The sequence below is a fragment of the Natrix helvetica genome, assembly GCF_964273705.1.
Source record: "Natrix helvetica genome assembly, chromosome: 5".
NCBI classification, from domain to species: Eukaryota; Metazoa; Chordata; class Lepidosauria; order Squamata; family Natricidae; genus Natrix; species Natrix helvetica.
Genome location: NC_138551.1, coordinates 65,281,485 through 65,569,842, shown reverse-complemented (window position 1 = coordinate 65,569,842; position 288,358 = coordinate 65,281,485). Strand labels below are relative to the sequence as shown.

Genomic DNA, 288,358 nt, shown 5'->3' with positions numbered 1-288,358 from the left:
TTGGCAGAAGTAACAGTACTAGCAACATTATCTCCTCAAATTCAACCATTTTTACAATGACCCTCTGCCTCAAAATGATTTATTTTGTCAAGTTGTTGCCAGATTACGCACTACTCTCTCAGTATACAACATTCTTATGACTTGCATTTAAGTTCCACTCATTCCTTTCAATTATAGGAATCAAGGGGGGGGGGGATACAGAGAAACTAAGAAAAGATGGATAAAAAATCCATTAATTTCTGTTTAGTCATAAAAAAAAGAGTACGAAACACAGTTTCAACAAAGCCTTATATAATAGTTGGAAGACAACCTATGCTAGCCTTGTTCTAAGAGAAACAGACTTTTACATTTGGGAAGAAAATAAGCCATTATTGCCTGTTGATTCCACTACTCAGGCATGTCTTTCTTCAACCTAAAAATCTTAATTTAAACAAAGAAGTTGCTTCAACTTTACATCTGTCATCTTGACAAGAATTAATAAGATTCTCTTAGTACTCTAAAGGCATTTTGTATATAAAAGGCATTAAACTCTTTGCGAGAAACTAGAAAGTAATCTTCTTTAGATACCTCATGCAGATTGTCCATGGACATATGTTTAATGTTACCCTGATCGTTGTCCTCAAACAGGGCTTCCAGCCAGACCCTTGAAAATATCAGACTCAAGAGTGAGACAGAAAAAGCTTATACTGTGCTGCCATCTTCTGTCTACTATGGAGAATGTTGCTCTTTATTATGAATGTACTTCTGATAATGAAAACCACTAAAACATGCATTTTTTCCTTCAAATTTTATACTGCTTCTAGACAGCCTGAAACAGTATGTTGGAAAGAATATCATATACATTTTGTATAAAAAAATTAATTAATCTGAACATTTTATTTCAATTTATCACTATATTACGTGTATTTTATATTGCTGCACGAAGAATAAGAGAGAGTTATGAGAGGACAAGAATGACAGAGGCAGAGTGACCAAAGAAACCAGCCTTACTTCAGTGCTGGAGTACTGAAAATTACCATGCAATCAATGAATACAGAATTTCTTTTAGTCTACAAAGGATGGTTCTCATAGATACTGAGATATTTATGTACAATGCAGCTGAAATTTCTCATAGCATATTTTTAAGAAAGGGTTGGAAGTGGGGAGAATGGGGATGTATCTTTTTCTTATCCTTCATAAAAATATAAATACTATGCTTAATACTACAAAGATAGCAAGCTTCTTATACACATCCCATATGATCTCTGCATTTTGTCTCTTCACCTGGTCCTGGCAATCCTTTCAACCTCTTAATTGGAGTCAAACAGACAACCACAAAGGTATTCTTTCAATGTTGGGGAAGGGTGGAAGTTGTATGGTGCCAATTCTGAATCATGGGGAAAGACAATAAGATCCAAATTCATAATTGCTTCTTGAGTGTCTCATGTGATCTACGAGGCCCAGTCAAATTTCTCCTTGCAATTCTAAACTCTGCTTATTCATCATTTCTAAGTTTTGAGTGTTCTGAGTTGATAGTGGTACAAGATTTAAGGATATGTATGTGAAAAGCATCTGTATCCTCAAAACTGTATCCAGGTTTCCTGCCAAAAAAAAAAGAACTTTTGTGATAATTCAGTACTGCAGGGTATTTCTGCTGATTGCCGTCTGCCAGCAGTCCACAGTTCGAGTCTCACCGGCTCAAGGTTGACTCAGCCTTCCATCCTTCCGAGGTTGGTAAAATGAGGATCCAGATTGTTGGCAGGAATATACTAACTCTGTAAAATCACTTAGAGAGGGCTATAAAGCACTGTGAAGCAGTATATAAGTCTAAGTGGTATTGCTATTTCAGGGAACAATGCTTTGTTTCTGGGTCAAAATGATGAGCCCATATTTTCTTAGATGCATGTTTTTGTGCAGAAATGTCTTACTTTCATTCTTGTAGCATGACGACAATTGCTGGCAACTTTCAGCTCATGAAGCTTTCACTTTTGCTGTCAGCATGTAAGAAATTCATCTTGCACAAACCTTCCAATTTTAAAGAACATCAATAACATGATCCACATTTCCAATGAAATACCAAGCTTGTCACATTTGAGTGATCTGCCAATTGTCTTTAATCGCACCATCAATCTTTCTGAAATTCAATGGTTAAGATCACACATTGTCCACTTCATTCTTGATCACACATACACTATATTGCCAAAAGTATCCGCTCACCCATCCAAATAATCAGAATCAGGTGTTCCAATCACTTCCATGGCCACAGGTGTATAAAATCAAGTACCTAGGCATGCAGACTGTTTTTACAAACATTTGTGAAAGAATGGGTCGCTCTCAGGAGCTCAGTGAATTCCAGCATGGAACTGTGATAGGATGCCACCTGTGCAACAAATCCAGTCGTGAAATTCCTCGCTCCTAAATATTCCACAGTCAACTGTCAGCTGTATTATAAGAATGTGGAAGTGTTTGGGAATGATAGCAACTCAGCCACGAAGTGGTACACCACATAAACTCGTCCAACATCAGTGTGTGACCTCACAAATGCGCTTCTGGAAGAATTGTCAAAAATTCCCATAAACACACTCCTAAACCTCGTGGACAGCCTTCCCAGAAGAGTTGAAGCTGTTATAGCTGCAAAGGGTGGACCGACATCATCTTGAACCCTATGGATTAGGAATGGGATGTCCCTTACAGTAAGTTCATATGCGAGTAAAGGCAGGTGAGTGAATATTTTTAGCAATATAGTGTATCTTTTCCCTGGTTTATCATTAACCCAGTTATGCAGAGCAGTCATGCCGAAATAGTAAATAAACCTGCAGTTGGTAAATTTCAATTTGAAAGAACTTGTTCAGCAGTCAGAATTCATTTAATTAAATATTCTGCTTAAAGGATATTTGACAAGTGCTCACTACATTTCCATTTCATGAACGACAGCAACCAAAGTTTGGTGTTCTGGTTAAATTGCTGGTTTAGAAACCCAGAAATTGTGAATTCCAGTCCTGTCTTAGGTATGAAAGCAGGCTGGGTGACTTGGGAGCAATCACTCTCTTGACTCAACCCCACTTCACACGACTGTTATTATGGGGAACATAGAAGGTTGGTGGTGGGGAGAATATTATGTAAGTTTACTGCCTTGAATTATCTATGTACTAATAAAGCGAGGATAAAATATAAACAAAAATATTATTATTATTATTATTATTATTATTATTATTATTATTATTATTATTATTATTATTAATAATAATAATAATAATAATAATAATAATAATAATAATAATAATAATAATAATAATAATAATAATAATAACAACAACAACAATAATAATAATAATAATAATAATAATAATAATTTTTAATTTGTTAGCCGCTCCCTCTCCACAAAGGACTCGGGGCGGCATACAATAAAACATATAAAAACATAAAAACATATGTGCAAACACATAAACATCCAAATACACACATATACAGAAACATACATGCACGGAGGAGGTAACAATTACACCACATTAAGAATATTAAAAAATCAGCCATTAAAATACCCCTTAATAATAACACAATTTAAAATTTAAAAGGACTGTCAGGAGGAATAAGAAAAACTACGGTTGAGCCAGGCCAGATAATTGAGAAAGGTGGGTCTTAAGCTTTACACAGAAGGAGCAGAGATCGGAAGTAATCCTGATGTCACGGGGGAGATCATTCCACAGGGCTGGGCCCATCACAGAGAAGGCTCTGCTCCTGGGTGTCGCCCCCCGACACTGTTTAGTGGACGGCACCCGGAGAAGTCCCTCTCTGTGTGAGCGGATTGGTCGTAGGGATGTATGGGGCAGGATGCGATCCCGCATGTAACTAGGTCCTGTGCCATGAAGCGCTTTAAAGATCGTAATCAAAACCTTGAAACACACTCGATAGACTACAGGAAGCCAGTGCAGCTCGCGCAGGAGAGGTGTTGCAGGGGAGTATCTGGTCCTCCCAATAATCACCCGCGCGGCCGCATTCTGGACCAACTGCAGTCTCCGAGTGCATCTCAAGGGAAGCCCCATGTAGAGAGCATTGCAGTAGTCCAGGCGAGACGTCACCAGCGCATGGGTGACTGTGCGTAAGGCATCCCGGTCCAATAAGGGGCGCAATTGGCGCATCAGGCGAAACTGATGGAACGCCCCCCTTGCCACGGCTGTTACATGGTCATCCATGGACAGCCGGGCATCCAGGAGGACGCCCAAATTGCGCGCCCGTTCCACGGGGGCCAGTTGCTCGCCCCCGATGGCCAGAGATGGAAGCAACTGGTTGAACCGGGGGGCCGGAAGCCACAGCCACTCCGTCTTGGAGGGGTTGAGTTTTAGTCGGTTGCCATCCATCCAGACCCGTATGGCCTCCAAACACCGGGACATCATTTCGACGACCTCGTTGGGGTGGTTCGGGGTGGAAATGTACAGCTGAGTATCATCAGCATACAGATGATATCCCACCCCAAAGCCACGGATGATCTCACCCAGCGGTTTCATGTATGTGTTGAACAGGAGTGGCGAGAGCACTGACCCCTGTGGCACCCCACATGTGAGGGGGCTCAGGGTCGATCTCTGCTCCCCTGCCAACACACATTGCGTCCGGCCAGAGAGGTAGGAGCCAAACCACCGTAAAACCGTCAGGTGCCCCTGACTCCCAGCCCCTCTAGCCGGTGCAACAGGATACCATGGTCGATGGTATCGAATGCAGCTGAGAGATCTAATAGGATCAGGATAGAGGAACAACCCCTATCTCTGGCCCTCCAGAGATCATCAACCAACGCGACCAAGGCCGTCTCCGTGCTGTGCCCGGGTCGGAAGCCGGACTGGCGCGGGTCTAGATAATATTCTCCTCCAGGTGACGTGGAAACTGTTGTGCCACCACACTCTCTACAACCTTCGCTAAAAAGGGAAGGTTGGAGACTGGACGATAATTAACTAGCTCCGTTGGGTCCAGGGAAGGCTTCTTGAGCAGGGGCCTCACAACCGCCTCTTTCAAGGCGGCCGGCAGAGACCCCTCGCCCAACGAAGCGTTCACTAGGCCCAGGAGCCAGTCGCGTGTAACCTCCCAGGATGCCAGTACAAGCCAGGAGGGACATGGGTCCAATAAACATGTGGTAGGTCGCAGACGTCCACGCAACCTGTCCAAATCCTCGATGGCAACCGAGTCAAACTCCTCCCAGAATGGTCCCTCAAGACTCGCCTCGGGCACCTCCACTGGACCACTGAAAGGGGCCCATCCCATCCGGATTTGAGCAACTTTGTCCTGTAGATATTTCCCAAACTCCTCTGCTCTGCCCTGTAAAGGGGCTTCCCGCGGCCTCTCAAACAAGAGGGAGCATGTCACCCGAAACAGGGCAGCAGGGCGGTTATCTGCGGACGCAATAAGAGCGGCACAATGTTGACGTTTGGCCGCTCTTAATGCCACAAGGTACGTCCTCAAATAGGCTCGTCCCTGTGCTCGGTCAAATTCGGAACGGGAGGATCTCCAACGACTCTCTAGGCGTCTCTTGTGGCGTTTCATCACCCTTAGCTCCTCGGTAAACCAAGGGGCCAGGGTGGTTCGTCGCCGCAGGAGAGGCTGCAAAGGCGCCACTCGGTCTAGGGCCCCGGCAGTCGCACTATTCCATGCGTCTACCAGGTCCTCCACCTGGGGGCGGGTCAGGTCTACAGGAGGTGGCCCAAGCTCCGTCTGGAACTTATCTGGTTCCATCAGGCACTTGGGGCGGAACCATCTAATACCTTCCAGTTCCGCCTCCCCGCAGCAGGGGGTAGCACCAGGGAAGTCAAGTCGGAGAAGTGAGTGATCTGACCATGACAGGGGAATAATAGTTGAATCCCCTATTCCCAGATCACTCGTCCACTGGCCAGAGACAAAGACAAGGTCCAGCATGTGGCCCCCTTCGTGGGTAGGGCCCTGAATTAATTGGGTCAGGTCCATGGCTGTCATGGAAGCCATGAACTCCCGAACCCCCTCAGACGCTTCTCCCATCGACGGCAGGTTGAAATCCCCCATCACTAAAAGTTTGGGGGTCTCCACCGCCACCGATGCGATCAGCTCGAGGAGTTCAGGCAGGGCCGCTGATGTATAGCGAGGAGCCAGGTATACTATCAGCAGGCCCAACTGCCTCCCTGGGCCCCATCTCACGACAAGGGACTCACACCCAGATGTCTGCGGCACAGTGAACTCTCTCGGCTCTAGGTCTTCCCGGATAATCACTGCTACCCCACCGCCCCTTCCCTGGGCCCGAGGCTGGTGAAATGCTCGATAGCCTGGCGCGCACATTTCCACGAGGGGTAAGCCTTCCTTGTGGCCCAACCAGGTCTCAGTTATTCCTGCGAGGTCCGACTCCCCCTCCAAAATTAGATCGTAGATGAGGGGGGCCTTATTGACAACGGACCTCGCATTGCATAACAACAGTCTCAGGCCTTGGGTCTGTAGATCCTGACCACCTAGTATGCAGGGGTTGGTGCAAACGACCGGGTATGACCAAAAACCCCAGTCTCCCAACCGACTACGCGTTCTTGATCTGTCCTCGCACCTGCCCCTCCCCACGACCGTTGGTATCAAAGAGCCCTGTAGTGGAATGCTGTCTTCCCTCTCCTCCCCCACTCCGCTCCCTCCTCTTTCGACCACACCTAGACGCCTGGCTCTACCATCACTCCTGACCTGGTCCCCCCCCCATCCCTGGAACCCCTTACAATTTTAAAAAAACAATTAATTAAAAAGCCCCTCAGTGTACGCTTCCTCCACCTCTCTGGGTTAATAAACCCGTCCTCAAGGTGGGCCCTTGAAAGGGCAGGAGGCCATAACTGCGAGAGGGGGGACTCTCGTAGCAGTAGCAGGTCTAGCCTCGTATATAACATATTAAACAGGGCCAAAGTTCGTCAAGTAGGAGCTGTCGATGTTAATATGCGTTAGCAGCCTCAATTCCCACTAAGGGGATAGTCCTGGCAAGGGGATAGGCAGATGGAAATAGTCCACATCTTAGATGGAAATGATGGGCTGATGGAAATAAGATAGCCAGCTGGTGAATAAAAGGCTGCAGCTAAGAGGTAGTTCGTAATGGGCGGTAGGGGCGGGTGGCCCATAATAAGTAAGTAGTAAATGAGTGGGGGGGCGGGTTGTAGTGAGCGCAGCAGAGTACAGAGTCAAACCTTCTGCATGGGCCTCTGGTGTTCCAGCGCCTCCGTTCCATGGCCTGCCTTTATTATAAATAGTCCTCCGTCCATTTGGCCACCCACAGTCGTTGTTATTGGGCCCTGGGGGGCCCGGGGGCTGCACCGGCCTCCTTGCGGCCTCCCTGCAGCCTTCCTGTCGATCTTTCCACTTCCTCCAGCGCCTCAGGCCTCACTCTCCTTCCCTTCTTCCCTCCGGCGCCTCGGGCCTCCCTCGGGCCTCGCTCTCCTTCCCGCGGCCCTCTCGCCGGTCTAGGCTCACAATCATCGGCCAGTTTGGAGCTCAGCGTCCCCTGGATCGCTATTCGGGCCGCTTGGCTCTCTTGGGTCGCCACCATCCCTCTATAGTGCTTTCAATCAATCAGACCACCGCCGCCGTCCTCCAGCCTCCTCCAGCCTCCTCTGCCCCCTCCGCTCAGGCCTCTACTGCTCCACCCCTCTGGCTCAAAACCGCCAGCCACCATGCCGCGCCAACCGGCGCACTATCCTCCTCCTGCCCGGCTGCCCGACCGACCTGGCGGGCCAGCCTGGACCCGGGTAGGGGCCAGTATGTTCGGCGCCAAAAATCCCGACCCTCGAGCTGGAAATGAGGGTCGGCAGCATACCTGCCCGTCAAAGAGCCCTCCGCATTAAGCGGAGCTCAGAGGCAGCCCTCCATTCCCTCCGGAAGCTCCTCCTCCCTCAATGTCAAACTTAACATTTTCGCTCAACAAGTTCCCACTTGTGATAAGATTGTAGTGAGACAATGAGACAACACACAGTTCATATAGTTTGTGTGACAAAAAGAGGATGAAGACAATAGTTCTTTGAGTAAAGATTTATGTATAAAGCAGACTATTTTAGTTTGGCAAGATTCTGTCTATAGACATGGAGCAATAAAGAAATCTGCTTAGAAGAGTCACCAGGTATCCTTACTGGTTTTTTTTTATTGCAAAATTTTTATTGGTTTTAAAATATATAGGGAAGGGTAAAAGGGTATACAGAAAAATTTTTGCAGCTTCCACACTGGTGGCGAGAATCCCCCCAAGAAACCCACAGATTTAACAATCTTAAAAATAAGATATAAAAGAAAGCATCAGAACAAATGTAACCTTACTGGTTTTTGGGCCTGGCATTGCTAACTGAAATGAAAAAAGGGTGCTAAACAACTAATCAAAGGATCTAATGCAGAAGAATAAAACTCGATTTCATTGAGGGCCACATCAGCATTGTATTTGACCTCGGGAGGCACAGTGGGAGTGGCCAGCTATACGTCACTCGTGTCAGGGATGCCTGTGGTGGCCTGAGAGCTCTGCCTGCAAAAACGGGCTGTTTCCAGGGTGGTCCTGTGGGTCAGATCTAAGCATCCAGCAGGCTGGGTCTGGCCCCCAGGCCTTGAGTTTGACACCCCTGATCTAATGGATCAGTGCTGCCATTCAACCCTTATATACCGCTGGCCATTTTCTTTTTCTTACTTCAAGGTGATAGATTTACTGCAGATACCAAATTTAACATTCTATGGAAAACAAGAGTAGAAGAAAATGTATCTATTCGATCTGGTTTCAATATAAAATAGGTACAAACAAGTACAACTGATTCAAAGACGATTTGCTACTGCGTTTTAATTTTTAGAAGTGGTATATTTCTGGGTTTTAAGGGGTGAAAAAAGCTATACAAAGATGGGACAGCTTTATACAGTGTAAAGTTGCTGGTACTGCAGCCACCACTGCAAGTTCTATTAAATACATTTAAGGACTGTAAATGGCAGGTTAGGGGGGGAGGTTAACTTGAAATCTTCTGTGACAGAAGATATCTGCATAATATTTGCTTCTGTTTGAAAGTGAATATGCATACTTAGATTTAGGGCCAATCGTGTTGTGAGCTCAGATACTGCATTAAAGTTTTCATGTTATATTGGTTTTAAAGATATTTTTAATTCAGTTACTTTAATTCAACTCAGTACACAATTGAACAGCTAAGGATTTTATTTATTTTATTTCTACAATTTATATTCTCATTTTTGCCTCATAAATCATTGAAGAGAGCTATCACATTTTATATTGAAAGATTTGCAACAGCTCCTTAAGATTAATTGTGATTAAGGGCATAGGCAACATACCATATAATAATAAATATTTAACCCAACCTTTAGAAGAGAATATTTCTAGCTCAGGGCTAAGCTGACTTTAGTGTTCTCTGAGCTTGGTTGTTTTCTTGCAGATATTTCATTACTAAACTAGATAACATCATCAATGCTAGAAGAGGATGGGATTTCTCTCATTTTATATTCTAGTGGTATGCCCTGCCAATCTTGGCAGTTCCTTGATTAGATTGTTGTTTACTGTTAGCTTGTTTGTATGAGATGGTGGTTCCTACATTGTTTAGTAAACAATGGGATATTTGTTTTTTGTCTGAGAGCCAGGATTCCACAAATATCCTAAGCCTACTTTTTAAAAACAAAAACATAACAAGAACACGAATTAGAGCAACTGCTAGAAATTACATTATCTCTCTGAAATAGATATGAAAAATATTATTGGAGTATTTTTATTAGAAAATTGCAAACCTATGAGATCTAGACCTCTCCTCTCCTCCCATAAAATTACAGATTGAAATACTAAAATATTGTTTAAAAGACTAAGTGACCTCAAAACAAAGTGGTCATATCAAAGTTGAAGATAGGGGACTGGAGGCCAAAGCATATAAACAATGGTTGCTGAAAGTTGGTATGTCTAGTTTAATGAAAAGAAGGACTAGGGGGTGACATGATAACAGTGTTCCAATATCTCAGGAGTTGCCAAAAAGAAGAGGAAGTCAAGTTATTCTCCAAAGCACTTGAGTGTAGAACAAGAAGCAATGGATGGAAACTAATCAAGGAGAGAAGCAATGTAGAACTAAGGAGGCTTTCCTGACAGTTAGAACACTTACCTGTAACCAGTGGAACAACTTGCCACCAGAAGTTGTGAATGCTCCAACACTGTAAATTTTAAAGAAGAGATTGTCTGGTAGTGTTGTGCTACTTAGAATTTATGAAGCATAGATGTCAAAGCCAGATAACTACTGTACTGTAACAAACTGTAAATATCAAGCCCTTTCTGCCAATCTATTTTTTTATTTCTGGTTTGCACTTTTTGACTTTTTTGAACTTTGAACTGCCTTGCTTTTCTGGGATCAGGGGTTACAAAATAATATACAATAATACAATACAATACAATAGTAGAGTTGGAAGGGACCTTGGAGGTCTTCTAGTCCAACCCCCTACCTAGGCAGGAAACCCTATACCGTTTCAGACAGATGGCTATCCAACATCTTCTTAAAGACTTCCAGTGTTGGGGCATTCACAACTTCTGGAGGCAAGCTGTTCCACTGATTAATTGTTCTAACTGTCAGGAAATTTCTCCTCTATAAAATATAGTCAACTCTATTTCTCCTATAAAATATAGTCAACTCAATTCCAACAGCAATACAGAAAGCTACAAAAATCATTTTCACCAAACTATATCCTGCCATGTTAAAATCAGATGAAAAGTTATGCAGAAATGATATTGCTTAATTAAGATTTTCTAGAAGCTTGGAAAATAAAATGTAAGTCTTAGTCAAGTAGCAATTACATAACGAGTAGACATCAACTAGGTCAAATCCTCAGAGAAAACTTTTCCGTATAACGTTTTTTCTTATAACATTTCCCAGAAATCCAGGACCCAGGAATGATTTTACTTGATAGCCTCTGATTTTTAGAGTAACAGAAAGCATAGATTATCTTTGATAACTACAAGCCCTTTTCTGCTTAATGTACTTTTGTGGTCGTTTTGCTAACAATTATTTATGATGTTTTTTTATTCTTATTTTTACCTACCTTTATTATTTTATAAAGATTCCTCCTCGCATATATGTGCTAGTCATTCCCGACTCTAAGGGGCAGTGCTCATCTCCGTTTCAAAGCCTAAGATCTAACGCTGTCCGAAGATGTTTTCATGGTCATGTGGCCGGCATGACTAAACGCCACAGGCGCACAGAACGCTGTTACATTTCCACCAATGGTGGTCCCTATTTTTCTACTTGCATTTTTACGTACTTTCGAACTGCTAGTTTGGCAGAAGCTGGGACAAGTAACGGGAGCTCATTCCTTTACGTGGCATTAGGGATTCAAACGGCTGAACTGTCTACCTTTCTGATCATCAAGCTCAGCATCTTAGCCACTGAGCCACCCCATCCAATTTTTTAAAATAACTCAAATTGGTGAATATATCCAGTACTCCTTCCTCTCCATATTTACCTCACTACAATAGGCCTGTGAGGTGTATTGAACTGAGACATAGAAGTTCAAAAATTGTGTGCAGAGGAGAAGGAAGCGAGAAAGAAAGCTGATGATTTTGGATTATTTGGGGGAATAGGGAATGATGTTATTTTTGATAGGAATGTGGTGTGACAGACAACTTAGTTTTGATGAAACTGTAAAAATTAACTGCAAAAGTAAAAAAAAATTGACAACAGTGCTTTTTATAGCTTATTCAGCTTGAACATTTGCTATTTAGACATTTAGCCGATGTTTATTAAACTTAAACTGCCCAACTCAGGACAGCGTTGGGAAACCTATATCAAAAGAACAAAAAAACCAATAATAATAAACAAGGATACTATATATGTCCAGCACAAATTTATTGCATTACAGGTATCACATCCAATAGAAGCTCAATAGCTACCTTATACCAGAGCCTGGAAGAGGAATCACAGATGAAGAATCTCTAAAATACCATTAATGTAGGAGCACACAAATTATTTCTATTGTTTCATGCTTAGCCCGCCATATCAAGCAGAAAAGGCATAGTGCTTTCTATCAAATTGTGTCATCTTCTTGATCCCAAAAGATCTCAGTGTCTGCCTGTGGAATAGCATCTCTCTGGAAATGCAACTCCAGTGGATTTCACAAGATTCTGAAGACTCGGTTTTCTCAGTCATTTGGGTCACAAGGAATGTGTTGGCCCTATGGTTTAAACTACATAGGAATCATAAACAATTGAGCTAATTTTACTTTATTGGAATGCTATAATGTCAGAATCTTCTCAGTCTGAAGGTACCGTTTTCTTCCCCTTCTCCTTTAACCCTGAGAAACTAGAGAGGGTCTCTTCCAAGTCTCTTGCCCTTCCCGCTATCCAGCTGTGAGCTATGCTGTCTCTTATCTAACTATTTCCTGAGTGATTCATTTCCGGCATGGCTGTGATAAATAAAAATCCGCAGTTGTTTGTCCCAAAGGTGCTTTTCCAAGAGGTAACTGGACTTTCTGGTTTTTCTTCAAAGACATTTTGCTTCTCATCCAAGAAGTTTCTTCAGCTCTGACTAGATGGCGTGGAATGGAAGGATTTATACTCCTTTCAGAGCTGGTCATTTGCATTCTTTTAGAGGGTCATTGAAGCACTTGGAGGTTTATCTGTGTCCTTAGGGTCACCTGAGTGGTGCAAATGGGCATGGAGTCTTCTTGGAACTGTTGAAAGGACTGTGTTGTAGATTGGAGATAGATGATGTCATGACAGAGACTCTCCATAGACATTCTGCAATTGTTTAGATATCGTCCAACCATGCACAAAATTTCTCACTTAATATCTCTTTTTTAGGATTTGTTCAATAAAATTGGGAGAGTTTCCCTCCCGATTCTATAACAAAAAATAACAATGTTATTTGGATTGCAGAGCCTTGCTGTTTTTGGTTAAACCAACTTATTTATGTTTCAAAGGTAAAAATATCCAAAGGTGTTTGCCGAATCCAACTTCATTTTACAACACTAGAGGGCATTCATACTACATCTTGTATCAATATCACCCAACCTAATCACTGCTTTTTAAATTCAGAGGAGTTGGAGCTTTAACTGAATTAATTTAATTTAGTTGATGAATTAATGGAAGGCAATGCATTTCATGTACATAAGCATTTAGATACAATGTATTAGATGCTCTCCACTAGATGTTCTTCATTTTAGGTCTAAATGTATGAGTGACAAATGGAGAGACTGTAACTGCAGTTATATTTTGCTATTAAATTTAAGTTTCCTGAACTGTTGTCCTAGTCCATCCCTTCTCTCAGTGTGGCACACAATTGCCCTGGGGCTACATATTGGCTTCCGAAGGAAATTCATGGAAATCCAGACAGACCTCAGTGTGTCCCTTGTTGCCAATGCAGCTGTTGCCATGGTAAATGTTAAACACATGTTAGCGATGGTATCACAAAGATCTATGGCATCACAGAGCCTCATAAAACAAGTGAAACCAGGGCTTTTCATATGCACCAGCATTGCTACAATTTTCTCAGATTCAGAGAGCAGCTGCTAGGATTCACTTAAAGGAGCTTAAATGCTGTAGGTACAATGTGCCTTGGAAAGGTCTTTGAAAGGAAGGGGATGAGTATTTATTTTCCAGGAGATTAATTGTGCACATAGAGTGTTGCTGTGAAGGCAACAAACAAGCAGGGGTCCTCAGTAGGTTGAGATACTGGTGGATTGCTGTTTGTTTTAAAGGCAATTCCAAAGCCTGTGAATAAGTCACTGGGATATGTTGTAAACACAAACTTGCTTCTGTCTTCCAGAATGCCTTTTCTTTGCACTTTGTGGCTTAACGTAAGATTCATCACAGGAAAGATTTGGCTCAGTTCCTCTTGTAGTGTTACTGCTGTTAGTCCTATCACAGTAGACAATAAGCAAGAATTGGTTATTTGCTTACTTTTTTTTTTTAAAAAAAGGAACCTTAGAATAGATCTCTTGCTTAGTGCCTATCTTACACGTCCTGTTATTGAAAGATTCAATTTTTCTGGATTCTAGCAGTTGATTAATGTGGGGACTGTCCGACTTTGGAAGAAAAGAGTACATATAGTGCATATCGCAACACGAATTGTAGATGCAATAGGTTAGATATGTGTAGAAATAATGGGGAAATGATTACATTTTGTAGGTACTTTTAAAATGGTTTAGACTGCCAACCTTTCTAACCTACAAGTCTGCATTAAAGGCAATCTACATAAAAACAACCTATAGTTTAAAGCCCTTCTAAAGAACCATATGGATTCTGGACATTTATTATTGAACGATAAACACAATATTATATTAACTTTTACAATGAACATTTAGCTAATTATGGAGTGCTATTACTACTTGGTTCAAATCAAATCCAACTTTATTACAGCACAATAATGGAATACTTAGGCCTGCAATTATTAATCAAACTTTTAAAAAGCAATAAAATTACATAAAATACATTATTATAGTAACTGTAGTACAAATCAGTTCAACTGTAGGTAGGAAGACCAGAACAAATGTTAGCACAAAATCTAAAAAGATGTGTCTAGGTCCTGATAGAAGCAGGGAATATTTTTTAAAAAAACATGATAGATAGATTCTGCTTTCTATCAGGGTTATTTTTTTTTACATGGAATAAATATATAGAGTATCTTCTTTGATCTTCTGTATAGAGAACAATAAAGGAGCAGTTCAATATAATACTGTGTACTTGACCCTACAATAGGTGAAACTTCTGAAGGTAAAATATGTCAAAGAGTGTTTATATTAAACTCTTGTGTTTAAGTACAATAAGCTGAGTAAATTACCTAGATAAATTGAGCTATTAAGTTGTTCTCACACAAGGCCAACAGCAAATCAGGAAAATATCCATGCCACATCAGATTCAATATCCATGTTGACCACTGATGCTTAGATTCTGATCATATATGATAATCTTACTCCTTGACATGATGCATAGTTATTTGATAGCATCAGTAAGGAAGAGTCTGTTATCTCGGGACAGAAATGGAGCAAAAGTGATAGCAAATCTGTTTTGAGATTCATATAGGTCCGTGATGGCTAACCTATGGCGTGTGCCAGAGGTTGTACGCAGCACCCTCTCTGAGGGCACGCATGCGCCTTCTGCCAGCCAGCTGGGTTGCGCATGCGCAGGGGGCAGTGCATATGCATGGGGTTTGCGCGCATTGCATTTTGGAGTTCGGGCACTCTGATCATAAAAGGTTAGCTATCACTGATATAGGCCAATGTTTATTAAATTGTGGTGCTAGGACTCTTGGTGTCCACAAAATCATCACTTCTATTGAAGAACAATGCAATATTAAAGTTGCATCAAACAACCATGAGGAGTGATAGCGGCAACAAATGTGTCAATTTTAATTTTGCAATTAAATGTAAATGTTGATAAATATAAACCAAAGGAACAAAAGCTCTCTTGGGAACCTCCATAATTTTTAAATGCGGGTCCTGAGACAAAAAAGTTAAAGAAACACTAATGTAGGGCATTATAATCTGGATATTGGTGTTTGAGTAATATTCAGACATAATTTTAGTCATTGTATTTGTAGGTGCTTTTTTTATGCATTGCTTTTATCTACCATTCTATTTTTTTTTGTTAACTGCTAATGGTGAAAACAAAACAATTATTTCTTACAAGATAAAAAGAGAAATGTAATTACAGAAAAGGAGGTTAATTGTAAATTGCTTTCGGCATGTACAAGAAGAGCTTAGCCATTATTAATAGAAATGAAATTTGTTTAAGCATGGACCACAAGCAGACGTGCATAAGTTGAGTAATTGATTCTAGTGAGAAATCACCCTGATAAACATTTTTTGCAAACCTATGAGTTCCCTTCAGATTAGTGACCACAGGAGTGGATTCCTCTTCCTGCTTTCCCTAAGCTCATAAAACAGAGTGGTGCATCATCTGTTCTCTAGAGCATTTCCAAACTGTCCTGTAGTAGAATAGGAAAAACATTACATGAATGAAGAAGCAATCATCTTCACTATATTGAATCAAAATATAATTAAATTTAAGTCTAAAGTTTACATACCCACACCCACACCCACAATCTATATAAATAAAAATGTAATGTTTGTTTGTTCAAAATCTCAAATCTCTGAAAGTTCTTTACCGATTGCTTTGAGATTTTGACACAATGTTGCATTTGACTACGCGCATGTTTCTATATATGTATATTATATAGATGTCACACCTGTGACAGGTAAAAATATGCTTTTTGTAAAAACATGCTTTTTGAAAACCAGCACCATCTGCTGGACGTAAAAGCAACACACTCTATACCATAGTTTTCATTTCTTGAGTATAGTATATTCGGAACAGTTCAGCCTCTCTCCAGCTTTGTCTCGACCAGTGGTGGGTTTCTGCGGTCCTTACCGGTCCATGCGAACCGGTTGGTGACCGGACCCGGAAGTAACTTCTGGGCCCTGGGAACTGGCACCAGCCCTGTCGCTCGCTCCCCCCGCCCCTCCGGTCGCTGCTCGCTCGCTCCCCCCACCTGTCCCCGGACTTGCCTAAGATGCCTGGCCACCAGCAAGTATGGGCGTTGGGGTGGGGATGGCGGCAGGAGATTATGTGGCGTGGCTGGCATCTTTGGCAAGTTTGGGGACCTTGCAAGGTATTTGCAAGGTCCCCGGACTTGCCCAGCAAAGCACGGGGCAGCGGGGCTGCAGTAGCTTACATGGTGTGGCCTGGCCGCCAGCAAAGCACCTCCCCTGACTTGCCCAGCAAAGCATGGGGCGGCAGGGTGGCCCCTTGCTTTGACAGTTCATTTCCAATTGGGGTGGGGAAGAAATCCATCTTTTCTGTCCGGAATGCTTGGCTCGCTCCCCCTGCCCGGCGCGATCTCCTTTCATTCTCTCTCTGCCTCATTCACTCGTTCGGGCAGCAGAGAATGAAAGGAGATTGCATAGCCAAGGACAAAGGAGTCTGCAGCCTCCTTTATTCAAATATTCAGGCAGGGGGGGGAGCTTTCTCACATGCCTTCTTTCTCTGAAGCCGCACCGGATTCAGCAAGCACCAGGCAGCGCGTGCCTTTGGGCTTGTGCAGCAGCCGAAGAACAGGAGGCGAGGATTCAGCTGCTGCACAAGCCCACGGGCACGTGCTGCCCTCTTCTCTCTGATAGCTGCCCGGTTAAGAAGGAGGAGGAGGCTCCCCTGGTCTGGAGCCCATCCGGGAAGACGAGGAATGCGAGGGGGATCCCTTCCCCTGCGGATGGGCTCTCCTCCTTTTTAACCAGGTGGCTATCAGAGAGAAGAGGGCAGCACGTGCCTGTGGGCAAGAAGCGCAAAGGAGGAGCAGAACAGCCTTAATCATGTCGAGCTGCCCAGTCAAAAAAACCCTTTCCCTTCTGTAGAAAAAAAAGGAAAAAAATTCCAGAGACTGACTGAAGGAGGGAATTCCTTAGTCAGGGCACCCTTTGCGCCACCACAGCAGCCTTTTCAAGCAGGATCAGACTAGTTTGAAAGCCTTGCCTTCTACTTTGGTGGGGAAATTCCCTGCCGCTCAGGCTCCGTCCCACAGAAAAAATTCCCTTCACCGAAGCTCGATAGGCGAGATCTGCCTCCATGTGCCAGAATCTCCAGAGAGAACTTGCAACTAGTTGAGGAGTGGCGAGCAGTGGACTTGAGTGTTTGCACACATTCAGCCAAGGTCCTGCTGAGCCCCGCTACTTTGGATGACCTGATGGATTTTACGATGGACGTGCACCCCCGGGAGGTGTTGAAGAAGGACAGGCAGCTCAGCCTGATCCAGGACAACAGGCGCAACAGCGGCTTACAGACAGAGAGGGGGGGGAGAGGCAGAGACAGACAGACAGACAGACACACACACACACACACAGAGTGAGAAAAAAACACACACAGAGAAGGAGGGAGGAGATACAGAGACAGAGAGAGACAGAGAGAGACAGAGAGAGACAGACACACACACACACACAGAGAGAATGACAGAGAGAGACACAGAGGGAGGGAGGGAAATAGAGGCAAAAAGCCACACTGAGAGTGAGAGACAAACAGACACAGAGAGAGAGAGACAGAGAGAAAGAGAAAGAGAAAGAAAAAAGAAAGAAAAAAGTGGGAGAGGGGGATGAAAGAAAGATAGATAGATAAAGGGAGAGAGAGACAAAAGGAAGGAAGGAAAGAGAAAGAAAGAAAGAAAGAAAAAGAAAGAAAGAAAGAAAAAGAAAGAAAGAAAGAAAGAAAGAAAGAAAAAGAGAACTTATGACCACAATTGAGTCCAAAATTTTGGTTACTAAGCAAAAGTGTTGTTAAATGAGTTTCAGTACATTTTTCAAATTGGCCACACCTACCTGGTCACATGATCGCTGAGCCACTCCCACAAAACAGGCCACACCTACAGAATAGTTTCTAAAAAATTTGAAACCCACCACTGGTCCAGACGGTCCCTTTATATGTGCGGCTGGGCTGCGGCTGCACCCTTTCCCCTTTCCGCCCCTCCTCCGATGAGCTTCGCCATTTCCACTAAGAGGAGCCGAAGCCTTTTGGCTCCCCCTGCCCTCTTTCTACTTACCTCCCGCCAGGCATCATGCCCACCACGGAGATGTGGCACGACCACAAACGCGAAGCCAAACAACAGTAACGCAGCTCACCAGCTCAAATCCCTCTGCAACTCATACTAACACAAGCACAACCAGGCCCCCACCCAAACAGAACACGCCCCCATCCAATCAGAGCACAGCCAAACTCCCACCCAATCAGAGCACAGCCAAGCCCCCTACCAATCAGAATACACCTCCACCCAATCAGAATGCAGCCAAGCTCCCACCCAATCAGCACAAACCCCCACTGGCAGTTAAAAAGAGGAACCGGCTGAGATCTCACATTGCTCCTGGAAGCACCAAGCCGGAAGCACCAAGCCTGAAGCAGCAGCCTGAAGATGATGAATGAGACTTCATCGAAACGTCGTGAAGATACTTCCAATTCTACGCGGGAGAAAACCCGAACAACCAAAGACGTACATACAAACACCCGCGAAAACCTCAGAAAACATTATATGTGTGTGTGTGTGTGTGTGTGTGTGTGTGTGTGTGTGTAAAGTGTATGTGTATTTATATATATCTTTCTATAAATCTTGGTGTGTGTGTGTGTGGAGTGCTGACTTTGTTTCAGTAAGTGGAATGATTGGTTGTGTGGTTGTATCATGATTGGTAGATTGGTGCTGATTGGTGCTGTCTGTGTGTCTATTGTTTCGCGTTGGAATGGACTGGGCGGTGGGTGGGGCTCATTTGTTGACTAGGGCTGGTTTCCAGATGACTGGTAGGCAGGAGGTATCATCACGTTTATTCATGTTGTGTGGGTGTTTCTCTATTTTGATAGCTTCCATAATTATTCTCTTGTTGAAGTGTTCAGTTTTGGAGATTAACCTGGTTCCTTCAAAATTAATTTTATGTCCTGTAGCTTTAAGGTGCTGGAAAAGGGAGGACGATTTTTCTTTTTTCTTTTTTACTGCGTTCTTGTGTTCTGCAATACATGCATTTATTGTTTTATTAGTTTGTCCTATGTATGTTGCAGGGCAGATTTTGCATGGTATTTTGTAGACTTCTTGGTTTTCTAGCTGGATTTTGTCTTTGGGATTTCTTAAGATGTTGGCTATTTTTTGGTTAGTGTTGAAGGCTGTCTTGATATAGTGTTTGTGGAGAATTTTGCTGATTTTATCTGTAGTCTTTGATGTAAGGAGGAGGGCGAAGCCATTGTTGATGCCACAATCATGATACAACTACACAGCCAATAAATCCACTTACTGAAACAAAGCCAGCACTCCACACAACACCAAGAGTTATAGAAATACAGCAGCTCTGACCACGCTTTAATCACACAAACACAAAGCCGAAAACACCAGCCTGAAGATGGCGAGTGAGACCTCGCCGAAACGCTGCCAAGACAATCTCAATCTTACACGGGAAATGACCCGAATACAACAAGACCAGAATACCTACACCAGTTTTGGGGTTATGTCCTTAATATCCTTAGTGTCTGCTGAAATCCAAATATCACTTCTACAAATGAGATAAAGTTGATTGCATTAAAAAAAATACCTAGTATGGATGGTTGCATACACAACTAAGTGACTTTAAAATAGAAAACCCATGTACTGTTGGATAATTATTTCAGAGATATATCTTTAATAAACAAAGAAACAGAATGACTACATGTACCCCAAAAAGGAATGGAAGTGGCAGTGGTTTCCAACTTCCTGCAGGCTTCCCCAGTGACTTTCTTGTAGGAAGCTGACAGGTAGCACAAAAACCAACCTATCTACCTACCTTCCTTCCTTCCTCCTTCCCTCCCTTTCTCTGTTTCTTCATCTCTCCTCTTCCTTCTGCATCCCAACAGCATTTGGTGTCATCTCTTGACTATGGTGACCCTTTTGTCTTTCCATCGGCATAATTACTCTGACAATTTTTTAAAAAAATTTGTTTCATTTTTTTAACCATACTCCTTTATATTACTGTTCTCACCTCGTAACTCTTTAAACCCCTGGAGGTTCTTCCATCGAATTACAGGAAGACATAATTTAAAAATAGCGTCATGTGACTATCTGGAGGCTAGGGCAAGGCTGACCTACCTTATTTCCGGTGCCCAAAGGAGGGACCTGTCAACATGTAGACAGAGGCAGTTATGACTCTGAAAGGAAGCCTATATCTTATTTCATTTGTTTGAGTACCATCAGGGTAGGAAGTGGTTGAAAAATGAAATGGGATGGGCAAGAACTAAAATATAGCGGTTAATGTATTTGACTTACACCAGAGAGGTTCGGTTTTTACTGGATCTGCAGACATAGCAACTCACTTCGTAACTTTTAACCTAGTCTACCTCACAGGATTACTGTGAAGAAATGTAGGAGGATGGAATACTTGAATTCATGAGCAAATATGTGATATGGATAATGGGCATGTTTATATATCAGAAAAAAGACATAGAAAGCAATAAAAAATATATCCAGGCCTTTCTTCATGCACCTTCAAGTTGTTGCTTCTTTAAGAGCCAGTGAGGAGAAAATTCCTTGCTGCTGAGTGAGGAAGGGACTGAGGAATTGTCACCGAATGTTCAACATGACCACCAATTGACCACAGCAGCAGGCCAGCCATAGCAGCAACCTAAAGTTGCCACAGCTTTTACAAATTTTGTATCCTCATGAGTTATGGGTGCCAGATTTTGGCTGCATTCTGTACATTAGCCCATTTGAGGTTCAAAAATTGATGCCCTCTGATATAGCACTTTGTCCAGTTAATGCTAATGACAATGAGAGTTCAGAGACATTTTTACTCACCTGTAAAATGAGCTCTTGCTATATGCATTAGGTTTTGTAGTGGAGATGGAGTCTGCATCCGTTTTGGACATTCACCTGATATCCATTCAGGACAAACACCTGACTAGTTTACCTCAAATAGGCTATAGGTTTCCTTTCAAAATCATACCTGCCTCCCATGCTGCAGAAAATCCCAGATGTGTAAGGCCATAGTATGGTCCTTAGCTACCCAAGGAGACCTCAATCCTGCATAAATCAGTGGATCAACAAAATGGATTGTGAAAAAAGAAATCTGCATCATATCTCTTGGGAGGAAAAGTAACCCTCCTCGGTTTAAGCAGTTTGTTTAAGAAATACTATGTGTTATAAAGAGAATTGTTTACCACAAGATGGCATGAAACATTCAGGAATGTAATTTGAAAAAGGAAGAGTGTAGGAGAAAAATGTGTGTGTTCTTGCAACAAATTTAGCATGAGATTTCACACCACCAGCCTACATTAACAGTTTTTCTTCAAAGCACAGAAACAGTGGAGTTATCCTTATTCTTGTCTGGGTGATCTTTGTCTTAGTTTTAGAAGTTTCATAATAAATGGCATTATGCTTATAACATGCCCAAGGAATGAAATTTATAAATTATAGATACAGAAACCTAAGGTTGCAGGAAAAATAATGACTGATTATACGAGAGATTCACTGACTTCTTAGACTTATTTTGTCCTGATATGTTCCTTTATTTCCCCCCGCAAGGCTCGGCAGATTAACCATATTCATTTTCTCATTTCATTATCCCCTAAGCCTCCAGTTTCCCTCTTCCTTCTTATAAGAAACATTCTGCACACCAGTCTGTAACTAATAAGCAAAATCCACCCACGCTGTAAAATTGCAGGCTTATAAAATTGGACTCCCAAGTAGTCTGGAACACAGGTATTCATAAACTCTTTGAACCCCGGAATTGCAGAATTAAAAGATCCAAGGATCTTTTCTGGAGCCAGAACTTTTTCATACTGCATAGGTTCATTCCTTCTCCCTTTTCCCCCCCATGCAGACAAAAGTTATATAGGACCTTTCCCACTACCGGATGAAAGAACTATTCATTAAAGCTTTGCAAAACTTTGAAGGGATGCTTTCTGTAGAAGAATATTTATTTGGAAAATGTTATAGAGCAGGGTAGAGGAGGTTTGACTATTGGTCTCCCAGGCCAAGTATCTGCAACATGCTAACAAAGCAGAGGCAATACTACTCTAGCTACCACCTGCCAAGGTTTACAGGCTGGTTCAATTTCATCCAGACAGAGTGAGCTCGCAGGTTAAAACCAGGTGGTTTGGTAGAGGGATTACTAATGGCCATGCTAAAAGAAGGTATCTTGGATCATTCCGCTCTCTAGGCATTCTCAGGGTTAACTGGGTACATGTTAAGTAAAAGTAGCTGTTTTCCATGCTGCCCTGGGCATTACAATCTTGTGATGGACTGTGCATTGTCCTGGTGAATAGGGAGGGCCTTGTTATTCAGCATCCTTCAGCCAAACGAGAGCTGTTTGTCTTCTAATGTGGGGGGAGAGCGCATGATATTGCTAAGTACTGGTAACCAGTGCACAGGAGTGGGATCCAGAGATGATATGCATTGTCTGGCAGAGTTGGTCATTGGCCATTTGGGTATGGACGCTGTTAAGCCGCACGCTGGTACAATATTCAACTGTGTAATAAACCAAAGCCAAGGCTATCTTTCTTAGGGTGTTAGCATCAGCACCCCAAGATGTTCCAGCCAGTCTGTTCAGTGAATTGTTGCAGCTTTTAAATTTTGCAGTAGAGGCGATTTGCCTGGATAGCTGAATTGGGTACCCAGTTATGAGGACACTACCGTATTCCCATAGAAATTGTATATAATTATATGGATTGAGTGTATGTTTACTTCTCTTCCATCATATTCTGATCATACACTAAATAAATAAATAAATAATGAACAAATTGATCAGTGTCTATATCAGGGGTGTCAAACTTGTGTCATCACATCATCACATGACGTGTTGTGACATCCCCCCCCCTTTGCTAAACTGGGGGTGGGCGTGGTCAGTGTGTGACGCATCTGATCCACAGGCCATGACACTTGGCCTATACCCAGCATTGATTCATCATCTGGCAACTAACAGGGGACCTGAGGATATGAAGGGACACTTCATCAAAATCTGAGAAAAAGAAAACAGCATGGAAAGACTGCCCACACTTTGTAAACATTTATCCACGAGGGTTTGGAGTAGGTATACTCAGGTATATATGGTGATGCAGCACCCTGTCCTGTCAGTAGTATCTGCTTAGTAACCAAAGAGGAGAGGCATGCCTGAATCTTTCCAAAACGTACTGCTGGTTGGGTGGCAAAGCAGAAGATATATTATAAATCTTGAGTCTTTTGTTGGATGGTGTCAGAATAAGAGTGAAAACTATTACACTAACATGGTTAATGAGGCTGTCTCATTTATGTCCTGCAACCAAGATGATGGTAACATCATGGAAATGAGGGAAGAAATCAGAGTTTTCAAAATCAGCTGCATTTCCATTAGATTGGAATGAATGCAGTAAATTTACTCTTTAATTTACCACTATGCATCACACTGAGACAGCAACTGGATTTCTCCTAGAGTTTATGGAGAGGAACTTCTTAGCAGTCTGATGTCAATCTTATTGCCATGTATTTGGCCTGACGTTTTCTAGCACAATCTGAATGTAGTGATTTCTTAAATGACTAGTTAAAACATAATCCATTGGAACTACATAATGATAGAGAGGACAAACAGCTAAAAGAAAATTAAAATTGATTTCAAAAAAAAAAAAAAACCTTTTTCCTAGTAGCCAGACTTATGAAAGCTAAAGATAAATATATATGTACATTTTTGGAATGAAAAACTTCTTTAGTAAGGTGACAGCTAAAGAAGACAACATATTGGCAGGGTCATTTATTTATTTTGTTTAAATAAAAAAGATTTATAAAAACTATCACACACTGCACAGATTGTAGGGGCATAAAATACAAATTTAGAAATAAATTGATAAATATATAACACGACATGACCTATAGCTGAACATTAAAGGGGATAAACTATATACTAAAACAGGCATAATAACTATCTATTCCAGAGTTTGGAGGGGAAAGAAACTCCCAAGTTTAAAAAGATTTTCTAAAAAATTTGTAGGATCATTAAGAGGAAATGAAATCCTTTAGCTATTTGCTTTCTAGCCGTACTACTGTTATATTTGGAAAGACATCTCTAGGCACTGTGGGAGATTTTACCTCAAAAACATCCCAACCCTCATAAAATTCCTTTCTGCCTTCTCATTTTTTGTCAGGCAAAACCCTCTATTGATTTAAAGAACGTCAGTAGATACCATACTAGCAGTTCCATCACAACATGAACACAATCTGCCTTGCTGACATACGCCCAGTTCATAATTTATATAGCCTCCCACATGAGAGCTGATACATTTGCAATATTGTAAGGCCTAAGTCCAAGAACAATAGTTGGGATTCTCACTGTAACCAGGTAATATTCCAGGAAATATGTGGTTACCTGTATCATTAACCTGGCAACCTTTCTGGACCTCTATAACCTGGAAATGGAAAGGAAACCTCAGCTTACAACTACAATTGAGTCAAACATTTCTGTTACTAAGCATGTCAGTTGTTAAGTTGTTGCAGAAAATGACAGGCTTTAGACTTCTCAGGATACAGGAAAAGTTTATTTGGCAGCCAGGTTCAGAAACGTTAGCCCATGGCTAACATTGCAAATTCTGAACAATCTTTATTATTGATGCATGCATTCTTATACATTCTCAAAGACAGTGTAACACGGAAACACTTTACTCATTTCTTATTGGTTACCTTGAGGAAAAAAGCCTTATAAGGAGATGGGGGTCTTACTTCTCCTTTTGTTACAGGTATGGGCTACGTGCCATTAACGAACTTTAATTGAACCTTGTGGTTTTGGACTTTTGACATAGGGACATTTGCTGGAACATGTTGTGGTTGAAGGCTGATGACATTTCCCTGTCCCTTTAAGCAAGCTTCTAACAGTCCCTTTTATGCCACGTCTTCATTCTTATATTTTAATCCATATTTTATTCTACTTTAAAGTGACCACATGATCCCAGGACATTGCAACTGTCATAAATACGAGTCAGTTGTCAAGCCTCTGAATTTTGATCAGGGGATGCTGCAATAGTTGTAAGTGTGAAAAATGGTCATAAGTCACTTTTTTCAGTGCCGTTGCAACTTCAAACAGTCACTAAATGAACTGTTGTAGAGTTATAAAAAAAGGCTATGAGGAGCCATTATGTGCACCAAAGGCCGCATGTTACCACCGTGTTTTAAAGCAAATAGTACTTCCTGAGTAACCCAGTTAAATTGCATTGAGGTAGTCTAATGCCATTTATTACGTCTGTATTTTACTATAATTTTTTTTTAAAAAACTTGCTTTAAAGAATTCTGTTTTAGCTCAAATTGGATCAGACTGCTCCCTGATCAAAGGTACATAAATATTACAGTTTATATATTTTCCTATTTTTTTTAAAAAAATAAAAATTGAGAAGGGCCATAGATTTTCAGAGACTCCTGCTTTGATGTTTTAACAAAGCCCCTAGACCCAGGCTTAGAAGAAAGATGGGAACAGCAGCAGAAGCAGCAAAAAAAGAGAGAAATCTCTCAGTTTTCAATCCTGAAATAACACTTACCGAATGAGTCATGGTTATTTTAAGAAAAATAATATAGTTCATCTGATCTGCATGTGAGAGCTGTAAAAAGCAGTGAAGCATTCAAAATATATTTTTTTCTGAGAAGAGTTACTTTCTGGTTTATAGAAGTGTGTGTGTGTGTGTGTATTCATCCTATGAGCATTACTATAGAAAAACATATATTGATGGAACTCATTTTTTCTCCAGCAGTACATCACCAAAAATCCAAATTACAGTATATCTTCATTCCACACAAGGTGTGGAATTCTGTTGATCTCCCAAAGTTATGTATATCCTCTTTTATCCTCTTCAGCTTCACTCTTTCTCGCTTATACCTTGACTTAGTCAAAGTCAGGTTTTGCCAAAATCCATTGTTCAGTTTCTAAAAAATGTACTTCCCATGCGAAAGTGATATTTATTTTCTTGCTTTATTCTCTGGATACTTGAGAAATTCTTTTGCAGTCAGTGGTTTTGAGCTAATTTGATCATTATGATATAGTGAAGGGAGCATATTTTATCTATCCCCCCCCCCCCCAATCACTCTGGAACTGTCTCACTTTCTAATCTGAGAACACTCAGTGGGAAGAGTTGCTTTTAATGAAACTGTTGGAAGCCAGGGTGGACAGAAACACTAGAGAGATGATCCTAGGACAAAAGACAAGACATCGACATTCCCTTCGTTGCAGGAGGATGAGAAACTCTTTGAAATTCCCCTCTTGTTCATAAGAAATTCTAAAGTAATTGTCAGGTTAAAAGCATCGGGGCCATACAGTACATTAAATTGCCATTCAAGCCTATACATAAGAATCTAGTCAATTCAATACTAAATTGGTGCCAGATTAGAATTTCAATGAAATTCAAGAGGGTTTGGATTTAGACCATTTGTGGCAATATAATGACTCTAGGCTGATGACTCATTTAATTCCACCACCACCCCAGCTTTGCTTGCTCTTCTCCTACAGTAAATCCTTTTTCACCAAATTAAATGACAACTGATACAATTATATTTATTACTTCTTGGCTAGAAGCAGTTTTCATGTCAAACCATTTGGAGTGAAATCTAACAGCCGACCAAAAACTTGGAATGGAAGTTTTACTTCTGGATTTAAATGTAATGCAAACTGTTTCATGTACAGCGGTGGAAACACATGAAAGCATAACGTAACCTTGGAAATCTGTCACTTTTTGGGGTACCAAGGCTCTGATTGGTGCAGTTATATAAATGATATTACAAAGAGGGGGTTATACATGAGGAGAAGCAAGGAATAATCAAGCAGGATGGAAAAGTAAATCAAACATTCTCGCCAAAGAAAACTACAATTACTGACTGCTGGGATGCTATCTGTTCTGCAATTTCTCCTTTCCAGGTCTTTGATGATGTTTTTTTCAGAAATGTTACATTGTCTTGCAATTTTTATTAATCAATCAAAATAAGATTCTTACATATTTAATGTGTATCATTAATTTTTATAATGAATCTGTAAGTGCACTATCAACAGTGTGGAATCCCATCTGGCTTTTGGACTGTTTTCTGAAGAGAAATGATCAAAGCACCATCTCCTTCCTTCCTTCCTTTTTTCTTGTTTAAAGGATCACCTGAGTGGTTCATGGTCAGATGGCTACTGGAGAAAAGAAGATGGTACTGACAGCTGTGACACATGCTTACAAGAAATATTTGTTTTTGGAACCAAGAAAGGCCAAACGTTATTGAAAAAATAAGAGGAACCCTTTCTTCTATTTTTAAGTGGTACTCTGTCAAACAAGGTAAGTAACTTCTTTTAGAACTAATGTGTCCTCCTCCACCATCTCCTGTCCCAGTTTAGCATAATGCTTCTCCTATGGGAAGAACAGGGATATGTGCACATCCCTGTTCTCTCTGTGCAATAGCACTTCCACAGCACTTGAGACAGGTGAATTTTACCTTGCAAATAGAATAGGAAATACAGGTAGTTCTCAACTGAAGGCTGCAATGCTCATTAGAGCCACAAGTGGTCACCCTGCAGCTGCCATAAGTGTGAAACAGGTTCAGTTTGTAGCTTTTGGATCCTCTGTCCTATTTCAAATGGCCATTAAGTGACCTATTGTATCTTGAGGACTACATGGGTGGTTGGGGAGTCTGTAGGACTGAAAAGAAGATTGAAAAGTAATGAAGGGCCAGCTTGAAAGAGCCTGTTTCTTCCACTCATTTGAACAAAGATTAAAAGTAAAGGAGAAAAAAAAACCAAGACTAGGAAACATTACATATAACAAGGGGATTAAGGGCAGAGCCAGAAAGACTAAACCTATTACAGTTTGAAGTTTGTAATTTTGTAAATCAGTGGCTCTACATATAATCTAGCAGGGAATTTAGTGAGGCTTAGTTCTAGGTAGATATGTATGGAATTATGTTACAATGTCCCTAAGGAGTGGTTTTTTTTTAATGAAGGCTATTCAAAATAAAGATGTGGTAAATCTTGGCAATATGCTGCAGAATACCAAAGACAGGTAATGCTTCTTTTTATTGTTTAGTTTCTTGGCTAGAACCCTGAATTTGCTCCCAATAGCTATAGGTAAGCATTACTGAGCAGAGAATGCTGATATAACACTCCTATGAGTACTGATTGGCCACGTGCCTCCTGAAAAGTTTTGAGAGATACTTTGGATCTTGAACCAACATTTAAACTCTGCGGACTATAGGAATTGAGAGTCAGCCAGCCACGATTCCATTGGAGAAATTGTGGACAAAAATACACTTTAAATCCCTGCCCAAACAATTAATTTCTCTTCTCCTTCCCCTTCCACATTTTCCTCTCTTTGAACTCTTCACCCCTCCCTCTGCTTCTGCATTGTGTCTGTTGCTTTTTATCTTCCCAGCTGTAGCCATATGAAACATATTTTTTCTGCTCTAAAACAGAGCTGCAAATCCTGTCATTTCTTCTTCTTCTTCAGAGTATATCTAGGACCAATTCTCATGGAAGGGGAGGAGGGACAGATTATTTTTCTTTTTCTAATACATGAATGGTGCTAAAATGTGAAGCGCTGTGGGCTTCTGCTTTGTAGTCTTCTCGGGAACCTCACTGAATAAAGTCTGTTGCAAAAACCCGGCCTTGGCTGGGAAAGAGAATAGCTTTTCTGTTCCCAGCAACCTGGTTAGAATTTCTCAGTTGCCTAACTTTTGAAATTTAGGAGAAAAGTTTATTTATGGTAGGGAATATTTTGCAGAAAGAATTGGAACTGTCTCTAAAATTATGGATTTAAGCATATTGGTCCTGGAGTCAATGCTCAGTTTATTTAAATGTTATTTATTTTTTAAACTGGAGTCAGCATACTATTTGGATTTTCTTCCTCCCGTGATAAAATTACTAACTCACAATTGGTCTATAATTCTTGACAGTGCATCTATCAGAATGTTTCTTATTGGCAGTTTGTCAGCTCTTCCTTACAGTATATTTACTCCACTGTATTTGAAGGTTGAGTCGCTGCAACTAGACTAATGTTTGTTGTTGCAATGACATTGCAATGACTCAACCTTCAAACAACTCTACCTGGACTACTGAGAATCTTCATCAACACTACACTGTATGTTTTTCAGTTCTAAACCCTGGCACAAATACCCTCTCAAAATTCTGCATTGAACTTTGGGGCCAGGGCAATTGGGTGGGTGATTTCTATGAACTTCTCCAGGGAAAGGAGAACTTCTGTAACAACTTGTGTAAATTTCTTGGGAAGAAAAACTTACAAAAAACAGGATTTATTTTTAACAGTAAGAGGACAGTGGTGTCATCAGTGAAAACTCTCAAAGGGAAGAGTTCTCCTTTGAATGTCACTGAGCTACGGGAAGCTAAGAATGATTCATCCTGCCAAAAGAAAAAGAAAAAGAGGAGTGCATTATTATTCACATTCCTTGGCTGCTTTCAAGGAAAGAAGGGAACACCACCCTTAATGTATGTGAATTTCTCCAAAGTTGTCTTCAAGATTGTCTACATCAAATTTTCTATCAACCAATAGAATGAGAGCTGGTAAAAAAAAAAGAGAGTCCCTGATGGCTACATCTAACATATGTATCCCTTCATAAATATTACTATTTAAGAAAGTGTCTGAAGTGTTGGCTGTGCCAGTTTTCAAAGGTAAAAACAAAAGGGTTATTTTTGTTTATTTTCAAAGTTTGTAATATGTTCATCCATAACATACCAACTTCTATGTTCTCAGAAAGGATAAATTTCATAGGGTTTTAGAAGCATCGGGCAGGCAAGCAGGCAACTGTTGTGATGTTGTCATCGACACCCTCCAACAAATATTGTATAGCATGTGATAGGGCACATTGTTAACCATGTATCTTTAACCTCTAGTCTAGACAGAATCCTAGAAATATTCCATCTGGCCAATTCCATTGGATCAGAACACAAAAGTTGTCAAAACTGTCTTTTCTGGAAAAACAACAGACCCTTTTGCAAATGATTCATTTTGTCCAAGGCCAAAATAAGTTCAATGATCCCAGTTGCTTTTATGGTACCGGATATATTTTTCATACTGGAAGATAAACATTTTCTGAAGCCCTCTGTCTGGTGTACTGTATATAATAGAAATTTAGTCCAGAAAGGAATCATTTATCTGTGCTCCCTTTCTGTAATTTGTTTAAAGCAAACAGTTGTGATTAAACCATTCTTTCCCTAAATACTTTTAGGTGGTATGATGTTATTGGAGTTCTTTTCCATACAACAACAACAACAACAACAACAACAATTTAAAGACATCTGCCAGTGTTCATTCTTTGACTCTTTCATTCACCAAATAGTCAGGAACGAGGGGAGTCTTTATGTATGCGAATCATGTATGTGATTCACTTCAATAATAAATATGCCCCAAAAGAAATCAGAAATACTAAGTGACGATAACAAAGGGCTGCTATTTCTCTAATAATCAAATAAGGGCATTTCTGAGATAATAAATGGTTGGTGCCTATGGGAATTTTCTATGGTTTGATGTGTAGGAAAGTGACTACCATTTTCTGCTCCATGTAAGTTTTATTTTAATGAATCAGTGGGATTTCTGGGTAGATCATTAAATTATTCCTTGAAATAATAAAAAATCGATAGAATGCTTCCACAACATTTGAAATTAGAATGTTACTAATAAACATGTATTATTCATTACGTATTCGTGCACCACCTATAATTTAGTGATGATCTGTTCTGTAGAGTTCTTGTTGCATTCTATTATAAGTTTTATAGTGCAATAGAGGACAATACATTTTTTTTTTAAAAAACTGTCCATTTCACCATGTGAAGCCACTTAGTGTAATGCAGTCTTTTTTCAGTGAATGAGCAACATTTCATGAAATGGAAACCACATTTTTCCTTTTAGTGAGATACAGAATGTCTCTTCAGTGCAGCTTTGTGAGTTTGATAATATTCAGTTCTTCCCTAAGAATAAAATTCATAAAATAAAATTAGGAATTCTAACTAGCCAAAATGAAAATATCTGGCATAATACTATGCATTTCTATTTAAAACTAATTCCTGATAGAGCTTAGTCACAGGAAATTTGCAACCGAATATTAAATTGCAATCAGTATCAATTTCCACTGACTTTAATGAAAGAAGACAAGGCACTAGAAATTCACAAGAAGCAAGCATGTTTCAGTTATGTCCATGTCTTTAAGGCAGTGAATCTGGTTGATCTACTGAAAACCACAACAAGCTTTCCATATTTTGACTGTCTAATTTATGGTGCAAAGTCTTCCGTTTTAAAATGACTAATTTTTATAATTCTGGTTCATTTGTTCCCAAAACATTGCTAGCATCCATCAAGTACTACTCTCTAATTCTGGAGAAGGAGATGCATTTTCAGTTTATCTTTCAGAAAAAGTCTTTGTAACGGGTATATTCCTCCTGCAGATGACACTTTCCATATTGCACTAACATGCTGAGGCCTGATTGCTACCCAGATTGATCATCTTCAAATGGCAGAAAATAGTAGTAGAATTTTAAAGAACTGAAAAGCAAATCTGAGTGCATTATGCTGATTCTGAAGTGTGCAGAAAGAAGCATTTGGGATGCCTGCGTGATTATAAAGTTTCTCAAATACTAATTTCAGTCTAATTTTTTAGTTCTTCCATCTGGCCTGACTACAAACTTTGGATACAAATCCAGCCAAGGTTATATACTTTGGTGTTGTGGCCCAGCAGGAGCCATTGGAGCTGCCACCAGACTCCGAGAGCAAGGGTCCCTATGAGTCGGCTCTGGAGGACCCTGGGCAGGGTTCTGACTCTGAGCAGGGATCGGAGAGTGTGGTCGGCCACCAGGAGGCGCCTGAGGCATGGAGCAGCCATGAGAGCCAAAGGAGGAGGGGTCCGGATGCCATGCCTTGGAGCAGTGGGGAGGAGTCATGGGACAGTGACTCAGACATAAGCAGGGAGTTCTTAGATGCCCGTTATCGATGCGCCCACAGGCGCAAGGAGCAAGGGTGCAGTTACTGGTGGTAATTGCTCTCAGCTGCTGATAAGTAGACTCCCCTTCAGTCTATAAAAGGATTGATTGAGCATACGGCCTTTGCAGAAGTCAACAAAGGAACTATTCGGAAAGTTCTGTCTTGGAAGCTTAGTATGCTGGACAGCTGCTATCGTGTCTCTGTGTTGGAGGTTTCTGAGAGTCTTGTCATGGTGGATTGCTGCCAAGGATCTGTCTGTCTGTCTGTGCAATAAATCCTGTTGAAGTAGTTTTGGTCCGGAGTGTGTTCTGTGTTGGTGAGGGAAGAAGTGGGGTCAGAACACTTTGGGGTCCTTTAAAAAACACCAACCAGTAGATGACATAGAGATATATTTATCTTTTAATTCTGCTTAGAGTTAGAAACAAGCATAGAGGCAGTCACCCTATGAGCACAGCAAGATTTCTGCTTTCCTAGACCAGGGATGTCAAACTTGATTTCATTTGAAGGCCGCCTCAGGCTTGTGTTTGACTTTGGGGAGGTGGTTTGGGTGTGGCCAGAGTGGGCGTGGTCAGCTCAATGTCACTCGTGTCGGTGCCTGTGATGGCCCAAGTGCTCTGCCAGTGAAAACAGGCTCCTGAGCTCCGTTTTTGGCTGTGATGGCATCCTGCAACCCTCTGCTAGCGAAAATGGAGCTCCGGAGGGCTGCATGCTGGCAGAGGCACTGTAGGCCTTCACTATTTCCAGGGCAGGCCCATGGGCCAGATCAAAGCAGTCCGTGGGCCTTTCATATGCTAGAAATGAAAAGAAGAAAAGCTGATATCTCCCAGGATTATTAATTTTATGAGGTGTTGATGCTCTTTACTCCTCCTTATTCACTTATTCATATTTCCCTACCCTAAGCAAAGGATAAAACATGAACGAATGTGTTGTGGTCAGCCAGCAGCCTGCGAAGCTGGCAGCAGAGTTGGACAGTGAAGAGGTTGGGGAGGAATATAGGCCAATCCTGGAGTCTGGGGAAGGCTCAGATGAAGGCTCTGCATCTGAGGCAGAGAGGGGGCCAGGGCCATCTGGTAGTTATGTGCTGTCTCCGGAGCCTCTGGAGTCTGACGTCAGCAAAGCAGAAGAACAGCATGAGCCCGTTCCCACGGTGCGCATGCGCAGAGCTTCCAGAAAGCAAGAACAATTAAGAGAAAAAAGGGTGACTTGGGAGTAAGGCTTGGAGATGATTGGCCCTCTCCCATAGAGGAGCAAATGGATGTGAGCCTTTGCAGGAAGCAATTTTGTTCATTCTGGTCAGTTCAAACTCTGAGAAACTCTATTTGACTGTATGATCCGTGGCCTTGCAAAATTAATTGGCAATTAGGTCTTTGGCAGCATTTCAAGGGAGACAAAGGTGGGTTCTTATCAGCCTTACCTTGAAAGACTGTGGCAGACTTCTGTCAGACTCTTCACAGACTGTGTGTGAATCATTACAGACTGTGAATGAACACAATTCACAAGTGTTTAAATAAAAAGAGGGTTTGGGGAACTAAGTGTATGTTTTTTACTCTCTCAGGAAGCCTAAGTCAGAACAGAATGTGAATATACATGTCCCAAGATAATGTTGCAGGATCCAATCTGGGTCAGCCACTGGTACCAGAGATTTTGTCTTCTGAGCTATTGGACTAGTGTTAGAGCCCATCTTCAGGAAACTGAAAACACAGTTCCAGCAGAAGCTTGGAAGACAAAACCTCTTGTCCCAAGGACCGACCCAGATTGAATCCTGCAAAAGATAAAATATCTTTTTTTCTTATTACATCTACAGAATCCATCCAGTTGCTTCATCTTAGCTTTATCTGTCCCTTTTGCGGATAATAACCAATAGCTTTCAAGATGGGGGACAGGTCAAGTTCTCCACCAAAGTCCTCCCTCAAGGCTTTGCTGCTACCTGTTAGAATATGCTGTCTCAACCTCCTATTTCATTCCATCTTTACTCTTTCTCATTCTTGTTGAGCCAGCAGCTTCCAGTCCACTTAAACAATTTATGAAGATGACAAACTCTGGCAGAAACCATACAGAAATCTCTATTCTAACCCACTGCATTATGGCATAGATTAAAATTCCTCAGTCCTATTGCTAAGGCTGTAGCTGAAGTCATTTGGGCACACAATTAAGATTGATTGCTTCCCATAGACCTACTTCAAAGCCTAACAGGAAAATAATTAGTGCAGTCAGTCTTTGTGTAGAAATACTACATCAAAAATTGGGGAAGGGGGTTTAGTTGGAGCATGAGATTGGGAGAAAGTGGCAAAAGTAGGCAAATGACAAAATGAGAGTAATACAAATAAGGGGACTTTCACACAAGCATCAGATGCCTGGACACACATAATAGACACACACACTATTTTCCTTATAGTATCATCACGGTGTGTTGTTGACACCATTATAAATAAGCACCTACAACGTAAGGAGGGACAACATTCTTAATAGTAAGCATCATACATTCTGTTGTTATTCAGTTTCATTTTCAGTGAAGAATACCTGGCTACCTCAGAGGAAAAACAAACTTGATTCCAGTTATTCAAATGATAATTGACTTTGTCTCAAAATCATAAATATATTCCTTACAAATATTTTCTTAGCATGAGTCCAATATTTGTACAACTACTCTATCCTATAAAACCCATACTTCTATACAGAATAGGGTGCATTGCTGAAAGTATCAATAATGGAAAAAATAAAGATTTCTACTTCCATATCAGAAAATATGGTTAAAATTCATGAATATATTCACCTGAAGTTTATAAGAATTTCTCTTCTATTCCAGTGTTCAATTGAAAAAAAAAGCTTGTTGCCAATATATTATTTCCCCTTTCTTTATTGCATTAAGAACTGAGTTTTTATTAATATACCTTTAACTATTTTAATGCCATTTTGTGTTCATTCAATTCCAGATCCATATCAGTACCTTCATTTTCTCTGAATTGAGGTTCAGTTTATTCACCCAAAGCAGAACTCTGTTCAGGTACCATCTTGAAAACCTCTGTTTCACTTGGATTAATAAAGCAAGGTATTATTCATGCTGTTGTAGAATATTTGCCAAAGAAAAGAGCACAATACTGAAGCAATATTGCCAAACTTTATTCAACTGTCCTCGAATGCCTGCTTTGCAAGAAACAGGAATATGAACAATAGAAAGACAGTTTTCTGATACACTTCGGGATTGACAGGCAGGATATCCAAGAGATCTGATTCACAGGCAAGATTTTCTTTTGAGGAAGTGAGATAGGTGTTGTTGTTGTTAGTTCCGAAGTCGTGTCTGACCCATCGTGACCCTATGGACAACATTCCTCCAGGCCTTCCTGTCCTCCACCATCCTTGGAATCCATTTAAGCTCATGCCTACTGCTTCGGTGACTCCATCCAGCCACCTCATTCTCTGTCGCCCCCTTCTTCTTTTGCCCTCAATTGTTTCCAGCATTAGGCTCTTCTCCAGTGAGTCCTTCCTTCTCATTAGGTGGTCAAAGTATTTCAGTTTTATCTTCAGGATCTGGCCTCCTAAAGAGCAGTCAGGGTTGATCTCCTCCAGGAATGACCGGTTTGATCGCCTTGCAGTCCAAGGGACTCGCAGGAGTCTTCTCCAGCACCAAAGTTCAAAGGCCTCAATTCTTTGGCCCTCAGGCTTTCTTATGGTCCAACTTTCACAGCCATATATTGCAACTTGGAAAACCATAGCCTTGACTATGCATACTTTTGTTGGCAGGGCATTAGATAGGTGTTAGAAAGGGATGAAGAGGGTTTTGTTCATTGTAAAACAAAAGTCACATCTTTCTGACAAGTGGAATTTTGAGACAGTCAGGTACTGATTCATAATTATGAGAGCTGTCCCTCCTCCCCCTTAGAGGAGTCTTTTCAGACAGGTGAGAGTTTTGTTTTCATATGCAAGTAGAGGAAACAGGAACTTGAGAGAATGATGAAATTACAACAGGAGAGGCAGGTAGAAAGAAGAAGCAAGGGGTGGGGGGAGGAAATGGGGAGAATTATTTGTTTGCAGAATTATTTGCATATTTATTTTATCATTTTCCCATCACAATACTTTAAGGGTTTATTAGTTTCATTCTGGAATCTCCATTCCAGCTGTGTTATATAGATGTTGAATACCAGGAAGACACACAAAAAAAGTCTATGATGCAAACCACAGCACACTAATAATTTCCAGCCTCAGCTAGAAGTGAGATGTGGGATATTATGGAAAATGTCTTTAAGCAGCCCACAACTTAGCCATTCTTGAATGGTGAAATGCTAATCAATTAAGCCACCCACCTAAAAACCAAAAATATCAATACATTTGGAACAACCTTGGATTCTCGCTTTGAGAAATATATCTTATCCTGGAAGTCTGCATAGTCAGGAAATGCTTGGAAATTTACAGCAGTTCTGAGTCTCCCTGGCACCCTTGTGAGAATATCGGAACTTGCAGCTGTGTTTTCATTTCTCTTTTATCCTTGTCCAGTTACTTAGCAAGGAACAGTGTGAAATATGTCAACCGCTGCTAGCAGCTCTGAGCGCAAGAAAAGTATGAGCCGAAACAACTCTTCCAACAAACTCATAGAGGAGACTTCTAAGAAGGTCTTCTCTAGTGCTGTGAAATTATTTTCTGCTATGATATAGGGGGGATCTTATGACCATGGCCAGTAGAATTAGACCTGAGGAGATTTTACTTGTTATAAACAAAGTTTTTCTCTCATCTCTATTACACCCAAATTGTTCAGGGAAACAAACACTAGATTCTCCTGATCTCTTGGAGTAGAAACCACAAGGAATGAACCAGGTGACTGAGGTCAAAAACTGAGTTGTAACTTTTGTATGGAAATGTGACACTCTATCTACATTGATTTGCTGTTACCAACATAACCTTTCCATAGTATATTCAGGACACAGTGGCTCAGTGGCTAAGATGCTGAACTTGTCGATCAGAAACGTCAGCAGTTTGGCAGTTCAAATCCCTAGTGCCGAGTAATGGAGTGAGATCCCGTTATTTGTCCCAGCTTCTGCCAACCTAGCAGTTTGAAAGCATGTAAAAATGCAAGTAGAAAAAATAGGAACCACCTTTGGTAAGAAGGTAACAATGTTCTTTGTGCCTTCGGCGTTTAGTCATGCCAGCCACATGACCAGGGATATCTTTGGACAGTGCTGGCTCTTCAGCTTTGAAATGGAGATGAGTACTGCCCCTTAGAATTGGAAACGACTAGCACATATGTGCGAGGGAACCTTTACCATTACCTTAGTACATTCATCTTGATGACTGAATCACCTCAGCAGCTTCTGTTGAAGATGGTGTAACTAATTCTTCCTCCTTTTTATTTTCAGTATTATTTTGTTTTTAAAGTATTTTGTACACTTGGAGACATTGTGAAATGCCTTGAATACCTTGTGGAACCAGGATATAAATTCTCAAGTTAGTAATCATTGTTGAATTTAAAAAAAATGCCTTTGGAAAGCTGACAAGAGTTTCTCCTCTTCTCCTTAATTTCTGAATTAATGTCTGAATGTGGTCATTTGCTGCTGAATTGAATATGATGATGTTCAACCTTAATAAAATCTAGTCACATCAGATGATCAGACTGAGATCCACCTAATGCAATAGATTTGATTTAATAATCCTTACGTATTTCATCCAAATAGCACAAAGATGCATGAAATCTATTGTTTCTAAAAACGTTTGCTCTTTCTAATATCCCATAAGAACTTTTAAAGTTATGGTCAGCCAAATGTTAGGCTTAATTCTAGATTAGCTTTGTTTGGCATCAGATTATTCCAGACAAATCTTTTCAGATAATATTTTGCTTTATATATGTGTCTCTTGCTATGTTACTCATGCTTGTCTTGGTTATATAAGATCACAGCGGTAGTTTAATGTAATGACGTTATGAAAAATATTTGCCAAGCCAAAGAAAAAAAAGGGTGTGTATGTGCCAAATTTCTCTCTTATGTACAATTTGTCAATTACAAAAGCATTCTAGCTTGCAAAACAAAAAGAAACAAACCTTTTCTATATTCTTGCAAAAATGAAGACATTGTATTCATATAGTCACTGGGAATTCAATTTTCACTTGACGTACACTTAATTTATTGAGCCTAGATCAGTGATGGTGAACCTACGGCACCAGTGCTACAGGTGGCATGCAGAGCCATATTTGGTGACACGCCAGCCGTAAGCTCCGGCATGCATGTATGCGCCAGCTAGATGCTTTTTTGCCCTTCTGGAGGATGGGGAGGGCAAAAAATGGCCCCAATGGGCCAATCGGAAGTTCATTCCCAAACTTCTGGTTGGGCCATTGTGGTCATTTTTTGCCCCCCCCCCAATCCGACTTCAGAAAAGCCTATGGAGGCTGGGGAAGGTGAAAAACAGCCTCAATGGGCCAACCAGAAGTTTGGAAATGACCCATTTCCAGCTTCCGGAGGGCCTCCGGGGAAGCCAGGGGAGACTGTTTTCACTCTCCCCAGGCTTCAGGAAAGCCTGAGGAGGGATCAGGCGTAGGGGGTCATGTGCACAAGCACAGATGGGTGGGGAGGATTTGGTGGGCATGTGCACGTGATAACGTGTGCATGCGCAATTTTGTCACGGTGTAAGAAAAAGGTTTGCCATCACTGGCCTAGATCAATCTGCAAATAATTTGAGAACTCAATCCAAAAGCTTTACTCGATAACTAATTGCTAATCATGATAGTAAGATGAAATGAAGCAAGCATTAGAAAAAAAGTATTTATTTTTAGAATCTCTATTTAACCAGCATGTTTATGTTGTAAACCATAAAATTTTTAGCTGACTTTATTTGCATTATAAATTGTTTTTATAACCTCATTTATCATAATTATTGTCCAATCAAATATATCAGTGAAAAACCATTGAAGGGCTTTTCTTGAAAAATCAGCTCCCAAGATTTTCTGCATGATATCTACAGTAGGGTTTGCCCCAAATCAGCAAAACTAAAAACAAAATTAATTGGATGTGAAAGCCACTAAAGTTAATATGAAAGGTTTTTTTAGAGCAATAGCTTTGAACAGACACATGAGACACTAGAAAGAATACAAAGAAGAGCCATAAATATGATTAGGGATCTGGAAGATAATCTGCATCATGAACGGTTGATAGAACTACTTATGTCTAGTATAACAAAGAGAAGGACTTGGGGTGACAAGAGCTAAGGTGGCACAGTGGTTAGAGTGCAGAACTGCAGGCTACTTCAGCTGACTGCTATTGCAGTTCGACAGTTCAAATCTCACCGGCTCAAGGTTGACTCCTTCCATCCTTCCAAGGTGGGTAAAATGAGGACCCAGGTTGTTGGGAGCAATATACTGACTCTGTTAACTGCTTATAGAGGGCTGTAAAAGCACTACAAAGTGGTATATAAGTCTAAGTGCTAGTGCTATCGCTATAGCAGTCTTCTAGTACTTGAGGGGCTTTCACAGAGAAGAGGACGTCAATCTATACTCCAATGCAGCAGGACAAGAAGTAATGGATAGAAGTTCATCAAAGAGAGATCCAACTAGAAGTAAAGAGAAATTTCATGATAGTGAGAACAATTAATCAATTTAACATCTTTCTTCTAGAAATCTTGGAGGCTACATCATTGGAGGTTTTCAAGAAAATATTGGACAACCATTTCTCTGGAATAATGTAAGATCTGCTTCAGCAGGGGCTTGGACAAGAAGACCTCCAAGATCCCTTCCAACCTTGTTATTCTATGTTCTATTCTTTCTACATTACAGTAATAACAATATCTTCTAGATACTAGAACCGTGATGGCGAACCTATAGCATGCAGAGCCCTCTCTGCTGGTCACATCTCTGTGGCGTTTCTTTTGTGAGCGTCTCACAGAAAAAGATCTTACTTCTTGTCATGCTACCGGTGTTGGGATGACCTGCCTTCCACCAGCCAGCTGGTCTTCGGGTCTCTGCTGCGCATGCATGTATGTCCACACATGCATGTCCACACCTGCGCACATTTGCACATGCGTGCACATATGTCAGTGTGCATGTCTGCCCATGCGCATTTACCTTTCGGTTTGGGCAAGTGCGTGCACACAGTTTTGGCACTCGTTGTCTAAAAGATTCACCATCACTGTATTAGGATGTAAATAGTGACTATCTCTATTTATAGATTGAGTAGAAATTGGTCCCTACATTCTGTACTAGAAAATATTTAACTGTCATTATGTACTGCATTAAGACTGAGAACATGCATATCTCCATTTGTATTGCTGCTTTTCTCATGGCAGTTTGTTTTGTTGCTGATACAGTTAATAACCCCATAGACTTACTTTGTGCAAAAATATAGCTCTACAGTAGTGAGGAAATCTGTAGGAACAATCATTATTCTTGTTTGTTCTTATAATTACCATGTTATGGATGTGGTAATTGCTTTTTAAGTAAGATAAATTTCCTGCTTTTGACACTGAAACAGCTATAAATTTCTATAGCCTGTTCACACTGAATAATCTGGAAAGAAAATAACTTTATTTTGGTTTCGGGAATATAAATTTTGAGATCCTATTTAACCAACTGAAACCAATGAAGTATAATGCTTTATTTTTAATGGATCATGCTCTTTGTTTTATCCTGACATGAAATTTTACAGCCCAAGGTAGAGTAGCTGCTTGAGGAATATATTCAATATAATATTGCATCAGTTATATATGTGTGCGTGTGTGTGCCAGTGGTGGGTTCCGGATCCCGTTGCAACCGGTACAGTTGCAATGGGGCCCAGCATCCTCTACATGAACGTGCTCATGTGCGCAGCACACACATGCGCCTTACCATCCAGCGACACCTCAGCAAGCCTCCACGATGCTCCAGTTGCTTGGCGGAGCATTGTGCAGTCGCTGTACGCACCATGCGTGTGGGCAGAAGTGCCGAAGGGTTTAAAGACAGATAAGAAGCGTGGGTGGGCCCCCCCGGAGCACTGTACCAGAACGGTACCCGGTGCTCTGGGCAGGCTCCGTTATGCCCGTACCGGGGCATACCACCTGCAACTCACCACTGGCGTGTGCGCATGAGTATGTACACACATACAGGGAGAAAGAGAGTTGCCATAGGATAATGAAAAACATTAGTATCATGAGGATTGTGCAATTCAATAAAAGTGATCAGAATAGTCTTCCCTGAGCTGGGAAAGAGGAGTGAGATTTTGGAAACACTGCAAAGTACAGAACATCTGGAGATCCGTCCCTTATCTCCTTGGTTCTTGATTACATCTCCTGTTCATCCAAGGGCGTTTGCAAAGGTAATTACAAAGGTCCACCCTAGCTGACAGTCTTTGCTGACATTTGTGAAACATGCTTTTTTTTTCTTTTAAGAATTCTGCAAAAACCTGTGTATAGCTGGCTGTCAAGAGTTTGACATGAATATTGATTCTGGAACTGAGTACGTGTATTGTTACAATATGAAGAGCTCCAGAGAACATAACTCAGATGCCCTTTTGGTTCCTGGCCAAGGAAGAGGCCAAGACCCAACTTCTTCATCATCTGAGAGGCTTTGAAAAATTGTGAGCATCTTTCTAATAAAGTGGCAGCTTCTGTCACTTATTCTGGGGTTGAGAGGTAAGAGAAGATGTCTTTAAAACATGGTGGAGTTTTAAAATAATGAATTCATGCTAAAGAGTTGTAATAAAGCCTTTAAAAATGCATGTATTTAATAAAACAAAAAACCTCAACAATTATATACACAAGGACTTTTCAGAAATAACTGCATTTCATTGTAACTCTCTAAATAATCCACATCTGAAAGCAATTTCTTCATAAATCATAAGTTACATCAAGTCCTCAATTCACAGAGTAACCAGGACCATAAATTTATATTTCTCACATTGAAGGGTTAGTTTCTAACAAAAAGAAGAGCACAGACAATACATTTCCATTGTCCAGCTGTCAATTTCCATGTAACAGGTATGTAATTCAAAATAATATAGGGATCCAAAAATATTAAGCTTTTTCTCAAAGTGAAATAAATGTAAATTATTACTTCTTCCCAGAATAGGACTTAGGAAAAACACATGTTAAGTGTTATCCTTGCTGCATCTCCAGGCACACAATGATTTTGCTCACTGCTATTCGGTACAAATGTGAAAGGGTCTAATGAATCCAAATGCGATTGTTGTAGATTAAACCGTAATCTAAGGACCATCCAAATTATAATGCAATCTGCTCTTTAATAAAATTAGCAAATTACATTAATTGCATAAAATGTTATCTAGTTTGAATATCTTTGATAAAAGAAGGTAAAACTCAAGATCAAGCCAATGGATACTGGGATGAGATTAGTAAAAATGAAATTTTGAAGTTGGCACCAAAGCACAACTAAGATACATGGGCATTATCATGACATATATCTTTCTTAAGGGGCAAAGAATAATAAAACTTTTTAAGCAATAATACTTAGAGATATATATTGCTTCAAAGAGCTTCACAGCCCTCTCTAAGCAGTTTACAGAGTCAACATATTGTCCCCCAACAATCTGGGTCCTAATTTTACCGATGAGAATGGAAGGCTGAATCAACCTTGAGCCGCTCAGAATCGAACTCCTGGAGTGAGCAGTGAATTAGCCTACATTCTAACCACTGCGCCACAACACCTCTTTATAGATATTTAGATCTAAATCAGAGTTCTTTTCTGGTAAGAGTTAATGCACCAGACTAGACTTGGTGACCTTAGGCCAGTAGCTTTCAGCAGTGAAAGAGGTAGTGGCAAATCAAAATCTGATGCAGACTGCTACAAAATTCCACCTTGTTTAATATTAGTAAAAAAAGAAGAAAAAAGGGAAATTTCTGAAATAAACCTAGGATACTATAATAAATGGATATCTTGACATTCTACAAAGAAAAAATCATAATACCGGAACACAGACTATAATGTGTATATCTCTGTATGAAGTAACAACTGCAGATTTTCTTATCCTCAAGCACCAAACAATATATGGCTTTCAGCTGATGCTGGACTACAACTTATCATTTTCAGAAGTATATGGAAGAGTGTTATCAACATTTAGAAAACAATATATTTGAAGTATGCCCAAATATGGGAGGGAGCTCACTACTCCCTCTTTCTGTCCTTCGGCTCATTACAGAAGACCATCCAGGCAGAAAGGTTCAAATCCCAGTAAGGGTATGGCTAGTTGATGAGAGCTAAATAACTTGAAATAGATCTATACTAGTCTCCCTTTATTTATTTATCAGCACAAATACAACACAAACATAGCAAAGGCAACATTAAAAATAAAAATATGGTTTTCTGCCTGGATGGTCTTCTGTAATGAGCCGAAGGACAGAAAGGGGGAGTAGTGAGCTCCCTCCCATATTTGGGCATACCAGGGGCTGTAACCCACATACATACATACATACATACATACATACATACATACATACATACACACACAAACACATACACATACACACATACATACATACATATACATATACATCATATACATATACATATACCTATATATATATATGAGAGAGAGAGAGAGAGAGAGAGAGAGAGAGAGAGAGAGAGAGAGAGAGAGGGAGAGAGAGAGAACCTTTTCAACATGGCACCTCTAGTTAGGTTAAACGTCACCTTCTCTTATTTCTGGCCGGCTTATAGTACAAACAAACGTGGAAAGCACTAAATTGGTGAAGATTGGTATATGACAAAGAAGGGAATAATATTATAATGCAGTTTATTGGTAACATAGTCATTGTGTTAGGAAAAAATAAGATACAGAGTTGAGAATCCGCTGCTTTTTGCCAACCCGCCCAGGCAAAGCAAATGTTTTAGAAAAATTGGATTCAGCTGCTCTTAGTACTAAACATTTTGTTTTTCGTTTTAGAAAGGAAATATTTGGGTCATCTAAGGGAAACATCGCCCAATTTTATTTCCCTTTGGTGGCTCTTTCCAGTGTTTAAAGGTGAATAGGGGGATAATTTTTCAAATAGAAAATAACCACACAAAGGTTTTCTGTTACTTGGCTTCCATTATATTTTGAGATTTAAATTGCTTTCTTTACATCTATCCACCATCCCATAGCCTGTTGTTCTTGGTGGATTGTTTATGATACTTTCTTAGCATAGAATTATATCTATGTGCATGTTGAAAAGTGTGCTCATTTTACACCGAATGACTAGAAGGATTTTTACAGACTTTTCTCTCCCCCCCCCCCCAGTTTGTATTCTAGCTAAAATCAAACTGCTTGTTCTTTTGGGGTATTTTTGTTTCGTTCTTCGAATTGAGTGAAAAGAATAAGGAATGTTTGGCATTTGTGGGAAGAAAAATATCTCAGAAGCTCAAATGTCTGGATTCCATAACTTCAGTAAATGGGATGGTTCGCCCAGTGCCTACATAACCATAAAAGGACTTTGAAGAATTGCTTTCCTTCAAATAAAAACTCTTGCTATAAGGAACTGCTTTACATTCCTCAAAACATTTGGTTTGAAATAGTACAGATATATTTTCAGGGTCTAGCCCTTGGCATCTTTGTAGCTCAGGGCCCAGGTAGCACTCATTTCTGATATATATTCAGGTTCTTCCACTGAAAAACAAATGATGGACTCTATTTCTCCAAGTGCACAAAAGTAATTAAAATCCTTGTGGATTGGACCAAGGATGCATAACCCAGAATCCCTAGGCCATCTGTACTATGTCTGTAGGGCAGACCCCAAGACTATACTGTTAGAAATAACTCTCTTATGTTTTTATACTTGGGGAACAAGAGAAGTAAAACAGATGTGACCAATTTCACCTAGTTACTTTTATAAACCTGCAAGGAAATATTTTAAATATATAACCTTCTGGCACTGCATAAGACAAAGTCCTTCTAGTACAATCTTCTGTTCTTAAGAGTGACCAGTTAGAAAATCCTGGGACAAAACGTAAGTTCAATCATGCGATCAGGGTTTCTGAAAGTTAATATTTTGGGGGCTGCAATTTTAATTGATGGCCTTGTCTACCAGGTGCCTGAATTAGATATCATATTCATTTCCCACAATGCCCTCGAAGTAGCTTCATTCTGAGTGATTATGGGAAATTTTATTGAAGCTGAACTGACCAATCCAGTACAGATTGAAACTAGGCCTGCCATTAGGGACTGAGGGTGTTCACTGACAGAAGATAGGAGTCCCATTATATTGGCCGGAACCAGTGTTGGGATTCAAATAATTTAACAACCGGTTCTCTGCCCTAATGACCAGATGGGTAGGTGTGGCTCGGTGGTCATGTGACCGTGTGGGCATGGCCAACTCAATGTCACTCAGGTTGATAGACGCTTCACCTTAGCTGTAATAAGGGTTAACTGGAGACGCAGTTTCTGTAATCAGGGCAATAAAGATTAGACTAGAAGCAACACCAGAATGTTTCCTTCCTGCCTTCCTTACAGGATTAGCTCTGTAAAATGTAAAAAAGCAAAATGAGATTTCTTCCAACAACCGGTTCTCCAAATTGCTTAGAAAGTTAACAACCGGTTCTTCCGAATAGGTACGAACTGGCTGAATCCCACCACTGGCCGGAACAACTGGATCCAGTTCTTTGTAATTGCTCAGCTCTAACAACAATGTCTTGCTTTTATTAATCTCCTATTGTAGACAAATAAAACTCCACAGACTGATTACTTGATTGTGTTATTGGCTTATTCCTTTGTGTGTTTCAGTCTTTCCTGAACGTTGTTGCAGAGAATTTCTAAAATTAATTTAATTAATGAAATTAATTATCAAATTGAAGTATAATGTACCAAAGCTTTTAGTTCATGTGTATTTTTATTGCCTCCTAAACGTGTCCAAAGGAATACAGCTCTGCGTTGGTAAAATCTTGATCCCTCCCTACTTTGTAGGTGTGACTGAATCAATATTTGTTTCTGTGGTATGCTTTATTCATATATGCATGTGCTTTTGATTGTTGGTGAATTAATATAATACCAAATGAAACACGATATAAATTATATGCACATTTTAAAAACAGAATTGTCCTGCTGATGAACTTATATACATTAATAGTGTTGGATGGAAATGAATAGGAATGAACTGAATGTTGTGTCTAAGTCATAGTCCCATGACAGTATTTTTTTAAAATATAGTTTGGCACAAATGATTTACTGAACGTCTTCCGACAAAATTGTGAGCAAACAAATTGAGTGGACAATTTATTTAACCTTCTCTAGTGAAGATCTTGTAGTAGAAGATCTTCAGCAATGTAGACAGGACTTTACCTTAATAGAGATAGTGGCATCGATAATAAAATTGCCCAATGGGAGGACAATTCTCATGAAGTCTTTTCTTATGACTTAACTAAAATGTGTGTAAACAAAAAAGATGCAGATCATGAAGAGTTAATTATATAGTGAACAGCATAACATTCTCATATCCAGTATTTCTCAGATGTTTTCTAACTCAATAAATGCAGGAACATTTCAATCCACCCACAAGTATGTAGTTGAATATTCTCTATTCCTTTGAAAGAATTTTTAAAACATTTTTATCTATTTGAATGAGACCTGCATGAAAAAAAAATACTAGGAAATTTCTTAACTCGGCACTATCCAAAAGTAAGCTTCATCAAACTCAGGAGAGTTAATTTTGAATACATATACTTAAATGTATTACCAAACACCTAACATTCCAGAACTCTGTATATTGGTATATGCAATATGGAATGTTGAAGTTCTCCTAAAAAAAAATTCATTTTGGAAATAAGGCCATAGGATTCAAAAACCAAAATTTAGAGGGAATTTCAAATAAAGAACCTGTAAATCTAATTATATTGTCACAAGCCAAGGCAGTTTGGCAGTGGACAACTGCATGTGCTGAATTCATCAGCACTGATTAGGTCTTATAATAATAGATAAGCCAATGGTTGCAGTTGTCCTTGAGTATCGGTGGCAGCTGAGGTAATTTAAGTGGACTTTAACAGATGCCATCATTAACTGTATTGCCAACTAAGCCTGAAACAGCATAGCTGAATATCAGTGTGGAGTAATAGAAAAGGGTTCCTTGAAGGAAGCAATTATCCTACTAGTTCTAGAGAATATTCACTAATTCCCACAAATTAAAGCTAAAAATATAATATCAGGGTTGCAAAAAACAGGACATCCATCAGATGGCAACAGAGAGATAATAATTTGTAGCTCTTTTAATGGTTGCCTGGATTTTTCTACTCCCAAACTCAAGGAGAAAGCTCATCAAGCCCAACCTGTAGAATTTGGAAACCTGATACCTTAATTAGGCTGATACCTTTGAACGATCTTCCCAATATTCCATATGATTTAATCATAAATCCAAGCAGAAATTCATGTTCTTCAAGACAACAACAATATTGATGATGGTATAAGATATGTTGCCTTAAAGGCAAGTTACATTACAATGTAATGCATATTTTGCAATGGCTCTTTAAGGGTTTTTTTTTTCATCACCCAAAAGCCTGATCAAGATCAGAACATTAGGCATTTACAGCAAGGAGATCAATTCTTCTTTTAGATTCTCAATGTAATCCCTTAAGAAAACATTAAAAACCCCATGTCTATTTATTTCTTGGAACTAAGGCATTAGCCCCATTAAGGTTAGACTTCTGTGTACATGGTTGACTGAGGAGCAATTAATAATAAATAAGAACAATATTTTTTGAATATTCTTAAATGACACAACTAATTAAAGGTGAATATATTTATGTGTGCTGTGTATTTTACTTCCATTATATATTGCTGTTATTGTATTCATCAATCAACCTTCAACTCCATATTTGGGAATACATTTGATAATCCAAGTTTATTCACTTGTTTGCATGATTCTGTAAATCAATTTTATCATATTAATACTTTCACTAATGGCTTGCTGAAAAGCAAACATTTGGTTTGTGCATCTCCTGCCCATGCTGCACTGCCCCAAATATTGTAACTCCTTGATCCCTTATGAGCCATATTTTACCAAGTAGCAAACACTTGTCTTTTGTTTGATTTATATACCACCAGCAGTTCAAGGCAACACACACTGTACTGCTTTCAATACTTTCTTCACCACCATAACAATTTTTCAAGTTTAGATGACCTGAGATAGGGTGATAAGGCCAAAGTTATTTAATGGGGCTCCATTCAATATGGATTTGAACCTGTCAGCCTTCCCAAGTAGACCAGACAGGATACACAAGCAGAAGAGTAAATCCTACTTTATTTTAAAATTATAGTAAGGCAGGGGTGTCAAACTTGCGGTGTCATAACAGTGTCATGTGTCGTATTGAGACTTTCCCACCCTTCGCTAAACTAGGTGTGGGCATGGCCAGCCGTGATGCATCCAGCCCGCGGACTGCGAGTTTGACAGCCCTGCAGTAAACGAATCTTGTAAATCTGAAAGTACAGATTGAGAAGTTAGATTCACTTCTGATCCTCTTTCTCTGTCCATTATGTAATTGTGGGCTATGGCCTCTTTTATCTCAACATTTCCTAGTTGCATCTTTTCAATCTGTTTTTCAGAGTCTTCCTCCCATACAATGGTAGAACCTTAATGTCTATGGAGATTCTGTGTCATCCAGGTCATGGTTATCTCAAAGGTTTTTTTTTTCAAGAGACAACTGGACTTTCCTATTTTTAAAAAAAACATTTAGCTGAACAAGCTTCTTAGATGAAAAGCGAAATGTCTTCAAAGAAAAACAAGAAAGGCCAGTTGCCTCTTGAAAAAAGCACTTTTGAGTATAGAACCTTAACTTCCTAATTCCAGTTTAGCATTATTATCACATCATTCACTAACTCTCTAGTAACAATACAACTTAGTAAACATTATTTGCCTGGGATATCTAAGTTATAGAAAACATAAATACAAGGTACTTTATTTGATCTTCCCATATCAAAAGTTTTCTGATATAGGTTTAAATGAACACAACACTTCAATCTTTGCATTTAACATGATGGAATCCTTCAAGCAATGCTAATGTCTTATTTTTCTGAAGTTCTATAAAGAGAGGCAGTTACTATTTTTTTTGTTACAAAGCAAGTGATTGTAGATTTACTTCCAGTGAAATTGCAACAGTATTGGAGTTTTTGATAATACAAAAACAAGTATTTGCAAATGAAAAGAACTAGTTGGTAGGTAATTTAAAAAGAATGGAACACAGGCAAGAGACTAAATTGCACACAAATTATTAAAATATTAAAAGCTATAAACCTGGATTATATTTCCATGAAATAAACAATACCTTGTTTTGGTATCGGTATCTGTAACTGGCAAGAAAAAAGCAGAAGAATTTGGGGGGAAATAGTCTCAGTATATCAACTTTTATTATAATTATGCTTTTGCATGTGGGAAAGGGACAGAATTAAAATTGGATGAAGCTAAAAATATTGCATTGTTTCCTGAGATTTAAACTTCACATTGTTACAAAATCTTAGGTGAAAGATAAACTGTAATTGCTTCTTACATTTCTCTTGCTATGTGAAATGGAAATTTTCACAGAACTGCCAAAAGGCAGAAATAATAAGGAGCTGATAAAGGCAGACAGGGATTCTTTACATTTCCTGTTTTTCAGAAACCCGTTTTATTCTTGTTTATCTGTGACAGGGGGAAGGAATCAAGCTCTGCCGAGAGAAGACACCACACTGAGTGAATAGAGGGAGGCAAGGCTACCTATGAAGTGTGAAGAAATGATAAAATGCAGTGGGCACACAGTAGCTGCACATTGTGCTCAGACTATGGCTTGCAGTTCCTATAATGATTTTTAAAGCTCTGGAATTTTTATTCCAGGACCAGCTCCTTTCAATATTTGTCAAAAGAGAATGCAGGGAAAGGACCTTTAAGCTTCCTCACTTTGGCACTGCAATTAGCAAGGAAAAAAATACATCATCATCATCATCATCATCATCATCATCATCATCATCATCATCATCATCATCATCATCATCATCTTATTTTCATACTTCAGTCCTTCAAGGACTGAAGCTGGAATGATCTCTCTCTCTCTCTCTCTCTTTCTCTCTCTCTCTCTCTCTCTCTCTCTCTCTCTCTCTCTCTCTCTCTCTCTCTCTCTCTCTCTCTCCCTCCCTCCCTCCCTCCCTCCCTCTTTCTTTCTTTCTTTCTTTCTTTCTTTCTTTCTTTCATTTTTTTCCTATTCTATAATTTCTACTCATCTTTTCCTCTCCAGAATTCTCCATTTGTCTATATACAGTTTATAAAATCTTTTGATCTGACTACAAATCTTTTCATCTGCACTGTTAATAAAAGGTGACCAGCCTTTGTGGGGTTAAATTCCTTATTATCGAGGTAGAATCTTAGATTAGAAAGATGAAGCCTCTGCCTATTGTCTAAATCTTGAAGAAATATGCAGCATTTAAAGACAACAATCCTGAATCAACCTGAAAAATAAATGGCCTGGAATGACAGGGTGACAAAAAAATAATGTAACATTTTATGAGCTGTAGGTCATCAGCTTGTAAAATATTTTTTTTAATATGTAAGTTTTTCTTGAATAACAGCAATTAATAATGTGTTAACTAAGAACTAAGCAGGAACATAGCAATGTTTCTTTGATTTTTTAGTAGCAAATGGGGAAATTTTTTTTAAAAAATAGATTAAAAATCTAACGCAACATATTAATGTTTAAATAATGTAATTCAAAGTATCCTTGACCACTTTCTTTACGCAAAGATGCACATACAAAATCTTAGAAGATTTTGAGGCAACTTAGAAACTAGATTTCAAATTAGCATTCTGAATGATCCCTGTTTTTAATATAATTTTTAAATTTATAATAATTTCTGACAATGCCACTTTAACAATGGCTGAACATTGGTTTTGGGAGAAATGGAAAACATCAATTTTGGCCTGATTGTAGAGCATCTAACTTTTGGCACCTCCCATCTTGTAGCTCAAGAAGCATGGAGAAATGTTAGAAGTAAAACTTACTTGGGCCAGAAAAGTCTGTCATTGTGAAATTTCTGCTTTATAATCAGTGACTAAAAAAAAAATTGTCTTGACAAGAGAAGTTTAATCTGGGCATTAATCTGGGCATTTTCACTGACAAGTTATGCATGGGCATTGACAACCTAATTAATTCCTACATCATTCACTTGAGGTTTTTGTTTGCTGAATGGAAGTCAACAGGTAATTTAAAATTTGCATATATTTGCAGCATGAATTAATATGCTTATAAAAAAAAGAATTCACGAGAACCAGCAGACAATTCTAACAATCACGTTTGTTGCTTTCATCCTGACATTGGAGGTTAACTGTGAGTAGCTAGGGGAAAAGGAAAAGAAAGAACATTGCTTGGTCAGTTTTGGCAGAATACGAGGAATATTAATAAGTTGGCTATCCAGGCTGCTTCCTTTATGAATTTTGCAAGAGGTTAGACACATCTTCCAGCTATTGCAAACTGCATTAGTTTAGAAGAAAAATTTCTCTTGGATCTAGTTAGTCATACAAAAATGTTGTTTATTTAACTTTAATAATAATAATAATAATAATAATAATAATAATAATAATAATAATAATAATAATAATAATAAAAAAAATTGAATTTATTAGCCGCTCCCTCTCCACAAAGGACTCGGGGCGGCGTACAATAAAACATATAAAACATAAAACATATGTGCAAACACATAAACATCCAAATACACACATATACAAAGACATACATGCACGGAGGAGGTAACAAATTACATCACATTAGGAATGTTAAAAATCAGCCATTAAAATACCCCATTAATAATAACACAATTTAAAATTCAAAAGGACTGTCAGGAGAAATAAGAAAAAATTACGGTTGAGCCAGGCCAGATAATTGAAAGAGGTGGGTCTTCAGCTGTACACGGAAGGAGCGGAGATCGGAAGTAATCCTGATGTCACGGGGGAGGTCATTCCACAGGGCTGGGCCCATCACAGAGAAGTCTCTGCTCCTGGGTGTCGCCCCCCGACACTGTTTAGTGGACGGCACCCGAAGAAGTCCCTCTCTGTGTGAGCGGATTGGTCGTAGGGATGTATGGGGCAGGATGCGATCCCGCATGTAATTAGGTCCTGTGCCATGAAGCGCTTTAAAGATCGTAATCAAAACCTTGAAACGCACTCGGTAGACTACAGGAAGCCAGTGCAGCTCGCGCAGGAGAGGTGTTACAGGGGAGTATCTAGTCCTCCCCATAATCACCCGCACGGCCGCATTCTGGACCAACTGCAGTCTCCGAGTGCATCTCAAGGGAAGCCCCATGTAGAGAGCATTGCAGTAGTCCAGGCGAGACGTCACCAGCGCATGGGTGACTGTGCGTAGGGCATCCCGGTCCAATAAGGGGCGCAATTGGCGCATCAGGCGAACCTGATGGAACGCCCCCCTTGCCACGGCTGTTACATGGTCATCCATGGACAGCCGGGCATCCAGGAGGACGCCCAAATTGCGCACCCGTTCCACGGGGGCCAGTTGCTCGCCCCCAATGGCCAGAGATGGAAGCAACTGGTTGAACCGGGGGGCCGGAAGCCACAGCCACTCCATCTTGGAAGGGTTGAGTTTTAGTCGGTTGCCATCCATCCAGACCCGTATGGCCTCCAAACACCAGGACATCATTTCAATGGCCTCGTTGGGGTGGTTCGGGGTGGAAATGTATAGCTGAGTATCATCAGCATACAGATGATATCCCACCCCAAAACCACGGATGGTCTCGCCCAGCGGTTTCATGTATGTGTTGAACAAGAGAGGCGAGAGCACCAACCCCTGTGGCACCCCACATGTGAGGGGGCTCAGGGTCGATCTCTGATCCCCTGCCAACACACGTTGCGTCCGGCCAGAGAGGTAGGAGCCAAACCACCGTAAAACGGTGCCCCTGGCTCCCAGCCCCTCTAGCCGGTGCAACAGGATACCATGGTCGATGGTATCGAACGCCGCCGAGAGATCTAATAGGACCAGGATAGAGGAACAACCCCTATCTCTGGCCCTCCAGAGATCATCAACCAACGTGACCAAGGCCGTCTCCGTGCTGTGCCCGGGTCGGAAGCCGGACTGGCGCGGGTCTAGATAATCATTCTCCTCCAGGTGACGTGGAAACTGTTGTGCCACCACACTCTCTACAACCTTCGCTAAGAAGGGAAGGTTGGAGACTGGACGATAATTGACTAGCTCCGTTGGGTCCAGGGAAGGCTTCTTGAGCAGGGGCCTCACAACCGCCTCTTTCAAGGCGGCCGGCAGAAACCCCTCGCCCAACGAAGTGTTCACTAGGCCCAGGAGCCAGTCGCGTGTAACCTCCCAGGATGCCAGTACAAGCCAGGAGGGACACGGGTCCAATAAACATGTGGTAGGTCGCAGACGTCCACGCAACCTGTCCAAATCCTCGATGGCAACCGAGTCAAACTCCTCCCAGAATGGTCCCTCAAGACTCGCCTCGGGCGCCTCCACTGGACCACTGAAAGGGGCCCATCCCATCCGGATTTGAGCGACTTTGTCCTGTAGATATTTCCCAAACTCCTCTGCTCTGCCCTGTAAAGGGGCTTCCCGCGGCCTCTCAAACAAGAGGGAGCGTGTCACCCGAAACAGGGCGGCAGGGCGGTTATCTGCGGACGCAATAAGAGTGGCACAATGTTGACGTTTGGCCGCTCTTAATGCCACAAGGTACGTCCTCAAATAGGCTCGTGCCTGTGCTCGGTCAAATTCGGAACGGGAGGATCTCCAACGACTCTCTCTTGTGGCGTCTCTTGTGGCGTTTCATCACCCTTAGCTCCTCGGTGAACCAAGGGGCCAGGGTGGTTTGTCGCCGCAGGAGAGGCCGCAAAGGCGCCACTCGGTCTAGGGCCCCGGCAGTCACACTATTCCATGCGTCTACCAGGTCCTCCACCCGGGGGCGGGTCAGGTCTACAGGAGGTGGCCCAAGCTCCGTCTGGAACTTATCTGGTTCCATCAGGCGCTTGGGGTGGAACCATCTAATACCTTCCGGTTCCGCCTCCCCGCAGCGGGGGGTAGCACCAGGGAAGTCAAGTCGGAGAAGTGAGTGATCTGACCATGACAGGGGAATAATAGTTGAATCCCCTATTCCCAGATCACTCGTCCACTGGCCAGAGACAAAGACAAGGTCTTTAACGATTGAAGTCTAGCACAACAGAGTCAGGATTAAAAGTAGTAAAATTCTTTGTAAAGTGTAGAACTACAGATATAATAGATCGACCGCAGACGATTTTACAAGACAGTTGTAGGCATTTGTGGAGGATGGAGTTGCCAATGGCCAAGAGTCTTAATGGATATTCCCTACCACCAGGGTCAAAAGCAACGTACTAGCTTAAATATTAGCTGCTAGAAGCTATGGAAAGTGTGACCATCTTCTGTATCTCAGAAAATCCATTTTATATCTAGTTAATAATTTAATTTTCCTTTGATTTTTTTGAACAGACCTTGCCTTTTTTGAAATGAAGTTTTTGAAAAGTATGTGCACATACCCACATATCTGTAAATAGAAATATAGACATCTCTCTTTGCCGTTACTTCTCTCTCTCACACACACACTTGAATCTCATGGATTATTTTCAATAATAGTTGGAAAATGTATGTTGACAGGATTTGGAAACTGGGAACCGATCAGGATTTTACCTGTGTTTATCATTCTTTTCTGCCTACACCTTCCTTTTTGGGAAAATCATTTTAAGTTTACAGTTGCCTTCCTTTGGAACAAATGCTTGCAAAATCAGTGTGGAATACATTTTTACCATCTGTATGGAAAAGATCTTGTATGAGAAAATCTTTTCCATATATGAACATACTGTGACACTATCCTTGCACTACCGATCTGCACAAGGAAGAATTTATATTAAATCTTTGTCTTTACAGATTAATTTAATTTATTCAATGCGGACTGTTAACCATACACAAGCATTTGTGGAATGTTGCTAGTGGCTGTTTTCCTTCTTATTATGGTCATATGAATTCAATTCATGGTTTCCGATAAGAAATGTTGCTTGGTGTTTTTTTTTTTTTTTCATTTTTCATTTTCTAGAAAATATTTCAAAATGATTTGTTCATCTTTGTTTCTGCTAATTGTCTCTGTACTTATTTGGGACAAGGAACTTTTGTAAAGTTGGGAAAAGACATTTTAAAGAACCACAATTGTTTGCTTCTTGTAACATGATGCATTAGATTCAACCTGGATTTCTTTAGTTTGTTGAATGGCTCAGAGATGCAAGTTCAATGGCGTAGATAAGGGCTGTCAAACTTGCGGCCCCGTGGGCTGGATGCATCATACGTTGGCCATGCACACATCCAGTTTAGCGAAGGGGAAAAAGTCCAGATATGTCACATGATGCTGCCATGACGACACGAGTTCGACACCCCTGACGTAGATTCATGGTGGTTTCAAGAAATTGAACGGGAGGCTCAAGGGATTGTAGAAAGACCGTGAAGATGTACTGTATGCTCTTTCTTTCCCTATCTACTTTTATTGGTAAATGATTGAAATAAAGTTCAGTAAATAATCAAGCAACGAATTTGCGAACACCTAGAAGCAAACAAAGTAATAGCCAAAAGCCAACATGGATTTGTCAAAAACAGATCATGCCAGACTAATCTTATTGCATTCTTTGATAATGTGACAAAATTAGTGGACCAGAGGAATGCCGTTGATATAGTTTACTTGGACTTCAGTAAGGCTTTTGATAAGGTAGACCATAACCTACTACTAGATAAAGTAGAAGAATGTGGGTTAGACAGCATCACCACCAGATGGATTGGTAACTGGCTGACCAACCGCACTCAACGTGTAGTTCTCAATGGAACTGCATCTACATGGAGGGAAGTATGCAGTGGAGTACCCCAAGGCTCTGTTTTAGGCCCAGTACTCTTCAACATCTTCATCAATGATTTGGATGAGGGAATAAATGGGGAACTCATCAAATTTGCAGATGATACCAAGCTGGCAGGAATAGCCAACACTCCAGAAGATAGGCTTAAGATACAGAAGGATCTTGACAAACTTGAACATTGGGCACTATCTAATAAAATGAAATTCAATGGTGAAAAGAGTAAGGTTCTACATTTAGGCAACAAAAACGGAATGCACAGGTACAGTATAGGTGATACCATACTCAGTAGTAGTAACTGTGAAAGGGATCTTGGAGTCCTAGTGGACAACCATTTAAATATGAGCCAGCAGTGTGCAGCAGCTGCCAAAAAAGCCAACACAGTTCTAGGCTGCATCAACAGAGGGATAGAATCAAGATCACGTGAAGTGTTAATACCACTTTATAATGCCTTGGTAAGGCCACACTTGGAATACTGCATTCAGTTCTGGTCGCCACGATGTAAAAAAGATGTGGAGACTCTAGAAAGAGTGCAGAGAAGAGCAACAAAGATGATTAGGGGACTGGAGACTAAAACATATGAAGAACGGTTGCAGGAACTGGGTATGTTTAGCTTAAGAGAAAGTAGGACTAGGGGAGACATGATAGCATTATTCCAATATCTCAGAGGTTGCCACAAAGAAGAGGGAGTCAAACTATTCTCCAAAGCACCTGAGGGTAGAACAAGAAGCAATGGGTGGAAACTAATCAAGGAGAGAAGCAATTTAGAACTGAGGAGGAATTTCCTGACAGTGAGAACAATTAATCAGTGGAACAGCTTGCCTCCAGAAGTTGTGAATGCCCCAACACTAGAAGTCTTTAAGAAGATGTTGGATAGCTATTTGTCTGAAACGGTATAGGGTTTCCTGCCTAGGCAGGGGGTTGGACTAGAAGACCTCCAAGGTCCCTTCCAACTCTACTATTGTATTATTGTATTATTGTATTATTGTATTATTGTAAATAAAAATTATATTTGTTTTCTATCCCTAACACTCTACCTACTCTTTATAAAAGATTGCTAATCCCAGGTCACTTCTTTCTGCCTTTCTTCCCAGCATTCTCCCCCCAACCTCCCCCCACAGGAAGCTCTTCCATTTTTCTCCTGATTAGACATAGAGAAGGCTATACTGGGTTTTTCCTAGCCCTTAAAAGTATTTCATGTAAATAAATATCATTTCCTATACAGATATAAAGTGTAGTTATAACACCTGCTTTGTCATCAGCAAACAACATCTAGATAGACAGGGATTAACATCAGAATTAATATCATGCCAACAATCAAGCAGCAAACAATACTCCAAGCAACTGCCAACTCAAATCAAATGGTCAAACAGTAAACAACAGCCTAATCAAGAAACTACCAAGAAGAAAACCCCACCATTCACACTAAGACTGACAGAGCAACCCATTGCATATAAACAGAGAGCAAACCCCATTGTCTTCCAGCACTGTAATTGTTACCTAGTTGGGTATTGAAATGTCTGCAAGAAAACAACCAATCCCACTCCCAGAGAGTACCAAGGATTCCACTTAACTTGATTTGCTAATCATTGTCAGGTCAGGAACACTTACACACACATACACACACACGCATGCATGCATGCATACACACACACATACGCACGCATGCAGGCACACGTGCGCGCACGCACACACACACACCTTCTATTTTCACCTGATTGTATCTGTAGTGGAAAGATTAGAAACATAAATAAAATAATTGAAAAACTTTTTCCTAACGTTTTTGGCTTTTATGCAATATAAATTTAGCAGTATGGTATATTATTGGTCAAAAGGCCTTTTTAAAAAACCTAGTCTTGCTAGTATTGCTTTGGGAATAGTCTCCAACCTCAAACAATATCTAGTCAAAAATTTGTGTGTATGGGTGAATGAGCAAACCTATACGCACAATATGCCTACCTGCTCCCTAAAATGAAGAATTCATTTTCTACAGGGAACCAATTATATGACTTTTGGTATTTCACAGATGTATCTGGAGAATTTAATCACTCAGACAGCATGAATGACTCAAGTCAAATCGTTTTACAGTCAATCCGTCCCTGGGGATACATGTAGCTTTTATTAAACCTGCCCTATTGAAAACGACATCTTGAGATGTAATGTTTTGGATTATTTCAGACTCTGAATAGCGGAGTTTTGAGCTGTAATTCTCCTCCCTCCTCTCATCCCATATTAACAGAGTAGGAGGCAATGGTTAAACCATAAAGGGCATAAAATTGTTTGTTTTGCTTTCTCTTATTATTAGAGTTCACAAAACAGGAACATGGTAAAATAGACTAGCTTTTCCAAAGCTTGCTTACTTGATTCAAATAAAGAAATCTAACCACAAAATCAGCATTTCATGTGCACATTATCAGCCCAAATTAAGCATGCATAGTGAATACGTTTGCAGTCAACTGTTCATGATGATTCTATGCATCCATCTTTGCTTTCATGACTATATACCAGGGATGTCATATCCAGTTTCATTGAGGGGCGCATCATGGTTGTTTTACTTCAGGGGGCCAGGGTAGGCGTGGCCAGAGTGGGTGTGGCCAGCTCGACGTCAATCAGGGACACCAGTGGTGGCCAGGTGTTAAGGCAGGACTTCCCTCAGACCTTCCCTCACTCTCATTATAACCGTCCTTCCTTCCTTCCTTCCTTCCTTCCTTCCTTCCTTCCTTCCTTCCTTCCTTCCTTCCTTCCTTCCTTCCTTCCTTTTTTCTTTTTCCTTCTCTCTTCCTTCGCCTTTTTTCTTCCTTCCCCTCTTTCCTTATTTTTACCTCCTTGCTCTCTTCCATTTTTCCTTCTTTTCCTTTCCTCTTTTCCTTTCTCCTTTCCTTGTCCCTTCTTGCACGCTCAAATGCAAAAGGGGAAACATTTTCCCTTTGGTTTTGTTTTTAGTTTGTTTTGCTAGCCCTCTGACAGTGAAAACAGAGACCATGGGGGTGGGGTCCATTTTCACTGGCAGAGGCACCACGGGCTGGTCCTCTGCTGTTTCCAGGGCAGCCATGTGAGCAAGATCTAAATATTCAGCAGGCTGGATCCAGCCATGGGCCTTGAGTTTGACACCCCTGCTTTATACAATAAGAAGTGCATTGTATGGTGCACTTACTAGGCTTCATCTACACTTGGACATTCCTTTAGATTTGCTCAAGAGGTACTCTTCTACTGTTACATATGATTCATAAGTTGGGCTTAGATGGACATTCTTCAAAGTCAACTTTTAGCATCCTTCTGCTATAGTCTCCTTATCTGCTATTTTTAGAAGGCAAAATTGTGGGTATGTGGAAGAAGAAGGATAATTTCATCAAAGCTCTGACTTCCTTTTATCGCCCAAGCTCTGTACTTGCACTTGCTCTACTTTTGCCTGAAGATAATAATTTATTCTTTCATGTTTTAGTGAATACTCATCAATATAACACAAATGCTTATCTATTGATTCTCACAGTATGCGAGACAGAAATTTCAAAGCTTGATTTAGGTAAATACCTGGTTTATTATTATTTTTATACATTCACATGGTTTCACTGCATTTTCTAGAGCATTCTCTCATTCTTAAGAATATCTGTACAAAGAACAACCACTCTAGACACAATTGGAGAAGAGAGACCCAAGTGAAATTAATACTAGCATTTGATTCCCCAACTGTATCAATCTGATAGAAACCAATATATGAAAAATACAAACTAGTTTAAAAAGAGTTGTTAATGTCATTGTTCAATACCATGAGATCTGAGATATTTATGGAAATTTTTAAGACATATTTTTTCGGAAGTTAATGATATATATTACAATACTCATCTCCTGGTAATTTCCCATCCATGCCATTGCAATATGTTACACACAGAATTGCTTTTGAAAACAATTTACTTATTTCAGTGCAAACACATCATATGGGCATCATTAAAAAATTGTTCGGCAGTTAAATATCTTCACTGATCCTTTTAGATATCTTAAAAACATGTATTTATATTTCACATATGATTTTTCTATTTTAACATTTTACTGATTTTGTAAGTCAACATGGAATATTATTGAACAGTGTATAAATGCCTATATCTATAGCTCTACCTATAGATCCTTTATCTTTCATGTCCTCTCCATTCTAGTGGGTGTTTTGAATGCTGGCTTCAGCAATAATAGCCATAGCCTCTTAATATGAATGTGTGGATTAGTCAAGAGTCAATCTGGATTGAATGTTTCAGATCCAAACTTGGCAACATTGACTGGAATTGGCTATTCAATTTGAAGAGTTGAAAAATTTGATGAGACTTTAGTCCAAATCTATATACTTTTATTCTACCTTCCCATGCACCCAAATTTCCTTTAATCCTCTCCTGACATTCCATCAAACAAACTTGCTATGTAACATACCCAGTGGTGGGATTCAAATAATTTAACAACAGTTCTCTGCCCTAATGATTTCTTCCAGCAACCAGTTCACCAAACTGCTCAGAAACTTAACAACCAGTTCTCCCGAAGTGGTGTAAACTGGCTGAATCCCACCACTGGACATACCATTCTCTGACTTAATTTAACTAAGTTTGTATGCCAAACTTTACTTTACAAGTCAGTGACAAAGCTCATGGTAAGTCAAAGCTTGAGAAGTCACATTCTGCTTATTTTGTCCCAGGCGTCCATCTTATGCATTTTAAACAGGGCTTCTGAATAAACATTGTTGACCTGTTCTTCCCAAGATAGCAGGAACAGAAATTCAGCATAGATTACTAAAGAAGATACTAAGAGAAACCACCTGTGTCTAAGACGCGAAAATAATAATAATATGTTGAGTGTATAATATTATACATTTATAGCAGTGGCCAAACTACTACTTATAATTATTCAGTAAGAGGTAACTTTGGTTTCTTTTATAACAAGCGGAAAGTTTACCATTTCTGTTAATGGCTACTTTCTCTTTAATTTCTAAAATGTTTAAATACAAAATTAATAATTTATTTTTCTATAAGAATTTTCCTTCTTGCTGCATTGCCATTTTTGAGTCACAACCCCAAAGTATATAACATCAGAATTTCAGGTTTGATCCTGCCATATATGCAGGAATTTCGGTTTGTGTCCTGTCTAAATTATGCTTCTTTCATATTGCTCTGATTTAGTTCAACGTTTTGTTTCCAGATTTATAGATCTTATAGATTTTTTCCTTATTTTTAGTTCTTGGGAAGTTTGATATATGCTTTCTATGAATCAGAATTCTACTGATTTGGTGCCTGGTGTTGAAATAAATATCAATAAATGTCTACAAAGAACCAACAGAAACATTAAGCTAATCAACAATCCACCTCTTCTATTTATCTTTTATTTATTTAGCTGTAATATTTTTGCAAAATTTTTGTTGTTCTGTAATAAGCATCAAGGAGCACAGTAGGAAAGGTTTGTCTAATGACTTGATAATTTACCTTTCAAAACCAGCATGCAGTGACAAGTCCATGTTTAATTATTGTCAGAAAAGTTTATAATCCAGCTATGAAATTTTGTTATTATATATAAATTAAATATTTTTTTTCAATACTTCCTATATGACATTTCAGAAGAATATATCTCAGAGAAAGGGCATTGTGAAAAAGAAGTAAACCACTTTATATCATATAGAAAATTTATATTATGTCCATTAAATATATTTGTTCATTTTAAAATATTAATAGGATGGTTGCTCAAAATATATGTTTTAATTTGATTCATAAAAATCTTAATCGAAAGTTATGATAGTAATTACTTGTTTGTAGTTCATCCATATAAGTTTATTCTCAATCAGATCATTGCAAAATACTGCACAATGTCTACGGTATGTATATCAACTTGCAAAAAAAAATCCCATTGTCTTATTTTTTTTAATAAAAATTACTGTATGGTCACAGATTCGAATGTGCCAAATGTGCCTAGGCAAATATACTTGATATTGTGACCTAAACATTGTCACATTCTTGAAATGAAAACTGAAGAGTTTCCAGGCATTTCACAGCTGTATATAGTGCTCCCTTTGCCATTTAATCTTTATTGCAGTCCTGTGAAAAGAATAGACAAAATAAAGATGTCTGGCTTATGATTTGGCTGAATGAACATTTTATGATGGAATTTGCTCGTTTGAGCATCACCAATAGGAATGCTGGAGTCTGTCAAAAACACTATTATAAACAGTGTAACGTGTCCACATTATTAATCATTTGTTTCACAGTTTATTCACAATAGCACTGAGAAATTTAAACTAAAAGTTATTGCATGGATGTAATTTTTATGGGCTACCATCCCCCACCATTACAGTAATAACGTAGAGAATGACTCAAAATATCTATTGTAAGTCCTTGCCACCAGACATTCTGAAAGATTACAAATTGCCCAAATGTAAAAACTAACCCTATCTTTTTTTCTTTTTTAAAGTCTAGATGATACTGTTATTGCATCTGGGAAATATATAGAACAGAATGAGGAAGTTATTGTTTCCATGGCAATTGGGGCTCATTCATTACACACAACTATAACGTAATGAATTATTTTTGAGAGAAAAAGTAGATGAGGAAGAAAGGAACAATGCGGTTCTTACCAACTAGGGGTGGATCTCATTTCTTTTATAATTCAAATACGCTTCAAATTTAACCTCCAGGTATAATCAATGCAATTTATATGCTGCGTATACAGTAAGGACTCTTTAAAAGAAGAAGAGAAGATAGCTCTTTAGTCACATCACCCAAATCTAGCAGAATAATCTGCATATGCTAATGCTGCTTTTGCAAAACTTGCATGCATGACCATTTGCTGCTTAATTATTTTGAGAACAACCGTCTGTCTGCTGAGGGCAAGACCATCACAATTCTTCCTTTTGGTACTGTCAGTGCTGACACTATCTATCAGCCATATGCATTCATGGCACATCAATGCAAAAGAAGGAATTGGATTTGAGTTATGGAGAAGCAGTTTTTTTTAAAAAATCCATTCCTTCATTATGCTATCAAATTAGCAATAGCTTTAGATTTCTTACAATAATACAATACAATACAATAGTAGAGTTGGAAGGGACCTTGGAGGTCTTCTAGTCCAACCCCCTGCCTAGGCAGGACACCCTATACCATTTCAGACAAATGGCTATCCAGCATCTTCTTAAAGACTTCCAGTGTTGGGGCATTCACAACTTCTGGAGGCAAGCTGTTCCACTGATTAATTGTTCTAACTGTCAGGAAATTTCTTCTTAGTTCTAGGTTGCTTCTCTCCTTGATTAGTTTCTACCCATTGCTTCTTGTTCTACCCTCAGGTGCCTTGGAAAATAGTTTGACTACCTTTTCTTTGTGGCAATCCCTGAGATATTGGAACACTGCTATCATGTCTCCCCTAGTCCTTCTTTCTCTTAAGCTAAACATACCCAGTTCCTGCAACCGTTCTTCATATGTTTTAGTCTCCAGTCCCCTAATCATCTTTGTTGCTCTTCTCTGCACTCTTTCTAGAGTCTCCACATCTTTTTTACATCGTGGCGACCAGAACTGAATGCAGTATTCCAAGTGTGGCCTTACCAAGGCATTATAAAGTGGTATAAAGTCTTTCTTATATCTTCTTTTCTATATGACGCTTATATGATTTACATGTACACAAAGCACTCCAACAACTAGATCTGCAATGTAGAGCACACCTCCTCTTGCTCTCTGTTGGTTGCATGACTTACAATGCTGTGTTAGTGAGCCTCTGAGACGTGACCCAATATAGCATAATTTGTATAATGGAAGAAATGTGGCCACACCAAAAAAAAAAACCTGTAGAGAAAGTCTCACAACTAAGTTACTGCAAGGGCCAGAAAGAGGGCTAAGAAAATATCTACAGACCCCTCACATCCTGGACATAACTTATTTCAACTCCTCCCCTCAGATGTACAGAGCATTGCAGGCCAAAATGCCTAAGCACAGAGACAGTTTTCCCCTCCATGCCATCATTCTGCTGAACACATAATTCCCATAGCCTGTCTTATGCCTAAGGATATCTAACCATGCAGTAGGATAGTATTACTATTATCCTTTTCATCTTTCTTATTACCTCTTCCTGCTGGTATCTTATGATTATATTTCCCTGTTGTTTTATGTACATTGAGAGTTTATGCATCAGAGACAAATTCCTTATGTGTTCAATCACACTTCCCCAATAAAGAATATTGTGTATTGTATTGTACATTGTAAGTGTGCAGAGTACAGAATTTCTTTATTTGACATTACAAAAGGAAAATATCAGAAAACTCTTAACCATCTCTTAGTCTTGATGCAGAGGTTTCAGCTCTTGATATTAGGTATTATTTTGCCTGTTTTAGTTATCAAGCAAAATATATACGGTAGGATCAATTTTTCCCCCTTGTTTACCATTTATATTCTTCTACATAAAGAGAATTGCTGGTACAATTTGTCCAAAGGAAAAGTGACATGTTTCCTACTCAGAAAATCTTCAACACACTTCAGTTGCTTGTCCACGTCCTTGCAATTTACATTTGAAAGGTCTACTTTGAACACACCATCCAACCTGAGAACAATAATGCTGGTGCTTCATTTGTAGTTGTGTGTACTGCAGAGCAATATGCCAGTAGAAGATATGCCAACATTTGAGTCAGTGTTATGGTTTCTCCAGATATTGTTCTCAAAGCATTCTGGAACTTTGAATAAGCCTGGCAGTCAATCTGTTGGTAGCTGGCTAATGCAGTGCTTATGCTATATATCTGGTTCCATTTTTTTCCAGACCTGAAACTGTCCAGCTATGAATTGGAACCTATTCTCATTCTTTAGCTGTTCTAGAAAACCCATTCTTGCACTGAGTTGTTGTTTGAAAGTGCCCCTGTCAATTTTGAACAAACTCTGCTGCAACGTAAAAAGCCAAACTCTGCACTCAAGCAGCATGTCTAAGTGGAATTCCCCTTAAGGCTTGAAGATTTGAAGTAGTAGTTAATAATCAATGATGAAGGTCAAGTCTATTCCAGATGAGTAGGAGATAAAACCTTTAAATCTCCACACCAATATGTGGCTTTTCTTTGTATATGTGCAGATTTTTTCTCCACGGATATGAGCGAGCACAGAAGGAACAGAAAGAAGTCACTGCAGATTTTACTCCCCTAGTTGTAGTTACTCCACTATAAGGGGTGGTGCTCATCTCTATTTCAAGACCACGAGTCAGCGCTGTCCAAAGACATTTCTGTAGTCAAGTGTCCAGCATGACATCGTGGAGCACCGTTTCCTCCCCACCGAAGTGGTACTTATTTATATAGTCACACTTGCAGGTTTTTGAACTGAGTAAGCATGATGTGTGCATTATTGGGCCTTCTCGTTTCCTCTTTTATGATTAATGAGACAACTGTGCTGGTACTTTATTGTGAGGCATCCCAGGTGAATTTCACTAAGTGTGAAATTAAGTGTGGATGTCACTCTTACTTTTGCTTAACAGCAGAAATCTGTTAAAATAATCAAAATACCTAAAGGGAATTAGGCCTGAGGCATATCACGTGGCTTCAAAATTGCTTGAGGCCTTATCTTTTCTTTTCATGCTTACATAGGACTTGTGCATCAATGGTGAGACCACAATGTATAACGCCAGGTTTAGCAAACTCACATTTGTAGAATCATACTGAAAGGTCATAATACACACAATCTTTCCCACACTGCTTTGAAATTTTGCACATGCACTTTATCATTTCCCCTGTTGACAATGTTATAATCCAAATAACACCAAGAACATTTTGCTGAAATGTTATCTCCACAGCATGGTTAGGGGAAAAAAAAGAAAAGAAAAGAAAAGGTATTGCTCAATATGACACCGTGGATTAGCGGTAAAATCACTACAACTCATGACTGTTGTAACTGAGCTACTGGAACTCAGATGTAGCCCCTGGGCACAAATCACCTTTTGAAAAAGTATCTTCAGCTTCCATACAATCCAGCTCAGTTCTCAGTTATTGGCATATCGCATATGGGTTTGTGAAATTTGTATTGAGAATTATCCTGCACATCGTTTTATTTTTTGTGTGCTTCACTGATCTGATGCCACCTTTGAAGGCAGTGCAGTATCACACAGTACTTGTGATAGCTTCATCTTGGTGATGTCCATAATAGGAAGTATTATGTGCAGGTTGCTAATGAAGATCCAATCCAATGGCAGTCCCAAAGGTGCTTTTTTTCAAGAGGCAACTGAACTTACTCATTTTTCTTGGAAGACGTTTTGCTGCTTATCCAAGAAGCTTCTTCAGCTCTGACTGGATGGTGGGGAATGGAAGGATTTATACTCCTTACAGACAGCTGCTATTGGCATCCTTTTAGTGGGTCGTTAAGGTCACCTGGAGGTTTATCTATGTCATCAGGGTCCCCTGAATGGTGCAAATAGGTGTGGAGCCTCCTTGGAACTGTTGAAAGGACTGTGTTGTAGACTGGAGATGATGTCGTATCCCCCCCTTGGTTTAGAGAGGGCTTTTCAATGTTGACATAGATGGCCTCGTTAATTCCCCTTCCAAACCAGCAATCCTCTCTGTCCAAAATATGGACTTTGTTGTTTTCAAAAGAATGGCATCCAATGATAGCTTGCTTAGCCTGTCATGCTTGGCTAGCCCATTTAGCCACACAAAGTATTATGCAACATGTCCAATAGACCTTTCTGGTACTGTATTGGCAATTACAATTATAATTCCAATGGAAATGAACTTTTTTCTAATAGTGTTTGTCATTGAATTTCTGATGGCTTTTGTGAAACACCTCTGAAATGTTACTCAAATTCATCTTGTAATGTAACTGTATAGTTGACCCCTGTCCAATGGCATTGCTATGTTTTTGACATTCACTTCTGGTATGAATCTGGAAGCCAAGAAAACTATGAATCAATCCAGCGTTCTCACTTGAAGAATAAATGGCTCAAATTATCCTACATCAGACCCATTTAGCTTTCCAGAAAAGGCCCTAATACTGAGAAGAAAAACCCAGAATAACCAGAAAATACTTCACAGATTCAGTTGGAATAGAGATACCATTGGTGGAGGATGGTTCACGGAGAAAAGTTTTCTATATGGTCACTGAAAGCTGACAACAACTTGATGGGGCTCATCATCATCATCATCATTTCACCTGGTGTGAAATATTTTGCTGATGTCATTTAACCTTTTATGCTATAGATTTGTGGATTAGCTATCCCTATTTCATTTTCAGTATAACATCCCTCTTTGTACCATATCTCATGCATTCCTTTTAAAGTAATGTATTAGTTAATTGTATTTCTCAAATGATTGCATTTCCTACAACTGTGATGGCGAAACTAAGGTACGTGTGCCAGAGGTGGCACGCAGAACCCTCTCTATGGCAGTGATGTGTGGTGAGGTTTATGGCTGGTGAGGCACTGACGTCATCACAATCAGATTTACAAACATTAAAATCCTACAAATGATCTTATCCAATATTTGATGGGCAGCGGTTAACGGGTTATGTTTAAAGTCTCATATCAACATTCTTTACACATACTGTAGCACACAAAAAAGCACATTTAATTGAAAAAAAATGAAGTTATTATGGGTCTTACCTTTACTTATAAATGAAGTCTATCCGCTGCTCCTTCTGAACAAAAGCATCTATTACCTGTTGGTAGAAATTTTCATTGTCTTCTTTTAGTTTTAAAAGTCTCTCTGTCTCAATGGCAATCATGGCTAGGGAAGAAAGTCATCCTTGATGTCGGTGTGCTCTGTGGCTGTCACTTACTCTGCTGTTGCTGAGTCACAGGAAGAACGAGCGCCCTCTACTATGAGGCAGGAGAACTGTGTGCCTCATCTAGTCTGACTTTTTAGGTGTTTTATGATCGCTCAGCACAAGAAACATGTTCCACACATAGCTGTTGACAAAAAGCACTCCATTTTATATTATATACATCAGCTAAACTATTAAAAGCAACATACGAGAGACAGCAATATAGTCTCACTACAGATCATGTAAAACAGTTAAGCAGAGTCATCCACGGTGAGGCAGCAGCTAGCTCAGCCTCACCTCAGCTCTTACCTCAGCGGCTGAGCTCACTGCAGCCTCACCGCAAGCTCTCGCCTGACTAGTTGAATGGTAAATGTGAAAATTCTGCAATTTTAATACCAAGTAATGTAAAACTGGTGAAGTTAAATGGAAAATAACTTTATGGTACAGATAAGTAGATAAATGCAAGCATTTAATTTCTTTTTTCTTTTTATATATTTTTTTCTTTTCATGATGAGAGGTGAGGCTATGCCTCACTTGCCTCACCTGACTGCACGTCCCTGCTCTGTGGGCATGCATGCCTTCACCAGCTGCTCTTCAGGGTTGTCGTGTGCATTTGTGCTGGCCAGCTGGTCTGGTGCACATGCGCATGGCAGCCAGGTGCTCTTCTGGGTTCTGGCGTGAACCTGTGTGTTGGAGCCCAAAAGAGAGCAATTGGCCAGTGTGCATACTATCTTCCAGATTCTGGTGCTCTGACGTGTACGTGCAATATAGTTTTGGCACTTGGTGCCAAAAAGGTTAGCCATCACTGTCCTATAATGAAGTTACTCAAGTATTATATTTTCTTCCATTATCTCTTTTAAATCTCAATTTAAAGGCATTTACGATGTGCAAATCTCTGTTATTATAATAGCACAATTCGCTTAGATCTGTACTAGGTGCCTGTATGTTACTGTAAGCCTGCTTATATTTGCTTTTATTCTAGAACACAATCCTATAATATCTCTAGCAGCAGTATTTACTGAAATAGCCATTTCAAATGCTGTCTTAAATCTGTCTTTATTGCCTTTTAAATTTCATTTTCTTTCAGAATTCTAGTTGCAATCTCTTCACCAACTTTCTAGTTGGTGAAGAGATTGCAGTATTGATCCTTTCACCTAATTGGCCGAGACATCTTCTAATATTCAATGGCAGCAGATTTTTGCCCTCTTTCAAGTTGTATTTATAAAAATTTAAATGTCTGCTATCAATAATAATGATTAATTTTGACACCAAATGTTCCTGTGTTATTTTTACTTGTTCTGCAAATGTAACTATGAAGAGTTTTTTGAGGCACTTACCCTCCTTAATAAGCTATACACTTTGCCTTCCGTAAAACAGTAAAAAAGAATATTTTTTTCAGCAACTATCTCATTTGTCTCAAAACTTACTCATATGTCTCTGTATATAATGTCCACTTATCTGTGATACCACCAAATATATGGAAGAAAGCTAACAATTACGCTGTGCATGCTGATTATATGCCATCAAGTCATTTTCAGTTTTTAGGTTTAAAAACTCCATTTTATTTTAATTGTATCTATATTACATATGTTCATATAAATGTAAACTGTCTCTCCTATCTTTCCCTTATATATATTACATGCACACACAAACACAAACACACACACACGCTAGCCTTTTGTAATAGAATTTGTAAAAAAAAAACACTTAATGTTTATTATGACAACCGATATTTATGAGGGGTGAAAATTTTTAAGCTTTTGACATAAAGCAGTCGGAGATAGGATTTTCAGGGCTCAAGTGAACACAGAAAGCATACTTAATGACATTTGGACTTTGAAAAAGCAAGGTCTCAATGTTTAAACACAGATTACTGTGTATTTTCCAAAAGTGCTTCCTTTCTCTGTGGGTGTAAATTTTATCTCTGTTGACAGCAGGTATAAATGGTTATTGTGAAGAAAAAAAATATGAACGTTTAAAAACTGTAATTCCAGTTTCTTTCCCTATTGTACAGCTCATGATATACTGCAGATTTTAAGAACTTAGGAATAGAAGCTTTCTACAATGTCAGAAAAAAAATGTTATTTTTAGCAATGCTTTGTTGCCAAAATATATACAAACCACATGGCCTTCTCAAAGAGTTAGTATTCCATCATTTAAAATTCAGTCTTATAAAACTTGTCTAAACAGATTACTAGAGTGTTAAGTGTCTTAGTAGTTTACACAGAAATAAACGTAAAATGTATACATAATGTAATTCTCTGGATTATTTATACATTATTTTTTAAACAGATAGGTTCCCCATTGTCTTTGAGGAATGCAATTAATTTAGATTTTCCAAATGAAGTAAAGTAAATATTTAAACAATCGTCAGATGTGAATGGATTATGGTCTGCTATGAAATGTAGACTCATTCTATAAGACATTTCATCTGTATTGTACATCTAAGCATTAAGCACTATTCCATAGTAACCTTCATAATTCAAAGTAGTCCTTTAAAATATAGTTAGGTATATACAGACAACATGCAATACAGACATTTTTTTCCTGGAATTTATTTCTTTACTTGATTTATATTCCACCTTTATTGCAGAAGTTTCAAGCAACATATACAACACTCCTACCTCCAAATTTTCTTCCATTACTAATGCTTTGGGGCAGGTTAAGCTGAAAGGTAATTGGTTCAAATCTAATATTGACTTCTCATGGCTGATGGATAAATTAAATATCAAGTATAGTCTGACCACTATGTTACATTTCACTGTTGGGTAACTTGGAATGGCTGAACAAATACAAACATACTTTTCTAATAGGCAGCTATTTAAAGTTATAGCTGCCAAAACATCTTAGGGAAATATTTATGCGAGTGAGATTCAAACAGCTTGAAAAAATGGTCAGATATGGGAGGTTCCATTCTATACCCTACAATGGATGTCTCTGCATTTGCAGAGCAGCAAAGGTAGAAGACCTGGCTCACATCCCATTTGATTGTTGCCTGTATAAGAGAGTGAGAGACAGGTACCTTGGTCTATATACTAAACGAAGGACCCATTGGGATCCCCATATCAAAACAACTTACCTTATGTGCGGCCAGAATCTGAAAATATTTAACACAGCACAGTACTTAAGCAAAATGGTTTGGTTGAGATCAGCATATGTGGGACTGATTGGGGTAGATTGTAGGGATGACACCGAAATATTATTTTATCATATTTTATTTATCTATTTATTAAATTAGATTATTTTATTCCAATTTCATTTTAAATCATATTTTATTCCAATTCCCTTTTAAATTGTTTTAATCAGATTTTGGTAATAATTTGTGCCTGGAACTGAACTTTGATATGGCCCAAGGGCTAATCAATAAAGTAAACTTAAACCCAATAAAGTAAACCTAAACTGTTACCATTTAAGACTGTAGACCGGGGAAGGAAACCAAGCAACGTGATTAAATATTCTTTTCAGAAAAACAACACATACATTTTCAGGGGTTTTGTCCCATTTTATGATGGATCAATAAAAAGAGGCAACCCTCTGCCTACCATTACAATCTACAAAGGTTGGTAATCTATACTGAAGCTCAGGATCAAGGATCAGATTTGGAACAAGCCTAACAATTGCAGTGCAAATTCAGAATAATTCCTGTTATATGTGACTTATAATGTGATACATGAATAAACAAATATACTGCTTAGCATATTAAATTCCTACCTCTGCCCTAAATCTGAAATCTAATGCTTTTAAGATCAAACATTTTTAAAAAACAGCTAAGAGGCCTGCCAAAGAACTTTTAAAAGAAAAATGTGCCACTAGTGATAATTGAAGAGGGAAACCAAGAACTTTATACATTTAATCATAAGGGGATGGCTGGTATAAAGCCCACACACACACTTAGTAGGATGCAGTCAAGTCAAGAGAGAGTTACTAGTCCAAATTAAAGATGAGGGCTGACATTTTTAAGTATTACTAATTTTCACCATAGAAAATGTTGAACTCGGTGATCCTTGCTCACATTAGGTTCTTAAGTTGTTTTGAAATGTTGCTACATCTTTTGGCTGCACTTTAGAAAGCCAAGAATTTGAAGCTGTTCAAAAGAACATGAACCAATGAGCTACACAATGTGACTGTGGTTGCATTCCCCAATTCCAACATCAACAAGAAGAGACAGAATAAAATGCAGAAAACAGTAGCAGAGTCAAGTTATGGAGCATACAAACCGTACCATAACCAAAACATAGTAGGCTCGTGATTCTCTATTTCTCTCCCTTCAATTTCTTCAATATACATTTTAATTCTCTTAAAGACCAGCCCAACAACACAGTCAGCCAACAGAAACAAAAAGGAGCTCTTTTATATTTTATTTTCCACTAGTTGGAAGACATAACATCAGTGTAACTACAACTGTATTCCCCCCTCCCTCTTATGTTCTCTTTAGCTACAACATGCAAAATCCTGCTCATCACAATCCAGACCCTGATGGGCGTTATTATGCAACCAGTTTAAAAAGATCGAGTTCAATACAAATCTGACACCACCCAAAATCTTATTTGATAAATGGCAAACATGATTTAATTCCCAAGAGTTGTTTCTTTGACTGTGGGCTCCTTTATATTTAATAAAATAAAAGACAACAAATTATTTAAAATATGAATCAGCATAATAAACACAGTAGAAATTTCACAACAAATATTTGCAATGTATGCAATTCAGTACACACACAAAATATGCTAGAGGTTCCATGATCCTTTGGACCATGTTTTCAGAGATATTTCCATATTTAAATGGAGAAAGAGTAGGACCACAGGTGGGCAAAAGAATCTGTGAGACTAGAAGTGACTTCCTACTTTTCTGCCAGCTTGGATATGGCTGACGACCCTCTGGCAGCCAATGCCAGGACCAGTTTACCCCACTTCCTTACTCACAATGATCATAATTGGGACCAGAATCTCAGTTATTGAGCAAGATACCTAGGTGAGTACTTTGTTCAACGATTGCATTCACAACACTCTCAGTTATGGTCATCAAGTGATCTTCTTGCTCATTAAGTAAACAGGGCAAAAGAGCTTCTTGCTGAAGGATTTCAGCTCTTCTTCCTGAATGGAGGGGAAGTCCTTTGGTAGCTTTGCTGAAATATCCAGGATATTGGTAGCTTCAGAAGAATAATTACACTTATCTTCTTTGAAAAAAGCTAGAATTTATAGCTATTTCCCCCCACAAAATATATTTTGCAGTTGTAGGTTTCCCATTAATCTTGTCTTTACTACCTCATTCTTTGAGCTGACATATTTATCCACTTATTTAAATACTGAGCGGCTAAAAAATAGGTGAAGTGGGAAAAGATCCCCACTCTTAAAGCTTCTTGAAAATTCCCAGGGGAGCAAACAATTACAAGTAGCTCAGTATTAAAAAGCATACATTTTGCCCTGGAGCTTCACACTTTTATTGGGTGATGAAATTTGTAGACTTTGGAAGAAAACTATTTATCAGTTTTAACTTTCAGTGATTTACATGAAGCCAACAACATTAGCTGATGCTCCAGTTTCTATGCAATGGTTACCTCAGTCATGTATACAAAGTGATAAAAATATACAACTCTGTCAGGTTTTCTGATTAGTGCTACAAACTCAACCAAGTGCCAAGGATTGTTACTGGGTGTCAAGTCTCACATGACTGGATAACCTCTCTCTCTCTCTCTCTCTCTCTCTCTCTCTCTCTCTCTCTCTCTCTCTTCTCTCTCTCTCTCTCTCTCTCTCTCTCTCTCTCTCTCACTCTCTCTCTCTCTCTCTCTCTCTCTCTCTCTCCCTCCCTCCCTCCCTCCCTCTCTCCCTCTCCCTCTCCCTCTCCCTCTCCCTCTCCCTCTCCCCTCTCTCTCATACACACCTTCCTCATGCCCCTTATTTACCTACCTACTACTCACTATATACTATGAAGCTTCAACAGAACCAACTCTAAGTGAGTTATAAATAAACTAAGAAAATAATCACAAACAGCAAACACAATCTCAAATATTACAATAAAAGAGTAACAATTAGCCCAGAGGCTCCCATTCTTGGGAGGATATTCCACAACATCACTAAGATCCTTCTCTAAAGGCCCTGTAAATCCATCAGCTATTCACCAACTTCTTAAAGATCAGTAGGGAAATGATTGATGTGTGTTTTATAGGCAACTATTACACAGGAGAACCTTCCCCAGAGAACGCTATTTTCTTAGTGCCCTTTTACCAACTTCCCAAATGAAAAGGTCTGTGAGCATGCACTGCCTGCAGCCAGATTCTATGTGGAGCACTCAGCTTTGGAGATAAACCAGGTTCTAGTTAAAGGTTCTGTAGACGGTAAACAGTGCTTTAAATTGCACCTGGAAACAAACTGGTATCCAATGCAGATCCATAAGGCAGGTGTTATGTGACAGCAATAAGTAATAAACAAGAAACTGAATTCTATCCCAGTTGAAGTTTTTGGAGGGTTTTTAAGGACAGTTCCCTGCAGAGAACTTTGCAGTTGTCTAAACAAGAAGCACTATAGGAATAAGGGCCCAGTGCCCCTATCCCACTTTCCTTCCACTTCTATGTATTCTGTCTTTAATTGAGTTGCTACAAAATTCCTTTCCAGTTTGGTGAAATGTATGCAACTAAATCAGCATTCCAATTTAGGTTTGCACCTTGATATCTGCAGGGTATCTTATTGTTCCCTTAAGCATATCAATGGAGAATGATCCTTTTACCCAACAGATGAGTTATCTTCCAACATTTAAGTATGTTTGAATGTATGTCATTGCCATGCCCAGAGAAGAAGATAATCTAGACAGTACCCCAAAATACGTAAAGTCTGTACCCAGCTCAAAATGAATAGTTTTTGTCCCTGCAAAGCACCCCGAGCTCAGTTATGAAACAAATTATATTAAATGTATACAAATCAAGTTGATTCATGCATGGAGCAGAAACTAAATTACTACAATATAACTAAAAAATCCCACATATATAATTCAATTTATGGTGACCTCATGGGCATATTCAAATGCTTTTATTAATTTTTTTGCAAAAATGCAGAAGTAGTTTACCATTGCTGCCTTCACATTCCCATTCCAGCTGGCAATCTCCCATCTAAGCAGCTGTAACTCTGCTATGTTTTTCAAGATCAGCCAAGGTCAGTTAGATACTGTCACTACAAATGTGCACACACATAATGTGAAGCATATATGAAATCATGCCAGAATTTATCTCCAAAAAGTTTGATTGTATTGCTGAATGAATGAACAAGATTATTCATTATGAATCCGGTTTTGGCTCTTTTTTTTATACAGATTGATGGCTACCAAGAAGAGATCTAGTTTTATTACAAAAAGACACTTTATTACCTAATTATATGCAAAATAGCCTCACACATACTATTTCAATCACTCTAAAGCTTTATTTATTTACACGTATAACAGTTTGTCCTTTTCTTTTCAATATGAATTAATTCCTTTTAGCTGGACTTCACTCTGGAACTTACTGTGTTTGTCCTTAAAAACATTCTCTATCTGAAAACTAAATTCTTCACTTCACCCCTCTTGTTCTTATTTCTTGATTATTATTTAGCTCTGTTAATGCTTTCTTAGCTCTTATGTTGATTTACTTTTGGAACTCTATTCTTTTGCTATCACTTCTCTCACTTTCTTCCTCTTCCATTTTGTTCTCCCTTTTCTAACTGCTTCCTTCACTTCCATTTTTTTCCTTCAAGCATATGAGGTTGGTCCTCATAAGAGAATTCTTTTATCAATATTCGTCTCTCTATTAGCCTTTATCTTTCTCCTCTGTGGGGAATGAGAACTGTTTCTGGCTGTCTCTTGTCTTCTTCTTGTTGATTGCACAAAGCTACTTTCCATTTCCTCCTTTGCCTAGTCCTGGCAACAGTATTCATTCTTAACAGACTACACATAACAATGGGTTGGATGAAATAACAGTACTGCCCTCCTCCCCCAACCTTGCCTCCCAAGGCAGCTTTGCTTGGAACCTCTAGTTGTCCAACCTTTTGGTTTGCTTAGGTTGCAGTAACTGAAGAGGAATTGTTCTTGAGTCACATATAAAATATAGTTAATTGTTGTGGCTCAGCAAGAGCCGTTGCTGCTGCCACCAGACTCCGAGAGTGAGGGTTCCTATGGGTCGGCTCAAGAGGAGGTGGGGGACCCTGGACAGGGTTCCGACGCTGAGCAGGGATTGGAGAGTCTGGTTGGCCACCAGGAGGCGCCTGAGGCATGGAGCAGCGGTGAGAGCCAGAGGAGGGGGCTCCCAATGCCATGCCTTGGAGCAGTGGGGAGGAGTCACGAGACAGTAAGTCAGAACTGAACAGGGAGTTCCTGGACGCTCGTTATCGCCGCGCCCATAGACGCAAGGAGCATGGGCGTAATTATCGGCGGTAAGAGCTCTCAGCTGCTGATCAGGAGGCTCCTCTCCAGGTTATAAAAGGGTTGACTGTGCATACGCCCTTTGCAGCAGTCAACAGAGGACTTATGCCAGAAGTTCTAGTCTGGAATTCTAGCAAGCTGGATAGCTGCTTTCGTGTTTTGTTTTTGTGAGTTTTGTCTTGGTGGTTTACTGCCACAGAACCTTCTGTTTGTTTGTGCAATAAACCTTGTTACCTTGTACTGTTCCGGAGCGTGTTCTGTGTGGGCAAAGGAGGAAGGGGGGTCAGAACAGTTAATATATAAAAATCACATAAAAATGTTAATAGTTTGCAGGGCCCCATTACTAGCTGTCCAGGGCTGCATGCCTATGGATCATGGATTGGACATGATTGCTCTAACGTTTTCAGACTGCTAGACTGCTGATTATTTCTTTTTATATACAACCATACCTCCAACAGTAATCTTCCTTCTCACAACTTCAATCTTTTTTGGGGGGGGGGAGACGGGGAAGGGGGGGGGGAGAATGTTAGCTTTATGATTTTTAGTCATTGGCTTTCTATCTACCTTTATTTGCTGTTGTGTTATTCTTACAATCAGTAGCCTCTTTAAATCAACAAATCTAGTTAAACCGCTAGGTCTCAGCTTTCATTATTTCATATTCCTTAGCTGCTTCTCCTTTCTAGAAAGTGCTTGTCCATGGGCTATAGGACATCTACTCTTGGTAAGAAAGACTAACAATAGCTAATGATTTGGGTGAGAGATATGTAGGGGCTATCCTCTTACAGAACTCTATCTATAGTTAGTTTTTTTTTTAAAAAAAATCCCACTTACATTCTGTAAATAAGAATGAAGGAGTTACCAGAACCATTACTGCTTTCAGACATTTTCTGGATGCTACTATCTTCAACAAATAGTATTATTTGATCCTATCCAATCAACACATTTCAAACTGGGGAAGTTACAAGGTTACATCACAAATATTTCACAGATATATAGTAGAAAACACTAATGTGCAAATTCAGGATAATCATACAGAACACCAAACCAAAGTATTGAAGCTTGTAATATAACATGCATGTTCTGTTCCACATTTAGAATAAAACTTGAGCACCATCATTTTTGAGCATTTTGGATTGTTCTGAGCAGTGCAGCAGTATTTTTATTTCATATTTTCTGGTTTAGATTTTAACCCCCCCCTCTCTTTTTTCAATATTCTCAACTTAGGTTGCATAAATCAACAGATAGTAAGATAGTTAAGATCTGAAGAGACACTATGGGTCCTGCTGTATTGCTGCTAGCCGTAGACACAAATCCAGTGACAGTAATTCTTCAGAATGTCAGAACATACAGACCAAGATGGATGAAGATGGGATGAATGTACTCTGTGTTCCTTTATTATTTATTATTTTCCTGCCATTGGTCTACAATATAGTTAATCTGAGCCATGTTCTTCTGCTATTCTTGCATGCAAAACACAAAGATGACCTGTTCTTACTCTCTCCTCCTGGTAGCTAGCTACATGATAATCTTTCCCTAGCTCTATAAAATATTTCTTATAAATAACTATTTTTCCTATCACAGTTATATTTGCTTTGTTAATCATTGCTCCAATTCCAGCTCTCAGGAACATTGACATGCACATATAGATTGCTTCAATATCCAGCATTCGGTAAATGTACAAGAAGGTTTCATGAATAAAACAGTGGGACTCTTTCTTCTTGAAGAAGAAAGCAAACAAAAAAGGAATCAAGAAATTTTCAGCCTGTTTGGAAGCGGCAAGGATACAAATCCTCCCTTTGGTCATTCAGAGTGAAAATACTCCTTTCGCATTCAGGGTCAAAATACTTTCTAGGAATTACCTTTGTGCTAGATGAGGAGAGACACCCAATTTAGGAATAAAGAGCCTGGGATGCTGGAAAATACAGAGCAGCTAAGATTATCTGGCAGCGAGTGAAGCCATTCCTCTGCATTTCAGGGATTTAGATCATGCCAAAGAAATTTGGAAAATTTTCTCAGACTTACTCAGAAGAAAGAATCCACAGTCTCCAAAATGCTGCTCAGAAAGCTAGGAAACAAGTGTCTGGAGAAGGTCATTATGTATAATAAATCAAATAATAGATATTGCAAGTCAGCTTAAAAGGAACAAATGCCTCTAATGGGAGGACAGTTGGTTGTCTTCCTTTTAAATTCATTACCATTGCCATGGTACATGTAGTAGATGTGAAATATGAATGCGGGTATTAATTTCATGGTAAATCGCTTGGAAAAGTATAATTTGCATAACTATCATGGGCAGGATGCAATTCTCAGTCAAGAATCTGACTTTAAGACCAGGCAAAAAGAAAGGGATTAACTCCTGTCCCATGAAAAAGGCCAAAGAAGTAGATAGAACAATAAGTATCAGAGCAAATAGACCCACAAACAGCATCTGTTTTTATCCTGCAGCAATTGTTAATTCCATTAAAGCAGTGGTTCTCAACCTTCCCAATGCCGCGACCCTTTAATACAGTTCCTCATGTTGTGGTGACCCCCAACCATAAAATTGGTGTCTCGAGTTCCTAAGACCATCGAAAATATGTGTTTTCTGATGGTCTTAGGCGACCCCTGTGAAAGGGTCATTTGATTCCAAAAGGGGTCCTGACCCACAGGTTGAGAACCACTGCATTAAAGAGAAAAAATGTTCCATTGAATTCAATGAGTGTACATCTTCTATTTATTTGACACTCTGGACAAACAATTGCCAAAGCATGGCGAGGTCTATACAATTCTATTGTGGATTAGGCAAAGCAGAAGGGGTGTAGTAACTATAACACTTGTCGCTTTTATTCTGGATTGAGGTCTATCGCACAAAAGGCAACAAAAGCAATTTACAAAATGTGGCTTGCACTTGCTTCGAAGGTAGTCTGGAATGGAAAATATTGATATAAAACTCCATAAAGGATTAAAAATATTTCTGAGTTGCAGTCAGTAGTTATCATAGGTGAATATCATTTTGTGGCTTTTTGAAAATGAAAAACAAAGGATTAGGGGGCTTGTTCTGAGTTCCAATTGATCCCTATAAACTTAATGTCAGGTTTCTGAAAGATGCCCTAATTAATTTATGAGCTTCAAGCCAAGTTTCAAAAGAAATCCATCCATTTATTAGGAGCAACATTTCGGCAATTACCCAAGCGGAGTCAGTTCTGACCTCACATAAGTTACGCCCCCTATGACCCTATTCCCCATCTCCTCCCTGAGTGTGTCATAAATCACATTCTCCAACGGAGTATGTTCGTCGGCTGTAGAAACCATACCCCACCTGCTTGCTCCGGTAACCAGGGATACAATCTGGAGAAAAGCATGTGTGGAATGTGCTTTAGGTCAAAGCAGCCAAGCAGCTCCATCAGTTCCCCCTCCTCCTGCTTATGGCAACTTGAAAGCAGGCCTGGAATGCTTTTACAAGTTGACACTTAACATTTTATAACCTAGAACACTTTAAGTTGTTCAGTTTTGTACACTAAATTTGCTTTGAGATATAGTCCACCTGGAACGTTCTGATGGGAAATTCCAGGTGAGGGTCTTTTGTTCCTTGAACAAAACATTTTGTTCCTTAAAACAAAACATTTCCCATTTCATAAACTTCTAAACTACAAAGAGGAATTTAAAAAAGAATAAAAATATAAGAATCCCCTTGGGCTAAATAACTTAGCAAAAATATTTGCTTAGTTCTGTAAACATAAAGAAAACGAAATATGGAATCTACATAGGTAAAAGTCCTATTTAAAGGTGTCCAATATCTTGACGGTTAATCTTTTAAAATTGTCAGCCATTCAGTCATTTTCAACCCATGGTCACTGTATGGATCAGGACTCTCCATGGCCTTCTGTCCAGAGGCGGGCTCCTACCAGTTCGGACCGGTTTGGACGAATATGTAGTAACTTAGCCTGCCATGCCCCTGAACCGGTTCTCCCAGGCATCTTGTTTTTGGCTTCTGCGCATGCACAGAAGCATTTTAAGTACTGGACATGCGCGCATAGCACACATGAAGCACATGTGCGCATCCCTGAGTGAACCAGCAGTAGCAGCAGCTGGAACCCATCCCTGCTTCTGCCTCACACTACTCCTTCAGATGCACCATGGTCATCTCAGTGTCCTCTTTTACAGTGCACAACCAGTGGGTACTATGGTGGCCCCTTCTTCTTTTTCTGCTGATCATGCCCAGCATGATTGACTTTTCAAGTGAGTCAGTTCTAATGATATGACCAAAGGATAACAGTTTCTGTATGACAATATTAGTTTCAAGTGGTATTTTTGGTGAGGTTTAGTCTAGGACTCTTTTGTTATTTTTGCAGTCCGTAGCGTGCATAACAGTTGTCCTATCTGCCTTTTCCAGAGTCCAAGTCATGCAGCCATAAGTAGCAATTGGAAAAATTATTGTGTTAACTAATCTGCACTTGGTTGTGAGACTGATGTCTTTATTCTTCCAGATGTTATTCATGCCAGACATTGAGTTCTTCTAGGCGATATGTGCCTTCTAATCTCAGGGCTATTTTCATCAATTTTAGAGCTCAGGAAGATGAATTCCTTCACTGTTTCAATAGTCTCATTGTTAACATGCATCTTGACCTGTGCATTCCCAGCCAGGAGGTGAGACTGCTTGGTACCATATCTTCCATAACTTTAAACTGATCCGTAAAGTTTTTTTGGTGGGGAAAAATGCAGTAGATCCCGGGTCTTTCTCCAAAACAGAGCTGTGTTGGCCAGTATAGTAAGGTTTATACTATTTACCTACCACCACTATGCTGAGGTACGGTTGGGCTTTGGGGTGGGGGCTTGACAATGTATTCCTATGCATCTCTACTAAAAAGCAATAGTGCTTATTCTCAGTTTATTGTGGGCCCAGGTTCAATATTAGCCTCTCCAGGATGTTAAGGGGACAGACTGTACAAATGAAAGAATATCACTTTTCTATGCTGCTGATGATCTGCACCTGCTTTCTATCAAATGCTTGAAGAATAATAGGCATTTTCACAGGTCGGCTTTCCTGTTTTCTAGAACAAGAATGCAACCTTCATGTTCTGCTGAGGATTTCGGCTGCACCAGAGGAGAAAAATATTTTCCCTTTCTACTTCAGTTTCATCTAAACACATTACAGTCTACACAAGCCAGGCAAGACAAAGGACACAATTTGTAAAAAGGAATCGGATACCAAGGCTTGTGGCCAACTCACTTTCTGCCCATCCCCTACTTTATTGAATAAACAATGTCCAGACTCACTATTATATAGCATCATTCAAAGACCCAGAATCTTAGGAGCCATGCGTTTAATTGAATTTTTAATGGGGAGTAGTGTGGGGGAGAGAAACAATCTCTTTAAAAGCTTGAGATGGAAAAATCACACCTGTCAACTATGTCTCTTTTCCTATATGCCTGCATATGTGTTTGGCTCTTAAGCTCTGCAGATCACATGAACTGTAGCTGTTTCCTCCTCCCTCTGCTTCCACTCCACACTCCGATTTCATTAGCTGCAACTTTTGCAAACTATTCCCAAAGCAGAAGCTCTAATCCCAGTCTTTGCTCTTCATCTTGGATTTTACTAGCAAATAACTTTTTCTTTCTTTCTTTCTTTCTTTCTTTCTTTCTTTCTTTCTTTCTTTCTTTCTTTCTTTCCTTGCTTCCTTGCTTTTATCTTTCTTTCTCTCTCCACTTAACTCTAGTCTGGAAAACTGCAGGGCTACATTGTTTTAGCACAACATAAACATGATGAAAAAGATCAAGAAGATCTCCTTTCTTCAGGTCTACCTTGTTTTTTGTTATTTTGATCTGGCACTGCTTGGCTTTATCACGTGGGCTCTCCCCATGGAGGACCAGGATTACTACCTACAAGAAATCATTAATAGGAATCATTATTATTCTTATCCGGATCCCAGTGAGGACTTGTCACCTTTCACGGAGCAACCAAGAGAAAAAGACTTGAAACCTTCTGCAGAAATAGAGGTATCTCCAAGATTCAAACCAGGCAAGAAAGAGTACAAATCAAAGAAAACTATCAAGCCAAGAAAGGATAAATCAACTTTGGAAACACCACCAGGTAACTTTCTTCCCTTGCTTTCAAATTTTAATATTTTAGATGGGTCACAAGGGAGCTCTGCTTTCCTATAAGCATAAACTCATGCATAATACAGCCTCTATTGCAAGTAAATTAAACAATTTGTTATTAAAAGCAGTGATTATGTTTACAGGGTAGTTTATCTCAAAACCTAGTAATTCTCTCTACTCTTTTAGGAAGACATAGCCTTGCTATCACTCTTTCTTTGGTCTCTTCATGTAAAGTTTTCAAAAAACTTTCCCTCTGTACTCAGCTTCCTTTTCTCAATTGCAGATGACCTCTGCTTGTCTGGTTAATATAGATATACATACGAATGAAGTTTTATTGTGAAATTCATAGGGAAGAAAGGATATGAAATTTCTTTCTGGAACAACATGTGGATTTTGTCTTGTCTCATATGAAAGCTCTGCTCAACAATGATCAAAGGGGATAGTAGATAAAATTCAGTTAATGTGAAATGCAAAACACAAACAGATACAAAATAAAAGACTGCAATTCAAAGGAGTTTGGATATTTCTCTCTGATTTTAGCAAATATATTATTATCCTCACTCTTTCTATATAACGACGTTTAAGATTTTAAGTCTTTATGTTGCTACAGTGTACTAAGACACCATAAAATAATGTTTTGTCCTAATTTTTTTCAGGTTCTGGTTTTATTTTTTTTAAAATACATTTTTATATTAATTTTGTTCTTTGTTTTATTTATACGGTCCTGTAAAAAAAAGGTACGTCTTTCTAACAACAAACAATACAATGCATTTACGAGATAGTAATAAGAACGTATCATTTGTAATGCATCATGAAAACTGTCATATACAACCACTCATGTTATCAAATATTAAAAATAATATATTTTTTATTATGAACAAAAATAAATGAATGAATTTCCTCCCACCAAAGCTCTCTTGCTTGTAGGCACTAATAATGTGAGCGCAAGAGTTTTACTGTATTCCTCCTTATACTTTCTTTGATTTGGTTTCTGAATGCTGGACAGTCGGCCCAATAGTCTGGCACTGTAGGACTCTTGGAATGTGTTGGCACATCATACACTGTTACATAACAATTACATCTTGAAATGGTGTCTTGTTGGATTAGTCTCATCTCAGCAAGAGACTTTGTGCTGCTGGAAGTGGACTGACAAATTACACTTGCCTCCTCAGGTCCATCTCTCTAGCTGAAAACCAGACACATTAATAAGCTGTTTTAGACAGCAATGTAAAAAGCATTTCTGCTACCCTTAAATAGTACTTCTGTTGGCCTAACCATGCAGGGCAGTCATGGATCTTAGTATTATACTAAGATCCATGACTGCCCTGCATGGTTAGGCCAACAGAGCAATGGGAATGCTGCCATTCCTTATTGTACAGCATCTTCAGGAAATAATTACGTTGTGCACAGATGATTTTTAGAAAACCTCTTGCGTTGATTGTTTGGATAGATTCCTCTGGACAAACAAATTTCAGAACAAGCCTAGGGATTTTGTTTACACGGAGGCATAAAAGTAGAGAAACATGTAGATAAGCAACAATTAATCTTAATGTATACCTTTGTTTCTATTTGTAGAGTTAATGGTCCGTTTCTGTAATAAGGTATTCAACAAAAATAGTAGATTAAAGGCTAAAGAAGATAATTCAAGTGGCAAACATTAAACACGCCCTCCATTTCTTTTTAGCTTTATGGGGCTAAATGCATGTTGAATTAATTAGGTGTTTGTTGCAAGCAATCAGTTGGGTCTATACTGGAATGAACCAAAGCCAAGGGATAAGAATTAAGAACATGTGATTTGTCCTTTGGTTGACAGCTGTTAACGATCATTAGTTTGCTTTGAATCAGAAGTGGAATAAAATTTATGTCAGAAAGTTACAGCTTCTTACATGCAATGCTCGCTTATGATGAGTGTACTCCAATAAAGATGGAAATCTTGAATTCAGCTGTTACAGACATCATGCTCACAGGAAGTGCAGAGGTTTTTCTTTAGTTTCATTTCTATTGACTTGAACAAGAAATTTATTGTGATGGGAACTTTAATTTATTCACGTCCAAAGCAATGCCAAAAGAGCAGCTTTCTCTTACATAGTGTTCATTATGTTATGAAATAATCAGAAAGCAATAATCAGAAATAGCAGCTTTCCCTAAAGTCTATCAACTATACTCTTGTAAACAGTAATAAATTTGTTTTGCAACAGAGTGGCAAGAAATCTGAATGACCATCTGAATGAAATCTGAATTGTTGGTGCCAATCATTGGCTGAAGAGGGAATAAGGGTTGCCACATTGGTATGAATGTCATGGCCATGACTACCTTTCCAAGTCTTGGAAGCCTCATGACCACATAACTTTGGATAGCTGGCCTCCATTTAATATTTGTAGAGGTCTGCAATTTTTTTATTTTTGGAGCCCCATGCTGATAATGGGCAAAGTTAAATAAGAGATCAGCTCTTCTTTATTCTCTTTCTGTTTCTTTTTCCAAAGTAAGCTGCTAGGGGAGCAAAGTAGCAGTCTTGCCAAAGTTTTGACTTGATTACTTGCAGAAGGCTTTTGAAAATAATTTCATGAGCTACAGAATCTTTATTTGTGCTTTATGGGATGAGAATTAAAAGGAAGATTTGGCAAGCATTTTTAGCCAAGGTTATAAAAGTCTGCAGGATGAAGGACGGGGAAACCTGGATTCTCCTAACACATGGATGACCAACTTTCATGCTCATTATTCAGTAAGGGCAGGGATAGAGCACTGCAAGTGGTATCATGGAAAAGTTGGTAAAGTAACTGCAAAGACCGGAATTCCCATTGTCTTTTTGATTATTTCTTACCTGTAGTTATGTCCCCCCTCCTCGTTTTTGGTGCTGAGAGTTACAAGCAGGAATGCAGGCATCTGAATATAGAACAATAGACTTGGAAGGGACCTTGGAGGTCTTCTAGTCCAACCCTCTGTTCAAGCAGCCTCTAGTGATAGAGCACCTACAACTTCTGGAGGCAAATCATTCTACTAATTAATTGTTTTGTCAGGAAACTTCTCCTTGGTTCTAGGTTAGATCTCTCCTTGATAATTTTCCATCTGTTGCTTCTTGTACTGCCCTCAGGTGTTTTGGAGAGGTTGACCCCCTCTTCTCTATGAAAGGCTCTCAAATATTAGAAGACTGCTATCATGCTACTCCTACTCCTCTTTGTTAAACTAGACATACCAGTTCCTGCAACCCTTATTCATATGTTTTAGCCTCCAGTCTCCTAATCATCTTTGTTGCTCTTCTCGGCACTCTTTCTAGAGGCCCGACATCTTTTTTTGTATCGTGAGGACCAAAATTAGGTGCAGTTTCCAAGTGTGGTGTTACAAAACAGTATAAATTGGTGTTAACACTTCATGTTAGTGAAGTATTAATGACATTTCATGTGATCCTATATTATACCTCTGTTGATTCAGCCCTCTGTAGGACTGCATTGGCTTTTTTTGGCAGCTGCAACACACTGCTGATTCTGGAAAGAAACCCTTCCCATTCACACATTAAAGAAATTTCCAACTTCACCAAATGCAGTCTGAATCAAATTGCTGAAATTGCTGCCAAATTGCTGAAATTTGGTGACAAAATGGTATAATGATGGCACAATTCTAAGGCCATTTTAGGGATGGGTGTGGGAGGTTAAGGATGGAAATGGAAATGGGAGGCCAACATTTCTATTTTCACCTGAACGTTTATCATTGTTTTGCATGAAAATTTCAGACTGCAAACTTGGGGTGATATGTTGCTGCAAATGGGGTATATTGGTATACCCCATTGGACAAGTGGTAGATTGTCCACCTGTCCTAACATATCTGATGCCCACGAGAAGGAGAACTGATGAATGAGATTTACACCAATGTGATCCGCCAGTTTCATTTTCACTATTCCATCTATACTGACCCGCTTGTACATTCTGTCTCTAATCCTCTCACACATGTGCACCCTTCAATTCCCTTAAGAAGAAAAGGAAAGCATCCCAGTTGCCAGATGCTACATTGCTGAATGGGAAAGAAGTTGACATTCAACACATCTGGAAGTCACCAGGTTGCCTAGGTCTGAAATGCATCATTTCTCAGCCTGATTTATACAGGACGCCTTATAAAATAACTATTAGGTATCCTTTAGAGAAGAAAAATAAACAACTCATTTCTTCCCATTCCCTCTACTGCTCACCAGAGAATGAATACAACAATCCCCTTTTTAAATTTTAATTGTTCTCCAGGCTTTTTCAACGTTTTGTTGTACCTACTGGCTGACTTCATTTGGGAGGTGGTGCTCCAGTAAGCTGTGAGATGTTTTGGAAAGAGATTTATTTCCTTCCCGCTGACTGGAAAACGGAGCTGGGAGGAATGGAACAAGCAGGTTAAAAAGTATTCTTCTGGTAGATCACTAAGAGTGTAGGCCTCATTAACAACATTGAAAAGAACATTGCCTGCTAATCAACTCTAGAGGCTGAGTGATGTTTTAAAGTGAAATGGAAAAAAATAATTTCGTATTTTTATCTTAGTGGCCTGATGTTCAACATTGTATTTTTTTTTTCAATATCAACTGCCTGAGAATTAGGCTTTGTATCAAGTTATGAACATATGGAACATATTGTGAGAAATATTTGCATCAATGGATAAATGTCATTTATTGTCTGCAAACATAGACCCAATAAGTTTTCAACTGGTCAGTCCATATTAGCAACTGTTCCCACATCCTCTGTAAATCAGGCCTAGCAGTGACATATTCCATAAGTAGGCACGCTGGTGCTTCCCAGATATGCTGAATTTCAATTCCCTTCTCATTTACCATGAAAAGTACTAGGGGACTGTGGAAGCTGTAGACCCAAACATCTGGAGAACATCTGCTTGATATGCGTCATAGGATTATGGGAAGGATTATTGAGACGATGGTACATGAAAGGCTTTATACATATTTAGGCAATATCTCCTAAATCCCAGTTGCCAGATGCTACATTGCTGAATGGGAAAGAAGTTGACATTCAACACATCTGGAAGCCACCAGGTTGCCTAGGTCTGAAATACATCATTTCTCAGCCTGATTTAGACAGGATGTGGGAATAGCTGCTGTTATGGGGCCACCAATTAAAAGGTTATTGGGTCTATGTTTACATATAATAAATGACATATATCTACTGATATGTACATTTCACACGATACATTCCTTAGATATACAGCTTAATACAATACCCTAGCTCATATCATTGTGACCATTAGCCTTGCTAGCAGAAGATGATGGGAAACATAGTCCAGCAGCATCTGAGGACTCAAGTTTGTAAAATGTGGCAAGAGGTTTTCCTGTCTTCCATTCTTTACAGCATCCTGATCAGAGAACTACCCAACCATAACATACTCTCTTTGCCTTTTATATAAAGATTTTCTTGGCAGAGGAAGATCACATAGGATGAATACTGTTTTCCATCCAAGAAAGCCTAAGACAAAAATATCTAGGCTGCATTGCCAGATGTATTTCATTTAAGGGAACATTCTTTATTCTACAATGCTTCCATGCCAAATGTTTCTTTTCCATAATATTACCTTCTGTGTCCACAAACAGCATTTCAAACCACATGATGTTACTAATATTTTCAGCCCCTTGAAAAGCCAAAACTGCAATTTTTAATAGAACAATAAACAATAGTTCTCTTTATTGTACACATGCCATTGTCCCAATTAGGCTGGGTCAACTGGGAATTCTGAGAGTTGCTGTCTCAGGACATCTGCAGGCCACCTGAGAGAAGAAGGATGGTGAATAGCAAGAAACAGTCTAAGGGAATATATATGGAGATCCAACTTAATAGTATCCTTAGTTTTTTGTGCCTTGTGCTGCATGACAACAAAGCCCTTCTATTTCAGAATTGAACAATGTGCACTTAAATGACTTTAAATATAGGTGACTTACAACTACAGTTGGGACAGGAATTTCAGTCATAAGTTGTTGGAGTCATGGCACCCATATGACTGGATCTGATTTTTTGCAGTTTTTACAATAGTTGTTAAGTGAACCACACAGTTCTCTAGCAAATCCATTCTTCTGAATGGGACCTTATTGCTGTAAACTGGCAAAAAATACTGTAAACATCTCAAATCATGTTAACATGACATTGAGATGCTGCAACCAACTGTAAATGTGAGCTGATTGCCAAGTGCCTATAAGACAGTTATGTGACTGCAGTGTGTGTGTGTGTGTGAATAGACACAGCCATGGAGAAAACACCCTTTATGAGGTCGTGTAACTTTGAAGTATCATTAAACAACTGTTCATATGTTGAGTATTATCTTTATCATTGAAAATGGGAAGCTTCCATAGAAAGGAACATGCATTACTTAGTGTACAAGATATGCTACATCCTACTTTAAAAATGTCATTTATTTTGTCTGCCTAGACCAGTGGTTCGCAACCATTTCTTCACCCCGGACTCCCTTTAAATATGGACCATGGCCACTAAGACTTAACTCAAGGGTCCACGGACGTTCTGTGATATGGCTCCCAGATTGAGAACCACTGACCTAGATGATATCCCCTGGGCAACCTTTTTCCTTAAAGGCCTCATTTCATGAGAAGGTAATCTGAAATCAGAAGAACTCAGAATACACCTTCTCTCCTGACATACGTTATTTTGCTTTCTCACACAACATATTTATATAGCTATCTAAATATTAGCAGAACCCTCACTGTTTAAGAAAAGATAATATCTAATACATAGATCAATTAAAAAAAACAGTAACTTGAGGCAGTATTAAAAAAAACCAAACCAAAAATGATATATCCACAAATCCAGGCTTGGTTAACCTTTTGGTTAACAAATCTCTGGAAGGAGGTTGAGATCCATAAGGGAGACATCATAAGAGAGAAGGTATGCTTCTTACCCTTTGCCAGATGACATCACTTCATGTAAGAGAATGGGAGAAGGTCCTCTTAGCTGGATCTAGTGGAACAGGTAGAAACCACAGGGGTCAGCGTTATGGGTCACAATTCAGATTCAGACTGTGAGTCCGATTCTGACAATGGTGTGCCAACTGAATCTGTGGATTGTCAGTCTAGTCATGATACATCTGAGGAGGCTGAGGAATCCCAAGCATCTCCTGATCAGCTGGAGCAGTCATATGATGAGACACAACCTCCAAGCCACAGCTCTTGATGCATGCAGTGAAAAGCAGAGCTACGCCAGTCCATGAGACTTCTCACTAGGCAAATGTCATGGCCTGAGTAATTGCAGCCAGCTGGCTGCAATCATATTTATGTAGCTGCTTTGCCTTCAGTTTTTATTGAAAACAATAAATTAGAATCCTAGTTCATGACTCTGGTTCCCGTTCTTACTTACTCTTGGACCCTTGACTATTGGACTGGCTAATTAACCGACTTGGCACTTTGAAGCCTGCAATGAATTTGGACTATTCTGAACCAACTGAAGCTTCTAAAGAACAGCCTCATGGAGACTGCATTACAACAATCCATCGCTACCACCTTAGAGTCACTCATCCTGAAAAACTGTCTTGATCAGAAGCCTAGAAAGAAAAGATAAGTATTTTATGAACAGCTTAAAATAAACTCTCACACAATGATTTTGTAATTAGATAAAGGCCTCTGGGAAATTAGGTTAACAAATGTATCAGATTCTAGGACTATAGGCTAACCATTTCTGTCATGCCACCCTGAACTAGATTTAGATGCAGATTTTTCTGCTTTTTGAAATTGCAAAGTAACAACCTGGTTCATGGTTTTGCCTATTTTATTCGTCAATTTCTTGCCACAAATTGTTCCTCCTATAAAAAATATGTCCTTCATAGACATATACATTTTTAAAAAAAGAACCTGAAAGAACAGTACATGTCTGGAGAAAGAGAGAAATTGCTAATGGGTAAATTTCAAACTAAGAGGGTGCAATGGCTCAGGGATTAAACACGCTGAGCTTGTTACCTGGAAAGCTGGGTTCAAGACCCAAGCACTATGCAATGGGATGAGCTCCTGTTACTTGCCCCAGCTCCTGTCCACCCAGCAGTTTGAAAACAGGAAAATGCAAGTAGAAAAATAGGTACAAGTTCAGTGGGAGAGGCAACAGTATTCCATGTGCCTTGGCATACAGTCATGATGGCCACATGACCATGGAAGGATCTCCAGACAATGCTTTTTCTCTTGGCTAAGAAACAGAGGTGAGTCAGACTGGACAGGGGAAAACTTTACCTTTAAATTTAAAACTACAGAAAGGCATATATGGAATAAAAGAGGATTCCATAACTGGATGAATAGATTTCAAGATCTCTTTCAGGAATTCTCTCCATCCTATAATTAAAAATTATGGGAAAGAACTCAATTTATTGCATGGACGATGGCCTTTCGCTCATTTGTATCTGTCCTGAGTTGGTGTGTAATCATCTGAAACTCTTTTGCTATCGTAGTTGTTAGAATAATATACAAACCCGTTAGATCAGGTAATGGAAAGGCACACACATGCTAACGGTAACAACAGCTCTTTATTAACTCAGTAGCAACTATGTACCATCCAGCGAAGGTTGAGTCTGACAGCAGCCCTTTTATAGGGAGCTGTCAGACCCTTCAACCAATGAGATTAAACCTCTGTTCCCGCCGGAACAGAGGACCTTGGTGGAAACCACTATAGCTGAACCTAGTATCTAACAAAACCCACAAAATTAAAATTTTAAATCAAGTTTGAAATATTCATGAGTAAACATTTGCCATCAGAAATTTAGTTCCCAGTTATGAGGAACAAAAGACACACAATAGGAGTTTTACCTTTCAGTGTGATATTCCTCTCTTTCGTGTAATGCAGATGAACAGAGCAGAGGTGGTATTGAACAGGCTCTGACCAGTTCTGGAGAACTGGTAGCAGAAATTTTGAGTAGTTCGGAGAACCGGTAAATACCACTTCTGATTGGCCACACCCCCATCTATTCTATGTCTCTTGAGTCCCAGCTGATTGGGAGGAAATGGAGATTTTACAGTATCCTTTCCCTGCCATGCCACCAAGCCACGCCCACAGAACTGGTAGTAAAATTTTTTGAATCCCACCACTGGAACAGACCTGAAAAAAACTCTATAGGCTAACATTATGGAAAGTTTGGGCATTCCAGAAGACCACACCAGTGTTGAAGATACCTGGTCTCTAGTTGTTTCTCTTCTATAATTTGTTTCATCAACTGTTCCTCCTTCCCTCAACCCCCTTTCTTTACATGAGGGAAAAAAAGATGAAAGTATGTTCCAATAATTTGAAGTATGTCGGGTTCAAAATCTGGGTTACTTCCTGCCATAAGGAACTCAGCAAATTGGGACTTGTTGCAATGGAAAATGCTACAACAAGATAATAGCCACCTATTATTAAATTATGCTGAATAGGCTTTTATATATAGAAATGTTATAATATGTCCGTTTGTTTGATTTTTAAAAAAAAGTTTGTTCCAGGTGGATAAAAGGGAAGTGTTAAGCGAAATAGTAAAAATATTATCCTGAGTTCAATGATAGAAAATTACTGATAAATGATAGAAAATTACTGGGAAGATTTAACTGTAATTATAAATTTATCTTCCCACAAGGTAATTAGCAGAGATGACAAATCTGTTTATTTCCGTCTATATCACTTCCATGTATTTTCAGGCTCAAATCTGTTCTGTCTTATCTTCTGTTTTTTTATATAAATGTGTATTTTTGAACGTTCTCTAGTATAAACATTTTGTACTAATAATTTCATTTTTGCATTAATTATCTCTGATATTTTTTCTGAACAACTTTTTCTCATGCAGGTATGATACACATAATTGTCCTTAATATGCATTTTTTACACACACGAAAATTTACAGGAATGTGCAATCTGGAAAATTTCCCCCCAGCACCTGCTTTAAGAAATGCAAGATAAGTTCACTTAAAATGCAAGCAGAATGAATTCTCTGTAACACCTCATCAATGTTATTTATACTTTCTTCCCAAATAAAGAATGATGGCTATCCCGAAGAGCTTGCATATTGAAACAGGTTTACCACAATTTTTGGACAAGATAAACTTTTCCTTCTGATTCCTAGATTTCTCTTCCCAAGCTCGCTCTTTTGTTCAGGCCTTCATCTGTATATGTGACAGTTGAAATTACATATGGTGAAGTTATCCAACACTGGCCAAGCAAGAGATATACATTTATTTTGAATTATACAGGTAGGCCTTGACTTAAAACCATAATTGAGCCCAAGTTTTCTGTTATTAAGTGAGATATTTGTTAAGTAGTTTTGCCCCATTTTACGACCTTTCTTGCCACAGGTGTTAAGGGAATCACTGCTGTTGATAAGTTAGTTACTTGATTGTTAAGTGAATCCGGTTACCCCATTGCCAGAAGGTCACAAAAGGAGATCGCATGACCTCAGGACACCCTCAAAGGTCATAAATATGAACCAGTTACCAAGCACCTGAATTTTGATCAATAATACAATACAATACAATAGCAGAGTTGGAAGGGACCTTGGAGGTCTTCTAGTCCAGCCCCCTGCCTAGGCAGGAAACCCTATACCATTTCAGACAAATGGCTATCCAACATCTTCTTAAAGACTTCCAGTGTTGGGGCATTCACAACTTCTGGAGGCAAGCTGTTCCACTGATTAATTGTTCTAACTGTCAGGAAATTTCTCCTCAGTTCTAGGTTGCTTCTCTCCTTGATTAGTTTCTACCCATTGCTTCTTCTTCTACCCTCAGGTGCCTTGGAGAATAGTTTGACTCCCTCTTCTTTGTGGCAAACCCTGAGATATTGGAACACTGCTATCATGTCTCCCCTAGTCCTTCTTTCTCTTAAGCTAAACATACCCAGTTCCTGCAACCGTTCTTCATATGTTTTAGTCTCCAGTCCCCTAATCATCTTTGTTGCTCTTCTCTGCACTCTCTCCAGAATCTCCACATCTTTTCTACATCGTGGTGACCAGAACTGAATGCAGTATTCCAAATGTGGCCTTACCAAGGCATTATAAAGTGGTATTAACACTTCACGTGATCTTGATTCTATCCCTCTATTTATGCAGCCTAGAACTGTGTTGGCTTTTTGGGCAGCTGCTGCACACTGCTGGCTCATATTTAAATGGTTGTCCACTAGGACTCCAAGATCCCTTTCACAGTTACTACTACTGAGCAAGGTACCCTCTATACCAGTGATGGCGAACCTTTTTTGGTTTGCGTGCCAAAAGTGGGGGGAGCGCACGGGGGTCGAGTGCGGGCGTGCCGCACCCATAATGCAATGCGCGACCCCCCCCAGTGCATGTTTTTTTGCCCTCCCCAGGGTCAGCAACCTGAGGCTCTGGAGCTGCATGTGGCTCTTTCATCCCTCTGCTGCGGCTCACTTTTGCCGGTCGGCTCCACAATTGATAACTTTCAGTTAGGACAGGTAGAGGAAAAAGGATGCTGCACCAGGAGGAGACTCTATGGTGGGGAGAACCGGACTTCTGGTTGGCTTCAGAACAGGGGGAGGGGCTTCCAGTTAGGACCTTCGTGGCTCTTTGAGTGTTTAAGGCTGCCAACCCCTGTCCTACTAGGAAGATACCAGTATGTATTTTCTCTTCCTTCTATACAGGTCTAGTCTTTATGAGTTCTAATAAATATCTAAGCAGAGATCATAAAACAGCATAATTTCCTTGAAACATAGAACAACCATTGGAGGGGGAAAAAAACGATTGGAAAAATTACTTTTGCTGCATTCCAAGCCATTTTGTAAAATATCTTAAGAATGTGACAGGGAATATCCAGGCAGAGTTATTCATGGCAGTCCTTAAAACAGAGGTGTCCAAACTTGGGAACTTTAAGACTTGTGGACTTCAACTCCCAGAATTCCCCAGCCAGCTGGCTGGGGAATTCTGGGAGTTGAAGTCCACAAGTCTTAAAGTTCCCAAGTTTGGACACCCCTGCTTTAAAAGGAAGATTAAGGGCCATAAATGAACAACAAAATCCTGATTGAGGGTTCAGTATTTAGGATTAGCATGAAATATCTCACCTCTGTAGCTTTCATGTTACTAACATATTTCAAAGAATAGTTCCGTGGTTTTTGGTTCTCAGTAATGTATTCCTTGGTTTGTTACCTCCATTGGAAATTTCTGTTCGGCTCTGCTGAGGAATCACATGCTTGTTTTCATTCTCGAGATCACTGCCAGATAAATCAAAAGCTCCTATACTTTGTGCTGACTTCAGCAACACATGTGCTAAAAGGCAATCTACTTTGCAAAAAATCTAAATTGGCATCTTAAGTACTCTATGCATATGTGAAGGAAACACAGTTTCTTTGTTTGCTGCCCAAAATGTATTTAAACTAAACCTATAACTGTGTTTCAAAGAGAAATTAGGAGGTCTGCCATGTTTTTCTACTTAACAGTTGTAAAAGACCAGTTCCAGTTTTCAGTTTGTTTGCTTTTGTAATCTTTATTATTGTTGTTACTCAAGACTTAAGTAATCAGTGCTTTCAGATTAAGTTTTGGGATAGCCTTATGGGAATAATTTGTCTTAACAACCCATTTAGGAAAAAATATGATGTCATGTGTTCAAATGTCTCTTGCCAATAAACTTTTTATGCCACAAAGCACTAAGCATATTATCTTACAGTAGTCCTTGACTTGCAATAGTTCTTTTAGTGACCATTCAAAGTTGCCATGGCACTGAAAAATGTGACATGATCGTTTTTCACAGTTATGACGTTTATAACATCTCCATGATGGTCAAAATTCAGATGCTTGACAGCGGGTTCATATTTATGACCTTTGCTGTGTCCCAAGGTCAGCTTTTGCAACCTTCTCACAAGCAAAGTCAATGGGGAAGTCAGATTCACTTAACAACCTGCTTACAATGCAGTCATTCACTTAACAACTGTGGCAAGAACGGTCATAAAATGGGGAAAAACTCACGTAACAGATGTTTTGAAGATTAAGAACAGAAATTTTGGTCTTAATTGTGGTCGTAAATCAAGGACTACCTCTATAAGATCATACCTACAGGTGTGATACTGAAAAAAGTGATGCTTGTGTGGCACGCTTAGCCATCTTATGCTATGTCTAATTCAAGTCAGGAGCCAAATTCTGCAAATTTTGGGTTAAGTCCAAGCAAACAAATGAGAGGTGGTCTTCACTTAACAATCACTTGTTTAGCAACCATTTGGTGACAACAGTGCTGAACAAATACCATTTACAACTGGTCCTCATACTGAGGATAGTTGTAGCATCCCCAGAGTCATGTGATTGGCATTAGCAATATTTTCTGTTGATTTCCTATTAGCAATGTCAATAAAGAAGCAGAGAGAAAGTTCCAGATGGAGACAAGTAATATTGTACTTTATGACCACATTGCTTAATGATGGAAATTCAGACCTCAATTATTGTTGTTGAGTGAGGGCCACCCATGAGTCTAATTTATGAGGTAGGTTTTACATTTATTCCATCTGGTATAGACTTACAACTTGTACCTCAGTTCACTTGCCTGAGTAATCGCATATGGGCTTATTCATCCAACTTCCTGCTGAAATTAGACTTGGATCACATCTATGCATCCCTTTAACTTCGCCTAAAGGTTGCCTACTTAACTGTTCTTCAGGGATACTGCTCTCTTAGGGAGCTTTTTAGAACTGAAGCTAATGTGACCAGAGGTAGACTGCTGCCAGCTCGGATTGGTTCACCCAAACTGGTTGTTCCAATTCTGCCCGGTTTGGAAAATTAGCAAATCAGACCACTGGTTGGCCCCGCTCCCGCCTTTTTTGGGGGGTCATTTTTGGCCATTTTTGGGGCGTTTTCCACCAAAATCAGCCTGAAAATCAGCCTGAAAATGGCCCACAAATGGCCTAAAAATGGCCACAAAACACCAAACAGGCCGTTTTTCAGGCGATTTTCAGGCTGTTCTAGGGCCATTTTCAGGCCATTTTTCCAGCCAAAATCAGCTCAATAAACAGCCTGAAAATGCCCCCCAAAAGGCCTGAAATCGGCCCAAAAAACCAGTCTAAAAAGTCCTGAAAAACACCAAAAATGCCCCCAAAACAGGTTACCCAGCTTCTCTTCCTCTTGCAGGCAGCTTTCTCAGTCTAGCTTGATGCAGTCTCTCTCTCACATCTGCACTCACACATACCCACACACAAACAGACTGGATCTTTCTTTCTTTCCCCTCTCCCCACTGAAGACCCCTGCAATTCCCTTTTAATTCAATAATCCAGATATAATTTCATCTTTTAATCATCACTCTCCAATGTTAGTAAAGAAGGTAGTAATTTGGTCTCCGAAGTGAGATGGAAAAGGACATGGCTTTCCTTTTACTTAAAAGAAGAACTTGTAGGAAATTATATATATATTTTAAAAAACCCTCAAAAAGCTAATCTTTGTATGACACAACAGTAGGATGCATAAATCCCAAATTAATGGACCCCGAATAGAACAGGTATGTACCTAGAATTTTATCTTGGGGTGCAGTTCTATGCTTTTTTATCTTAGAGCACACATTTTTCTTATCAGGAAAGTGTTGCCTAGCATAGCTCCATAGCTATTTTGAGATTCTTCTATTCAAAAGGAGCACATTTTAAATCTGCAGTTTGCAAGCTTTTTTCTTGCTAAGACTGCTTCTCAGCTTCTTTATGCTGCTCAGTTTTCAATTTTTACAAAGTTTAATATTCTGGAAGCTGTCCAGTGCAAATTTATAAGAGTTCTATGTATAATTCCAAGATGATTCTAGGATGCTGCCTTACAGTCTGAATCAAGTTCTATGTCTGTGGCTGTCAGGGCCTTGTTTTAACTGGTGGAAGATAAGTATTGATAATTATTAAATTAAGATATTTTAATGTAGCATTTTAACAATGTAGCATGTTGATCATGGTACCCTATTAAATATGCCCCTGCCTTTAAAGCAGTTAAGACTAAGACAATTCCAATTCAAATAATTCTGTCACAAAAATATTGCTTCAACTGTTTAAATTAAAACAAGGACAGCAGAAGAAAAAAAGGAAAATGTAAAGGACAATAAATTAAGCAAACGGGCTGGAAAGCTAAAATTTAACAGACTGTTTAATATTATAAATGCATCTAGCATAACAAAAGGAAAGAAAGAAAGACATGATAAGAGGCTAAACCAGAAATCAAAAGAATTTCAACCAGAGCTCACAAAAATAGTAACCTAACCTTAATGACTACTGAACCTTGTAAGAAAAAGAGAGTCAATTGCTTCTCAAACTCAAATAACTGCTGATGAAAAAAATGATAATGTACCTTTAGTGTCAGAAGATTCAACTATGGTTAGCCCCAAATGCTGTAAATGTTGGAACACTATTAAAATACTAAGTTGTTGATATATCCTGAAACCAAAACTTATGCCCAATAAATGGGTTTACACAAATTATTCCAAATCAAAGGGAATAGTATTTCAACTGGAACTGAAATTACATTGAGTTCAATACTTGCAACATCTAATTCCATTAATTACTATAAATTATGATTAATAAGGTAGAGCAGGTATCCCCCAAACTCTGGGGGATGTAGACTGGGATGTAGAAATGGAAGGTGAGTATAGGTGCTTGCACACACGTCCCCTCTTGCACAAGTACTCTATTTGTGTGAGAGGCAGGTGCGTGTGCACATTACTCACTCAAATGGACTTGCTCCCACAGAACCATCCCCTGTCCCTCCCTTCCCCCCGTCGGTCTGCAAAACTGGAAAGGTCAAGGAACACTGAGCTAGAGTACTTATTTTAAAATTGTGTTAAGGCAAGAACAATTGTTAGATTCAAAAGAGTGGAAGTGGTGGCTAGCATATTAGAACTCAAGAATTCTGTTTCTTACAATTTTTCATGGTTTATTGTTACTTTGAATTATTGTAAAGGCATCTAGCACTTTCAAAAATGGGCATAACAACACAGGTTTATTTGGGAAATTGTTTTTTTTTATTAAAGGTTTTAACAAATTTTACAAATATTACCCCTTCCCCTTCCCACCCTCCGACCCTCCTTCCCCCCAACCTCCCAGAGCAAAATACAGGGTATAAACATTTAACAATCATATGCTAACATAAGCTAACTGATTTTAACATCCTACCTCCTCTTGTGCTTTAATTCCCCTTTTGTTAAGCTAACTTTAGGTAAATTGTAACATTCTTTGTGCCTTCACTCGTAAGCTAATTGAAATTTTCTAGTCCGATATTTATTTTGAATATAGTCAATCCATCTTCTCCATTCCAACTTATATTTCTCATCCGAATGGTCCTTCAAATATGCTGTAATTTTGGCCATCTCTGCTAGATTTACTACTTTTAGCGCCCATTCTTTTTTTTTATTGAAAAAGTTTTATACAAACACATTTTCCCCCCTTTTTACCCCCCCCACCATATAATGTAAATCACATACAAATACTATATCCCCTCCCCTCCCCCCAACTTAAAAAAAATTCTCATTCAAATATTGTACCAAATACTGTACCCCCTCCCCTCCCCCCGTCTTAAGGTAAATTACTCATTCAGATATTGTACCCCCTCACCTCCCAACAATCATAATATAGCCCATTAATCCCATCTTCTAAGTTAATTGAGCATATATAAATCATGATATAAATTTCTCTTAAAGTAACAATATTTCATTAATCCCATCTTCTAGGTTAATTGTGCATATATATTACCCCACCCTCCACCCTAACCCTCCCCCACCTCCCACTCAAACCCCATTCTTGAATAGTAGGCAATTCTTCCCTCTTCCAGTACTGAGCCACCAACAATCTTGCTGCCGTCGTTAAGTTCAAAATCAAATTAGTCTCTATAACTCTACAGTCTGTAATTATACCTAACAAAAACAACTGGGGGGTGCGAAATTGTTAACATAGGGAGAAAACGAGTACTTTTACAAAAGGTTTATATTTATATATATATTTTTCATTGAAATTGGACAAAAATGAATTGGTGATTTGTGGATTTGTTGATTAAAAAGATTGAATATGGGAAGAAAGGAAGTTGGTAATGTAATTCTACAGGGAAGAAATTATAAAGTTTGTTTCTGCTGTAAAGCAGATTGAAAACTGCATCTTTTTCTTCCTTTTTTCTGTTACCATTTTCTTTCTTTATGTATACTATTTCTAGTAACTTTTCTTTTATATTTTTCTATTTTCTCTGTTTGTGGGTGCAGTATGGGGTTAATGGGGCTCTGACTATTGGGCTCTGTCTAACAGGATTCACACAAATAAAGGGGTAAGGCAAGGATGTATGCTGGCCCCATTATTATTTAGTTTATATATCAATGAGTTGCCAGGGTTAATGAAGTATTCCATGGTGCATATGCTGATGATCCTAAATACATACTGTAACAGCTTGGTCTATGCTGATGATATGATTTTATTATCATATTCCCAAGTAGGACTACGCAGGCTATTAGGAAGATTCAGCTGCTCCTATTGCCAGGATAACTCCCTAACCATTAGTAAATCTAAATAAAAAATCATGGTGTTTGGAAACATCATCAGAGACATAGACAATTAGAGAGTGAACCAATTAGACAGTGAATCAATTAGACAGTGAACCAATTGAGCAGGTTAACACCTTTGTATATTTAGGTGTAACTTTTTCCAAGACGGGATCTTGGGCTTGCCATCATCAATGGAGTGCACTTAGAGCAAAAGCTCATTTAAATTTACTGCTTAAATGAAAGAATCATAGTTACCCAGGGTTCCTAGCCCCATTAATTAAAACATATAAAGCTAAGATCACACTCTTGTATGGAGCAGACATTTGTGATCTATATTCAATTATACTTCTAGAACAAACACAGCCCCAGCATTTAAGACATATTTTGGGTGTAGATCTAAGAACATCTGTTGCAGCAGTTAGAGCTGAATTGGGAATTCATACAATTCATGCATTATCCAAAATTAGAGCATTTTAACTACTGGCACAAAGTCAATGAAATGGAGACTGAGATTTTCCAAGTTATGTCTACTAGAGTAGATAAAATCACAATCACAAATCTCTTGGATCACCAAACTAACAAATTTTGTAAGAAGCTGTGGCCTTCCTGTCTCTAGCATAACAGGAGAATGATTTTAAAAAAGAGCTGCCCAAAGAATTAAGGATATAGAAGCACAACATGATATAGGTATCTTTAGTAGGATGGGTAGCTTGAAATGGCAGAGCAAATACAAACATACTTTTCAAATAGACAGCTATTTGAAGTTACAACTGCCAAAGCATCTTAGGGAGATATTTACGTGACCGAGATTCAAACAGCTTGAGACAATGGTCAGATACGGGAGGTTCCATTCTATACCCTTAAATGATGTCTCTGCATTTGCGGAGCAACAGAGGTAGAAGACTTGGCTCACATCCTATTTGATTGTTGCTTGTATAAGGGGATGAGAGACAGGTACCTTGGTCAATATATACCAAACGAATGATCCATTGGGATCCCCATATCAAAACAACTTACTTTATGTGCAGCCAGAACCTGAAAATAATATTTAACACAGCACAGTACATAAGCAAAATGGTTCGGTTGAGATCAGCATATGTGGGACTGATTGGGGTAGATTGTAGGGGTGATACCGAAATATATTTTTATCATATTTTATTTGTCTATATATTAAATTATTTTATTTTATTCCAATTCCATTTTAAATTGTTTTTATCAGATTTTAGTAATAATTTGTGACTAGAACACTGCACTTTGATATGGCCCAAGGATTAATCAATAAAGTAAACTGAACTAACCTGAATGTAATTCTACAGGGGAAGAAATGATAAAGTTTGTTTCTGCTGCAAAGCAGATTGAAAACTGCATCTTTTTCTTACTTTTTTCTGTTGTCTTTTTCTTTCTTTATGTTGTCTTTATGTATTTCTAGTAACTTTTCTTTTATATTTTTATACTTTCTCTTTATATAATCTTTCATATTTATCTTATAATTATGCAAAAACTTTCATTTAAAAATAACTACAGTTCATGGGATTTTCTCAAATGGAGATGTCCCATTGTTTTATCTTGAGAGGTGCAGCGGTTAGAATAGTGGTGCAATCGTTAGAATGCAGTATTGCAGGCTAATTCTGCTGACTGCCAGCAGTTCAATTCTCATTGGCTCACGGTTGACTCAGCCTTCCGTCCTTCCAAGGTTGGTAAAATAAGGACCAAGATTGTTGGAACCAATATACTGCCTGTGTAAACTGCTTAGAGAAGGCTGTAAAGCATTATGAAGAGGTATATAAGTCTAAGAGTTTTTGCTATTGCTGTTTTGCCTCCATTGTCATACTGAAATTTTGTCTGGACCTAGGCTAGTTTGGGTGCAGTAACCTCTGCAGTCTTGTGGGAGTGATCTGTTTAATCTTTAAGCCACTTGCTCTTTGCTCTCCCCAAAGAGAATCTTGGAAAATATATATCTATCCCATTTTAAAGAACTACACTGTTGATAACACCATGCTTAACTGTCACTTCAATCTGACAGGATATTGACATATCTTTCCAGGTTGTCAGATTTTGTGTCATCTGTCTTATCTATGACTGAAGATCACTACCAATTTTGGTGACTGTGATTGTCATTATATGTATATGATTGTCAAAATATGTATTTTTATTGTCATGCTCTTTGGCTTAAAGGCTATAATCAAGGTGTGTGTTGTTAGCACACTGTTAAACATGTCAATAGATCAGGCAGGATGGCCTCTGAGAATGCCAGTCTTAGCTGAAGCAAGAAAGTCTTGCTACGTTAGCCAGCATTTCCCTCCTAATCTGACTGGCAACCACAGCAGTAGTGTTGGTTCACCACACTGAATCCTCTTGCTTCAAATAGTCCACCACCATTATTCTGCATGGTACTTACCAGTAAGTTGATCTGAAGTCAAATGTTTGCTTTTTAGCTCCCCTGGTCATGTATGAGCAAGTTTGTAGGCAAGTTATTGTTGGAAGACAAATCCAGCCCAGTTCCAAGCTGGGAGAATGGCGCTGGAAATAAAATGGAGGCTGCTGCAGGAATGAAGGCCTCTGTTTATTTAGATGCCAGAAATTTTACTGACAGCAGCATGTTTCTGGGGTGTTTGACAAAATGATTTCTAGATTTCTAAGGGAGTCATGTAGGAATCATGGCTGGCTCTGTAGCAGTGGGGGGATTCAATTTTTTTTACTACCGGTTTTGTGGGTGTGGCTTGGTGGGCGAGGCATGGTTTGGTGGGTGTGGCTTGGTGGGTGTGGCAAGGAAAGGATACTGTAAAATCTCCATTCTCTCCCCACTCCAGGGAAAGATTACTTCAAAATGCTCCTGGCACATTCATAACTTCTACCTCCTGGCAGATATATTTTAACTGGTATTTTAGGGGAACTGTTTTTAAATTTAACTTATGGGGTATTTTTTTGGGGTTTTTTAAAACTATATTTTAGATACTTTACTTAGATGTACAGTTCTTCTTTTAACCTCCTCCATAACTATTTAACTATTTAACTATTTAATGATTTAATTATTCATGTTATGTATTTTTTATGTATTGACTGTACACCGCCCCAAGTCCCTTCTGGGAGAGGGGGCGGTCTATAAGTGCAAATAAAGTAAAGTAAAGTAAAGTCCATTTCCTCCTAATCAGCTGGGACTCAGGAGGCAGGGAATAGATGGGGGCGGGGCCAGTCAGAGGTGATATTTACCGGTTCTCTGAACTACTCAAAATTTCCACTACCAGTTCTCCAGAACTGGTCAGAACCTGTTGAATGCCACTTGTGCTCTACAGGCAAAAGGGGAAATGCAAATCCTAGGTATTTCAGCTATTTTTGTCAATTTTGGCGTGCCTAATTATGTTATTTATCTGGAGTCTCTCTTTGCTCTTTCCTTATGAATAGAGTGGTCCAATCTTTCTGAATGGATACAAAAACTCCCAAAAACTGGCCTCTTCATGCTTCAGTTTGAGAGTGTTTTCCTATAGCAGGAAGACTGATGCTGTTCTCTGCCTTTGTTAAGCTTTTTCTCCATTTCTCCTTTGGGGGAAATTGTTAGATATTAACATATATCGCGGCAGGTTTCCTCTCTGGTCCGCCGGTATGGCGGGAAACAGGTATCGATCTGATTGGTCGAGAGGCGTACCCGATCCCTATAAAAGGGGAACCCTTAGACCACAGAGCAAGCTGGATCACTACTACTACTAATAAAGAGCTGTTAAGTCACTACGTGTCCGGAGTCTGTTCTCTCGTTGCCCGAATCTAACATTGGTGATGAAGGTGGGATCGAGAGACAGATAGGACGAAGAGGCTACCTCCAGAATCCAAGGATTCGGTCCAGCCTAGGGATTTGGCGGAAATTCTGGCAGCCATCTCAGCGCGGCAGATTCAAACGCAGACAAAATGGCGATGCACACTCCTCCAGCTCCATTCGACCCAATCGCTGATCATTGGGAATCCTACATGCTCAGGTTCGAGTGTTTTCTCGAAGCAAACGAGTACACAGGAATACCGGACTCTTGAAAGAAAAATATATTCCTGAGCTACTGCGGCCGAGAAGTTTTCGAGACGGCCAGGGATCTCTCAGAACCAACCCCCATTCAGGCGGTAACATGGACGGCGCTGCAACAAACGCTGCAAACTCATTACGCGCCAAAACCTTCCCGCCACGTTTGTCGCCAAGGATTCAACACGAGGAACCAGAAGGCGGGAGAATCTATCAACCAGTACGTTGCCGCCCTACGAAAAGCAGCCACACATTGTGGATTCAGGGACCTGGACGAGCAAATCCTGGATCGACTCATATGCGGGTTGAGAGACATTTCCCTACAAAAACGGTTGTTGGCCAAACCCAACTTAAGCCTGCAGATTGCACTCGATGAGGCAAGAGCTTCAGAATCAGCGGAAAGATCATCGGAAACCATACAATGCGGGTTCAACACAAGCCAGCCAGCACCCAGACACACCAGAGTCCACTACGAGGACACAAATCCAGACTTCGAGGATCCCGAGTTCGAGGAAAGTCACCTGATGCGAAGCAGTCACATGAGGCCTGGGGGGAGATCCGGATTCCGTTTGCCACCCTGCGCAAGCTGCGGAGGGAACCACCCCCGGTCTACCTGTCGGTTCAGGAATGTTGTTTGTTCACACTGCGACAAACTTGGGCACATCGCACGAGTGTGCCGGAGCGAAGTCCCTGCCTCCTCACGGCAGCCGCAAATATACTGCCAGCAGAAGTCCAACCCAGGGACTTGGCGAAATCAGAAAGGGCGCCCAGAGAGAAACACACGAGAGTTTACCCAGAGAGACAATTCCCAAAGAGCTGAAAGGGCGTATTTCCAGAGAGATTACACACAAAGAGCTGAGAGAGCGTTCTACCAAGACGCTCAACGAGAGTATTGCCAGGATACCGATGCAGAGATAGAGTTGACCCAGAGAGAGGAATTGCGAACCTATCTCACCACAATAAGTCAGGTCCGCACCAAACGGCCTAAAAAGCTGAAAGTCACAGTCCTCTTGGAGGGCTCTCCTTGCGAGCTGGAAGTTGACACAGGATCGTCCCTGACGATCATTTCATGGGCATCCATGAAAAAGGCTATCCCTAGCCTCAAAAAGAGCCAACTACGTGCACCAGACATCCTGCTATGAGACTACCAGGGGAACCGAGTCCCCATCGTGGGCCAAGGCACGTTCCAAATTCGTTTCAAGGACATCGTAGCCCAGCTGCCCGTGACCGTCGCCAGCGTGCCATTACAGAACCTTCTAGGACTAGATTGGTTTGAAGCCCTGGGGTTAGAAGTCACTGGGATCAACGCCATAGAGAACAGCAGCGCTGAACAGATTTTTCAGGAGTTCAAGGATGTGTTCAGCCCCGGTCTTGGTAAGTATGTGGGTAAACCTATCTCATTCAATTTAGACCCAAAAGTGGCGCCAATCCGACTTAAACCGAGACAAGTGCCTTTTGCACTCCGCCCAAAAATTGATAAAGAAATCGATAAATTAGTAGAGCAAGGAATCCTTGAGCCGGTGGATCACACGCGTTGGGAAACTCCCATTGTGACCCCAGTTAAACCAGATGGGTCAGTCCGCATCTGCGCGGACTATAAATGCAAAATTAATGTCGCGCTACAACAAAGCGCATATCCTGTGCCAGTAGTCCAACACTTATTGCACTCGTTGGGGCCAGGAAAGATATTTGCTAAACTTGATATGGCACAAGCTTACCAGCAATTGCCGGTGGATAGCGCCACAGCAGAGGCCCAAACTATAGTGACGCACAGAGGAGCATTCAAATGCAACTGGCTACAATTCGGTGTGAGTATTGCCCCAGGTCTGTTCCAGAGCGTCATGGAATGGCTTTTGCAAGGGATACCGGGAGTCGTCCCCTATTTCGACGACATCTTGGTGTCCGCTGCAAACGAGGAGCAACTATTAAAAAGAGTCAGAACTGTTTTGGCCAGAATCAGAGAGAAGGGTCTCCGCCTCAAAAAAGAGAAATGCCAAATTAATGTGCCTAGTGTAGAATTCCTGGGATATAGAATCGATGGTCAGGGAATACACCCCACTTCAAAGAAAATTAAGGCGATCCAGGATGCCCCCACACCATGAAATCAGACCGAGTTGCAGGCCTTCCTCGGACTACTTAACTTCTACAGCGTTTTTCTGAGACAGAAGGCGACCGTTGCTGAGCCATTACATCGACTACTCCAAAAGAGCGCAACATGGAAATGGGGACGATCCGAAGCAGCAGCTTTTGCCGCAGTCAAGCGCCTGCTCACCACCGACTCGCTGCTAGTGCAATACAGCCAGACACTACCACTAGTCTTGACTTGCGATGCATCCCCATTCGGTGTCGGCGCAGTCCTCAGCCACAGGATGCCCAACGGGAACGAAGCACCCATCGCCTTCTACTCCAGGACTCTTTCATCGGCTGAGAGGAATTACAGCCAGATGGACAGGGAAGCGTTAGCTGCTGTGGCTGGAGTTAAACGTTTCCACGAATACCTCTACGGCCGCAATTTCGAACTAATTACAGATCATAAACCGCTGTTGGGACTTTTGGCGGGAAACCGCCCCACACCAGTCTCCCTTTCTCCACGCATGACCAGGTGGACTGTTTTCCTGGCGGCGTACTCATACAAGCTAATACATCGACCGGGCTCCACTCTAGGACATGCAGACGTACTCAGCCGTTGCCCACTCCCGGATCTTTTGCCAGACCCCACTCCCGAGGTACCTGTTCTGTTAATTGACTGTTTGGACTCAGGACCGGTTTCTTCCTGCGACGTTGCCAGATTCTCTTCTAGGGACAATGTAATAAAGCAAGTTCAAACCTGGGTTTGGAGGGGGTGGCCGAAGGGAAACGTGGGCCCGGAATTCAAACTGTTTTGGGCAAAATGGGATGAACTTTCAGTGTTACAAGGTTGTTTATTGTGGGGGGATCGAGTTGTTATTCCTTACGCGTTACGAAGAAATGTGTTAGAGGCATTACATGTTGGGCATCCGGGGATCGTTAGGATGAAGGCATTAGCAAGAAGTTACGTTTGGTGGCCAAAAATGGACAAAGAGATAGAGGAATGGGTGGCCACTTGTGATCCTTGCCAAGAATCTAGACCAGCACCTCCTGAAGCACCCGCCACAGAATGGGAGAAGCCTAAAGCACCCTGGTCGCGAATACACATCGATTTCGCAGGGCCAGTCCAAGGTCAGGCCTTTCTTATAGTTGTGGATGCATACTCCAAATGGCTAGAAGTAGTCCTAATGACTTCAACCACGGCAGAGGCAGTCATTAAGGTACTACGGCGACTTTTCGCCACTCATGGCCTGCCTGACCTCCTGGTCTCCGATAACGGGCCCCAGTTCACGGCCATGCAATTTGAAACGTACTTAGCTGGTCAGGGAATTTGGCATGCCCTCATCGCGCCATTCCATCCGGCATCGAACGGACAGGCGGAGAGAATGGTGCGATCCGCAAAAGAGGCCCTCGCTAGGATGGGTCCAGGTGATTGGCAAACACGCATTGATCATTACCTTTTAATTCAGCATATTACCCCCAGCGCAACGACGGGTAGGAGCCCCGCTGAACTACTCATGGGCTGCCGTCTACGGTCTCACCTGGACCGTCTTCACCCAAATTACTCTGCCACATCGCCCCCAGACTCCACAAGCAAAATTCGGAAATTTAGCATAGGGGATTCAGTATACGCCCACAACTATGCAGGGGGAATATTGTGGATGCCGGCAAAGGTAATAGGCATCACGGGTCCACGTTCATATTTGCTGGAACTTGAAGATGGACGGAATTGGAAAAGGCACATAGATCAACTACGGGGTCGCCTAACACACTCAAACCTACGAGCTGAGAACGAATACTATATGCCAGCACAAAGTCAGCCATCCGAGAGCCCTAACACGGAGGAACACGACACCATTGAGCCCAGGATGGAACACGACACCATTGAGCCCAGGATAGAACCAGCGGTCGAACGGGAACCAGAACTGCGCCAAAGCGATGAAAGCCTGCAGACTCCCGAACACGAAACTGAAGGAACAGGCGAAACCAATCCTGCAACCACTCCCGTTCAGCCCGAACTAAGGCGTTCCACCCGGGTGAGACAAACACCCACTTATTTGAAAGACTATGTAACTAACCGGAATGCTCCAGCTAAGAGGGGAGGGATGTTAGATATTAACATATATCGCGGCAGGTTTCCTCTCTGGTCCGCCGGTATGGCGGGAAACAGGTATCGATCTGATTGGTCGAGAGGCGTACCCGATCCCTATAAAAGGGGAACCCTCAGACCACAGAGCAAGCTGGATCACTACTACTACTAATAAAGAGCTGTTAAGTCACTACGTGTCCGGAGTCTGTTCTCTCGTTGCCCGAATCTAACAGAAATATTCTATCCTGCCCCTCTTTTTAATATTAAGAATAAATAATATTTTAATCTGGGGAGGGCGGGGGCTTCCTACATTATATTAAGTGGGAACTTCCCAGTATAGCTTTTCCTTATAGTAAGAGAAAAGAACCTCTCTCAATATATCAAAAATCTTCTAGTACTTGATTCACAGGCCTTTAGGTGATCCATGGAAAGTACTGTAGGTTCTTTCTGGTCAAGCAAGAGTACAAAGCCTCCTTAACCCACAGATCAAACTTTGATAGATTAATAACTTCCTCTCCTTCTACCCATCTGCTAAAACTGTTCTCTCAGCCTCAACACAATTCTGTGTTAGAGAGAACAATAGGTGGATATTTTCCCATCAGCAGGGGAAATGCCCTGCTGTCAACAATTAGGACAATCCCACTCACTGGCCTCATTAACAAGGAAGAATAGAGCAGGGACTGGCTTTGCAGATAGAGGAAAAACATGCTGGCCTCCTTTTTTGTGTCCTAGATCAGTGGTTCTCAACCTGTGGGTCACGACCCCTTTTGGGGTCGAACGACCGTTTCACAGAGGTCACTGAGACCAGCGCAACTGTAAAGTTTAGACTCCACCTTGTGTTCCTTGAAATCCTTGCAGATGGGCTCCGGAATGGCCGCGCAGAGCATCGCGCACCATAAAAAACATAGGTGCTCGTGCACACCCCGTACAATTAGTCTCGGAGACTTCGTAATGGAGGGAAAGTGTTCCTGCGAGGGAGAAAGGGGCTTTGGTCCTGCTCCGGGCTGTAATCGTACAGGGCGTGCAAGTGGCTAGGTTTTCCATGCTGCTGCCAGGTACTTTTAACTATATCTAAATCCACAACCAGACCTGTCATCAAGAGCCAAGCTCAGGAGCCCAAATTGGCCCCATTCACACAATGAAAACCTGCTTGCTAAAAGTACCACAAACCATGCACATAGGAAAAGAGCAAAAAAAAAATGCAATGTAAGATAACAATTTAAGTGGAATTATTATTAGAAATAAAATGTAATGGAGCAAATGATATGTATGAAAATATAAAGTTGGGTTTCCTGAAATGCCACACCGAGAACCCATCAGAGAAAGTAAATAAGTAAGGGCAACAACGGAAAGGAGGAAAGATGAGGAGGGAAAGGAAGAAAGGATAAAGCAGAGGGAGTTAAGGTGTCTCTGTGTATGTATGTGTATGATTGTATAGCAGCCGAGGTTGTCCAGCCTCCAGGATGTGATTCTTTTCAGACCCAAAATTTAGGCGCAGACAAGATGTTAGCTGCCTCTATAAAAAAGATGCGGAGACTCTAGTCTAGAAAAAGTGCAAAGAAGAGCAACCAAGAGGATTAGGGAACTGGAAGCTCAAACATATGAAGAACAGTTGCAGGAACTGGGTATGTCTGGTTGAATGAAAAGAAGGACAAGGGTGATATGATAGCAGTCTTTCAATATCAATATCTACATTACGATGCATAACAGTAGCAAAAGTACAGTTATAGAGTAGCAACAAAAAATTTTTTAATGGTTGGATGTTACCACAACATGAGGAACTGTATTAAAGGGTTGTGACATTATGAAGGTCGAAAACCACTGTCCTAGATGGAAGGACAGCACATTAAGCCAGCTGTCTGGATGTGTCTTTAGAATGCATACCTTGGCATTGTGGTATTAATATCGCTATTGGCTAATAATGGTTGGAAAATAAGCTATTTCCCCTGCAGCTTGGAAAACAGCTTGGCTTCTTCTGGGATTGAGTTTAATTTAAATCAGACTCAGCTATGCTCTAGATATCACTGAGAGCATTGTAAGCTTTGCGTTCACTGCCAAAGCTGTCTCCAGCGAGTGTCTAGTTTCATTCTGTCCATCTTCTAATCCCCACCTGATTTACGGTTTCAGCAGAATATTGAGAACCCTTAGTGCTATTTTTGCCACTGGTTTGGCTGTTCACCAGAAAAACAGAATAGCAATGAGAACTTTTCATTTGAAGCACATATTGTGAATGGGAAAGATTTGTATTTCTGAGCTTGGAAATCTTGATCAATGTCATAATACTGACAGTAATAAAAATGGTGATCTTTAAAAAAAAACCAGAAGCCTCCCACACAATTATCTGCTTAGCTTCCTCTTGTGTTGACACAGTAATTCTAGCTTTTTCCTCATGTTTCACTTGATTTCCCAATTTAACTGAGATATCTACCATAATTTCACTATCCCATAATTATTACACTCTGTAATAAAATAAGATAAAATAGCCCTGAAGTGGAAGAGATAGGGAGGCTAGGAAACAATAATGGTCAAATGTCAACCCTGCTGTCTTGCAGAAGATTATGATGGTTCCCTTAGTATCAACAGAGAATCAGAGAAATTTCTAATAAAAAATGGTGAATTGATACCCTACTAATAATGAGAGACATTACAGCCAAAAGACAGCTGGATGCTTGATCCAGACTGCCAAAATTCTCTCTGCAGAAAGGAGAGATCTATATGAGATTCCATAATTACTCCACTCTTTTTTCTGGTCAATAGATGTCAGGAACTGACATTCTTGTGGTCTCTTGAAAACTGCTGGAAGTTGTGGGATAATCAAGCTCAGAGTTACTAATGTAGCCTGCTATGGATTTAAGGTTCAACCAAGCCTCACTTTTTTATTCAGCTCCATGTTTACTTTATTAATATTATTACAACTTGTTAAAGATTGAAAACTTTCAGAAGGTTTGGTTGTATTAGCTTTGTTAGTTCTCATTTAGGGAAGAAAAGTGCAAGCTTCTTAGGATTTTTAAAAATATACAAATAAAACTAGATGATGATTTGATGATTAGAAAAGATGTACAAATATACCTTTAATAAATAAATATCAAACCAGAACAGTGATGTGGATAACTGTTCTTCCCATTAGGAAGTTTTCCTTAAGTCCAGTCACTTCCTTGTAACTTAAATCCACCTTTTCTTCTTGCCCTTTCTTGAACAACTCTGAACAATTTTGCTACATTTTCTATATTAGGGGTCTCCAAACTTGGCAAACTTGTGATTTTAACACCCAGAATGGCTGCCCGAGGAATTCAGAGAGATGAAGTCCATAAGTCTTAAAGTTATCAAGTTTGGAGACTCCTGTTCTATATCACTGTCCTTCAGACAATTGAAGTTAGTTATCACGTCTCTCCACAGTCTTCTTTTCTTCAGGCAAACATATCAATCATCTCTCATGATTCCTTGTAAGTCCTTCCAGGTCCCACAAAATATTAGTTGTTTTTTTTTCTGGACATTCACTTTCTGAACACCTGAATACTTTTTCCATGAACTGTTGACTAATAAACTCATTTTCATCCCACACTCATGCTGTTTATTTTTCCTATTCAAATGTAGACTGTTGTATTTTTCTCTGCTAAGATTTATTTTGCTGGTTTTTGAACAATACTCCATTCTTTCAAACCTCTCTAAATTTTGCCACTCTAAATCTAGAATAGACTCTCTTTTAAAGTGCTTTTTTCTCCTATCTTTGTGCTGTCTGCAGATTTGATAATATATATTCTAAGACCTTATCAAAATCATTTATAAATATGTTGAATAGCACGGTGGCTAAAAATGTCCCCATGTTATGTTGCCCATCATTTCAGTCTTGAAACAGAACCATTTGCAGAACTAAATTCTTTACCTACTCTTTATCCCTCTAATAGAAACATAGTCCAGTACATTTTTCATATACTAGAACTCCAGGTAGATTTCTTGAATGCTTTGTTGAAGAAAAAGATCACTATCCTATCACATTCTCATGGTTACTTTTATTTTAAAAAATCAGGTTGGTCTGTTATGTTATATCTTGTTAAAACCATGCTGGCTCCTGCCAAGTGATGTAGTCTATAAGAACCTGAATCCTGTGGCTCATCTCATTTAAAGATAGGGACATCATTTGTTCTTCTCCAGTTCTCTAGCACTATGCCCAACCCTCATGATTTTTCAAAAAAAAATAAAAAAAATAAAAATAAAAAATGAAATAAATATCATAGAAATAGGATCCAAAATGACATTGACAAATTCCTTCATGACTCTCAAAAGTAATTATTCTAGTTCTGGAAACCTGAATCCATTCATGGTCATCAGATACTTCCTAATAAAGTCTGCATTTTGGGGGGAATTGCTTCAATTCCAAATGGTCTGTTCTATTTGAAAATCTGATTTTATTTCAATTCTTCTGGGAAGCTATCTTTTTATCTTTTTAGATATTAAAAGAGTGCTGTCATATGATTTAACCCCCACCCTAGCTATCTCATATACTGTAGATTTAATCTTATTAATTTCAAAAGTGACAAAGTTTATGGCACTCTTGGTATATTTGGGAAATTATGAGATCCTAGGATCTTTCTATATGTTTTTAGATTCCATTTCCCATTGCAGACCTGTGATTATATACATAAACTTGGACGGCATGAGTGGAAAACAACCAGCAACAATAATCAGCACTGTAGGTGAACCCAAGAAGTTGAAAAAACTCCCCAAAAGAAGCCAGTGACACAAATAACTTCATTGTTGCTAGAAAAAAAATATTTTGGCTCAAAGAAGTCCTTACCTTTTAGCAAGCTGATTAGTCATGGAGGATGAAAGTCTATAGAGAACCTAAGAAACATGGAATTGGTACCACTTTCATTTGGGGAAGGGGGGAGTTTTTTCCCAATTTTTCTTGTTTTATTTTGGTTGCTTGGAATGATGTTTTCCACCTCTGGCACTTACCTAGTTTAGAGAGTATTTCTGATATACTGGGATAATACAAAAAGACAATATCCTGAAGATAATTGAGAAATAACAGAATCCCCAAGGATTCACTTTGCCTTTTCTGAAAAGTATCCAATGTTTATCTGTTTTTGAAAACTCAGGGAGATAACTCTTTACTTCCTTTTTGCAGTCTCGCTGGAAATTATGGCTCTTTTTCTCATTGTGTTTTTTATTCTCATCTTTCTATTTGATAGTTTATATTTGAGGAGAATTAATATCATGTGTTTCTCTTCTCTGTTGTCAGCTAAAAATGGTAACAAGAAAGGTGAGAAAAACAAGAAGAATAATGAAAGAACACCAGATGGCGACTATGAAAGGCGAAACTCTGATGAAGACAGCAGAGAAAGTAAGCGACAATGATTGAAGATTTGTTTCCACCTCTTTTTTGGGTGAACTCTTTCTTGCGACAAATTTTAATGACGCGAGAAGCAATCCTAAAAAAATATATTATGGAATATGAAGGTGATTCATGACAGTGGGTTCCTTTATAAATAAGAATGTATCAAACTTCTTCGTGAAGTGCAAGGAAAACACATTAAGGTTAAAATAGATAAATGTGGGAAAAGATAACTTCTCCCACATTTATCCTGAATGTATTTAAATGTGTGAAGATAACAAGCAAAGGACTTTGAGTGTTTAACTCTAGATTTATATACTGATTAAATTTCAGAGGAATAAATCAGAATAAGACAGATATGAAAGGCATCCAGATCAAAAGGAGTCCAATTCCAAAGCTTAACAAATGATTTGGCAATTATTATTTTTTAATGCAGACAGAGACCATGCTTCTTTAACTTGGCAACATAGCTTTTCAAGCTTCTATAGAACACCAAAAGCAGGGATGATAAACAGGAGGAGGAAAGGGGTATAATATTGCAACTGACAGCTCTAGTTTTTAATTACAGTATCTGCTTTTAGAGGATTCCCCAATTATAGTGATCTGTGTTGAAGAATGTTGACTGTAATATATTATATATCTACTGTATCAGTATTTCACAATCAGAAAATAGGGATGTGACTATTTCAAACCATCATATTTGGCACACTTATTTTTAGCTGTTCCTCTCTGCCTGTTCCAACATGCATTCTCTCCCTTAACCCCCAATTAAACAAGTTATTATTAACTGGATGCATTTCCAGGAATCAACCTTTCCTTGCCGAAGTTTCTGATTACACAGTAATCCCAACTCTCGAGCAGGCTACTCTGAGTTATCAGGACAGTACAGGAACAAGCATTAAGTCATGAGTCTGTTGTGCTTCTAGGGATACAGCTCTCAATTACAGCTTGCTGTTCCTTGGCGACAGATGAACACAAAGATGTTTCAGGCAATCAATATGTGTGTCTTGAGGCTAGGAAGAAGTGCTTCTTCTATCTCTCAGTTTTATATTGGGTTTAAAAAGCCTATTTTCCTCCATGTACTGATAATGATGGCAAACCAACATACCATTTTTGTACAGACTTCATCAGCTTGTCTTATTGTACCATACTGGTTTATACAGGGATTGGGCAAAGATAGGGGTAAGAGTAGGCTCCAGTCCCCTAGTTAAAAGCTCTATGCAATGAAAGTCAGCACAGTGCTGCTGCCTTGGCACAACACTATGTTGAAGGGTTCAATTTGCAGAAAACATCCTTCCCATTCTTGCAGCAGGCAGAAGATGGGAGAAGGCATAATAATGAATATAAGTGGGGAAAATTGGGGCAAGGAGAGCAAGGGGACAAAAACTATGGATCCATTATAAATGAATGGAAATCCAGGTAAAACATGGGGAAGATACACTCAATTTTGATTTAATTATTTATTATTTTTAAATTAAATTTCTATGCAGCCTGTTGCTGCCAAGCATTTTCATATTTGACACAGTCAAGGCACTTATATAGGTAAAGGTAAAGGTGCCCCTCGCACATATGTGCTAGTCGTTTCCAACTCTAGGAGGCGGTGCTCATCTCCATTTCAAAGACAGAGTCAGACCCGTGGTCATGTGGCCGGCATGATTAAATACCGAAGGCGCATGGAGCACTGTTACGTTCCCACCAAAGGTGTTCCTATTTTTCTACTTGCATTTTTACATGCTTTCAAACTGCTAGGTTGGCAGAAGCTGGGATAAGTAACTGGAGCTCACTACGTTACGCGGCGCTAGGGATTCGAACCGCTGAGCTGCTGATCTTTCTGATCAACAAGCTCAGTGTCTTAGCCACTTAGCCACCGCATCCCTTCTGATAAAGTCTACAAATCCATATATTAATGGATCTGGTCCACAAATGAATTTTATCTGACCAGATCCAAGAGGAGAGCTATTTCGCTGCAGCACCTCCTCTCTGGAACCTCTTAGCCACTGAGCCACCACATCCCTAGGCACTTATATATCCATCCACAAAAGGAACCACATGTGAAAATTTGGCTTTTGTCTTATTAGTCTTCCATGGTGGGAATCATAATATTAAAGCGCATTGGATACTATCAAGTACAGGAAAAAAAGGGATATTGAAAGAGATTAAAGTTAAAACACAGATGAGTTTTTGTTTAAATCCTGATAACTAAGTGACAGGTAGGGAGCTATTTCTCTACTTTTTTTAAAAAAAAATGTAGCATAAATTGACCTTTACTGTGAACTGGCCTTTTCAATAAATTAGTAAAGAGGATGCTTCCAGACTATGGCATATACGTAAACATTCTCAATATTAAGGGTGCTTCAAACATAACAGCCACTGCACGAGAAGAGAGAAAATATCTGCATTCCAAAAACAACAACCACAGAATTTGGTGATTTTTAAAAAAAATGTTCTTTCACTATGTACAATGGTAGCTTTATAAAGGCTGACAGTTCTGCCCAATTCTTGTCATCTTTTGAAAATATTTCAAAGTTTCATTACTTTCTGGGTATGTACGCAGTAAACTATGCAGATGCTGACATTTTTGCAAAGTGTTGGGATTATTTTGTTGTTGATTTGTATATAATATTTAGGAAATCTAATATCAAAACCTGCAGCAGAAGCAAACAAGCAGCTGGGGTGACTGGACAGCCAATTTTTCCTCTTTTAATCTCCTGGGAGATTAGACTTTATAGATACCAGTACATTTTGAGCTAACTTTGACCCTTGTCTTTAAAGTCAAAGCAACATAAGATTATGCCAAGCATTGATCCTCCTCTCACCTTTTGAGAAGGTGAAAATAGAAAGGAGCAGGAGGAATCTCCTCCCTTCTCTGGTTTTTAAAGAAATCAAAGCAGCAGTGAAGACACTGCAACCAATAAACTGATTCTTGGTTGTATTGTGAACCATGGTGGCACAGTGGTTAGAAAGCAGTATTGCCGGCTGACTCTGCTCACTGCCAGGAGTTCGATTCTCATTGGCTCAAGGTTGACTCAGCCTTCCATCCTTCCAAGATGGATAAAATGGGGAAAATATCCTAACTCTGTAAACCAGTTAGAGAGGGCTGTAAAACAAGGTGAGGATGTATATAAGTTTAAGTATTATAGCTATTGCTATTGCGATAAGGATCTTGAAAACTATTGAAAATTATTATCCCTTGTCTCTAGTTCACTCCATGTTTATCTTCTTGCAATATAAAAGAATGCTTTGTTTGTTTTGATATAACACAGTATTTACATGCATGCTTTAACTGAAAATATCTTAATCTGTCTTTTATGATCTTGTACATTTAGATCATAATACTGTATTTTGGAAAACCAGCAAGAAATAAAAATATTGGAAAACCAGCAAGAAATAAAAATACTTATTACTATTCTATCATCAATCTATATCAGGGATGGGTTGCTGCCAGCGTTGCTGCTGGTTCGCTTTGCAATTTATAGTTAATTTATAGTTTAATGCTATAGTTTTATAGCATGTGCAGAACATTAAAAAAAATACTAAAAAATGATGCCAACAACGGCATTGGAGCCCAGGGAACCGGTTCGGGGATGTGGCCAGCCCAGGTCGCTGCCGGTTTGGCCCAAAATACCATTATCGGTTTACCCAAACTGGTGTAAACCTATAGCAACCTACCTCTGATATCTATCTATCTATCTATCTATCTATCTATCTATCTATCTATCTATCTATCTATCTATCTATCTACCTACCTACCTACCTACCTACCTACCTACCTACCTACCTACCTACCTACCTACCTACCTACCTATCTATCTATCTATCTATCTATCTATCTATCTATCTATCTATCTATCTATCTATCTATCTATTCTACAATGTCACCTATCTATCTATCTATCTATCTATCTTTCTATCTATCTATCTATCTATCTATCTATCTATCTATCTATCTATCTATCTATCATCTATCATCTATCTATCTATTACTATGTATCATCTATCAGTGTAGGGCTAGGATTGGAGATATTCAATTCTAGGCCTCCCTTAGGTAGGGAAGCTGGCTGGGTGACATGGATTCTCTCTCATCTTTCGACTTGGAAGTCTAGAATCATTTATCTACTATCCAACACTAAACCAACATAGTAGGTTATATGGTCCATAACCTTAAATGAAAAGGTCTTCAGTTTAGTTGATTGCTGCAAGGTTTTACTGCCCTCCCTCCCGTTAGCTATTCTTTTACTGATAGAAATGAAAAGTAAATTATCTTTGGGGCTGATTTTCAGAACTGTGATCCACTACTGTACATGCAACCAAGTTAGAGACATTTAATAATATGACATGTTTGGCGAATTCAGATTTTCATATTAACTTATTAAATGTGTTCTTCCTGGATCATTATGGTATGTGAAATTTAGATATGGAAATTTAGTATTTAAATTAATCAGAATTCTGCAGTTCTGTTATATAAATAAAAATACATTTTGGGGATTGAAGTATATATACACACACACAACAGGAGGGACGGAGGGACAGAGGGCACATAAGTATGTACTAAAGTGAGTTGAATGTTTGGTTACATTGAAAACTGATTTAGAAGTCAGATACAATAAACTAAGTATTGGAAAAATGAAAAACTACATAATCAGATTTGACAATGTTAGAACTAACATTGTGAGCAAAAGAGTAGCTTCTTTATTCTAAACTATGCAGTGTTTTTCTCCACTATTTTGCTGAAGGAAATTTCTTTTCTCTGTAAGTGGTGATTAGAAGTTCACATAATCCTATGATTAGCTGCCTGTTTCTCTTTGAAATAAGAGCAGTGTTCATTAGTTACTAGGATAATAAAACATGGATTTAGACATAATTTATTAAAAGCTTTTTTATTGCATCCTGCAACCTTGGTTATAAGCCCTGAAAGTCTAGCACCAAGAATATTAAAAATGCAATCTTATGTATGTGTCCCACAAATCTCACTAGATCCTTTGTCTCAACTACACAAGTGGGCATGAAAAAGATTTTGCACCATAATCATCACCATATTTTAAAATATACACAAATCCACTGTACCTAAAGCTTATTTCATAATAGTATTTTTCCTTATATAATTAAAGTTTTTAATTAATATAGCTAGAAAAACTGAACCAAAATAACTTGAGATATTTCAAGTTTGACATTTTAGAAGCTGAACAAAAAAAGATTTTTCTTTTCACCCAGTGTGTTAATAAAATTGAGGTCTGTCTGAATTGTATGTTTGAATATTCATTTTTCCACTTGCTGCTTTAGGAAAATTGTTTTGAAGACTTACTTAGACACATGCTGGCTTGTTATCAGGCATAGCTGTGTCTGCTCTAGTAATGCCTGAGTTAATCCTGCCCAGAATGGCAATTAAAATTTGACTTGCCAATTGCCCAAGCATTTACCTCCCTGTTTTGTGAGATTAGTTATTTGTTTCAAATTGCTAACAAGCTGCCACAGGATAAGGAAATTTACATATATATATATATATATATATATATATATATATATATATATATATATATATATATATATATATATATATATATATATATATATATATATATATATATATATATATATATATATATATATATATATATATATATATATATATATATATATATATATATATATATATATATAATAGTTCCCTAATTTATATATTTATTTTTTGTAGCACGTAATGCTGAATGGAGTTGCTGCACTTTCAACTGTAGAGCTTAGATCTGTATAGAGAAAAGTGAAACTGGGACTAAAGAAATTGTGAAAGGCACTATAAGAAAAAGAGGCGCGTGGCTGCTTAATGGAAACATAATGTTGAATCTGGGGCAGAAATCAGATGAACTGGACAAGTTTCCTACATATTTGACCCAATATGCCAGATTTTGATAACAGATATGTTCCAATAACACATCCCTAAAGAATGTCAAACTCAAGGCCCACAAGATGCTTAGATCTGGCCCATAAGGCTGCTCTGGAAACAGCGAAGGACTGGCCTGCGGTAACTTGCCAACAAAAATGGAGCTTGGGAGGGTCATGCTTGATTCTCCCAGGTTCCATTTTCAATTGTGATGGCCTCCTCTGTAAAAGATCGAAGGATGGATGAGACGTGAGGCGTCTGAGGTGAGTTAGAACAGCGTTTATTCAAACAGAGAGCGATAACATAATTACAAGCAGGCAAGAATCACTCCTTGACCTGCTTGACAGCTATTTATACAGAGCTGTCAAGCAGGCATCCAATAGGAGCGCTTCTGGCAGCCCATGCTCAGCCAGCCGCGCTTTAGCCAATCAGGCACGGCTTGGCTGTTGCCGGCTGTCAGTCATAAGTCGAGAACCTGTGGCCAGTTGTAAGTTGAGGACTTTAGGACTGGTCGCAGGTTGAAGACTTAGCATCCACCCCCCACTCCATTTTTGCTGGCAGAGAAGTCAAAAGGAGGCCATCACAGCCAAAAACGGAGCTCGGGAACCCGTTTTCACTGGCAGAGCGCTTGGGCCACCACAGATGTCCCTGACACAAATAACATCAAGGTGGCCATGCCCCCCCCCACCTGAGGCCCTCAATGAAATCGAGTTTGACACCCCTGGCATACATCATCAAGGATGTTTAGCCTTTCTGAAGCTCTAGGCATTTTCAGTTGTGTTTTAATTGTTGTATTAGGCAGGGTGTCAAACTGCCGGCCCATGGGCCGGATGCATCACGTGCCTGCCATGCCCATCCCAGTTCCTCAAATGGGAAAAATGTCATGAAATAACACATGACGGCAATGTGACGTGGGGAGTTTGACACCCGTGTATTAGAGGTTGGCTCCTCTTCAAGCTCCTCTCAGTTTGATGATGGTTTATTATACTTTGCAAATCTTTAAAACTGGATCACAGATGAAGCTACTCCAATAAAGGAAGTATTTCACCAGATGCTGACCCTTGGCTAAAATTCTTCATTGCCTTAAAGATAAACTTGCAATATGTGTTACATTTGCATTTCTTTTTATTCATCTAGTTTAAACAGTATTTAAGTTGCAATAGCATATTCATGCCTTGCAGACATTTCTTTATGGTAGGGATTTTAAATAATTTTTAATTACTTTTAAAGTGATAATAGAGAAAGAAAGAAGCAAAAGGAATAAAACACAAGAATATATACATTACCCAAATAATACTTAAGAAGTGCTTAAAAATAAATGAAAAAAATATAACAGAAAAAAGAAATAAAGTATAATATATTGTTAAAACAATAACAGTTACAATTCTGTATGACTATCAAATGCAAACATTTGAGTGTGTGTGTGTGTGTATGTATGTGTGTGTGTATGTATGTATATATATATATATATATATATATATATATATATATATATATATATATATATATATATATATATATATATATATATATATATATAATTTGTTTTCGTAGATTTTCACGGGTGTAGGTATGCTGGTTTTGTTGTATTCGGGTCTTTTCCCGTGTAAGGCTGAGATTGTCTTTGCAACGTTTCGGCAGGATCTCACCTGCCATCTTCAAGCTGTGGGCTTAAAATGTGATCGGAGCTGCCGTCGTTTTGTCATTCTGTCTTGGATTTTAGTGGGGTTTTCTTTTTGGATTAGGTTAGTGATATTGTTTCTTTGGAATCCGTTGGATGTTAGTACGTTGGTGAGAGTGTGTAGTTCGGTTTTGAGGTGTTGTTCGTCAGCTAAGCGTTTTGTTTGACACACCATCAACCAGAAGAACACACACACAAACCGCTATTTGCACGCACTCTCACACCACCACCCAGCACAGATCAACTCTGTAGCCAAGACACTGATCTCCAGAACAAAACGCTTAGCTGACGAACAACACCTCAAAACCGAACTACACACTCTCACCAACGTACTAACATCCAACAGATTCCAAAGAAACAATATCACTAACCTAATCCAAAAAGAAAACCCCACTAAAATCCAAGACAGTGAACAAGAAAACGGCAAAGCCCTCCTCCCATACATAAAAGGCACCACAGACAGAATCAGCAAGATCCTCCACAAACACAACATCAAGACAGCATTCTACACAAACCGAAAAATATCCACCATCCTAAGAAACCCCAAAGACAAAATAGAGTTAGAAAATCAAGGAGTATATGAAATCCCATGCACCACCTGCCCCACCACATACATCGGACAAACCAACAGAAGAATAAAGGCACGCATTGAAGAACACAAAAACTCAGTCAGAAAGGAGGAACCAACTTCTTCCCTGGTCCAACACCTCAAAGCCACAGGACATGATATAGACTTTAAAAAGACCAGAACTATTGCCAAAATTGAACACTTTAACAACAGAATAATCAGAGAAGCTATTGAGATAGAAAAATGACCACACAGCATGAATAAACGAGATGATACCTCCCGCCTACCAGCCATTTGGAAACCCGCCCTCACTGACAAACGAGTCCCTAACACAAAGAATGATACCAGACCCACACTCACGAAAACCACACAGGATGTCACTATCACACATCCACGCAAAAAGCAAGCCCAAACCCACACCGATAATGACCACAAACCAGAAGCCGGACCACAAACCAGAAGCCAGAACACAGCTGCATTATTAGCCACTTTAAACCCCTCTGATCCATACATTAAGCAAACTGATGCCCACCACAGAGATGTGGCACGACCACAAACGCGAAGCCAAACAACAGTAAAGCAGCTCACCAGCTCAAATCCCTCTGCAACTCAGACTAACACAAGCACAACCAGGCCCCCACCCAAACAGAACATGCCCCCATCCAATCAGAGCACAGGCAAACTCCCATCCAATCAGAGCACAGCCAAGCCCCCTACCAATCAGAATACACCTCCACCCAATCAGAATGCAGCCAAGCTCCCACCCAATCAGTACAAACCCCCACTGGCAGTTAAAAGGAGGAACCGGCTGAGATCTCACATTGCTCCTGGAAGCACCAAGCCGGAAGCACCAAGCCGGAAGCACCAGCCTGAAGATGATGAATGAGACTTCATCGAAACGTCGTGAAGATACTTCCAATTCTATGCGGGAGAAAACCCGAACAACCAAAGACATACATATATACATATATACACATATACACATACACACACACACACACACACACACACACACACACACACACACACACACACACACACACACACACACATATATATATATATATATATATATATATATATATATATATATATTTGTGGATTTATTAAAAGCAGAATCTTATATTCCGGTTGTGTGATACAGAGAAAACATGGCTGAATTGCTTCCTTGAATTTCCACATATATTGCTAATGCATAGTTTTATAAATTCCCTTTAATGATCTTGAATACTTTATCATTTGTTAGTGTTCAATGGGAATAAGAATAACGTTTTATTCATTGTGCAAAGCTATTTTAAGGCAATATGAAGAAGTAAGGATTTGCTGACAAAAAAAAGCAAAGAAAAACAATTTGAAAGAGGTGAATAATCCTTCATTTCTTCTTCAACTGATTTAGATGTAGACTACTATTATTTTCCTATCTATGCTGTATCTTTCTCTCTCCCATTCCTCTCAATATGAACTGGGTTAAAAATTTGTGACAGTTTCTTCTTTTTCATGAAGATCTTCTCTTAATGAACTCTCTGCCACTTATGACATGAATATATAGCATTGTGTGGAAAGATTTTCTTAGTCAGGTGTGTTGAAAAGTTAATTGGACAGAACAGATTATGAATGGACTAAGAGCTAAAAGCAGGGGAAGTCAAAGCTAAATTTGTCTGGAATATATGGAGCCACACAGCTTTCTTAATTTTTCTGAAACTCCCTTACTCTGTATCACCAAATAAAATTAGATTACTAGCAGCCTTAAATTAGGCCAACACTACCAAGTCCTGACCAGTGGTGGAATTGAAATAATTTAATGACTGGTTCTCTGCCCTAATTATTTCTTCCAACAACCAGTTCACCAAACCGCCCAGAAGTGGTAAGAACTGGCTGAATCCCACCACTGGGCTTGATCTATAGAGAAAAGAACACCAGGTTTCCCCAAAATCCACAGTCTTCTTGCTGGCTATTTTATTTTCCCAAAGGTTGTAGGTGACTGTCTACTCTTGATCTGATACTAACCAATGTATAGAGAAGAGCTGGCTGAAGACAGCACAAAGACAGGAATACAGCAAATATTTCTGAAGATGATATCAAAGTTTAGGGGGTTCATACAAGCTACAACTATATGCAGATACCGGGAAGATGAATTTCAACAAGGAAAATTGCAAAATCAACCAAAATTGGTTAGGAAAACTCGAAAGTATGAAAATAGGTTTGATACTGGCTAGCAGGACATTCAAAATGGAACTAGGGTGTATAGTGGAACACAACTGCACATAAGCCAATAATATGATGCAGTTTCAAAAATATCTAGATCCTTGTAATATTCTGTTCTGTACTTTGAATATGGCATCCAGATCTGTGAATCTCATTACAAACAGTCCAGAGGAGAAAAGTCAAGATGTCCAAAAACACAAAGGAAAAACCTACAAGGAATGGCAGGTAGCACTGGAAATTTTTAGTTTAGAATAAGTGCACTGGAGAGAGATATGAATACTGTTTTCGTCTCTCACAAACTATCATGTAAAAAGATAACTGTGTTCTAGAAGTCAGGCAAGAAACAATAATTTAAATCCCATAAAAGCAGATATTGAACAGATATCAGAAAAATGTATTAAGAAGTATTCAATAATAGAACTGATTTTTAGAAAGTTAATGCACTTTCTTTGCTGATGCTTAAAAAGAGATTGCTTGACCAATGACCTCTAGTTGACATTCCTGTACTAAGTTATTGGACTAGATGATCTCCAAAGAGACATCCAGATCTTTACATTCTCTGATTATTATTTTCTTAGCATACAAATAATATTGCTGACAGAGTATGAAAAACATAACAATTTCAAAAGTGCTCAGTTCCTAGGTTATCTTGTTCTATAATATCCGAAGCTTAACTAAATCTCTTGAGCCTTCGTTTGGAAAATAAATCTCATGAGAAAAGATTTACTGGAAATTCTTGCTTTCAAGTATCTTAGAATAACAGATGCCCAGCATCAATTAAGAAATAAATAAAGAAATAAATAAAAGATTGACTCCACATCTAGCTGGAATCCAGAAAGCAAAGTGACGTGAATTCATTTGAAGCCCAATGAATAAATCATTTTTTTTCTAAATATAATAAACAATATTACTAATTATTTCATTGATGTTATTATAATGGTTGTTTATTATTGCATAAATGGTTGACACAAGCAGAAAGAATGACCATTTTCCCATATTCTGAAAAAATACTCCACATATACTTCCAATACATCAAAGTATTCATTTGAAATATTTGTGGAGTACTTTTTCAGAACATGAAACTGCTCTTGAGAAGTCCAGATCCTGAAGATGAAACTCAAATACTTTGGCCACCTAATGAGAAGGAAAGACTCACTGGAGAAGAGTCTAATGCTGGGAAAAAATGACGGCAAAAGAAGAAGGGGATGACAGAGGATGAGGTGACTGGATGGAGTCACTGAAGCAGTTGGTGTGAGCTTAAATGGACTCTTGGGCATGGTAGAGGACAGGAAGGCCTGGAGGAACACTGTCCATGAGGTTGCGATGGATTGGACATGATTTCACAACTAACAACAACATTCATTTCTTATGCTATGGGATACTACAGAATTCAACTGCACTCAAAGTACATAAAAATATAAATAGTCCTTGATTAACAATCCTAATTGGGACCAGCCAATGTTGAAGAGACAAGACTCCTCAGTTTCATATCTTCAGATTTTATTTTCTGGCTATTCCTTCCCCCTCACTTTATAATGCTCAAGTGTCTGCTTATTGTCTTGTCATATTGCAAGTAATGTGATCACAGCACAGCCTGAGGGTAAGAGCCAACTTATTCTCTTGAAATCTCTTGAAATCTTTCCACTCTGTGATGGGAATAGAAGAAAAAAAAGCAAGCAATTTCTCAGTCTCCTTTGCCTGACCCTCCCTGCAGCAGAGGGATTTCAGAGGGATTTCAAGAGAGTAAGCTGTTTGCTCTCTACACATCGAGAGCAATGCAACTGCAACTGCAGTGGGAATCAGGCAAAGGAGAAATTTCCTATAGAAATCTCTTTCTTTCTTTCTCTCCCCACCTTCACAGAATAGAGCAATTAGAGAAGGGATTTCAAGAGCATACTGTTTGTAAGCTGTTTGCACAGTGTCCGCCCAGCCTACAGATCACATTGCTTTTGATGTGTAAAAGAGCAAAATCGCTTACTTTCTTGCAATCTTAGATCAGGCACAGGTCATTGTGTACTGTAATGATGACACATGACTGAGAAATGCCAAGAAGGTCATAAATAGTCATAAGTGAGATGTAAAGTTAATTTTTCGGTGCCATTGTAAATTTGAATTATTGATGAATAAATGGTACAGCAAGGAGAACCATCTGTATAAAAGCTGGGCTTTTGTTAATAATATCAGCTGGTCAAGGTCAAGTAGGCATGAACTACAAACATTTGGCATCGCTAATGTTTGTCTGGAAATTATAAGAATAATCTCCCATATTTATTTATACAGTAGAGTAGGGGTGTCAAACTCAAGGCCCGCAGGTGGGATCCGTCCAATGGAGTGCTTAAATCTGGCCCATGGGGCTGCCCTGGAAATAGCAAAGAACCAGCCCACGGTGCCTCTGCCAGCAAAAATATAGCTCTGTTTTCACTGGTTGCAGCCGAAAACAGAACTTGCCAGGGCTACCCGCCACCCTCACATGTTCTGTTTTCACTGGCAGAAGATTGCATGAGGCCATTGCAGCTGAAAATTGTGCTTGGGAACACGTTTTCACTGGCAGAATGCTCGGGATGCCACAAGTGCCCCCGACATGAGTTATGTCAAGCTGGCCATGCCTCCCCTGGCCACACCCACCCCAGCCCTCCCGAGGTCAAACACAACCCTGAAATCGAGTTTGACACCCCTGAAGTAGAGGTTTCTGTTCTATCCTCGACATACGACCTGACGGCCAGCAACAGCCAAGCCGCACCTGATTGGTTAAGACGCTTTCATTAAAGCAAAGACTCTCAGTAACTTCGCTTCCACCTTGGGTTTAGATCTGCGTCTTTCTTCCTTGTTTTTCCAGCCTTCCTATACTCTCTCATAAATAAGTAGCTGAAGGTGACAGGGATTTCAGAGAAAGAACTTTCCAATCCTGGCATTTGAAATTAACATCCAGATGGCAGCTGGGAGAAGTCTGAACGTATAGGACAGACCTATAAATATATTTTTAAAAGAAAGCTTGGCTGATTTTTATTTGTGATACATTAGACATTTCCTGAGCATCTTACTATGTAAGAGGCTTATAACTATTTTCAATGGTCTGTGTATAACCGTTTGGTTCTGTGAGTGGTGTATAAGGCTTGTTTGAATTCATTTTAATTAATTGAAATTGGTTTTTCCCGAAGAATTACATTATCTAACATAGGAAAGAGAGGATTTCTATTAAGATTCTTGTCGTCAGCTTATTCCACAGTTTCCTTCATAAGTACCAAATGTGTGCTGGTAATTATAGTTATACAGCTGAAAATATAATAGTCCAGAATGTGAGCCTATTTGTAGATTTTATTTAACTGACTGTCTTTGCAATTCTCTTTGCCTACTTTTTTGTCTTGCAAAAACAAGATGGCTGTCAAATATGTACCAAAAAATGTATCAACTTCTTAGGCTGTAAACTCTATCCATTTCTGCTAGACGACAGAAAAGTCTGTGGTTGTTTTAGGTAGCTTTGATTTGAGTTAATTATGAAAACATAATGTGAGTTCTAGCACAGAATGTAAGAACTCAAGCTGTCATTGTGTATACCAATGGTGAATTTTTCCAACTTGTGACATTAACCATAGTGGGCTCTGCCTGACTGATTTGGCAGCTCAATTCACTTTTATGCTGGGAAATTTTCAAGTATGTTGTCTATAAAAATAAGTGATGTACTTTAAAAAAGAGTTTAGTTCAACCCTCTGGTGATATTCCCATGGGTATTTGTGCAGGAGGAAGGAGAATTGGGAACTTAATTGGGATGTTCTGTGAAATATATGATCCATCTATTTCAACACAGAACATAACTATCGTTCTCTTGTTTGTAGGGCTGAAATTTTGATTAAAGAAACAGTTTTCCTTGAATAACCTTTACTGCCACTAATATAGAAACGTTACATCATTTCAACAACCATCTCTGAAATGCTCAGAGTCAACATTGCTTACAAGAAAACTTTACTGCATTCATCTTTATAAAATAAGGGGAATTGAAGACAATCAGTACTCAAAATCAATATACAATAATTGGCTTATTATATCAATCAGTGACTGAATAAATCTTCCGTATATGAGTGGATGTTCCATTAAGGTGGCTGATTGTAGCTGTAATTCCTCTTCATTTCCTCTACAATTCTATGCAATTAGAAATAAAACAAACTCCTTCCATTACATCAAATATGTTGTTCTATCTCATCCAACCTCCAGAAAGGCTGTCTGTGGAAATGTTTAACAACACCAAGCAATCAGACCATATTTTCAGCTTAAAAAAAGTTTTCTGGCAGGAAGAAAATGATTATTGCCTACTTTACAGACCAAGTCTGGTTAAAAGTATGACACGTTTTAAATGGAGAAAGAAAGATCCTGCAGAAGAGGAAGAGGGGGAAGAGGAAGAGATGGTATTGGTAGTATACCGGAATATTTTTATGACACCTTCCTTCCCGCAAGCTACTGACACTAAGTGCAAGGCCTAATGGCTAAATACAGAACACCTATTGTAGAAGATACCTACTCCTGAACAATGCCAATAAGGATTTAACCAGTCATATAGTGCCTCCTACTGGCCAGTAACCAATAACATCTAAAGAAAGGGAGTCAAACTCAAGGCCCATGAGCCAGATCCGTTCCTTAGGGTTCTTACATCTGGCCAATGGGGTCACCCTGGAGCTCAGGAGGATCATGTACAGGCCCTGGGCTCCATTTTAACTGGCAGAGAGCTAGTAAAACTAAAAACAAAGCAAAAGGAGAAATGTTTCCTCTTTTCATTTGAACATACAAGCACAGGGGAGAAAGGGAAAGAGGAAAGAAAAGAAGAGGGAAAGATGGAAAGGAACAAGAAAGTAAAATGAAGAGGGAAGGAAAAAGAAGAAAGGGAAGGCAGGAAGGAAGGCAGGCAGGCAGGCAGGCAGGCAGGCAGGCAGGCAGGAAGGAAGGAAGGAAGGAAGGAAGGAAGGAAGGAAGGAAGGAAGGAAGGAAGAAGGAAGGAGATTATAATGTGAGTGAGTGAGGGTCTGAGGGAAGTCCTGCCTTAGCACTTGGCCACCACAGATGCCTCCGACACTAGTGATGCCAAGCTGGCCATGAATGCTCACCCTGGCAACACCTACCCCAGCCATGCGCCGCCCTCCAAAGGTCAAACACAACCCTGATGCAGTTCTCAATGAAATTGAGTTTGACACCCCTGATCTAAAGCCTTAGTTAATATATTTTTTAAAATATTTATATATTTCTTGAACTATAATTATATGGATATTTTTGTTGACAGGGTTCCCCAGTGTTCAGGTGACTCATGTTGAGACCAAATTAATTGGAATCAATTAATAACAATGATATTTATTTTCTGGAAGGATTTAATAATGTGGTTACACTAGCTCACAAGGTTAGGATCGTGGATAGCAGGTTAGCAAGTTAGCCGTGGGGACGGATGAGCTCCCATCCCGTTCTGCCAGTGACATGAAACGAACCCCCAATTGGGCGTCCTGCAGACAATGGTGATATCACCAGCGAATCCTTTGAACCTAGATGCACGAGTGAAGTGCTATGTGGCAACTACAATTTCAGGAAACAATTATTTCATATAAATTACTAGTGCTACTGCCCAGACACTTAGGTCTCAACATTTACACAATACAGTTGTGAAATTAAATGAATTTTTTTTTTTACCGATGAGAATTTCTCCCTTTTGCATACTCACAACAGAAGCATATTTAAGCATAGCATCGGCAAAGATGCATGTGCTTTGTTGACTGCTTTCTCACTTAACACCTAAGTATTTGTTTTTCAGGCTGTCCTCCCTTGGGTCTTGAGACTTTAAAAATTACTGATTTTCAGCTTCATGCTTCTACAGTGAAGCGATATGGCCTGGGAGCACATAGAGCCCGGTTAAACATACAGGTAAGATTATCTTTCTTTTAAATATATAGACAGTATATATATATATATATATATATATATATATATATATGTATATGTATATGTATATGTATATGTATATGTATATGTATATGTATATGTATATGTATATGTATATGTATATGTATATGTATATGTATATGTATATGTATATGTATATGTATATGTATATGTATATGTATATATGTGTGTGTGTGTGTGTGTGTGTGTATGTGTATGTGTATATATATATTTGTTTTCGTAGATTTTCACGGGTGTAGGTATGCTGGTTTTGTTGTATTCGGGTCTTTTCCCGTGTAAGGTTGAGATTGTCTTTGCAACGTTTCGGCAGGATCTCACCTGCCGAAACGTTGCAAAGACAATCTCAACCTTACACGGGAAAAGACCCGAATACAACAAAACCAGCATATATATATATATATATATATATATATATATATATATATATATATATATATATATATATATATATATATATATATATATATATATATATATATATATATATATATATATATATATATATATATATATATATATATATATATATATATATATATATATATATATATATATATATATATATATATATATATATATATATATATATATATATATATATATATATATATATATATATATATATATATATATATATATATATATATATATATATATATATATATATATATATATATAGTTAGAGAGAGAGAGAGAGAGGGGTATGACTCTTTTGAAAAGCCACTGGTAAATGCCTTTCATTTTTTAACCACCCTAACAAGTAAGACCATTTTAAACAAAATAAAATAATGCATATGTTGCTTAATAGTGAATACAGCCATAGAGAAACCTTAACCCTTTGCTCCCACGAGTTCTCCCTTACCCCATTATTTGTACAAATGTTGTATATTCAGCTGTCTTGAAAACCACTTCAAGTTCTTAGAGAGTATAGAAATCCATTTGATAAGCCAATGCCAGGCAATTAATTAGTTTACTCCAAAGCATGATTTTTGGCAGTGGGATAATATTTGTCCTGCAACTCTGGAGGAAACAAGACAACTTCTTCTTGGAATAATTTCTTCCGGAGCAGAAACAGATACAATTGTTAATTGGATTACTATCACAGTATCCATACAAATCCTTCATTGTCATGTAGATATGGCGGAACAGCACTGATCTACGCTTGGGAAAGTTCCTGAGTGTTGAAAACCCTTCTACACCTGTTATGTTACAAGCAACCATCAGCTCCTAAGTTGCTTCTTTGTCAGATGCATGGAATGAATGTCCTCTCCATGATTTTCTTAAAAGGGTAGAGAAATCACTCTTTTTAGTTTGATGCTGATCGGAAAGGCTGGCATTAAAATACACTCTCATCATTCTTTGGTGCTGATTGTATAGATGCTCATAACAAGAAGTGTCCAATTATGCAGAGAGTTTCAGGAGCAAAACATCTGGCTTGATTAGAAGTTTGGAGCACCTGGAAAACCCAATGTCAAGTCCTTTAATGAACTGCTTAGAACTTTCTGAAATAATTATATTTGTGTGCTACCGGAGATTGGATGGATGCTAAGTAGAGCAGTTTCTTGCATCTGCAGCTGCAGATGTTCCGGGATTCATAGGAAAATGTGGCATTGCGGTTTTAAAGCCATTCTCAGCACCATGCTAAGGAACAGATTAGTTTCCATCCTGTATGGTAAGTTATTTATCAGAACAGATTATAAGAAAGCTCTAAAAATGATGCAAAGGATGAAACGCAAAGCGCTCTCTGCACTCTAAGAGAACTATAAATATAACATCTTGTTTTGATCACTATGAAATACATGTTCTGTGGTGCATGATGAGTGATTTGCAGCAAAATCTTATAATTAAAAAGAGCCCAGAAAGCTCTATCTAGAACAGTGGTTCCCAACCTTTTTTTGGCCATGCCCCACCTAAACATCTCTAAAATCCTGATCTCCCCCCCCCCCCCGTGACATATAATTCTTACTTTACTCAAAAAATGAACTCTAGTCATACGGAGGAAGCCTAAAAGGCCATTAACTTGGTTTAAACAAGGTTCTAATTGCCTCCCTTTGGTGTGTGGGCCCCACATTGGGAACCACTGATCTAAAGCAAAATATTCTATTTTTTAAAAAAAGGGTGGAAACTTCCATCAGGTTAAAGGAATAATTATATGCAAGGTAACAATAAACATTTAAAGGATCTCCTTTTTCCCTTCAGATGTCCAGAGATGAAACTTAACCACATGCAATCCTTTTCTGACTGATCCTTTTGCCTTTTGTTTCTGAGTTTTTGCTTTGCTTTGCAATCCTGCCTTTTGTTTAATCATTTGTTCCTGTTACAGACTTTAGCCTTGACCAGTACTTTGATACAGATACAGGTTTAGGGCTTCTAAGATACAATTAGCATACATCTCTGACCACCAGCCACACACACAAAAAGGAGGCTAGAATGCGCTATCGCTTTACTTGAACTTATTTTTTATCTCTGAACTTATTCCTTTTCAAAAAGCATCTATTCAGATTTCTAAAGAGAATTTTGCCTTCTCTTCAGGCAGGTATTAATGAGAATGATTTTTATGATGGGTCTTGGTGTGCAGGACGGAACGATCCCTATCAATGGATTGAAGTAGATGCTCGCAGGCTAACAAAGTTCACAGGAGTTATTACACAGGGAAGAAATTCTCTTTGGCTGTAAGTAAATATATCACATAATATATTGTATGCATGCATTTTCTAAGCAAAACCCAGATTTTTTAGCAAATGTTTTATAATAAAAATACTGTAAAGCTACAATACTTTAAAAACATAGTCAAGTATGGAATTAGCCACATTGGCCCATCTAGTAGATACTGTTAAAAAGCAGTTTCATTAGGACTAATTCTTCTTGGCCAGTTATTTCAATAGAGTTTTACTTTGCGAAATTCAATCTTTGTCTTTTCTTCATCAATTTTCTCCACAGTCATGGTTAGCCATTTGGGTGACCCTTACAGCATTCAGAATAAAAGTTCTTGATAATTTTCTGCGGAGGCTTTTGTATTTCAGAACAATGTATCCCTTACACATTGATAATGTTTATTTGAGTACAAGGGAATCTTAACGTTAGTTATCAGCGGAGGGAAGGGGGAATATCCTAACTCTGTTGTAAACCACATCTAATGTATCTTTATTTCTAGTATTTCTGTACCATTTTGTACCATTCTTTTCATAGCATGGGTTTGGGTAATGTGTCCTTGAGGATAAGGTGGCTATTTATGTGTTGTTAGTATAAAACAGGGCTTCGTGTTTTGAGAATATTCTCCAATTTGATGCTGGGGCGGCTTAATTTCAAATTCAATATTAGTGTCAAGAGTTTCACAAATGCTTATGTACTGAGTTCAGATATATTATAAGGCAGCCTACTTGGGCATCATAAATATAATTCTATTGGCAATTTATCCCTTTTTATAAACAAAACGTTGAGCATTCCGATACAAGAAAACATTGTTTCTTGTCTTGCCTTTCGGTGCTTTAGTCAAACTATTTTCCAAAGCACCAAAAGGCAAGACAAGAAAAATTGGATGGAAACTAATCAGGGAGAGAAGCAACCAACAACTAAGGAGAAAATTCCCAATGGTTAACATAATTAACCAATGGAAAAGCTTGCCTTCAGAAGCTATCCTCCTATCACTGGAGGCTTTCAAAAAGAGACTGGACAACCATTTGTTTGAAATGGCATGGGGTCTTCTGCTTAAGCAGGAGGTTGGACTAGAAGATCTCCAAGGCCACTTCCAACTTTATTATTTTATTTTATTGCATTTCACTAAGAAAAATATTCCAGTGCATCAAGCTTTGTGTTAGGTATTAAATCTTTCCAAGCTAGTGTTTCATATGTTGTGCAATGATCCTAGTATAAATTTCAATATGATTTATTCAGTGTGCCTATGTCTCAACAGCAACACATATATCTTAATGGCAGATATACAATGTCAGTTAAAATTCATCCACTGTTTAATTGTCAGTTGTCATAGTCTCCTTTTGATAATAGTGAAGCTCCATTCAAACGCTTTTATGTCTGATAAAACGATGCCTCACATGGCAGTGACGTGCAGTCAGGGGAGGCAGGGGAGACAGGGGAGGCACAGCCTCACCACTGTCATCTTGAAAAGAAAAAAAAATGTAAAAGGAAACAGGCAAGAGCTGAGGTCAGGCTGAGCTAGTTGCTGCTTCACCGTGGATGACTCTGCTTAACTGTTTAAAAAAGCCTCCAAAATAGTGCCCTCTACTATGAGGCAGGAGAACGGTATGCCTCATCTAGTCTGACTTTAGGCGTTTTATGATCACTCGAACAGAGTTAAGCAAGGGTTAAAAGCAGTGGTGGGTTCCTGCCGGATCGCACCGGATTGCGCGCTCCCTTTCGGCGCTGAACCCGGAAGTACGTTCTGGCCCCGCCCCTGGCGACGGGACAACGCTTGCCTGCGCTCCACCAGCTCGGCTGGGACCGGAGACGTTTCTCTGCTCAGCAATGTCTTCAGTGGAGCGGTGGCAGCCTGGCAGGCTGAGCCTGCGTCCCTTTCAGGCGCTCCGCTCCGCTGAGGAAACGTCTCCGGTCCCAGCCGAGCTGGTGGAGCACAGGCAAGTGTCATCCCGTTGCCAGGGGCGGGGCCAGAACGTACTTCCGGGTTCAGCGCCAAAAGGGAGCGCGCAATCCGGTGCGATCCGGCAGGAACCCACCACTGGTTAAAAGCCTAAAAATTCCTGACGTAGGTGAGGCACGCAGTTCTCCTGCCTCATAGTAGAGGGCACTCATTTGGGCAGGGCTTCTTCAGAGGACCGAGGCAAGAACAGACTTGAAATCCTCTTGAAACAGCTGGAAAAGTTACGTGTGGGTCAGGATGAGGGGGAGGAATTCAAACTTCATCCTCCTGGTGCGGGGCTTTGGGCAAAGGCTGGAGGGAAGGACCCTGGCTTGTGCTCTCCCTCCCAAGTGTAGTTTGATTGCAGGCAGAGTCATGTCAAACCTGTAATCGGTGAAGCTGGGCTAGATCTTTCCAGGGATGGGGCAAGTGTGTGTGCTCCAGTATGACTCTTTGATTGGCTTCCTGCCTCCTCCTGTGGTCTCCTCGCTGGTGCTTTACCTCCAATCCAACTTTGTGTGTGTGTGTGTATATGTGTGTGTTTGAGAGAGGGGGGAGAGAGGAAGGAAGGAGAGGAAGGGAGAAGAAAAAGAAAAAGAAAGAAGGAAACTTCTTTTGCAAAGAAGAAAAACAAATGCTGTTGCTTTAAATCGAAACTGAGCATGCCTGGCTGTGGAATTCTGGGAGTTGAAGTCCACAAGTCTAAAAAAATTTAAAACCCACCACTGTGTCAGTGCCTCACCAGCCATAAACCTCACAGCACGTCACTGTCACATGGCATTCTCAAGTTTGATCAGTGAAAATTCAAGATAGACCTTTCAGCACGAAGAAAAGCAGCGACAGAAAACTTCCAGCATTAAATGTTAGGCTGTTGCATGTTTATTAAAAGTACACAATTCCTGGCAGGAAAGGCTGACAGCCAAATAGACACTAGATTTTGCCAGCAATGTTTGGGGTGCAATAAAACAGTTCCATTCAAAAGAACCCCCCCCCCAAAAAAAAGAACAGTGTGATAAAAAGTAGCAATGGGTAGAATTGCACGTAGCTTCAGAATTAGCAGCATGATAGACACGGTCCATGTCTAATTGTCTGGCGAGAAAAAAAGCACTGAGAATAATGCAAAGGTGCTTTATTCTTCGCTGCTTTTGCAGACCCATAAAAGGCCAAAGATACAAAGCAGCATTTTAAACACGATCTTGCGAATATGGAGACAACATAAATATGGAACTAAATTAATATCATCATAGGGGTAGTAGTCACTTTTTCTTTTTGAAGCAATCTGAAAATATGGAATAGCCTTCCTTCCCCTGCCCCCCAACAATCAGAAAGGAATGTCTTGGGGTGTGTATCTGGGTCACAATGACCGTGTGATTCTGCTTAATTTTCACCTATAGCTGTGATGGCGAATCTATGGCAGATGGCACACGGAGTCATATTTGCCAGCACTGCATGTGCACGCCGGCTAGCTGATTTCCAGCCTTCCGGAGGACCGGAGAAGGCCATTTTTCACCCTCCCCAGGCTTCAGGAAAGCTTTGGGAATCTGGAGAGGGTGAAAAACGCCTCCCCATAAGGGGAGGGTCACACATGCATGGGCAGGTCATTGGGGCACGCACACATACAAGTTTCATTACTAAACTTCCGGTTGGGCCATTGGGCTGTTTTTCACCCTTCCCAGGCTTCAGGAAAGCCTCCAGAGCCCGGGGAGGGTGAAAACGCCTCCCCATAAGGGGGGGTCACACATGCATGGGCAGGTCAGTGGGGCACGCACACGTACAATTTTGGCATGCCTTTAGTAAAAGGTTAGCCATCACTGACCTAGAAGCTTTTGTTACAGCCTTTTTAACTGGCATACATTGAAATGCAAAAGGGAGAGTGGGGTTCCAGAAAACTGTTAAGAGAAATCAATAGCAGCCTTTAGCCAAAATTCTTTTATAGCTGGAATTTTACTCTGAAAGGGACAGGAGCAAAAATGTTGGTATTGACATAAATCCAATATATCTCTAGTAAACACAATAATGATAGAAGTGAGTCTCTCTTTCAATTTCCTAGTGCCATATTCTTAGTCAACGCTGAAGGTGATTAGATACTATACTAGTTGAAACCAAGACTGCTTTTAAATAGTAACTCTATGCAATAACCCACTAAAATGCAATGAAATGAAGAATTCTCTATAGAACCACGTAGAACTGTGATGGACATGTGAAGCAAAGCTTATTACTTATTAATAAATAAGTTAATAAGGACTAATACCCACCTGTTTAGTTTAGCGGGCCTGGCCTAATCCCAATCTAGTCCCTCAATTCTGTACTTTTAAATTTTTGGGTTTGTTTTAAGCTGATTTTTAACTTTTATTACCCTGTACAGCATTATTGTTTAATTGGTTTTTAAGTGTATCTATTTTATATTAGGTTTTAATGTGGTGTCTGTACACCGCCCCGAGTCCCTTCGGGGAGAGGGGGCGGTCTATAAATTTAATAAAATAAAATAATAAATAATAATAATAAAACGTATTAGTCCTTGGCTTATGACAGGCATTGAGCCTCAAGTTTATGTCATTAAGGGAGAAATCTATTCGGTGAGTTTGCCCCCATTTTATGACCTTTCTTGCCACAGTTGTTAAGGGAATCGCTGCAGTTATTAAATTAGTAACACCATTAAGTGAATTTGGCTTTCCCATTGATGTGGCTTGAAAGAAACTCACAAAAGGTGATCACATGACCCCAGAACCCTGAAACCGTCATCATTGGAACTGGCTGTCAAGCAACCAAATCAGTGGGGGATTTCAAATTTTTTTGCAATCTCTTTTGTAGGTGTGGCCTGCTTTGTGGGAGTGGCTTGCTGGCCATGTGACTGGGTGGGAGTGGCTTGGCAGTCATGTGACTGGGTGGGTGTGGGCAACTTGTAAAATGTGGTGAAACTCACTTAACAACGCTCTTGCTTAGCAACCAAACTGTTGGCTCAGGAACTCTGGCATTGAAGTGGGCAAGTCTTAAAGCTGTCACGTTACAAGACCCTTGCACTCCTAACCCTTTAGGAAAAAAAAACCAGGGATGTTCAAACTTGACAGCTTTAAGACTTTAAGGTTTAGATAGGACTCTTAGAGGCAGGTGGGGCAATTGGTAAGCCAGCCAATCAGTGAGCGACAGGTGGGGCAAATGTGGTGGGGACGGGCGGGGGGAGGGAGCTGGAACCGGTTCTAATCAGCACAGTAGATTTGTGGAACCTCTTAAAAGTGGCAGGAACCCACCCCTGATCCAAATGTAAATCACGTGACCATGGGGATGCTGCAATGGTCAGAAGTGTGAAAAATGGCGGTAAAATCCACTTTTTTCAGTGCCATTGTAACTACGAACCTTTACTAAATGAACTGTTGTAAGACAAGGACTATTTGTACATTAGTCAAGAAGGGCTATGCTTTAGATGTTGGTCTAGGATGGGGGAGACTGAGATTCAAATCCATTTTCAGAGATGGGAGGTCACTGGGGGACATTGGGACCTTCCTACTTTGCTCCCTTGTTGACTGTATTGTAATGGTGGATAAACCTCATTCAATTGATCATGTGAGCACTGTCCCCCTTTCTTCACTAGATGGCCCTGGACTTAGGCATATCTTAGGTTTTTTTTTTAATCAGTTCTGCTTTTAAAGTAGACAATAAGATTTTTGTGTCCCTTTTAGGCTTTTTAGTCCTTCTTTAACAGGCTGCAAATGTTTGAGACTTGCAATAGAACCCTGAAATAAACTACCATGCTGGGTTACATATGGTGATTTTCTCATAAAAAGGTTAAGTGTTTGAACACCATTTAAAAAATAACGCAATTGCTACGATGACAAATTTCACAGGCACACATTTATTTAAATGCTGGCATTCTTTTTCCTTGTCATCTGCCTAAGCACAGTAGACAACTACCAAATTAAACTGTTAGAAAAGTCTAAAATGGGTCTAATGATGATTAGATTCAATGTTTCTTTGCTAAAAGCTTGAGAAAACTTGTCACTAAGGGGAGAACTTGTCTTTTTTTAATTTCTGGCCATGTTTGTTATGGGTTATCTGGTTGCAAAATTGGATTGGTACGGCAATTAAAAATAATGCCATATGCAGGGGTCACATTTTTCATATCTTTCCCAATGAATAATAATACCCCATTTTACAATTTCAGTTTTAAAGGCATAAAACCTGTCAGACAAATTGACCTGCATTTTCGTGACATATTCTGGAAATGGAGACACATTTTTAGCTATTTTAAGGATTGGAGTTAGACTTGCAAACTCGCCTAGGCTGAAGAGCTATTTTTATCTCTGGAAATTCCAGTAGCACACTCAGAATTTTCAAACACAGAGGTTCAAAATGTTCAAAAGCCAGTTTTTGAATTGGAGGTGGAAGGTGGAAAGGAGAAATGGGATCATAATGTATTTTCAGGTACAGGTAGTCCTTGACTTATGACCACAACTGAAAACCAGATTTCTGCTAAGCAAGACAGTTGTTAAGTGGATTTTGCCCCGTTTTATGACCTTTCTTGCCACAGTTGTTCAGTGAATCACTGCAGCTGCTATGTTGGTAACACAGTTGTTAAGCAAATATGTCTTCCTAGATTAACTTTGCTTGTCAAAGTTCTCAAAAGTTGATCACAGGACCCTTAGATCCTAAAATTGTCATAAATATGAATCAGTTACCAAGAATCTAATTTTGATCACATAACCATGAGGATGCTGCCACGATCATAAGTGTGAAAAATGATCACAAGTCACTTTTTTGAGTGCCATTGTAATTTTGAACGGTCACTAAACGCATGGTTGTACGTTGAGGAGTAATTTACTATCCAGCAGCGTTGTGAGAAGCAAACAGAGGCACAATGGTAAAAGAGGCATTAGGTTGTGATGTTGCATGTACACAACAAAGGGGTAGGGCTTGTATTCCAATCTAGCATGTTGCTTTTGTCATTTTGATCAAGGCAACAAGATCCCCCGGATGCCCAAAATATCATCTAAAATAAATATATAAGCAACCACAGTCACCCTTTATTGTGACAATTACCTTTTATGCATCAGACACAAATCCTTTTTTTCAGCAATTGGGAAAGGATGCACCCCGCGTATACTCTTAGTTGTGAATTGGGTTCAGTTTCCTTGAATTTACTGGAGAAGGAAAAAGGGGGAAAGGACAAATAGAATCATGAACCTGGTCTTTGAAGCAGTGTACAATTCAGTCACAAAAATACAGAATTGCAAATGGAAGAGTACAAGGTGCCTGTTTCACTGAATGAAAGCAGTTAATTTGGCTGCCAATCCTATTTATGGTCACATTCGAATGTATCATTGCTCTAAACATACAAGAATCACTGCATATTTTTGTAGGACAGAGTGACATGTAATGTAGACACAAGGAGACAAGTGGGGTTCATTTCTTTATTTGAAACCTAATTTTCTTCAGCCATGTTGTTTATAGAATAGATTATATAAAATAGAATATTCTTTATTGGCCAAGTGTGATTGGACACACAAAGAGTTTGTCTCCCGTCTCAGTGTCAATACAAACAATAAAGTGATAAATCACAAGGTAACAATAGAATAGGAAACATGACAAGAATTAATAACAATATGATGACTATTTTCCATTGCTGTGGCCGTTCTTTGTACTGCAATAATCTGTGCTCAAAAGCTAACTGTTCAATGTGTCTAACATAAAAACATGCACAGTATTCTAAGGCCCCAAGGCCTGATTCTGGGACGGCTTTTTATTAGAATTGCCATACCTGAACTGCAAAGATCCAAATGATCATTAGCTGAGCATACATTGATATAGATCAGGGGTGGGCAATTAATTTTCCCAATGGGTAACATGAGAAACTGGGACTCTTTTGGAGGGCTGAACCAATGTAACATGATTTGATGTCCTCAAACTCTCTCACCTCAACTCTTCAGGTCAATCCTGAATCCTGCGCAGAGGCAGAAAATTGCTTTCTCTCTTCACCTTCCCATGGCCACCCGCTGACTGAAGGCATTCATAGTGACCATGCAGAGCTGGACGTGACTCGCCATCTTTTCCTACCTTCTGCAGCACGCATATTTACATTTGACAAGGACATCTAAAGGGCTATATAATGGCCCAGATGCTATAAAATGCCTAGGCAGGAAATCCTATACCATTTCAGACAAATGGTTGTTCAATCTCTTCTTTAAAACTTCCAGTGTTGGAGCATTTAGAACTTCTGGAGACAAGTTGTTCCACTGGTTAATTGTTCTAACTGTCAGGAAATTTCTCCTCAGTTCTCGGTTGCTTCTTTCCTTGATTAGTTTCCACCCATTGCTTCTTGTCCTGCCGTCTGGTGCCTTGGAGAATAGTTTGACTCCCTCTTCTTTGTGGCAACCCCTGACATATTGGGACACTGCTATCATATCTCCCCTAGTTCTTCTTTTCATTAAACTAGACATACCCAGTTCCAGCAACCGTTCTTTAAATGTTTTAGCCTCCAGTGCCCAAATCATCTGTGTTGTTCTTTATTTTGCATTTTTTCTAGAGTCTCCACATCTTTTTTACATTGTGGCAACCAAAAATGGATGCAATATTCCAAATGTGGCCTTACTACTATTGAGCGAGGTACCACCTATACTCTACCCGTGCATTTGATTTTTCTTGCCTAAATGTAGAACCTTATTTTTTTCATCATTGAATAGAGGATTTTTACACTATTTAGCAAGATTTGTTTAGCCAAGATAGTGCAGTACTATTTTTAAATGCCTTATTGATGCTAGAGTCCTTGTTTTTATTTTCCCCCAGTACTTGTATACTTCTATATACCACTATAATTATATGTCTCAAGGAGATTCACAACCCAAGTGATAAAACAATAGTTCAATATTTCAAATCTAAACAGACTGCAAAAAAAGGAAACTCCCTTGTTTTTGCCCAAAACATATTCCAGATCAGGCCTTAAGTCAGAATTGATTACCTTTGGAGATCAGGATTTGACTGGACCATTTTTAGACCTCAGTATAATATATCATTGTACAAATACAGTTTAAGTGACAAGTGGAGAAGGAAACATTTTGATGAGTATACATTATGTTTCCTACAAAAAGATACTACATACCCAAAACATAAATATATCATCATCATTTTAGCCATTATCTATCCTCTTCCAACCAATACCGTCCTGAGCTTTCTTTTGCCAATTGGCCCCACAAAACTTGCTGATGTTGTCAATCCAGCTTGCTTTAAGTCTCTTTTGTGGATGCTTTTTTATCAAGTGGTATCCCTTCTATAACTGCCTTGGTCCACATAAATTTATACACCACTCAATAATCCCATAATTCTTACTCCTGTATAGCAAAACTACCTAACAAAGAAAAAATAGTAACACTTTCAAAAGTAAACATTATTTAAGTCATGATACCTTATCAAACTGTATTTGAAATTACCTCATAAATTAGTTGTACATAATTTAAACATGTTTTCCTTTTAGATCTAGCTTTTCTAAGAAATTATTTAAACTGGGATGAAGAAAATGATAGTTATGACAGTACTGCTTTTTTGCAAATTTGGACTGCATGTTCAGCACTTAAAAATAACCTCGATAATGAATTCATTATGCATATAATGATTTTTTTTTCTTTCTGTATTTTTGCATATTCATAAACGGAAGAAATATATCTAGTACTGCATCTGAGAGAGTAGTTTTGAAGAAATGTGGGATTATTTCCAAATATATTGTTTATTATTTAAATACCAGGTTTTTTTCCAGGGCCTTTTTGAACTTAGTGTATTTTCTTTTGAAATATGCTGAAATATAACACACTGAATTCACAAATTCGCAAAAAAAAAAACCTGATCACAACTCTAGAGGATAGGAGAGATGCATCCTTTTTAGTGATAGTCCACATTTTAAAACATACAAAAGGAAGGATATGCAGGTAGCCCCTGACTTACAATAGTTCATTTAGTGCCTGTTCAAAGTTACCACAGCACTGAAAAAAGTGACTTTTGTCCATTTTGTCACACTTATGACTGTTGCAGCATCCTCATGGCCACACGATCAAAATTCAAACGCTTGGCAACAGGTTCAAATTTATGACGGTTGCAGTGTCTTGGAGATCATGTGAACCCCAGGACATCATAACTGTGAATCAGTTGCCAAGTAGCCGAAGTTTTGCAATCTTCTGACAAGCAAAGTCAATGGGGAAACCAGATTCGCTTAAAAACCGTGTTATTAATTTAATAACTGCAATGATTCTCTTAACAACTGTTAAGGTCATAAAATGGGGCAAAATTCACTTAACAAATGTCTCATTTAACAGTAATAATTTTGGGCTCAATTGTGATCATAGGTGGAGGACTATCTATAGTCATATTTTATACACACACACACACACACACACACACACACGTACAAAAAGCATGGTGCCCAGTGGGTGTAGCTTCCTTACATGGTCATGGCCAATGACCTTTATAACCATATTTACAGCTGACTTATAGACATCCAAATAAAAGTCCAAATGATTTTTTTTTATTTATGGGATTTTATTTACTACCCCAATTCTCATAAACTTTAGGAGGTTAATTAATTTCCATGTTTTGCTTTTAATTAATTCAATCATCCAATTTAGCTAATTAGGCAGATGGGAGGTCTAGAAATTGGAAATATAAATACATATTTCATCTAATGGGTGATATTTCAACTATTTTGGATGGCAGATTTGGTTTCAACTCTCTCTTGTTCATTTAGTATTTTTTTTCTGTTTCATAGTTTACAGTTAGATTTTGCTTTACTTAGATTTTAGACTGGGTTCACTTGCTAATTTCCTCCCCTCTAATATTGCTGGCTGCAATATTGTAACCTTTCCTATTTTTGATAAAGGTACTGGACTTCCACTACTGTCAGCAGGGATGGTTGTAGATGAAAGAAGGGAGTTTCAGATGTCTAGTGGTACCAAATTGGTGAAATCTGTAATACTGCTTTTAAAGTCATATCTTTGTAGCAGTCCTGCTTTGCAATGTTAATCTTTGGGTGGGGGTGGGGGGATGTTTATAGTAAGATATTCAGATCACTTTTTGCCTTTTAAATGGAGTTTTCCTTTACAACTAAAAGTTGAGATGTGGAACATTGAGTTTTATACTCTATATTTTAATTTATGTTTTTTTTAAGAGCTGCATTACAACTTGGAGAAAAATGTTATGTATTGATTTGCCTGTAGTTAAGAGATGAGTTCTGCAATGAAAAGTTTAAAATTTGTGAATTAAGAAAATGTGAATACATTGTTTACTAGTTATAATGAGGGTGGGAAGTTGCTTTCTTCGGGTGAAGAAAGCAACTTCCTTCTTTTTTCTTTAGTTTGAGTTATCTTTTACTTTTAATTAAAACTTTAAACAAAATTATTACTAAAAAGTCTTATCTTTGTACTATTAGGTAGGACAATAATTTTCAACCTTGTGAAAAGGGAGGAATGACTCTTCACTGACTTTCTTTGAAAATTTGGAATTGCTAGTGGCTTTATTAATTTATATTTAAAGACCTGATATGCTAATCTTTTTTTTCCCCTTGAAATAATAATTTCATGCTGTCTTTTCTTTGGAAATTTTGCACAAATAGGAGATGAATAAAAGGTTTAAGGATATTGGCTATTGCAATTAGAATATTGCATGACAACGATTAAAAGTCTATGAAAAGCATTCCAGTTTTAAATACAAATTCACTACTCTGTTTTTCCCCCTTGCAAATCTATTAATAATAATAGAATAATATTTGTCCTATTGTTCTATTATTTTATTAAATGTTGATGGGAAGAGGGAAATACCAAGTTATTATAATAGTAGAGGAGAAATCACCTTATAGAAATAATCAGGTGAATCTTAGTCATTTTCTAGAATGAGAATTTGGAATGATGAGATGGAATATTATGTACTTTTGAATCAGTAGCAAATGTTCTTAAAATCTTAAAAACATTGCTTACAATAACATAATGTGAGTAGTTCCAAAAAAGCCACTCTAGTTCCAATGAATTGGAAATATATATTGGTACATTTAACCACAGAATACAGGCCTGTCCAGTTAGTATTCCATTTTTGCTTGATATTGAAATGAACATGGTGTTATAAAAATCACTATGATTTAAGGAAGTGACTGAGCTTCTGAATTACAGAGGGAAAATAAGATTGACCTTTATAACTGTATTGTGCTTGAGTGAGGGTTATTAAAGATGATTCATGCTGGGAAATAAACAACTCTACAATCTTGGATTATCAATGTGTACTTCTTTTCTGCTTATAAAGTAACACTTTATTAAAAGTGGGAAGAATGATCAATAATACTTTCTGTGATCAAAGTTTAATAATTTGTTTTAAAATTAGCCTTAATTTACTTACCTGAGATCCCACGATCACAAATAATACAATAAGTTTTTTTAATGTTTAACGCATATCATTTATTATATGCAAAGAATAACATAAGGCAAAAAAGAGATGGCATGTCTACATTTGAAATTTATACATTTGATAAATATTGTTGTTAGTAACCTCTCCCCAGTTAAAGTATGCATTCTCAATGTTAGATAAAAATAATTTCCATATGAATGAAAAATAAATAACGTGTTTGTACAAATAGGACTTAAATTGATTTCCCTGGAACCTGACCTTTATAGCTGGAGTATAGACAGTGTATGAAAGCATGAAACAAACATGAAATGAATCTACAGATTGTACTTATTTCTATTTCCTCAATGGCTAATGACAGACTCAAAAGACAATTTAAATCAAGGAAATGGTGCGTGATTCTCAAAGATGTTTGTGAAATTTCTTCTACAGAGAAGGTTACCTGGTACCTTTCATGCAAAAAAAAAAATCAGAATACTTTTTTTATCACCCCTTTTGAAACATGTTTTAAATACAAGGGTACCTTGGTACTCAATTGCTTTGAAACTCATCACATTTCATACTTGATACAAAAATTTGGTCCTGGTACTCATTGTTCGTTTTGTACTTTACGCACAAGGTAGAACATTGGTGTTGGCTACCTTGTGCCACACTACCAGAGGTGGGTTTTGGCAGGCAGTACTGCCGGTTCCCTCAAGTACATGCTGCATGCGCATTTGTAGTGCAATTAAAATTGTTCTGCACATGCACAGAACTGAAAAACAAGATGGCGCTGCCTAGGGCGCCGCCCAGAGAACCGGTTCGGAGGTGTGGCAGGCCTGAGTTGCTGCCAGTTCCAGTGACCCAGGCCACCAAACCACTACCGGTTTGGCCAAACTGGTCTGGACCAATATGAACCCACCACTGTACACTACATATGCCTTTTGGCAAAAAATTGTTAGGTACTCATCATTTTTGGCATTCATTGTATCTCCCGTGACCAATTAGTGATAAGTACCTAGGTACCACTGTACTTACTAGAATCTGTGTGTTATGTATTCCATTCATGTTGTACGTTGTTAATTTTGTAGTTCTATTTTTTTTCTTTTCGAAGAACTAGCAGATGATATATAAATGCTGCCAACCGATATATAAATAGAAGCATCCTTAAGGAAGCAAGCAATTAAATAACTATAATTGTCCCATCAAACTGAAAATAATGCACTGCAAAATAAGGTGGGCTTTGATATTCTTTAGAAAGCAGATAAAATGCATTAATAATCATTTAAGAAAAGCATCCTCTGTTTTTTTTCTAGGAGTGACTGGGTAACATCTTACCGAGTTATGGTGAGCAATGACAGTCATGAATGGATCACTGTCAAAAATGGTTCTGGAGACATGGTTAGTGTCCCAAGCAATATCTTAACTGTTTATTCCCATTCAGCTGTCATATCCCTATCAATAAGATGGCTTAATTTCACCATTCACCTCATCAAATTTTAGAGAACCATCAAAAGCTAGCCAGATGAAATGATCAAAAAGGATATAATCAACCAGATCTTGCTGAAATTAAGAAGTTGTCTGAAATAGCAGTCTTGGAAGAGATCTAAAGCACATTGTGCAACCTATAGTTGAAAGCGGATGCTGAATTTTGAAATTCGCTATTGAAGATCATTGCATACACCTTCCATATAGGTCAAGTAGCTAAAGCAGCTCACAAAATCTTCCGAATCTCAAAAATCTCAATTTCAAAAATACAAGTACATTTGTTAGGAAAAAAATCTCTCAAGTGAAGGTTAGGCTACTCAAAGATTTCTGGATTGCACATTAAGTCTTGTGCCTGCCACAGAAGCCCAGTTCAAGTAATAACATTTTATGAATACGATGTGTATTTTCCAGTTTCCTTGTAAGTTTTATTATGGCTAATGCAATACTTCCAGACTTTTCAAAGCCAGTGCCAATGTTACAGTTTGCACTATTTGTAAATGGTGAATTTATGTTCTGACCTACGTTCCCTCTAAGGTGCGCGGCTGCGCTAGCGCGCAGGTGGCAAGAAAACACCGCGCAGCAGTTTTCAACTGCCACGCAGTGATTTCTATTGCCACAGGCTTTGGAAGCTGGGGAGGTCCTTTGCAGGCAGCTAGAACGGGCCGCCTGCAAAGGACTTCCCCAGACTTGCTTTGAGGAGCACGGGGCGACTGAGGCTAGTTGTGAAGCCCCAAAGCCCCCCCGCCACCGGAAGAACTGCTGCCACCTCCTCCTCCTCCTCCTCTAACAGGCAGCACTGCCGGATTTGCCGCCCGGCGCTGCGGCTGAGATGAAGCCGGCAAAGCTCCAGCCGGCATCTCCGCGCATGGCAGCGGCGCCTCCCCTCTGCTCGGAGCAGCTGAGCTCAGCGCTGGGTTACCCCTGCCTGCCCCCTCCTCCTCCTCCGCCGTGCTTTTGAAGAGCCATGAGGCTGCGGGAGACAGTAGGAAGGCGGGGAGGGAACAGGGGGAAAAAAGCCTCATGGTTCTTCAAAAGCACGGAGGAGGAGGAGCGGGCACGGGTTACCCAGCGCTGAGCTCAGGAGCAAATCTGGTGGTGCTGTTGGAGGAGGAGGAGGTAGCAGCAGTTATTCTGGTGGCAACTCGTCGGCAACTTCAGCAGCAGCCCTGCCCACAATGAAGAAAGCAGAGATGGAGCAGATCCACGCAGATGACGTCGCTGCAACATGACTGGAGGAGGAATTCTGGGAGTTGAAGTCCACAAGTGTTAAAGCTGTCAGGTTTGAAGACCTCTGCATTTTTTTTCTAGGGGTGGAAGGGTCTTGTAACTTGACAGCTTTAAGACTTCCATGCTTCAAATGCCAGAGTTCCTGAGCCAACAGGACTGGAGGAGAAATTCTGGGAGTTGAAGTCCACAAATCTTAAAGCTGTCAGGTTTGAAGACCCCTGGGGGTTTTTTTCCCTAAAGGGTTAGGGGTGCAAGGGTCTTGTAACTTGACAGCTTTAAGAGTTGCATGCTTCAAATGCCAGAGTTTCTGAGCCAACTTTTTGGTTGCTAAGCAGGAGCGTTGTTAAGTGATACTGATATTATATAACACTTTGAATTAAGCGGGTACCTTGAAGAAACATAACTTTGAGTTTCAAATAATACTGATTTCGTTGTTGTCTTAGGTGACATCTGTGAAAAAAATTCGGGTGCTCAGGCATGAAAATGTGCCGCTCAAACACTATACTTTTCTGCTCACATCGAAAAAAAATTAGAGGGAACATTGGTTCTGACCACGGTACATTTTTTTTTAGATACTTCTACATGAGGACCTTCTCTATTAGCCATATATTCAAGATGGGAAAGCAAAGGAACATTCTAGAAAATGGAGTAACAGGATAGATGTTTAGGCTTCCATTATTCATACTGTATTGTTCATGATGAGCTCACTGCACTATTTGAAATAAGAATAATCATGGTCAATCTATATATTCAATTACATTTTTCCCCAAAGAGAGGCAACTCATACATCGTTCACTGTAACAGAACAAATATATGTGCCATGAAGTTATCAAAGGGTAGAATATAAATGTATGCCTATTATAATAATTGGCACACTAATAGAACTAATATAACATCTAAGAGAAAATGCAATTATTTCAATTAAGTAGAAGAACCAGTAGTATGTAGAGTCAATTACCTGCAATTGATCTGGATATATTTTTTTTCTTCTATTGACTTATTTTCATGTTAATTTCCCCATAGATGAAATGCAAATAGCAGTCTTGGAAGAGATCTAAAGCACGTTGTGCAACCTATAGTTGCAAACTTCATGCAGCCTCCTCCAAAGCTGCCTAATGTCACAGAATTAAGAAGGCTGTGGAGTATTTTAAATTTATAACTTTAGATATAATTTGTTTTTTGCTCTAGCTCTGACTCTATCTATCCTAGCTTGACCTACTTTTTGAGATCAGGAATCTGTACCTTTTCCAACTAACACATTTTATTAAAACTCATAAGCTTTTTTGAGCCTTTCCTTGCCAGATAGCTTAAGTTGGTTCAGCATCAGCTCCCTTCTATATCCTTTGCAATTTAATATTTATTTAATACTCATATTTCATATATAATTACAAGCATAATACCATCTTTTTTCCCAAACTGGAAAAATAGTCTTGTGCAAAGCATGAGGCATTTAATCGATGTTTGTATTCCTGAAGTAGATTTATATCAATAAAAGCATCCTCTGAAATATCTAAAAATTATGTGCATTGTTTTCTTGGATGCTTCCGGGTGCCATCTGAAGGTCTGTTATCTAAGACTCAGACAAGGACTTATGCCATCACCATCTCTCTGCTTGTGGTCCTGGTTCTCATTTCATTGATACCATGTCATCAGTGAAAGGCCAAAATATAGACTACTTTCAAACTGAATTTGCTTGACAATGTTAAAAGAAAAGTTTCCCATTTGTTTCACTACTGTATACACATATTTCATATTTATTGGGCTGGTGACACAGGGAGCTGTAGCCCCAAATATTACTTTTGAAGGCTATGTGCAGTGCTCTACCCAAAGAGATTCTTCACCAAAAGACACATATTTGATTGGATGACCTTTTTTTAAAATTTGCAAAGCAGTAGTATGCTACCTTGCAAATTAATATGAAGATAGGAAGACAAGGAAGGGAAGTTTATCTCAAACACAGTAATCCATTTTAATTTAGCCTCAAAAAAATGGTCCCATTTAAACTAAAGAAAACAGGATTAGGAATAATGATTTCTTGGATGATCAATGTAACAACTAATTCTTCTTCTAACTTTTCACTGGTTTCAGCTTTTATTATTAACTATGTCCATTCTTTTTGTTTTGAAATAGCTTTTTGAAGGCAACAGTGAAAAGGAAATTCCGGTCCTTAATGAATTTCCAGTATCCCTAGTTGCACGTTACATTCGGATAAACCCTCAGTCCTGGTATGAGGAAGGAAACATATGCATGAGACTTGAGATCCTAGGCTGCCCTCTTCCAGGTAAAGGCATGCTTAAGACCAAACTTGGCATAAAGTATTAAAAAACATATAAAAAAGAAAGCTCTGGGTTTATTAAGAACCATGGTGGTGCACTGGTTAGAATGCAGTATTTTAGGCTAATTATGCCAACTGCCAGCAGTTCAATTCTGACCGGCTCAAATTGACTCAGCCTTCATCCTTCCAAGGTGGGTAAAATGAGGGCTCAGTTTGTTGCGGGCTGTTAGATCTGGGCAACGAGAGAACAGACTGCGGACACGAAGTGACTTAACAGCTCTTTATTAGTAGTAATAGTGATCCAGCTTGCTCTGTGGTCGGAGGGTTCCCCTTTTATAGTACTCGGGTACGCCTCTTGACCAATCAGAGTAATACCTGTTTCCCGCTGTAGCAGCGGACCAGAGAGGAGACTTCCTCCGATATATGTTAATATCTAACACCCCTCCCCTCCTAGACGGAACATTGCGGTTAGTAACATAGTCCTTTAGATACGTTGGTGTTTGTCTTGCTCGGGAGGAGCGTCGCAGTTCGGGTTGGTTAGAAGTGGTTGCAGGATCGGGTGCTTTTCCTGCTTCCCGTTCGGGAGGTTTTGTGCCTTCGTTGCTAGGGCGTTCCGGAGTCTGCTCGGTTGCGTTGTCTGGGGTTTGCTCTGCTTCGTGCTCGATCTCTTGTTCCGACCTGGGTTCGCAGGTGTCGTAGTTCTCTATGCTGGGGCTCTCGAGTGGCTGACTTTCCGTTGGCTGGAAACTCTCGTCTTCGGTTCGAATGTCTGAATGTGCTAGGCGACCCCGAAGTTGATCGATGTGCCTTTTCCAGTTCCACCCATCTTCCAGCTCCAGCAGATACGATCGTGGACCCGTGATGCCAATGACCTTCGCCGGCATCCACAATGTCCCCCCTGCATAGTTGTGGGCGTATACTGAATTCCCTATGCTAAAAGACCGAATTTTGCTTGTGGAGTCTGGGGGAGCTGTGGCAGAGTAATTTGGGTGAAGACGGTCCAGGTGAGACCGTAGACGGCGGCCCATGAGTAGTTCAGCGGGGCTCCTACCTGTCGTTGCGCTTGGGGTAATATGCTGAATTAAGAGGTAATGGTCAATGCGTGTTTGCCAATCACCTGGACCCATCCTAGCGAGGGCCTCTTTTGCGAATCGCACCATTCTCTCCGCCTGTCCGTTTGATGCCGGATGGAATGGCGCGACGAGGGCATGCCGAATTCCCTGACCTGCTAAAAACGTTTCGAAATGCATGGCCGTGAATTGGGGCCCGTTATCGGAGACTAGGAGGTCAGGCAGGCCATGAGTGGCGAAAAGTCGCCGTAGAACCTTAATGACTGCCTCTGCCGTGGTTGAAGTCATTAGGACTACCTCTAGCCATTTGGAATATGCATCCACAACTATAAGGAAAGTCTGACCTTGAACTGGCCCTGCGAAGTCGATGTGTATTCTCGACCAGGGTGCTTTCGGCTTTTCCCATTCCGTGGCGGGTGCTTCCGGGGGTGCTGGTCTCGATTCTTGGCATGGATCGCAAGTGGCCACCCACTCCTCTATCTCTTTGTCCATGTTTGGCCACCAAACGTAACTTCTCGCCAAAGCCTTCATTCTAACGATCCCCGGATGCCCGACATGTAATGCATCTAACACATTTTTTCGTAAAGCATAAGGAATAACAACTCGATCCCCCCACAATAAACAACCTTGTAACACTGAGAGTTCGTCCCGTTCTGACCAAAACACTTTGAATTCTGGGCCCACGTTTCCCTTCGGCCACCCCCTCCAAACCCAAGTTTGAACTTGTTTTATTAAACTGTCTTTAGAGGAGAACCTTGCAACGTCGCAGGAAGAAACCGGTCCTGAGTCCAAACAGTCAATGAGCAACACCGGTACTTCGGGAGTGGGGTCTGGCAACAGGTCCGGTAGTGGGCAACGGCTGAGTGCGTCTGCGTGTCCTAGAGTGGAGCCCGGTCGATGAATTAACTTGTAGGAGTACGCAGCCAGGAAAACAGTCCACCTGGTCATGCGTGGAGAAAGGGAGACCGGGGTGGGGCGGTTTCCCACCAAAAGTCCCAACAGCGGTTTGTGATCAGTAATTAGTTCAAAATCGCGGCCGTAGAGGTATTCATGGAAACGTTTTACTCCAGCTACCGCAGCTAACGCTTCCCTGTCCATCTGGCTGTAGTTCCTCTCGGCCGATGAAAGAGTTCTAGAGTAGAACGCGATGGGTGCTTCTTTTCCGTCTGGCATCCTGTGGCTAAGGACTGCGCCGACTCCAAAGGGTGATGCGTCACAGGTCAATACTAGCGGTAGTGTCTGGCTGTATTGGACTAACAGCGAGTCAGTGGTGAGCAGGCGCTTTACCCCGGCAAAAGCTGCTGCTTCGGATCGTCCCCATCTCCATGGTGCGTTTCGCTGGAGTAGTCGATGTAGCGGCTCAGCAACGGTCGCCTTCTGTCTCAGAAAAACGCTGTAGAAGTTAAGTAGTCCGAGGAAGGCCTGCAGCTCGGTCTGGTTACGTGGTGTGGGGGCGTCCTGGATCGCCTTAATTTTCTTTGAAGTGGGGTATATTTCCTGACCATCGATTCTATATCCCAGGAATTCTACGCTGGGCACGTTAATTTGGCATTTTTCCTTTTTAAGGCGGAGACCCTTCTCTCTGATTCTGGCCAAAACAGTTCTGACTCTTTTATTTAATTGCTCCTTGTTTGCAGCGGACACCAAGATGTCGTCGAAATAGGGGACGACTCCCGGTATCCCTTGCAAAAGCCGTTCCATGACGCTCTGGAACAAACCTGGAGCAACGCTCACACCGAATTGCAGCCGGTTGCATTTGAATGCCCCTCTATGCATCACTATAGTTTGGGCCTCCGCTGTGGCGCTATCTACGGGCAGCTGCTGGTAAGCTTGTGCCATGTCTAATTTAGCACCAACGAGTGCAATAAGTGCTGTACTACAGGCACAGGATACGCACTTTGTTGTAGCGCGACATTAATTGTGCATTTATAGTCCGCACAGATGTGGACTGATCCGTCTGGTTTGACTGGGGTCACAATGGGGGTTTCCCAACGCGCGTGATCCACCGGCTCAAGGACTCCTTGCTCTACTAATTCATCTATTTCCTTGTCTATTTTTGGGCGGAGTGCAAAAGGCACTCGTCTCGGCTTAAGTCGGATTGGCGCCACTTTGGGGTCTAAATTAAATGATATTGGTTTGCCCACATACTTACCAAGACCGGGGCTGAACACATCCTCGAACTCCTTAAAAATCTGTTCAGCGCTGCTGTTTTCTACGGCGTTGATTCCGGTGACTTCTAACCCCAGGGCTTCAAACCAATCAAGCCCCAGAAGGTTCTGTAATGGCGCGCTGGCGATGGTCACGGGCAGCTGGGCTACGATGTCCTTGAAACAGATTTGGAATATGCCTTGGCCCACGATGGGGACTTGGTTCCCCTGGTAGTCTCGTAGCAGGACGTCTGGAACGCGTAGTTGGCTCTTTCTGAGGCTAGGGATAGCCTGTTTCATGGATGCCCATGAAATGATCGTCAGGGTCGATCCTGTGTCAACTTCTAGCTCGCAAGGTGAGCCCTCCAAGAGGACTGTGACTCTCAGCCTTTTTGGCCGCTTGGGGCGGACCTGACTTATTGTGGTGAGATACGTTCGCAACTCCTCTCTCTGGGTCAACTCTATCTCAGTATCTGTATCCTGAAAATACTCTCGTTGAGCGTCTTGATAGAACGCTCTTTCAGCTCTTTGTGAGTAATCTCTCTGGGGATACGCTCGCTCAGCTCCTTGTGTGTAATCTCTCTGGGGATATGCTCGCTCAGCTCTTTGGGAGTTTTCTCTCTGGGTAAACACTTGTGGATTTCTCTCTGGGCGCCCTTTTTGGTTTCGCCAAGCCCCTGGGTTGGGCTTCTGTTGGCGGTACATGGGTGGCTGCCGTGAGGCAGGGACTTCGCTCCGGCACACTCGTGCGATGTGCCCAAGTTTGTTGCAGTGCGAACAAACAACGTTCCTGAACCTACAAGTAGACCTGGGGTGATTCCCTCCGCAGCTTGCGCAGGGCGGCAAACGGAATCCGGGTCTCCCCCCAGGCCTCACGTGACTGCTCCGCATCAGGTGACTGTCCTCGAACTCGGGATCCTCGTAGTCGGGGCTTGTGTCCTCGTAGTGAACTTTGGTGTGTCTTGGCGCTGGCTGGCCAGTGTTGAACCCGCGTTGAATTGTCTCCGCTGATCTGTCTGCTGCTTCTGAAGCTCTTGCCTCCTCGAGTACAATCTGTAGGCTTAAATTGGTTTTGGCTAACAGCCGCTTTTGTAGGGAAATGTCTCTCAGCCCGCTAACGAGTCGATCCATAATCTGCTCATCCAGGGCTCTGAATCCACAATGTGTGGCTGCTTTTCGTAGTGCTGCAACGTACTGGTTGATAGACTCTCCCGCCTTCTGGTTCCTCGTGTTGAACGCTTGGCGGCAAACATGGCGGGAAGGTTTTGGCGCGTAATGAGTCTGTAGAGCCTGTTGCAACGCCGCCCATGATACTGCCTGTATTGGAGTAGGCGCGGTGAGGTCTCTGGCCGTGTTGAATACTTCTTTTCCGCAGTAGCCGAGGAAAATGTTTTTCTTCTGGGCGTCGGTGATTCCCGTGTATTCATTCGCTTCGAGAAAACACTCGAAACGAATCATGAAGGCTTCCCATTCGTCATTCTCTGGGTTGAATGGAGCGGGGGGAGCATGCATCGCCATCTTCTCTCGTTTGAATTTGCCACGCTGCGGTGGCTTGAGATGGCTGCCGGAATTTCTGCCGAATTCCTGGGCTGGATCAAATCCGGAGATTCTGGAGGTAGCGTTCTTCGTCCTATCTGTCTCTCGATCCCATCCTCGTCGCCAATGTTAGATCTGGGCAACGAGAGAACAGACTGCGGACACGAAGTGACTTAACAGCTCTTTATTAGTAGTAATAGTGATCCAGCTTGCTCTGTGGTCGGAGGGTTCCCCTTTTATAGTACTCGGGTACGCCTCTTGACCAATCAGAGTAATACCTGTTTCCCGCTGTAGCAGCGGACCAGAGAGGAGACTTCCTCCGATATATGTTAATATCTAACACCGGCAATATGCTCTGTAAACTGCTTAGAGAAGGCTGCAAAGCACTATGAAGCAGTATGAAAGTGCTATTGCTATTATTCCAGCGAGTGAAGTTGCTGAATCTATTTGACCCAGAGAACATAATAAGGATGTTGAGAACTTCTTAGATATGATCTCACGAAATGATAGATACAGTATAACAGAGCAAAGTAGGGATTTTTCTCTTTTCCATTTTGCCCAGCTAGCCAAGACATTCATCTTTTATTGTGCCATTTGTCTTTTTGGAATTGGACACAGATCCAAAAAAGCACTGGTTAGCAGCTGCCCAGTACTCTGAATTTTGGAAAAAATTGATCTACGTGCTGAATCATTTAAAAAAAGGGAAGGTAGAAATTATTTCATAAGTTATAAGGGGATTTTTTTTCTGCGATAACGTTATTAGAGTTAATAATACATGAAGAAACTAAAGAAAGTACCTACATACTTGTTGTTCAGATTATTTCTTGGCTTTTTAAAATTCTACAAATAGATACAGAATAAGACAAGGATTTGCAGTAGCCTGGAAAGGATATTGATTGATTGATTGATTGATTGATTTAAATATATATGCCACCCAGGTCTCTGTTAAAGCAACTCTGGGAAAAAAAACTCTATTTATTCCACAACAGTGTCCACAAAAATTATTGTCCTGATTGTAAGGATCTATGCAGATAGTCACCGACTTACAACAGTTCGCTTAGTGACTGTTGGCAGTTACAACAGCACTGAAAAAAGTGACTGATGACCATGTTTTCATACTTATGACCATTCACAGCATCCCCATGGTCATGCAATTTATATTTGGATGCTTGGTAACTGGTTCATATTTATGATGGTTGCAGTGTCCCTGGTTCCTGTGATCACTTTTTTTACCACATTCTGACAAGCAAAGTCAATGGCGAAGCCAGATTAACAACCATGTCCTCACTTAGCAACATAAATTTTGGGTTCAGTCGAGATCGTAAGTCGAGGATTACCTGGATCTGCATTTCATTGGTTTTCAGTATTTTCTCAACTTATTTTTCTTGACGTTGGAAAGAACCTAAGTAAATGATTAGTTCTGTAGGTTTGTAGATTTCAATTTCTAACCCCAGTCCTTGATCTATAGTGAAAATTACTATTGTAATTTAATGCCATTCACTTTCTGAAACAACTTTATATGTAAGCATTATGCAAGCTGCCCAATTAGATTTCTCATTTTGAAATGATCCTCTATGGATTTAATACCATGTATAGCAGGTGATATATCTGTATCAGAGCCGTTGTGTCACATTGGTTAGAATGCAGTATTGCAGATTAATTGTGCTGATTGCCAACTGCCAACAGTTTGGCAATTCGAGTCTCGTCAGTTCAAGGTTTACTCATCCTTCCATCCTTCCGAGGCTGGTAAAACAAGGATCCAGCTTGTTGGGGGTTAACTCTGTAAACCGCTTCCACAGGGCTGTAAAGCACTCTAAAGCAGTATATAAATCTAAGCGCTATTCCTATCAACTACTATGTTATCTCTAGTTTATATTGGCATTGAAAAGATATAAAAATATTGAATGAGAATAAAAATCAGAGACTGTAAAGTGGACTAGTCATATAAAGTTGCATCTCTATGCCATTGCCAATTATGTAAAAGATCTAACTGATGATTAAATAATAACATATCCCTAGAAGAAACTAAGTCTATTTTTGTACTTCACAGATCACTGAAAATTTTGTTCATTTTATTTCTGAATACATGGCATATAAACATCCTTGTACTGGATAAATGTATCTAATATTAGCTTCTGATATATTTTCCTAAGCTAAATGTTAATGCAAATAAAATACATAGATAAGCACATATAAACAACATGATGTGGATTATAACAAAGATTCTGGTGGTTTCAATATAGGTACGAATTTTACATCTGAAGAACAATGTTATTCATTCTAAAACAAAAATAAAATAAAATAAAATATGGGATAGGATGTTGAATTGTCACTTGCAGTCTGAGTAGGGATTTTTAATTACCATTTTGACTATTCTAATCAGCTCACTATTACAGCAAGATCTATGTTATTATCATTCAATAACTGTTGTGTATATGATCATGGTCAAAAATATTATTCTTTCTTTCTGAAAAATATTTATCTTTTTTAATTACAGACCCAAACAATTATTATCACAGAAGAAATGAAATGACTACCACAGACAACTTAGATTTCAAGCATCATAATTACAAAGAAATGAGGCAGGTAGGATGCAAAGGAGAAAAGAAAATGTGTATAAAGTTCCTTAAGCAGGAAATAAAGTGGCATTGGGAATAGCTACCCTGAAGAAATGTGAGGGGGGAAAAGACAATGCAGAGAGTTTAAATCATACTAATGGGCTATTCGGTTATATAGCCTTAGGTTATAACCATTAAGCTCCATTTTAAAATAATTGGATGCGCTTACTGATCGGTTGATTTAAAGCCTGCTTTAGAAAACCGTCAAAAATTTAGTTGCCTGTAATCCACTGGGAACATAATTTAGTCAAGTATTTCTCAAAATAATTCTCCCACCTACTTTATTGCAAATTTTTCAATTTCAAAACAGACTTTTTTTCTAGCTCTTTCTCAATAAGGAACTTCAAAAAAAACACTGACATGGGAGAATGACACTTTAACTTTTATTTAATTTCTAGACCGCCCCTCTCCCAGAAGGGACTCGGGGTGGTGTACAGTCATATTAAAAACAGTGAATATACATAATATAAATATAAAATAAATATAGGGCTGGAGGAGGTAGCAATAGTTTACTGTACAATAGTTAAAGTTAGATTAAAATTTTAAAAATTTAAAAATACATTAGAAACACCCCTAAAAACTATCCCAGGGTAAAAATATTTGCCAGGAGGTATGAATGGAATTATCAATGGGCCAGGCCAGCTAGTTGGAACAGGTGAGTCTTAAGTTTTTGTCGGAAGGAGCGGAGGTCAGTAGTAGTTCTAATATCGGGGGGGAGGTCATTCCAGAGGGTTGGGCCCATCACAGAGAAGGCTCTACTCCTAGGCGCCGCCCATTGGCATTGCTTGGTGGACGGCACCCGGAGGAGTCCCTCCCTGTGAGAGCGAATTGGTCGCAGGGATGTATGCGGTAGGATGCGATCCCGCAGGTAACTAGGTATGTGGTAGGATGCGATCCCGCAGGTAACTAGGTCCTGTGCCATGGAGCGCTTTGAAGATGGTAATCAACACCTTGAAACGCACCCGAAAAACCACAGGCAGCCAGTGCAGCTCGCGCAGGAGAGGTGTTATGTGGGAGTACCTAGTACTCCCCATGATAGCCCGCGCGGCCGCATTCTGAACTAGCTGTAGTCTTCGGGTGCATCTCAAGGGGAGCCCCATGTAGAGAGAATTGCAGTAGTCCAGACGAGACGTCACCAGCGCATGAGTGACTGTGCGTAAGGCGTCCCGGTCCAATAGGGGGCGCAATTGGCGCACCAGGCGAACCTGGTGGAACGCCCCCCTTGCCACGGCTGCCACATGGTCATCCATCGACAGCCGGGCATCTAGGAGGACGCCCAAATTGCGCGCCCGTTCCACAGGGGGCAGTTGCTCGCCCCCTATGGCCAGTGATGGAGTCCACTGGTTGAACCGAGGTGCCGGTAACCACAGCCAGTCTGTCTTGGAGGGGTTGAGCCTGAGTCTGTTGTCCTCCATCCAGACCCGGACGGCTTCCAAACACCGGGACATCATTTCGACAGCCTCGTTGGGGTGGTTTGGGGTGGAAATGTACAGCTGAGTGTCATCAGCGTACAGATGGTATCCAACCCCAAAACCACGGATGATCTCACCCAGTGGCTTCACATATGTGTTGAACAGAAGGGGCGAGAGGACCGACCCCTGCGGCACCCCACAAGTGAGCGACCTCAGGGTCGACCTCTGCTCCCCTGCCAACACACATTGCATCTGGTCGGAGAGGTAGGAGCTGAACCACCGTAAAACGGTGCCCCTTACTCCCATCCCCTCCAGCCGGCGCAATAGAATACCATGGTCGATGGTATCAAAAGCCGCTGATAGATCTAATAGGACCAGGATAGAGGAACAACCCCTATCTCTGGCCCTCCAGAGATCATCAACCAACGCGACCAAGGCCGTCTCCGTGCTGTGACCGGGTCAGAAACCGGACTGGCGCAGGTCTAGATAATCGGTTTCTTCCAGATGCCGTGGGAATTGCTGTGCCACCACATTCTCTACAACCTTCGCTAGAAAGGGAAGGTTGGAGACAGGACGATAATTAGCTAGTTCCGTCGGGTCCAGGGAAGGCTTCTTGAGTAAGGGCCTCACCACCGCCTCTTTCAAGGCGCCCGGTAAGGACCCCTCACCCAATGAAGCGTTCACTAGACCCAGGAGCCAGCCTCGTGTCACTTCCCAGGATGCCAGTACCAACCAGGAGGGGCACGGGTCCAATAAACATGTAGTGGCTCGCATCTGCCCACGTAACCTGTCCAAATCCTCGGGGGCAACAGAGTCAAACTCCTCCCAGAATGGTCTCTCAAGACTCGCTGTTGATGACTCCTCCGGTCCACTGAAGGGGGCCCATCCACTCCGGATCTGAGCGATTTTGTCCTGCAGATATTCCCCAAACTCCTCTGCTCTGCCCTGTAAAGGGGCTTCCCGCGGCCTCTGTGATAAGAGGGAGCGGGTCACCCGAAACAGGGCAGCAGGGCGGTTATCGGCGGACGCAATAAGAGCGGCACAATGTCTACGTTTGGCCGCTCTTAATGCCACAAGGTAGGTCCGTGAATAGGCTCTTACCTGTGTTCGATCAGATTCGGAGCGCGAGGACCTCCACCTGTTCTCTAGGCGTCTCCTGTGGGTAAACCAAGGAGCCAGGGTGGTTTGTTGCCGCAGGAGAGGCCGCAAAGGCGCAACCCGGTCCAAGGCCCCAGCAGCCGCCCTATTCCAGGCGGCCACTAGGTCCTCCGTCCGAGAGTGGGTCAGAGCTACAGGAAGTGGCCCAAGCTCCGTCTGGAATCTATCCAGTTCCATCAGGCACCTGGGGCGGAACCATCTTGGACAGTCTGGTTCCGCCTCCCCGCGGTGGGGGGTAGCGCCAGGGAAGTCGAGCCGGAGAGATGAGTGATCTGACCATGACAGGGGGGTAACAACCAAATCCCCTATTCCCAGATCACTCGTCCACTGCCCAGATACAAAAACAAGGTCCAGCGTGTGACCGCCCTCGTGTGTGGGGCCCTGAATTAATTGGGTCAGGTCCATGGCTGTCATGGAAGCCATGAACTCCCGAGCCACTTCGGATGCTTCCCCCGTCGACGGCAGGTTGAAGTCCCCCATAACCATAAGTTTGGGGGTCTCAACTGACGTTTCTGAGATCAGCTCGAGGAGCTCGGGCAGGGCTGCTGATGCATAGCGAGGAGCCAAGTATACAATCAGCAAGCCCCACTGCCTCCCTGGGCCCCATTTCACACCAAGGGACTCACACCCGGATATCTGTGGCACAGTGAACTCTCTCGGCTCCAGACCCTCCTGTATAACCACCGCCACCCCACCACCCTTACCCAGGGCCCGTGGCTGATGGAATGCACGGAAACCCAGTGGGCACATTTCCACAAGGGGTAAACCACCCTCGTGGCCCAACCAGGTCTCCGTTATCCCTGCAAGGTCCAGCTCCCGCTCCGAGATCAACTCATTGATGAGGGGGGCCTTGTTGACAACGGACCTTGCATTGCAAAGCATCAGCCTCAGGCCCTGGCTCTGTAGGTCCTGGCCACCTAGGCTGCGGGGGTTGGTACAAGCGACCGGGCGTGTCCAACAGCCACGGTCTCCCAACCGACTACGAGATCTTCTTCTATCCTCGCACCCACCCCTCCCCATGACCGTTGTAATAAAGCAACCCTCTATTGGAGTGTCATTCTCCCTCCCCCCCTACTCTGCTCACTTCCCTCCTGACCTCACCTGTTCGCCTGGCACTGGTCCCCCTCCTGGTCTGATTAACCCACCCACCCACCCTGGAGCCCCCTAAAAAAGATAAAAAACATTTCGTTAAAAACCCCCTAAGTTTGCGCTTCCTCCACCTCTCTGGGTTAACAAACCCATCATCAAGGTGGGCCCCTGAGAGGGCAAAGGGCCATGCCTGCGAGAGGGGGGACTCCCACAGTAGGAGCAAGTCTGACCTCGAATACATGGTGATAAAAGCTGTGACAAGGTCAGGGTGCTGTTGATGTTAAAAGTCAATAAGCCAGGATTCCGAGTGGGAGGAAAGCAATGTCCACGGTCACATCTAGGTGGAGAAATATTATGCTGGTCAGGTGGACGGTTGGTAGATGGATAATAGATGGAGGCCAGGGTGCGGTCCATTGTGGGCGGTAAAGGGCAGATTGTCTGTGGTGAATAGTTGATGCAGTGTAAAAAATGGCGAGGGTGAGAGGGGGAGAGATAGTAGGGGTAATCTGGCAGGTGCATGCCAAAAGTCATCTGGGAGCAGTTATAAGTAGCAGGAAGTCTGCAGGATGTCAGAGGTCAGACGGGCAGATGATAGCAGGTGGTCAGCGAGGGGCACCTGGGCACAAGCCATGGCAGGCAGCTGGCAAGAGGCCGATGGATCCTCTGCCTGCCAGGTAAGGGGCCTCCTGTCTGTCTCCAGGGCTAGCCCTGCACTGCCCCTGGTGCCACAGGTCTTCCCCCTTCTGCCAGGCTCCAGCACAGACTTCCAGCAACTAGTCCCGGCCTCAGCCTGCCTCCCCGTGCTTCAGCAAACCTCAGCCGCTGCTCCTGGCCCGGGCGCCGTTCTGGCCGACTTACGGCCCTCTCGGAGGCCTTCCATCGGCCTCCGGCGTCTCGGGCCTCCCTCCGCCCCCGCTCTGCCCTCCGACGGCTCTCACCAGTCTGTTCGGCGTCCCGAGCCACCTCTGCTGCCGCAGGGGGGCTTTTAGTGATGGTGTCTCGCTTAGTGTCTTGCTTAGTGGCGGCACATACTGTGTTGCCCTTAAGGTGGTTCAGGGTTACTATGACATCAGGTTTTCCTTATGCTTATACTTAGTAAAAATTAAGAAAAGCCTTTTTCATGAAGCAATTGTTCATATAATGGAATACAGAGTTGGAAAAGACTTTAGAATTCTTCTAGTCTAACCTCTGCTCTGGTAGGAAACCCTATACCATTTTAGATAAATCATTGGCCACTCTCTTCTTAAAAACTTCCAGTGTTCGAAAATTCACAATTTCTGGAGGCAAATCATTCCACTGATTAATTGTTCTGTCAGGAAATTTTTTCTTAGTTTTAGGTTGCTTCTCTCCTTGATTGGTTTCCATCCATGGCTTCTTGTCCTGCGCTCAGGTGCTTTGAAGAATATCTTGACTCCTTCTTTGTGGCAACCCCTGAGATATTGGAACACTTACCATATCACCCCAACTCCTTCTTTTCATTAAAGTACATATACCCAATTCCCACAACCATTCTTTATATGTTTTAGCCTTCTGTCCCTTAATCATCTTGGTTGCTCTTCTTTGCACTCTTTCTAAAATCTCAACATCTTTTTTTTTTTTTACAATGCGGTGACCAAATCTGGATGCAGTGTAGTTTACCAAGGAATTGTAAAATGGTATGAAGACATCATAGATTTCTTTCCCTGGAATAATCCTGAGAAACTCTTGTGATTGTGCAACACCAATTACAGGTAGTCCTCAAGTTACAACAGCAATTGGTACTGGAATTTCCATTGTTAAGTGAGAATGTGCAAGGAGTGCCAGTCAGAAGGGGATTTCAAAGACTGGTCACAACCTCCACTGAATGTCGTCGTAACTTCAACAGTTGCGGAATAAATAGCTGTAAGTTGAGAACTGTGTGTAGTCAAATGAAAGATCTTAGAGGCCCAGTCAGAATCAAAGCCACCATGAAGTGTCCTGGGTACTTCTGTATTGTGGTACATGTTACCTGTGGCAGGGTCTATGGTCTGATCTTAAAGTCATATGTATCTATTAAAAATCATTCTGGCTTTTGTTGTCTTTCTTATAGGTGCTCTGTATCCAGAATGCTGGAGAAATCTGAAAATAAAAATTAGAGTGAAATTGTATTAAGATGTAGGCAGTTTGGATGAAATTTGAATTAAATGTAGTCATTTACCAGCCTTCATACTTTTCTGTAACTCAAAAAGTATTAAAATAGGTTTAGAAATGTGCATTTTGAGGTAAAAGAAGTTTTGGAACTAGTTCAAATATATAGTAAAATATCAGATACTTCTTTTATAGATTTATATGTGTCACTCTGTGTGTGTCTATGTGTGCCGATATATTTTAGAAAACTGAGAGCAGTTTGGTCTAGTGGTTGAGACATCAGCTGGAAACCAAGAGATTGAGTTCTAGTTCCTCCTTAGGCATGAACACCAGGTGGGTGACTTTGGACCAGCCACACTTCCTTAGTGCACAATGCCAGGATTCAACATTTGACCAATTCTTGTCTCAACCAATGGATCAACACTTGGTTTATATAAAGAAGAAAGAAAGCAAGAAAGCAAGAAAAAAGGAAGGAAGGAAGGAAGGAAAGAAAGAAAGAAAGAAAGAAAGAAAGAAAGAAAGAAAAGAAAAGAAAAGAAAAGAAAAGAAAAGAAAAGACTTGGAAGGCTCCTGTTGATTCAGACTCTAAGTGGTGATTGGCCCTATAATTTTCTACAATGATGAGGCATTATTTTAAATTTTGGAAACTTTGGAAAATATTTCTTCTTGAAAATGGGAATCTTTTTCATCATTTTTTAATGTTGTGCTAAAAATGTAGTCCTGCAGTTCTCTAGACTAAAAGCAAGCAACCATGAAAGAAAGAAAGAAAGAAAGAAAGAAAGAAAGAAAGAAAGAAAGAAAGAAAGAAAGAAGCAGACCCTGAAATTGCAGGAAAATTCTAGGAAGGGAAAATGTTAGCAATTTAATATGGATATAGCTTGGGAACGACATAAAGAGGACAGGTAAAAACATAATATATTCTTCAGATTTCTCTCTTGTAATTAACATATCTGAGCATTTATCAGAGTGGTTTTGTCTATAAATTAAATACATTGATGTGGTTCTGATTACTAGCCAGTTGTGGCTAGTAAAGAGGAAGATTTAATTCCCTTCATTCTTTTACAGCGTATGGAATTTAAAAACAGAAAAACAAAGAACTAAATTCCCTGTCCAATCAGCGCAACCAAAAACCAATCATACTGCTAAATCTAAGATAAAACAGTGGCTGGAAGTGTGGCTTCTCTGATTTTAATATTTTGGCAATTTTGGAAGACTGTTGCTTCCTGATCTCCAACCTGGGGAGGAGATCTAAATTGGATTTCTTTCTCCAAGCCTGGATGACAGCTATTCTAAATACCTAGGTTTTTGTCCTAGATATTTATAATATCTATAACACTATAATATTGTTATCTAAATTAATGAGTGATATATAGTATGTTTGAGCAGAAATGTGCAGCAGAGTAGGGTCTACTCTACAGGAAATAAAAGTATTTGATGGGATTCTGTGAGGGGCTAAAAAGGAGGAGAAGGAGTGAATTCATTTGAATGTAGCCCTGGGCAACTATAGCAATTTTTCTAAGGTACAGTGGAAAATGTTGGATTTGTCAGCTAAGGAGGGCATTTGTACTCATGATGACTCATCGGGGGTTCTAGGAAATAAGAAATTTCTACAGCCTGAGCAAGTTGAAAAAAAGCCCTAAAGAAGAGGATTTTAGAAAGGCGCTTTCTTTACGGTCCTATGGATTTGATTCTACTAGATAAATGAATAGTGGACTTCATGCAGAGTGTACAGATAGCATTAGAGGCCACAGAAAGCAATTCCATACAAAGATTCACATCGATGTAAGTCCTTTTCAATTTATGTCTAGATCCACCAAATATAATTATATTCTTTGCTTTAGTGCATTGAGTAATATCACTCTTAATTAATATCACTAGCAGTGTAGGTGTAGAATGTGCTAAAGATTTTTTCCTATCTTGTTCTTCAAATATGTTTAGAAATGAAGTATCTTCACCGTATTTATCCTGGATGAGTCATCCTTCTTCCTTTTTACTGAACAATTGTGTACTGAGTCACACACTGTTCAGAAGAGATTTCATGGCCTATATTTCCAGCAGACAGATTAGATGAGTAGGAACTCAATTGGCATAATTAGTGTCAAGAACAATAACTTTAAAAGCATTTTAAAGCCTAAGGTTGGTCAGGTAGAAAAAAATACATATATTTGTGGGAAAGTGAAACATTAAAGCAAGGAGAAAATGATTTCATCAGCTCTTATATAACAAATAAAAAAGTTGTGATTAAACAGTGGTTACAACTGGCCAGTGGAGAGCTAATATCCTTAGCTTATGGATTATCTGCTTCTTTAAGAGTTTCCAGAGTGTTCTTGTAATATAGTAGTTCATTTTCATTATCCCAAAGGTATTTTTCCCAGAGGCAACTGGACTTTCTGGTTTTTCTTTGAAGGTGTTTCACTTCTCATCCAAGAAGCTTCTTCAGCTCTGACAGTGAGAAATGGAAGAATTTATATTCCTTGCAGACAGCTGGTCATTTGCATCCTTTTAGAGGGTTATTGGAGCACTTGGAAGTTTTATCTGTGTTCTCAAGGTCACCTGAGTAGTGCTGGTCCCTGAAGACACAGATAAACCTCCAAGTGCTTCAAGGACCCTCTAAAAGGATGTAAATGACCAGCTGTCTGCAAGTAATATAAATCCCTTCATTCCCTACTGTCCTGGCAGAGCTGAAGAAGCTTCTTGGATGAGAAGCGAAACGTCTTCCAAAGAAAAAACAAGGAAGTCCAGTTGCCTCCTGAAAAAAAAGCAACTTTGGGACCACCACGACCTGGATGACTGAGAATCTCCATAGACATTCATTTTCATTGATAGTGATGGTTTTCTGCATAATCCAAATACTTCCTTTAAACATTTCAAGCAAATACCATGTTTCCTTGAAAATAAGACCTCCCCAGATAATAAGCCTAATCGGGCTTTTGAGCGCATGTGCTAAAGTAAGCCCTCCCTGAAAATATTGCAACCCAGCAGCAGCCATGAGGTGACCATGCTCGCCGCCTCCTGCACCTCAAAAATGATAAGACCTCCCCCAAAATAAGGCCAATCACTTATTTTAGGCATCAAAAGAAAATAAGACCCTGTCTTATTTTCAGGGAAACATGGTAATGGTTTAATAATCAAATAATTGTGTGTATTTGAAATGGCCCAAATGTTTGCTTTCAAGGCAAAAAAAGAGAGGATAAAGGTAATTCAAAGGTACTAAATTATGTCCTTTAAGTCTAATGTTCAGCCTTCTTAAAATTGTAATTCCTGCCTTCTGCTGATATGGTTTCTTTTGCCAGTACCATTCCCATCATTTCAATACTGTATTCTTTGCTTGCCTGTACAAGATGCCAAAGTTTAATTTAAATGCTTTTCTTTCTTCAAGACACATGGTTATAAGGAAGATGCTGTTCAAAAGACATAATTTAGCCCAGCACTCTCTGTACAGAAACAAAGAAAGATAGGGTGGAGAGAGGCCAGCAAGAAGCAGGTGAAAAGATCTGGTGTCCTAGTAGAGTTAATGCATCACAAAGATGATTCCACCATTATTAGAGGGAACATAAAGAAGCTACTTGCTATAAAACATTTTATTTTTAATATCATTTTAATAGGCATTTCTATGTCATGTCTCAGCAGACATTTCAAAAGTAGCCAGGAATGTCATTGGCAGTAATGAAAGTCAATTGAATTTTTTAAAAAATCAATCAGCTGCATGGATGACCCCTAGTCAATCAAATCACTAATTGCTTCCACTCTCTGTGGGGAAAGACTTCCAGTCCCTGAAACACTGACAGCACACAAATATGTATACACTCCTGCAGATTATTACATCTGGATATTTGTAAATGCTGGTAATAAAGGTGCACCTGTCTCAATCCTAGCATTCTTCTATTGGCAGACAAATGTATAGCTGAGATTCCTTGCAAGCCCATCATGGAGCGCCCAAAGTTTAGGAATAATTATGTACTCTGTGTTATCTCTCTCTCCCCCCTCTCTATCACACATACATACACACATACACACACTCTCTATCTCTATCGTTGCTATCTGTACCATCTCCATCTCTACTTCTATCTCTATCTCTACTTCTATCTCTAGTATCTCTATTGCTATCACCTCTCACTGTATCTGTTTCTCTTTTTTTCTCTCTCTCTCTCCATCCATCCATCCATCCATCAATCTATTGATTGATTGATCTATATGTAATTGAATGTTTTAGTCTAGAGACACAGGGCTGTGCTTTTTGGCCCTGTTCATATTATCTTATGTCTTGTTGACTGGTTCATGCTGTCCGAATATTATGGTAAGTTCAGAAGAAAGGATCTAGGTATATATATAACTAATAACCATATGACCTAAGGGTCTCTCTCCCCAGATAGTTGTTTAATTTCAGTATGTGAGGGATACACAGAAGGGAAAATGGCACCAACTCAGAAATTCAAATAGTAGTAGCCTTGACTGCTCTTGAGAAGGCCAGATCCTGAAGATGAAACTCATATACTTTGGCCTCCTAATGAGAAGCAAGGAGTCACTGGAGAAGAGCCAAAGCTGGGAAATATTGAGGACAAAAGAAGAAGGGGACGGCAGAGAATGAGGTGTCTGGATGGAGTCACTGAAGCAGTTTGCGTGAGCTTAAATGGACTCCAGGGGATGGTAGAAGACAGGAAGGCCTGGAGGAACATTGCCCATGGGGTTGCTATGGGTTGGACACGACTTTGTGACTAACAACAAAGTAGTCTTTATTATGATCACTGACCAGAATTGTGATAGTTAACACAACAAGTTAAGAAAACAATGTATTTTTCAAAGGAAATAAAAAATAATAGTATAACTAGGTCACTGAGGGCATTAGGGCATGCCTAGTTTTACAAAGGATAACAAAATTTAACCATTGCTAAGTAAATAAAATGGTACTGATTTGATGAAAGTAACAATAGAAAACAAATCTGATTTGACTGGCTACTTTGCCAAACAAGGAATTATAAAGCCTGCCTTTATGTCCTTATAGAAAACACAATTTAACAGGACATGAGCTATGGATTCAGTGGGTATTTTTCTGCCAGGCACAATCTTAGCTCATAAGTGTTTTTTTTTTAAAAAAAAATATATTATATTTGCCTTCAAGAACAGCTATTGAAAAGTTCTTGGGATTATTTCGTTTATATATATGGCTGGTATAAAAAGATAGGGGCTTGACTTCTCAGGGACACATTTTTGGATCTAATTGGGTTTCCCACACTCTAGCATGTTCTTTGAATACAGTAAATGCTTAATGGCTTCAGCTTCAGGGGAGGGGGGCAACTATAACCAGTGGTCCCATTTCTACTTTTGCCAGACCTCTTTCGTAAGTTTGCCTTTGAGTTAGCAACAACTCCTGTCAATTGCCTAGACATGTCTCTGCAGTTTTCTTGGCAAAAATTTAGAAATGTTTTGCCAAAGCCTTCTTCTTAGGACTGAGAGAGAAGCAGTAGTCCAAAATCACCTAGATGACCTTGTGCCTAAAGTGAGACTAGAACTCCTGGTCTAATCTGTAGCCTGGCACCTTAACAACTACAACAAACTAGCTCTCCCTTTCCTAAGTACGACATTAGATAGTCATATACATAGTTACAGGAGTACCTGAAATATAGAGAGATTAAGATACTATCAATCAATCAATCAATCAATCAATCAATCAATCAATCAGAATAGAGCTTGAAGGGACCTTGGAGGTTTTCTAGTCTAACCCCCTGCTCAAACCCCCTGCTCAAAGAGATCCCCTCACATTCCTCGTCTTCCTGGATGGGCTCCAGATCAGTGAAGCCTCCTCCTTCTTTTTAACCAGGCGATCGTTCCTAAGACATAAAAAAGAACCTTAATTGCAGGCTCAACAAAAGAAGCTGGAAAGAGATACTGAAGCCAGGAAGCTGAAACCTGGGACTGGAGAACAACCTTTTCTGTCCTCTTACCAGCCCATCCGGGAAGACGAGGAATATGAGGGGGATCCCTCCTGACATGATCTGTTTTTGACAAACTCATGTTAGCTTTTGGCTATTACTTTGTTTACTTCTAGGTTTTTGCTAATTCGTTGCTTGATTATCTTTTCCAGAATCTTTCCTGGTATTGAGGTCAGGCTGATAGGTCTGTAGTTTCCTGGATCTATTTTTTTCCCTTTTTTGAAGATGGGAACCACATCAGCCCTTTCCAGTCCTCTGCCAGTTCCCTGGTGCTCCAGGATCTCTGAAAGATATAGTTCAGTGGTTCTGACATCTTGTCCGCCAGTTCCTTCAGAACCCTGGAGTATAATCCATCTGGTCCTGGTCATTTGAACTCATCTAGGGTAGACAGGTGCTCACTTACCATTTTCTTCCCTGTTTCAACTTGTGTTCCTAATCTGATTTTTGTTGTGCTGTTTTTGGTAGGTTGGACTGTTTTTTCGCTTTGTGTAAAGATAGATGCAAAAAAATGGGTTAAATAGTTCTGCTTTCTCCCTGTTGCTTTTCACCTTCTTGCCACTTTCTCCCAGCAATGGACCAATTGTCTCCTTGACTTTTTTCCTTTTTTTTAACATGTTGGAAGAAGCTTTTTTTTTTTGTTATTTTTTACTTTTTTGGCAAGCCTTTCTTCATTGTGAGCCTTAGCTTTCCTTACATCATGTTTACAGGCTCAGGCTATTTGCTGATATTCTGCCTTAGTTACGTCCCCCTCTTTCCACTTTTTATATTTATCCTTTTTGTCTTTCCTTTTTTTCAGAGAGTTCTTTATGCAGCCAGGCTGGTTTCTTTTGGGAGCTGTTATTTTTCTTCTTCATTGGTATTGTGCTAGACTGGGCTTTTATAATCCCGTTTTTCAAAAGTTCTCTAATCTCCATTGTGTTTGGTAGAACTATGCAAAACCGACACTCAGAGTCCAGACTTGGACTCAAGATTGCTTTGCAAAATTTTCGTCCAGCTAATCTGTGAAAGCATGTAGCCTTAGTCTTGGGAATGGAGAAGAAATAACCCATTAAGGAAGGACTGTCAGTAATTATTTCTCAATCTTGCGAGATAGAAAATTGTGTGCGAGAAAAAAACACTTGCATTATTTAAAATGAAGAGAGAAATTCTAATGGACTTTCAAGTGTAATGTCAATCAATCAAAGTGTACAAGTCAAGAAACGGATGCAGCCAAGATTCCAAAAATTCTCTTTATGGTTGCATGGTAGAATAAAAAGATGATTGACTTATCTACCATTTTAACTGATCATATCAATTGCCATAAGACACATATACTAGCATACAACTGTTGGAAGTGAATGTCAGTATGTAATCTCTGTTGAGTGTGTAATCTTGTCTGGCAACTATGTAATTTTTGCTGACATCCACTAATAGATGGTTGAAATTCTGAAATGAGATAAACATTTATCTGTTTTTCATTTTCTTCCAGCGATGTGTTTGATCTTTTCTGCCTGTTGGTTCTGCCACTGCACACTCAGAATGAACCTCTCTCTCTTATTTTGCATCAATATCCTTTCTTCCTTGAACAAACAAATTTTCATTTTTTTCCTATCTCCACTCCATCTTCCCTCCTTAAAAAAACAGGGTTTGGCAGCACTTGATAAATATTTCAGTTAGCGATAAACTATATTTGGAGAATCCTTAGCCATCTAGGTGTTACTACCTTACAAAGTTCTGGAGGTATTATTAAATGCATGGTAATTTTGGAAAACATGAGATTTAAGCTTGTATCTTCCTCTTCATTCTGGAAGGTTTGGTCCCTGTATTTTCTGGACATTCAGATTGATCTTTGAAAGTCCATTTGGATCTTACTTTCTTGTTTATGCATTGATCTGAAGAGGCTTGACATTAATTGTGAAAACTGAAGGATATTTTTTTAGATACAACTGAAAGCTTCAGCTGTTCTTCATCTGTTAAAATTTATAATATCCCCTTTTCTTCCTTGGTCACTTAGTGGGGTTCCCACAATCTATGCTGCTCTTTTTCTTGGCAAAATTTAATACATTCCCTAGCAACACCTTTTGACTCTGTAGTATTTTGCTAAGAGATTGAGCCCTTCTTCCCTCTCCCTTTTTTTAAAAAAAACCTCCTTTCTTTATGAGTCCATAATCTCTTAATTTGGGGTAGAGTCAGAGCTATTGGATGGAGCTGAGAGTTTACTGGCCAGATGCCCTTCCTGACACCATGCAGAGTTCACAGCAGATATGCTCTGGCAGCATATGTGCCAAAATTTAGAAAAACAAACCTTATTTTTTTTTAAAAAAATCCATTTGCAGCTTTAAATATTTACATGTAAAATACCTGTATTTTTGGCATGACAATATCATACAGAATTTTTCAAATCATAGATTGCAACTATGTATTTATTAACTATATTTATTTATCAAATTTATGTAGCCATCTATCCCCTGAGAAGTGACTCTGGACAAGGTACAGTAGTCAATAGAAAAACCTATATAAGTCTCTGAACAACCAGAAGGTCTCCTATTATTATACTTCTGCTAAAAAAAGAGATTCCCATTACATAAAATACGTAATTGCTGAGCTGTACAGTGAACTCGGATATAGAGATAATAAAACTTAAATAGTAACACAGACTGAACAATAAAGATTATGTTCTCTGTTACAGTATCTGCCTCTGGAATAGCACTAGAAATCTATGTGGCTCCAGTCTTGATAGTATTAGTCTCTCAGAGTCAGGAGTAGAGACATTACTGACCCCTTGACAAGTATATTTTGTGAAGCATTTGGCATTTGTATCCAGACAAGGTGGGATTCACTTACCATCCCTACCAGTATCCAAATTGTGAGTGCATGGGCGCTCTCTTTGCTAGCATGCGCTGTGTCTGCGTAAAAGGTCGTGGATTTCATCAGGGCAGGTGAGTGGAGGCTCCCGTAGCTGCCACTACCGGTTCACCCAAACTGGAGAGAACCTGCTGAATACCACCTCTGATTCAGACATATATCCTCTTCCTCTTCCTGTTTTGTTTTGTTATTCTATTTTATTATCTATCACTAGTGTCTGGTAAAAAATATTTCTTTTTTTTCCCAACTAGCAAAAGAGAAATTTGGTGGGAATAGTCTTTCTGAACATGGGATCTAAAACCCTTTAATTCAACTCTAATTAATTCAACTCTGAGATGCTTTCTATTCATAAGGGGACAGGTCATCCCTTCATTGCCAATTCACTTGTAAATAATAATTTATGAAACTTGTCTGCCTCCTAACTCTCAATGGCTCTGGCTAGCTCAGGTGAATCAAATAAAGAAATGACAATAAAACCAATAAAAGATAAAAAATAAAATAAAAAGCCAGCTATCTCTCACTCAGAGTAAAAAGACTAAAACCTGATTTTTGATTAATAGTTCATTTGAGTAGCCAAGGATTTGCAGTTGGGCAGGGATATCAAAATCTGATGTTACTTGATTTCACTGATCGTTCTTTATTAGTCTGCCTTCATTTTGTATAACATTAAATGTACTGGGATTTCCATGTTTGTTACTCATGCACTTTTTAAAAACATTGAACTGTAAGATCTATCAGTGTCAGTGTTAATTCTCCAGAAGCACAGTTTGTGAATCATGTTCCTACTACATGTTTAAAATAAATCATATTAAAAAAATGGAAGCAATATGTTGAAGGATAGTTGAGTTATGAGTTGCACTCCTAAAGGATCATTTCCAAAATAGAGTGGTACCTTGGTTCTCAACTGCTTTGAAATTCATCGAATTGGGTACTCAATGCGTTTTGAGAAAATTTGAGAAAATTTTGTCCTGGTACTTGTTTGTTTGGTATTCAATGTGCAAGCTAGAACTTGTCACTGTTGATTGCCTTGTGACTTGCTACCCTTTCCAGTTGAAACAAAGAGTGATACATTAGTCACGCAGAAATTCTTGCTCTGTGCACATCTCCTTGCAGTCTTATCTTAGTTTATGTGGTCATTTTACACTTTCTTCCTCATCAGTACAAATAAAGTGAAGTTTTTATTTAATTTAATCTAAGTGTTTATTAATTTTTAGGTTTATTTCTCATGTAAAGTAATTATATACAATCCTATCCTCTTGATGTTGCCTTAAAATGTGCATTGTCTTTGGTTTGAGAATTCATTAAATTTATTTATATTATTTCTTATAGGAAAAATTTATTTGATATTCATCATTTTTGGTAGTCATCATGCCTCTCAGAACCATTTAACAATGAGTACCGAGGAAGCACTGTATCCATCTCAAATTTGTCAGTAGCAAATACTATTGGGATAACGTAATATAGATGAAATAGATAAATAAATGGAAGGAATTTGGCTGAAGACCTAAGTCAATCACTGAAAGATAATTCATTATAAGTTGGCTTGTAGCACTAGATTCTCCTCAAAAATTGTATCTGGCTTAAATTTGCTAACTTCTTTCTGTTGCTTTTAGTACAATGGTGAAGTACAACTGAATTAAGGTTTGGTCCAATTAATGATTCTTTTAAGGAACTTATGCAGGAGTTTTCTTCCAGAATGTTAATAAAATAAATAACTATTACTATGCATTCAATTATTATTAATAATAATAAAATAAATTTATAATGTTTGCCTATGATGAAATAGACCTAGAAATTGACCTTACAATTGTTCCAGTTGTTAATAGGTATGACTATATAGTAAGACATATTAAAAACACAAACAAAATAGAGTGTTTCATGTACCTATGTTCAGCTTGTATTGCACCCTGCAGAAATAGAAAAAGAACAAAAATGTGAATCTTTTCTATTCTAGAACTCGTTTAAACCCATAGCAATTTATAAGTGAAGAATAAAAAGGAATCCATTGTTTATTTGCCTCTCTTCTTAAATTTTTTCATCTCTTAGGCCTAAATCTTAAACAGGTAAACAGATAGTATTATATAGATCAGGGGTGTTAACCTTGTGGCCCCCTAGGCCAGATGAGTCATATGCTGATCCCACTCCATCGGGTTTAGCAAAGGGGGGGAAAGTCCTGATACATCACGTGACACCACCGTGACAATGCAAGTTTGACACCTCTGATATAGATTATGACTATGTGAAGCTTTGGTTCAAAATTTTTATTCAAGGGTGAATAAATTAATTCTCCAAATTAAATCAGCTTTTCAAACCAGGTCAGCAATTTTGACTGAATCACTAAATGCAATGGGATGCCTCCAATCAATTTGGAAAATGGAATTAGCTTGTTTTCCCAATTCAATCATTCAATTGAATTCAATCATTATATCAAATCAGGTCAACAATCCAAATTGAACCAGTTTGATTTGGATCAGAATTGATGTGGGCTTTTAACAGAGAGCAAAAAAGAGCAAGGGTGAGGTAAAACTTTGAATCCATTTTCTGGCCAATTATTACGGTATATAAATACCTTATTTTTGCTTCTTCTTTTTTTTTTACAGCTGATGAAGGTGGTAAATGAGATGTGTCCAAATATCACAAGAATTTACAATATTGGAAAAAGTCATCAAGGCCTAAAGCTGTATGCTGTAGAAATATCCGACAATCCTGGAGAACACGAAGTTGGTTAGGATGACATTCTTACAAAAATAACAATCTGAAGGCTTTGGGAGTGATGGTTTTGGAATGTTTAAAGTTTTAATATTCCCTATATTTATAGCATCTAGCTAGCAGTAGAGACTTGTGCCTATAGGACCACAGTACTGCAAAATACAAGGGAGAAATTTTAATTATATTTTCCTAATTTTAGAAAATCAATATAAATCGAAAGCATCCAAAGATGAGGCTCAGATTTCTCAATATTAATGATATCATTGTTTTTACAATGAAATCTTTAATACTCAAATAAATATGTACTTATAATTATTGTAGTTGATGTCTGTTCATTTAGAGTACCCAAATCCAACCTGGTGCCCTTTAGATTTTGTAGTTCTTGCAGTTCCTAGAATATAAATCTCATAAATAAATAAATCAGTAAATTAATCTCCAGCTACAGTGATTAAACTGAACATTAATAAGGTATATAATGCTTTTTAAAACTAAAACAAAAACCTCTTGAGGCCTCTACTAAAAGCAACTATTATAATATGAATAATGCTTTATTAGATGTTTCTAAATGTTCCTACAGCTTAAAGAAAACCCTACATCAGCTGAATCATATGAGTGATGTCTAAAAATATGTTCATTTTTTTAATTCTTCCAATAGAGCTGAATAAGATCTCCTGAGTTACTCCAGACCTCTTTGGACAGATTCTGTATTTCCAAGAGGTGAAATAAGAGAATCCTGGTAAAATGACTGGAATTAAATCATTCTGAGCAATTTGCTCCTCTTTCCCCAAGTCCCCAAATAATGTTTTGATTTTGTTTCTTCAAGAAGGAGAGAAGTAGGGAGTGAAGAGTAATGGAATTGAGCTGATTTAATTGAATTGAATGGCTAACAAATGTATCTTCTAAATGCAGGAAATAGTTCATAAGCCATGTTCCAGATGCAGTGCTTTGGGGTTATTTGGCTACATTTATTACTGAAATGCTTTATGAAACTGCCCACAAAGACATTTAACTTAAATATAAATAGATATACACAGACAGACCCATATACACACAGACTCGGTCTGTCTGTCTGTCTCTCTCTCTCTCTCTTTGTCTCTCACAGGTTGTTATCTGATATTATCAGGTTGTTATCTGATATTATTAAATGTTGATATCAATTTTATTAAAACTAACCATAGACAATGCCAGAATTCATTCTGTCTTTTTCCTTTACTGTGTTTTAGACCCTGACAAGAAAATTATTTTTATTTTCTGCTAGGAGTTATCCTGCAAAAATAGGATAATTTTTTTGCATCCATAGATTATTCTTTAATTTAGGATGTGTCTCCCCCACCCCCAGTGCCACAGAATATATGGCTATTGGTTCGAGATTAAACTACAAATGGGATCTCTTAAACTGAGAAAAAATGCTTCAATTCTTGAACATAAAACCTGTTTCTTTTAATTCCTTCAAATCCCTAAATATAAACAAAAGTCTTATCTAAAAGCGATGCAAGGGTGAGTGAAGGCCAGAAGACATGATTGTTCACCCCTAGTGTAGAAGATATGGGGAAAAGACACCTAATTACAACTGTCAGTCAAACAAAGGCTGGTCAGTAGCCATATTGTCTTATTAAAAAGAGATAGTATTCTGTTGTCTGAATACCGGCAAGTAACTGTATACAGTTTTTCTCAGAAGAACATTGGCAATGAAAAGAGAATTCTATTGAAATCTCTTATTTGAAAATGAAGGCTATGTGGAAAGTATCAAAAAAGTCTTTTGGACTATTTCATTTCAAAATATATAGGATGAAGATAAAATCTTATAATGTGATTTTCTTTATCTCTCTTACTGCTTGTTATTAACTTTTAAAAAGTTCTGCAGGACTGACGGTAGCATAGGACTCATGTTACAGCTTCCTTCTAGTTACTGTACATATCCTTCAATTTGTTTTTGAGAGTAATATCTCAACATGTGAGGTCACATTGCTCCAAAGATCCTCAGGTTGCTGTTTGAGAGAGGAGGCAAAAACATTACTCCACAGAAACTGCAGATGCCATTCCAAGACATTCTGGAACATTCCCCTAGAAAGAAATGTTGAAACAGCTTTCTATTTCAGCCTGAGTTCCATGGAATGTCTTAAAATATTTTGAGAGTTAGAAGCAAAATCAAACCCCTTGACTATAAAAAGACAAAAATTAGAAATCCAACCTTCACTTTCACAATAAGAATAAATTGCAAAAATGGACCAAATTAGGACACTAGACTTATTGCAGCTTTTGTTTTGTTTTGACTAGGTGAACCTGAATTTCGATACATGGCAGGGGCTCATGGGAATGAGGTGCTTGGGCGTGAACTACTGCTTTTGTTAATGCAGTTTATGTGCCAAGAATATCTTGCTGGGAATCTGCGCATTAAGCATCTCATTGAGAATACTAGAATTCATCTTCTTCCTTCAATCAATCCAGATGGATATGAAAAGGCCTATGAAGGGGTAATGTGGTAAACCATCAATACAAATGCTGTTTTCAAATGCCCTAAAGTAGAGCTCAACTTTTAGTTGCTACATGAAAAAGCATGTATATAGGTAGTTGCAACTTACAACCATAATTAAGCCCAAAACTTATGTTGCTAAGTAAGAAATTTGTTGAGTTTTGCCTCATTTCACAACTTTTCTCACCACATTTGTTAAGTGAATCACTGCAGTTCTCAAATTAGTAACATGGTTGATTTCCCCATTGACTTGCTTGTCAGAAAGTGGCATAAGGGGATTGCATGATTCTGGGAACCTGCAACCATCATAAATGTGAGTCAGTTGTCTAGCAGCCAAATGTAAATCATGTGACCATGCTGCAATGGTTATAAGTGTGAAAAATTGTCATAAGTCACTTGAGGCAGCAATATGGAAGTGGTTTCTCATTACTATCTTCTGACAGGTAGTCCTTGACATACAACCACAATAGGGGCCAACATTTATGTTGCTAAGCAAGACAGCTGTTAAGTGAATTTTGCCTTATTTTACAACGTTCCTTCCTAGAGTTGTTAAATGAATCACTGCAGTTGTTAAATTAATAACACAGTTGTCCAATGAATTTGGTTTCCCCATTGACTTTGTTTGTCATAAGATCAGAAAAGTGAATCACATGATCCTGCAGCACTGCAACATCATAAACATGAGTCAGTTGCCAAGTTTTTTGGCATTTTGATTACTCGACCATTGGGATGGTGCAATGGTCATAAGGGTAAAAAAGGTCATGTCACTTTTTTGATTGCTGTTGTAATTTCGAAAGGTTGGTAAATGAACTGTTGTAAGTCGAGAACTACCTGCATTGACTTCCCAATCTAGTTTACAGAACAATATTTTCTGGTAGTATTAATACATATTTTTTTCAAGATCGGCTAGGTGCCTGAACACAGCTCACTTTTGGTAATGGGGTATTTCTTTTTTCTTTTGAATTGCAAAATGTAGATTGTAACATATCAATGCAGTTTTCAGGCGCTTCCACCTTAAAATAGTCTGACATTTTGCTGACCATGTTTTAGAAACCACAACAAATTAGAGCCACATCTTTTTCCTAAGGCTTGGTTTAATTTGGATATAACCCAAAATGAGATACATGTTTATGTTTACTTCATTCCCTAAAGTAATCACTATGGGCATTATCTGCTGCCAAGGGTTGATTTCAAATTGCCAGCTTCGTATTTTGAAATAACATATATATCCCAAGATTCTAATGTAAAAATAGGAATAGTTTGAACCTTTAAGAAATTTTTGTGGCAGCTCTTTTGGGATATTATTTACAATACAATACAATAGCAAAGTTGGAAGGGACCTTGGAGGTCTTTTAGTTGAACCCCCTGCCTAGACAGGAAACTCTATACTGTTTCAGACAAATGGCTATCCAACATCTTCTTAAAGACTTCCAGTGTTGGGGTATTCACAACTTCTGGAGGCAAGCCGTTCCACTGATTAATTGTTCTAACTGTCAGAAAGTTTCTCCTCAGTACTAAGTTGCTTCTCTCCTTGATTAGTTTCCACGCATTGCTTCTTGTTCTATCTTCAGGTGCTTTGGAGAATAGTTTGACTCCCTCTTCTTTGTGGCAACCCCTGAGATATTGGAACACTGCTATCGTGTCTCCCCTAGTCCTTCTTTTCATTAAACTAGACATACCCAGTTCCTGCAACTGTTCCTCATATGTTTTAGCCTCCAGTCCCCTAATCATCTTTGTTGCTCTGCACTCTTTCTAGAGTCTCCACATCTTTTTTACATCGTGGCGACTGAAACTGAATGCAGTATTCCAAGTGTGGCCTTACCAAGGCAATATAAAGTAGTATTAACACTTCACGTGATCTTGATTCTATCCCTCTGTTTATGGAGCCTAGAACTGTGTTGGCTGCTGCAAACTGTTGGCTCATATTTAAATGGTTGTCCACTAGGACTCCAAGATCCCTTTCACAGTTACTACTATTGAGCAAGGTACCACCTATACTGTACCTGTGCATTCCATTTTTGTTGCCTAAATGTAGAACCTTACTCTTTTCACCATTGAATTTCATTTTATTAGATAGTGCCCAATGTTCAAGTTTGTCAAGATCCTTCTGTATCTTAAGCCTATCTTCTGGAGTGTTGGCTATTCCTGCCAGCTTGGTGTCATCTGCAAATTTGGTGAGTTCCCCATTTATTCCCTCATCCAAATCATTGATGAAGATGTTGAAGGGTACTGGGCCTAAAACAGAGCCTTGGGGCACTCCACTGCATACTTCCCTCCATGAAGATGCAGTTCCATTGAGGACTACACGTTGAGTGTGGTTGGTCAGCCAGTTACGAATCCATCTGTTGGTGATGCAACCCACATCCTTCTACTTTATCTAATAGTAGGTTATGGTCTACTTTATCAAAGCCTTACTGAAGTCCAAGTAAATTATATCGATGGCATTCCTCTGGTCCACTAATTTTGTAACTGTAAAAGAATGCAATAAGATTAGTCTGGCATGATCTGTTTTTGACAAACCCATGTTGGCTTTTGGCTATTACTTTGTTTACTTCTATGTGTTCACTAATTCGTTGCTTGATTATCTTTTCCAGAATCTTTCCTGGTATTGAGGTCAGGCTAATAGGTCTATAGTTTCCTGGATCTATTTTTTTCCCTTTTTTGAAGATGGGAACCACATCAGCTCTTTTCCAGTCCTCTGCCAGTTCCCCGGTGCTCCAGGATCTCTGAAAGATATAGTTCAGTGGTTCTGAGATCTCATCTGCCATTTCCTTCAGAACCCTGGGGTGTAATCCGTCTGGTCCTGGTGATTTGAACTCTAGGGTAGACAGGTGCTCACTTACCATTTTCTTCCCTATTTCAATTTGTGTTCCTAATCTGATTTTTATGGTGCTGTTTTTGATAGGTTGGACTGTTTTTTCGCTTTGTGTAAAGACAGATACCAAAAAATGAATTAAATAGTTCTGCTTTCTTCCTGTTGCTTGCCACCTTCTTGCCACTTTCTCCCAGCAATGGACCAATGGACCTTGAATTTTTTCTTGTTTTTAACATGTTGGAATAAGCTTTTTTTTGTTATTTTTTTTACTTTTGTGGCAAGCCTTTCTTCATTGTGAGCCTTAGCTTTCCTTACTTCATCTTTACAGACTCGGGATATTTGCTGATATTCTGATTTAGTTATGTTCCCCTCTTTGATTAGTCTCTCATTTCTTCCAGTAATTCATTTAACTTGATGTCTTGGTCAAACATTTCTTTAGTGGCAAAAATGCCTTTCTAGCATATTGTACAATTAAAGGAAAAGGGGAATGTCAGAAGAAGCAATGAGAAAGGCTTTCTTAGACAACTCTGAGACAACTCTGAGACAACTCTTAGACAACTCTGAGTATGAGGAATAAACAGGGAGAATTAGAAATTCAAGTAAAAGAGGGCAGATATGATATTATTGCCATTACAGAAACTTGGTGGGATGAAACTGACAAATGGAACATACAGCTAGAAGGATTTAAATTATTTAAAAGAAATAGACCAAATAAAAGAGGAGGTGGAGTTGCACTATATATAAGAAATAACTATGTCTCTACAGAAATAGAGCACAACAATAATGAGAACTATCTTGAATGCATTTGGGTCAATATTAAAGGTTGTGGGGGAAATGACATTGCCATAGGTCTATACTACAGGCCACCCAACCAAGCAGAGGAAGAAGATGAACTTTTTGCTAGTCAGCTAACTAAGGTATGTAGGAAGCACACCACAATAGTAATGGGAGATTTTAACTACCCTGACATCAACTGGGAAACAAACTCTGCACCAAGTGGAAGATCCAACAGGTTCCTAACAAACCTAGCAGACAACTTTGTTTTCCAAAAAGTAGAGAAGGAAACAAGGGGATCAGCCATACTGGACTTAATTCTCACTAACAGAGAGGAAATGATAGAAGGTGTTGAAGCCATAGGAACCCTGGGGGCAAGTGACCATGCAATATTGGAATTCAACATTATCCAAACACAAGTAGTAGAACAAAGTCAAACTAGAGTCTTGGACTTTAAGAAAGCTAATTTCAATAAACTTAGAGAGAGCTTGGGAAAAATTCCATGGATGAGAATCCTCGAGGGGAAAACAACTCAAGAAGCTTGGGAAATTTTGAAAAATGAGATTAGAAAAGCCCAGTCTAACACAATACCAATGAAGAAGAAAAACAACAGCTCCCAAAAGAAACCAGCATGGCTGCATAAACAACTATCTGACAAACTGAAAGACAAAAAAAGTAAGTATAAAAAGTGGAAGGAGGGGGACATAACTAAGGCAGAATATTAGCAAATAGCCCGAGCCTGTAAAGATGAAGTGAGGAAAGCTAAGGCTCACAATGAAGAAAGGCTTGCCACAAAAGTAAAAATTAACAAAAAAAGCTTCTTCCAACATGTTAAAAACAAGAAAAAAGTTAAGGAAACAATTGGTCCATTGCTAGGAGAAAGTGGCAAGAAGGTGACAAGCAACAGGGAGAAAGCAGAACTATTTAACTCATGTTTTGCATCTGTCTTTACACAAAGGGATAAAACAGTCCAACCTATCAAAAGCAGCACCACAAAATTAGGAACACAAATTGAAATAGGGAAGAAAATGGTAAGTGAGCACCTGTCTACCCTAGATGAGTTCAAATCACCAGGACCGGATGGATTACACCCCAGAGTTCTGAAGGAACTAGCAGACGAGATCTCAGAACCACTGAATTATATCTTTCAGAGATCCTGGAACACCGGGAAACTACCAGAGGACTGGAAAAGAGCTGATGTGGTTCCCATCTTCAAAAAAGGGGAAAAATTAGATCCAGGAAACTACAGACCTATCAGCCTAACCTCAATACCGGGAAAGATTCTGGAAAAAATAATCAAGCAACGAATTTGCGAACACCTAGAAGCAAACAAAGTAATAGCCAAAAGCCAACATGGATTTGTCAAAAACAGATCATGCCAGACTAATCTTATTGCATTCTTTGATAATGTGACAAAATTAGTGGACCAGAGGAATGCCGTTGATATAGTTTACTTGGACTTCAGTAAGGCTTTTGATAAGGTAGACCATAACCTACTACTAGATAAAGTAGAAGAATGTGGGTTAGACAGCATCACCACCAGATGGATTGGTAACTGGCTGACCAACCGCACTCAACGTGTAGTTCTCAATGGAACTGCATCTACATGGAGGGAAGTATGCAGTGGAGTACCCCAAGGCTCTGTTTTAGGCCCAGTACTCTTCAACATCTTCATCAATGATTTGGATGAGGGAATAAATGGGGAACTCATCAAATTTGCAGATGATACCAAGCTGGCAGGAATAGCCAACACTCCAGAAGATAGGCTTAAGATACAGAAGGATCTTGACAAACTTGAACATTGGGCACTATCTAATAAAATGAAATTCAATGGTGAAAAGAGTAAGGTTCTACATTTAGGCAACAAAAACGGAATGCACAGGTACAGTATAGGTGATACCATACTCAGTAGTAGTAACTGTGAAAGGGATCTTGGAGTCCTAGTGGACAACCATTTAAATATGAGCCAGCAGTGTGCAGCAGCTGCCAAAAAAGCCAACACAGTTCTAGGCTGCATCAACAGAGGGATAGAATCAAGATCACGTGAAGTGTTAATACCACTTTATAATGCCTTGGTAAGGCCACACTTGGAATACTGCATTCAGTTCTGGTCGCCACGATGTAAAAAAGATGTGGAGACTCTAGAAAGAGTGCAGAGAAGAGCAACAAAGATGATTAGGGGACTGGAGACTAAAACATATGAAGAACGGTTGCAGGAACTGGGTATGTTTAGCTTAAGAGAAAGAAGGACTAGGGGAGACATGATAGCATTATTCCAATATCTCAGAGGTTGCCACAAAGAAGAGGGAGTCAAACTATTCTCCAAAGCACCTGAGGGTAGAACAAGAAGCAATGGGTGGAAACTAATCAAGGAGAGAAGCAATTTAGAACTGAGGAGGAATTTCCTGACAGTGAGAACAATTAATCAGTGGAACAGCTTGCCTCCAGAAGTTGTGAATGCCCCAACACTGGAAGTCTTTAAGAAGATGTTGGATAGCTATTTGTCTGAAACGGTATAGGGTTTCCTGCCTAGGCAGGGGGTTGGACTAGAAGACCTCCAAGGTCCCTTCCAACTCTACTATTGTATTGTATAAAATGATTTTTAAAAAAACCAGATATGATTTTTTTTCTCCAAAGACAGTATCTTACAGAGATATTATTGTGCTCCTGGTTTTGCTTTAATCCACAAGTTCTCACTACCAATAGTTATTAGCAATAGTATTTAGCATTTAAGCTTATCTACTACCCCATAGTGCTTTTCAGTAGTCTCTGGGTGGTTTACAATGTAGAAGCATTATTTGCATATTGCCCCCAACAATCTAGTCTCTCATTTTACCAACCTTGGAAGGATGGAAGTTAACAGCTGAGTCAACTGTAAACCCCATCAGGATCAAACTCCAGTATTTTAGCCATTGTGCTACCAAATTATAACATTTAATACTAAGCAGAAATGTGTTTATAAACAACACAATAAGGGATTTCCCTAGTGGTGAGGGATACTAAAAATTAAATCCATAACACCCGAAGAGCCACAGCTTCCCCACTCTGTGTATATGTGCACATTGTTTAAAATTTTCTTCAAGCTAACCTGATTTTTTTGTGTGAACATGCTTTGTAATTTCTTGGCAATGATGCAAAAGATTTCCCCTTGCCTTCTTTCAAAATATTATTCAACTGCCTATGGCCTTTGAATTTCCTGTGGATCTCCCATCTAAATTCAAACCCTGCTTAACCCTGCTTAGTATTTTAAGATTGGTCAAGGTTAGCTAGGAGCCTCCACCATTACTTGCTTCCTTGCTATTAAGTTATTAGTATTTCTAACTAAAATAATATTGACAGAGTCCTAACATTACATTTCTGGGAATCAGTTATGCAAAAATTCAGTTGTGGCTGCCTCCAGATTCAATTACTATTCAATGCTGGTTTTTTTATTTACAAAATGGCATTTTATGTTTTGACAGAATTCACATTCTTTGCTTCAATTTAATGATATATAAACCAGGACATTTGTAATAGCAGGGAAAAGAAAAGAAGGGACCATCATATTCAAAAGTGTACTAAGAAAGAAGTCCAACAAAATGTCAACATGTTCGGGATAAGGGATAAATGTGAATTACCTGAGTCATCCTTGCATCCTATTGAAATGCGGATTTAAGTTAGATATGCTGTCCAATTGTTCAAATTATAATGTGGAGAAAAACAAAGAATGGGATATAAAAGAATGTGGTATTTTAGTCAATCCATTTTCAAAACCAAAATGACTTATTTTACCATGCACATAGGAGACTAGCTTTATTACTATAAGAAAAGTATGCAGAATTGTCATTATATTCCTGCAATAATTGCAGTTGAAAAATAAGCCGAATTATCTGATCATTGCATTATAGGGTTCTGAATTAGGAGGCTGGTCTTTAGGACGATGGACTCAGGAAGGTATTGATATCAACAATAACTTCCCAGATTTAAATACACTTCTCTGGGAATCTGAAGATCGGAGAAGACTTCTGAGAAAGGTTCCAAATCATCAAATTCCGATTCCAGAATGGTATCTGTCTGAAAATGCTACAGTAAGTAAAAATTTTACAAAGAAAAATGTCAAGGGATTTGGAGTAGTTGAAAATTATCTCAGTTCTTTTCACTACAAAACAGCACAGCATATTCCATTATGTATAATTCATAATTTTACAATTTAATATTATGCAAGTAAGTCTGTTGACCTTTCTATAATCTACTTCTAATGTTGTAATCTAAAATATAGATTTCAAGTACTTTATAATGTATAATTTAGCATGCTCTGAAGTTTTTCTTTTACCCAAATCATTCTGATACTTTGGGCTAATAGTTTTCCAATGGGACAAGAACTAGAGGTTGCCAGAATGATTTTTTTTAAGTCAAAGCTGTACCTTCTTTTATGTGTTGCATCCTGACTTTTCCGAGTCTACAAGCAGTCCTGAAGAACTTTACAAAATTTAATCTTCAATAATGCTAATAGCAAAGCCACACTGATTTGTGTAATTTGTTATTGATGGAAGATGTAACATAGTTATATTGTTTGTCCTTGTCATGTATCAATTCCAAGCATTGTTTTTTGTAACTATTAGCTCCTAAAAGAGGGATTTTTAAACAGCTTGTATTATTGTTCATAACGAATCTGTGTGGTTCAGTTTTAGTGAAAACCTTAAAATGAACACAGCCAGTTCTAACAGATTTGGGAAATGGTTAGTTTGAAGCAGGGCTCCTTCCAAATTAAACCTTCACCAAACTCCTTATTTTTTTCCATCAGCAAATTGTACACATTTATTTCCAAAAAGATTTGGAAATCACACATTTTACAATCTGTTTCTGATTTTGATCATGCTGGAACATTTATGGCCATTTTTTTTTTAGCAAGGATTGCTAAAACTTCCTTTTATTCCTTTTATCATTACTTCAATTCCCTTTGGTATTTTTCTTGCATTTGTTGATTGTTCCAGACTCCAAAATCAAAACAATGTGAAGAATTGCAGAATGCACAATATTGCCTTTGAATTATAAACTTGCAATTGTGTCCATGTATTCAGAGAGTCTCTTGAACAGCTAGCTTAGAATTCTGTACACTTTCTCTTTCGTAGGTAGCGGTGGAAACACGAGCTGTGATAGCATGGATGGAAAAGAACCCTTTTGTGCTTGGAGGGAATTTACAAGGAGGAGAGCTTGTAGTTGCCTATCCCTATGATATGGTCCGGTCAGTCTGGAAGACACAGGAGCACACACCTACTCCAGATGACCACGTCTTTCGATGGCTGGCCTATTCATATGCCTCCACTCACCGACTAATGACGGATGCTCGGCGAAGAGTATGTCATACAGAGGATTTCCAGAAGGAAGATGGAACAGTAAATGGAGCTTCCTGGCATACTGTAGCAGGAAGTAAGTGGTGGTTCACAAATAAAAATTGAACAACTTGTCAAATATATGCCAAATATATCAGGAGCCATGGTGGCACAGTGGTCAGCTTGCAGTATAGCAGACTAACTGTGCCCACTGCCAGGAGTTCAATCCTGACTAACTCAAGGTTGGCTCAGCCTTCTGTTCTTCCGAGGTTGGTAATATGAGGACCCAGATTGTTGGGGGCAATATGCTGACTATAAACAGCTTAGAAAGGGCTGTAAAGCACTGTGAAGTGGTATATAAATCTGCTATTGCTATTTGTTCTTTTGCTTTCTTGTCCTAATTGTATATTAAATGGCAGTCATCTGCAAAGCAGCAAGAAAGCAAAACTTTGTAATTATGTCTTGATAAAAATCTGAATTTTGAAAGATGTTCCTGGGCAAAGGCCGAAGTTGCTGATTCTCCTTTGGCTTTCCACATTCATATTTGTTATGGAATAGAGGATTTTAAATGGTATCTGGTTTATATAATAAAATAGAGGCTATGCAGAACAATTCAAACAATATTTAATATGTATCTAAAGGAATGAAAGTGAGATAACCCATTTAGGTATTGCAATAAACAAAATATATAGGAATAAAAGAATTGCAAGAGCAAGACTCAATAGGCAAATAAGCTATACCGTAATTCCTGATTAATCCTGATATACTTTAAGAACTATCAACTTTTTAGAGTGATGTGTACATCTTAAAAGTTGAGCATTTTCGTGTACAATTTTCCCAAAATGGCTGCTATGGTAGGCACATCCAATCTACTGAATGCAATTCTAAAAATATCTGAAAGACTCACTGATGAGTTTGCTTCATACTACTCCTCTAACTTTCCAAAATTGTCTCTATAAACTCATCATTTTTCTGGCCACAATTCTAAACTGGATTGCAATATTTAAATTCTAAGAATGTTTCTGCTGACCCTATTGGACCCACAAACATAGATGGAAAAACTTAGTACAATCATTAATTAGAAACACACAAAAAATTCAAAGAGCATAACATAAAGCATACATTCCTAATCCATAGACATCATGCATAATTAAAATCAGAAGAGCTCCACAAATCAACCAATACAATTATAATTAGCTAGAAAAGAAATGTTGAATTCTCAGTGGGGGGTTCTATAAGAGGAAAAATATAGGAATGTGTTGGCTGATTCCAGCTCTTCTTTGTCACATAGGCATGGTTATCAAGCATGGGATTTACTAAATCTACTTGTGACCAAAGCTGGTGGGAAGGTCTTAGTCTTGTCCAAAATGTCTTGTCCAAAAGTCTTCTCCAAAATGTGTGTAAACAAATAAATTAATTTTAAATTAAAAAGTATTCTGCAGCAGTATGCCTTTTCATCCTAACTCCCAGACTTCAATACCAAGGCACCTGTGCTGAATATCTTTATGGCATATCCTTGACCTGCTGCTTAATCATTGCCTTAGCTTTATGGAATTCATTATTGCCACAAGTTCTAGCTAAAGAACAGAACTTTTTTCTCCAAGAGGTTTTCCTAGGTAAAGTGGATGCTATTATGTATAAGTAGTGGGGTCAGATCAAGGGGGAAATGACCCTATTAGCTAAACGTAATAAAATAGTTATGGTAAAAGATACAAAGCTGAAGCTCCCTCATCAGTTACTCTATGCCATGATTATACACATGATGTTGTATTTGAGACACAACTTCAAAAATTGGACTGAATTTTTCCTTTTGTAGAAAGTTATAATTCTTGTAAATAAATGCTGGAACACAGAAGAGTTGAATGGTGGTGTTAGTGTGAAATACCTTCTTTGAGCATTCTTAGCTGCGTATTTAGAATATGTCTTGACAATATATTTTTAAAACAGCTTTTAATGCTTGGAGGGAATTTACAAAGATGGGAGGTTGTACTTGCCTTTCCCTATGATATGGTCCAGTCAGTCTGGAAGACACATGAACAATATTAATCTACTATTGACCCTAACGTCCCAACTGATATTGATGGTCTCGCTCGCCATCTTCAACCCAGCCTGAAGATAGGAAGCGCAATAGCTTAGTGTTTAAAGACTCTGAGCTTGTCAGTGGGGTAGCTGACATCCCAGGTTCAAAACCCAAGTGCCACACAACAGGTGAGCTCTTATTACTTGTCCCAGCTTCTGCCCACCAAGCAGTTTGAAAGCATGCAATGCAAGTAGATTAATAGGCACCATTTTGGTGGGAAAGTAACAGGCGTATGTGTTTCTTTGGCATATAACCATGCTGGCCACATGACCATGGAAATGGCTGTAGACAATGCTGATTCCCTTCGCTAAAAAATGGAGATGAGCCCTAGAATTAGACACAACTGACAAAGAAACCTTTATCTTTACTATTCTTATCATGCTTGAGGCCAATGCTATTTTTTTGTATTTTTCTGCGGGGAAGGCACACGTAAAAGGTAAATTATAACAGGTGCCGGATGATGTAATTTTCCAATGACATCACTTATACATGATATTATCATGATTTTTTTTAAAAAAATGATATCACACACATGCCATTAATTTGCAGTGGGTTCTTCTGGATTCTACTGGTATGCTAAGTTCCTATTTTACAAAGATATCACACAATACATTTAAAAAAGAATTAGGTAGGACTAGGTAGCTAAGTATGTGTAACATACACCAAGGACAAGGTGGTCTTGTTCAATTATTCACAACATGATTAGATTAGCACAATCAAGAACATTACACACACACACATATATATATATACACACACACATATATATATACACACATGCATACATACATACATTCACACATATACATACATACACATATACATATTATATAGTCTGAGTAATATGTAGAAAGAAGGGATTAATGCACTATAGTTTGAAATATCTGAGATTTTTTTGGATCAAAATTAAGATGCCATGCAGAGGAGAAAAATATTTAAGTGAAGAAAGGGAAGTAAATTAATTAATTAGGTTTGTATTTTTACTGCATTAAGGAAGGAAGTACAGTATTTAAGGGATTTAAGGATTTGGGGCTTGATATAGTGAAATATTTTGCCTGTGATTGAGTTCTGTGAAGCTGATAAAGATTGATTACTCTAGTATTTTGTCTTAGAAAGCAAAATGTTTTTGGCCATCTCTGTAGAACGGGAATGAAAAAACTCCTCCTTTTTGCCTTCTGTTTAAAGATTTGTCTACCCTTGTATATTTGTAACAGAGCCACAATTGATATCTCTAGTTCAGTCAAACCTATTTATCCAACCGAACAACAAAAGAGACTTTATTTCATTATTTTATTCTGATCATCTGGGAATCCCTCTTAGGGATATATTACATTCAATTCTATTTCTGTATGTTGTCTAATCAAATGATACTTTAGAAGTGCTCAACCTCTATCTTGATTCAGTCTGGTCTAGATATAGATCAATAAACTGAAAATGAATCCTGGTGACAATTCAAAGACCAGGGTAGTTGTTTCAGATGATCTTGCATTTCCTTTATAAAAGTTGGTGCACAATTTAGAGTGTTTCTTAATCTACCATTGGCCCTAGACACTCAACTGATACTGGTAACTTTGAGCATTGTCTATCAGCTTCATCCAGGATATCAGCAAGAATATTTACTATGTGGGAAACAGTTTTGTTCTAGGAACATCCTGTTTGACTCACTGTAATTAACATATTTGAGGTTGGTCCTGAATAGTTTAATTTTCCAAATTCTGCAGAAATTTAAAATTGGAATATGATTTTGATCTAGATGAAACTATTATATCAATTATTAAGGAACTTTATTGACTCTGTGACCTCTACTAATTTCCTTAGCATAAGAGTGAGATATACAGTACTTATTTTCACCTGTAAAAACTTAAATGGCATGAGATCCAATTATATAAAAGAATACCTTTTCCCATCCTGTCCTCTTTCTGCAATGCAACCTTCTATGAATTGTTTTCTTTATGTAAGCTCATTGCAAGAAATGCATTATGCCTGACTGTGGTGGTGCCTTGACTTTGAATGACTTTGCATTTTTCTAATGGGCATAAATTTGTATCTATTAGCATCAAATTAAAAGGCTCTTTCAACTGAGCCCTTTAAAATTTCAAATATGATTTTCCCACCTTTTTGCTTAACTCTGTTTTGTCAATTTTACTATGGTAAGTCTCTGCAGATACTGGCATTTATAAAGCCATCATCAAAATATTTCTTTAAATTTTATTTCCTATGAATTTTAGTAACATTAATTTGAGATTAAATGTACATTTTGGTAGTTCCTGTTATTGTTGAGCACTTGTGATAAGCAGTTTATCTATAAGCTAAAAGCTGTATTATGATCCCATAATCTAAAGTACATTTTTTCATTTTACTTCTGTATTATACTCTCAAGTTATTTTTAATTATGTCTATTGCATTTCTATAATAAGTCTTGTATCTTTATGCAATGTGAATTTCAAACTGCTTCTTATTCTCTCTATGTGTTCTGAAATGCATCTGTTCTGAAATCATACATCTCTGCTCATTCTGGTCTATTTTAAACCAAGAACCAAGAACTTAGGTTGGACTGATGATGATGAAATAAATAATCTTTCATCATAATCTTTTAATAAACTAAGTTTCATAATTACCTTTTGAATTTGCTTTTCCTTGGGTCACACAATACAACTGCAATAAGGGAGTTAATCTTCAATATGAAGTTTATATAAAAATTACAAATGTTGATTTAGATCTCCAGTTTAAATTTCCATAGGCAGTATGACCTTAATTTAAGTCTTAGAAATATAAACTTTTTCCTTAACATTTCAAAAGAACGTGAATAAGCAGATACAATGACTCTATGCTTTATGTGATATTTCAAGATATTTTAAGAAACTGCTTAAAACTTAGCATATAATTCACTTTTTGCAAAATATTAATTTCAAATCTGCAAACCTTTGGCATTTAACTGAAAAGGGAAAAGATTTTAGCTGAGCTGCATCAGTGATTGCTCTCACATTTTAATCATTTAATCAACTCCCAAATTAACATCTATGTTATATAATCCACCCCCAGAGTACATACTTTAGGACTCATTAAGTACCTGAATATTCCTGTATGCTCATTTTTTTGCTCGTAATATGCTTGCATTATTTTTACTATTAAAAATAAACAAATCTAAGAATTGTTTAAATGTATAAATGGGAGGGAAGAAGGTGGAAAGACCAGTAAAAGGTTTCAGCAAAGAAAGATCATTATCAAAACTTTGTGCAGGGATCTTCAATATCCAGGGCTGGAAAATGAGGAGAAAAAAATTTCTTACCTGCCTATGGGTGCCAGACAGAGACACAAGATTTAAACCCTGGATCTGACATATAATTATAGCTAGAGTCCTAGCTAGAGACCCAGGTAGGCATCAGGCCAGAAATTAGGATACCTTGAATTGCACGCTTCCTTTAGGCACAAAGCCAGATGGGTGAACTTGAGCCAGCTACTCTCTCTCAGCCCCAAGAAGAAGGCAATGGCAAAATATTTCTGAAATCTTGCCAAGAAAACTTCAGAGTCTAGTCCAAGCATTTTCCAAGAGTTAAAAGTGGCATGCATGCTCACACAGAGAAATTCTTAGCTAACGATCATTGAAACGGTTTTTTCTTGTGTTTCAATACAAACAACTTATCTGAGCTTTGTCCACTGCTGGCATTCTTAGGAAGAGAATTATTGCCATATCCATAATAAAGATAATATAATTGGAAATCAATAAATGGATCAAAATTTTTCTCAATGCAGATGTGATACTAGGTTGGTCAAACAGCTGTTCACAAAGCGATTTTAATGAAGTGTTAGAATGCCACCACATCAGCCATATAGTTCTTATTCACGTACCAATAGGTAAGCTTTTTGGAAGATATTTCATTGCAGTCAAATACATAGTTGTCAACTGCTGGTGAGAAAATGTAAAATCTATTATTTTTTTCCTTGTGGAGAAGTGATAAAAGGACTTGTTCATGACCCAAAATATCAGATGCAGAATCTGCAGGTGGGCCACTCAATTTGGCCAGTTTGGAGGGTCCTACAATGAACATTGATTGATTCATTGATTCATTGACTGACATTTTTCAGCCTAGTTCTAAACCTATTTTGCTAAAAAGGACATTTTTATAACAATGAAGTTAGGAATATCCACATGGATTTGTAAACGCTAAAGGCTACTCTGAAGTATTGTGGTTTAATTTAAACAAGGGCTATAGAAGAAATGAATAGCGGATGATCTAGAAAGTCTTAAACTGCAACCAGTCATATCAAGTCTGTTGACACTGTGGATTGATTTAAATTAAAATAATTATCACCTTAGAAATCATGGCTTTCTATAGGTATTTGTGAGATTATCCTGAAGTTATACAAGTATGTCAGTGTTGGTGGGAATTGATATAAATTAGAAGCAAAGCCTACTGTCTTCTAGAACTGATTATATTACCTAGTTTGGGTAATGAAGTGACCACAAGAAAACAATCAAGCTTGAGAGCACCTCTCATTTCAATCCTTTGTCAACATCCCCTTTCCTCACGGAAAGAGGTGATAATATAGATTGCTACCCTGAAATCTACATTTCCAAAATATATTTATATTGCAGAAAAAAAGTCATCTGAATTCCCAGAGTAGGATGAAACAAGAATTCTTGCTTCACCCTAAAAGGAAGGCAGGCCACCCACAAGCTGTATTGAATGTCAACGTTGCAAATGAAAACATCATTGTAATAATCTGCAGTAAAAACAGTACATAAAATCCCAGCTGTGTTCCATAATGGAGCACAGCCAATGCTGTATACAATGCTGTATGTTTATTGTGTGTGTGTGTGTGTGATATCTTAGAAAACAAAATAAAAACCCCTTTATGGAGCCAGGAAGCACTATATTTGCAACAAAGAGAAACTATAAAAATATTCTCTGATTGCTAGTCTTGAAACAATCTGCCAAAGGTCAGAAACAAGGAAACAAGACGTGACAAGAAATTCCATCAATGTGGAATATGCTTTTTCACAATGTCTGCAGGGTTTTGGTATCACCAATTAAAATATCCATTTTTCTGCCATATTAAAAACACCACATTTTAAATAAGTAAATTCAGCTTCTGAAGCAGAGATTAGCCTGAGAATGCACAGTTCCAAAGTTGATTCTGTCCAGGGCAAAGGCATTGGGTAGAAGTGTCAATAATAATAATAATAATAATAATAATAATAATAATAATAATAATAATAATAATAATAATAATATTTAATGCTTCTAGACCGCCCCCTCTCCCGCAAGGGACTCGGGGCGGTGTACAGTTCATACAAAATATAACAGGATACAATAAAATTAAATTAAATATGTACAGTTGACAATTGACATGGAGGAGGTTAAAATGTAGTTAAAAGAACTGTACAAAGCAGATATAAAATATGAAATTGATGAAATTAATCCAGATTAATTCATCAATGATGAAATTAATCCAGATAGCAGTCCACAAAGTGCGTTCTTATGTTCTTTAATTAACTTGGACATTGATATGAGCATTTTGTGACATTGGCCCTATATTGTTTTCATGAATCTTTATAGACATGGTAGGAGAGAACTGCCTTAGACTATAGCAGCCAAACCTTAGGACAGCAAGGGCGAACCTCTTTTGGCTCGCGTGCTATAAGTGGGGGGAGTCCAGGGAGTAGTCTGTGGGTGTGCTGCACCCATAATGTAATGTGCGACCCCCCCAGTGCACATGTGCGCAGAACAGGTGCGACCCCCCATTTTTTGCATGCTTTTTTTGCCCTCCCCAGGCTCCAGAGGCTTTATAGGAGTCTGGGGAGGGCTAAAACAGCCTCCCCTGCCCCCCGGAAGCCCTCCGGAGGCTTCAGGAACCTTCAGGACGCTTCCCTGAAGCCTCTAGAGCAGTCAAAACGAACCTCTGAGCAAACCGGAAGTGACTTCCGGTTTGCTCGGAGGGTCATTTTGAGCACTCCGAAGGCTTGAGGGACCTTCAGGATGCTTCCCTGAAGTCTCGGGAGCAGTTGGGGAAGCTCTGGAGCCTGGGGAGGGTGAAAAATGGCTTTAAAAAGGGGTGAACTCAGCTAGCCAGCACGCACATGCATGCTGGCCAGCTGACAGGGCAGTGCCTCGCGTGCCCTGACAAATGGCTCTGCGTGCCACCTGTGGCACGCGTGCCATAGGTTTGCCATCACTGCCCTAGGAGATGTCTGGTCACATTTTTTCAGATTAATGAATTGAGTTGAAAAGCATACATTTTTGTGGGCTCATTCTGATTCATGAATCTTTGCTGTTAATCATGTCTAGAATCTTAGGGTTAGAACAACTGATTATCAACAGGTTCATATAATGAAATATATAGTTACCTTCTCAAGGAAAATAACAGCTGTCACGGTTCCAAATAGCATGCAAAAGTAAATCAGAGTCGAAGGCAAAGTATTGCTGAAAGTTCCAATTTATTAAGAGAGCCATTTTGGCACATCTGGGGAAACCCGAATCTGAAAGTTTCCTGGTTTTCCCCACCCAGATGAAAGTTCAAGATCTTGCCCCTATGCCCACAAGTCCATCAAATGGTCCAATCTCCCACTGCCATGCTGGCAATTCCACCCATCCAATTCCAGTCAGGTGCAGAGGTGCAGAGACAAAGGATGACCTTGGCTTTCTAGAAAGAATTTTGTTGTAACTACATAGTATGTAACTCCTTACAATTCACCTCCCATTTTCCCACAATAGAAAATGCATAGCAGAATAATAGAAATTGTGGCAGGCCAAAGATCCAAAAGAAAAGATGGCTGCAGGCCTGACAAAGTTTTGATAAGGTTTTAAGGATGAGAAACAATGAAAGGAAGGGAGAAATTATCCTTGTCCTTCCTTCAAATCCATCTGGGGAGAGCCAAGTTGAAGTTTAGAAGTTAGGAGAAAAGATTAAGAGTTATCTTTGCACATAGTCTAACTTCTACATGTCTTGACGAGTGTTAGAAAAAGATTTATTACAAATATGTGCATGATAGATAGATAGCACTCAAAATACATTTTCTGTTGAAAGTGTTGATCCCTGGCTGGATTTCTGTTTCTGTGGCTATTTTAAATCTGAGAGCTTGAGAATTTCTTCTTTTTAAAATTTTTCAAATACTTTTCCTCTAATAATAGCAGTTTAGTTAGAGAAACTCTTTTTTGCAGTACTTTTTTATTTTTTATTATTTTTGAATAGACACAAACAAACAATTCAATTCAATTTCAATTTATTTGATTTGTTAGCCGCTCCCTCTCCACAAGGGACTCGGGGCGGCGTACAATAAATAAAAGCACATATATGTATTACACGGAGGAGGTAACAACCATTACAATACATAAAATAATAATAATGAAATTAGAAATTAAAATACCTAGTTTAAAATTACTGATTTAAAAAAGACTGTCAGAAGGAATAAGATGGAACTATGTTTGAGCCAGGCCAGATAATTGAAAAAGGTGGGTCTTGAGTTTTGAACGGAAGGACCGGAGATCGGAGGTAATCCTAATGTCGAGGGGGAGGTCATTCCAAAGGGCTGGGCCCATCACAGAGAAGGCCCTACTCCTGGGTGTCGCCCTCTGGCATTGTTTAGTGGACGGCACCCGGAGAAGTCCCCCTCTGTGAGAGATAACAAAGTTTCTAAACCTCCTTTCTTAATCACTGTTTACAATTTAGATCATAGCCATATTTTTATGGCCCTAATTTAAAGTTCTACTATAAAAACATTAATGCTGATTTGATACTATGTGACTTCTTTTTAGTTAAGTTACCGATATATTTTAAAATACACATATTTTTCTAGAAATACCAAATCCATGTGTAACTATTAGGATAAATGCTTAATTTTTTTTTAAATGACTCTATTTAATCTTAGAAGAAATGACAGTGTCTTTTTTTTTCTTCATTGCACTTCCAGGCATAAATGACTTTAGCTATCTGCATACAAATTGTTTTGAATTGTCTATATATGTTGGCTGTGATAAATACCCTCATGAAAGTGAATTACCAGAAGAATGGGAAAATAATCGGGAGTCACTTATTGTTTTCATGGAACAGGTAAGTACCGGTAGCCATATAAATGTGGCTGACAAAGTTTGGATCTCTTTCCAATACAGTTATTGACAGGAATGTGTGAGATTTATTTATCATAATTTATTGCCAAAGTTGTTGCCTCTGGGAGCAGAAAGCAAAGATTGTATTTTAGTTTTTAAACAAGTAGATATTTTGGCCTTTGATGTGAATCAGCATTCTTCACCACTACTCACAAATACATAAATACATAAGAGGGAAAATGCTTCCATTAACCAGTTCTGTTAGAGATTGGGCTTGCTTTTCTAAAAATAGCTTATGGATGCCTTATTGTGCATTAAATAAAAATGGTATTTGGGTTTGGACTATGGATAAACACTTCATGTTTTAGTGATCTGTCATAAAGGACAGTAGGAATTCAAAACAAGCTCTTTGTTCTCTTTTTTTTCATCCTAGTAAGTATATGGGTAGCCCATGTTAATAATAATGCACATTATCCAACCTACATAGAAATGTTGCCAAAGGGCTATTTTTTGTGGCATATTTTAAATCCTACAGGAAGCAAAATTTTAAACAGACCTTTTTTCCCGTTTGCTGATACAGCCACAGAAACCTTAACAAAGAGCAATACACAGCTTGATTTTCTTGAACACTTCCATAAACAACAGCACAAAATCTACATTTTTCTGGTTACTGGCTGAGGAATCTTTCTCTTCCTAACATATTGCACATTGGTTGTATTTGCATTTAAAAGATGTCAGCAATTTTCAACAAACTAAAGCCACATTATCTTTAGCACACAGCTTGAAAACTATCATTAACAAATAAAAATCTAGACACCACAATTCAAGAAACAAAAACAACACAGAATCTGTCCCCATTTGCTCTTTTACCCAAGAATCTAAAAGACCATTTCTGCACTTTATCGTGACACAATAATACTCTGATAAAGCCAACCTTCTGTTTTGGTCACATGTACTGCTTCATTTCATCCCCAGTTCATTGGGAAACCAACCAATCAATCAGAAAAGAGCTGGAAGGGACCTTGGAGACCTTCTAATCCAGGGACCTGGTCAAGCAAGAGACCCTATTGGGGACAAAAAGCTATCCAGTCTCTTATTAAAAACCTCTAGTGATGAAGCAGCCACAACTTCTGAAAGCAAGCTTTTCCATTGGTTAATTATCCTCAGTGTTATGAAGTTTCTACTTAATTCAAGATTGCATCTCCCCTTGATTAGTTTCCATCCATTGTTTCTTATCTTGCCTTCTGGTGCTTTGGAAAATAACTGGACACCCTCTTCTTTATGGCAGCCTCTCAAATACTGGGATACTGCTTTAGTTGGGTATTGAAGAAGGAAATTCATCTATGTGATGGTTGACATTGGAAGTATCAGCTGGGCTACTGTGGGAATGATCAGTTGTCATTAGCCATTTTCCTCCACTGCCATTCTCTCCTCGCTATTCAGACCTATTAGTGAGGAAAGGCTCAGGGATATCAGTAGGAAGCAAACTGAGGTGCTATGTGACTGCAGCCCCCATGGGTCCTTCCGGTGCCACTACTACCTTTATTTTTATTTATTTATTATTCACACTTATAGACCGCCCCCTCTCCCGGAGAGGACTCGGGGCGGTGTACAGTCACTAAAATACGTTGTAAAATACATGCATAAACAGTTAAATAATTAAATACGTAGATGAAGGAGGTTGTGAGACTGTAATAGAATAATAAATATAATACGTTAAAAGCCTATTAAAACCCCAAACCCAATTAAAATAAATGAATCCCGGGAGGTAAAGCTAAGAAAGTGCCAGGCCAGCTGATTGAAATAGGTGAGTCTTTAACTTTTGCCGGAAGGAACGGAGGTCGGTGGTAGTTCGAATGTCTGGGGGGAGGTCATTCCAGAGGGTTGGGCCCATCACAGAGAAGGAGTTACTCCTAGGTGTCGCCCGCTGGCATTGCCTAGCAGACGGCACCAGGAGGAGCCCCTCCCTGTGTGAACGGATAGGTCGCAGGGACGTGTGTGGTAGGATGCGATCCTGCAGATAACTAGGTCCTCTGCCATGGAGCGCTTTAAAGATGGTGATCAATACCTTGAAACGCACCCGAAAGGCCACAGGTAGCCAGTGCAGCTCGCGCAGGAGAGGTGTTACGTGGGAGTAACGGGTACTTCCCATAATAACCCGCGCGGCTGCGTTCTGAACTAGCTGCAGTCTCCGGATGCGTCCCAAGGGAAGCCCCATGTAGAGGGCATTGCAGTAGTCCAGGTGAGACGTCACCAGCGCATGAGTGACCGTGCGCAGGGCACTCCGGTCCAGTAGGGGGCGCAATTGGCGCACCAGGCGAACCTGGTGGAATGCCCCCCTTGCCACGGCTGCCACATGGTCCTCCATTGACAGCCGGGCATCAAGGAGGACACCCAAATTGCGCGCCCGCTCCACAGGGGGCAACTGTTCGCCCCCTATGGCCAGCGATGGAGTCAGCTGGCTGAACCGAGGTGCCGGCAACCACAGCCACTCGGTCTTGGAGGGGTTGAGTCTGAGTCTGTTGTCCCCCATCCAGACCCCGACGGCTTCCAAACACCGGGACATCACTTCGACAGCCTCGTTGGGGTGGTTTGGGGTTGAAATGTACAGCTGAGTATCATCAGCGTAGAGATGGTACTCAACCCCAAAACCACGGATGATCTCACCCAGCGGCTTCACATATGCGTTGAACAGGAGAGGCGAGAGGACCGACCCCTGTGGCACCCCACAAGTGAGTGGCCTCAGGGACGACCTCTGTCCCCCTGTCAACACACATTGCTTCCGGTCGGAGAGGTAGGAGCCGAACCACCGCAAAACGGTGCCTCCGACTCCCATCCCCTCCAACCGGCGCAATAGGATACCATGGTCGATGGTATCAAAAGCCGCCGAGAGGTCTAATAGGACCAGGATAGAGGAGCAACCCCTATCTCTGGCCCTCCAGAGATCATCGACCAACGCGACCAAGGCTGTCTCGGTGCTGTGCCCGGGTCGGAAGCCGGACTGGCGTGGGTCTAGATAGTCGGATTCGTCTAGGTGTCGCGGGAACTGCTGCGCCACCACATTCTCAACAACCTTCGCCACGAAGGGGAGGTTGGAGACTGGACGATAGTTAGCTAGCTCCATTGGGTCGAGCGAAGGCCTCTTGAGCAAGGGTCTCACCACCGCCTCTTTCAAGGCGGTTGGTAAGTATCCCTCACCCAGTGATGCGCTCACCAGGCCCAGGAGCCAGCCTCGTGTCACCTCCCAGGCTGCCAGTACCAGCCAGGAGGGGCACGGGTCCGTTAAACAAGTGGTGGGTCGCAGCCGTCCACGCAACCTGTCCAAATCCTCGGGGGCAACAGAGTCAAACTCCTCCCAGAATGGTCTCTCAAGACTCGCTGTTGGCGGCTCGTCTGGTCCACTGACGGAGGTCCACCCGCTCCGGATCTGATCGATTTTGTCCTGAAGATATTCCCCAAACTCCTCTGCTCTACCCTGTAAGGGTGTCTCCCGCGCCCTCTGCGATACAAGGGAGCGAGTCACCCTAAACAGGGCGGCAGGGCGGTTATCCGCGGACGCAATAAGAGCAGCACAATGCCTACGTTTGGCCGCTCTTATTGCCACAAGGTAAGTCCGCAAATAGGCTCTTACCTGTGTTCGGTCAGATTCGGAGCGTGAGGACCTCCACCTGCTCTCTAGACGTCTCCTGTGGCGCTTCATCACCCTAAGCTCCTCAGTGAACCAAGGAGCCCGGGTGGGTCGATGCCGCAGGAGAGGTCGCAAAGGCGCAACCCGGTCCAAGGCCCCAGTCGTCGCCCTATTCCAGGCAGTCACTAGGTCCTCGGAGCGGGAGCGGGACAAGGCTACAGGAATTGGCCCAAGCTCCGTCTGGAATCTATCAGATTCCATCAGGCGCCTGGGGCGGTACCAGTTTATAGAGTCTGGTTCCGCCTCCTCGCGGTGGGGGATAGCGCCAGGGAAGTCCAGCCGGAGGGATGAGTGGTCTGACCATGACAGGGGCGTGATGACTAAATCCCCTATTCCCAGATCACTCGTCCACTGTTCAGATACAAAAATGAGGTCCAGTGTGTGGCCCCCTTCGTGAGTGGGGCCCTGCACTAATTGGGTCAGGTCCATGGCCGTCATGGAAGCCATGAACTCCCGGGCCACCTCGGAAGCCGCTCCTATTGACGGCAAGTTGAAGTCCCCCATGACCAAGAGTCTGGGAGTCTCAACTGCCGTCGCTGAGATTAGCTCGAGGAGCTCGGGCAGGGCTGCTGATGCATAGCGAGGAGCCAAGTATACAATCAGCAAGCCCCACTGCCTCCCTGGGCCCCAGTTCACACCAAGGGACTCACACCCGGGTATCTGAGGGACAGTGAACTCCCTCGGCTCCAAACATTCCCGCATAACCACCGCCACCCCTCCACCCTTACCCAGGGCCCGAGGCTGATGGAATGCACGGAAACCCGGTGGGCACATTTCCACGAGGGGTAAACCACCCTCGTGGCCCAGCCAGGTCTCCGTTATCCCTGCAAGGTCTAGCTCCCCCTCTGAGATCAACTCATTAATGAGGGGGGCCTTGTTGGTGACAGACCTTGCGTTGCAAAGCATCAGCCGCAGGCCCTGGCTCTGTATGACCTGTCCACCTAGACTGCAGGGGTTGGTACAAACGACCGGGCGTAACCAACAGCCACGGTCTCCCAACCGACCTTGAGATCTTATCCTGTCCTCGCATCCCCTCCTCCCCGCGACCGTTGTAATAGGACAACCCTCTGCTTTAGTGACCTTTATATTCCCCCCCTCCACCGCATCCCCGTCCTTCCTGGACTCACCTGTCTGTCCGGCTCTGGCCCTCCTCCCAGTCTGATTAGCCCTCCCCCCCACCCTGGGACCCCCTAAAAAAGATAAAAAACATTTTACTAAAAATCCCCTTAGCTTCCGGTTCCTGCACCTCTCGGGGTCCACGAACCCATCATCAAGGCGGGCCCTTGAAAGAGCCAAGGGCCATGCCTGCGAGAGAGGGGCCTCCCGCAGGCGGAGCAGGTCTGACCTCGAATAGATTGTTAAAAACCCAGTGGGGTAAGGGTGCTGATGATAAAAAGTTGGTAAACGGGGGTAGAGTCTCAATAGGAAGTAGGAGGCTTCAATGTCCAATGTCCAGATTAATACTTGCATGAGGGGGGGGGCGGGAAGTAATCGAATATCCTCAAGTGGTGAAAGATGGCAGAGATGACAGAAAGGTGGGAGACAGTCCAAGGTGGTTCCAGATGGGGGGGCGTTCTTGGCCCAGTTGTTCTTGGCCTAGGTAACTGTTCAGGCCTATCCATGGCCTTGAAACAGGGCCTCCAGTGGCCTCCGGTGTTCCAGGCCACCCCCAACCGTTGTTTATACCTTCGCCCTCACTCCTGGTTTCCATCCAAACGCCCAGGTGGGCACACTCCACCTTGGCCCCCCACACGGCGCTCCAAAGTTCTCCACGGATCATGAGATGCTGCATTAGGATTAGGATAAAATTCTCCACAATCTTCCAAGATCGTAAACTTGGCGTCCTCTGCTGGCGCCGGCAGGGCCCGTGGGGGGGGGCATGGGAGCAGCCAGGATACAGCAGGATACCAGAAAGGAGTCCCTGGCCGCGGCGCCACTCTTTCCACTCGTCCTACTGCCGCAGCCGTCTCCAACTGCCTCTCCCAATTGCCTCCCAGCCTTATTCTCCTCCCCGGTGCCTCGTTCTTCTCCCCGGTGCCTTTTTTCACCGCCAGCGCAATCCTCACGCCGCGCTGCGCTGCGCGCGCCGCCGCCATTGCTTCCCAGCTGTTTCCCCGGCCGTTTACAGCCTTCCGTTCCTCCTCTTCCTCCAATCTCCCCCGACCACCCTGGCGGGCCAAAACGAGCCCAAAACAAGCCAGGGTGGTCGAGCTGTCCAACTCTCGGCCCTCCGATGACATGAGGGCCGGCAGCAGTCCCTTACCCAGTCGGGAGCTCCATGGCGTTCTTAGGAGCTCAGGAGGCGACCGCCATCGCCGGAAGCTCCTCCTCCAATGAGACGGGTCTCCATATAAGTAGCACTGAACGACTTTATGCCAGTTGGAGCAGAATCACAAGTGTAAACTGCAGCAAACTGTCACAGTACAAAACCCCCCTGTTACAAATCCTCTATTTTCCCAACCTTTACAAGGAATCATCGCTGATTTTTTTCCCCATCAGCAATCACATTGCATGCCATGGCAACTAAGAATCTCAATCATCACTTTTTCGATTAGCTTTTTTTAAAGTTCGCACTTCCCTGATGGCTGCATAAGCAATGACAAAATGAAGTCTCTTTTGAACTGAGTCATCCTGTTGATTACGTGGCTATCCATGTAGTTTTCTTGGCAGTGATAGGATGTGATTCACTCTTATGTGCCTCTGTTATTTTTTTCCCCTTGGTTTCCAATCTAGCTTGCAGCCAGACCTTCATGATCTCCCATTTAAGTGTTAACTAGGTATAAACTAGTTTGGACTGAATGATTGAATCTATTAGGTCATGCCAGTGAATTGTAATAAACAATGCTCTTAAAGTTTAGAGACTAAATGTGAGAAAGAAAAGAGGTTGTTTATCTTAACCACAACTTCTTCTCTGCTGCTTGCTTGTTCCTCATGTAATCCTTATGATTTTGGAGAGCTACCCATGTTCTTGTTTGTTTGGTGATGCTTTCCCAGAGAAATGTTAAATATACTCAGTTGGTATTGGCATGAATGAAAAATTTTAGCCTTCAAAAGTAGTATCAAATTATTTTCTTCCCTGGTCTCATCACCCCACCCCCCAAATGAAGCTATTTTAGTTCAGACAAAAAAAACAACACAATTTTCTATAAGTAAGCCTAGCTGTATCTTGAAGTGGGTTTAATAACTTCTTATATCTCTGACTTTGGCAATATTTTTAAGATGATGTTTCAAAGCTGGTATGGAATATACAAACAACAATTTATCTACTTATCTCTATGTATATTTAAATCATTATTTTATAGTTCAATCTTTCATAATAAGTTGAACTAGAGAGTAAACTCAGGATCAAGTTCTATTAACTCAGTAACAAGTTATTTAATTGCAAATCATTACAGCAGATCCGTAAATGTGAGGTTTAATGACTTATATTATATTGCTATTATGTTCCAAACATAATATAATGCAGGTCATTCTATTTTTAATAAGAGTTTGAATGATATATTCAATATGACTATGCAAATTCACAGATCAAGGCCACAAAATCTTTGAATCAATGAATCAAACAATGAATCAAATAATGTTACTTTCAAGCATCTTGCATCCTTCTATTAACTGTTTCCCAAATTCTATGTTGCTTCTTACTCCTGAGCTTGTTATAGACTGCCCTCAATCTATTTGAACTGAACAGACTTTTTTGGTATTATTATTATTATTTATTTATTTATTATTGCAGTATTATTCTGGCTGGTAACACAGCCAGCCAAATGTTTAGATTGGATCTGACAGTTTTGCTCACCTATTGGCTCCTTTCCAAGAACGTAGAAAGGCAAATGGTTAATCTTTGATGCCGTTATTATTATTGGGCCCTCTGGTCCCTGTTCTTTTCATGGCAAGACTAAAAAAATATTTGGAGACAGAGTATGACTGTCCCAAGGTCATCCAAGTGGCCGAAGACAAGACTAGAACCCTCAGTCTCCTGGTTTCTAGCCTGGTGCCTTAATCACTACATCAGACCGCTACTCTTTTAATATTTCAGGGGTCCCATTAAAATCAAGTCAAGATGGATTTGCAAAGATTGAATATGTGACCTTGATGGAAACTGTGGAGTACATGCATCCCATTCTCACAAATCCTCAACATTATTACCTCTGCTTTTCTACATATGTACTCTCTTTTTCTATTAATCCATAGTTACGTCCTCTGCCAATAGGCAGACAACGTCACATTGGTCACAATGTATATTAACTAATATGTATAATGTATATTAACATAAATATGTATGTTTACATATGTTACTTTGTATCTCAGTTGCAACAGAACACTATATTTTGGCCCAGGTCTGAAATACTTTAGCAGGGGCTGGACTAAATGACTTATGTGGTGATCTGAATCTATTTTTACAACACTATAAACTTTTCTTGGTAACCCCAAATTTGTATTCCTTGTAACAATTTTGAATGTAGCCCTTTTTGGAGATTGTATACAGAATCCACAGTTGTAGGTACATATGCGAGTTTAGTGGTAAAAGGTACTCTCCTGCATACACACGCAGGCAGCATTCCATACCAGACCTATGAGATTCCCACTCTCCCTAAAAAACATACAAACTACTGAAAGTGCCCTTGTAAGAAAACATTCACAGCAAGCTGAATTGAACAGGACTGAAGACAGAGCAGGCTCAATTAAGGTCATGTGGCCCAGTAAATTAAATTGCTTCTATCCACCAACCAAATCTCAAAGATAGTATGCATGCTCATCTAGCAGAAAGGAACAAATAATTGTTCTGGGTTTGTCCAGTGGTGGGATTCAGCCGTTTACACCACTTCAGGAAAACCGGTTGTTAATTTTCTGAGCAGTTTGGTGAACTGGTTGTTGGAAGAAGTCATTAGGGCAGATAACCAGTTGTCAAATTAATTGAATCGCACCACTGGGTTTGTCTAAAATATTCTCATGTCACACTGTAATTTCCAAGGTGGTTTATCCATTTGATATCTCAATATTTGTTTCCCCACCCTCTAAAATAGCCCTAATGTCAAATGTTCAAAAAGCTGTTTATTCATTGAGAACCTCATAATATATGAGATGATGATGATGATGATGATGATGATGAAGAAGAAGAAGAAGAAGAAGAAGAAGAAGAAGAAGAAGAAGAAGAAGAAGAAGAAGAAGAAGAAGAGCAGGAGGAGGAGGAGGAGGAGGAGGAGGAGGGGGGGGAAAGGATATTTGTTATAATGACCCATGCTAAAGACCCTTTTCTTTTCATGCAAAGATTAAGTGAGACAAACTTACTTAATATGTTTAAAGTCTTTAGCCCACAGTGAATTATACAGCTTTGAAAAACAGTCGTCAGCATGTAACTCCTTTTAGTATTGATGCTGATCCTTATTTGTCCCTATTATTTCACCATCAGGTGCATCGTGGAATTAAAGGCATAGTCAGGGATCAACACGGGAAGGGAATTCCAAACGCCATTATTTCCATAGAAGGGGTGAATCATGATGTCCGCACAGGTAAATACACATCTTTGTTATAAAAAGAAAATGAAAAAAAGGACAATGAAAACAGCCAACACTGATTTATACAGACCAGTTTTACTAAGGGATCATTTAACTGATTGAGGCCAAGGCAGTATAACAGACAGTATCCCAAATAGTTTGAACATCAAGCTAGTGGCATACGCAAACCTGTGAAGTTAAGTATCCCTATCCTTGCCAGCCCAACGAGGTAGATCAGTCTGTTAAACCAGTGCCATATTGGTCAGTACAACTTTTATAGCAACAATTATAGCAACAGAATCTTGAAAATCTCCTCCCTGGCTTCTTCTTCATATCAGATAGGAGAGGCTTGTCAGAGATGTTTTCTTTCTTTTTTTGTGGGGGGGGGGGACTGAAGTCCCTCTTATCCAGCAGTGGGATTCACTTACCTTCCCTATCGGTTTGCAAATGTGAGTGCGCACAGCGCCATCTTCTGTGCATGCATGCTGCATCCTGCACATGCGCACTGCATCCAGCTCATGTGCATCATGTTCTGTTCATGTGCAGAAGGTTGTGCATTACATTGGGAGTGGGTGGGAGGAGCCTCCAGCAGCAGCCGCTATCGGTTCGTCCGAACCAGAGAGAACCGTCTGAATACCACCTCTTCTCTTATCTAATCATTGCCTTGATAGCAGCTCTTCATCTTACACTCAAGACAATTCCCTATGCTCTCTACTGTATACAGAAAAATAAAATATAATTGCCTAATATACTTTTGAAATTTCATTATACTCAAAAAATAAACAAGCATAGTGGTATATGTGGCAAAATTAATCACTGTATCCACTGCTCCATTTGTATCTGATTTCTTGAGGAATAATATCTCCTTGTGGAAATTCACTATACATGTCATCCTGAATATCACAGAGAATTACATCTTTAATATACACAATACTCCTTCTTTTTATATAGCAAAATTCATGATAGGTAAATGTTGCATATGGAATCTATTTTTAATTTCACTGTCAAAATAATGCAATCTTCAGAAAAACATGTATATATGCCCCATTTGTATTATTATTACATACACATTAACCCTCCATAGTACTCAGATCCAAGATAGACATTAGATTTGCATCAATATATATTCTTGCATATATTGTTTGTATCATTAGACAATCATACTTATTAGACTAGAATTTAGCTGCCCATCATGAAATTGCCTAGTATAATATTTCAGATGCAGTTTTCAAAAAATGAAGTGTCTCAGTTTTCATTTTAAAACATTTGTGACTTCTGAAAACTTAGTAATTCACCTCATTATAGTGGTCCATCAACTAACTTTTTTCAAATAGAACGAGAAAGACCACAACTGTATTCACTCTCATTTTCTCTCTCACACATACAGTTTGCAGATGAAATGTCAGGTTAGTTTTTCTGGTATTGGAAAACTAGGAACAGGATATTCTCTGCATAATTTATTGTCACTTTATAGTAGCTCAATTATGCCATTGGGTTATTACTGTGAAGATAAATTAAAGGAAACCCCATGTAAGATGTCAGAGAACAGGCAGGATAAATATTCATCAAGACAAAAAACAGGATCGTAGCTTGTCCCTTGCAATTGATATCAAGGTCAGCAACTGCTTTGTTTTAGTGCCTAGAATATCATCTATATATAATTTGTCATCCCAAAACCTGTAGTCCAACAGATGGTTCCACTGGGAATGGCAAAGATAATCAAATTATATTGCTTCTGCCCAGAATGACATTTCTCCCTAGATAACTTGCCCCAGATGACTTACTGTGGACAACCTGCAGAACAACTTGCAGTGAGAAAATTCGATGTGGGATAACTCAAGAGAAGGACAACAGGCACTAGTGACTCCATGTTCTGGCTCAACCCAGCCTCGAGGACTTCTAACCTGGGAAGGTTCAGACCTAAAGCAAGACAAGCCCTGCAATTCACTTGTCCCTCTCTTGAGTTATCCCACATTTAATTGTCCTATGGTGAGTTAGGTGGGGAGCATTGACTGTGGAGAGATAGATGGGGTGAGTTGGCAAGGGTGAATCAGCCATGGTTATTTGCCCTGCTTCTGACTATCATCTGAGTTGGTTTTTATTTCACGTATCTTCCCTTTCCTTCATGAACAACAGACAAAAATGAACCAGGCAAATATGCCACATGTGTCATTTTGTCATTGATTTAGGATTTTTCTAGACCAGGAGTCCCCAACCCCAACCCCTGGTTTGTGGACCATCACTGGCCCACGGCATGCCAGAAACTGGGCTGCGCAAACAAGCAAAGCCCCATCCACAGGATGCAGGCATCATGTCAAACCATGCCCCCTCCAATCCGCAGGAAAACCTCTGTCCGTGGAACTGATCCCTGGTGCCCAAAAGTTTGTGCGGGCCACCATTCTAGATGTAAACTTTTTGACTGTCATCCTTTTTTTTAAAAAAAGAGTGATCTTTAAGTCTGCCTTAAATATTGACTTCCTACCACTGAAATTGAAATATCTTTGGTAGTAAAGGGTAGATAACAGTTTTAACATTAGGAATTTAATTATATATTTCTGTTTAGATCAATCTAGGCTCAGATTAGTTTAGCAAGAAGAAACACAAGGAAAAAAACCCTCATATTGCAATGTGGAGACCAATGCCCCAGATCCTTCACACTGTCAGATAGATGGATTATTATAAAGGCATCCAAATCCCACTGTTCCTCATGGCGTACAAAATGATTTCTAAAAGCTTCTCATATATTCCCACTAGTTGCAGAATGGAGAATATGAAGCATATAGTTTAATAAAGTTAACTTTATATATGATCATGCTGCACACTAAAAGGTTGGTGAAATATTTCCAGGATTAAAAGCAACCCAGCCTAAGAAATAATTAATTCCTATGCCAAACTTTAGTAGCAATCCTAGAGAGATCATCAAATATTTAAGCAAAAATAAGCATATATATACAGGATGGTACTGAAGGCAAATGTATTTCAATATTTTATTCTTCTTTGATTCCTCATCAGCAAACAATGGAGATTATTGGCGGCTTCTAAATCCAGGAGAATATGTGGTCAGCGTAAAAGCCGAGGGCTACACTACATCCATGAAAAATTGTGCCGTAGGATATGACATGGGTGCTACCCAGTGTGATTTCACAATCAGCAAAACCAATTTGGCCCGAATCAAAGAGATCATGGAGAAATTTGGAAAGCAGCCAATGAGCCTCTCACTTCGAAGGCTCAGACAGCGAGCAAGGCAGAGACGCCAGCAATATAGACTGCTTTCTGCAATGTAACAAATATTGCTATCAAAATGCTAACCTTAAACTCAAAACCACTTTTGTAGTAGAATATATATATATATATATATATATATATATATATATATATATATATATATATATATATATATATATATATATATATATATATATATATATATATATATATATATATGTAAATATTTTTAACATGCCCTTTTCATTCATGTTGCTATTAAGAATTGTATCTTGAAGAATATTTTTGCATTCACAGTTCAGTGTTTAGATTTGTAAATTCTTGTGAAATTATTGGAATTAAGAGGCTGTCCTCTAGAAAGATACTACAAAGTGATGAGTATAGGCATAGTATCTCTAATCCAAATGGAAAATATATATCACCAAGACCTGGAAAGCAATCCAGGCTAATAAACTAATGGATAATTGGTTTATTGTGATATTTTTTTTTAAAAAAAGCTATTATGCAATGATTGTCTAACTTGTTATATTCTTATGAAGATTAAAAATATGTTCAATTTACATTCAATTACCAAAAAAACTGAATTAGGAAGTAGGATATTGATAGTGGACGTGCAACATGCTTGATTTATATTATTAATTAGGTCTATTACTTTACTAATCTGCTTCTGATAGTGCACTAAATGTTCTGAATTATTACAGTTTATTTAAGTAAATAATAATCACTGTGTATTTCCCAGTTCATTGTTGGAATGTTTTTTGTGCTGTAATTACCCATTTTGTTTTTCAGTAAATGAAACTTTTGTAATTGGCTAAATCCAATATAGCAGTCATTTTGTAAATACTGTTTGCAAAGATGTAGCAGCCATACTATGTAAGGAAACAATATTATTCATATCTGCTAGCATCTTTATCATTTAACATGTTGTTTCTTATATATAAGCCCATTGCGGCCAGTTTGTTAACCAGTAGTAGTTAACCAGCTTTCCAGGATTTCAGGCTGGGAACTTTCTCACCATCTACTGTTTTCATATCTTTTTAATTGAAGATTTCAGTTATTGAGCCACAGTCTTTTTTCTAGGTGCTCCATTAAAATACTGGTGACACTTTCATGCGATATATATAGCTAAGTGTTGGAAGAAAAAACTGATGCCTTTCTATTATGAGAAGGAACCTACTACATTCATGTTTTCGACATAGCTAGCAGTGGACTGAAGTTGGCTTGATCAAATGAGATGATTATCATTTGAAAACTCTAACATCAAAGAGAGATTCTTTTCTGAAAATGAACTAGTGTAGGTTCTACTATAGACAATTTCAAATCATCTGACAAAAACGTTATACTTAATTATACATTCAGCCATGTGAGGCTTAATCATAATATGCATGAGGTGATCTATGCACATAGGTCTACTGTTTTGGTAATCAGAGCAAGAATGCAATACTATATGAGAAGGAGAAAAGTTAATTACCTCTGTAATATATAATAGTAGAGTTAAGACCTGTGATGGTGCAGTGGTTAGAATGCAGTACTGCAGGCTACATCTGCTGACTGCTGGCTGCCTGCAATTTGCAATTTGGCAGGCTAAATCTCACCAGGCTCAAGGTTGGCTCAGCCTTCCATTCTTCTGAGGTGGGTAAAATGAGAACTCAGATTGGTGTTGCAGCAATGTCCACAAGAAAAAAAATGGTTACAGAATCATAGCTGTCAACTTGTACCAATCTTTTGGCGATATCGCTAACAAGTTTTGGAACATTATATTTACTCACATACTTATTGGCTTTTCACCCACGTAAACTAGGGAGGGACTCTAACAGTTTGAGGACATGTATTTTCTTAACAGGGATATTATTATCCACTATTAATGTCAGTACTATTTTTTTAATATATTGTAAAAAAAGTGATGTCTATTGCTGGTCTATGACCGACATAAAGATACATTCTATTCTAGGACTCAGATTGTTGGGGGCAATAGGCTGACTCTGTAAACCACTTAGACAGGGCTGTAAAGCACTGTGAAGTGGTATATAAGTCTAAGTGCTATTGCTATTATTAAAAATATTAATATTACTTCACTTGATTGTAGCATTCCTCACTCTTTGATTCAGTTGTTCACAACACCATAGTTCAATATTTAAATCAATTTCTCCTCCTTAATTAATATTTTATGGTTTTAAAAAGCAAGAGAACATATAAAAAAACCTTGGCCAGCTTATTAAGAAATATCAACTACCACTTTTCAGCAAGGAAGTGATAGATAAGTAAGTCTAGTTTTGACACAAAATACTTTCTACAGCATACAGCACACCCTAATTGATTCCAGCACTGGTTAGTGCATCTTATTTCCCTTCATTGGCCTATGAGTATCTGCCTGAAACATTCCCACAGTTTATATTATGATAATGTATGAGCCCTAAAAAGACAGACAGATAACAGTTGGACAGAGATAGGACAGATATGAATTTATGCCTAAATACTTTCACATACAATGTCTGCTTTACGGAATTTCTAGATAGGAAACTACTTAAAATAAGCCCATTCAATATATTTAAAATAGTAACCACATCCTTGGCTGAATCATTGTAAACAAACATTCTTGGCATCATATAATTTCTTGTATTCAAATATCTTTGCAAAAGGTTAGAATGTAGAATTAAATTGCTTTGTTTTCCTTTGACATGTCAAGAGAGATTCTAAACAATAAAACTGTGCCTCAAGGCAGTGAATCCATTATGCTCAATGCAATCGTGCAGCATGTGAGTCAAGAATCCTGAATGTCCAAAGACTTGTTCTCATTCAGGCAGGCTTTATTACCTGAATTCACTATCATTTGTCAGAATTTGTAACTACTGGATTGCTGCCTTGTTCTGAAGACATTTATTTAGTGTGATATGTGACCTTAGATTTTTGTATAGACTGCTTAAATCCTTTCTACTCATTCCCCTAACTCACTTATCAGGCGTTTTATCAGATTTTATCATGAGGTGTACTAATTTAGTGGCTCAATGTCTTTATCAGCTCATCTAATGAATTTGTCAACCTTCTTTCTTAAGGAGATGGATATCCATTATGGAAATTTATGTAAGGTGTAAAAGACACAGTAATCTCAACTATCTTACTTCTGTAGGTCAAAACAATTGAGATATCTCACATTTGCCCTTACATCAACCTAGAAGTCTACTTTTTTACTTTTCTGTCCAACTTCCCTTTACTGAAGAATGCATGTGATATTTTTCATTTTCCCTAAAAAATAGTGTGTGGAGATTAAAATGTTACTTTTACCCAAGCCCAATCAACATACTATTATGCCATCCCATCAACTAGAAGGTATATGCAATGTATTGTCATATTCTGGACATGAGTCACCTATATTATCTTATATCTTTTGGGCTCTGTATATTAATTCCTGGTTTGTAATTAGTTGTCTGGATAAGATAAAAGAGTTAACATTACCAATAAAGAAAAGAAGACAAGAAATTTAAAAACCTTCAGATGTGATTATTATTGCAGTACATTATGTTGAGTACATTATGTTCATTTTTAAAATTATTTTTTAAAGTATCAATGTTTGTAATTATTGTGTGAGACTATATATTTCAGTGTGAATAACAGTGACGTGTAGTCAGGTGAGGCAGGGGAGGCACAACCTCACCAATGTCATCATGAAATGAAAAAAAATGTAAAAAGAAAAAGGCGACAGCTGAGGTCAGGCTGAACTAGTTGCTGCCTCACCGTGGATGACTCTGCTTAACTGTTTAAAAAAGCCTCTAAAAAATGCCCTCTACTATGAGGCAGGAGAACTGCATGCTCATCTAGTCTGAGTTTAGGCGTTTTATGATCACTCGAGCAGAGTTAAACAAGGGTTAAAAGCCTAAAAATTCCTGATGTAGGTGAGGCGCGCAGTTCTCCTGCCTCATAGTAGAGGGCGCTCGTTTGAGCGGGGCTTCTTCAGAGGACTCGAGGCAAGAGCAGAGTTGAAATCCTCTCTGAAACAGCTGGAAAAGCTACGTATGGGTCGGAGGGAGGGGGAGGAATTCAAACTTCAAACTTCAAAGTGTAGTTTGATTGCAGGCAGAGCCGCATTGCCTTTTCAAACATGTAATCAGTGAAGCTGGGCTGTATCCTTCCAGGGCTGGGGGAAAGTGTGTGTAGTCCAATCCAGCTTCTCTCTCTCTCTGTGTGTGTGTGTGTGTGTGTGTGTGTGTTTGAGAGAGGGGGAGGGAGGGAGGGAGAGAGGGAGGAAGGAGGGGAAGGGAGAAGAAAAAGAAAAAGAAAGAAGGAATCTTCTTTTGCAAAGGGGAAAAACAAATGCTGTCGCTTTAAATCGGAAATGAGCATGCCTGGCTGTGGAATTCGGGGAGTTGAAGTCCACAAGTCTAAAAAAATTTGAAACCCACCACTGGATCAGTGCCTCACCAGCCATAAACCTCACCGCACATCACTGGTCAACAATATTTACACAGATTAATGAGAAACAACAAAATTTCTATCAAGGAAAATACTTATGCAAATACACATGGATCTCAAAGAGAAATTTGCTGAAAGTAATGATAATGCCTTCAAATTACACATATTTAGGATTATAAATGAATAGTAATCTTTAGCACAGTAACAATATCCCTTGTGTTGCTCTTTTGAATAAAATTGAGTGATCAAGGTTAATAAGTCCAATTCTTATAAAAGTAGCTTAAATACCTGAAAATCTAGACTATCATAGAAAAGAACCATTGCTGAAGTAATGTTTTGAAGAGAACTACTTTAAGATATGATTGAGATGAAAAAAAAGGCACAGCTGTCTTTTTTCATTGGAAATCACAATATAGTACAGCCTGTCTTTTGGCCTAAACAAGATCCTGAATATTAAACCACATTGAAAACAAAATGATTCATATCTCATGAAGTGAAATCAAACCATTTGGTTTTGTTCTTTTGTTCTTGCTCTTTATGGACTAGTGGATTTAATTTTAGCAGGAATTTCACCATCGTATCTCCTGCCAGCTTCTCTTTTTTATAACCTTCCATTTTCCAATTATTATGTATATACTATATTTTATATTCCAATAAAAAATCTGGTTTTATTTCATCTATTATTCGTTTTTTTGCCCTGCCTAGGGAGTCCTAGGAATTTTCAACAATTTTCTCCAACATCAGTGAATTTTTGAGTTTAGGAAGAAAAAGTTTGTTATTGCTTTGACTTCTCCATCAATTTGTCATAAGTTATTAGGTTGTATGTGTACATGTGTCTCTGTGTGTGCACCTGTGCTTGTGTGTATGCATGTGTGAATGTTTTAATATTGAGCATCTAATGGCTTTTACAATATTTTGTATCTCCAACAAAACAACCCTTAAATTTTCCTTGCTTACATTTAGCTTAAATTTTAGAGATTTCTTTTTTCATAGAATACAATGTAATCAGGGAATAAACTGTTGATTATAATATGAGCACCATTTTCTTAAAAGACAAAATGATTGAACATCAAATAAATGTAGTTACTTATTCTACTCCCCCACTGGGGAAAAATAAACCTCTACTACCAAACAAGCAAAGAATTCAAGAAAAAAATAAAATATGGAATGTAATATAGCCAACACAAAGGGCGAGAAATAAATTGCACATGAGTATGTCCTTGATGTTACTAATCATTGATATTATTGAAATAATTAGTTGCATTTTGGTCATTAAATTTAAAATATATACATTTCTATATATTAGATTCTCAGTACATCTGTTCATTAATATTTATTATGGCATGCAGAAGCATTCTTTTACAGAAAGAAGAGATATATTAATGATAGCTGAAAATAGTACTGAAAATACAATGGTGCCATATGCTTTATGCTAGATTATTAAACATTTTAGAACTGTGTTATTAATTATATCAACCCCCTTGGAAGTCTGTCATTTATGGTGCTTAAGCAGAAATTCAACAAAAGCTGCCTCATAAATCTGACTTCTAATATTCACTTTATAGATTTGTTCCATTTTATTGGTTTGCTACGTACACCATTTTGCTAGTTCCCTTTGTATACTATCCAATATTATGAGATTTCAATAAATGTATTATTAATGGGGCATACGTTTTAAATAAAGTAAAAGGAAAGAGATCCTCTCTGAAGGAGATGGGCAGTTTAAAAATGGGAAAACAAACAATTTATTCTTATCAATTAATTTTTTTCATCAGAATAGAATCAAACTACTATGTAACACAAATAAATGTAAGTATATGTTGATACAAATGGATTTATATTGACTGCAAACATGGGACAAGATACAAGGTTAATGCTAAAATGCTTGTGTAGGCAATGTTGTGCTGATCATGATATTCTTAGAAGATGTATTTATTTATTGTGAAGTGATATATATAAAGTACAAGGATACATGACAGTTTGGCTTAACATGTTCATGATATCTTCAGTAAAGTAGCCAATGAGCTGCCATGGGAAGCCTGTAAGCAACCTAACTTCTCTAGCCAAATGATTAGGGAGACTTCAGATGGCAAAACATGAAAAAGTGTACTACTAAAATGGAGCAAACAAATGCACCTCAAGATCATTTGAAAGTAAGTGGGGGATTAATAAAGAATTATAAGTCCAGAAACAGTTACCTGTCCATTTTGGCATCAGGATGGGTACTGCAGAAAAGCTTGGGTCAATCTGTTAGGGGACTTCTTGTAGCTTAATAGTTTAATACTCTTGATCCTGCTTGATCTTTCAATGGTTTCAATATTGTCTAGCACTTTAGTCTCTTCAATCCTCTGTGTAATTCTGGGATTGGAGGCTCCTGTTATAATAGTTCCATTCCCAGGAGCAGGGAAACTCAGAGAACGATGCTTCTCCATACCAGTGTCAGAAATGATTATTTTATTGGGTGATGCCAGTGTCAGAAATGATTCAGAAGTGCTTTAGACCTTAACTGAAAAGAAGAACATTTCTCTACTATTCAATAGTGCAGCCTGACTGTTTTTTTTCCTCAGGAATTAACTCATAACTTTCACCTTTCTTTTTCCCTTTATCTACTTTACATTCCTTACTTTACTTTGTTCAGGGGTGCCCCTGTATTTTTTCTGTTCCTTCTATGATTCATACTTCTTTCTTTTCTTCCTGGTAATCTCTCCATATGGCTAACAAATGTATGCATGGTTGGGATATTGGATAATTGTGTCAGCTTTTGTATATCTGCAATGAATCTAAATGTGCCATTATCACTGATATGAAGTGAATTCCATACCAACTGGATGCCTGGAACAGGCAACTTGCAAAAATACCAACCTACTTGTGTGCAGCATATATGTAGAATATTAACTGTGCCCTTTCTCTGTGTATGCATACTCTTGTATGAATGCATAAGGATACAAAAGGACAAAAAATCCTGTACACCAAAATACTGAAAGTCATAAAGTAGAAGATTGCCCAGTCACTATTCCCAGAATCTTTCATCACCAACCTTGCTATATGGCACTCAGGAGCTAACATTTAGCAAAAATGGATGATTGTTCTTCCTTTTGACAATTATTTTTCTGTAATGTCAAGAAGATACAGTAATCCACGTGTCTTGTAAAATGAAACAGTTCAGATTTGTAATCCTGTTATGCAAAATAGGATTTTTGACAGTTGATTCTTAATAAGTGATAGAAGAGAGTTTCCATATACATGGAATGTATGCATTTATATGTACAGTATATGTATGTGCATAGGCATGTCTCTGTGTGTATGTATATGAGATACATAGGATAGAATAAAATGAATGTAGTAAAATTGGAAGGATTTGGGGTTAGCTGTCATAGAATTTCTCCCTTGCAAATGTGTGTAAACATCTCCTAAGTCACTGCAGTGCTTCCCTGTTCATTCACTGGTGCAGCATCTACAGTAACACCTATCAAGGTGAAATTTTTGTACTTGTGTAATTTGAAGTCATCTATTTGTTCTTTGTTGTTCTCTAACCATTGGAGTTCTAAATAAATTATGATCTTTACCTGTTGTCCAAATTTATGCTATTCTATCTATTCTGTTCTGTCCTATCCTATCCTATCCTATCCTATCCTATCCTATCCTATCCTATCCTATCCTATCCTATCCTATCCCATTCCATTCCATTCTATTCTTTCAATATCATCCACTGTTCTGTTTCCTTTTTGCTTGCTTTTCGTTTAAGGCATGCAATTATCATACGCCCACTCGCTTTCCTCTCTCCTAGTCCTTTTTATGGCATGCTTAATTCTTTGTGAAGGTTGATGTTTCCAGCTTGCTTAAAACCTGCAATTATTTGAAGACACCTAATGAAATCAACAGTGATATTCCATGCTAGGCAGAGAACACCCCTCCCCCCCAATGGAATAAACAAGGAGAGATGACAGCTAAAGCACTGAAAGCAAATCTTCACATTAGACAACTGGAAGGAAAGGTCAGTCTTCTAAAAATGAGCATGCAATCAATTATTGTGCAGTTAACTCCTTCCAAGGATTTTTAACCAGGCTATTTTTATATGTACCTTTCAAAACCTAATTGGAAGACCTTGGTAGATTTTAAGCTGTAATTACAGGTGATCTTAATGCTGCTTTTTTAAACCTTTTGGTTCTGCCCTACGTTCAAAACAAAATAAGGTAACACCGTGTCAAGGTTAATAATAGCTTCTACTTTAAACATACACGCCATCTGGGTCTGGAAATGAACTGAAGGAAAACTGCTGTTGATTTTTAAGAACCAAAGTGTAAGGTGAAATTCAATGACTGCTCTAACCTTATACAATTTGACAATCTGTAAATCCTGATAAAACAAAGATAATTTATTCTGGGAATATTTTTTTTCTATTTCAGATATTTCAGGCAAATATCAGAGCTTCTGCATTGTTCAAGCATAAGTTCGGGGGGGGGGGATTCTAACATGAAAGAATCATGGGATTATGACTGAGTGAGGAGGGAGATATATATTGAGCTAGATGGAAGCAAAATAGAAGAGACTGATGCCCTTAAGATATAACCTATGATACACCTGTGAAATTTCCTCTGCTATACAAATAAGAGAAAGGACAAGGACCATGTTTATTCTGTATTTGTCCACTTTGCTGTACATTGAGCACTGAATTTGTTTTTGGTGCTAATCCTTTAACAATATTTCAAAATTTAGAATTGTAGGTACAATCTACAGTTAGAGATCCTATGTCATATGTTACATATGTTAGAGATTCTATGCAACATGTAAATGCATGGAGCTTTTCTGATATATGTGGAGTGTGTCAGAAGTTGTAATAATATGTGGGGAAGATCTTTGGAGTGAAGAGATGCTGCCTAGGCAGGGCCAGATTTAGATGAAAAGAGGCCCTAGGCTATTCCACTTATGGGGCCTTTTCACCTCCCATTTTTAAGTTTGTAAATTACATGAGAGATAATAAAATACATCATTACTGTGATATATATCAATATATTAAATGAAACATGGTGTAATTGGTACTAACCTTTATAAAAAAATGTGGCATGGATAATAAATAAAAATAAAAGGCCCCTCTTGATCTTGAGGCCCTAGGCTGAAGCCTTGTTAGCCTATAGGAAAATCCGGCCCTGTGCCTAGGGAACAATCAGGTAAGAGGCAGCATCGCATGTCTTATGTGTATTTTTATCCGTTTTGATTGTACGCCGCCCCGAGTCCTTCGCCCCGAGTCCTTCGGGAGAGGGTTGCGGCTAATCAAATAAAATTATTATTATTATTATTATTATTATTATTATTATTATTATTATTATTATTATTATTATTATTATTATTATTATCGCCTGCAACTCCATAGTGGGTGGAACAAGTGGATAACAAGCAGTGGTGGGATTCAATTTTTTTACTACCAGTTCTGTGGGAGTGGCTTGGTGGGCTAGCAGGGGAAGGATAATGTAAAATCTCCATTTCCCCCCGATTAGCTGAGACTCAGGAGGCAGAAAATAGACGGGGCCAGTCAGAGGTTGTATTTACCGGTTCTCCAAACTACTCAAAATTTCCACTACCAATTCTCCAGAACTGGTCAGAACCTGCTGAATACCACCTCTGATAACAAGGGATCACTCCTCCTCCCCAGATTCTCAGACTGTAAAGAAGACAATGAAATAATTGTACTTTCAGGCTTGCCATATTCTGTTAATGTGTCCCAAAAGTGCTTTTCTGAAAGGTAACTGCACTTCTCTGTTTTTTCCCCTTGAAAATGGATGAATTTATATTCTTTGTGGTTTGCTTTTCCTTGAAAAAAATGGAAGGATTAAAATCTTTCTTCCCCACTAGTCAGTTAGAACTGAAGAAGCTTCTTGGATGAAAAGTAAAATGTTTTCAAGGAAAAAAACAAGAAAGTCTTATTACCTTTTGGAAAAACACCTTTGGGACAACCACAACTGGGATGATTGAGATTCTCCCTAGACATTCTGTTAATGTAGCTTTACAATTAAATAGCACTGAAGATGTTACCCCATTTGGGTAATGAAATGTATGCAAGAAAACAATAAGGCTCAGCGAGCACCAAGGACCCCTCAGACTTAATTAGCTGGTTGTTTTCTATCTCATCTACCCATTAACTTAGTAAGTATTAACTTATTAAGTATTAACTATTAACTTTATTTAGAGGTCAGTAAGGGGGGCATGCATAAGCGCACCAGCATGTCTACCGTCCCTGTCCTATTGTCCCATTGATTCGTACCCATTTCCTGTGATCATATCCATATTTATATTTATACCTATTATCTCGTACATGTTTGACAAACTAACTGACTAAATAAAAATAAATAAAATATTAACGCTAACAGAAGTTCAAAAACATGACACATACTAGCCACGAAAGCCTTTTGAGGAGATCAATCACAGATGGACAAAATAAAAATATCTTCAGTAGTGTTGGGCCGAAGTCTAAAGATGACACAATGAAATTCAATCAAGTCCAGTCCTTTATTTGCTTATACCTAATGGATAGAATCTTGCCAAACTAAATCTATAACCTCTTACTTTAACAGATATATCCTGAAATATTCCAGAGTGTGGTTACCCTGAACCTCTTTTCCTTTCCCCCAAGAGTATGTAGTCTCTTAATCTGGGCTTTTCTCTGATGGATGTATTTCCTTCTTCCTGGGAAAGCTTAGTGTTCCCTAAACTCCTCTCTCTGCTTTGCCAGGTGCACATGCCATGCATTTACTATATTTAGTTTTATTGGACTTGAAATTGCTTATGTTATTTATAAATGTATATAAGCAAAATAAGGTTAGTGGCATATATGGTTTCTGCAAGGAACAGATCATTATTACATTTCAATGTTCTCACTCTCCAGGACTACTTCAAGATGATTTGCTATCAATGACATAAAATTCTCTCCATCCCTTCTTCCGATCCTTCTTTTAAAACAATATATATGGAATACTATTTCAAAACATAATTTTCGGGTGAATCTCGAAATTCAAGGATTAAGATTCACTCATAACATCCATAACAATCACTAAAATATGAACGAACTTTGGCAACATTCCTGATTAGGATTAAGAATTGCTTATAGGTAAAAATATGTCAGATCCATTCACAATATAAATCAATGTGCACATGATTTTCTCTTTCTTTCTTTCTTTCTTTCTTTCTTTCTTTCTTTCTTTCTTTCTTTCTTTCTTTCTTTCTTTCTTTCTTTCTTTCTTTCTTTCTTTCTTAAATTTGTTTGTCTCCCATCTCACCAGAGGCAACTATATTAATTCACATTTGCAACGAGAACCATACCAGTGGTGAGATTCAAAACTTTTACTACTGGTTCTGTGGGCATGGCTTGGTGGGCGTGGCAGGGGAAGGACATTAAAAAATCTCCATTCCCATCCCACTCCAGGTGAAGGTTATTGCAAAATCTCCATCTCCTCCTGATCAGATGGGACTCAGGAGGCAGAGAATAGATGGGGGTGGGGCCAGTCAGAGGTGGTATTTACGGGTCAAAATTTCCACTACCGATTCTCCAGAACTAGGCAGAACCTGCTGAATACCACTTCTAAACCAGACATATACAGATACCATGGAAATGTAATACTATCACAGGACTATATAACTAGTCATATCTGACTACATAGTGACACTACAGAGGTGGTCCAAATTTAGAATGCTTTTAGTTCTTAATAGGTAGTTCTTAATAGGTATGGGCTTTATAGAAACAAACGGACAACCTGTGATCCAGGTTGTGACCTGTGGGTCAGCTGTGACCTGTGGGTCATCTTTTCAGAGATATTTCCTCACTTAAACAGAGAAACAGAATGACCATGGGCAGATTGCTATTGTTTTGGTTTTAAAAGAAGAAAACGTCATTTTATTAAAGAGGAAAGATGCATAGAAAGACAAATATAGAATTTTTATGCTTTTATAACCTTTGTAGTTGATCCATCATTCTTTAAGAACAGTAAATCATTTTCACTTCTTGTTCCTCAGCTGAAAGCAATATGCAACTGATCATGCTGGAATGCTGGTTTTTCCAGATAAATCAGTACATATTTCATGATTTGTCCTTGGGTTTTATGTATAGTGAGAGCACTATATTCGGAACTGTGTTCAGTGAAGAGGGACTTCTTCACCTTCTGATAAATTGAGTGTAATCCTTGACTCTACCAATGTTTATCTTTACTGCAATAAAATTCTTTCGGGATTCTTCCGCAATCATCTGTGTTCCATTGCAAAGTCTTGAAAAATCCAAGCTCCTCATTAAAATGAAGTAGATACTGTCTTCAGTCTATCTTTCAAGCAAAGTTACTATCTTTGCTAAATCAGAAAACATTGTTCTTTTCCATTCTCTAACAAGATAAGAACTAAGAAATCCCTTAGGCACTTATTTGAGAAACTACCGCACAATCTTATGTCTTGTCTATCTGACATATTCTTTCCTGGGGATTTGTCACTAATACCAGTGTCTTCTAAAACATTTCTCATTACTTACTGGTAATTATGAAAAAGTGGGCTTTCACCAAGTAAAATGACAGCAAAGAGACAAATCGTTTTATTTTGTAATCTTAACTGGCTTTTCAGGCTTTCCTAGTTAATAGTTTAGAACTTCAGAGTAACTGGAAAACATAGGCTGAAACTGCTGCTCTGTTAGAGGATTACACACACACACACAAAAAAAAAACACCACACTGTATGATCAACAGCATTCCTACTGTGCCTACGGTAAATAACTCTTTCCTTCTTTTATTAAGACATGTCTAAGAGGGAAGGGATTTGGGAAGTTCAAAGATTGTTAATTTCCCTCCCCTCTTAGACATGTCTTAATAAAAGAAGAAAGGAGTTCCTTCCAGTAAGCACAGTAGGAATATTGTTGATCATACAAAATAGAAGTTAAAGCAGTACTTCCTTTCGATCTTTTTTCTCTGAACAGCATAAGAGTGAAGAAAGTTAGCAGGAATTGGTGATTTCTCTACAGAATCGGAATACACAACAGTGAGGAACACACAATTTTGGCTATGGCACCATAAGTAGCAGAAACATTACATCATGCAAATTGTGCATTTTGCCTTGCTCTTTCTCTGTTGAACTCTTCTTGCTGAAGGTGGGTATTGTCATGTTGAGGAATGCTTTCAGTAATTAGTATTGGCCATGTGTTCTTGAGTTGATCTTCCCTTTCTTCTTCAATTCCTTCAGTCCAGTGAACCTGGCCAGTGGTGACTGTATATAATTGGAGTTTTAGCACATAAAAAATGAAAGATGCCAAAATCAATTATTTTAGAATCTAAAATAATCTAAAATAAAATTTAGATTATAGAAAATGTCTACAAACATTAATCAGCATCAAACCAGGATAGATATATAAAGTTTGTTTGGTGATATAACAATAAACCTTATGCAGAACATTTCTGCTTCTGTTCTTACTCTCTTGTCAAACCAGAAAATCAAGTTTAATTTTTTGTCTCCTCTGTTTTATTTGGGGTTCTTGGAAGGAAAATACATCTGGTTTCGTTCCAAGACAATGGACACAACATGGAAGCGGATTGGAAAAAAAGTTTATTGATGAACAGAACCATACACAAAGACAATGTGCAGTTCTGGGTCAGATGAACAACCATCTGAGTGAGAGGAAGGGTTCTTACATGGTTCTGTGTTTTTGAAATTTGGGATTTGTGCAATATGGGCTTTACGTTTCTAAAAAAGGGTGTTGTGCAATTCCCATTGTGGCTGATGGCTTATGTCCTGTGCTGGATTTTGGGTGAAGGGCTGCTTGTTATAGTCCTATGATTCGGCTTTTGTTAGCTGTCAAACTTTGCTGTAAGGGGTTTTGAAATATCCTGTCTTGAATGGACTTCTGCCAGCAGTATTTGCTTTCCTTAGGAATGGAGCCGTCTAGGTAGTTGGCTTCCTCTTTCAATAAGATTGTTATCTCAAGTGTTGGCATCTGCTGTGGACTATTAAGAAAGACTGGAGACTGCTTTCTGCCTCTAAAAACATGTTTCTCCATTTCTCCTTTGGAGAAATAATATTCTGCCTCCAAATATTTCATTCTTCTAGGAGCGGGGGGGCTTTCCACAGAGTACAGCAGCCATAGCCCCATTTCACATTTGTTTTGTTGCCTGGTCCAAATTTTTACTTGCTGAGGTTTCTAGGAATATGACTAAGTATTGCATGATTGCTATTACTATTATAAGGTTCTGGGTTAGATTGTACGCTCTAGGGCCAGTTTGGTCTAGTGGTTAAGGTACCAGGCTAGAAAGCAGGGGACTGCGAGTTCAAATCCCGTGAGTTCTGCTTTAGCCATGAAAGCAAACTGGGTGACCTTCAGCCAGTCATTCTATGTCAACCTATGTCTCACAGGATTGTTGTTATAGTAATAGCACTTAGACTTATATACCGCTTCATAGTGCTTTGACAGTCCTCTCTAAGCAGTTTACAGAGTCAGCATATTGACCCCAACAATCAGGGTCCTCATTTTACCCACCTCGGAAGGATGGAAGGCTGAGTCAACTTTGAGCCAGTGAGATTTGAACTGCCCAACTGCAGCTAGCAGTCAGCTGAAGTAGCCTGCAGGACTGCACTCTAACCACTGTGCCACCTTGGCTGCTGGTTATGAGAAAAATAGGAGGCGGAAGATGTGTTGGATATGTTCAATGCCTTAGGTTTGCAAAAATAATAAAATGCAGAAAATAAATAAATAAATAGATATTGTTTATGAGCATTAAATGGTGGTGTCCTGTCCCACTCTAACTTCACTAGAGTTTTTAGAATGTTTTCCCTTTTGTAATTCCTTTCTCTTATGCACTGTAGACAAATCTACATTTTTTGTATCTGGCAGTAATTAATAAAGTTCACATGCTGGATATTTTCTTTACAAAATATTGCAGCTGGAGGTCACATTGACATGTTACAACAGTTTTCTCCTCCTTTCATAAAAAAGCATGGACTTATTTTAAGGACTTTGGCTATCAAGGGCTACCCTTCCAATTATCTTTTGATTTAGCTGTTCAACGGATGAATCAGAGGTTGAAATGAAAAGAGTATAAACAATTTCTCTGTATTGAAAGTGCATAAACAATTCCTGGCAGAGCGGGGATTTGGTTGCTTATCTCTGCTATGAAAGAAGTAATCATGGAAACATTAGCAGGACTTAAATTATGTCTGTGTTACGGATTCAAGAAGAAGAAGAAAAGTGCAGAATAAGTGACTCCAGGCTCCCACTATGAATTCCTTCTAAGAATCCATAGGAAAAGATGGCTCACCAGAAGAGAAAAGTGTTTTGAAATCTCAGCCTGTCCCAACTTGGCCATTCAGAAACTAAGAGCCTTTGACTGCATACATAGTGAAAGGAATAAGTTTACCAGGTGGTTACAAGATAGAAAAAGCCAGATCTGAAATTTGAGTGCAAAAGCTGCCTACCGACTTTTCCCTTTCCCAGGTCTTTCCTATCCACTCCCATATCTATCTCCCTTGTGCCCAATTAAATTAAAACAAATTGTTTTGGTAACAGTACTGAGGTTTGCCCGGCTCAGTGATTGTCCTCATTCCATTCCCTTGGTGGTGATCTTGGGGTCGGTCAGCCAATGTCTTGGGCAGACACTCAAAGTGGCTTGGGCTTCTTTGTCCTTCCTCCCTGCTTGCTAGCTCCCTCCCTCCCTCCCCTCTCCTCAGAGATTCATGGCAGTCTTGCAAATGTTATGGCCCCATCAGAGCCTTAGTCCACAAAGTAGGATGAGCCAGAGATCAAGGGGGTGACCTCTTTGGCTTGGAAGAATGTTGGGAGGAGCTGGACAAGATAGCCCTGGGTCTCTTGGGCTTGAGATGGCTTGCCAGCAGGGAAGAATATGGCAGCATGAACAAGAGAAGTGAGATGAGAGGGCAGGCAGTGGAGATAAGGAGCAATGAAGCTCCGGTGATGAGCAAGGACTTCCCCCTCCTGATCCCCGAGCACAGAGAGTGGAGAGGAGGAGGGAACAGTGCAGGCTGATCCAATGACTCAGGCAGAGGGCACCCCATCCTTTTTCACAAGGCACACCTGGAACTGAGACTCTTTGGGAGGGGCACTAGTCAGGAAGAAATGCTGAATTCGTGGAGTTTTATGTGCCGTTGCTGATGTCTGGAATTTGGAACCAGGCAAGGGAACATTGCCTAGTTCCATTGCTTCATGGAACTCATTAACTTGTTCTCTTGCCCCGCTGGATTTCTTACCTGGAAGCCATTGTGCTGAGAGCATTTTGATGTACTACTCACAGCCAGAGGCTGCTGGAGATGTGTGTGTGTGAGCGTTTTGCTCTGGGACTTGCCATAAATGTGGGACCCTTTGGGGGAAAGTTGGAGCAATAAAGGGGAATTATTAGCTGACTGTATTGCCTCTGTGCCTCCTCCCAGAGGCAGTGAAGCACTCCTCATTCACTCCTCATTGCAGTGAAGCAGCGATGGGGGTGAAGCAGGATGGCAGCAATGGCACAGCCTATTTTGGTCCAAATTCCATTGTTTTGGTACATTAGTCACACTTTACATGCACTCTGTTTTTGTTTAACTCAATCTTTGACACTTCTGCATTCCCATTACTTTTTAACTTGTATTCTATTGACCTTTTTGTGTCAATGGTTTGTATAAGTTTTTTTAAAATATTTTTTTTTATTTTCAAAACAAACACAACACATAAAATCTTCCTTCTTTACATACTGTAGAAAGTGTATCAGTTAGTTACAAAAGGCTTTCATGCATCTCTTCCACAGTCATCAAGCGTAATTCATATTAACTCAAGTATTTTAACTCACATATTTATACATGTTACCATCATCATACCTCCATTTTCATTTGACTATAATTGTTTAAACATCCTTCATCATAAAATATACCAAGATTTAATACATAACCACATACTGGCATTTCATTTACTATTTCTAAAATCCCCCAATAACACTGAATCCTTATGTCCTATTTGAGCTAAACATCCATAATATTTAGTAACAAAATTTTCTAATCCTCCTTTCCAAATCACTGTTTACAATTTACATCCAGTTTCCTTATGTTGTACCCATACAGATATATACATTGTTATCATTATCCTTCCTTTATTTCACTTTATCCTGTGTCATAACATTTCCCGCCCCCCTAATAATCAAGACTTAACTGAATCTAACTTAGTTCTTTTTTTATTAATCTTTATATATAATCCAAAAGGATTTATAATCTTCCTTTCATGGGTACCATTCAATATTCATATCCAATTATTACTTATCATAACACTGTACATTGTATACATTATTATCCTTATCAATTATTTATTTAACTATATATTGTCACAAAATTTCACTAAGTTTAACTAGTTTTAAATTATACACTTCCATCTGTCAACCTGTATCTTTCCAGTAGCAAAACAGTCTCATGTCTTCTGTCATTTGTGATGTCAGTCCTCTAATCATCTCCTTAATCAAATGTGTATGGTCTCCTCTTAGTAACTCCTTGCTTATAAAATCTCTTACTTAATTTTGATGCCCTTCTACTGTTTCCTTAATCAGCTTATCTTTAATTGTCAGTAGTGTTATCAATGATGTTGCTAATAAAAATTTCTCTCTTTAAATCAATAAATTCTTCTGTTTTTTCTTCTTCTGTGTCTTGCCATCTGGGGTAGAGTTCCCTTCCATTTAATTCATCTTTCAGAATTCCACTCTTTCCATTTCCAGAAACAAACCAATCACCATAAATATCAGCAAATTTAATTTCTTTATGGGCATTTTCCTCTTCGGTTTTTAGGATTCTAACCTCCACTTTTTCCACTTGATAAACATCCTCAACTTCTTCATTATATTTTACTGTTAGATGCTCTGAGTCTTCCAACTTCTTCTCCGTCCTCTCAAATGTGTTTGATAATTTTTGAATTTCTAAGCCATTATCTCCAATTAATAAACACTGCTGCTCTAGCTTGGGAGGTTTTTACAAGATTAAGCATAGATTTACAATAAAGTTTTATTTTCAATTTTCTCTGGTTGAAATATACTTCAAAGGGACATCTGTATGCTTTTCTTCTTATCACTTTCTATAAACAAGCAGTGAGAGCTTGGAGTGCCAAGCCAGGATAATCAATAAGAAAAGTAAAAGTGTTTCGTTTCCAGTACACAAACCTCCAGCTTCTGAGTAGCAGTGTTATTGTTGCAATTTTCTTTGTTTCTTTTTGTATCATTTTTGTATTTCAAATTTAAAAAAGGTCCGATTCTTGAATGAGTTAGAAAAACACCCACAGTAATGAAAGAGGAGGATTTTAGTCCATAGGTTACAAAGAATAATAAAAGAAAAAAAAATAGAAAAAAACTTAATCCATTCATTTTAAAAGGCTTGCATAAATTCCATCCATGAACATAGCATTTAAAAAGTAAGATAACCCACTGTCCAAAACTATTCCAAACTTAATTCCGCTGCTTATTTCTTTTGTTCTCAAATTTAAATTAATTTTAAGTTTTTTATAGGCAGTCTCTTTTAAAATGGTAAAAATTCCTCACCAGCTGGAAACACTTTCTCTTTCCGTATCCTTCCGTTTTGGAGCCACCCCAACTTCATCAGTCTTGGCTGGATTTTTTGTCGCCGGCTTGAAGAACTTCTCTTGCATCGACTTTGCGATGTCCCTGAGATCAGCAAGATGTATTCTTCCTGTTCACCATCTCTGCGGGATGGTTTAGGTCCGATTGGACCACCCAGTGGCAAAAGTATCATCTGCGGTCTCAGAGCATCGAGACTGCATGTCTGTATGGTCGCGATGTTGGCCCCTCCTCCAATAGTTTGTACAAGCTTTGAAACTATAAGTCTTGCAATGCATTATAACTATGTGTGACGTTATGATAGCCTGTGATTTTAGCAAAACTGTGATTTAGCAGTTAGCGCTGAAGGGAACAATTCAATGGCAGTGGAGGTAAAATAAGGTGGACAAATGAGATTTAAATTCAACAGGAACCTTTCTTAGAGGATGTGATTCTAAGCATCTACCAGACTGCTAAAATAATACAAAAAATTATATAGTAAAAAGTCAATTAAGAAGAAAAATGCTCCAAATAGTTACTTTGCCTGCAGAGTATATGGTTAGAAAAGAATAAAACAGAATAACAGAGTTGGAAGGGACCTTGGAGGTCTTCTAGTCCAACCCCCTTAGCCTGACTGTCAATGACTGTTAACAGGCATTTACTGTATTTGAAGAAAGACTAGATTTATTAAGAAATATCTAATGCAGAGAAGCCTTCCCTTTAAGCTACGTCTTATAGTGAGTGAGAGAGTTTCCCCTGTCTCTTAAATATAGAGACCCAGCTTAGTAAGCAAAACAGGGACAAAATTTGAAGACTGTTCCTCTTACAGAACAACTGGAAGAAAAAGTGAGGTTTTGACTGATTTCATAATAAGATTTTGAGATGAAGGTTGCAATTGCTCACATGGGAGGCAAGCAAGTAAAAGGGTAAGTGACTCACCACTATCTATAATGAAATGATAATTGATACTAAGGGGCATACCATAATTGCATCTCTTTTAATAAAACAAAGCAGTATAATCCCCTGAAATAAGCCCACGGAACATGATGAAAAGTGCTTTCAAATATTGCCTAGATGAAGTGTGTATATGGTTATCAGACTGTACCCAGAAGGAGGTTAATTAATATTAATTACAAAATTTCAAATGAAAACACAAAACCTAAGATAGATTACGTGTAAGTTCTTCTCTTCTACATCCACTTATTTTGGTTCTTGTGATTTAACAGTAATGTCTGCTAGCTATTTCAAATGATGTCCAAAATTATAGACAACTTGATTGACATTAAGCAGAAAGCATCTCCCCCTCCCTCCCTCCCTATCTCTCTCTTACTAATCCATGTTTCAGTGATGTAACTGGTGATCAAAGATATCAGAACTGTTTTCACTCATGTAATTCTGCATTTTTGTTTACTCCTAAAGCAGTGCCTTTCAACCTTGGCAATTTCATGTGGACTTAAACTCTCAGAATTTTAAAATTGAAGTCCACATATTTTAAAGTTACCAAGGTTGAGTGACATTGCTCTAAAGAGAGTAAATGTCCCAGTATTTCTTAATTTCCAGCAATAGCCTTCTTTTTAAATTCAATCTTCCAGAGCTTTTAGAAAAATGATTCATGTTGGGGTAAGCCCTGAACCTGGAATTAATTGGAAAAGCTTTTTTTCCAAGTCTCAGATCTTTAATTTTGGATTTTTCCAGAATCCTAGATATTATAATTTGGTTATTTTACCTCAGTTTCTAAGCTTTCAAAGAACTATGTTTATTTTTAATACTGTGCTATTAATATTTTAATGCTGCTAAGAGTTGGTGTAGTTTGGTGGCTTAATTTGGTTGTCAAGATAAATAGTTTCCTCACCTTTTTACAGCAACTTAGTAATATGAATTATATAAGTTCAAGGCAGCCTGTGGGTACAGCAGGCCAGGAACCTTTATCTACATTATCTCTTCCGAGACTAATATAGTGATTATTAAACGTATAGGCCTCTGTAATATAGTATCTTCTAGATATATTCAAATCCCATAATTTCTGGATTGCAACCCATTATATCGGGATAGCACCAATACCTTAGGTTTGACAAAACATTTTTCCTTGAAGCCTCAGGTGCTGTACCAAATGATTCAAAAGTTGTTACAAAATTATAATTTTTAATGTGGCAGGAGACAAATGTGTTAAAGAAATGGCTCAAAATAAAGACAATATTAACTGCCTCTAAATGTAATTAAATGCACATGAAATCAAAATTACTCTGTATTTTGAACCATTTCTTGAAACATAGCTTCTAACATATACTACTCAAAGGCCAAGAGTGGCCATGGGTGCAGCAAAATGATGTCCATCCTTAGCTTAAGTTTTGAGTGTCACCTGAAAATATCTCTGTGTCAAGCTACTGTATTTCTCATTTGAGTCAGGAGCTATCCATATCTTTAATGAGAAATACTGACTCAGAAAACAGTAATGTAGCCTAGCTCACGCTCAGTACCCATCTGATGTATTGGCTTAAGTATTTAGAAGATGAACTTGTTCTTCCTATAGGATTTTAAGAGATGGTGGGAAATGAACATAATACAGATTGAGCTTCTGCTATTTTATATATGTACATAACTGTGAGATTGAGCATTTGCTATAAATTAACTTAATCTTTCAAGAGTCTGAGGATCCCTTAATATTGCTAAAGTTATGTTCTCTGTTAAACACACTAGATGAAGAGAAGGAATTGCTACACCCACAGTAGTTCACAGCATTTAAATGCCAGGAATATATTTTCTACTTGGGTGGCATGTGGCCTAACCGAACATTAAAGGAATTAGTCTCTTCGTACCAAAGTATTAAAGAAATTCTGATTCAATGCACTTATATATATTGCTAGTCATTTTGATCCAGTTAGGAGAAATATATATTTGTAGGAAGAGCTGAATCAGATTTTCATTTAATTAAAGCAAGCTTTATAAAGTAACTATTTTTTTTAATTTTTGCAGTCCTGAAATTAAAGCTAAATATTAAGGAACAATGAATAAATAAACAAACAACAGAAGAAAATAGTGGTTTGATAGGTGGGAAATATTCCTGGACATGATGGAATATATTATCCAGATCATGATTATCCCAAAGGTGCTTATTTTTAAAAGGCAACTGGATTTTCTTTGTTTTCTTTGAAGACATATTGCTTCTTATCCAAGAAGCTTCTTGAGTCAGAACTGAGGAATTCTAGAAGCTGAAGTCCAAACATCCTAAAATTGCTGAGGCTGAGAAACACTGCTATACACATTTCATTTGTCAGAACTGAAGAAGCTTCTTGAATGAGAAGCAAAATGTCTTCAAGGAAAATTTAAAAAAAAAGTCCAGTTGACTTATAGAAATAACACCTTTGGGGCAACCATGATTTATATGGCTGAGTATTTCCATAGACATCTAGGACAGAGAAGCAACAAATACTTCACTTTTGGAAGTATAAAAGCCAACCATTACTTAATCTGCCTTTAACACTTATCAGAATTTGTGGGTCCATTGTAAAGCAGAAAAGAAGATTGAAAACGATAGTATATAAGCCTGTATTACAATGACTGGAAAGTATCTTTGGAAGCAAAATAGATATATTATAATCATATTATAATATAACATTATACTATAATGATATTATATTATAACACCAGGCTCCATGGTGGCATAGTGGTTAGAATGCAGTATTGCAGGATAAATCTGCCCACAGCGAGGAGTTCGATCCTGACCAACTCGAGGTTGACTCAGCCTTCTAGCCTTCCAAGGTCAGTAAAATGAAGGCCCAGATTTTTGGGAGCAATAGGCTGACTCTGTAAACCGCTTGGAGAGGACTGTAAAGCACTATGAAGCAGTATATAAGTGCTATTGCTATTATCTGTTCATGAAAATATTTCTTCTAGTTTCTTTTGTTCTTCATATAAATAATTATATCAGTATATTGCATCCTGAATTGCTTACATTTTTCTTCATCACATTTATTTATTTATTTGAAAGTTTATTTTGCTGCCTATTTGCACATGGTGCAGGGATATAAAACATCATATATATAAAAATAAAACTAATAAAAGAAAATAAACAAATAATAAATTAATAAAATAATATAATAGTGCCCCAGCAACAGCATATCACACAAGCCATTTAATGGGCTCCTTCCTAAGGTCTGCTGGTAGAACCAGGGCTTCAGGGCCAGTGGTGGGTTCTGGCAGGTACACCCCAGTACAGGTGCACCGGTGCCTGCTGGGAGCAGCAGGCACTGCACCAGAACTGTGCTTTGGAGGGCCCGCCCACCTGCCTGCGTTCCTTACCTGTATTTGAGCCAACCGGGCCATTTGTGCACCCGCACGCAGCAGACAGTGTACACTGAGCAGTTGGAACATCGCAGGGTGGTGGGTGTGCATGCACGTGGTGCACGCCTGGTCCCGTCGCAGTGTACCGATTGCAACGGGATACGGAACCCACCACGGTTCAGCACCTTCTGGAAGAATGTTATGGTGGGGGCCATACTAATCTCTGGGGGAAAGATATTCCAGAGAGAAGAAGCCACCATGGAGAAGGCCCTTCTTTTTCATCCCACCAGGTGCATCGCCCTACTGGATGGAACCCGCAACATTCCTTGCCTCCCTGCTCTAGCGGGTCGGTCCCTCAGATAACCTGGTCCCAAGCCATAATGGGCTTGAAAGGGGACCACCAGCATGTTGAATTGTTCCCAGAAGCAAATTGACAACCAATACAGCTCCCACAGGAGAGGTGATACATGTGCACACTGAGGTCTGCACAAAACCATGTAGGTCGCTTGGCAGGGCAATCAACCAAATTATCTAATTTTGCACCAACTGCAGCTTCCAGATGCTCTTCAAGGGCAGCCCCATGTAGAGCGTGTTGCAATAGTCAAGACGGGAAGTGGCGTGGGTGATCATGAGTGACATTGCCAGGAAACAAGGTTGCATCTAGTGGCTATAATTAGACCACCTATGTCATGTTTGGCAGAAATTGTAATAGGTCTTTGCTTGCAGATCATAGGTCTGGTTTATATGGAAGATAGATCTGGTTTATATGGCTCCTGGATTTCATTTGCCATTGCAAATGAAATGCGTAGAACTGTATTTCTAAGGCTCAGCAACTTTAACTTCTAAGGCTCAAAACTTTGTTTTGGACTTCAACTCCCAGAATTCAGCCCTAAGAAACGTTGATAGATTTCTCCTTGCTGAATCACAAGGGTGTGTAGGCAGGGCAATCAACCAAATTACCCCATAAGGGTATGAATGTGGATGAAATTATTGCAGGAATATTTTACTAGTCCTATTCAAAGCAACCCACACAGGGAAATTAATTCTAAGAAGTGCAATCAAAAAAATGAATACAATGAATAATTTGGCTGCAGATTCTTTAATCTAACCTGACTGGACTGATGCCAGATGTTTTTTTAATACCTCCCCATCCATCCATTCTAGATAAAGAACTAATGTTTGAAGGCAAAAAGATATAAATTTTAAAAGCTTTATTCTACAATTCTTGTAGAATTTGAACTGAGGTTTAGTTCAAATCAATGAAGGTTTTCATTGCTTTCATTAGAACTACATTTCTTCCAGCTGAGACTCTGATCTGCTATGAAAATTAAAAGATGAATCTTTAGCACTTGAGTAGAAATTAAGTATTATTCAGAAAGAAAATTGGGGGTATTTCATTCAAGGGCAGAGAGATTGAAGTATAATATGTCAGAGCAGTTTTAATTAGAAAGTAATAGGATCCATCAAAAGTAAATATACTGCATGCAGTAATGACAGTAATGTTTTTTTTGTAAGAAAGATTAAAAACAATATCATGGGATGAAGGGAGTTATGATCACTCTGTCAATCAATAGATAAGGAATTAAAAGGGCAATTAGATGAAATGTGATCAAAATGAATTCCAAAAGATTTAAAGACCTTCCAATCACAGTTGACAATTCACGTGACAATTCTTGATATAGCTGGTTTCAGATTTCTTAGCTAAGCTCCACTTTGGACCTAGGATTTTTGTTCTGTTCATCTGGACTGAGAGTCTAAACATAGTCTTTCAAATGGGTGACAGCATCTACATCATGCAATAGAAATTTTCACAGCTACAATACAATACAGCAGCGTGATAGACATGCTTACATCTATCAAAGAATAAGATTAATTAAATTCAGAAAACAACATGTGTGTGTAAACATGTATTGGATCAGCCAGCACAGTTCATTGACTCCTATGAAACTTCGGGTAGGTGTTGAATTAAAGAGCTCATTTAAAAAATGCCAGAAGAAAGTGCCTTTTAGTGCACTCTTCAAGGCGAGATGGACTAATAAATTGTACACTACCAAATGTAAAAGCAAAATATAATTTTCTCCAGATGCCCATATTTGGAATATTCTCATTTTTGACATTAGAATGTATTTGGTCATATATAGCTAGCCATTTCCATTCACTGTATTCTGAGACAACAGGTAGAGAAGGTTTCATTCCCCATTCCGTCTGATTGTTTGCCTGTTGTATAACGTTAGTGAAGTTTTTGGACCCGTTTCAGCATTTTTTATATGTTATAAAAATGTTTGTTTTATTTTATATGTCATATAATCCATTTTTCCACTGTGAGGTAACAAAGTGGCAACAGTATTTGATGGGTAAGCTATGTGGGAGATGAGTGATGGATTCTAACATTCTGTAGACCTCACTTGATTGAATGCAAATATATGTGTCCCAGGCAGAGGTGGTAATCAGCCAGTTCTGACAGGTTCTGGAGAACCGGTAGCAGAACTTTTGAGTAGTTCGGAGAACCGGCAAATAGGCTGTCCCTGCTCCTGCTGTCTCCCAGTCTCCCAGCTGATCTTCTTTTGTTGCCCTGAACAGGAGAACAGAAGTGGAAAGCAGGTTAGTGGGGTGGGGAGAGAATGGGGATTTTGCAGTAACCTTCCCCCAGGAGTGAGGAGGGAATGGGGATTTTGCCTGACATGCCCACAAAGCCACGCCCACAAAGCCACATCACGCCCAGAAAGCCACACCCACACAGCCGGTAGTAAAAAAAAAAATGAACCCCACACTGGTCCCAGGATAACGTTGCTGGATGCAATCTGAGTCAAAGGTTTATTCTTCCAAGCTTTTGGGCTTATGCTGGAGCCCATCCTCATTCTTGACACATTCAGACATATTCTGGAGAAAGAGAAGTTCTTTGAGGATGGGGTCCAGCATGAGCCCGAAAGCTTGGCAGAATAAACCTTTGGTCCTGGTGACTCAGTCAGATTGGATCCTGCAACATCGCTTGAAGTTTAAAACAATGTAGCCTAACCCGGGAGCTGAAAGAAAGCTCAAATGTTTAACCATTCTAAAATAAAAATAAAAATCCTCTTTGGACAGCACTATTAAGTGACCATGTTTCCTAATTCATTCAGCTGGTTCCTTTAAATTATGTAAAAATGGAGCGATTTTTCATGGGAATGGCTCCTGAAAGAATGATGCCAACAACTTGAGTTTCTCTCATAAAAATAACATGGCAGTTGGACAAAGAGAGATTCCAATGCTCATGATATTGCCTTTTTGGTGTGGATGTAAGTATTTTGAAATAAATGAGCTTTCTTTCCTATGCAGCAGCAGTTGTCATTTAGAGTATTGTAAAAAAAACAAAAAACAGCTGTTTAGAGTTATGCACACAGTAATTGGAATCTTCAGAGCTGCTGTTCTGTTTTCTTTAACCTCAGCAAATTGGGAAAAACAAAACAAAAAGTGCATTAAAAGATGTGTATAGGTATTCTTCTCTGGCAGCTGCCAAAGGGCCAGATTCCAAGATGCAAATTAGCCTTTTGTTAGGAAGTTTGTTTACTTTACACAGGTGATGCAAAGGATGTAGCAAAGGACAGGAGTGCCAATCAATACAGATGATGGAAACTGAGCCAAAATCCAGACTGATGAGAAAGCAGTTAGTCATTTCAGTTGATAGTGTTTGATAATAAAGTTTGTTTTAAATATGTATTTCCATGTTATAACATGTTATTTTCTTTTTTACCTAACAATCCATTAGTGTATGCAACAGTTTGGCACATTTTTCACAAACGAATCTGCTTTATTTTTTTAACCAAACAAATCTGAATTTCAATGAAATGCAGTGTTATCATCAGTTTTTCAGCTCTGCTCACATTAAAAATGTGAGATTTCTTTTATATTCATAACTGCTCAAGTTATTATCATTGAAACTTCCTAAGAAATTGCAACAAGATTCGAATTGCATATTATATTTTTTAAGCATATTATATGCTTTAAAAAGTTTAATTGGTTTGAAAGTAAAGCGGCTGTAAGATATGAGAAGGACATCTCATATGTCTCTGATTAATTTTTTTGAAAGAACTGATATAGAATAGAATGCTAATAGGGAATTTTCCTGAGAAATAATCACCTTCTAAATTGGCTAACTGGACTTCAGAGATAACAAGTCTTGGATTCGATCTTTAGCTGTTGCAAATCTTAACACAGATAAAACCATGGAAAAATCAGTACTTCATCTAGCTCTTGATAAATTTTGACATTTGACATATCTGCTTTCTGAAAATCTATGGCTATTATAATTGTTCTGTTAGGAATACATAACAGTGCAGAGACAGAAGGCAATAGCTTGACTCTAGACAGGGCAAATTATTACTTCTCTTCTTTCAATAATGGAAGTATCAGGCTTTTAAGTCATAAATCAGTTTATGGTTTGAAAGATACTGTGGATCAAATAGCATAATCTGTGAAATTCATTACGGCATATATGGTACACATGCACGGACACACACAGATGTACCAATTCTAATGAAAATTGTTCTTTATGTGTTTCTATTTGCCATATACTGTATAGAGTAGAAATAATTATATAATATTCTTTTACCGGATTGTAAAACCAGAGTCATGTGATGTGGGTGCTGAATGAATGAATGAATGAATGAATGAATGAATGAATGAATGAATGAATGAGAAGCGAAACTTCTTCAAAGAAAGACAAGGAAGTCCAGTTGCCTCTTGAAAAGAGCATCTTTGGGTCAAGAGTGAATGAATGGTTTTACACATCCAGAGTCACTTCCCATTAAACTGTTCTATAATCTGTGGTTAATTGCTTCCCCATAATGTGATTAATACAGTCCATTGTTCATAGATGAATTACATGCTAATAATCATGACAATAGTACCTCATTTCATTTGGTCTTTCGTGAATAAGAATCAGCCATTATTATTTTTTAACAATTAAATCTTCTTATTTTATCAACAGACTGATAGGTTCAATTAAAGTATAACATAATAAACAAAACTGAAATAACTTGTTTTTATATAAATTTTTATGACATAACTTACAGAAGTGGAACCATATTTTTATTAGTAAGGTTTAACAAAATTAAAATACACACAGAGAGAAAAATGTTATTTCTTGTACTGAAAGCCTACTTTAAACAATAAAAATATGATACCACATACAATATATCATGTTCTAATCCAAGTCATTACAACAAAGAGACAACCTCTTTTAATAAATACTATTAGTAAATTCAAATACCTTTAACCTCCAGATTGAACAAAGATGAAATCTGAGTACTCCTCAATTCATAATCATTCATTAGTGACCATCAAAGTTACAAGATTGAAAGTGACTTACGACCGTTTTTCACACTTCCGACTGTTGCAGCATCCCCATGATCACCTGCTGAAAATTTGGATACTTGGCAATTGACTCATATTTATGACAGTTGCTAGGTCCCAGGGTCACCTTTTGTGATCTTCTGACTAGCAAACTCAATGGGGAAGCCAGATTCACTTTACAACTGTGTTACTAATTTAACCAATGCAGTGATTCACTTAGCAACTGTTGCAAGCAAGATCATAAAATGGGGACAAAACTCGCTTAATGACTATGACACTTAGCAACAGAAGTTTGGACCTAAATTGTGATTGTAAATTGTGACTACAGTTATCTTATTAAAAACAATAGCCCTAATAAATTCTGTAACCTGATACTGAGTGTACGCCAATTTATTTCAAGTTTCTGATCCTTTATAAAAGTATTATCACTAAAATGAATATCCATGGGGTGGGGGCACCTATGTATTATAATTTGCCACACCAGACTTTGTAATTCTCAAAACTCAGTTCATAAAGTTTTATTCTTTCAATGTCTATCACAGTTTGAAAATGATGCAATGAATTCATTGCAAAAGCATTATTGTTCAACCAGGATGCCCAGATTTTTCTTGATACATAGTTTGAATGATATATTCAAGCCTATATTCTTGATATTCTACTTTTTATACAGTATTTTGACTAAAAATATAAGGAAAATGCATCTTCCAATGTACTAGTAATTATGAGATTTAGCCTGAAGATTTGCTGTACTATTTACTTTAAGAATATAGTATTTAAGACTTCAGTATTGTATTTGGCCTTGTAGAGATTGGGTGTGATTGAAGAGTACGTACAGAAGTTGTCATTAATGGCAAATTTAAATGTGACAAATGGGAAGAATTATTGGTATATTAGATTAGTATGTTATATTAGAAAATTGACTTTTCTCCTGGATTCTTTCATTTGGGAATGGTTCTCCAGCATCCCACTTAAAGATGCTGCATCAGAAAAATGCTGTGAACCTCCGATTTCCAGCTATCTTTCCAGAATAAAAAGTAAACAGTAGAGTTTTAGAAAGATATGTAAATTGACACCAAGGCATAGATTCCTAGGCATGGAAGCAGTCAGTGAAATAAAAATTAAGAATGATTTGTTGTTATTCAAGCACTAAATAATAGTGGAATAAGTATTTCATTTTGAATTCCTTTGGGAATGACAAGTAACTCAAAAATCCGAGTTTTGCATTCTGAAATGAGCTTTATAAAAAATACAAGAAAGGAGGAAATGTGTCTTGCAATTCAAGGCACCTGTTCATTACTTTCTTTTATTTTCCAGGCAATTTGTAATCACATCTTTTCAGTTTTTCTCTGTGAGGGAGCCCCATGTTTGCCTTTGCTTATTAATTAGATGTTATGCAAGGTAAAAGGTTGCATGGAATATAACTAGTTAAGGTTCCCTTAATGTCTGCTATGATGTTGGCACTCTATGTGGTTTAAAAAAATATGTAAATCTGAAACCAGTTCATTTACACCATTGGCTCTACTGAAAAAAACTGCCAAAGATACTCTTAATATGTTCCCATGTGCAGATGTAAAATATAAGCTGGTACACATTACCTATAGTGAAATATGAAAATTATACAATTAAATTTGGAATTTACCTCAGAAATCTTCTAAGTCAATCTGTTGTTTGGTAGCTGCAACACAGAAGCATCTATAATATCCCTAATGGAAGGATATCCCGCTTAAATAAATTACAGACTACAGGTAGTCCTCGACTTACGACTACAATTGAGCCCAGAATTTATGTTGCTGAGTGAGACATTTGTTAAGTGAGTTTTGTCCCATTTTACAATTTTTCTTGCCACATTTGTTAAGCGAATCACTGCAGTTGTTAAATTAGTAACATGGTCATTAAGTGAATTTGGCTTCCCCATTGACTTTGCTTGTCAGAAGGTCACAAAAGATGGTCACATGACACCCGGGACTCAACAACCTTCTTAAATAGCATCTGTATGTAAATCACGTGACTATGGAGATGCTGCATTGGTCATAAGTGTGAAAAATGATCATAAGTCACTTTTTCCAGTGCCATTGTAACTTTGAACAGTCACTAAATGAACTGTTGTAAATTGAGGACTAACTGTACTCATATGCTACATTTTCTTGGATACATCAATATTATGTATCAGAAGGAGCTGCCTACTGCATGATGCTAGGTTACAATGATGTGTATTGCATTTTAATTGTTATTAGCCATCTTATAATATTTTCTTTGAATAAGAAGGCAAGTTAGAAATCAAATAAATAATATTTGTATGTATTTGAAGAAGTATATACTGAAAAGGCCCCTGTCTTTCAATTTTGCATTATTGTTGTTATTATGACTTAAAGAACTTCAATGTACCATGAAATGAACATATAATATCAAATTGTGACCATGAAATGCCTCTTTCTAAGGATTTAGTAGGGATTCAGTACTCCTACTCAAGCATTAATTGGAAAAAGAAGAGTGGATACTAGTTCTCAAATACAGACATGTATCTAAGCATTGTGTATTCAGTTTTATGTGCTCAGGCTTTCTCCTAGCAGACAAGTAAGGTCTGCAAGAATTCATCTTCAATACAACCTTGCTGGTAAAGAAAATCAGGAGGTAAGATTTAATGGAAATGTTCCAGGGATAATAATATCCATACAAGGTTAACAAGGTATCTACACAGCATAAATCATGAATGAAGGATCCACACATGTCTGTAGAGGAGAATTGTCCCTATTATACTTTGCAAATCTGAAACCTGTTTTGGGTACAGTAATTCAGGATGGGTATAGCTGTAATACCTTAAAATGTGTACTTCACATCTGGGGATGTAATTGCACCAAAAGTTTTTTGCTGTTATTATTGTTATTTGTTGGCCTGGTTTGTCGTATTTTTTATTCTGCTGTTCTAAAATAATTGGTTTCACTCACCTCTTCACTTCCCATGCTGAGAAGCATTTTCAATAATGTGTGCAGAATTCAAAATCATTGATAATATGTCCTGAAACATGGCTAGAGGAAAAAAAAATGATGTGTACTTTTGACAAATGAAAATAAGCTGATGGTCACAGCTAAATTCCTGCATTATATCTGACCATGCTTCTTACATAAAATGACCTTTCTCTACCTTCTCAGTGAAGGTTAAATCGATATGGAAAAGCAAGAAGAGATGCAGGAACAATCAGTTCTTGAAAGTTTAGAAACAGAGATGAGTCAGCATATTTCTGAGGTCCATTAATTAATTTAGGAAAAGGGAGGATTTTGAACAATTTTCTCCATGTGTTGTTTCTGCATCTGCCATATCCTCATTTCAATTTTCTAGAATATCAATATAGGGAAATGTGAAGCTTCAAAATACGGATGAGTTTTACAGTAAAGCTGCTACTTGAAGGAAAGAGAAGAGAGGAAGACCATGAAAAAAGACACTCCAAGGACAAAAGAAACATATCTAATTATGGTGAATCTTATTGCCATACAAATTACCCTAGAATTTGTCCAATATTCTATTTTCTGTAATACCATCTCACTCATCAAGAGTTATGGACTAAAACACACACAGTAAAAGAAAGCCATTCGCCTATTAATGGCAGGAAATGAAATCGGAGGTTACTAAATTTAACAGATATCTTTTTTTAGCTCTCCGGCTTTCTTTCTTTTTTTCTTACATTAACAATATTGCAGTGAGATCAAAGCGGTCTTTATTCCTTTAATGTTCATATGTTTCCGGAGGGACAGAATAAAACTGAAAGCAGAATCAGATTTCAACTGTACAAAACAAACACTTTTGTTTTAGTACAAAAGAACATTGACAGTGGGGTTTTTTTTTACAATATCTTTTGTAGCACATGGATTCATAAATGTTGACTTTTGAACATATTGAAACTAAGTGTAGTAACATTTCTGTCCAAAATGAGAAAAAATGCTTAATTATACACAATTAGCGATTGGCATGCAAGGTGTTATATTTGGGTTATAAGAGCAATTTCATATTTGCTTTTCCGTAAAGGATCCTTACATACTATCTAGATGACAACCTGAAATAAATATATTGATAAGAAACTTTTGCAATTGTAGTTCATTGGGTCAATACTTTTCCTTTTGTTATATTACTTTGATTCTGTAAAAGAAATCTCAAGTCCCTTAATTTATATATACATATCTTCTATAATACATATAAATTTATATGTACATATTCTCTACAATTTTACTTGGATATATGAAAATTCCTTTATTTTTTTAAAAAATAGTTTGCCACTCCTCTGCTACAAAATCTGTTTGGTAAACATCCCCACCATTTCTTCCCCCAAAATATCCATTAATAAACATAGCATGATGAAAACACTACTCAGACCAATCAAATTCAAATAAAATTGGGCAAATCAATAGGGTCATAGATCTGCATTCAGATTGTCCTCACATCTAGCAGTCCTGTTGACATACCATTGAACAAACAGCAGTTAAACTTATCCCAATCGTGCAGATTTTAAAAATATGGAAATAAACTCATCCTTGAAATGCCCTACTTTCATGAACCACATATATCAGAACTGTTTAGGATAAATGTTAAGACTTTGGAGGCTTTTAATCAAGGATAATTGTGTATTTTTATTAATTAAATATTTACATTATGAAATTGATGTTTTCTATTTTTTCCTGATTTTATTTTGCCCATTGATGTGATCATAAATAGTGCAATGGTACTAACAAAATGATTGATTTTTGAATCAGTGGAAATTCCTTGATTGCAATAAAATAAGATAGCAATAAATCCCACTGATTCAAAAATCAATTGTTTTTAATTGCTTCTGCACTGTTTGGGATTATATTATATTAACAAAAAAGGCATAAAAATGGAAAACCTCAGATTCTCCCTGGGATTTGGTCAGCTCCGACTCACTTGATCTTCCAGAAGGCTGTTATATATGTCTGTTAATTTTATTGAATTGTTATGTTTCCATATTTCTTCAATTGATTATTTACAACTAAGAGATATTTATTTAAAATGGACTGTCGTGTATTTTTTTTCTAAATAAATAAAATCTCATGTTCTAAAATCTAATGGAAAAAAATTGGAATTGAAAATTCAAATTCTCAAAAATGGTAAATTGAGTGCTATTTAAGATTTCTATCTTCCTAGACAAAAAGAAACAAATCAATCCTAATTCTATAACATTACAAATATTTTCAGACTTAAACTGCTAGATAATGTGCACTGGACAAATTTTGACATAAAGTCTTGGCAACTAATTATGTACTCACCTGTGACTATTGAATTCTTTAGCTTCTTTTTTAAAAAGTCCAACTACAACATTTTTGCTAATAGCAATATCAAATATCAAATCATTCAGTACAGTTTACAAGTCTTACAATTACACAAATTGAACAAGATAAATCTTTTCCACATGTATTAGAATTGAAATTATAATGAAATAAAAAAGTAATCAAGTTATTGGGAAACTGTTATGCCTGATTTTCACCATAGCTTTGTTTGAAAAACCTAGAAAAATAAGCCCAATCTATTTAGAACAAGTGAACAACTACAAGTAATTATTGGGATTAATGATTAAGATTAAACAATCACATTATGATTATTGTTATAGGGACTAATTTTATAATTGTATAAAATGTAGTGGCTAAAATACAAATTATATGAATTCAAACATTCACAAATAAATGATCATTTTAATATATATGTATATATATATATATATATATATATATATATATATATATATATATATATATATATATATATATATATATATATATATATCATAGCAATTCTATATTTCTGGCAGAGGATTACATATCATTAAACCATTAATTATAAGTAATGGATCTAACTGATATTAAGTTAAATAACAATGAATCCTGTAATTATCATGGACATAATTTATCTTTATGACCAATTTTTATAGCCCTGCAGGTTAATTCTCATGCTGGAAGGTCATTGACCATACACATAATAGCAGGCATCCATTCATTGGTTTGCATGAATGGTTTTCTAAATATCAAATTACAAATTCAGTGGTGATTTATATATCTTACAATCAAAATGAGAGTCCAGGTCCCTCTGTTTCTGAATAATTAAAAGATAGATATTCTTTGGGTAGAAGGGATTCCTCCAAATTGTTTCTTGATTGCATTTCAGTGTGTGATGAACTAGTTAAAGGTGTAATACATCTAATACAACTACTTCCCTAAAAAAAAGTCATAGAATAGAATAATAAATAATATCAATTAAAATCCTCACCAATCTTTTAGATCACCATTTTGAAAATAATAATAATTATATTGCATTTTTCCCAAACATATAAAACACATATACCTTGAACTGCGGCTTTTATCAATAAAATATTGTATTTTTCCCTAATAAAATACCTCAGTCTAAGTCCCAGAATGGCAAGGCGATTTTGTTTCAATCTGCTTTGTGAAGAAGAATTATGTTCTTATGAGGAAATTAAGAAAAACAACACTAATTTCTTAGTATTAATTCTGGGGAAAAGGCACTGAAAGAATTATAATTGTATAAAGTATTTATTGCTTAAAGTAATATTTGATTACTTAATGAAAGATGGAATAAAATAACTACATTAGTTATTACTTAATGACAAATTAAGCAACGTGCATCCTAGACAAAAACGCATACCATAATAAATCTGCTCTTGTTTATTAAAAATGAAACAGATGATAACATACTAAATTGGAAAACCTGTGATACCCTCAAATGTTTTGGACCTAATGTAGTTCAGCTTCAAGGTGGTCATTTACAGCATGATGGCCATCAATTTCCAGTTTTAGACTGAACCAAACCATTAGTATTTTAGTATATTTGTTGGAAAATACTGGATTCAAATGGAAATGTCCAGTTATGCTACAATAGTTGGTGGAAGACTCAAGATCAGAATAAACAACCCCGAAGATGTTTGTTAGATTCTGACTATCAACAATGGTAGAGATCAGAAATCATTACTTTACAGTGGTCAATGAAGAATCCTGAAGGCTTTTCAGCATAGAGAATTCCAGGGAATGAAGCTGATTCATACATTTGAATTTGAAGAGAATGGTTAAGAAGTTGTTAGATTCTGACTTCCATGAGATCCTATCAACAATGCCAGAGGTCAGAAAGTTATTGTCCAATTAGAGGGCCTTGCATTCGTCATGCCTTATTGCAATAGAGATATGCAGTTTATTACAGATGCACAGATAGAAAGTTGACTCCAACCTAAATATTGTCTTAATTGTACCACAAAAACACCTCCCTGTGTGAAAATGACAAGAAGTCTGAAGGAATCCAGTGACTTCACAAAAGCCCTCGGGAGAATCTTGTATGATTTATCATGATACTACTTTACAGTGATCAGCAAAGAATTCTGAAGGGTTTCAGCATATAGAATCCCATGTAATGAAGCAAATTCATAAATTGGAAGAGAATAGTTCAGCCAACAGACAATGGAGAATGAATGGAAAATGAGGTTCTTGCCTTGTACCATGCTATAATGCATGGTGCAAAAATCAGACAGTGTGTGTGTGTGTGTCTCTCTATATATATATATACATTGCATACCAAGTAGGCATGTTTGTCATCTCATTTTATTAAAAACATATGAAGCATGTGTAAGATGAATTCATATAGCATAGTTGGATCTTGGTAGTGAGGATAACTAAAATATATATGTTGCTTCTCCCCCAGTTGTAAAAATTTATATTAATATGATAACCAGAAAGTTACCTTAGCTCCTTAAAAATGATAGAAACCGTCATCAGGAAATCACTTGTTCATCTACAGACATTCTCAGCATATGGTCAAATGATGAAAGTAATACACTGGCATCAAACAAGTCTATTATATAACTGTTTCCCATAAATCTCCAGGAGCCAAGAAGTAAATGACCCACAGATTCAGGATTTATAACATGGAATGAAAGTTAGAAACCAAATTTACATCACCACTTTCTACACTATTAATTTGATATCTTGCTGCTGTGTGAGAACAATCTTATAGTTGGAACATTAGCACATCCGTTTGGCTTTCCATTCAGCCATGTCAGAGACACAATTCTATCCTTGAACTGCATCCTGAAGACTTAACAAACTATGGGGGCACAGTTTTTTTTAAAAAAAAAACATTGCATTCATATTTGAGCAAAGGTAATTTAGGCAACAGATGAATTTGCAACAGGCCCTAAGGATAAATACGAAAACAAAATGATTGAAACCAAATGGTTTTTTAAATGCAGTGATGATAGTTATCTAGAAACAGCAATACAAATTAACTGAAAATTATTGTGTCTCTTGTTTAACAGTTTTAAAAAAATAATGACATGGAAGTATTCTCATGGAAAAGGTAGCTTCTGCTGACCTTAAATTGATGTTATTAAAAAGTAAGATCAAAAATTATCAGTTAAAATATAATTGGCAACTGTAGGTGTATCGTATATCAAGTCATTCTATTAGAAGTCATGAATCAACTAATTGGGTGGGAGAGAGGGAGGGAGGGAGGGAGGAGATGCCAATACTGTTTTATATGATTGTGGGAGAGTTTAGGATTAGATCCATACCCCTAAATCATTGCAGGACAATGAAATACCATTCATTTCTAAGGAAAAAGTAAGTCTTTTTGTAAATCAAGATATTATTTGATATCAGATAGATCTATAAGGATAGTATAAATATGACTATAACCTTCCATAAGAGCAGGAACCTTATGCTTGGCTGTTCATTCCTTACAATTCTTTTTCTGAGAAGGGCTAAACTTTTTCAACGCTTGAAATAGATTTAAATAGGGGAAATCATGTATGCAAAAGAGTTTTTGAGCAATGAGGTTTGCAGAAGATGTAAAATCAGGAAGATTCGTCCTTTGAATAATACATTGAGGACAAAAACATGGTAATTTTTAATGAAAGTTATTTAGACGCCCCAATTCTGGATGAGTGTGGGTGTCACATCAATATATAAAAGTATATTATTCATTTGATGTGTGTGTGTGTGTGTGTGTGTGTGAGTGTGTGTGTGTGTGTGTGTGTGAGAGAGAGAGAGAGAGAGAGAGATGCAACTTCAGATAATAAATATCATATCTGTTATGATTCTAAATATAGCTAAAATCCTCAGAAGGCATATTTTTAATCAAAGCTGATAGTTTTTTGTTTCACACCCTTTCCTCATTTAAAAAAAGACCCACTTAGCATAAATCTATTTTCCTCCTTCCCTCCCTTTCATATATATATATATAGGCACAAAGAAAAAAGAAGGGAGAAAACTGTTGCCATTTCCTATACCTATACCTGTTGGATAATTTCTCATTGCCCTGTATACATGTATCCATACTTTCTATTCCCCCAAATAGATTGTTTTTATTTTTACCTAAGAGACAATTTTCTTGCAATTATAATTCTAAAATCCAACCATTTCCTCCCTTCCAACCCCAATTATCAATGCACCAAAAAATAAAATCAACAGGTGGGATAGAAAGCTAAGCCTGAACTCCTATATCTTAAAATAAGAATTACATATTCTGGAACATTTGTAGAAAGGCAGCTAGTTTTAAATACAGTTGTACAGAACAGTGAGAAAGGGTCTTATTTAGGTGTGGCAATTTTATTTCATAAATTTGTGCAAAAAAAAAAAGAATGAACTTGTGCAGCTTTTTTGATGTGGATCGAAGGGCACAAATAGCACACTGGGTACAGATAGAATTACCAGTAAGTGAAGGGATTCAGCATCAGTAGAATTCCACATCTCAACATAACTCACAAAAAAGGAAAGGAAAGAATAAACAGAAGTCTGAATAATATATCCTTTCATTTTACATTACTCAGTCTGAATGTTTTCTTATTATTATTCTCAAAATGTGTTAATAAATTCCCAATGTTTCTTCTGGTTTAAGCATTCCAGTTACTGGAAAGAAATGCCTAACATTGTTCCAATTCACTTGATGGTAGATTCAAACTTAAACATGTTTTTTCATACATTGTTTTCAACATAAACACTTTCATAAACAAACACAATGAGCACATAGAACTGTCTGTGAAGAATCTGTGCAAACGTTTTGATCCAGTTCTGAGCACTGACAAAGGAGTCCTGTACAACATTTCTTTATACACCTCTTGAAGCTGTCAGTCAGGGCTTCAGGACCAGATAGAACACAATGTTCACAATGACTCTTATTGTGAAGAAGATTACATTCTAGACTGCCAGCAGCCTGTATTTAGCCAGTGTACTGCAGACTCACATTAATGCAAAACACTTTAGGTATTTTTTTCACAATCAGAAAACCATAGCAATATGGAAACAATTTAGGTGAAATGTGACACAGCTTCCTCTCTTGTGGGATGTCAGTGTAGCACACAATTGAGAAAGACCAGAAGGAAAAGACTAGACCTGTCCTCCAATGGGCACATGCAGATTGCAGAATATATTATCTCATACAATGGTGGTTCTTCACAACCACTGAGATGGTGGACCATGAAAGCTTCTATAGCTTTAACTGAAAATAATGAAGCAGTGTAGTTAATACTTGAAATTCACATAATATCCCCCTTTTGATGTGTGAAAATGCTTTAGTGTGTAAGGGGCATGAACATCACTTTAAAAATATGAGCAGAGTCCTGGTCCAATAATAGTACCTTTCTTGTATTTGCACATAACAAAAGCAGTACCTCAAACTAAGGATCTATAGATGAGATACCCTGATTCTCACCCAACAGGTTTATGTGCAATTAAGTATGACCTCATATAGCCATATCTTAGGAAGAATAGTTATGTATATTTAGAATAGATCATGTAGTTTGCGTAATCACATTTTAGCAGGTGTCAATTTGCCGTCACATAATAAAAGTGTCACAAGGTTGTCCAGTGTTCTTATGCTTCAAAGGGATGATAGGTATGTAATCACCATCCTTTACTATAATTCGTACCAAATCCATGTTTAAATAAAGACAAGCTTATGTCTTTGAGGATATGAATGGACATATTTCATGAAACTGAAGGAGATCTTGTAGTAGGCTATATTGTATATCAGAATTAAAAGGCATCCAACTTTGATTTGAAATCAATTACCTAAATTGCTGAACACTTAACAGGCAGGCTTTCCAAAATATTGTCAGCTGATGATCCCAGAGATGCCTGCCTATCATTCCTCAGCTTTTGTCCACCAGCTTTATGCTACATTTTCAAAAATATTTCTTGCCTCTTCATTCGTTCCCTTGCAAAAAATTTCGACTTTGTGATTCACTTGTGAGAGCTGATGAATTTATTGAGCCTCTTTTCAGCATCTTATTTATTATGTCTTTCCATGTTTTCTTGTACTGGTGTCGTAACAAAGAATACACAAAGGGATCTGAAACAGCTTTACTATAGGCCAAACACTTGGAAATAACTCCCCAGTGAGCATTGATGGAAACTATTGATGACAATTCTAGTAATCTGCCAAGAAAAAAAGAGAGAAAGAAAAAAAAATAGTATCAGATAAACATATCAAGCATTTGAATGATCTATATTCAAATATCATAACTCCATCTCTACCAAATTAATTAATCTCTGGGAAATTTATATGCATAAGAAAGTAACAAACTATTACAGGAAATAAATAAAACTCTGTTTATGCATGTTCTCCAGTCAATATACATACACCTGTAAGAAATACGCCACATGTTTTACATCAAAATGAGATTGGGTACCTCATTTTGAAACTATATTAAATCCATTGGATTTATGCCATTTGTGGAGACAACTGATCTGCAGAGAACTGGCTTGATTTGTTTTGTTTTTTTTCAACTGATATTTTTTAATAGGTATGATGATTTATTGATTTTTGGTTAACATTGCTAGGCAAACAATCAGGCTATATCTCCCTACCGTAACTTTCCTAGTGCTAACTGGATGATCAGCAAGAGAATGAAAAGGTAATACATGCCTCCTTTTTTCATTGAATAACTGAGGGTTGGTCTGAAGACAATAGAGAAATCAACATAAACATAGATATCTCAACATAAATCAAGACCAAAAAATCCAAGGTAATTTTTTTCTTGGAGACCATCAGACTGATTGCAGAATAGAATTATAGTAGAGAAATAAAGCATCCCCAAGGCTTGTTAAAGATTGTGCAGGAAGTGTGTGTGTGCGCGCGTGCGTGTGTGCATGCAAACAGATTAGGACAGTGATCAGTGAGTGATCAATTAATGATCCAGTAAATGAAATAATTTTAAGCTTTATTATTATCTCAAGCAAATAGGTTTAAAAGCATACCATATAAAGCATACATACCAAGCAATATAATACCCAAATCTCTTATAAGCTGCCAGGAGTTCCTTAATAAAAACAGGAGAGATACCCCAAGGGTAGCTACTTTGCAAAGTACCTGTCTCAGGTTCTTTGCAGAAGCTCCCCATAAACAACCCCCCAAGTTTTTTTTAAAAACTTGGCACCATGATCCCATGGCTCTGTTATATGGTCTTGAGGTTGCAAGACCTGACCTTGACTGGTTGTTACATGACTCTTGAATGGGAATTGAAAGTGTGAGACTTTCTATAGTAAGAAAAGCTTTGTAGCAATGAGAAGATCTCATATACTGTACATATTTGTGTTGCATTTGTGCTGATAAATAAATAAAGGGAGACTAGTATAGATCTATTTCAAGCTATTTAGCTGTCATCAGCTAGCCATACCCTTACTGGGATTTGAACCTGGACTGTTTTTACATGTTAGGCAGTTGTATTAGCCTCTAAGCCACAAGCTCTTCTCCTTTATCAGCTGAGCCAAGGAAATGGTTAAGTGTTATCTCAAAGCACCAGCTATCCCCAAATATGGGAGGGAGCATACTGCTTCCTTTTGTCTTTCAACTCCACCCTAGGAGCCTTCCAGGCAGATGAGAGCTAAATAGCTTGAAATAGATCTATACTAGTCTCCCTTTATTTATTTATCAGCACAAATGCAACACAAAAATGGTTTTCTGCCTGGAAGGCTCCTGGGTGTCTTCTTTGGGCATACCAGGTGCTTTGACATAACATTTTATATACATACACACACACACACACACACACACACACACACACACACACTTACTTTCCTGCCTGGCTCAGAAACCATACCATGTGCTGAGGATATATCTGCACAACATAGCATCCATCTTGCTACTGGGCCATTCATGCGGCATGTTGAAGTCAAATCATGGATCTATCTTGAAACTGGTATGTTTCATCACAAAATAGAAAATTCTTCTATGCAAACGTTCCATGTTGCACATAGACAAAATCTGTGGAGGGTAAATGATCTGGCCTACTTCGGGATTGCCTCTCCTATCCAGGGAGCACTGTTTTGGCTAATAGAATGAACATAAACTTGTTAAATAACTGTTCCCTTTTGAGTGGGGACAGAAAGAAAAATATTGATCTCCTAGAGACCTTTCATTTAAATTTTAATATGAGCTCTCTCCACCTGTTTCTCCTCTAGCTGAAATGAAAACATTGGCTCTAGTCTAATCCTAAGAGGAAATGCAATAGAAAAATACAAGGAGATAGTGGAAGAAAGTGTGCTGAGAATGGTAACTTCAAAGAAAAGCAAATTCCTCCCTACTCCATTGAGGCATTTGGTATGAGTTTCCATTCAAATGGAGCCTCATTATTTCCTCTTTTTTGGTTGATATTCACAATTGCTCTTTCTGGTTAAATGTGTATACTAAATTTATGAGTTGGCATGTCTGGTTTTTGAGACAGGAAATGTTCTCAAGCTCCCATGCTTCACCCCCACTGCATTCTGTCATCAAAGAATGAGTAATGGTATTAGCAGGAACAGAAATCTGCTGCCCTTATGTGAGGATCATGATTCTACTGGCCTTAATCCCGAGAGCAATATACTTTTTTCCCATATCAAGGAGCAAAGGAAAGCACATTGGTCTACGTGTCGCTGTCTCCCCTCCCCTCCTGTGTATGTATATGGAGATTCTCAGTCATATAGCCCATGGTTGCCCCAAAGGTGCTTTTTCAAGAGGCAACTTAACTTTCTGGTTTTTCTTTGAAAATGTTTTGCTTTCATACAAGAAGCTTCTTCAGCTCTGACTGGATGGTGGGAAATGGATGGATTTATAGTCCTTGCAAACAGTTGGTCATTTGTATTCTTTTAGAGGGTCATTGAGGCCACCTGGAGGTTTATCTGTATAGCCTTTATCAGTCTGCATTTAAAAGACGAAGGCCACTCATTTGAAGACAGCAAAGTTCACATTTTGGACAGAAAGGACCGCTGGTTTCAAAGAGGGGTCAAAGTGGCCATCTATGTCAACATTGAACAGTCTTCTCTCAACAGAAGGGAGGGATACCACACCATCTATCTCCAGTCTACAACACAGTCCTTTCAACAATTCCAAGATGGTTCCACTCCCATTTGCAGTACTCGGGTGACCCTGATGACACATAAACCTCCAGGTGGTCTCAATGATTCTGTAAAAGGAGCAAATGACCAGTTGTCTGAAAGAAGTATAAATACTTCCATTCCCCATGATCCAGTCAGAGTTGAAGAAGCTCCTTGGATGAGAAGTGAAACATCTTCAAAGAAAAACCAGAAAGTCCAGTTGCCTCTTGAAAAAGCATCTTTGGGTATGTGTATATAGCTCACCATTAAGTCTTTTGGAAATTCCCCTTCATAGATAACTTTACCTGTCCAGTCAAGAACATGCTGACAATTGCATCTACAGAGGTATACTATAATGAACTAATACACTAAGAATATTTATGAGTAGTACAATATAATGCTAGCATTGTAAAGCTGTAGCATATATTACCTTCAAGTGAACAATTAGTTCCACTTTCTTATAATTAATTTCTGTCAAACTGTCAGTTTTAGGATTTTCTATCACACGTAGTAAGTCCCACTCTTATCTGTAAGATCTCCATTTAAAATATTTAAATGTACCATTTTGAATTTCTCAGCGTTCAGAAGGTTTTACAGTATTGTTGTCAAAGAGAAGAAACAAGAGAATTTAGAGGAAAAGCTAAAGTAGTTCTCTGTAGGAAAAATATAATTCATACACTAATGTCAATTGATTAATCTTTATGAATTTATACATAGCTTTGAAAAAATAGATATGAGCCACTGGGATTCATTCCATGCACACTCAAATAAACCTTTCAAAGCATATTGAAAATAATGAATTATGACCTTTATATGGCTTGGCAATTTTTTCTGTTAGGAAATCAAGCAAGTGTTTTAGATGCAATTATGACTTGAACTTTAAAAGGCTGGATGTAACTCCCTCCTCCTTTTTTGGGTGGGAGTAATAAAAGACTATATAAACTACATCAAGAAGACAGCAAACGATAACTTTAAGCCATTTTTCTAACAGATAAATTATAGGCAGTAGCTATTATCATTATGTGATTGTGCCTTTCTGAGTCTAGATCAGAGTGTCTCAACCTTAGCAATTTTAAGATGTGTGACTTCAACTTTCCAGAATGCTGGGAGTTGAATCCCAGCATTCTATGAACTTTTAAAGTTTCCAAGGGTGAGACACACAGACCATTTCTTGATCCAGGCATGGAATTACAAATTTTACTGGTTTCAGTATTTTCAAAAGGATCTTTTTATCTGGAATTCATCAGAGCCAGAGAAGAGCTTAATTCCCTCACAATCTTGGTTTCTAACAGGAGAAAATATATTAGCAAATGTCATCTATCTATCTAACTTTCTGTCTGTCGATCCATCCATCCATCCATCCATCCATCCATCCATCCACCCATCCATCATCTATCTATCTATCTATCTATCTATCTATCTATCTATCTATCTATCTATCTATCATGGGGTGGGTTCTGGCAGGCACTACTGCCAGTTTGTTTGTGGGCACGCTACACGCACACTTGATGTACGCTCCACACGCAATTGCAGTGCAATAAAAATTGTTCTGTACATGTGCAGAAGTGAAAACCAAGATGGCGACACCTACTGGCAAAGAAACCGGAAAACCAGTTCAGGAGCGTGACAGGCCTGGGTTGCTGCGGGTTCCAGCCCAGGCCGCTAAACCACTACCAGTTCAGTCGAACTGGTCCAAACCAGTAGGAACCCACCACTGTATCTATTTATGTTCCTTCTTTATTATGTTTATAAATAACTAAAGGCAGAAAACCTACTGAACACTCTTTCTGCCTATTATTTTCCTCATAACAATATCCCTGTAAGCTGAATGGGCTGAGAGAGAGTGACAGGCCAAGGTCACCAGCTTGCTTTCATGCCTAAAGTGGGATTAGACCAGTTTCCCAGTTTCTAGCCCGGTGCCTTAATACTAGCCCAAATCATAGCTGTATTAATCATACTCTCATTTATCATATAAATATTAATATATTCATAGAAATGGTACAAAAAAAGTCTATATCACACGAATTTTTAGAATATATAGTTTAAATCAATCAACAGAATCAAGCTTCATTATACAGTATACTTCTTGTTGAGTCTTTAAAAGAACGAATCAATGTTTACTACCATGACATTAAAAAACTATTTTAAAAAATGCAGTAGTTGATCCAATTATTTTTTCCAATTGTTTTTCTAATGATTTTTTGAAACTATAATCTGCTTTTTTGTTTGCTGAGTGTTTAAACTACTAAGCAATTTTGGAGAAATTAGCCATTGATTTCTATGCTACAAAAAAGATGCCCCAATAAATCCTGGCTTTTCTTTTTCTTTTTTTGCTATATTGTTAAGTACTAGATAGTGAGGTGGGGAAGTATTGAGGAAAATATCCCCAGTGGTCTTTGGAGTGGGTCCATGATTTTGTTTGTTTGTTTGAGCATCTGAAGGAGGCAGAGTGGGAGAGCTGTTCCCCCTTTGGTCATGTTTATCTTATTTAAAGAAGACCAATAATTAGGAACCATCTCCAAGAAAGGAAACATTGGGAGTTAGGAGTCTGTAGAAGCTTGGCTGCCATGTAACCTTTGACACATGTTTAATAATACTAGTGACTTTCTGTACAATGGTGCTACATTAGTTAGAAATATCCATTCTAATTCATCAGTTCTTGTGTATCCGAAAACAAGATCATTCAAATGTATTCTTACATTCTATTATTACTACTACTACTACAACTCTTTCTACTACTAATACATTCTGTTGTTTCCTTTCGAATTCTACATTAGATAGTTGTCGCAGTGGTTAGAGTGCAGCATTGCAGGCTAATTTAGCTGACTGCTAGCTGCAGTTTGGCAGTTCAAATCTCACCGGCTCAAGGTTGACTCAGCCTTCCATCCTTCCGAGGTCAGTAAAATAACAACCCAGATTGTAGGGGCAATATGCTGACTCTGTAAACTGCTTAGAGAGGGCTGTAAAAGCACTGTGAAGCAGTATACAAGTCTATTGCTATTTCTAATACTTCCGCATTATATTATGTTTTTACAACTGGATTTGGTATCTTGGTCTGTTTATAGAAAGAAGTGCTTGAACTTCCTGGCAGATCAATTGTCATCAATCTTGCCTTCTAAAAAAGCATTTAAGCAGTCAGCATATATCTGTTATATTTTCCATCCATTGGATACAACATAACATAAAACAGAAGACAAAAATAAAACTAGCAAAATATTGCAATATGGTATAAACAGACACTCAGATGTATGAATACTGTATAAGTAAATTTGTTTGTTTATATATGTTTAGAAATTGCAGATCACTTTGGTCAGGGAATTTTGGATGGCATGCAACTTCCCAATACATAATTAAGATTAAAAGAATACAAATCAAATTTTAAAAAAATGTACAGTAAACATACAGTAAATCCAGGAGAAAAATCTAAGTTATTATGAAGAGTTGACAGTGACATAATGGCACATCAACAATTCATCAGACAAAACTGAGACATATATTTAGAAGAATAAAACCAATTCTCCCTCAGAAAAATAGTTGCTGTGAACCATCACCCAGTACTGGTAGTCTAAATATTATTTAAATTTAATTATAAAGTGAAGCACATTTAACATTAACTGATCAATGCTAGTATCAGATAATAGGGTGATTCAAGTATTAGCCTATTACAAGTTACATGTCTACAGAAAACAACTAAGCATGAAACAGCAAATGTTAGGTACTAATTTAAATAGGCAATAGTTATCCCCTGCAAGATGCTATCAGCTAGGCCTAAATTAGAAGAGTTTCAGAACTTATTTGGGGCACAAGCAAAGCACAGCTTCTTTTTGGTTCCATATTCTTATTTGAGCCTTAAGTGTTCTTTAATTGTAAGAACAGAAAGCTGCCTTAAACGTATTCCAGTGGCTATATAGAAATGGCAAAGATCAAGCATTTTGCTGGATTGCAAAACATAAATTCATGGGTGGATTTATGTATGTATTCACTGTGTGTGTGTGTGTGTGTGTGTGTGTGTGTGTATGACAGCATTCAATTATATTTTAAACTGATCCATCAGGATCTATCTATCTATCTATCTATCTATCTATCTATCTATCTATCTATCTATCTATCTATCTATCTATCTTCAATCTCTCTTTCTCTCTCTGCCATCTATCTATGCTTTATAAACACACTTTGTATTTAGAAGATATTTTTGTCTTTCAAATATGTTCTTAACCATCTTACATTGTCATATAAGCTCAGCTACATAATGGTATATCTATCCATCCTAATCTAATTTATCAACTCATGGGTCATCTATTTATGTTTAACTGATGCCCCAAACTAACCACAATGGGCATGAATCCAAGCTGTAATGGAAGAATATTATACAATCAATATGTCAACTGACAAATTAGCAAACAAAAAAAATCAAGTGGTACAATGAAAAATAGTCATTCTGCACTAATATGTCTTTTGAGCCAGTCACCATAAAAATGAAAAATCTGATTATATAGCTACTCTCCAGAGAAGAATCTAAAAGAAGCTATCTCTCATTTCAATACTTTGAAACACTAATCCATTATTTTTCCTCTCCCCAATGTATTGGTCTGTCTCAACGCATTGTTTTCTCCAAGCACTGATCTAATAGTAGGATAAATTAATCTTATATTGATGGAAAAAGGAGACACAGCTAACTATTTTCAACATGTTAGTGTCTAGAGTTGACTGGGGAAGTATGGAGGAATTATTTTAATATAATGTCTCAGGTAAATCTGGATGATGTAATCAGGGATCTTCAACTCCTGGTCCATGGACTGGCACTGCATCATGGCATGCCAGCAACTGGGCCACAACGTGACAGTAACCACACTTTGCAAACAAGCAAAGTCTCATCCGCGGGATGCAGGCAGCATGCAAACCCGTGTCCCCTTCAGTCTGCAGAAAAAGCTTTTCCATGGAAATGATTCCTTGTGCCCAAGCGATTGGGGACCACTGATGTAATGATTATCTACAAGGCACCTAAGCTCTTCAAATTTGGAGTTTGATTTGACATGTTTTAATCAGCCTATCTGAACTCAGTGTCTCCAAATATGTCTATAATACAACACTCAGAATTCTCAATAGGCATAACCACAGACTATTATATCTGAACATTTTGGACACTAAAAACATTTGAAATCTACCAATATGGAGATAGCAAAGCTGGATAAATAATTTATTCTAAGAACCATTGATGCTGGATAAGGGCTATTTACATGTATCAGATAAACATTTCGATTTGTGAGTCAAAATATAGAAGTAGAAGATAAGAACTGCATTTGATAAGCTCCCACAGTTTGGACATATGTACATGAATTGTTAGAACCAGGAAACTAACATCAGTATGCATACTGCTTTAAGTTTCATATGTGTGCCAAGATCTTCTCATTTTTTCCATCAACTGTTCTGTTAAATATAAATCTACACATTTCAAATGTTCATAAAAGCTAACATAATCTTTCAGATTTCCCCCTCTTGTGCTGCTTCTGAAGTACCGCAATCAACATTTCAATAATTTAGTTCTATTTAAACAATTATAAATGATGTCCTTGAATACAGTTTTCCCCTCAGTCTTTATTTTGCAGTAACATTGAACTGTTTTGACAATCGTGGTAGAACTGAGATTTTTGTGATCTTGTGTTAGTTAAACTGTACACTATTATACATTAATAATTCCATCACCAGCGGTCCTCGCTTACAAATTGCCAGATCTAGTGATTGTTCAAAGTTACAATACTATAAAAAAAACAAATTAGTAACTAATCGTCACATTTACAAAGACTGAAGCATCCTGAAATTACTTGGTTGCCGTTTATATGTTTTCCAACCAACTTGTGATAAGCAGACTTAATGGAGAATGCAGAAGTAAAATAACAAGTCACAGACACATGATTTACTTAACCATGGTGACTTCTTAGTGACTAAATGGGAAGTTAGGTCTGTCACAGTCATGTGCTTTTCCATTTAATGACCATCAAGCTTAGTGGCAGAGTTTTCAGTTCCAACTGTGGTCACTAATCAAAGACTACCCATTTCGACTATATACTCCCTCTCTGTTATGTTATTATTACTAGGAGCATTTTTCTAAACTTCTTTAATATATTTAGCAGCGATAAATCATGTTTGAGGTTCCACAGTGATAAAGCTGGGCTATTACTTGTCATCACCATGTGGAGGGCACTTGAAATGTTCTTTTACAGTGATATATTTGTAATACGGCACAGAGCAAAGATGTCACTAGTAATAGCTGAAGGGAGCAGAGAAAGATGAGAGTGTCAGGAAAATATTCAAGGTTATATGGCCAAAATGCTGAGTTTTATTAGATAAGAACATCATAAAATACAGGTCTATAAACATTATGGAAATATATGACATGATATCTTCCTTAAGTAGTTTGCTGTGACTTGAAATATCTGTACACAAATAAATGTGTACTGGTATTTATGCATTACAGAGCATAAAAGAACTGTTGCGTTTTATGGTCAACCTTCTTAAACCATTCTGATCTTCTTCAGTGAGAATCCGATTCCAGGCTTCACAGCGTTTATTGGAATATTTATAATGCAAGAAACAAAATGCAAGCAATAGATGACAACAATTGTCAGTGCAGTGAAAAATAAAGATCCTGAGCAGAATGTTGCCAAGTGAATACTGGGTATATCTTTGTTTGGAAAGGAGTGAAGTGGCATAAAACTTACCTTGTGATTACATATGGTGCAAAACAAAGTATAAAAGTGCCAATAAATGTACTGATTTTCTTGGTTGCTCGTTGTCTCCGTCTCTTTTGTTCTTCTAGACATCGCTCTCTTACACTGTGCAACAATGGACACAAACAAGAAAATCAATTATAAACTGAGGTTGCATTTCCACATTTTTCTTTAGTCATTTCAATATGCATTCTTTTTCCCAAAAGGGAATTCTATAGAATTATTTTTCTGGATCATAATATTTCTTGACAAAAGGTTATGTAAATGAAACATTTCCTTTGCAACAAATCATTTTATAATTATAAATTATATTTTTGTAGATCTTAATAAGTAGACATAAATTAATTTAGTGCATGTTGCTTATATTCATGTTGGAAACATTATATGTGTATTTATATGTGTGTTTATACATATACTATAAAATCTATATATGATTGCATACTTTTAACTTTCAGGATCTTGCAGATTTGCAGAAAAGAATCGGCAATAACAATCTGCAAAATATCTGAATCGGGGGTGGGTTTCAGCCAGAGTTACAGCTGATTCGCTCATGCGTGCACTGCGCATGCATATACTGGTCAATGGAAATTGTTCTGCAGATGCACAGAATTAAAAAAAAAGATGGCAGCGACGGCGACTGGGGAACCAGTTGAGGGGCATGACCAGCTTGGCTTGCTGCCGGTTCTGCTTCTAGGCCGGCATACTACTACCGGTTTGGCTGAACCGGGTCAAACTGGTAGGAATCCATGCCTGATCTGAAGGTTACAAGCCAACATACAGTTGTGTTCTTAAGTCTGGAGTGAAATGAGAAAAATCCAAGGTATAGCAAGATGACTATAAGGAATGAAGTAACTAACAAAGTATTCAGAAGAGACTATATAACAAGAAGGGACCTTGGAAGTCTTCTAGTCCAATCCTTGGCTCAAGCAGGATACCCTATACAATTCTGGACAAATGGCTGCCCAATCTCTTCTTGAAATCTCCACTGATGGAGCACTCATAGTTTCTGTAGGTCAACTGTTCAATTGATGAATTGTTCTTGCTCTCAGGAAAGTTATCCTTCGTACTAGATTGCATCTCTCTTTAATGATATTCCACCCATTACCTCTTTTCCTGCCCTCAAGTGCTTTGGAGAATAGTTTGAGCCTCTCTTTTTTGTGACAGTCCCTCACATACTAGAAAACTGATAATCATATCACCCCAGTTCTTCTCTTTGCTAGACTAGACATACCTAGTTCCAGCAATTGTTCATTGTTCATCTTATCATCTTTGTTGGTCTTCTCTAAAAAGAGTCTCAGCATCTTTTTATCTCATGGTGGCCAGAACTGGATGCAGTATTCCAAGTCTTAAATCAATCAATATGTGTCTATGTGCATATATGCATTGACCATCTAAGCTGTTTTTGCCTGTAAACCAGTTCAAGAAAACCCCATTCAAATGAAGAATGAGCCACTGTGGTTAGAGTGCAGTACTACAGGCTACTTCTGCTGATCACGGGCTGCCAGCAGTTTGGCAGCTCAAATCTCACCAGGTTCAAGATTGACTCACCCTTACATCCTTTCAAGGTCGGTAAAATGAGGACCCAGATTGTTGAGGACAATATGCTGATTCTGTAAGCTACTTAGAGAGGGCTGTAAAGTATTATGAAGCGGTATATAAGTCTAAGTGCTAAGAAACTTTTACAACAGATCCAAGAGGATTCAAATTGACCAAAGACTATTATGTCCTCCCATTGGACAATTCCTTTGAAATGTGCCCTCTTATCTTTCCTCCAGAAAAGCAATTGCCTACATTTTACTTCAGATTAATGGGTCTTCCTGGACATTTTTTTTTTAAGTCTGACTGTCTATCTGCCTCTCCCTCTTTGTTAAGTTTATATATTTATATATTCAGGTTAAAGCATCAACAGAATGGAAATCAGCTGGATGTACAAATAGGCACAACATTAAATAAATATTTAATTAAACAATTAAATAAAAATATTTCCAGTTACCTTATTAACAGTTCCAATGCCATCCCCCCCTTTTGGGTATTGCTGAAGTAACATAATGATTATAATCTTTGCCTCAAATAAAGAAATTTAACAATTCAGAATTTAGTAGGAATATTTTGTTATTTGAATTACATTTTTAAAATTTAAAGTTTGTCCTTCAAAAAAAAATACTTAAGAAACAATGAAATGCTGCACCCTTGGACTTATTTTTAAGGGAGGGTGAGAAGAAAATCTAGCTAGGTCAAGAAAAGTAAAATAGCAATTTCAAAAAAAATTCTGCTGTTTTTTTGAAACATGGATCAGTTCAGCAAGATCTTAGCCATTGTACTATTTCAACATCATAGTTAAAAGAAATTGTAGAAAATCATTAAAAATCAGAGTACCTATTGACTCATTCATGCACATATTTCTTTCTCTTAGAGTTAGCCTGAAAGGTACTAAACACCATAGTTGAAACAGAATGAACTGTTCAGAACAACATAAAGGGAAAATGGTTTTTTAAAAGCTTGGCAAGAAAATGCAACTGAAGATCATTTTTATGATAAGTAGAATTCAGGGTGATGTTTTCCATTTCTACCTTCCAATAACTGTTGCTGGTGTATTCTGGCAACAAGCAGTGTGGATAAGCCCACAGCATGTGCAGGGAAATAAAAAGTGCTAGAATCTACTCCAGCACTTCAAATCCCAATGGGTTAAACTGCTTCAAAAATATTCGTCAAAACTTGGCTTGTTGAAAGCATTTCTTCAGAAAACGAACAATACTGCAGGATTCTACACGGATGATATGCAGAAATCAAAACATGGATATATTAAAATAAACCTTTAATCTAGTTCAAATTATAAAACTTTCCTGGCAATAGTTTATCTGTAACTTCACTTAACCATAAAGGCAGTGGATGAGCCACGATTCTGCAATCAAGTCTGGATCTTACCTATTTCACTACTACTATTGAAAGCAGAAAACTTCACGTAAAATGCAAATGAACATCAATCCTTCAGCCAAAAATTGTCTACGATTTAGTATAAAAATCCAGTGAGTTGTTCCTGTTGTGTCCTCTGACAAAACCTGAAATACTATCCTGGTCTGGGAGTCCAGATAAGCGGCAAAGATTTATGAAGTTTATCATGTTATCTTGCAATATCATAAATGACTTGTAAACTGAGATCCAGCTGGTGAATTATAAATTGCTCTCGCTCGATATAATTATAACTGATTCTGCCTTGAGCACAATGTATTTTGAATTTGCTCATACAACCCTAATGTTCATATAATGTTAATATGTTCAAATAAGCTGTTCTGCAGATATTTAAATTTTTATTTTGTTAAATATATATGATAACAATTGTTAATCAAAGCAACAAGTACAGATAGTCCTTGACTTACAATAGTTCATTTAGTGACTGTTCAAAGTTACTGTCAACTTCTAAAGCGTTGGCATGACTATTATCAGGCTGGCATGGAGGGGGAAATTCCATGCATGCCTTCGGCCGGAGTCGGATCTCATGTCTACAGCCTAGTTGGAGAATATGAGTTATGACGCAGGACAGAAGGGAGGGGATACAGGGGTAAAGTTCAAACACAATTAAGCGAAAGCAGTTTTGGCTCCACAGGAGTCCATGCCAGAATGTCGATCCTAATAAATGATTGAATTTCTTTTGAACTTTGTCTCGAGGCTCGTAAATTAATTAGGTCATCTTTTGGGAGCTTCACAGTTACAATGGCACTGAAAAAAGTGACTTATGGCTGTTTTTCACAGTTGCAACCTTTTAAGGATCCCCATGATCACGTGATCAAAATTCAGATGCTTGGCAACTGACATATATTTAGGATCGGTGCAGCATCCCAAGGTCACGTGATCACCTTTTGCAACCTTCTGATGAGTAAAGTCAATGGGCAAGGCAGATTCATTTAACCAGGTTAACCAACTTATGAACTGCAGTGATTCACTTAACAACGGTGGCAAGAAATATCGTAAAATGGGGCAAAATTCACTTAATAAATATCTCACTTAACCACAGAAATTTTGGGTTCAATTGTGGTTCTAAGTCAAGAACTACCTATATGTGGTTTCTTTCCTTCAAATCCTTATTTGGAGAATAATGAAGAACCAAGAAGCAGAGAATAATAAGAGTCAGTTTGGTGTAGTGATTAAGGCATCAGCTGTAGAAGCTGAGAGTCCATGAATTCTAACGCTACCTTAGTTGGCTGCGTAATCTTATGTTAGTCACTCTCTCTCAACCCTATGAAGCAGTCAATGGGAAACCACTTCTGAAATCTTGCTAAGAAAAACTAAAGTCTTCTGTAGAGAGTCACCAGGAGTCAAGACTGACTCAAAGGCATTAAAAGAAACACAGAGGGAAAACACAAACGGCTTGGGTTCAGGGTTCAGATTATTGTGCCTGGTGATGGGCCTGGGTAGGAGATGATTAAATTTGCATGAGATGCAATTGGACCATGATGACAAATTGAGCTAATTTTGGGCTTTTTTCAGCCATGTGAAAAGCCATCAGATTCCTAAAATAACCATGAGATCCTGATAAAACAGTTTATTTTTTGCATACAGGCTAGAAAAGTAATCATGAGAATCAGATTTTTTTTTTAGTTTAGGTTGCTTTTTACATCGGATTAAACGTGTACAATCCCTCGCATCAGCCATCCTTCTTGGGTGATATTATAGCAGTCTGTGAGCTGTTCCTTTCAGAACCAGGAGAAAGTAAATTCAGAGCCAGTTTATTAATTTTACATTATATAGTACTAATGCAAAATAGTTCTCTTATAGTGCTCAAAAAGTGCTCAATAATAAGAGCTAAAAGTGAAAGAATCACTTGACAAAGATCAAGATAGAAGAGATAAAAAGGGCATAACCTAATTATTTTCTATAAAGCAAACAAAAATAGGAAATTCCAGTATAATTTTAAAAACTGCCTTCACCTCTTGCACTGAGAAGATGACAAAGCATGTATATCGAATACTTATCTGGGAATGCACTCAAGGAAAAGCCCTTGACCTGAGCGCTATTGTTGAAGGTTAGTGCAGTTAAGGGTCATTTCCAAGTTGCCATCATTTGCATTTCAATATCAGGGTATATGGAACAGGTATTCCATAAATGACCATACTATAGACTTAGGAATATGCTAGTTATAATTAAATTGTGATGGAGTATAATTTCTGTTTGTAAATTTTGTATGTTCAACTGACATGAAGCCAAGCCATTGTGGAGTAGAACAATTTGGGAAACAATTTAGTTATATGAGATAGGATGGGTGTCTTTAACTCACCATGTAGCAAAATCAATATGTTCTAATAAAGTGTATACATTACATGGTACAACAGAGCCCATTTCCTTCTCTCATAAATTCTCTGGATCTATATTTTGTACCCTATTTCTATTTCAAATCCCGGTTTAGCAGGTTTAATTAAAAATGAATTTTAGAAAGACAATATAATTAATAATGCTTTATAATGACTTTATAAAATGTGTTAAAGTTGTAATCTCTAAGGCTTTAGAAAGCCAGTTTATTAGAAACCAGGAGACTCTGAATTTAAGTCCCACCTTACCCATGAAGGTTGACTGTCTGACTTTGGGTTAGTCACTTTCTCTCAGCATCTAACATCAGGCATGGGCAACAAGCTAGCTGATAAATTCTTGTTGTAACACTCTGTTTATCTAAAATACCAGACTCTGCACTTGTGAGAAAATTGTTCAGTCGAAAAAATTTGTACACCCGTAAACTATTCAAATACTGAATGAAAGGAACAAAGATATCGAAGAGTCTCAATATAATCCATTTTGATTATAAGGTATTGTTGATTTATTTCAAGACCAATTTGAATAATTAATCTATTCATTAATATATTCATTAAATCAATACATGCAGTCTTAATTCAATAGCTATTTTCAAACTGAGCTTTTATGTATTTTTAAGTTCTTTGAATGGAGTACTGTAAATTTTGCTGCATCAATGGGAAGAGTTCATGTAAAGGCTTAAAGTAGATTAAAATAGGGATTGTGAAATCCCTATTTCAGCACACTAAAACTTCACACAAGAGAAGAATAAATAAGACATTTTATCTCAAAGATGGCTACATGTGGATGCTATGTCTCTAGCTAGTGAGCATATGAAATATCATTCATTTCTAATCTCATGATGCCTTGGTATTCAGCCATCAGGGAAACGAAATTAGTATCCTACCCTGATATAAAGGACTTTGGAGAATGATTTTTTGGAAATTCTTCCAATCTTAAATTTGCAATATACAATCAGTACAGTACTGCAGAAATATGAGCACCAAAATCAAAAGGTAGGATGTAACCAATGCTGAATTTTCCAGGCAGTACCAATCTTACCAGAATGGTAAATTATGTCAGGCTATAGTACTTCTTAACATTTTTTTGTCAGACTGTGATACAAATTTCAGAGGAATAGTAGTTACAGCTAGGCTATTTAATTCTTTTCAACAAGGATTGAACTAGCCTTTAAATAATGAATCGACGAAAGGGTAGATGGAAGAATGACAAAAAGAGGAGAAAAGCAAATATGATCATTAAAGGGGTTCAGTTTGAATATAACATCTGGAGTTCAATCACAATTGATACTTTCCCCCCCTGCATCTTAATCTCTTTTTGTCTCACTAAAAAGTTATAATTTGATGGCACCTTTTGGAGTACTTTTGGAGTCACATACAGCCATTTTGAACATCTATGGATTTATTTCAAAACAAAATGTATATCCCATCTTTACGTTTGAATAAACAATCAAGGGAAGTTACAATATTTTAAGAATGTCAAATATAAGTATAAAATTAAAATAAAAAATACAATCAAGGTCAATAAAATGAAATACAATAAAATAATGAACATAAAGAGATTGGTGACAGATACATGTTGGCAATCGTCCTAAATATTTAAGACAGAAAAAGATTCATCTTCTTGGAAGAGCATCCTCTCCCACAGAGTAAAAAGCTAAAAGCTGAGCTTCTGACAGTGGAGGCATCTAAGGTACCAGGAAAGGCAATCTGTCAATATAAGTAGTCAGGTACCAGGTTCAAACCAGGAAAGGGAATCTCTTAATACAGGTAGTCCTTGACTTACAACCACTCATTTAATGCCTGTTTGAATTTTCAATGACACTGAAAAAAAGTGACGTACGACCATTTTTCACACTTAGACTGCTGCAGCATCCCCATGGTCATGTGATCAAAATTCGGATGCTTGGCAATTGGCTCATATTTATGATGACTATAGTGTTTTGGAGTCACGTAATTCCCTTTTGCACCTTTCTGACAAGCAAACTCAGTGGGGAAGCCAGACTCACTTAACGACAGCATCACTAACTTAACAACCACATTAATTCACTTAGCAGCTGGGGCAACAAAGTTTGTAAAATGTAGCAAAGCTCACTTAGCAATTGTCTTGCTTAGTAACTGCAATTCAGGCTCAATTGTGGTCATACGTCAAGGACTACCTGTAGTCAAGTCGAAAGGGTTTATCACTTAAAATTGTGTTCAGCAGAATAGGAGGTGGGAGCATTGAGTGTGTGTGTGTGTGTGTGTGTGTGTGTGTGTGTGTGTATGTATTGTGTCACAACCCCTGGTATGGCCAAATATGGGAGGGAACACTCTGCTTCCCTTTTCTGTCCTTCGGCTCACTCCAGGAGACCATCCAGGCAGAAAACCATATTTTATAAACCATAAAATAAAATAAAATAAAACAAAATAAATAAATGATTGGGATGCAAAACAGGTCTTTCGATCACAACATTACTGTAGAAACACGCTTCTTATTATACCACTACAAATCCAATGACAATTAGGTATTTATGAGCCCTCCCAAAATGGATATTCTATTTTAATTCTAATGACATTTTTTTTACTGTTCATGGCCCATAAGGAGTGGGGGGGGGGGGGGAACCTAGAAATGTCATTTTAAAAAGCAGATGAAAGACGGAAAGTATGAAGGACCATCACACTCAGCTCTGAGACTAGATAGGGTTAGATTATTCTATTGTGGAATATATCCCATTCCTAAACTGTCTCAAATATCAGCAAAAACCTGTTTATGAAAAGGAAATCATTGATTTTGATGAATTAAACTGGAAGTTGGCAGATGGAAGGATAAAAAGGAAGGACTTTAAGAAATGTAGTGATATTTTTGAAGGGATAAAAAACAGTAAGAAATATAGAGAACACAAAATTCTAAAATACTGTACTAACAAAAAAGGCTATTTGTGTGATCGAAGAATGAGAGTATTTATGTACATATAATGGTATTAAAGGTGAAGAAAAACATAGCTACTAGTTGATTAAAAAATTCTGGTGATTTCAAGGACACTTTTCTGCAATTTCCTTAGCAGCCCTGGGGAAGAGATTTGTCCTAGGCTTCTTCTCAGATGCAGAATTTTGAACTTTGCTTTGCCAAGGCTCAACTACCTCTGTTTTAAAAGACTTTCTTCCTTTATTTGGTTACAGTATTATTCAAATACTTTGCTCTGAAGAAACAAATACTGGTTACAAGATGAGATAGTTGGCATTTTAGCTCAAGCTTATTAAATATCACATTATTAATACTTAGGCTTTCACTGGTTGTATAGCTCAGTTAATGGATTTACACAGCAGTTTTCTACATTCAGTAGAATTTATTCCCAGGATATGTTGCCCAGAATGTTTATAAAACTCCAAGATTAATGCATTTTGTTATATAAATAAAGCAGCATTCCTATTATTAGATCAAAGAGAAACAGAATATGAGATGTCATGCTGCATCATTTATATATTTGTTCTACTAGTTACATTATATATGTACATAAGTCTCTTTATGTATGAATTCTGGTAATATGCAATTACTCCTATTTAGAGTAATTTTGAATATCTCCTCTTGTTTATCTAAGTAATGATTCAAACTTTTTGACACATCTATTTTTATAAACTGTTTTCTGCTTTATCAGTTTTCCCACTAATAGTCTTTGTTATCACATTTCTTGCAATTGGGAATTTAAATGTGCTTAAGAAATGTAGACATTCCATGGAAAATGAAATCTATGCCAGCATATAACTAGCAGAAATAATCTTGCTTTTAGCTTTGATTAAGATTTCCCAGCCAGCTATGAGTGTGGGAAAGCCAGGAGCACGCTGCTCAGGCCAACTTGCAGTTTGTTAGTTAGCACTGGAAAACAAAATAATACTAATGGTAGAGCAGTCTTTCAAAATTAACTCATATAATTCCATGTAAAATTGAGCTTTTGCTTTGAATTTGGAGTGCATCTTTATAGCCATGCAATTTAGGGATGCAATTATATACACATAGAGCAAATCACCTCTTTGGCTGCCATCCTTAACATGAAGTTCAAGAAAAGCTGTGATGGAGGAAGTTAATCCAAACCACAATGCCTTAAGTCAGAGGCATCTAAGGTTACAACATTGTGTTCATGTGGAGGTAGACAATCTATAATTAAAATCATGTTTAGTACTGTATAGTTACACTAGAAAACAAATGAGATAAAGTAAATGAAGAGTTAGCCGAAAGACCAAATGAATAGGATTAGAGTAAAGAATTCTGAGTATAATTTTTCATGTAATTAATTCATTTATAATTATTAAAATGATTGATATAAGTTACATGCTTAAGATTTACAAATGAAAGTCACAGATAAGAACTATTCTTCTTGTAACCATAGCCAATGAAGTATCCTCAAGAGACCTAAAACTTCAGCTGATACAGCAACCTCATGTGAAAATTATTCTGTATTGTGTTTTCTTTAAAATTCTATCTAGACAGCCAAGATGGCATCAAAGTTAAGCTTTGTTCTCAGCGATAATTGCAATGGTACCATTTTCCAACATTATTATTTATTTTCTATTTCACAACCTTCATCCAAATAGTCATCAGGGCTGGTCCTGCTTAGGTTATGAAATTAATGTCAGCTAAGTGCTGTCAGTTGTTGAGGCAAATTAAAATTTAAGTTAGCTCTATGTGAAGACAATAGTGGGAGTTGTAGACTTTTACTTTAGATCAGGGTGTCAAACTCACGTCATCATGGCGGTGTCACATGATGTACTGGGACTTTTTTCCCTTCGCTAAACTGGGGGTGGGTGCGACCAGCGTCTGATGCATCTGGCCCACGGGCCGGAAGTTTGACAGGCCTGCTTTATATTTCAATTTCTATATAAGCCCTTCAACTAAAATTAACCAATTAGAAGTTTTAAAACATCCTCAAAAGATGCATGCACATTTTTACAACTAGCGGCACATCTTCTTTGATCGTTCAAATGTGAAACACCAGAGATTCTCCCTTTCTACTTAAAATAGTACAACTGCCATTCTGACCTCTTTTAGTCACTAATAGATGACTTTATAATGTGCTATATAGCAAATCCAGAAGTGTTGATTTGGTTACTTAGCACCATTCCTTCAAATGCCCAAATAATCCATATTTCTGTAATAAGCATCACATTCAGGAGGAAGCTTTGTCTCATGAATTGTAAAGTACGAAGGAAAAAAGAAATACAAAGGAATGCAATTGTTAAGTGTCATTAGAATTAGCTATGGTTCCTGTAATCATCTTAGTTATATACAACTCTGAGATCAATTGACTGACACTGACATTTAAGTATATATATTTTCTAGAATGTGGTTCTTTTTCCTCTAAATGATTTACTTATATTTAAATGCTGATTAATCACAAACAACCCAGAAATGTTTTCAAATAGAATCAAATATTACAATTCCATACTAAACTCTCTCTCATCTTAATTAACAGCCAAATCTTTAAGGGGAAAAATTAATTTAATGGGAAAATCTGGTTTCCCTTTTTCTGACAAGGATTGATGGAGTATTTGGACTTTGTTTTTCTTGTCTAAGAATTGAGTTATGGGGACAAGAGAGATTGTGAAGAAAATAATTGTGCCTGGTTACAGTGCTTCAAACATTGATTGACATCCTATTTTGATTTTGTTTTGTTTTCCTAATAAATATGCTATGGGGTGAACAGAAATTAATTTTTATTTAGATATGTTTTGTAAACTATTACACAACTAAGCTATTTTACCAGCTGGGATGAAGGAGAAAATTACTATTTCTTTATCTTTCCACTTTTTTCTTTGTTTTCCTTTTTTCACCTCTCCCTTTTCTTTTCTTTTTAAATTCCCTTGTTTCTATTTTGTTTTTTAGTTTGCATTGACTTTTAACACTGCCATGCATCATTCTTAATACAAAAATTATTTGAAAACAAAAGAAATCTGGTTTCCAATCTGATTTAATACATTAAGATGAATCTAAGGTGAACTTCAATATCAGACTTCAGCTGAAAAAAAAAACAGTCCTGGAAAGAAAATGAAGATATAAAACCATTCTTAGTTGTTACTTCTACATCAATTAATGGATAAGAGAACTGCAGCTGGTATTTAATACTGAGGTCAGTATATGTGCTTATGATATCTGTGAAAATAAATCCTACTAAGGGATTAAATCAGGGTGATGATCTTCATACCCAAGGGTTCCTTCTTATCTTCTCATCCTCTAGCAATATTAGAAGAAGTTTATAGTTTAATCCCACTGAAATATAACATCACACTTACATTGCCCATGATCAATTAAAACAAACCAAATCCAGGCTATTGCTTTTGAACTGATTTGCTTCAACTCTGTTGTGATCAACTGCTAGAGGGAGTCCTCAATTTACAACAGTTCATTTTGTGATTGAAGTTACAACGACACTGAAATAAGTCACTTATGATCTTTTTTTTTTGCACTTATGACCATTGCAGCATCCCCATGGTAATGTGATCAAAATTCAGATGGTTGACAACTGACTCATATTTATGACCGTTGCAGGGCTCTGGGGTCATGTAATCTTCTTTTGTGACCTTCTGACAAGCAAAGTTAATGGCATTTAGCATTTGGATGCAACTTTCAGCAGTAAGTCAGGAAGAAATGGAAAAATATGTATGAATCAAAGGTTTATGTATATATTTGTTACTTCTGAATGAAGCCAATGTGGTATTCTCATATTCTGACCCAATAATTTTTTTTCATTCTATAATAATAAAAGGAACATTTGGTGTTTATGTAATTGGTTTCAAATCTTGTTTTGTACTGGATTTATACTATTCTGCTTTATAATTTGTCCAAAACTACATTATCACTTTGGAAATGAAAGAGGCACCCCCACTTTCAAATTAATGGTGTCTGACGATGAGACTCTGCATTTATTAAAGAGTATGTCCCATAATACTTTGACCTCATAGTAATATATGTTCCTTTTATACAGTCTTTTCTAACCAAATGGAATTTTTAGCATTACTTGCATTTCAAAGGTCTATTATGTGTTTCACATTGTGTTACAATTCTTCTACAAAATAGATTCCTTGTTCCCAATTCACATAATCTTCGTTCTATTTTACTGGAAATTCCATTTTATTCTGAAAACACGTTCAAAATAATTTACCTTAAAATGGTTCAACTTTGAACTTGTTGTGATATATGAGACTTCTTAAAGTTGTCTCAGGAATCTAGGTTAGATTGGAAGCAATATTGAAAGAAAGAAATGTAAATGTGTTCCAACCAGGCTATTTTTCTAATTTAAATCGCACCAAAGTCGATACTGAATTATTGTGATTTATAGAATTATGCTATTGGAATGGGTTCACTTCCATGAATGCTGTAACTGTCTGCAAAAGTAATACAGGGCTTTCTAAATTGTAGCCCCTATTATTTTTAAATATAAAAGTGTATATTGGGACATCTAATCACAACTTTCTAGTAGCTTGTGTACCTTGATCTTAAGAGGTTTTAAGATGTCAAGCAATGGGTCAGGGACATTAGTCTGAACCTCATTTCTCACCAGCTCCTATAGCAATTATATATCCTTACCTCCTGTTTTATGCTAGCCTACGTGTTCGGTTTTTTGGGGAAGGAGGATGTTCTTTCTTTCTTTCTTTCTTTCTTTCTTTCTTTCTTTCTTTCTTTCTTTCATTAATTAATATATCACACATCTCCCTTATAAGAAGACTTACATTGGCAACCCCTCCAAGTATCTAGTTCCATACATCATTTTTTACATTTTTTTAGTAACTTTAATTTTAAAAAATGGGATTCTGGACTAATAATAAAGTAAAGAACTTCAGCACAGTTTTCTTTACTGATGGATCACATCAATTTTATCTTAGACAATAAGAAAGAATAGCAACTATGACTCTATGATCTAAGTATTCCCAGGTATCAACAAAAGGACAAGGCCTTTAGGAACATTATAAGAAAGGGGATCAGGATGATTGATATTCTAATACATTAGTGCTTTCTGATTGGTTATTTATTTGTATTATTTTATTTATTAGATCTATATGGCTGCCCGTTTCACCAAAGGTGACTCAAGATAATGTATAACAATACAATATGATAATGCCTGTACAACAAATACAATATAATCATATAAAGTTTGGTTAAAGTTAAAAATTAGTACTATTAAAACTAAGAGTGAGATATACATGCCCCTGATGTCAACCATTTTGTGAGGAGAAAAGTACCCAAGGAGCCATTTTGTGAGAACACCCACAGCATAGTCTCAGAATTCAAAATCTGCTTTCCATTACCCTAAAAGTAGAGACCCATTGTAAAAATGTGCATTACTCATTATTCTTTTTGTTTGCATAATTATCTATCTTTTCTTTGCATTCCATATTATTAATATCAATATAGTTTCAATAATCGTAACTTACTTTTTTTCTTGTTGGAGATGACAAGTTACTAGAGTACATTGCTTCTACTTCATTTATTCATGTATGATAAGTGCCAATTGGGACATTATATTCACCTTTATTTATTTATTTCAGTGACATCCTTACAGTCAATGTTTATATTATCCATCACAATGTTTCTTGTTCCCCCCCACACACACCTACACATAATACACAAATACTTTGAAGTCTCAGTAAATGAAACAGATTGCTCTGACTTTGCCCCTTGAAATGTTTCTTTATTTCCCTTAAGCAAAACCTAATCTAGCTAAGATAGTTAGATCAGTTTTCCCATTGAATCCTCTCACTTCTCCTTTCTATTTTATAGATCTTCTATTTCCTAATTCTCGATCATCCTGTTTCTATCTTCCCACTATTTATGCTTTCTTATCATAGTGGTCCTTCTTTCACCTCTAGCTTGAGATTCAACTTACTATGCATAGAAAATGTGGGTTGATTTAAGGACTCTTGAGTACACTTAACTCAACTTTCTTTCCTTGTCAGTATGAATTTGAATCTTAATGCTATTTTTGATGTATTTATACTAGTTCGTTGCTTGTGTTTATTTTTGGAATAAATATTTCTCTGGGCATCTTTCCTTCAAGGAAAGTTACTGACTTTACAGTGACATTCCAAAATGCACAAAAAATCCAGAATAGCATTTATTATGCTATTTTCCCACTGATATATCTTAAGGGACAACAGAAATTTCAATTTGATTTTATTCATACAGCGTGTATGGATAACACTGATCAACATTAATGAACAGACATGAATCTATTTACTCACTAGCAAAATTGTCAAAATGCACTACCCTAAAGGAAATGCATCCATGTGTAAACTTTTAGATTCCAGTACAGTATTCAAAACACATTCCTAGATGGCTTTTCTTTGCCTACCATATGCCCCTAACACGTTTTCAAAATATTATTAGCAATAACTTTCATAGATTTTTGGGAATAGAAACATGCAGAAGAAAAGCAAGGAAGAGCTACATTTTAAAATAATTAGCTAGAGATAGACGATGGTTCTGTCTAACAGGAATCCTTAGTAGTGTGCAATCTTGTTAGTAAAAGATGAAGGCATCTCCTTACCTGGGATGGATGTCCACAAGGAGCACAAGGGTCTGCATAGTAATCACATCAATCCTTTTACAGTGAAAGCGTGCCACCTTCAGCACTTTCAGATATGTGAAACACAAGACTACGAGAGAGAGGAGAAAGCTAAAGGAATGAAAGATTCCTGTGAAAATCATAAACTGGGTCCTGTCCTCCAGTTTCTTGTTGTACAGGGTGCAAGAGGCATAAAGGTGATGGAAACCTACCCAAGAAAGAGAAGTTGCCACAATGGGGAAAGATACTGAGTGTAACCACGTGTAGCTGAGGATGAGGGCAGCATCTTTGTAACGCATCTTGGAATGGTAGTTTAGAGGAAATACCACTGCTATCCACCGGTCAATGCTGAGAGCTGCCATGCTCAGCATGGAGTTGGTAGTCAAGAAAGTCTCTAAAAACCCCACTATGTGGCAAAGCTGTTCTCCTCCAGGTGGTTTCTTGTAAATGATTCCAGCCAGAGTGAGAGGCATGTTCAAAGCAGTCATCAACAAGTTGCAGAAGGTCAGGTTGAGGATAAACAATCCCGGGACTTGCTTGCGGATATCTGCACTATACAGAAAGCAGATCAGCACCAACACATTGGACAGCAACGATACAAGGATGAGCACCACAATCAAGAAAGCCAGGATCACTTCCCAAATGTTCATGGTGCCTCCATTCACAGGAGGAACATTTCCAAAACTGCACCCAGCTGGCATCCAGAAAACATGGTGTGAGGCACTCTCACACCCTCCTCCTCCTCCCCTGCCTGCTCGCACTCCTGCATGCCCTCCGTATTTTTAGAAGAGCTGCAGTCCCTCCACCCCCTGCTGCTGCTTCTTTCCACGTCAATGCTTTTTAGAGAGAGGCACAAAAAGCATTGGGAATGCCCATTAAATTACAAAGGGGGTGATTTTTCTTTAAAAAAACGAACCATGTGGATCATCCAGAATCAAGGCACAACTCTTCTAAAGAAAGCGGAATACTCTGAGCGGCAGGTCTTCTGAGATCTCTCATTATTGGTCCTAATGCTTCTCAGCAGTTCAGCCAGTCTATTTATTTTCATTTACTCCCTGCTTCTCTCTCTCTCTCTCTCTCTCTCTCTCTCTCTCTCTCTCTCTCTCCTTGTTCTCGCTCTCTCCCCCGCCCACCTATAAGCTTTCAGGCTGACTCTAACCTGCTTTTATGATCACAGATATCTCTCCCATTAATGGATTAAAGTATGCACACTGCTGGTGATTTGCTGGCATGATTGATTCACCATCATTTTCTTTTTTATTTCCCCCCAGTGCACATTTCCTATATCAGTTTTCATCCCTTAGAGATTTTGAAACAACCAATCCCAAAGTTCCACCCCCCTCTCCTTTTCACCCACTTCTGCTGTCTCGTGCTACCTTAAATTAATTTACTCTTCTTTTATTTATGTCGGGTAACTTGATTCCAGCAATGCTAAAGATCAGTATGTATTTTTCTTCACTGTTCTAGTTATTTTCACAAAAATATATAATCTGCAGTAAATTTCAAAGTTCTTTAATGTAAAAGAAAAACACAGAAAGGGGGGGGGGGACACCATTCAGACTGTCCCAGAGTTTTTGTTTGAGAAAAAGACTTTCAGTTGCTTAACTCATGCAGAGGAAGATGTATTTATACCTATGGGTGTTCCCAAAGAAATTGGAATCATTTGCATAGGTATGATTGGAGAACAAAGGATAGATGATACATGAAAGAAATGAGGAGGAAAAGGGACATAAAGTGGAAGGAAGAGTGAGAGTGAGAGTGAGTGAGAGAGAGTGGGGGGAGAGAAAGAAGAGACTTGGAAGGCTTCTGTTGATTCAGACTCTAAGTGGTGATTGATTGGCCCTATAATTTTTTATAATGATGAGGAACTGGTGCCATGATTTTAAATTTTGAAAACTCACATTTTCAAGGACTAAATATGCTAAGTAAAGGCACTCCATCATTTAGAATTCCAAAGGCATAGGTTTATTCCCCATCCTCTCCCACAATCTTCAGCATTGACTTTGAAAGTTTTAAGCTCCTTCCATGAAAGAGATGTTTGGAAGTTACATATTTCCCTATCATGCTAATGCGCCATTTTGAGGAAAGGAAAAAATATTTCAAGAAAGTAACCAAATCCACCCGAATCTATTTCCCCATTTAGAATTACTGATAAATGCCAAGGCCAGGGATATAAAGAATATTTTTTTAACAAAAAATGATTATGTAAGAGACAGAAATATAGCAAATGTTGATATGGATAAATGAGACTTGCATCTAGGTGATAGACTTATCTGCCAAAAAGAGAGCTTGTGGACTGCTATTGTTATAACAAGAAAGACTGTTAATAAATCTTACATTGGGGAATATAGGAAAAATATTTCTCAAGCTTCTCTCTCTCCCTCCCTCTCCCCCCTCTCCCTCCTTCCTTCCCTCCGTGTGTGTGTGTGTGTGTGTGTGTGTGTGTCAGAGAGAAACAGAGAAAGACAGAGAAGGAAACTGACTATAAGCAAATAGTAGATGAGGCTGTGGTCAGAAGAAAGCAGGTAAAGGGAAAATGACTGATCTGAGAGTGGAAGGCAAAGAACTTTCTTATGATTGACAAGAGAGTTAGGAAACTCTCCTATCATTCAGCACCAGTCTGCCATTAACCCTGGGGGGAAGGGTAAAAATGGAGAAGGAATGCTTGGGGGAAAGTGAAAGTCATAGACATAAATGTGCCTCTCAGGGACAGTGCCTCAAGGTCACTTTCCTGGGAGAAGAATGCAGCCACAAGACAGCCTGAACTCGGGAGGGGGGACCAGCAATGGGATGTGCCTTGCGGGGGGATTAGATCCAGGGATTTGGCATCCAACTTCAGTTCTGGCTTTGCTTTATTGTAATCCACTTGACCTTTAGTAAACTATACCTTTGTCAACAAATGGAATCAAATATCATTCTTGCTTAAAAATTCAAGTTGAGGCAGAACTGACAAAAAGATATGAGGTACCCTACAAATGTTTTTTATGAGGAAAATGAATTAGAGCCCTATGGGTTTCCATTGCCTGTCATGAAAATTTCTTTCTTCCAACATTTTTTCCAACCTACATTATTTGGAGATTAAGCCATCTTAGAGTTGTTAGTTAAAATGCAGGCTACAGAGCCTTCTCCAGTCACAACAACAAAAACAACAACAGTAATATTGTAATGCTTTCCTTGAACTTCGGTTCTTATCTTGAAAGCAGAAACAATAAAGGCTCACCTCAGCCAAGAGCCTTCAATATTAAAATGATCTGTTTGCTGGGCTATAAGGTTTCAGAGCACCGAATCAGTGCTGTACGTTTTCTACACTTTATCTTTTGTTCTTGTGAATTACTAATAACTGCTTATCATTTGGGTTTTAGGAGCTTTTTTTAACGCAAGGAATGGCGGAAGTTGTTTTGCCCTTTGTTTGTTTGTTTTTTGTCCTTGACTGACAGCTTTTATGAAAGACTTGAAAATCAAATTAATCCAACAACAGCAGCTGCCCACACAAACCTTTGACAAGGAAATGTTCTGTGGATGGATCTGTGGGGGTGGAAAGCAGAGCTGTTTCCTGTGGACAGTTTCTGAGCATTGTTGGAGCTTTATTCCATATAATTAATGAGGTACTGAAAGGTGTTCATTTCCAGTTGTGCGATTTATGAACATTGACTTTCTAAATATAGTCATTGAATAGACATAGACATAAAGCCCAACTCTATCAACACGGTAGAGGTATTGGGTTTTCTCTTAAGGGACTTGTATTTAAATGAGAAATTATCTTCTTCACTGTCAAATAGGAGAACATGTACAATTTTATTGCTAAAGGAAATACAATACTTCCCATGAGGTACAGTATTTTCTTTGTTGTTGTTGTTGTTATTATTGTTGTTGTTGTTGTTAAGGAGGAGTATAGAAACTGCACTAAAAAGCCTTTAGAAAAGCAACTTTCTGCCATCTACACATCATTGCTGAAATGCAGTAAAGGTAGGCCATAGCTAATTTACCTCCACACACTTACTGATTGAAGGATAGGGCAAAGCTATCATTTAGGTCACAAAAGGATAAGGCTATAAGATTTGGTTAAAAAATATATATTCGACTGACCAAATGATAAGAAGAGAACATGCCATCTGGAAGAGGAGAGCATCTGGGTAAGGCAAAATCGGCAGCCCAAATAGTGGCAGAGGTTAGAAGAGGGTTTAGAGGACAGATGTATATACATGCCATTTGTTTGAGGTTTGGGCACATTTTTAGAGAACTGAGCAACATTTTATTCCATGCATCCTTACAAGAGGCTGGGTAAGAGGCTTGAACACTCTCTTTAATTTAAAATTTAGGGTTTTTTTTTAAATTTAGTTTTAGCAACAAAAGTGCTGGGCTCTTTGAAAACAGAGGATTCTTTCTCAGTACTATCAGGGAAATCCTTTTGATCATACAATAGAAAAAATGTAAAGAAGGGTGGGAGTAGTTTACACAATGTGGGCTTCCTTCTAAAAGCAAGATAACCAAGTCTGTCTTTTTGTTTTCAGTACCCACAAACCTGGGATACTGAATGTCTCTATACAATACAATAGTAGAGTTGGAAGGGACCTTGGAGGTCTTCTAGTCCAACCCCCTGCCTAGGCAGGAAACCCTATACCGTTTCAGACAAATGGCTATCCAACATCTTCTTAAAGACTTCCAGTGTTGGGGCATTCACAACTTCTGGAGGCAAGATGTTCCACTGATTAATTGTTCTAACTGTCAGGAAAGTTCTCCTCAGTTCTAAGTTGCTTCTCTCCTTGATTAGCTTCCACCCATTGCTTCTTGTTCTACCCTCAGGTGCCTTGGAGAATAGCTTGACTCCCTCTTCTTTGTGGCAACCCCTGAGATATTGGAACACTGCTATCATGTCTCCCCTAGTCCTTCTTTCTCTTAAGCTAAACATACCCAGTTCCTGCAACTGTTCCTCATATGTTTTAGTCTCCAGTCCCCTAATCATCTTTGTTGCTCTTTTCTGCACTTTCTAGAGTCTACACATCTTTTTTACATCATGGAGACCAGAACTGAATGCAGTATTCCAAGTGTGGCCTTACGAAGGCATTAGTGAATGCCTCAGTGAATATGCCCTGCATAGGAGGAAATAAAATTCACAAGATGCAAACTATGTGCTTTTCTGGCCTCTTCCTCTTGGCTATGATAATGTTCTTCCCTCATACTTCAATCAGGAAGGGTGTTGGAGGTGAATTGTACTGGGCCATAGTTTACCTGTACTGGACCTCAGCAACAATCTGTAGATGGCATCCTTCAGAAAATTGCTTGGTAAGGCTTTTTAGGGAGAGTTGACATGCCAAACATCTGTCAAGCAACTCCCTATCTTCCTGTTTTCCACACATACACATTACACACACAGAGAGAGAGAGAGAGAGAGAGAGAGAGAGGCCTGCCTGACTAATCTGAAGAGCTGCTTTGAAATACGGCGTGAACTACAAAGCTCTCAGAGTTTCGTGCCTCTGAATCCTTTTGTCTTTTCTTCCTCTTAAAGCCAATTTCTCCCTTGCATCCTTTGTTCCAGCCCACTATATTTCACATCTGGGTGTATTTGATGCTTTCCATATTTCATTTCCTCAGCTCACATATGTGTGCACATTGACACACACACGCTCACCCCCTGTACCCAAACATCAAATAGCAGAATACCTTGATTGATATCTCTATCAAACTCCTGGCTGTTCCGTATTCCAAAGTAGAAAGAAAAATGCCAGGTGTTCAGTCTTTCTTGCAATCAAAGCCAAAAGAGGCATGAATGAGCAATACCCAGCCATTTCCTAGAGCAGGGGCATTTCCATCGCTGACTTGCTGGGATAGTTGGAGTTGAACAGATTGCTGAACCTGACTGTGTCATCCATACCTTTCTCACTAGGGTGCCCTTGAATGTCTGCAAGGAACTTTTAGTTCAGAAGAAGAAGGAAAGTGGTGTCCAATAAGGACTATAAAGAATCAGTTGTTGAATTAATAGGATACAATGATTCTGATTCTGTCCCTTTCTCGTTTTGACATCAAAATGCTTGATGGATCATCTTTGCAAATAAAGGCCTATCAAAAAGAGAAGACAATTAAAGGAAGACCTGCTGCATGTTCTTTGATGGTCAAGGTATCATAATATGGTCAATAAGTGGTAGATCGTTTTATAATTCTCCTATATGGTTAGAGGCCTTGTTTTGTGTCCCACTGCTTCCTGAAGCCACTTTCCCGATTCCGTCCCCTGACTCCTTCCTGTTGAGCCAGACTTCCTGTTGAGCCAGAAACATTCTTGATGAATGTTTGTGAAAGACTTCAGCAAAATTCATGTTGTCCCAGGTGAGAAGGAAGGAAGATGAACAGCAGCCCTCTGATAAGGAAATCCTGAAACAGAATAATTTGGAGAAGAAGGACAGGACACCTGCTGACGGAAAGTGCAGAAGATGTGACTAGAAGGCATGCCTTCTGAGGAAAAGGAACACTTAAGTGAATTGGAAAACAAGTGAGACTCTGATTTTGGAGGGTGAAATGCTATAAAATGTGAGTGTGGCTTCTAGAAAACCTCTATACTATAACTTTCCAGAGGTAGAAATCCATGACATCAGATTTCAACTTGCAAACCTTAGTAGTGGAGTAGATAATTCTGGAGGAAGAGAAATCGTAAGATACAAAGAACTTTATAGTAAATCCATACCATGAATTAAGCCTGCAGGACCACCAACAGCCAATGCACTTTCTAGAGCCATGATGGAGAACCTATGGCACGCATGCTGGCATGCATGCATGCGTGATGATCAGCTGGCCTTTATGCGTGTGGCAGTGCTGAAAACTGGAAGAGCTGCTCTTCTTCTTTTCCAGTGTGAGCATGTACCTGGGCCAGCTGATCATCATGTGCTCATGCTCGCCAGTAACCAGAAGACTAGCTGGCAGAAACCAGAAGTTCATTTTCCAGCATGCGCATGTCCCCTGGGCAGCTCCTCTTCCAGGTTGTGGCCCAGATGAGCGCACATGCTCCCTTTTCAGCACTGAGTGCCAAAAAGGTTCACCATAGTATTGGTGCTTTACTCTGTTATGTGAGTTTCTTCTGGCCAGTGCATTCTGATCCCCAAACACCAAAAGAAGTGGTTCAAGGGAAGCTAAGCAAATGACCCAAAATATAACACTGTTCAGGTAGTTCTTGAGTTATGACAGTTCATTTAGTGTCCGAAGTTACAATGGCACTGAAAAAGTGACTTCTGACCATTTCTTACACTTACGACCCTTACAGTCTCCCTACAGCAGGGGTGTCCAAACTTGGGAACTTTAAGACTTGTGGACTTCAACTCCCAGAATTCCCCAGCCAGTTGGCTGGGGAATTCTGGGAGTTGAAGTCCACAAGTCTTAAAGTTCCCAAGTTTGGACACCCCTGCTTTACAATCACATAATCAAAATTCAGATGCTTGGTAACTGAATCATATTTATGACAGTTTCACTGTCCCGGGGTCATATGATCACCTTTTGCGACCTTTTATGGCCAAGTCAATGAGGAAGCTGGATTCACTTAACAATTATGTTACTCTTAACAACTGCAGTGATTCATTTAACAACTGTGGCTACAAAGGTCATAAAATGGGGCAAAATTCACAAGCATGTCACTTAGCATGTCACTTAACAATCTTAATGAACATGTCACCTAACAAATATGTCGCTTACAACCCAAACTGAGCAATTTTGGTTCAGTTGTGATCATAAGGCGAGGTCTACTGGTAGATCATGTATTATATGAGTTCTTCTATATGCTGGAAAGTAGTTTTTCATTTAGGAGATAACCACAAACAGCAATTATTCAAATTTGGATCATTTATCCTGTATTTATTGGGAACAAGCCCTGTCCTTACACAGTCACATACATACACACAAACACTTAAACAAAGGTGTTTTATTTGTTGTTGAAAACATAGCTGCAGACAGTACCTGAGTGAAGCAGTTTCACTTATTTCTGATTCACATATCTGGAATTTGGAATTATCATATAAGCTTTCTACAACCCAAGGTTTTATGCATGGGTTAATCAGTGTAAGTTTAAGAAGCATAAATAAATATAAATGAGAAGAATAACAAATAAAAATAATAAAAAATGCAATCATGCCTGCAACATTTGGAATGTAACTTTAGTTCCAAGTCCTTTTTTTATTAAGGGATAATTTATATAACAAGCGATAAACAAAACAAAATAAAACAGAAAAGAATCTGTGCTTTCTACTTCAAAGTATTATAAAGAAAGACCAAGGACAAATGCCAGCTGGATGACTAGTTCAGCTTTAGAGCACTTCAAAGAGTTACAATTACAGTAGAAATGTGGAATTTTGATATCCCAAAAAAAGGCATTTGGGAAAGCTGTTTTTCTAAAAGCTTGAATAGCAATTTATAAATATCTATAAATACACATATCAAGAAACTTACATGAAAATAAAGCCTGGTAAATTGGGCTGACCCAATGAAAACTGTGGCAAGGACTATAGTTAATTTTTTTTCTAAACAAACAGACTTTCTTAAAATAGCCATAATGGGAGAAAATGACTAATCTGTGTTTTTGCTCTTTCTTTTTCTTCGTGCTGCTATATTTATGCCTTGCATTACATGGTTACTTCCTTTGTGATGAACAGAGAAAGATGGAATGAGTGGGGGAGAGAAATGCAGCAGTAGAAATAAATGGCACATCTTTTTCACATTCAGACGAAATGTATATCGAGTCCATTTTAATTCATTTTAAACAATTCATTTTAAAACAGCACAGGTAGCCCCCGGCTTATGACAGTTTGCTTAGTGACCATTTAAAATTACAATGGCATTACAAAAAAGTGACAGGACTATTTCCCCCACTTATGACCATTGCAGCATCCCCAGGTTGATGTGATTTACATTCGGGTGCTTGACACCTGGTTCATATTTATGACGGTGGCAGTGCCCCAGGGTCAAGGGATCATATCTTGCAACTTTCTGACAGGCAAAGTCAATGGGGAAGCCAGATTCATTTAACAACCATGTTCCTAATTTAACAATGTCAGTGGTTGACTGAACAAATGTGGCAAGAAAAGTCATAAAATGAGCCAAAACTTACTTAACAAATTTCTCACTTAGCAACATAAATTCTGGGCTCAGTTCTGGTGGTAAGTCGAGGACTACCTATATTAACTGAAACTGATGGATGCAAAGTTGTGGGGTCTTTTTTGTTCTTCGGCTTTCTCTGGAAAGTTTTTTTTTTTTTTTTTTTGCAAATTCAAAATGAGGTAGGTTATATTTTCCCCATAAATATATTATAGTGTCCCTTTGCCTTTTATTGACAGATTATACCTTCTATTTCTTCTATTACATTTCAGTATAAGGATTTTAGCATATGATGTTAGTTATATAAGTCTTTTAATCTTATATTTCAATATTAAATCCCTATTGCCCAGAAGCAAACCCAAAAGAGGTAACCTGGCATTACCTTCTTGTAAAACAGGTTAACATCCATCACAACCATGTTTTATTTCCATATACTTTCCAATCACACAGTTTGCCTTCAATTATTTTCATTTCTACTAGCCTTCCCACAGTGAGACAGGCTTGTTCAGTTCTCTCTCCAGCTGACCAATTCAAATGACAGGACTCACTGCTTGAGTTACTACAACTTCTGAAAATAAAAACAAAAATGTTTCTAAGCATTCTAGGTAGGCAAAGTAAATAGTTAGCATACATCAGGGATGTCAAATTGGCACCCCACAGGGCGGATGCATCACGTGAAGGCGATGCCCAACCCAGGTCTGAGAAGGAGAAAACGTCACAAAATATCTTGTAATGACAATGTGATGCTGTGGCACACATGTTTAACTGTCTGCATACTTGTCTCCTGTTTTCAGGACTATGCTCATTGGAGAACCATGGTCTGTCTGTCTGTCTCTTTCTCTCTTTCTCTTACAGATGATAGCTAGAGTTTTGTTTTAGGTCCACATTTATGAAAGAAGAAGTCAATTCTTACCTCTATATTTCAAACCCATGTCTGAATTCATTACAAAGGGTTGGCATTTAGAGCAATTTATAGGACTGCACAGAATGAGCATACTATAAATAATTAAAAGGGAATAAACTTGGCATGTTGATAACCCATATAAAATTGCTTACAAAGCTGATGTCAAAAAGCCAGCTATATTTATTGTGAAATTCCATTTAAAAATAATTTAAATTAATATTCTTAGGTGGAGAGCATGAAAGTTCCCTATTTATTTCTTTTATCCATTTTTCCAAATGTTCCTTCCTTCCTTCCTCCCTCCCTCCCTCCCTCCCTCCCTCCCTCCCTCCCTCCCTCCCTCCCTTCTACCAACTCACGACAAATCCATTGGAAATGTCATTTTGCTATCCAAATTCATGGAAACCTAACCCTAACTCCTAACCCAAGGCTCTGTTTTAGGCCAGTACACTTCAACATCTTCATCAATGATTTGGATCAAGGGATGGAAGATAGAGCTCATCTAATTTGCAGAAGACACCAAGCTGCCAGGAATAGCCAACACTCTAGGACAGAGGCTGGATGATCTTGACAGACTTGAACATTGGGCGCTATCTAACAAAATGAAATTCAATGGTGAAAAAAGTAAGGTTCTACATTTAGGCAAGATTGTAGTATCTTGAGAGAGATCTTGGAGTACTAGGGGACAATCACTTAATTATGAGCCCGCAGTTCTAGGCTTCATTAACAGAGGAATAGAATCACATGAAGTGTTAATACCATTTTATAATGCCTTGGTAAGGCTACACTTGGAATACTGTATCCAGTTCTGTCACCTAAAAAAGTTGTTGAGACTTTAGAAAGAGTGCAGAGAAGAGCAACAAAGATGATTAGGGGACTGGAGGCTAAAACATATGAAGAATGGTTGCTGGAATTGGGTATGTCTAGTATAAAGAAGTAGTAAGGGTAATATGATAGCAGTGTTCCAATATCTCAGGGGTTGTCACAAAGAAGAGGGAATCAAGCTATTCTTCAAAGCACCTGAGGGCAGGACAAGAAGCAATGGATGGAAACTAATAAAGGATAGAAGCTACCTGGAACTAAGAATAAATTTCCTAACAATTAGAACAATTAATCAGTGAAACAACTTGCCTCAAGAAGTTGTGAATTCTTCAACACTGGAAGTATTTAAGAAGTGATTGGACAACCATTTGTCTGAAATGGTACGGGATTGCCTGCCTGAACAGGGGGTTGGATTAGAAGACCTCCAACATCCATTCCAACTCTGTTATTCTATTTTATTCCTAATCCTTGCTGGATTCTCAGACATGTGTCTCTAGTTTTGAATGCCAATTAATGGCAGTTGAGCTGATGTTCTGACAAAAACTTGTCCCTGCTGAACACTGAAGGAACTATTGTACTCTATATCTACTGTCATTTCCAAGCTTTTATTACATACTTATGGGATATGGTAACATAAACCGTGAGAAGTGAAGCTGACATGATTTTAAAATACAAACATTTAATAGTCATTGGTTATAGACCAAAAATCCCATATGTATATGGTGTGATGCTTTTAGTTTAGCAATAAAACTTTGCTTTTTGGAATGAAACTTCCTGGTTCAGCCACAAAAATGGGGAAGTGAAGCAAAGGATAGCAAAAGGTAAACATCTGTTTACTTCCTCCTACAAATGTTTCTGATCATGAAGCCATGATCGAAGAACAGTTTAGGATATTCTTTCAATTAAGTGATCCTGGAGTTAGGCTATTTAACTAAAATTATTCTGCAAAATCTTAAAGAAAATGTAATTCTAGAAATAGCTTTCTTCCATTAGTGGTAAGGAGATCCAAGATAAACACTTTTCAGAAACTCAGAATTCTGGCTGGGTTCACATTTTTCCACTGGGTTTTGAAGTAAGTTAAATCAGTGTTTTGACTTGAGTGACATTTTACAATGCACAATGCTTCATACACACAGGGGGAGAAAAATCTGTGTATCATGTTGATGCCTGGAAAACAATGTTGTTAAAACTAGATAAATATCATTCTAAAAGTGATGCTCATCCTGTCTGATGAATAATAAATCATTTTTCTTCTGGCTACCAGAGAGCTGCGGGAGAGAAGATAGTTGAAATGAAGGTTTGACTTTAGAGTAAATAACATTATAGTGTACAATCCTGTACAGGCAGGATATGAAAGAATACACACTATTCCACAAAATGTATTACAATCCAACAGTACTAAATTAATTTCCCTGACTTTGGAGCTTATCTTTATGCCAGCTTATTAAAAGAAGAGAGAGAAAGAGAAGGGTGCATATGCAAATGTAGAAACTGATTTCTACAAGATTTTTCAAATGAACTAGCTTTTACATAGCTTGATTTCCTGTTTGTATTTTGGGATGCATCAGATGTTTTCTGGAATGCAGAGTTGCTTCTTTGAGTCAAACCAACACAGGGCTTCCATGTCCACCTATGGAAGGGAAACAATTGCACAACAGCTTTACTGGGTTGGAGTGGGGTTGGAGCAGTAGGCCCTATGAACATCATAATATAACCAGCAGCAAACTAGAAGGTATTAGTTTTAGTCTTAAGCTCCTTCAAGGCTCCCTTCATTAACTATGTTGTCCAAACAAGGATGAGAAAGAAATATCAGAAAGTGTCAACCTTCCAAATACTTTAGATGGACCCTATACAGAAGTCTCTTTCAAATAGTAAAATTGTCATAAGGAACTTAAAATAACGTGAAGTTTCTCAGTGAGAATTAAATCCATGTGATTCACCTCCATGTCCTGAGGGACCATGTCAAGGCAAGATACTTCCATCTTTTAGAAACCTAGTAATTTCTACAGACAAAAACCTTGGGAATGATGATTTTCATGCCAACTTCTTCCTCCAAAATAAATAAATTTTCTTTCTTAGCAGTAATGAAAACTGGCCGAAAAAAGAAAAAATCATAGCTCAGTGAATGCCTTGCATACAAAAGATTTAGATGTGATCCAGTATTGGAAATGGTAAGCTGTATGACAGTATTAGCTACCTTCTTATGACTTATCTCCTCTGTCAGGTTTCCCCATGGCTAGTAGGGTACCAGGAAAAAATGGCATCCAGGTATGCATTCCTATTCTGCTTTCCTGCTTTTGTCGCTTAAAACTCTGCTACTAATTTTGCTTCCATTGATTATTTTCTTTTTCTAGGCTAGTCCCTGCACTTTGATTGGCTGCTTTGCAGAAAAGAGGAATGTCTTCTCAACCATATTAGTGGCTATCATTAAGTCTTAATATTTTCGGAAGCTACTACCCTTACCAATAGTCTTACAATCGTACAATTGTTTTAACAGTTGTCTAGCACTAGAATCTTTACTGGTTCAAAATGTGGCAAAACCTGTTTTGAACTGTTATTTTTTTCTTTTTCTGAGCTATCTACATTTGTAGTTTTTTTTTAAATAATCAGAAATATAGTTCAATCACATTCAGTCATTTGAAAAAGTTCCCTTCCCCCTTTTTTAAAAAAACAAAAACAGGCTCAACAAAAATATTTTTTTAAAAAAAACCTTACCTCTGAAAATTCAACAGTTAAGGTAACACTGAAGCAAAAGGAGATCAGCAAAAGGAATCTCAAAAAACCTTCTTAGGTCTACCTGGTTGCTCAGCAACACAATGTTTGGCTTAGACAACCATCATAGATTACTTATGCATTTGTAGGAACTAAGACTATAAGGAGAAATTAGTTCTTGTTAGATACTTGTACTAACTGCAGTGGTTTCCACCAAGGTCCTCTGTTCAGGGGAACAGAGGTTTAATCCTATTGGTCAAAGGGTCTGACAGTTCCCTATAAAAGGGCTGCTGTCAGACTCAACCTTCGCTGGATTGTTCTCACTTGTTGTAGTTAATAAAGAGCTGTTGTTACCATTAAGCCTGTGTGTACCTATCCATTACCCAATCTAACATGAAGGTGGGATTGGAAGGCAATTAGGTGAACCGAAAAGAGTGAAGAAATCCAGCAAGTACATACAGCCCGGAGCTCAGCGCGGCTTCAAGCAGCCGTTTTTGAGCGGCAAACCCAAAATGCCCTCTGAACACAAAATGGCCATGCACGCCCCACTGACTCTGTATGACCCAGTCACCGAGCACTGGGACTTGTACATGCTACGATTTGACTGTTTCCTTGAGGCAAACAAACTTGTGGGACTTTCTGAAGGCCGCAAGAAGAACATGTTCCTTGGGTACTATGGCCGGGAAGTGTTCAAAACAGCGAAAGACCTCTCTGAGCTGACGCCACTACAATCAGTTGCCTGGTCCATGCTCCAGCAGATGCTTAGGACTCATTACGCTCCCAAGCCATCCAAGCACATTCAGTGGCACGAATTCAACATCAGAAATCAGAAGGAGGGTGAGTCGATTAACGAGTACACTGCTGTGCTCCGCAAGGCCACAGCGTACTGCAAATTCAGAGACCTAGACGAGCTGATTCTGGACCACATAATATGCACCGTACGGGACATTAACTTACAGAGGAAGTTACTTGCAAAATCTAACCTCACTCTGCAGATTGCCTTGGACAAAGCCAGGGCGTCAGAATCAGCCGTCAAATCGATTGAGACTCTGCAGAGACAAAGTGCACCCCAAGATGCACGGAAAAGCACATGCGTACATTGAGAGGCCGCAGAGCCCGAGAGTTCTGAAGAAGAAGAAGATGACAGCTGCCACATGTGCAGTAGTCGCTCCCAGCCAGCACGCAAATTCAAACAGTGTGTCTCGCCTTGCATGAGCTGTGGAGGAGCCCATGTCAGGTTGGCTTGCCGTTTCTGCAACACAACTTGCCAGTGCTGCAAGTGAAAGGGGCACATCACCAAGGTGTGCTGGAGCGAATTCCCTGCCACTGCCTGGCAGCCTAGAAGCGCACCAAACTTCCAACTGATGCCCAACCAAGGGGCCTGGAAGAAGTCACCACGGCGTTTAGAGAGCAACAACAGAGTCACCCACCTCACATCAATCGGACAAGTCCGCACCAGCCAGCTAAAAAAGCTGAAGGACACAGTCCTCATCAAGGACACTCCATGTGAGATGGAGATTGACACCGGGTCATCACTGACCATCATACCATGATCAACCCTGAAACAGGCTATCCCTAGCCTCAAGAAGCAGCATCTTCGCACCCCTGACATCCGCCTACACGATTACCAGGAAAACCAGGTCCCCATCGTAGGCCAAGGCACTTTCCAGGTGAACTTCAAACAGTTCAGCAGAGAACTCCCAGTGACAGTGGTCAACGGCAACCTGCAGAGCCTCCTAGGGCTAGATTGGTCCCAAGCCCTGGGCCTAGAGATAACCGGCATCAATGCCTTGAAGGATGATGGCACTGAAGCCATCTTTAAGGAGTTCAAGGAGGTCTTCAGCACCAGTCTGGGTAAGTATGTGGAGACTCCAATTTCCTTTAGTTTGGACCCCAACATAGACCCAATAAGGCTAAAAATTGACAGTGAAATTGACAAGCTCATAGGCCAGGGAATCCTAGAGCCGGTCGATCATGCACGCTGGGAGACCCCTATAGTGACACCTGTCAAATCTGACTGGTCTGTCCGTATCTGTGTGGACTACAAATGCACAATTAATAAAGTGCTACAACAAATTGCCTACCCTGTACCCATTGTACAGCACTTCCTTCATTTGCTAAATTAGACATGGTGCAGGCATACCAACAATTGCTTGTAGATGGCGCTATGGCAGAGGCCCAAACCATTGTGACACACAGAGCTGCATTCAAATGTCACCGCCTGCAACTCGGCATTAGTATTGCCCCTGGACTGTTCCAAAGCGTCATGAAACAGCTTTGGCAGGGGATTCCAGGAGTCGTCCCCTATTTCTTGGTATCAGCTGCAAATGAGGCGCAACTTTTAAAAGGTGTATGAACAGTTTTGGCTCGAATTAGAGACAAAGGCCTCCATCTCAAACATGAGAAATGCCAAATTAACGTGCCAAGGGTTGAATTCCTAGGGTACCTAATCGACGGCTATGGGATTCACCCAACCACTCAAAAAATCAAAGC

The 288,358-nt window shown here is 38.7% G+C and overlaps 2 protein-coding genes across 2 annotated transcripts; one reads left to right on the top strand and one right to left on the bottom strand.

The window, feature by feature from the left end:
• Positions 1–81,729: 81,729 nt before the first annotated feature.
• Positions 81,730–208,009, top strand: CPXM2 (carboxypeptidase X, M14 family member 2). The gene is made up of 14 exons (XM_081955729.1): positions 81,730–82,273; positions 113,078–113,179; positions 129,285–129,394; positions 131,966–132,105; positions 145,688–145,772; positions 149,217–149,367; positions 156,612–156,700; positions 173,872–173,995; positions 176,258–176,454; positions 183,930–184,109; positions 185,154–185,451; positions 195,347–195,486; positions 204,581–204,680; positions 207,678–208,009. Exons 1-14 carry the CDS (start codon positions 81,943–81,945, stop codon positions 207,947–207,949), a joined length of 2,319 nt encoding a protein of 772 aa, XP_081811855.1. The 5' UTR covers positions 81,730–81,942; the 3' UTR covers positions 207,950–208,009.
• Positions 208,010–245,831: 37,822 nt separating this feature from the next.
• GPR26 (G protein-coupled receptor 26) lies at positions 245,832–273,062 on the bottom strand (the record flags this gene model as incomplete). Its single annotated transcript, XM_081955744.1, has 3 exons — positions 245,832–247,878; positions 257,517–257,630; positions 272,344–273,062. The coding sequence occupies 3 exons, from the start codon at positions 273,060–273,062 to the stop codon at positions 247,647–247,649; spliced, it is 1,065 nt and encodes a 354-aa protein (XP_081811870.1). The 3' UTR covers positions 245,832–247,646.
• Positions 273,063–288,358: the final 15,296 nt, after the last annotated feature.

Excerpts from the sequence above, each read along its gene's own strand:
- CPXM2 (XM_081955729.1), top strand. The coding sequence starts at position 81,943 with ATGATGAAAAAGATCAAGAAGATCTCCTTTCTTCAGGTCTACCTTGTT. Across the intron at positions 132,106-145,687 it reads GGAAGAAATTCTCTTTGGCT|GAGTGACTGGGTAACATCTT; the intron begins GTAAGTAAATAT and ends TTTTTTTTCTAG. Across the intron at positions 145,773-149,216 it reads AAAATGGTTCTGGAGACATG|CTTTTTGAAGGCAACAGTGA; the intron begins GTTAGTGTCCCA and ends GTTTTGAAATAG.